Source organism: Rhynchophorus ferrugineus, unplaced genomic scaffold (genome assembly GCF_030347505.1).
Source record: "Rhynchophorus ferrugineus isolate W39M unplaced genomic scaffold, kcgeb_rfMv2 rfM3, whole genome shotgun sequence".
NCBI lineage: Eukaryota > Metazoa > Arthropoda > Insecta > Coleoptera > Curculionidae > Rhynchophorus > Rhynchophorus ferrugineus.
Window position 1 is genome coordinate 16,961,535 of NW_027472582.1, and position 209,098 is coordinate 17,170,632.

Genomic DNA, 209,098 nt, shown 5'->3' on the forward strand with positions numbered 1-209,098 from the left:
CGAATAAATATTTAGAAGCTAAAGCTGAATTTAGATTCTGTATAATTTACGGAAGTTTTTTAAACAACGTGGTGTATTACTACAAAGTAGTAGAGCGTCATATTCCTATATCGATATATCACAGAAAATATTATTTATCCCTATACGAGATTAATATCTTAGATATTTAAATATGGAAAAGCGAAGGTTCAGCTAAAATAAGGTCATATGTTAAATTTGTCAGTATATTTATTTATAACCAGCAATAAATATGCAAATTGGAGAGGTATTTCTGAAGAAAATGAAATAAAACCTCGGTGAATTAATGTTTCAATAACACCATAAGAAAACCACAATGTTTTCCTTCAGTAAGTTTTAAATAAATATTATTATAGGATCAGTTATCATTCACAATGTATTAACATTTTAGTACCTACTATATAAGATTACTTTTATTATGTTCGTCGAAATACATATAGTGCTTGCATGTATTCTGACATTTGTCCATTTTAAACAGATTTTATTGAGAAAAAATGGTCCATTTTTGTATTTCTTTAGCATTTTCGCTAACAGCTCTCCAAAACTAACCCATGATATTTTGCGTTTGAGTTTGGGCGATGTTGAAATGGTTTAAAATGTGAACATTCCATTTTAAACCATTTTATTCGTATGGTAGTCATTTTCCCTCCTTCCGATCTTACACATCGCATGTGCAATTTATCAACTGCAAAGCTTTCTAAAAGTTCATACAGGCTATTGAAATTTAACGGTGCAGCTTCAGCAGAAATTCCTAAAAATATTTGATGAGTTTCGAAAGAATATTTGTACAAATCAAACAATAGAAGTAGGGAATATCAAAAATACAATTTTGATCGATACATAGTTAGCATCTGTATACAGTCAATATTACTAATTGTAATAGTACTATTTTCTATAGAGATGTGTCAATATATCGAACTTGACAGATAACACATTAATTGTTTGCATTTTCACCAATAGATATCGCCGATTAAAATACATACAAGCATTTAATAATATTTTCTGAAAAAATATTATATGCATAGATATAAATAGAAATAAACATTCTTCTAAAAACAATAAATAATAGAAAATTTATCAAGCATTAGTCTGTGAAATCTGATATAACATTGACGAAATATATCCTACGATGATATAGATTTTTTCTCACGTGAATTGAAAGTTAATAAATGTAAATGGTTTGGTTCAAACTTTTGTTACACCAATATTTACTTCATAATGTCCAAAACTCAATAAGTTTTGAGCTATTGATGAATAAAAGTAATAACTTTCATCCAAAAATAAAAGAAACTGTGACCTTCGTTATGAAGTCACTTCACTGTTAACTACAAAATTTTGTTGATAACCTCACGTGTCATTTTTAATTTTTCACATCACATCCATAATTAATATACAAAACATAATGTACATGCGTGCAAGTTTCTACCAAGAAAGACATTATATGCAGGTAAAGAAAAGTATCGGTTGTAGGTTACTGTGGTACAAAACAGTTAAAATAGTTATGTTCATTATAAATTCCTTCTACTGGGCCAAAGTGTCAGCAGGAAATATTAAGCGGGTATTGTGTGGTTTGCGTGAGCCTCTTAGAAATTACATTTAAAATAAGGAGAAAATAATAGAAATATGATAAAATGAAAGAATAAAAGTATGAATATAAAGAAAATTATAGACCCTGAAAATTACAACAATGTTATAAAATGTTTATATAATTATGACAAAGTACCAGAAATAATGAAAATACAATGGCGATTGTATGGTAAAGCAACATTATCAGAAAATAAAACAACAATAATGTGTTCAAGGCTATAAGTAATAGATTTCCATGCTCTTAATGTTTACCTTTATCAACAATTTAGGTTGACTTGATGGCTTAATGTAATGATTCAACAAAAAACCGTATACGAGTCATAGTATAATAAGTATTAATCCAAAAATTAATTAACAGAATACGAGGGGCGTTCAGTAACTTTTGGAGTGAAAGATTTTTTTTTCCTGCCAAGAAGCATTTTGTTTCAGTAGTGACCTGTTCGTTAGACCCAAATCTTATTCCACCTAGATATATACTCAGGTTTGGAAACAGGAAATTTTCGTTGGGGTTCGTCAAATATTGTCGTCTTTGTTAAATAAATATCAAATATGCACCAAAAGCTTTGAATTATAATTGCCGATGATGGCTTACACATTTATATGACACTTGGCTTTCTTTGGTCCACATTCACCCGAAGAATTCCGCTATTTTGAATGTTCCTTGGTCTCTGGTGTTTTATGATGTATCACTTATCATACAGTAAACCACTTATTAACCATTGAAATTGATGGTGTGGAGTTCTCATAATATGTATTAAGCGTTTCCTTGGTTTCGGTGGTGATTAAAAACTCCCTCGTATAATAGAATCTTGATTGATATCCAATTACACAGCACCAAGGTAATTCCAAATTGTAAACAACTTGACAAATTAGTAAACTTTATTTTCTATTGGACTACTAGTAGAACTTAGCAAATGACTTAAATTTACCAATGAAATGTCGTATAAGAATAATATATAATGCTGTTCTAATTTTAGAACCTTTTAAAATAAAATAACTTACAATAAAATTTGTTGCATTTTGTAAAAATTATCCAAAATATATTCAAATATTGGATGATATGACAAACATTTTTTATAATTCACAAAACCTTTAAATATTTACTATACTGACTATTTTATCGCCTACACCTGCTTTAAATTCTTTATATAGTTACCTTAATTTTAATTACGCGTCTATATAACAGTTATTGTTTTTATTATGGCAATTAACATATTTTATATTGATGATGTTATTAAATCGCATAATTGTTTAACCATGTTCACACTTAACCTTTACAAACACAATTTCGTAAGAAGTATTAGTTAAATAATTTATTCAAAAAAAGAATTAAAATATCTAGTATAGGAAAAATCACACTTCTTTCGAATCTAGTCAAAGTATCCGGGTAACTACAATTATTAATAATTGCTATTATGTTCAGCAACATCATCTGTCAGTAATAATGGTAAAAATCGATATTTAGTGAGAGCTCCCAATTATTCGTCTTTTTGGAGCATAATTTTTAGATACAAAAAAAAAGGATCTTCAATTTTATAGGTACAGAGAATATTTTTGGCTGCATAAATGCACGATATCTACGTTAAACTAATTTCTTAATTGAAATATAATTACCGTGAATACAGGCTAACGATACAGGTCAAGTTTTAATATGTATAAACAAGATAAACCAAATTACTTATTGAACAGGTAAATTGATAAAATGTTGGTTTTGGTTATTTTTAGCTTATTATTACCATACAATATAATTATTAAATTACTCCGATTTATCACTTATACCAAAGATAGACATATAAGTTCTGGAGCCACAATTTGCTATTTAAATAGCTGAAGTATTCACAGGATAGATTCGTACAGTATCTGAATAGCTTTCAATGGAATGGTAGGCCGTTCTTGTACCAAAATATCTGCCAATTGCTTCAATGATGTGTGATATGAAAATCTACTCATTATTTACTCTGATCATTCCTGATAATGGTTCAATTAGGTTGAAATTCGGAAATTGTGCTAGCCAGAAGAATATGTTTAATGATATTTTAATACTTTTCAAACCAAGATTAAACATTTTTGGCTGTGTGTATAGGCGCATTGGATTCATCTTGGAATATGGCAGCATCCAACAACAATATGCTAGTAAAAGTAAGAACTTCATTACTGAGGATGTCAAGATATTTATTCGCAGTAATCAAGCTACAGATGTGAATCAGAGGATCAGCTGAATACCACAATATTGCTGCTTAAATCATAATGGAAGTTCCTCTATGGCTTGACGTAGAGAGCAGGTAGTTCGGATCAGAGGCTACTTTTAGGGTTCTTTATACATAAACCCGCCTGTAGGTATGAAACAAATTACATGGTGATTCATCTGATCATGTCACGTCCTTGCAAACATCCACATTCCATGAAGCTTTATGGGGCTTCCATCAAACAGTTTTTGTCGAAATAGTATTACTAGTTACCGTTGGGTTCTGCTGTGATATTGCTTCAGTAGTTTAATGTTGTCAGGTCACATTTTTCTTCAATGTTAGTGGATCTCTATCAGTTAAGTTTCAGTATCGCACGCTGTTCTTTATCACCGATGATGTACCAGACATATATAATTTTATTCTACTGACATCAAGCTTTATAGTTACACATATTATGTTTTGCGGAAGTAACACCGCTTTAGATTTATACCTCTGTGAAAATGTCAAGTTTCGTATTATTTTTCTGCAAACTTCTGGCGACATATCTAGTTTGCCGAAAAAGTTTGAAGATGCAAAACTGCTAGAGTTATTGTATGAGTACCAAAACCAAACTCAAAAACAATTGATAAAAGCGTTAAATATGACCAAAGAAATGATTACTGACCGATTACGAACAACGGGGAAAATCCGAAAGATGGAAAGATGGATGCCCTATTAGTAAAATGGCAAGCAAATGTAAAATCGAAAAATAGTCCGTGCTGTAAGAATGCTACTTCAAATGTTTATTCGGAAGTAATTTCTTAATCTTGTTAGTTATGGTTATTTTGCATCAGCGGTTGAATAATAAGCATCAGGTTAATCAGATGCGGACCAAACTACGGACTCCAAAAATCGATTTGCCTTTATTGAAAAAAAACCTATATAATAATTGTGAATTAAGTTACAGGGACATTTTAATAAATCACGTTGCACACTATCATTTTCGTCTTAGCCTAAGGCCTGAGAAAATCAGACTTAATTATTTTAAATTAAGAGAAATTGTTCCTGTTGAAATTAACAACTTCTTTGCTAAAACAACAAATTTGTTACTGTAAAACTTCCGAAATATCTGAATCAAATCAATCTGAAAAACTGAATCAATTTTCATAAATCAACTCTATTGTTAATTACTGAAATTAAATACATATGGAAACTGGTAAATTGAAACCATATCTCACAGATCCTCATTATAAAATCTTGTTCGTTGTTATATTGTTTAGTCATACACACATGAAATTCAATACATGGTGTCCGCTGAGATATTTCCCAACCAATTGATTGTCCATCCCAGTTTATTTTTTAAATTACTGATTAATTATTTAAACGCGCTAAATTAGAAACTTAAACTGTGTAAAAAATTATATATTTCCTAAACTAAAAATTAGACAACTTTCATTGAAACAAGTACAATGAGTTAGTTACACTCAATTATATATCCTAAACTACATAATAACAACAAAATATGAACATCAAAGCTCTTTTAGACCTTATATATTGACGGAAATAAATAAACATAAAAACTGACTTAGTTCCAGATGATTTGGCCGAGCAGAAGTTGCAGCAGTTTAACAAATTGAAGATTTTAAAGTTATAAAACAATTCCCTAAAATTAATTTGGCCTATATGTTTTTTATTAAAGATTTTATAACGTCAACCTCTTGGATTGTTTAGTGACTGAAACAACTGCTTAACGAGTGTATCGAACCATAAATTTTGGAGAAATGTTTCGCGACGTCCAACATGTAGATGTTGCTACTTTTAACTTATTACTTGTTTTAATCGCTACGCTATAAGCCGCGACGGATTCTGATAGGCTCACTTCGTTTCTATGGTACGTTTGTTATTTAGTTATTTTGAGCGCTATTTTCAGTGTGGCTGTCATAAGGAATAATGCGTTTAGAGATTAAATTGAATGAATTGAATAGCCAATTATGCGACCTCTGCATGTTGGGCAAAACAAAACTTTGCGCCAGAGTCCCCTATTGCGTTGCATCTCTATTACTCTATGACAGTCCCGCCGGTTTTTCCCGATCTCATTCCCGATCATATTGGTTGGCCGGATTGACACTTTGAACAAGATTCCCGTCATCGCCAAGTGCTGCAAGTCATGCGGCAAACATTGGAATTAATCAAAGTGAACTTTGAACCGTACCATCTTACAAAATATATATCGATATTTTGAAGAAAAAATAAAAATAGTGAAATATTATCCTAAAAAATATTTTTTCCAAATATTTTACAGTAATAATATTTCTGATGGGTCTTTAAAATTAAGTACCAAAATTCACTAAACATTTAAAATTAAGTGGTAATTTTGAAAGTTTATTAAAAATTAAATTAAATTTATTTTGAAAAAATATCGATATATCCATATTCTATTTTTTCTGCATCCCTAGTTCTGCTCCTGCGTATTTTGAATTTTCAGTGTTCATTCGTTCCGAATGCTTAGGTCTGTATGCATCGTTACAATTAGCAAATATCTTACTCAGCTTAGCAATCAGTTTGAGTACATCTAGATGTTTGGGATAGTCTCTAAACGCCCTCGCCAACTGATGGCGCGAATATCGTTCGGTACTCACATTAAGCAGTAGAATTTTAACGTATAAATTATATTCTATAACTCCGAACTCTGAACTAGCTGTTTCTTATTTGATTTTGGATTTATTAATTTAGTTGCCACTAAAATTATTTATAATATTATAATTTGAAATATATGCAATCTTAATCTGTTAGAGTCATCAATTACTATATCACCTTTAATAAAATACCTAAAACAATAGTTAGATATCCTTAACAGTATATTAAAACCAACATTTCGTCATACCGTTGACATTACATTCTAAAATAAAATAGAACTTGCATTATACTTTTGTATTAGAAAAATAATCACCTGAGATACAACTGGCTTTTATAATTAAAAATTATTAAGTAGGTTATATTCGTACCAGAACCTGTTATGAATGGTCAATTTCATGACAATAATTCACACCGTTTTCTAACAAACGCGTGTTCTATTTTCTAGTGGTTATTAACAATCATTATTAACGCTTAATAAACACTAAGAATAGCGCAATTGTACATTTCGTAAAAAATATGTTCATATATATAAAAATAATAATTGTTTTCAAGAAATGAAAGTAATCTTTTGAATTATGGTTAATTAAAATATTTCTATTACAAAATAATAATAATGCTGTTGAACTAATAATGCATTTTAACTGAGATGATGGAACTGGATCTAAATATGTTATATAACGCTACAGTGTGGTGGATAAGGATTTTGTTTATATTAGAACAGGATCGAATCAGCGCTAATGTCTGTATCACAAAATAAAGACAAAGAGAAAGCAATATTCCATAAACAATGTATCAATCAAGTTCTTCCCTTAGACCACACCATGCACCAAGGCGAAAGTATCTAAAAATGATTTTGATTAAAAAATTGTATTTAAATACTCAGATAACAGTTGAATCAAAAAAAAATTAGAACCCATGAAAATGTAATCTAACTTGACAATATGTAAAATGATTCATCATCCCATAATATATTTTTTAATATTTAGTTTTAAAGGATTTTTTAAAATTTATATCGATAGCCGCTACTTTTTTCCATCTTTCAGGCAATTCACAGATTCCATCTCGAAAGAACAATGTATCGTTTTAGGCTATTCACAAATCGACACATTTTTTGGTATCTTATAAAGAATGAAACGCTACGTAGAAAGGTCACGACTCATATGTCGGAAGAAGTGATAATCAGAAGGAGCAATGCCTGGAGAATACGGCGGATGGAGTAGTACTTCTCATTTTAAGGTTTTCATGTATATTTTCACCGGTTTTGCAACAAGTGTCATGCTGAAGAATAACATTGTTGTGTCATTGCTCGTATTCCGGCCGTTTTTCGACCAGTAATCGAGTCAAAACTCAATTCTAACAAAAATAAATTGTAGTCAATAGCTATCCCCATTAATGGTTTCATTAAGTTTGAGCTGATCTCACCAAATGCAGAGTATTAGCTGGAACCTTGGATATTCAATGGCTCTTGGCTTCAATCCATGCGGCACAAAATATCCAAGTTTTTGGATCACCCCCATATTCTCACGCGATTCTAAACTGTTTCTTATATAACTCCCAACAATTCTTCATATTTCTCTTGCATTTCACACATCATTATCGAGTAATGCCTTCAAATCCTAGTTTTAAAATTTTCTTAGCTGCCCAGAACGCACTTTGTCTTTGCTATCAAAATCGCCACTTTTAAAACGTGTAAATCAGTATTCAAATGTTGAAATTAACGGACTATCGAGGATAGTTGCCTCTCCCCTCAAAATGCAATAAAATTGAATTTACTAGGTACAAATTCAGACATTTTAAACGCACTGAACCCATTTTTGTTCACACATTAATGAAACTAAATATACTGAAAAGTGAAGTCTGTCAGTGAGGCTTCAATATGAAGTTAGTTGCAAATTATAAATCCTTCAAAAATTAACTTATAGACCCAACAATTTTAAATATACCTTATATTAACATTCCCTCATTTCCTTCTCAAAGTATATCATGAAAATACATGTCTAAAACAAATTTAAATCAATAAAACAAAAAACCCTTAAGCAAAGAGTTATACAAATATAGTTAAACTATAACAATCAAAAGCTATTTAGTGTATAAATATATGTAACAATTTTTGGTCACAATATGAACACATATACAATTAGTTGTTGGTCTTTTTTATGTTGTACTGCTTGGTTCTACCGGAAGTTGAGCAAACAGATTACTCTATTTCAGAAGCATCTGTTGAAAAAACATATGCTGTAGTTTCAAATAAAAAAACTTAATTTAATTTTTTTGACAGAAGTATTTGTAATTACTTCTCACTCTTCTTTTGAGAGTTAAATGTAAACTGAAGAACACATAACCGTTCATTCTATATCAGAACTCAAACTCTTGATAAATAATATCTGTATGGATATTTTTTTTGCTAGTAGTAAAGTGACATTCCCAGTATATATTGTTTATATAAACTAATTATTTTTATCAGCAGTGTTTTAGAATAACCAAATCAAAACATTTATATTCGGCTTTAAGAAATATAAATTAGTAAATTACAAGATATTTTCGATGACCTGATGGTGTCATTTATAATTTTTTCACATCATATTTATAATTAACACACAAAATACAATATGTATGTACGGTAAGTTTCTACATAAAATTTTAAAGTGATATAAATAAATGAAAAGATATAAAAATATTTGTACACACAATATTCATACTTTCAGTGAATGTTATTTATTGTGCAAAATACCCTCGAAATGTTTTGTATCTATCTCTAACCGAAAATGTAAGAACGAAAAGTACACCAAGTTTCTTTTGTATTGTGTAAAAATTCCACTTATATTTATATTTAACAAAAAAACTGAACCAACTTCAAAATATAAATACGGAAATCACAAAAAAGTAAAAAATAATCAAACTTAAGTTTTTAACAGAAAGAAAAAGCTTTAAAATAAAATATGTATATGTATTCTACTATATACACACAATTTAGCTTAATACCTACTTAAACCCATTTATCTATTTACAATATTATTTTAACTACTACCAACTGATCAGTTTAGAGTTGGTACGAGTAACAAATTAGATTTATTTTATTCCTAATATAAATTTTTCTAGAAGTTACAAAATTATATTATTTATTTAAAACTTTAAAGTTTTGTTTATTTTATCTATGACGTAACAATATCCTAATGTAAATAAATTAATAAAAATAGAAATAATGTTACATAATATAAATCATTTTAACATTATAATACATTTGATGAATATATTATTCAAGGACTTAACTATAGTTAATTACACACACACAATAATTTTTAGGTTATATTTGTTTTATTATATTTACACTTAACTCTTTTCCACACCGCCTATGAGAATTGTTTATGCAGTGACATCCCCTAGAGGCCTAATCCACCTAACTAACAATTATATAAGACTAAATATGATATGTATAGATTATGATGGAATTTATTAAACTCAAATTCAATTATCAGATTATCAAATTCAAATGAAGAATTAATAAAAGTAGTATTCGTTATTTTTTTATGAATGGTTATGTTAACAGACACGCGGAAACCACCATATAAAAATTCATTAAAAAGATAACGATAATATCGAATTTCTTTTGACCTAACGATATGAACCTGGATAACATGTGATTACAATAACACATTGCATTGACTTCATAATATAATTATATGTTGCGGAGACGACTTGAAATGATCACCAAGCTCATGCAATTTAACCTCGGTGAACTAAAATTATTCGTTGTCAATTGATCAAAATTGATGCAATAATATGCGTCAGAGTTAGTAAAAATGCAACCTCTTACATCCATGCCGTTGGGAGGAACTTTTAGTGATGTTATATTTTACCCACACATTACGTATTCGTATTTTCTTAGTAACATTAACCTGCCCTGATGAAAAACACTGCAATAAACATATGTTTTATAACGTATAAATTATATTCTATATATAACTCTGAAACTTGAACTATTTGTTTCTTGTTTCATTTTGGATTTATTATTTTAACTGTTACTAAAATTATTTACAATATTATGTTTTAAAATATATGCCATCTTAGCAATTATATATTACAGAAGCGACGTGAACTGATCACCAAGATCATGAAATTTCAATTCGGTGAATTAAAATTATTCCTTATCAATTGGTCAATAACTTTAATGTGAATATAAACCAGGCTATTGCAGGCTAGTTCAGCTGGATCTTTGCGGCAGGATTAGTAAAAATTCAGTCTCTTATATCCATGCCTTTGTGCGGAAATTTTAGAAACATTTTATTTCACACACAAATCTTTTCGTATTTTATTTGAAACATCAACTTGTCCTTATGAAAAAAACACTACAATAAACATATGTTTTATATTTTAAACAGCAATAGTGAGGTAACATTTGCGCACGTGTTACAAGTAAAATGTCACACATAAAGGTAAATACATAATTACAGTCCGATGAACTGTTAAAACTCTCGACTACGTACCGTACCATAACTATAAAAAAATATATTACAAAATTACAAAATAAAGGAATGAAATAATAATAATAATATACTTAACATGCTGTTATTATCGCTAACTTACAAAATCAGACGCAAAAACAAGAAAACTATATATACCCAATTAAGATTTCAAAGAAAGATCCTTTTATCGTACTATATACTACGTCATGATCTATTTTCATCCCTCTGAACTTTCTAATCTTCAATTTTGCCAACGATTCCAAACAATTATGATTATTTTAAAGGACAATTGCTGATATTTAATAGCTGATAACCTCATATATAGTTCACATCAAAACTAAGGACAAAAAATACACTACAAAACATAAGTATTGAATATTTTTTATAAAATTAGTCTTACAATGTTGTTTTTCAATTAATTTAATATTCAATATGTTATTTTTAATCACTGATATAAATAAAAATGGTAATATATAAAATTGATCTGGACAACCACACATTGTCCAGATCAATATTTTGATATTTAGCTAATTAGTAGTTCGTAAAAGCCACTGCATGGCAAGGCTCATTTTCGAAGATGCCTCTAGGCCAAAATTCGCGCCAAACAGTAACACGCTGTGGATGAATTTGTTTTTCGACAACTGCATATGAATTATCTAAACGGAAATGCAACAGTTAACAAAGTCGTGATAATGAATCAAGTCCATTGAATACGTTGTTCTCTCTTTAGCGAAGATATATGCCAATATTTTTTCAAATTTTCTGGAATAGTCTTTAAATCCTATCCTATTTTTTATCGTAGTAATATTCTAAATGTCGAAGTATTATTTTATTATTTTAATAGAAAAAAAGTGCTGAAAATAACGCCGTGAATTTGATTATCGAAACAAAGAACAAACCAAAGAGCCGAGAAAATTCAGCAGTGAAGAACTAGACGAATTCCTCAATGAAGATTCGCGCTAAACTAAAATCCATTGAAAGAATGAAGAAAATAAATTAACTACCTTTCAGAATAGAACTGAAACCCGCTGCAGCTTCAATTACAAAAAATTAAGGTATATTTAAATGAAAATTTCATCAGTATCGAGGACAGGAAGTGAACAGAATTGAAAAATTTAAAGACTGATGCAGTATTCTTCTCTTTCTCATTTTTTTTAAAAATATATTTGTTTTATTGTTACCAGTTGCTACAGATTAACCTACAGTTTGTCTATACAATAACTTAATTGTAGGATTCAGGTCAATTGAAAAGTCCCCGGCCTGACATAGATGGCACTACTAGAATTAAATCCATATGTTTTCTAGTTATCCCTAACCCTCAAAAGATGCTTGTATACATTTGACAGCTGACGGATCATTAGTTTGTGACATGGAGTAATAGTTAGAGATCAGAGAACATGAAATAGTCGCTGGGGGCAGATCTGGAGAATACGGTGGATGAGGAAGCAAATCGAAGCCCAATTCATGGATTTTTGTCGTCGTTTTCACTGACTTGTGGCAGGGTTCATTGTCTTGGTGAAGCAACACTTTCTTTTTCTTCAAATCGAGTCTCGGCGATTTCGTCCTTTAAACGGTCCAATAACGTTATGTAATAGTCGCTGTTGATGGTTCTTCCTGTTCCAAGGTAGCCAATGAAGAATTATTCCATGCGCATCCCAAAATACAGACGCCATAACCTTACCAACCGACTGTTGCGTTTTCCCATGCTTTGGAGCGGGTCATCGTGCGCAGTCCACTCCGATGACTGTCAATTGAACTTCAAAATGAGATGAGACATGTTTCATCCAGTGTGACATATGGACGCAAAACCTCGGGTTTATTATACTTGATCATCTTCAAACACTGATCCGAATCATCAACTCGTCGTTGTTTTTGGTCAAAGGAGAGCTCGCACGGTACCCACTTTGCACATAGCTTTCTCATACCCAAATATTCGTGAATGATATAATCTACACGTTCAGTTGATATCTCTAAAGTGTCTGCTATTTCATTCAATTTCAATTTACGTTCATTTAAAATCATTTTGTGGTTTTTTTAAATGTTTTCGTCGGTATCTGTATTTTTTCCCTTTAAAAAGCAATATTTTATCTACACGCGAAATTTCTTTTTATCCATTTTTTTCACAATAACAAAAATTGCTTCACTCAAAATGCTATAACTTTAAGGCTAACTAAAAACATACAGATTTAATTCTAATAGTGCCATCTATGTGTCAGGCCGGGGACTTTTCAATTAACCTGTTGATTTGATACTTCCTTGTGATATATCTGCTTTAGCTTGGAATAGGCTTCCTCTTATTTAATATTAAACATTCTGGCTGTAATGTAATACTTTTAACGATTGTTAAACACCTAATAACGGTTGTTGATAATGGTTAATATTATCAATAATTTTTTTTATTTAATTGCACACGAAGTACTTTTTCATCAAGAAACGCTACGAATTAGTTCTACACATAAAACATTTAAAATTCAACTTAAACTTAAAAAATATAAAAATAATTTTAATCAATAGTTTGGTACTCTAAATTCGTCAATAACTAATAGTGATAATCTACAATATACTCTCATATTTTCTTTTATTTATAAATCAACAAAAAATTATTCCAGTTTTATTTCACAATTTTACCACTAAAAAAAGATTATACTCCAAAACTACAATAATATTTACATCAATAAAATAAAAGATAATTTGTATCAAAATTAAACTGCCAACAATTAATTATTACGTTAGGACTATTTAACATTATTACGATATTAATCGTATATTATATCTGGGGTCGCGTCATGGGTCATTTAAATCTATTTATAATATTTATGTTTTATAAGGAAACTACACGTTACTGCTGAACTAATGCAGTATGCTAATCATTCAGTGAATTGTATGCTTGCGGTCATATTAAATTTCTCTACTCTAAGCTTCTGTTGTTACTCATTGAAAAACAATGTCTTAATAATTGTAGCAATTATTCTGTATTCATTTAAATACATACGTAAAATAATGTTATTTATAAGAAAAATTGTGTCATTTGCTGGCAGTTTAGCGAGAATATACAACAAATGTTCCGACTACGTCAATAAAATCAGTGGTAAGTCAAAAAATACACACCATAACCCACAAAAATTATTAAAAAATTCAACGGTATTGTAATTTCGTTCTTTATGATGTTGACGTGATGTTCGCGTGTTATGCGTTTAATTTAATAAAATGTCTGTCATCATTATCGTTTGAATTTATAGGATAATATGCAATTTCGAGAAAAATTACGAATTTCTCAGAACCAATCAGGAATTTCCTTATGAACAGGCACAAATAAATTATAGTCTAAATATCTAATAATATCTATTGTTATTAACACTTCTGATATCGTACCTAATACTATCTTGAATAATCGAGAATATAATTAAAAAATCATTTACTTTATAACGTAGTATTAAGTGCTCTTACTTACACTTAATAAAATGTAGTATTAAGTGCACTGAATAAAAAGTATATCTAATTAATGATTTAATAAATAATCTAACATAATAACACAATAATATAATAATAAGAATATAACGCTTTAATTATTACAAGTCATATAAGTAGTATATTTATAGTTCAATCATCATCAATTCCAGCAATTTAAACAATATTTTAAGATCTTTAGAAGTATCTGTTTCAATGTGCAATACATACAGTTTCGTGAGCTAATTATAGGATTATAGGAAAGAAAACAACAAACAGTTGTGGGAATAGTATTGGGCCGTACATTAAGGAATTAGTTGAATCCAGAAACTTCTTAAATCCTGAAACACCGAAGTTCTAATACCAAAATATTATGTAGTAGTGTATACATATTGAATATGGTGAGCAAGTTGGGTGCATTAGTCCATATGTATATTATTATGCATGTTATACACTAATATAGTTGAATATAAGCAAGCGCAAGCTTAAGGCAATAGTCTTTATGTCCAGAAAACAGTGTAAAAATTAATATTATTGAGTAGAGTATTGCAACAGCAATGACAATCCCTACAAAATCGATATTGGTGTGGAATGGAATAGTATAGTATCACAGCAAACATTAATTTTACCATAGAAGGATAAACTAATTATATTAGGGTAATGAAGGGAAAAGAACACAAAAGGCCTATACTAATCTAGCATATTAATAAACTTTTTTATAAATGTTGTTCCCAACAGAACAAAAAATAGATTTTTGTTGAATATTAAGCCTATAAATTGATTTACAACAGGATTTACATTACACAAAGGATTTACAACAGCTGGAGGTAAATAATGGTAACATGTTGAAGCCTCAATGACAGGCGTCACTTTTCACGTCATTTTGTGGAAGTTTGAACAAAACTTTTTTTCGGTGCGTTGAAAATATCTGAATTTGTAATTAGTAAATTGCATTTGCGAGAAGTTTTACTACTTTACTTCAATTTAAAGAAGCGACTGAAAGTCATCGCATGGTCAATTATACGGCAGGGTTGCCGTTGATATCAACATGTAAGTACTGGTTTCGACGTTTTAAAAGTGATGATTTTGACACCGAATACAAACAGAATTCGGCCAAAAAAATATTAAGATTGGGATTTGAAGGCATTACTCGATGAAACCATCAATGACGATCGCTATCGGCTTCAATAGATGCGGATGAGCCGAGCACTGTGCGACAAACGCATTATTCTTCAGCATAACGCTCGACCACATGTTGCAAAACCGGTGAAAGCATGCTTGGAAACATTAAAATGGGAAGTGCTACCCCACAAACCACATTATCTGATACCGTATTGTACCAAAGAATTGCTGATTTCTTGCTAAAACCAATTTATAAACCTAATAATATTTTTAAATTTTATGCGAAATTCACTCAACCCTTTATCTTTCTTATTTGGCCTTTGGAACAATACAACTTTTATATCGTCCAATGTAATTCTACTTCTGTTTTTGAAAAAAATTAAAAAATCACAGTAGGCTCTGCCTGACTAATACAATTAGTGTTATTCAAGAGACATCTTTCAACTGTTGCGATATTCGCGGGTTCGAATCCAGCTGTATCAATGATCTACTCTATGATATTTATGACTGTATTAATAAATAGCTGTAGAGAATGGTGTAAAATCCGAGGAGAATACGGTGCCAGCCAAAATAACCAGCCTGGTCACTGGCATGGCTGGATTCCTTTTGGGTTGCTTTCTAACTGGGTTACCGGTAAGTTGGTAAGCCAAATATCAACAACCATGGTTCGGATTCCACATTCCGTAATATGTCAAGCCCAGATAAACCCTCGCTGGTTAGTGGAAGAAGACTTCTAAGATATCACAAAAATGTGTAAAGGCGTAAAGCACTCAAACAACTTATTTTGGACTGTGTAACAACTTCAAGGAACCCTTTTTGAGTTAATTAGGTCTGCAATCTGGAGCTTTGCTTAATTCCATAATATTTTAAGTGCAAATTGTTTATGTTAATTTCAATATAATATAATTTAATAGTATAAAACAAATTTAGGAGAACATGAATATGTTAAGTTTGATTGTTCTCAAACGTCGTCTAAGCCACTTCGGTCGGCTTAAGAGTCTTTATTTTATTTTAGGGATTTATTCGAGTATGTAATGAAATATGAAGGCGAAGCTAAAATTATTGAAAATAGTATTTATAGCTTAATAAAAATAACAAGGGAATTCTCATGAGACAACTTTCATTAGTTTTGTTTTACCATTATTTTCAAGAAATGAGGCTAAAAAATGTGGCGGTTGCTTGAACAACAATCCGAATTATCACTTCACAACTAATTATTATTATATCAGCAAATTTGAAGGCAGTGTGGACCTACGGTGTGCAAAAAATGTAATATCAGTATGATTTAAACTTATCAAGACAAAGTTCTTGGAAGCATTGTTAACGCCCGAAGATACTTTGAAAATGGGACATACACAAGGATTTAAAAGTGCCAAAAAAATTAAATGGCAAGTGACATTGTGTAAACATAAAAATGTTGAAATACTAACCACTAAACAACAATGGAGCTACGCAGTGTCGTGCAAAACGCTGCAAACGTATTCGTCTTTGCCAATAAACTTTAAATACTTAGGCTACATTATTAGACAGTAACATTTAAATGGTGTGTTGAATAATGTTGGCCTATCGTATTAGTATAAGTAAATATTCAAGAAAAGAATTCGTACTAACCGATCCTATCACCCAATTAACCAGTTACACTCCTTCAATATTTAATTATAGAACATCCTAGTGAGTGAACCAAAATATTAGCAATGTTCTGTCTTATTGTAATTTGAGCATACAAATAATAAATCAGTAAAACGAAGATTTAGCAAACCTTTCTATTTTTGTGATAAACTATAAATTAAAAATTCAATACTGCAAGAAATTTTAATGAAATATCCCAGCTAAAATTTCAATAATAACATCGTAAATAGCAGAAGAACGCAAATGGAACAAGTTTTAGCACGAATATATTTAGAGATATACGTAAATTCTACGCAGAAATTTATTATATTATTATTTTAACAAGTTTAGTTATTGATATTTCGGGTTTTAAATAGCCATCAATAATATCCGTATTATAAATTACAATAAGTTACAATTGCAATGTTATTCTACCTAATTCGCTATCATATGCTTTGTTATAGATATTTTTTACTTATGTGCACAAAAATATAACACTAAGATATATATAAAGCCTCCTATCTGTTTATTAATAACATAACGTTCGACCTATCAACATTATTCGATCTATTTTTTCTCCTGAAAATATTGAATAAATGACATCATCTTTATATAATATATTAGTGTTTAAGCATTTTCTAATACCGAAAGCAATCACTTTATTTTTCACATTATATAGTGAAATATCATTGTCACTGTGATATCATTGTCATGGTCTAATAAAGAAATAAATTAGAGCTTAAAAACCTAGCAGCAATATAATAAACACCCTTGATCGAGTGACTAATTGGCATAAGATAATGCTGTCTAACGAGTTAATCATCATATGATTGTCAATATTTGTTCTTTCAATATTAGATCAGAATAACAATCCTCTTACTTGGTATACGTACTTCCTTATCTAGCACTGCGTAAAAGACTCAATATTTTACCAAATACAATCGAATTACCTTATTTTAAATACGTAAATATGTTTAATAACTTCTCACAGCATTTCACCAACTTCATTTAAATATGTATTCTAAAGCCATAGTTCTTGGTGATGGAATTGAATATGATATCCTTGTAAATAGATGCCCTGTAATTGATAAAGAATAAATAAAAACTCACTAAAAATTAAAAAATAATCAAACTTTTTAAAATAAAATATGTACATAATAATCGTTGTAATAATTAAATAAAAATAATCAAACTCCTTATTTAACTTATCCACTACACATATTTTATATTCTACTATTAACAGACAATTTAGATTAATACCTACCTAAACCTATTTATCTATTTACAATATTATTTTAACTACTACTACGGAAAATATGAAAATGCCATTTTGGACCATTTCAAAATAACCATTTCGAACATAAAACCTCCTTCTTTTTCGAAGTCGGTTAAAAATCAATGAAAGAAGAGATCTTTGCCACAACACACAACATTTTAAACAAAATTATGAACACCTTTGGAACCAATTTAGTCGAAGTCATATAGAATAAAACTAAAAATGCATTAATAACACATTTGAACGTATATGTTTTATTTTCAACCAAGTTGAACGCTTTTTTTGTTTTTGAAATGACGTCAATAGAATTTATTTCCGCAACGTAAGGCGTAGGGACAATTATACTATTAAGTTGACAAGAATGTATTTTTACTTTTATGCAAACTAATTTGTAAACTGTCATTTGAAAAACATTTACACACTGTTATATATTATTTTCATTTCATATAACAGATTCAAAAAATCGGTTATAGCATAAAAAATATATACATTTTTGGCATATATTTTCATTATCGATATCCATTGGTGAAAATGTGAAAATTCAATGCAAAGAACTTTTCAATAAAATAACTAATTTCTTTACATCAACTGATAGGTTTCTACCTAGTAATATTGAGTTATTAAATGTATACAGACACTAATTATGGAATGTCAAAATGTTACTAATACTTTTAGAAACCTATGGTGATACTGTTCCATTATATTCCAATTATCGGCTTTGCTTTCAATGATGTAAAAGATTTTGAATGTATTCAAATTTTGATGTCAATCACAAATAAATGTGAAAAAGTAAACATTTCGAAGATAATGATTTGTAGGACTTACTGGAAGAAAACCCAGCTCGAACTTCCAAAGAACTTTCACATAGCTATAAATTCATGAATTAACTATTTTTACACATGCTATGAAAAAGATAGAAAAGGAGGGAAATAGTTATTTGAATTCCCATGAAAAAAATTAAAATGTCATTTTAGACCGTTTCAAAATGGTGGTTTTATTGCTTGCCAGGCAAAAAATAAGAGCTTTCTCTGGAGTACCTGACAAGAACCTGAGAAGTCCTCTGAAGAGAAACTGAAACGGAATATCCATGGCCATAAGTATAGCTACACATATGATGAAATGATTAACTAAAACTGGCCTAACTAAAAACTAAGCTGTTACTGCAGATGTTTACCGACATCAACTGAACAAATTAAATTACCTATTATTACATAAAGGTCCAACATTCATTCTACAGCATGATAACACTCGGCCACATGTTGTAACAGTTGTGGAGAATATATTGTTGCAACTACAATGGGAATTTCTCACGCACCCAGCGTACTTATCATATATAGTACCTTTTGACTACCACTTGCTCAAATGCATGCAACATTGCAGTTTCTATATGCTGAGTGGATTGTCTATTATTTCAAAAATGTTCAACGTCAGCGAGTTACAAACGCCAATTCATCCTACTGCATAATAACTTTCGGCCACATGTTGCAAGAGTTGTAGAGAATATATTGTTGCAACTACAATGGGAGTTTCTCAGGCACCCAGCGTACTCATCAGACATGGAAAACCACTTGCTCAAATGTATGCAACATAGCAGTTTCTATTTGCTGAGTAGGTCGATATCGATGAATGGGTCACTACCAAATCAATATTCTATATTATATATTCTTTGGACACAGTATCGCCATGTTGTAAAAAAAGGAAAAACTTTAATGTCATTCTCCATAACATACTTTATCAGCATATCTTATTTAAAACACCCTATTCTTTGTCAGCGTCGTCTTTTATATAATTTGCAAAAGTTTCCTATGAATTAATTTGTTTATCTAATTCCAATAGGTACATTAAAAATTAATAAAAGCCCAATATGATAATTACTATAAACGATAAGTAAAGTGTACTATCTAATAATCGAAAGGAAGTCTACGATTTCTAAAAATTTTCCGAGGTGCGAAAAAGATATCTTCAGTGGAAAATTTATTCATAGTTAATGAATTTTTCCACAAATTAACACTAGGTCATTTCATACCCAAAACAATAAGAACATAAGAATTTAGTTTTTTTTTTCCTGCTTTTATGTCTACTTGGCAATCGCTATTAAAAGTTAGAAAAACATTCTTTTTTTTTCATTTGATTCACATTCATTGATTTTTTACACTTGATATTGATTCTGCAATTAAAAAATTATAATATTTTAAAGACAATTTTTTAACATTAGATAAATAATATTTTAAAATTTTATTTCAAACTAGCTATAATCGATGACGAAAAAGAAAAAACAAAGAATGTTTAAATTCGCAATGCTTAATGGATATAGTTTATTAAATATTGTGATTGTTAATGTAAATATAATTAAATTGTCTGCATCTTGAAAATAAAATAAATAAACTTGGTGCTTTGATTCTATCACATATTTGGCAAACATAATTAACGGTTTTGACTTTCGAGTTGAAGGTGTTCTCTGAAGTAATGACAAAAATCAGGTAATATTCCGGCTGAAACTGTATCTTCTCTGTTATTGACGTATCACTGTTTAATTATTTTTTTGAGAACAAAGCGGGAACATAGCATCACTGGTTTCGTTGTTCCGATTGTGATAGCACTTGAAGCACAGAACCATAATTGTTCGAGATAAAAATAAACAAAACTCGAGAGAAAATATATAATTTTATTGTACTGACATTAAGCAAATCTACATATGTCATATTTCGCGAAAGTAACACCGTCATATATTTATACCCCTTTGAAAATGTTATATCTCGTGCCTGAAAACGTCATACATATAAAAATATTATTCCAAAATGCTGCTATATTAATATACAATATACTTTTATTTACAAGCATCTATATATATATATATATATATATATATATATATATATATATATATATATATATATATATATATATATATATATATATATATATATATATATATATATACATTTCCGTACAGTCGCCTTTTGCTAGTAGAAAATTACTCAAAAGTGGTGATTTTGATGTGCAAGACAAAGTACGTTCTGGTAGATGGAGATAGATTCAGGATGCTAAACTACAAAAGTTATTAAATGAAGACCCAACCCAAACTCAAAGGAAATTGATTAAAGCGTTAAACGTAGCCCAAGAAAGAAATAGTTGGATAGGACATATTATCGTACCCGCCGTACTCTTCAGACCTTACCTTGTCCGACCATTGATGGTACACACTCTTACAGAGCAGCACTTCGCCTATTTCGAAGAAATGGCTTGAAGATTTTGTTCAAAGAACAATTTTTTTTGGGATGGGATCCGTAAATTACCTGAAAGCTAGACAAGATGTAGAGAATCAGGTAGCCGATAATTTTAATAAATACATTTTTTCAATTTTCTTGAAATGTATGTAGTTGTTCTAAAAAACCGGCTTGATGGCTATGAGTTTCCGGTGGACCTGGTATGTCGACACCAATACTTTTAAGATATCGTATTCAATAAATTAACGTTGGTATGAATACTCCATATGCAACATAAATTTCTCATATAATATTTAACGAAGAAAAATATAACAGCTCAAAGGAAAAGTCCCACGTCTGACACATAGATGGCGCTACTAGAACTAAAGCTATGTTCTTAGTTAGCCCTAACCTTCAAAAGGTGCGTGTATAAATTTGACAGCTGTCGGATCATTATTTTGTGAATTATAGCATTTTGAGTGAAACAACTTTTGTTGTCAAAAAAATTTATGAAAAGGAATTTCGCGTGTTGATAAAATATTGCATTTTGCAAGAAAAAAATACAGGACGTCCAAAAGAGGTTGTTACCGACGAAAACATAAAAAAAATCCACAAATGATTTTGAATTACCATAAATTGAAATTGAATGAAATAGTAGACACTCTAAAGGTATTAACTGAACGTCTACATCATATTATTCACGAACATTTGGGTATGAGAAGGCTCTGTGTAAAGTGGGTGCCGCGCGAGCTCACTTTTGACCAAAAACAACGACGAGTTGATAATTCGGTTTTTGCATCTATATGTGACAAAATCAAATCACAGACCTTTGGCAAGCACGTAGATGGGAAATATCGAATGCAATATGGCATAATTTACACCATCACTTTAAGTACCAAAATGTTAATCGTACATTTAGCATTACAGCAAATAAAAGGAAATAAACAAACTCATCTCATAAGTTGTTAAACTAAAAAGGTAAATTGAAGGATGCCATTGTAATCCTTGACATAAAAACAATAATTCTTTGGGTAAACGCATGGAAATAATTTATCTCTACATTATTAATACGCCCGACCTTGCACATACACTAACTAGGTATAAAAAAGCTTGAGCGGGAATTCTCACGTATGGCGGTACGTTTACCAATCCTTGTTCCAAATAGCTCTTTAGTATATTTGTAATAATAAAATCATCAAATTCACCCAAACTACGCTGGAGATGTGTACATAATCATTCACCAAAATGAATCATATAGACTATAGTAAAGAAAATCAATTTACTTTAATGATCAGACTTTCGCATACCCGATGCTTCATATAACATCAAGCATTGAAACGGTTTATTTATTATATTAGCATTAAGAATTTGAATGCTTATTCGATGATGCAGAAGTTAGCCTACCGATATTTGATTTTTAAATCATTCACTTGTGTAAATTAATAGTGCAATAGAAATACGCATATAATACTAGAAACATATAATCACTTTAAACTACTTACAATTTTATTATTTCTTCAACATTATAATTTTAACGAATGCTTAAGAACTTACAACAGATATCGTGAGCACAATGATGTAGATCTTTTATATACGAGGGAAGCTTGTTTTGTAATTGACATTTTTTGTCGTTTTGACGGGTGTCGTCATTTCGCAACCATACAGTAGTACGGTGATGATATAAAGTATATATAGTATATATATATATATATATATATATATATATATATATATATATATATATATATATATATAATAAATAAGAAATTAATAAATAAATAAAATTAACTAACACAAACAGGGGGGATAAAATTATAAATAGTAAGGATAAAAGTATATACAATTTAAAAATGAACACAAATAGAGGACTACAAACACAACCATAACGAAGTAGAGGCTCTATCCAGACAGGACGCATAAGCTAGATTCGGAGAAGAATTCTTTGACCTCAAAGAGCCTGTTGTGGTTGGCCTCCTGGACCCAACGACGTTGTACCTCATCATTTATGAAACAAGAAACGGATGGGATAAGGCCAGTATGGACACGAACATACGTCATGAGGAGGGGAGAGGTGTGATGTAAGATTTTAATAGTCCAGTGTGTTATTTTCGAAACATCTAGTGTAGCTTATGAAAAAGGTCATCATGTCATTCTACCTATATCAATGCTGCCAGTAATATCTAAGGTTTTTTAAAAACTCCTGTTGAAAAGAATAAAACCGATCATAGAGAGAAAAGAACCTAATACCAACATACCAATTTGGGTTTATTAACAAGCACTCAACAATTGACCAGGTCCACAGAATAACAGATGTTATTGAAAAAGCCTACGAAAGTCAAAAAGTATGCTCAGCTATATTCTTAGATGTAGCACAAGCTTTCGATAAGGTTGTTCATAAACTACAGAAAATGGTACCTAAATAATACACCGAACTATTAAAATCATACATTACAACCAGAATGTTTAGAGTCAAACAAGAAGAAGCAATTAAATCTACAATAAAAGAAGTTAAAGAAGGTGTACCACAAGGAAGTCTACAGGAACCAATGCTTTATCTACTCTACACTTGTGATATACCACAATTGGAAAATATCACGATGGCTACATTTGCTGATGATATTGCGATTATAGCACTCGGAGACGATAGTGAAGAAGCCTCACGAAAATTACAACAGGCAAGTGATAATATAAACAATAGAACACATGCTTGTAAAATAAGAATTAATGAAAGTACATGTGCAGTTCACCTATAAACAGACCGTACAAGCACCAATAACATTAAATAACACTATCATTCCATATAGCAACAACGCTAAATATCTCGGAATGAATCTCGATGCAAAACTTCACTGGAAGGAACATATAAAGAAGAAAAGAAAGGAACTGGAATTGAAATATAGGAAAATGTACTGGCTATTTGGAAAAAAATCACCATTATCAGTATATAATAAATTGTTATTACATAAGCAAATACTGAAACCTATATGGACATATGGAGTTCAATTATAGGAATGTTCTGCAAAGAGTAACATAAATAAAATACAAATTTTTCAGAACAAAATCCTGAGAGGTATTATGCACTGCACTATAGTAATTAGGACTGATTGCCTACATCGAGACCTTCAGATACCCACAGTCAGTCAAGAAATCTAGATAATTGCAAGGGGCATGAGGAAGGACTCCATTCTCATACGAATATTGAAATATTGCAACTTTTGGATACCACCAGAACAGGACACAGACTCAAAAGAATCAAACCATCTGATCTTGTGTAGTGTTGTGTAGTGAGGTACATATATTTAAAAAATCAGCAGTGACATGTATAAACATTATTTAACCAGAGACTGAGTTAGAGCCGATGGGTCCTCACAGTTATATACCTAGTTTTAAGTTAGCGTAAAGATAAATTGTAGGTTAGACGGAAACGACTAGTAACAATCTATTAATTAAATAATAAAAAAAAATTCATTTCTTATCGACTTGTGCTACATCCAAGAATATTGCTGAACGTACCTTTTTCCTTTCATAGACTATTTCAATTACATCGTTTATTCTATGCACCTGGTTAACTGTTGAATTCTTATTAATAAACCCAAATTATTATGTAGGTATTAGACTTTTTTTCCCTATAATGTATTGAAGTTAATTGCATTATTCGATATTCGGTTTGAACAAAGCCTTTTTTTATTGAAATTAAACATAATATACAGTGAAATAAAAAAAATTATTGCTTAATAATAATGATGCTAGTTTGCAGTGATTGAAATGTAATATAATTGAAGATAAAACGAGATAATTTGCGTATAACGAAAACGACCTATTACAAAACAGGCCCTCGATTTTCAATGATAATCATCCATCATAAACACTCACAGTTATAAAACGACATTTTCGGCGGGTTTAATGTAAATCAATGACTAGGACAAAATCAGGTGACAACATCGAGTTTTAAATTCCAAAATATCGAGAATATGTAAATTTTCGCTAATCTGAATACAGATTGGTAGTTAACTTATCAAGAAATAGAATGTGAATTTCAAATTTGTACGCTAAATATATTAATAAGCTGTTTTGAAAGATATCGAATAATATAAAATTTATTATGGAAAATTCTATGAGGAGCGTGATTTAATTTTGACGGATTATTTTATTCATTCAAGGCTTTTCAAGGGTGTATCGAGACTGAAAGTAATGCATGCATTATTATTGCATGGCCGGTTTCTTCTTATCGGATTTAATATTCTTCCATCACAACCATAAGTTTGCATTGATGACAAAGAGATTTTCGAATGCCATTACTAGAGGAAAAATAAGACTATCTAGAAATCATAAGAAAGTGCGTGCTCCTCAAAAAATGCTTTGGTGCTGCACAACCTTCATCATATCTCACAGAATATTGTCATTACTGACATTATCAATATGAGCATTTTCTGGTTTTACTTCAAACAAAAATATTAACAAAATAAAATAACAGAAAGATCATATTTTATACAAAAGGAACAGGTAATACAAATCATATACAAAATATTAAAATCATGCGATAATTTTTGCATAAACAACTAATGATGAAACAAGTATTATTTAAATGAAATAAAATTAACGAAAATGAAAATCTAAGTATAAAAACAAATGACGTTAAAATACGTTCTTTCAGGTTATTATTACATGGCCGGTTCTATCTTGTCGGATCACAACCATAAGTTTACATAGATACGAAAACGGCATTTGAACTCACCGTTACTACAGCAATAATAATACTATCTAGAAATCATAAGAAAGTGTATCCTCCTCAAAAAATGCGTTGGTGCCGCCCAACTTTCATCATACTTCACAAAATATTATCATTACCGACATTATCAATATGAGCATTTTCTGATTTTAGTTTAAACAATAATATTAACAAAATGAAATAACAGAAAGATTATATTTTATACAAAAGGGACCGGTGATATAAATCATACTCAAAATGTTGAAATTATGCGATTATTTTTACATAAGCAACTAGTGATGAAACAATTATTATTTAAATGAAGTAAAATTAACGAAAATTTAAATCTGAGTATACAAACAAATGACGTAAATTACGTTATTTCCTTAAACTGCTGTATTATGAAACGTCATCAACTAATATGACACTTAAAAATACACATGTGGTCAATCACGTGTTTCCCAAAACTAAACAGTTTGACACGTATATAAGAGATATATATTTATAGATTTAATATGTTACCAGATTCCAATCTTCTTTGACAATTAACGACTATATCGTGTATTTTTATTCGACTGATCGAAAAGTAAACACCAGAAATACCCACAAATTTAAATATATTGACAACAGGATGATGATTTTACTTTTTGTAAATAAATTACAACAAAACTGAAAATCTTCATTTAGACATATAAGTAAATTAATAGCTAGTAGTAGATGTGAGTCAAACCATATTTTCTTATTGTATAACTCTAGTGAGCGTTACTAATGTTCAATAGTACAATAGAAAACAAACCTCTAATTGTTTATTGAAGATGTAGATAGTTCAAAATAATATCAGAAGGCTTGTGGGTATATCACAAAAAAGATTACAAACTTAAGGAAACAATAACAAAAACTGTGATCATTTTGTATCATATTCTGTTTCATTCTAATAATAACTTTATGGTTAGTATATTCTCCTATTAACTTATTTTATTATATAGAAATTCAGTTAGAAAAGAACTATTACTTTATACTAAAAAACTGCAACTATAAACAGTATGACGTTGGCTGCAATGTAATAATATCAATTCTTATGACTTTTGATATACAGCGTGGGGTAAAAGCCCCGCTACAATTTTGATTACCTATGACATTGCACAAATAAAAGATAAGTAAGTTTGGTTTTCATAAAAAGCTTATTTGGTCTTTGAATAATTATATCGGCTAAATGGTGACCGCGTTTCACTATGCAACTTTCGGCTCTTTTTAAGGCATTTTTCATGACATCCTGCAACATCTGAGGCTGAATTTCTTCAATTTCGTGACGAATAGTGTCTTTAAGATGTTGAATCATTTGGGGCTTATTGACATGAACTTTTGACTTTGAATAACCCCATAAGAAAAAATCTGGTGCTGTTAAATCCGGAGATCTGGCTGGCCATGCTAAATCGCCATTTCGTGAAATTAGTCTTCGTGGAGAAACGTCATTCAATATTTGATTTATTGAATAAGCCGTATGCTCTGTGGCCCCATCTTGCTGAAACCATATGTCCTCTAGTCCTTGCTATTCCTTTTCAGGCACAAGAAAATTTCGACTCGTGTCTTCATACCATTCAACAGTAACAGTAACAGTAACACTTTGATCATTTTCGTAAAATAGGGACCAATGATATTTCTAGCATGAATATCATACAGTTGTTTTTAGTAGATGCAATGATATTTCATGCATTAATTGAGGGTCCCGTGTTCCCCAAAACCGAGTGTTCTGTTTATTGACGTGGCCACTAAGAAGAAAATGGGCTTCGTCGCTCATTATCAATTTAGACAAAAATGTTCAAATTCACAAGAGAGTCTTAAGATTGCATTACTATACACAACTTGTTGATCAGGATCTCTCGGTATCAATTTTTGGACTAATTGAATTTTGTACGAGAACATTTTCAAATCAGTTTACAAAATTCGCCTTAAACTGCGTGCAGAGATGTATAACTGGGAACCACGTCTCTGAATTGATGCTTAAGAAGACTGTGCTACATTATCACACACTCGAGCCACATTTTCAGCATTACGAGAGATCCGTTGTCTTCCAGAACGAGGTATGTGTGCTGTCATACCGTACTGTCGAAAATTCGTATGTAAACGATAAATTGTGGTTTTATGAGGCACTGGACGAGTATAATATTTTTGACGCAATGTCCGCTGAGTGGTAATAATGGAACGAATATTTTCAATAAATATTGCCACTATTTCTGCTCGTTCTTGTGGCGTATACTTATCCATAATAAAATTTGGGCGTCTACGCAACACAATGGTTAAAACGAAGCTGAGCTAAACGTCACACAACCAAGACGGGCGCAAAGCTCAAGATCAAAATGGTAGCAGGTCCTTTGCCCCACCTGTTAGATAATGATTAATTTAATGGCAATGAGAAAAAAACAGTCCTATCTCGTATTACATGTGTCTATGGGCAATTAGAGGCAATTCGTTATATATTGGAAGGATGGAATCCCACAGGTTAATATATTTCTATTTCTAAGTCATGAGCTATATTAGTCATATTAGTGAAAAACATTGTACGTAAATACTACGAACTGTTAGAATATATTACTTGAATATTATTTAGTATTTAAATAGGACTATTTTAATCTAAGATAATTAATATTGATATAACTTGTTTAAAAAAGTTTATTGAAAGCCATTTTGGGTCATTTGACAAAACATTTTTAATTAATAAAGCCTTATTATTTTTAGATATTGTAATTCGTTTTAGAAATTGTAATTTCTGAGTAATTGCTATTTCCATGAGATTTTATGATATTTGAGAATATCATAACTAAACAATAGATTTTATAAATATTAACAATATACACATATACGAAAGTAACGCGAAAAGTTCTCATCCTAACATACAGATGATATACCAATCAGTAAAAATGCATGTTTCTCAAGTTGTTTGTTTACATGAATTTTTGTAACGCAGTTAAATGTATGTTTTTCATTAAAATGTTCATTAAAATGGTTTTTTCGCTTCGGATAAACTTATTTATAGATTAACCCATCAATAAAGAGGACTTTTGTTATCGTACAATATTTTAGTTCATCAATGGAAAATCGGCCTGATATCGTTTTGGACTATAGACGAGTGAAGATGAGTATAATATACAAAATAGAGTGCAAAAAATCTTGCCTCTAGAATTCGTCAAGAAGCTCTCGTTCCGTCACACTTTCTGAATTTCAATCAAATCAAATGACTTGGTGCCGAGAGAAGCGCGAGCAAGAAGATAATAAAAGAATCCTTTTAGTTCATCATCTCAAAAGAGTCAGAACAATTACAGGCCTTGATCAGGCATTATTACCTTGATCTTGACAACGCTGCGTTACAGAATAACTGTTCAAACTTCCATCTGCTTCTAAAACCGAAATGTCAATTGTATCGAATCAATGTCGTCGTTATTCAATAAAGAAGTAGAGAGACGTAGATGGATACTAATGTTGAAGAAATGCAGAACCAACTGTGTTGAAAACAAAAAATATTATGTAGAAAAATAAAACAATTTTTGAAATGAAAATCTCGGTCTTCCAAAATATATTTGCACATGTATATAGTTTGCATCCGAAAATAACATACTAATATTATTTCTATTACCTCTTCTATTGGCGTACTCTTTGATATCTTTCATCTAGGCCATCTTTTAGTGAAGTACGAGTTCTTTTTCACTCTTGATAAATCAAACCTGCTAAAACTATTAATTTCATTACTACCCAATATTCATTTTTGCTTCATTACAAAAAATAACTACATGAAAAGGTTCAGAAAAAAATAATTTTGGTTTTTCTTAATACACAGTGATAATATACCACATTACATTGATAATACTTAGGCAATGAAACCATAATATAGCGCGTTTGAACGAAAAACATTACAGATATAAAGATAGAATCATTCATTTACAGTTAAAAGTTATTATGTTTTTATGGACATTCCAAAAGGTCATTTCCATTATTTACCTTTTTGTTATATTTTACAGCCTTGTTTTTACTAACTATGGTTTATCTGGACTAGCCTTACTACTTAATGTGTGATCTTAATCATGATCCTCGGCAATTAGCCTACCAACTGGCGAGTAACCAACTTAAATATCAGTCCAGAATACATCCGGTCTTACCGAGCGTGGTTACTAACGTGACTGGCATAATTTTCAACAATTTTTAATAAATTTACAACCATGCCCCTGAAAGATTCTAACCCGTGACTATTCTAACAATATTAAGACTGTCGTTTTGACCGCTACGCCAATCAAGGGCTACGGCTATTTACTGTTTACTTCCGAAAATAAACAAATGCAGCGCAAACTCATCGAACACATTATGCAGTTTATGAAGATAGTGCTTAAGTGAACTGTTTTGCTCGTTTTGGTTTCTATGTTATAAAAATTACCACTGAACTTTAAAAGAATTTTAAAAATTAATATATTAGAAAAAGATTTTTTAAAAGTAACCATATCACCATAGTTATTAGTAGTTTGCCTTCTTCGTAAGGAAACAAACATAATAAAAATTGATGTTCGAAGATATCCTGATCCCAAACTACCGATATCTATAAACTATACCTATAGCTTATAGGTGAGGCAAGCGGTGGGGGATACAATGCGAGCCTTCATTGGTCAGTGAAAGTCCGAAAGGAACTGAGTCTGTTAAACTCTAAACCTTGCCAATCCTGCAAATCTATATATTCAATTGTACGCGCGTCCAAGGAATTACTCGATTCCTTCGTGAATACGCTTCTGCATCGGATGGTACCGTACTGCATTTTTCAGTGAGCGAACGATCGGCGCGAGTTTGTTTACACTCAGCGAAAGTAGTACCAAGTTCAAACGTTTTGTATCTATGATTGTGAGAAGGTGCTGATAGTTTTTTTGAATTCGATCACAGTGCATTATTGGATTCTCTTAATTGTAAAGTAAGTTTCTATCCAAATAATTGTATTATCATTATTTTCACTTCATTGTTATAGAAATTAATAAATAGTTAAATTGTTTGTAAAAAATCGTTTGGCTCTATTTTATTTCTGAAGTGCTAAATTGATGTCTTGAAGCCAAACGACAATATTAAATCAGTCTAAGCCTAATATATCAATAGTCTAAGACATTTTTTCAAATAATTTTAAAAAATACAGATTTTTATTTCCTTTAAATTATATAAAAACATAAAATATAACTTGACCTTATAGAAATATTATTATAAATGTATAATAACATTTTGGGGACATTTTAAATAAAATATTTTACAATATCAAATTATTTTGAATGTATTGCAGATTATACCAAATATTTTACCTTACATTGCATTAGCTCCTTTCATTGGATTGAAAAATCTTCGATGAATTTAATAGAAAAAGTACAGCCATTTTTTAGACATTTATTGGACAATTTCAGCAATATGAAGTTTCATTAATTAAAGAGCTAAAAAAGCTTGATAAAAATCGCATAATACTATTATAACTAATAAGACATACATACAAATTAATTTAAAATGCATATTGTATATAAGCTACATATTATATGTAACCTTTTTATATTAAATGTACTGAAAAAAATATAAAATATGTTATAAATTATTAAATTTATTAAAACTATTTTAAATTAAAAGCAATTTTCTTCTTTACCCATGTAAATAAAAAGGTTAAAACCTTTTTCACAGAAACAATAGTTCTGTCTGTTTCCCCATTTCATACCAAAATTACTTAACCTATTAGTAAATAAACAAAATATATTATGTTCATAACATCATAAAAAACTCTTTTTAAAAAAGTATTTCATTAAACTTTAAAAAACACAGTTTGCTATGAAGACATTTGACTGGTTCTATGATAAAATTTGCCTTTGCAGGTGTAACTCGTGACAGTCCCGACATCACCTTTCATTGATCAATAAAATATAAAAAAAATAATTTAATTTCTGAAAAAAATGTATTAAATGAAATTCAATAAATCAAAAAAATGTATATAAAAAACAAAATATATACATTTATTTTTGCATAGATATATAAAAATATAACCATATAAAATATAAATACAATCAAATACAATACAAAGCATTTCACATTTCATTAGTGCCTTAATTGAAGAGGAGCTGTTAGAGACTTGTCTTTTATATTGAAAAAAAATTTCTTCCCTGTTATAATTCTAATAACTTATTTAACCCAAAAAGATGTTATACACTTATCATTCATATTTTTATATAATAATTGTAACATTTTTTTTCCGAAAAACCATTAACTATCAGTCACCCGAGTGGACTGCAAACGATGAACCCGCTCCAAAGCATGGGAAAACGCAACAGTCGGCTGGCAAAGTTATGACGTCTGTATTTTGGGATGCGCATGAAAAAACTTTTATTAATTACCTTTAAAAAAGGAAGGACTATCAACAGAGACTATTATATAGACTTATTGGACTATTTGAAGGACGAAATCGCCGAAAAACGGCCGCATTTTAAAAATAGAAAGTGCTGCTTCACCAAGACAATGCACCGTATAACAAGTCAGTCAAAACGATGGCAAAAATCCATGAATTGGGCTTCGAATTGCTTCCTAAACCACCGTATTCTCCAGATTTGGCACTCAGCGACTATTTTCTGTTCTCAGATCTCAAATGAATGCTCGCTGGGAAGAAATATTCGTCGAATGAAGAGGTGATCGACGAAACTGAGGCCTATTTTGAAGCAAAGGACAAATCGTACTACAAAAATGGTATTGAAAAGTTGGAGGGTCGCTATAATCAGTGTATCACCCTTGAAGCAAAACTAATTTTGCCAAAAAAATGTGTTTTGCTATGATAGGCCGGCGACTTTTTAATTGACCTGTTAGATATTGGACGATATTGGACATTTCTCCAAAATTGCCGATAAAGTTAAATCTCTATTTTCTCCGTGACATCAGTGTTTCACCAAAGCTGCGTTCAACCTTAAAATTAAATAGTTACTGTTATGGCTCATAAATACATTAATTCTGGACCCTCAATAAAAATACGAATATTTCCTTTTTTGTAATAAAGCTTTATGAATTTTTGAAAACCGATTTTCAAATCAGGGAACATCTTGCCTGCCCCTTGTATTTCACACTTAATCCTGAATAATGAAATCCTGAATATTTTTCCTTAACGCTGTAATAGTTTAAAAGCAAATTAAAATAACAGTAATCCAATCCTACCAGGACGTGAATATAATTTATGTCTGTTATTTGTATCGCGATAAGCAACAGTATAAAATCTAACAAAGAACAATCATCCTACTTACAGCAGTAATCAGTATGGGTAAGACCGGATGTCTTCTGGGATGAGCTCTAAGTTGGTCATCGGCCAGTAGGTTGGCTTAATGCCGAGAACCGTGGTTCGGAGCCCACATTAAACAGTAAGACCGGTCCAGATAAATCCTAGTTAGTAAACAGATGACTCAAAACAACAACAAAAAAAAACGGTTTTTTACAACAAAATTGTATCTTTCTTGTAACCTCCACAAAACACAAAACAGGTAAATTATATATTAATTGCCTATCCGGAATCATTATCTTCGAAATATCACACGTACTATAAACATACAAATAAAATAATTAAAACCAATTTCAAAATAATAATCATTCCTATTTTCATATTTGGTCAAAACATATTATAGTCAACACTCATACCACTACATTTAAGATGCATCAAAATAAAAATATTCCTCTTACACATTCCTTGTGTGTTTATGCAAATTTATTATAACTAATAAACATGTATTTCACGGTTGTTGTTTTTTTCATAAATTTTGATCGCAGAAATATTTAAGCATAATAAATTAATATAATACCGAATGACATTCAAAATAAAAAAAAACGACTCAGAGTTGCATCACAATGATTTGATTATAAAAATATGTGTCAAAACATTAAAATTTACTTGAGACTAATGATTCGAATATCCATTACTGACGCCAGTACATTCCATAATTTTGTTAATTACAGTTATATAAAAATAATTATGAAACAATGTACTTAAATATAAAGAAAATTTAGTTTAAATAATAAAATATTTTTATTTTAATTTAACTATGAATGCAATATAAGTTGGCCCATAGGAAAGTTCAATTTTAAAAATCTAAAAAACGCAATATACGTCATGTCTTCAAAAGTTTTAAAACGTAAATTGGCATTTGTAAATTATCAGTCGAAAATTATATAGCCAAGATAGTTTAAACAAGATAAAATTAACAAACAAGATAGTTCCCACAACAACACTGATCTAGATTAGTCTAGATTGTCTCAAAACATTACTTGACAAATATTTCTTTTTATAGTTTAACAACTGCTGAAGAGTTTTGGAATACTACTAATACCCTAATTTCAATATTTCTCCTTAAGTAAGATGGGGGTCTTTTTCATCCTCTTAAATCCATGTTATTGAGTTGTATTCGTTAAGTCATCAGATCTTTTGGACCTAAAAACCATTCTGTATGTTATGTACACTTCTTCAAAATGTTAATAATAATAATAAGAGGTTATAAACCAACATTGCGACGTCTTGACGTCATAAATTTTGATGATATACATTGGCTGGTTTTATTATATAGATTATACATACATACATTATGTACATCATATTAACTATTTTAAATAAATTTGAAAACAAACAGGTTTCAATAAAAAGGTCTTGGTATATTCCAGGAAAAGACACTGCTTGCCTTTAGTGTTTCAATATTGCAATTTAAACAAAAATAATTGTCAATGAATTGTCGTCGAGCTCTTTGAATAATTTCAATTATGTAATACGCGTGATAACAATGATTTACCCTTGATGGAGAAGTCAGTTTGTGAGCTAAATAAAACTATATTCTTACATATGGAAATTGTATCGAAAATTATTACTAATCGTTTTCTTTTAACGTTTAATTAACCCACATAGATACTCAACGAGAGAAAAATGTGTAGAACTTACGTTATACTTACCTGTTATACGCTTTTCTTCTTGTTCCTATTCCTTACTCTATTCTCTCTCTATTCCTTACTATAGTTTACTTAAGTTGTCAGGAAGTCTATGTAAGTGATAATAGAAAAACTAAATGCTCATATTTGCTCGTAAAGTTTTGAGGTTTGGCAACATGTTTGCGCTCATATTACTTTATAATTTGGTACTTTAGAGTTACCGAGAAAGCCACCAAAACTTCTCCAAGCTTCACCTCATCAATATCCCAAGATTGGTCGAAGTTAGACTTTTAAGTTTTCCATAATTTCTTACAGATGTATTTAAAACATACTCATTCTTTATCCAACACATAGACGGACTCTTTCATCATACCTGACTTGATATGCAATAGTATCTGATTTTTCCTCTACTAAACAATAATTTCTTAATTACATTGGCTTTACCGTCAATTAAGGAAATTATCAAGAATCATCCTTGTTAGCAATGCAGTTGTTTCCCTCTAATATCACACAAATAATTAAAGCAAGAGTATTTTTTATTTGCTCTCCACTGGCCTGATAAGATATTGTTAAATAATATAATGTTACATATATATAAGATATACGAACGTCATAAAAACTATACTCAACTTAGCACTTTCATGAATATATTTGAAAATTATTAATTAAAGCTGTATAATCAATTAGATAATAATATATCATTTGTAATTTTCTTTAAAAAAATTGAAATGTTAAATTTCATTTAAATATTTTTAAAAAATGTATATTTACAGCGCCATAGTATCTAAGCAATATGAAAGATTTCAACGCAATTTGGAGAGGTATTTTTGGGACAACCTATGATGCGGTCAACAACAGGGATGAACAGAAGAATATTAAGAAGCAAGAGATCAAGAGGAGGGTAAAACAGTTCCGCACAAGACGATGTAAGTAGCCCAACTATTAACTCGGTAATGGATAGACATACAAGAGATAGACAAAATAATATAAACATCATGCAATATAGTACATCTTGTTGTATAGTAGCATTAAATTCCACCTAAATAATGCGACGCGTGTGTATTGCTCAGTTTGTATACCAAGTCTTGTAGGTTATATTTCAATGCATTAATTCGTTCTTCGACTGTTAAAACAAGAGCTTGGCAGTAAACTGACAGACACTGAGGAACATAGAGTAAATTACTCAAGAACACTCGAGTAATACTGTTTCGATAAAAATAGTACAGCAGGAGTCCAATAAAATACCACTCATGGAAGGAATCACTATCGGATCATTAATTTGTGATTTATAACATTTTGAGTGAAGCAACTTTTGTTTTTGTGAAAAAAATGGATGAAAAGGAATTTCGCGTGTCGATAAAATATTGCTTTTTGAAGGGAAAAAATACAATTGAAGCAAAAACTTGGCTTGATGCTGAGTTTTCGGACACTGTCGCAGGAAAATCAAACATCAAGGATTGGTATGCTAAGGTTAGACGTGGTGAAATGAACATCTAAGACGGTAAACGCAGTGGACGCCCAAAGCACATGTTACCGACGAAAACATTTAAAAAGTCCACAAAATGATTTTGAATGACCGTAAATTGAAATTGAATTAAATAGCAGACACTCTAAAGTTATCAACTGAACGTGTACATCATATCATTCACGATTATTTGGGTATGAGAAAGCTCTGTGCAAAGTGGGTACCGCGCGAGCTCACTTTTGTCCAAAAACAACGAGTTAATGATTTGCCAGCAGTGTTTGCAGATGATCAAACGTAATAAACCCGAGTTTTTGCATTGATGTGATAATGGATGAAACATGGCTCCATCATTTCACTCCGAAGTCCAATCGACATCCGAGTGAACTGCACACGATGAACCCGCTCCAAAGCGTGGCAAAACGCAACAGTCGGCTGACAGTCAATAAATTTCATTCATAAATTCATTCAATAAATATTGTGTATACGTGTTCATGTTATTTTGTCCATCCCCTTTAATTAACAGATATTTTACACATTTTTCTGTGTATCTTAATAAAATTTGAACGATATATTGAAGAGTTGATAACATATCTTTCACTATTTGTCTGAATTACGTATGTCTTCTTCGAAAAAGATATATTGAACATCGTCTAATCGATACTTCGCTTATGTCAATATTTAAATACGCACCAAAAAGATTGGAAAGAAATTCTGAAGGCTTGGCTATAAATGACTATTAAAAATGTATGACGGTTGGTTGAATATATTATATAAGAAATTTGGTATCTATGATGTTATCTCATGAACAGGTTTGTGTGATATTGTAGTCTAAGTAATAAAAATATATCTTTATTAGCAAATCATCTTCTCGTTTATTCTCAATAAAATCTGTTTTTATTATTTTTTATTAGTTTTAATTACTAACATTTTATTGACGCAACCTTTCAAAATACCAACATTTCGGTTTCTCATTGTTTGAAAATCAGAAAGAAAAACAAATTAAAACGAACAAATTTAAACGATAAAAAATAGCATTAGTAAAAAAGTATTAAATTGATTGACTAATCTTGATCTCCCATCTCGTCTGTGTCACCAGCAAGCGTATCTTAAGCACTTGAATGAATAAGATATTTATTTTGATGAAAATTAAATTTGAATGGAATATTTTTATACCCCAAATAAACATTATCTAATCTAACAATTATTATGTATCAACCCAATATAATAATTTTTGTTCTTTAAGATATTAAATATATGTAATATATGTAAAAATATATCTTAAATGACCCTCTAAAATTCTTTTAACTTTTTCACTCGCCAAAACCAACAATATTCAATTGTTACTTTTCTTATTGCAATGTCCTGTTGAAAATGTTCCTAATAATTAATTATATTTTAAAATGCTTGCCTTTGTTGACATAAAATATAATTAAGAGGGTTGGTAATTTATAAAAAAAAATAAAGATATGACTTGAGATATTAGTTTGATTTATGAGATATATCAAAATTAGGTCACTCACTAAAAAACTACAATGGATTCCTGGCACCGATAAATGGGATAGACAGTTTAGATAATATAACATAATAAGAATAGCAAAATAATAAATATATATATATATAACAAATTTGTTTACAATATTACCACATACACAGTTAGTTTTTCACTTCTCAAGAACTTCTCCATTTTTGACCATATCCTGTTGTCGAGGCTTTAACATCTGTAAAGGTGGAGTTTGGAAAATATTGAATTATATTAGTTGGTGTGATATTATAGTGCAAAAGCTACTAAATTTTTTTTATTAGAGTATATAATAACAAAAATAATTAATATATTAAATTTATTAGATAAAGTTATAGTTATAAGATAGTAAAAACGTAAAAAATGGTTCAAGTATATTGTGGCGACACAACTAGACAAAAAATACTTAAATCTAATCGATATAACAACAACAATTAATTTCTAGCCAAATTAATTGTTATTGAATTAATAAATTTATTAGACTTTAACAAAGTTTAACAACTTATGTAATAGATGTTATTGTCTCATGTTAATCAATAATACTATTTTTAATAATTTTTACAATACTATAACAATCATTTGTAACATATTCAGAAGTAAAAATAGGCGTTAAAATAAAAAGTTTATCGTAAAACTGCAATTCATCATACTTGAGAATATAAAAACCTCCTAAGTGATAAGTAAACGAAACTAATTAGCATTTATTTGTACTGTGAACACTACTGGTTATAAAAAATCCAATATTTCGTTGATGATATTAAAATACAATACCTGTTAAGCGTTCATGTCATTATGTGAAAGTTTATTGACCCGTAAACTGAAATTCTTAATAATTTAATATAAAATTCTTAATTAAAATTCTTAAAACCTGGAATAAATTATATATTATTAATCTATTGAAGTAATATGTAGTATATATTTTTATACATATAGTTTTTCTCCCTTTACCAACGAAGGTTTATTTGGACTAGACCTACTGTTTAACGTGGGCTCTGAACAACATCCTCGGCATTAAGCCTACCTCAGAAATCATCCCAGAAGACATCCCCGGTCATATCCATCCTAGTTACTGGCGTAATTGGGATCATTTTCTTTGTTAGATTTTACACTATTACCTAGGACAATCACAAATATTCAATAGTCACAAACATACATTTACGACCATGCCCCAGTAGGATTCGAACCCGCGACTATCGCAAGAGTAGGTGGACTGTACTATATTTATATACAAAAATACTATAAATGTACCAAAGAATCCCAACATATACGTTAACGTGGACTTGCTAGTTCCTACGATCTATAGGATGAGCCATCTAATATTTTATTAGGATTTATTTAAAAAAGATTACATATTATTCTGATGTTGATTTTTAATGTTAAGAGATCTAAAATATCTGTATTTGTTAAATTCACAAAATATAGAGATAATAGAAAGGGGGCTACAAAGTTTAATTTTACTTTGCCACCAGGAAAGTTCAGAAACCTCTTATTAAATAGATTATTATTGACATTTAAATGAAATATTTTTAAAATACATGAAAAATGCTACCTAATATTAAAATTATATTATAAAAATATATTTAACAAATATGAAATAATCTTCAATGATACAGTAACATCTTATTAAATGGAAATGTTTGCTGAATTTTCTATATTTAATGTCATTAAATATAAGTGAAACATAAGTTAACTTAGTACTTAATTAGAAAAACATAGAACTAAAACATAAAACTAACAATATAACGGAGTGTGATAAGATTTAATTTTAAATTAATTTAGAAATCTAATTTTTTAAAAATATAGAACTAAAACATAAAACAAACAATATAACGGAGTGTGATAAGATTTAATTTTAAATTAAGTTAAAAATCCAATTTTTACTATAATAAGAATTTATATGAAAATAAATTGTAACATTTCTAGGTGAAAACGTACTTCATATTTATGGGTTATAATATGAGAAAGGGTTTAGAACAAAAAAAAATATTAATTTACTTGGAAATATTATTTATTTAACGAAAAGATCAGTCGACTTGTTGAACGGCGATACAAAACGACACTGAGTGTTTTTATTTATTAGAAAACAGACCCCTCTGTCTCTCTCGTTCTTCTATGTTCTCCATACGTTGTATTCTAGCCCAATTTTTATTAATATACCAATTAGAAATATTGAAAAATAATTTGCAACATTAGTTTTTCTAATAAAACTTATGTTAGTCTTGAAGATTGCGTAAACAAATAGAATTGCTTGATTAATAATCCTCAAACTCTTATACATTGTACAACTCCAACTATTATGTTACTGCACTCTGAAGAAGTTCTTCTGTGCTAGTTTTGGATGATTTCATACAGACGTACATCGACTAATATATAGCATAAATTTGACAGAAGCCCAAGTTTAATGTGAATATTCATATATATTCATTCATATATATTGTTTTTCGTATCAGAGAGAGAGATTGTGATTTCTTTAAACAATATATAATAACAGACTCTTTTTTAAATACAGAATCATCACGAAAATTACTCAATTATCATTTCGAAGTTTGGAAAACTGAAAGGACATTTTTCCTTGCAGAATTTTTTCAGTAAAATCGAAAAACGCACAGTAATTTTGAGTGATATTAACAAAATTTGGCACTAATAACCGTTAAAGTCATACCATTTCAATACACAACCCAATTTTTAAATGTCCAAATCATAGCAATATAATTAATCAATGTCACAAATAAAAGACGTAGTCAAATAAGCATATTTATCTTATATGTTAAAGCAAATGCCGATATTTGAAACAATTATATAATTATCTGAAAGGGTTAAAGTTCGCCGATTAAATATTTATATATTCGTTCGCTTGATTATTGACAGTTCGTTAATATGGAGAAATACTTTGCAGATTCGTTTTTAATTTTCACATGAAATAGTTCGAAAAACTTTCGCCATTCGGTATTTCAACAAACTTACATGTTAACCCATAATAGCTGTGATCTTGCAATAATTACGTTACGTGTAACAAATATGTTTTGCTACATTTCTACGGAAAGCTTTTAAATCGTTTCTTCATCAGTAATGGAAGTAAAAGAACTGCTGCAATTAAAATATTTTTACTTTTTTTAGTTCAGTTTAAAAGAAGCTACTACCACAATCAACAAGTCGATGTTTTTAATATGTAGGTATAACATTAATTTTATTTGGAAAATATGCTTACTGCTCTTGCTAAAAAATACTTTTTGATATACTTTCAATAACTGATCAAATAACAGTTATTTAATTGTTAATGTCAAGCATCATATATCCGTCTATTTTCTTTACATTTCTTAATCGAACATTTGCATATTAATTGCTTAACCTTGACCAAAATTGTTTTTCACTTTTCATTACCTCAGCAGTTCTTTAGTTGACCATTTCCATTTCTTTAACCGACTTCGAAAAAGAAGGAGGTTCTATGTTCGACTGTATATATATTTTTTAAGTATGTTCGCCGATTTCTCCATCAATTGTTGGCCGATTTTCAAAATTCTTTTTTTATTCGAGAGTGCACTACCGAGGTGGTCCCATTGGAATCGAGGATCTGTTGGAGGAAAGGGGTGAAAACGGGGGAAACGCTCAAATTTCAAAGGCACATACAAAGTTTTCACATATTTTTTATCGAAATAATCAGATATTTGGGTATAATGTTATTGCTGAGCTGATATGACGGAAAATCGGAAGTCGTTCAGTGCAAAAACCATTCAGTTTGCTTTTTAAGCACTAACTATAGTATATAAGAACTCGCAGAAAAAGTATAGACAATTACTTCTATGGTGTAATGGTTAAAGCGTTTAACTCCCAAAAGGCCGCGGGTTCGATTCCCGGCGGAGACGATAATTTTTTGTTGTTTAATTAGAAGGTTTTTCAAATCACCTAAGCTAGGTAACGGACCCCGGGCCCCGACGTACTCCTTATTTTCAATCATTTTTTCTTTATTCCTATTTTTCCTCATACAAGCTGCAACTTTGCTTGACCTACCCATTGTAATATTAAATAAAATAACTGCGTGGTTTATTGAGTAAATATCTAACAATAAAAATATAAAAATAAAATATTTTTAATAAAAACAATTAATCGACAAAAAATAAATAAGGAATTCACTGAAAATTAAGAAATAATCAAACTTAGATTTTCAACACAAAAAAGACATTTTAAACTAAAATATATACATAATATTCGTAAGAATTAAATAAAAATAAACAAAAGCCTTATTTCACCTATCTACTACAAGTATTTGATATTCTACTATATGTACACAATTTAGCCTAATACCTACCTCAACTTATTTATCTATTTACAATTTTATTTAATTATTACCAACTGATCACACAGTATTCAGTCCTTTACCATTACCATTTTACTCGTTAATATAATAAACAATTCTCTACGAACAATTTTAATTAAAACGCTATCGCCAACTAATACGAGATCAATGATCTTTTTTAATAGTTAACAAAAATATGCTTGGTATAATAGTATCTCCAAGAACAATATTTTACATGTTATTTAAATATTTGATAATTCTACAATTTATGGAATTTGATTAATTAATTCTAAATGCAAATATAATTCCAAAACTCGAAAAACCACTAAATTTAAGCATATTCATTTTCAGGTTTCTCGATAACAACATTGATGACTTTTTAAATTGAATAAAAATATGTTAGCGATACCATTCAACATGACGACCATTATTATTTGTTACTACTTCTGCATAAAATCTTACTTTCCACATTCAAAACAGATTATAAAATTCTTTTTTTTAACTCTTAGTGGTTCCACAATCTACCCAATAGGCAATAAGTATTTCTTATGTTTATATTATATATATACATGGCATGTAGAAAATCACTTCATTAAATGATCTCCTGCATAAAATTGAAATTGCTTTTTGTTTTTCATAACTAGATTTTTCACAGCACCAAAAATGTAAAATTTTGTTCCTATAAAAAAACATTTTGCGAGAAATAACCTTAATTCTGCACCATTTTTTAGGAAGAAAAGTACTGTAAAAATAATAAGTTATTCAAAAATAATCATTTACACGTTGAAAACAGTGAACCATCCGGTAAGAAAAGTGTGAAAATGAAGAATTATTTTAAATTAAAATTAGAACTTTAAGAAACTATTAATTTATTACCGTAACTTATAATTTAATCAACGTCATGTTATGCAATAAATTAAGAAATATTTGAAAAATAATAAAAATAATAAAAAAAAATAAGTTTTTGTATGAAATTGATTTCTCCAAAGAGTTATTTGGTCTATTCTGGGTCGACGTGTTTGTGTGACCGTTAATCAAGATTTAATCTTCTGATAAGTATAATAGTCAATATTTAAGTTTAATTGAAGAATTAAATGACACATGCGTAGTTCAAAATATACATTAAGCATCGATTAACCTGCAATGACGAACGTATGTTTCTTTTAATTATATGTAAAATTTTGAGTAGAACTATATTGAACTAAATACGCGGACCAATTGAAAATGTAATTAGTAGTTCCAATTTTAATTCCCAATTCGTTGAATATTTATAATCTGTATAATTATTGCCATTCCGTCATGTAGAACAACACATTATGCTGTTTTAATCATTCAGAAAATGTTAAAAGTTTGACCCTATTCGATAACAACACTAATTGTTTTAAATGGGACCTATTAACGACAATCACTATTCCGCATTACTCATTACTAGTTCACGAGTTTATGTTATTTTAATAATACGCATTCTTATAAAAATAATTATTAATTGAGATTTAACATTCAAAATTCTTACGCGTCTTTTTCCTCCCGATATTAATATACAAAACTAGCAAAGTTAAAACGACTTTATTTACAGTAGGTTTAATTAATTACAATAATTAGACGGGTATAAAGGGTTAGTGACGACAACCTTCTCACTGTCAAAGTGGCACCAACTTGCTACCTTGATTTGTATGAAAACTGTTTGTAATTTTTTGTTGCTCATTTTTCCAACGCGCTTTCACGCTTTGGACTTGGCCCAACTATCTAAATTATGTCGGTATACTGTCAGTTGTTCTGTCTGTTTCCTGTCCATTCTTTGATCTTTCCAACATGCCCACATCTATTCCATCAAGGCTAGCACTAGAGTCCACTCATATTGTTGTGTCTGATTTTGCCAGTTCCATGTTTGTCCAGGCGTCTCCCATGGTCACGGTTTTTGATCAACTGCTTTGGGGCCCATAGGATAACTATATCGTTTGCTCAAAGTGACCTGCACCAGTGCTTTTGTATGCAAAGGTGGAATGCCCGCTACAATCCTCCAGGCTTCGGTTGATGTAGTTCTATAAGCCCCCGATATGGCTATCAAGAGCGGTCTCTGCACACTGGACAAATCTCTCTTGATACTTGTCTTCTTTGCCTTGCTTCCCCATATCTCTGCTCCATACAGGGGCGCCGGCTTTATAACCCATTCGTAGAACATTTTCAGTAAATCGACAGCCTTGCTGCCGTTTTGCCTTTTCAGCGGTCCCCAGATCTTAGCTATAAGAGTTGTCATCTTCTCTATAATATACAGGGAATACCCTTGGAAATTTAGGCATCTATCTGTAGTTATTCCTAAGTACCGTATTGTTTCCTGAACTCTTCTAGTTATATGGTCTACTCGTATTGACAGTGGTCTGATCTTCTTCCCTCCCCACAACCAAAGTGACTCAGTCTTCTCCGGATTGTAAATCGCTCCGTTGTTCTGCGCCCACTTCTCGCAGGTCTTTCAGCATTTATCCCAGGCCACATCTATATGGTTTCATTATTTTTGTTGGCAATGGCTCAAAATTCATGGATTAGTCTAAGAGAGCCATTCAGAAAATTGAGAAATGCAAGAAAGATGAAAAATAATTGGAAATGTTTCTATTACAATATAATAAACCACTTATTCTCAATAAATGCATTTTAAGTAAGAAAATGGTCAGAATACATGCAAATATCTAATATTTATGGGATAGCTAACTAGCTTTGACAGATAAATACAATTTAACAATCAAAAAAAATGCCGAATATTGAATTACAATAACGACAAAATTAAGAGTGATATAAACACACAAGCAAAAATTGTCCAAAAAAATAGTACAATGATTTAGAATATTAATCCTTAGCGTTTTACCTCATCAAATGGAAAATACCCTGTCCTTTAAACATCAAGCTCAAGGCAACATTCCTTAAAACAAGGTTATTATTTATACTAACTGGAGATCCCCGAATATCTCCTCAAGTAAAAATTCGATTTACGAACCTATTAAATAATTGTATTGAAGAAACTTCAAGTTCGATATAGTTGAATCTATCTTTTACTAATAGAAGCACAGTTATATTGCAGATTCCATCGCCAGCAGAGAAACAGACAACTATTATTGCAAATTCTAAAAAAATCATTTTTATAAACCACACATAAGGATATTCTTTGAATAGGCTAGATGACTAATAAAGAAACATAAAAATATTAATTTATATTATTATTATACTGTGTAGAGATTATTAAAAATAGATTTATTTTCAAATTAAAGGTGGGATTACTATGATTTTACTAGAAATAAAAATTACCTATCACCAGCTATTAGAAGCGCTACGAACACTTACAGTTCTCTAACCATCAATTCCGCATTCCAACATTTGAATATTTAGCGCGCTTTGATTTTATTTTGACTATTTATCTTATATTTCACGGTTAAAAAGTGGTTTTGTGCAACCAAAGCAAAGATCAATGAAAACATTAAACTGGGATATACCAAGACAAATAACTTAAATTTGTTCACAATCAATTTGTGTCAACGGAACTAATATATAGAAAACCATAATACATTTAAAAATAATACTAAAACTTTTATATACTTGAAGTTAGTAAGTATTCCAGACACACTAACCATAAAATGTGGTAGAAAATTGAAGAATATTAAATAAAAATACTATCAGTGTAACATTATAATAATTATAATATACACTGATAAAGAAATTAATAAATACAAGTAAAGTGTACCACAACAATAGCCCAATCGCCACTTGCCAATTTATTGGACTTATTGACATTAACAAGTCACATTTTTTGGCAAAATTAGTTTTTTTATTCAACATAATTCCCTTCAAGGGTGATACACTGATTATAGCGATCCTTCAACTTTTCGATACCATTTTTGTAGTACGATTTGTCCTTTGCTTCAACATAGGCCTCAGTTTCGCCCTCTTCATTCGAATTTCTTCCCAGGGAACATTCTTTTGAGATCTGAGAATAGGAAATAGTTGCTGGCGGCCAGATCTGAAGAACACGGTGGATGAGGAAACAATTCGACGCCCAATTCATGGATTTTTGACATCATTTTCACGGACTTGTGACACACTGTCTTGGTGAAGCAGCACTTTCTTTGACAGAACAAAAAATATCAACCAATATTAATTTACACGTTTTATATATTAGAACTATGACAAAGTATATGTAAGACTTACGCAAGTTAATTTTCATTAAAATAAAAATGATAATTATCGTATATTTTTTTAAAAATATTCTTGATTAATTATTGCCTTCTTGTTGTGATATATTGAATGTGATTATGTAGTGTTGCCAATCAGTATCGGTCGACTAACCTTAGTACAACTGGAATTAACAAAGACCTATTAAGTCCATAAATAAGACATAATCTATATATTAAAATCTCAATCACATATCGACATACTAGTGTTTCATTGAACTATCATACGCGTCTCCGTTTAGTCGTTTAAATAAATAAGAAACTGTAAAAGTGAATTGCGGATGGTATTCAACTTGAACGGTTGTTTAAATGCAATTTAAAAATTTCTTTGTCCGCTTTTATGGACAAAACAACAATATTAATGCCGATAAAACGTATGAAATTAAAAATTTATACGCACAAAGAAAGTTCATTAACATACTAATCGATTCTTGGAGTTCATTACATTTTAGTTTTTAACCTTTTTTGATACATTTTATTATCTATAAAAAATAAGAGATATAAGAATTGCAAATTAGTTCTAAGGTAATATGGACCATAAAAATGTGTAAATTATTATTTTTGTTTTGTCGTTGTATTCAATCTTCTGTTAGCATTTGAATCTTGCGAAAAATATATAAACTTTTAAAATCTATACAAACGTTCTCATACCAAAATATGGAATCAGTCAGATAAATCCATCCCAATACGTAACCGAAACAGGCAGTGTCTGGTGAATATAGCTGTTACAATCGACATAAGCAACCAAGTATTTTTTTATATTTTTAACAACCAAGGTTTATCTGGACATAACCCACGATAAACCTCAAAATACCCAAAATAAATAGATAAGATGAAACTAACTTTGTCAAAAAATACCTCAGTAAATAAGAACTGTAGCTCGATATTGGGGCCTTAAGGTTAACTAGACTAACATACATTATAAATCCTTCTTTATTCGCATTGGTTGTATATAAAGGCATGTTTAGAGATGGAAATGTTTCTGTCTTTTCTTTAAATGTTTCTGTTATCGATTTACATTTTATATTTTTAAAAAATTAAGAAAATGTACCTAAAAGCATTTTTCAAATATTAAATTAGTTCGTTTATTATAAAATAATGTCACTATATTAGTTATTAAATAATCGATTTTTTCTTTTTTCTGAACTAGAATTTCCGCTAATTTGGAAAATATTTTTACGAGTATTAAACCGAAACTTAAATTATCAGTGCCAAAATCAATTTTCCTTATTGCCAGCAATCTATAACGAAAAAATCAAGTCGTTATTGAAGATCGAATTACGTAACAAAGATAGTACCTCTAATAAAAAAACCATAATATAATTAGAAAGTATCAGCCTTCAGTAAATACCTCTTGCAATTTTGTGACATTTCGATAGTTAGCAGTGGCTCTGATACCTTGGATATTCCTGAAACAACAACAGAAGGATATGTTGATCGATTAGACATTGTTTTTGTATAAAAAAAACAAACGCAACCGTTAGAAACGTTAGAGTTAATAATGTTGTAAATTGTTAATATTATTGGAACCATTTCATAGCCCACTCTGATTTGTGCACAAGCCTCTATTAGATTATCGTCAGCCAGGTACATCAACTGACACACCTTTTAATTAATATGCCCTATCTTAGTCTCTGGAGTAATAATGTTTTTGTATTAACACTGTTTTTTATTAAATGCACCTCACTACAGTACGCTGCACAAAATCAAATGGTTTGATTAATTTCTGTTCTGGTCTTATTCAAGAGTTGTATTACTTCGATATTAACACGATAATTGAGTATATCTCTATCTTTCCATGCAATTCTCTTGATTTCCTGAGTGACAGTCGGTATCTAAATGCCTCGGTGTAAGTAATTTCCCGTAGTATCCAGGTGAACTTGCAATACTTTGCAGGACTTTGTTCAGGATTATTTTTATTTTATTTATATTACTTTTCACGGAACATCCCCATAATTGAATTCCGTATAGGTTTCAATACCTGCTCGTATAATTGGCAATTTATTTTACACTGATAACTGTGATTTTCTTACAATTAACCAATATATTTTTCTATTTTCCAACTGCAGTTCTTTCCTTTTCTTTTTTAGGCTTTCTTTCCAGTGAATTTTTTCATCAAGATTCATTTCGAAATACTTAGCATTTTTGGAATATGGAACGATAGTATTATTTAATGTTATTAATGCTTGTGCAGTCTGATTATACGTAAATTGCACATACACTGATGTACTTTCTTTAATTTTTATTTTCCAGATTTGAGTCCAATTATTTATATTGACACTTCCCTGTTGTAATTTTTATGTGGTTTCTTCGATATTTTCTCCAACAGTAATAATCGCAGTGTCACCAGCAAATGTAGCCGTCGTGATATTTTCCGTTTTTGGTATATCTCTTATGTAGATTAGGTAAAGAATTAGCCCCAATACACTTCCTTGTGGTACACCTGCTTTAGCTTCTTTTACTGTAGGGTAGGCTTTCTTTTGTTTTACTTTAAACATTCTCGCAGTAGGATTTTAATAGTTCAATATGTTGTTTCCGTAATATTTTCTGTAGCTCATGAACATGATTTTTGTTGATACCTCTATTGTATATTTTAAGATTACACAAATAATTACACTTAAAAAAACCTGAGAAACCTACGGAATAAGTCAACCGATAGGATTATCCCACTGCCACCTGTCATAATATTAAATAGGTTTAACCACTTATAGATATACCAGATTTTCAGTTTAAATTTCGAAATAATCACTCAACAATCGCTCAATTGCATAAACCAGAAACAACAAAATAAATAATAGTTGTCTGCTTAGAGCTATAGAAAAACAACAAGCGGCATTATCAACTTCCACAGATGAATTATGCCTCGAAACAGTTATATATATATATATATATATATATATACGTTCATATATACTTTGTATTGTATCGAACATACATATTTAAGATTACACTGAGTGTTTGTAATAAAAGATGTTAGAGCCGGATTTGTACGGACAGTGGTCAAGGACGGTCCCCTCCTACTGTCGCTATATGCCATAGTAGTGAGTTTGAATTCTATTGGGGCATAGTCGTAAATTTATATTTATGATTGTCCGAAAGGCAAGAGTGCAAAATTCGACAAGGAAAATGATCCCATTCACGCCAGTAACCAGGTTGGGTAAGAACGGATATCTTCAGGGCCATGATCTGTAAGTTGGTCATTCGACAGTTAGTAGGCTTAATACCGAGGACCATGGTTCGGAGCCCACGTTAAGCAAGAGACCCAGTCCGTTAATCTGGATCTAGTTGGTAAAAAAGACTCTAATTTATACCAAAAAAAATGTTATATTAAAAAAAGTATTTTAAGTTATAGATTATTTATAAATAAATTCAGAAACAAATATTATTAGATTAAAAATATCTACCGATTAAGAAACATGATATAACGTACATTCTGAGAAAAATTATGTACCTGAAATTCACTTTAATCTAAAATCACGCTACATTTAATAATATGGTTGTATACCTTAAAGGTATATATTAAAAATATATTTTATCAAAACAAGCTTGACCTTATTCTATATTTCAGTACTTTTTAGGCTTTTGTTCGACCTCAAACAATACAAAACAGTCGGAAATCGTTGTTGAAAAAAATATAAATATATATGTATATATATATATATATATATATATATATATATATATATATATATATAGATATATATATATAGATATATGTAATATATTTAATATGGCTGATGGTCAACTAGTTGAATGTATCAGATTTATATAAGACGAAAAATGACCTTAAAAATTCTCAATGTAATCCGTTTATGAATTAAAGAAATAGAAATAAGAATCAAGTACACCAATCAAAAACCATCCAAACCAATTTCGAAATTGAGATATTTTTGTTTAAAAAGATCGATTTCGGAGTCAATGATGCTAGTGATTCGCCTTTTTATAATATGTTTAATAAAATGTACGGGTATTAAAAAAATTTTATATCAACCATTTTAAATATTTCTAAATTACTTTTATTGTTCTTAAACATTTTTTAATTTTTAGATTGTCACTATTTTTTTTTTGTTTGGCCTGCTACGTGCATATATATATATATATATATATATATATATATATATATATATATATATATATATATATATATATATATATCCGGTCTTATCCAGCCTGATTACTGACGTAACTGGGATCATTTTCCTTGTTGGATTTTACACTCTTCACTCTTACCTAGGATAATCACAAACATAATGCCATGCCCCAGCGGGATTCGAACCCGCGACCATCGCAGGTGGACCATCCTGTCGCCTTTACTTCTGCGCCAACCAAGCCGGCAGTAGCAGATTTGACTAGATTATGTGAGACTATAAATGCAGCGGCTACATATCTATTCTACCATAATTAATTAATTCCAATTTTTATTAACTTAATAAAATCATATTTTTTATTAATTTAAAAGTACAATCCTCCTAACTCCGTATTTTAATTGTCCAAAGGATCCCAGTAATTATAAACTTCATCACTATTTATCTAAGGCATATATCCGTGAATATAAAAGTGAAATCAGGAAACAGTAACACAGTCAAAAAATTCATGATTTTTAATAAGTTTATCATCTCTCTTTGGCCGCAAAAATTATAACCTTCGATAAGCAGGTAATATTTTAGCAAGGTTTACTAAACTAACACCACCAGATTGATTTTATCATTTCGCACTTTAAGTATCACATTATATTATGATCTGACGGTTTTACCGAAAATCAAAGATCAAGGTCCGACGCCTACTAGATCTAAAATCTATGAAATAGTTAAATAAATATTAAACTGCATATACGTATGAGGTAGGTGTAGTGAGTAATCCAACATTTCTAACTTTTGTAATGTATTTTTGGAAGACTGAAAACTTATATGAAGGTAGAAAACTATAAAGATAAAATTAAAGAAAAAAAATAATATAGAGTCTAAGCTTGACATGAAAGTAATAAATTTGAACAAAATGAAAAGGCAACAAACCTCAGGCAACTAACCTCTAACCTCAGGCAATATTAGTATCTCATTCTTCTGATGGATTTCTATGATCTGGATTGATATCTTTTTAGAAATTGGTCGCTGCATCTTCCACACTAGGGTCCAATTTCGCCAGAGAATATATGAGTCTGTAAGTTCTGCACTAATTATCGCATCTTAATCGACTTAAACGAATTACTTTATTCGAGTTCGAATAATGCTCTGGGTGCTTCTAATTTGTGTTTGTAATTATGTCCTAAAATTCAAAATGTTTATTACCCTACATTATCATTAATTTTGTACATTGAATTTTGTACTTTTTCTGTTTACACACTAAAAACCTGAATTAATTCTATTGTTAATATATATTGACATTTTAAAATCTACTGGTCAAAAAAAGTAATTTAAATAGAATTTGTAATACTAATGTATGTTATAACATTATCTATTAAAATCATCAACAAAATACAAAGAAATATTACATGGGTCATAAATAATACCTAGTGATCGTCCTGTGGTCGAAATTCGACAACAATTTATTCAATTAATCATGTTTCTCTCAAAACAGTGTAAAAGGAATAATTTTAAATTGATGTTACTAAAACTTATAGTATTCATTACAGTTTTTACAGTATTTTCAATATAAGATCAGAAATATATTTGATCTATAAGACACAAATAATAATTAACAAAGTATTAATAAGTTTAAATTTCTACACCGCTGAACATTATAGTATCACAGTAGATTGTTTTCAGAACTATAACAACTTCAGGGCCTCAAATATAAATATACATGATATTTCTTTACTTTGATGTTATAAACGTAAATATGGAACAATATAAATAAATAATATAATGCTTGCTTGTATATTAAAACATTGAAGTCTATAAGTAAATAATCAGAATAATTGATATAAATTTCAAAGAATAAAATGTTATATAATCAATTATCTCCAATCGTTGTTCGTTAGTCTCGCTAAAACTCCAGAACGGCTGGACTGATTTGAATAATTTTGATCTTGAATTATTTGTGGAAGTCCAGGGAAGGTTTGAAAGGTGAATAAATATGGAAATGCTCGACAACAATTTTGTTTTTTATTTGATGTATCTCCCTTGGTTCAGAAATCAAATAGAAAGAATAGTTTAAGATGAATAACTAATTAAAATTTTTATATCTTCATTCTCAGGAAGTAAAAAAATAAACTTAATTTTAGCTAACTACAGTTGTTAACTATCAGATTATTTTTATGTATATTAACTACATTTGTTAACTGTATGTCATATTATTTTCATATAGATTGATAAATCTTAAGTTTTGTTACAAATTAAAATCTGAACGCAATCGTAATATTTGACATTTGAAAACCAACTAATATGTCGATCCATCTTTTATGTCGATCGATAACTCCGACAAAGTGTGCGTCCCTCTATCTTTTTGAGTAACTGTTACCGCTATGTGTGCGAGAACTTTCTTAACTTCGGTGATCCTTTGTGATAGTGACACTTCAAATTATGTGTCCTTTTTTTGTTGATTTTTTGTGATAGTAACACTTTACTGCTAAGTGCACGAGAACTTTTCTCACTTTGATTAATTACAATTTACGAGGCCGAGGAGAAGACGACCGGAGGAGTGCTGGAGGCAAAGTAAAATTGCCATTGTAACAAAAATACAATTGATCCCACCACCAAATCCTTTACGCTCTTTAGTTTCTGGAATTGGAAATGGCTCTTATTAAGTCTTTTATTTATCGATTGAGGCAGTACGAAGTCTGCCGAGTCAGCTAGTCGTTAATATGTATCACTACTTTATAATATTTACAGAATTACAGTTAATAGTTCATAATTTCTTCTATTTGTCCTATATGTTCCATCTATGCAAATTGTGTGTAGTTTGTTTCATTTTAATTCCTGCATATTTTCACTACTTCATTTATGTATTCATATAGCCATTATCGTTTATCCATATCTCTCACGTAAAATATATAATACAAAAACAATAAATACACCAGGCCGATTAAAAGACTAATTTCTTTATCTAAATTTTTAAAGAAAACTGCACCTTTCTTTGCTTATTTATTCCAGTCTTCGATCTTACCCTTGCAAATAGCTCATCTTTAATTTGACTTCTATGACAGCATTTTGCGGTACATCGATGCCAGATTTTGATTTTAAAAATTGCGCATCCGTTGTTGAATTACTACGTACCACAGAGACGGCCAATAATCTATATATAATAAGAGTTGTATAAGAGTACAGAACAGTTTATATATTTTGTCACCGATCTGACGGCTATTCCTGGTTGCTTGATGTGAGTGTGTATTTCATTCGATTGTTATTTATTTATTTGTAGGACCTATCGCCCAAAAATTTTAGGCCACAATATTTTTCCTCGTAATAATCTTTAATCGTGCCAAGTTCCATGCCTTCAAGTGCCCCCGTTTTCCCAAAAAGGGTGGAAATATTTTCACTAAGCCAATTAATATATAAATTATTATATGTTATTTATAGTTATAATTCTCAACAAAAGGCACACAAATTATTACGTAAATAATAATTCCTGTTCATTAACAATGGCATTTGCACCACCTACTGTTGAGATAGTCGCAGGTTCGAATTCTGCTGGGGCATATTGGTAAATTTATGATTGTCCTAGATAAGAGTGCAAAATCCGACGAGGAAAATGATCCCAGTCACGCCGCTGGGTATGATCGGATGTCTTCTAGGATAATTTCTAAGTTGGCCACACGCCATTCGGTAGGCTTAATGCCGAGGACCTTGGTTCGGAACCCACGGTAAACTGTAGGTCCAATCCAGATAAGCCCTCATTGGTAAAAGGAGATTTTACAATAAAAAAAGACATTTGCAAAATTTTTATTTTACAAGAAAATATTGTCGCATAAATTAAAATGTTCTATTACAGCTAAAGCTTAAATACTTTGGAATATTATGAATCTCATTCTAATTATCCCTATCCGAACAACACTCATATGCAAAAGCACTAACATAAAGATGGCTACAAGACATTGACCAGGTAGTTACCGCGAAAAACAAAGGTATGCTAAAAATATAATCTCGAATTTGTATGCCTTCTTAATTACCAAATAAGTGTTTACATGTTACGAAAGAACTACCAGATGTCCTGTTAATTAAGCATCAAGTTCAAGATAAAATCCTTGAAACCGGATCGTTATTTATAATAAATCGAGACCCTCGAATGAAGCCCCCAATAAAAATTCGGTTTAAAAAACTGCTACAACCTCATGGAAATTTCCAATGTAGCATCACTGGGCATCATTGCTAAATTTACTAAAAACAAGTTAAATTGTAGTGTCCATAATATCCAATTAAAGCCAGAAACCTTTTGAAGAAGATAACGTTAAAGATATTATGTTTAATATAACGTATATTTATTGATTTTATAAATATTCGTTGGCCTTTTAAATATGCATAGTATTAAAAGGATTGGCAATGAACAATAATTGTGATTATTTATATCACTTAATTAATTAACAAGTAAAACAAAAGTGCCAATTAAAATTAATATAAATTCCTTTTTTAAATTAATACCTTAACAACATTTACTTCATCTTTAGTAATATTTAGACCTTAACACAATATTATTATTAATTAAATTTAAACAACTTAAAGCTGGTTCCTGATTTTTTTGTTCTTGGCCTAATTTAGGAATGTTTAATACTTTAAACATAGAATTCTCTATTCTTCATTCTATAATGTCATCATAAACATTTAATGAAATTCAAAAAATGCAATTTTTAATGCAAATTTTTTAATTCGACTTCTCATCCTAAAGACATAATCTTCCTAAAGATGTTCTTCAAGAACGAAACATTAATCTAAACGCTCTCCTAAATGTTCGATGCTGCTTATGGATCAATCTCTGAATCATCAACGTGTCATTATTGTTATGACATAAAATTGTTATATAATAAAAACTGAATATCATGACCACAGTTACACATTACTGTAAATAAACATATTGTAAAACTGTTTTATTGTTTCAGGTGCCTTAATCTACGCTTCCTTGGGTATTGGTGCAATATTATCAGCATTATTCATTTTAATAATAGATCCTTATAGCAAAATTTACGATTGGGTAAGTAATAAAACATATCACTTTTTAATTATACTTCATTACTATGTTTTATAATAAATTGATACAAATTATCTCAATGAACTTAAATTAAGAACGTTGAAAAAACAACGAAAATAACATTTATATATCTCAAATTGCTCCTTAATATTTAATCATTAATAAATTATGCAATTATATATATTAACGATAATTGGTGTTATTTGTATTTAAAAAAAGGTGTAAACATTAATGTCAAAACATACAATATCAGTGACCTTCAAAAATTTTACAGATAAACTTGATTTTTTAGAGAATTGTGGTCAACCAGCAGTAGTAATACAAATTAAATTAATATTAAAGTACTTAAACGTTACTTAAAACATAAATTTGAATAATATCTCGCTGTTTTCGGACTGATAGTATCATGTTAATAATGCTACAAAATTTGTACTATTATTATGTTAATTGTTAAGAATTATGATATTATCAACCTATGTACAAACATAGTACATCATTTTCTCACCATCACAGATTATAGCATTCCATGTTGTAACGTTGTACTCTATTATATTATTTTTTATCTTATTGATCATGAATTATTTCTTTTCTATCTTATTTTCTGACACTATTGCGTTGCAAATTTCTTTATTACACTTCTTCTCATTTGCACTAAATAATATAAAAACTAGCTTTTGTGAATGGTAATTACCGTATAATAACTATGTGACATTGCAACAACTCATAATGATTTGCATTCATAATAAATCTACATCTTTTAATACTCTTGAAAAGGCAGCCACATCCACAATATAAACGAATAAAAACAATATATGGGATTACAACGTAATCCTGCTTAAGGTATATTAAAGAATATCACGATATGGTAAACTCAATAAAAATTAATACAAGTAAAATAAATTTAAACACCATATGGCACTCTGATGCAAAGCAACATTCTAGCTCTACAACTATGTTCTGCACGTAAACATTGATTTATACCCTTCAAAAATAACCGTTTAAATATTTTTCTTTTAATAACTGTTTAAAAGAAATAATTTATTAAAATTTCTAAAAATTGTTATAAACTTATTCAATATTATAATGAAAAAAAAATTATATGAAATTAAGACTGTTTTAATTCTAATTTTGTCGTAGGTCAATATCTTAGGAAAACTACAGTCGGTGGCTGGTTTAACTTGTCTGACCACATTGCATATTTATTCGAAGACACTGTTTTAGTAAATAATCGGTTAGATTCGGATCAAATCCTATAATACAGCTGGTATTATTCCTATAACATTATGTTAAAATAAAACTTTCTTAACCTTTCGTTATCGTGATATATTATTTTTTATTATTTTTATGATAATTGTGACTTATTGCGAAATATTAACTCAATATGAGTCCTTATCACATTTCTTAGTCGAGTTGTTTGATTCTAATTCTTTATTACATTTTAACAATTATTAGTAAAACAGTTTAATTAATTAAAGTTGCAAATCAAGTACTATTGATATCTATTTATTAGTATCAGCTTATAAAGCTTTCCAATTGTTATATACAACCGTCGCTAAAAAATAGTAAATATTGCGGTATATTGTTGTATTATGTGAACTAAAAAATCATTGATATAAATGTAACAAATGATAAAGGTATTCAAAACGGAAAACAATTGTTAAATTATCTGCCAAAAAACAATCCCGACTCTACGAAGAATCCAATGCCTGGTCCATTTGTTATAATGTCTTTTAATTTGATTATTAGCGATTATTTCCTCAGTGGCAGTGCTTATCTGATGGTCTCGATTTAAATAATGAGTGCTGTACTATATAGCTGTGCTATATTATTCGCAGAATATCCCCATAATTGAATTCCATATAGCTTTTAACACTTGATTATATAATAGCATTTTTATACGTACATATTAATTTTTAAATTATCCTACATATTTTATAAGTTTCTTTCAGCGAAGTTTTGCATCAAGATTCATTCCGAAATATTTAGCATTCGTGCTATATGGAATGATATATGAAATATTATTTATTATTATTGGTGCTTGTGCGGTTTGAATATACGTAAACTGCACTTACCTTACTTAAACCTTCTTTATATTTTTATTTTATTATTTTTATTATTTTATTTATTTATTTTGTTTATATTGTCGTTTATTTATTTTGTTTATATTGTCGTTTATTTATTTATATTGTCGCTTGCCTATTGTCATTTTCATGTGGCTTGTTCACTATTGTTTCCGACACTAAAAATGGCAAAGTCATCAGCAAACGTATCCATCGCCATGTTTTCCATTTGTAGTGTATCACATGTGTAGAGTAGGTAAACAATTGGCCCCAATACACTTCCGTGTGATACACCTGTTTTAGCATATTTTATTATTGAGTAAACATCCTCGTATTTCAATTTCTGAATATTCTGGTTGTATTGTAAGATTTTAATCGTTCAGTTCAGAACAATGCCATCAGGCCATACCTTATCGAAGACTTGTGCTACATCTAAGAATGTAGCTGAACATACTTAGATCTGTTATTCTATGAAACTGTTATTCAATCAATTGTTGAATGTGAGTAAGCAAACCCAAATTGAGGTGTAAATATTAGGTTTCTTCTCTCTATAATATGTTATAAGGTGACACAAGTAATTATACTTAAAAAAGAGAAACCTGCAAAATAAGTCAAGCCCTAGGACTATCACACTGTCATTATCCAAGTTGTTCCACCAGATCGTTTGAGAAACCATTGCTATAACATGTTTAACACTTATAGATATACCAGATTTCCAGTTTTGATTTCAAAATAATAATTCAACAATCGACCAAGTGCATAAACCAGAATTACAGAAAATTTATTTGGAGAAAATAAATACTACCATGTAATATTTCTGGACACCTCATAGGCAGATATGAGCAAATTGATTTCCACAGAACTGTTTTTAAAGTTTTGAAGTTATTTTGGAAAGAAACTTTTAGGTTTCATGTTAAAGAGCATTTTCAGTACTCTAACCCATTTCGACTGTACTACAATGATGATTTCCAACAAAAATAACAGGGAAATTGAAAAGTCCGCGGCTTGACACATAGATGGCATTACTAGAATTCAATTCATATGTTTTTTGGATCATTGGTTTGTGAATTGTAGTATTTTGAGTGAAGCAACTTTGTTATTGAGAAAAAATGGATAAAAAGGAATTTCGCGTATTGGGATAATTTTCACTGGCTACCTTGAAAAAGGAAGGAGCATCAACAGCGACGATTGCATAGCGTTATTGGACCGTTTGAAGGATGAAATCGCTGAAAAACGGCCGCATTTGAAGAAAAAGAAAGTAATGCTTCACCAAGACAATGCACCGTGTAACAAGTCAGTGAAATCGATGGCAAAAATCCATGAATTGGGCTTCGAATTGCTTCCTCATCCACCGTATTTTCCAGATCTAGCCCCCAGCGACACTTTCTTGTTCTCACATGTCAAAAGGATGCTCGCTTGGAAGAAATTTTCATCGAATGAAGAGATGATCGCCAAAACTGAGGCCTATTTTGAAAAAAAGGAAAATCGTACTACAAAAACGGTATCGAAAAGTTGGAGGGTCGCTATAATCAGTTTATCACCCTTGAAGGGAATTATGTTGAATAAAAAAAAACTAATTTTGCCAAAAAAATGTGGTACTTTACTATGGTAGGCCGGGGACTTTTCAAGTGACCTTATATATATATGTATGTATATATATATATATATATATATATACATATATATATATATATATATATATATATATACATATATATATATATATATATATATATATATATATATATATATATATATATAGCAATATATATATATATACATTTATAATTGTGATTGTCAAAAAGGCAAGAATGTAAAATCCGACAAGGAAAATGATCTCAGTTGTTCCATGTAATCAGGCTGGGTAAGACCGGATCGGCAAAAAGGAGACCCTAAAATGTATATAAAAAAAACAACACCGAGGGAAAAGTGTTATTTTATGTAGATGAATGTCAAAACCAAAACTTAGTTACTTCAAAAAAATTATGAAAACAAAAACTAAATTAAAAGTCTGAGAAGAAACAATTTGTATTGATGAAAAATTGATTTAATTTAAAATTATAATCAAAAATATCATTGAATTAAAATTTAATTCAAGTTTTTTTTTCTAGAAACTAGTATTTGGACCTGGAGGTGAAATTTATTCCCTATGGCAGAGGCCTCCGGTGGAGCTATACCTCAAAGTTTATCTATGGAACATTACCAATAAGGATGAGTATATGAACGGAATAGACAAGAAGTTAAAATTCCAAGAAGTTGGCCCATATGTATATCGGTAAGATATTACACACTTTTTATATGTATTGCTTTTAAATAACCCCAGGAATTATAACAACTAAAAAATATTGAAACTATATCCACTTCATACATTGAAAACTTAATCAAAATAAGAAATTTCTAGAGGACTAATAGAATATTCATTAATTTGTAATGATTCCTTGTCGAGTCATGACTTTGAATAATCGACAAGATTATTTGATGTATTGCTGACATGACATCAAAGCCGCTAATGTGGTATTTTATGAGTATTCCGATGTGTAGCTATACTGAAAAATATGTTATTATATTCCGAATATTAACGTATTCTAATTCAATTAATACAGTCATATTTCCTAGAAAGTATTAAAATAATCTAGATTTACTAGCAAATTAAGTATTTTACCTATAAATATAGCTAATTTTTACATGAAAAGTAAAAGACGAGAACAGACAAAAAAATATATGTAAATTTTACTATTCAAAGAAAGGATCTCTCAGTATAACATAGGGAATCCACATCCTTGATATCATATATCTTTTATATACCGTCAAAAAATATTATTTATTCTTCTGAGTACTCTATAACTATTTTCATTTTGCAATTTTTTGTAAAATAATTTGAAAATGGCGGATACTATATATATAATCCTTTGAGAATTGTGATAAGATTGACATTTTCAAATAACCCAATTAGATCCACATTTGCTAACATGGGCAGATTTGAAGCTATTAAGCTGTATTTTCCAGTCCCTAGTCCATTTTTAGATCTTGTTAACTGCTACTTTTTCTACGGGTTTGAACCATCTTGTTTAATTATGTGATTTAATGAGATTTATTTATTATATTGGCCTATAAATGTGTTTCATAGCAGCTACTCATTCCCATTTTTCAGAAGAATTACAAAGTTTATCTCGAAAGAACGATGAATCTTTTCAGGGTATCCATGAATCGATCCATTTTTTGGAATCTTAATAGTAAGCAATGCGGTATTCAGATAGGTCACGACTCATATGCGTCTCAAAGACTGAACATCCCTACAAGTAGTAATCAGACGAAGCAAGAAGACGACGGGTGGAGTAGCCTTTCCCATTTTAATATTACCAAGAATGTTTTAACCTATTTTGCAACTTATGGTTGAGCGTTGTAATGCTGAAGAATAACAATTTTTGAGACTATCCACGAATATACCCATTTGTTGGTATTTTCAGAAAAAGATTTCAAATATGTTTTCACTAATTTTGCAACATGTGGTCGAGCGTGGCCATGCTGAAGAATAACATTGTTGTGTCTATGCTCGTATTCCGACCGTTTTTCGCACAGTTATGCTATGCTATGCTCAAACGCATCAATTGTAGTCTATAGCGATTCCCATTAATAATTTCATCGAGTAGTGCTTTCAAATCTTCATCTTCACATGTTTTTGCCGGTACAGAACACTCTTTGTCTTCGGTCTGCTAAATCACCACTATTGAAATGTAGAAAACAGTATTCGCACGTTTAAATAGACGAAGAATGATTGACATAAGCTTCACACAGCATTCGATGACCTTCAATTGCCCTTATCTTCAAATTGAAGTGAAACAGTTAAACTTCTCTCAAACTCGAGTTACTCGGTATAAATAAATAATAACATGTTCAACGCACTGAAAAATATCTCTTTCACATTGAAGGCTTTAACATAAAATTGGTTATAAATAGCGTTGGGAACTATCGACTGAAAACAGTCGAAACAGTCGATAGTCGCAAAACAGTCGAAACAGTCGATAGTCAAAAAACTAACGACTATAGTAATTACTATTTTCACGGTTCGATATTTTTTCTTTTAATACGTGATGTCAGACGAAGATTTACGAACCCTTTCCTGTATAAATTGTGAGAGAGAAAAGGACGGAGATAATTGCTAGAAGCACTTAATTTTATATGTGCTTATATTTTCCAACGGTAGTATAAGCGAGACGGAGATGTACATATTTCTTCATGTATTAACTTTAAAAAAGAAACACAAAAAAATAATTACTGAATACTATTAACACACAATTAAAATTAAAAGTAAAATTACTTTTAATGAATGGAATAATACCCCACAAATATTTTATCGTATTTTAATATGTTAAAATTGTTAATTTCTAATTTTTAATAGCTATTTTCAAATAATATACTATAATAAATATGTACAATACAATATAACTTAAACAAAAATTAAAAACTAAAGATGTACATTAACCATAAATACTAAATAAAAATTAAACATAGATATATGTCATCATAGAAAAAAAAAGTAATTCATGACATAATTAAAAATGATCGCACAATAACTACTAATGCTTTTTTAAATAATGTAAATGCTTTATTTATTATTGAGCGAAAATATTTTTAAACAAAAATCGAGAGAGTAATCGAAATATTAGCTATTATTGCCATAAAACAGTCAAAAGTATTTTATTATTTATCATTCACAATTTTAATCTTTTTACCCTATTAGATTAACAATCTTGAAAAATATCATTCCAAAATGCTGCTATATTAACACACAATATATTTTTCTTTACAAGCAAACCATCATAAAATCATAAAACCATATGTATTACATATAAATCTATGTAAGCATAAATTGGGTACATTTTTGTCAAGATCTAGGCGGCTAGGACGACAGAGCCAGAACGTTAAAAATAGGTCGAATGAAACTAGTAGAACTAAAAATAGTAACTGAAAGTACACGACTGAAACAGTCAATAGTAAAAAGTAGTCAATTACTAAACAGTCGATAGTCCATGGTTCCCAACACTAGTTATAAATGTGCCCGATGCGTTTTAATACAGGATAACACCATCGTCATTGTTCATCTATTGTTCGAATTAATTCGTAGTCTGTATATTCTTAATTAGCCGATGAAAGTGAAAAAAACCTGAGCAGAAATCGCGGAACAAAATCGAGGGTTATTCAACCGTCGACCTCGCGAAAAATTAAGATCAAGTTCAACCTTATTTACTCATTCCGTGTGAGTGAGAGATAATTCATAATGCGTTGGCACCGATCGCGCACACCAGACGGAACACATTTCACTTTTAGAACCTCCGCCAATCACTTGTGTTACTTCTGGGGCTATTCTCTGAAATAAAGATCTTGCGTATAGTTGAGAATAGACGTGGGCACGTGGTATTCGATGATGAAACTGTAAGGATATCGGTGATTTATTCAAACGTCTAATATTATATAAGTAACTGAGTAGATAAGCTAATAATCAATTGGGTTATGAAGAAATCTAGACCAAAACTTTACTGAACCCCTCAAACCTAGGGTTAAAAAATGAGATGTTAAGAAAGTCTAGCAAAACTTTATTCTCACTATATATCAGCTCGATTGAAAAGTCCCCGGCATATCATAGTAAAACACATTTTTTGGCAAAATTAGTTTTTTTATTCAACATAATTCGCTTCAAGAGTGATACACTAATTATAGCGACCCTCCAACTTTTCGATACCATTTTTGTAGTACGATTTGTCCTTTGCTTCAAAATAGGCCTCAGTTTCGGCTATCACCTCTTCATTCATTAGATCTGAGAACAGGAAATAGAATACGGCGGATGAGGAAGTAATTCGAAGCCCAATTCATGGATTTTTGCCATCTCTTTCACTGACTTGTGACTTTTCTTCAAATGCGGTCTAATCTTCTTCAAGGTAGTCACTTGGACAGTGCTCCGAATCATCAACTCGTCGTTGTTTTTGGTCAAAAGAAAGATCGCGCGGCACCTACTTTACATAGAGATTTTTCATACCCAAATATTCGTGAATGATATGATGTACACGTTCAGTTGATATCTTTAGAGTGTCTGCTATTTCATTCAGTTTTAATTTACGGTCATTAAAAATCATTTTGTGGATTTTTTTAATGTTTTCGTCGGTACTCTCTCTTTTTGAGCGTGCACTGCGTTCACCGTCTTCGATGCTTATTTCATCACGTCTAAACTTAGCATACGAATCCTTGATAGTTGATTTTCCTGAGGCAGTGTCTGGAAACTCGGCATCAAGCCAAGTTTCTGCTTCAACTGTATTTTTTCCCTTCAAAAAGCAATATTTTATCAACACGCGAAATTCCTTTTTATCCATTTTTTTTTCACAATAACAAAAGTTGCTTCACTCAAAATGCTATAATTCACAAACTTATGATCCGACAGCTGTCAAATATATACACACATCTTTTGAGGGTTAGGACTAACTAAAAAACACATGGATTTAATTCTAGTAGCGCCATCTATATGTCAGTCCGGGGAGTTTTCAATTGACATGTTACATTATTTAGTAGCAGTGTAGAGTTTGTAGTGAAATTATTTCCAGTATTCCTACAAAAATTGGTAGAATTGTATTTTCATAAAGGGCTCTAATTTCGTACAGAAATCAGTTGTTTAGTCTATCGCAGAGTGTCATTTTTTAATCTTGTACAAGTTAGGTTATTGTTGGATGTTTATTAACTATTTTAAATAAATCTTTATATAGAGATATACTCAAAGACTGACAGATTTTAATTTTCATATGTTGGAAATATGAAAGTACTAAGTAAAATATTTCCAAATATACATAGACATATAATAATATTATTAATATATGTTAAGTACAAAGTAATGCATTAATAATAATTTATCAATAATAGTTGTGTCATTGTTTTTATAATAATTATACAAATTATGCCATAATTGTTAATTAATAATGCTAATATATCATTATTATATATTATTAATATTAATTCATAATTATTATATAAAATATTATTCAAAAAAACACTTAATTACTCATTAATTAACACAAACGCAAATTAAAACCATTTAATAAAGAATCAGATGTGAGTTAATTCATTAACAAATAATCTATCAAATATATTAGTTAAAGTGTTTACATGGAATTTTAATTATTTGTAAAAAGATAAAATAATATAAAATATCTTTTAAACAGATAATTACTGTTAGGAAATTAGGTTCAAACTTCGAGAATAATCCAAATTGTTTCTTTTATATATTTATTATGTCAATTAAAATTTTCACTTTCAACTATTTACGCTCAAAATACAACTCTAATTTTATTGCATTATTATGCTGTAATAAAATGCACTTTGTTTTCAAACGTATAATAATAAATAGGTAAAAAAATCGTAAATACCATTAGGGTTTCACGGTTTCGCTCGTTAATGTTTCCGAATAATTATGATTGATTACGATGGAAAACAAATTTAGGTCAAGTCTTATTTAATGTGATATAACAACGATTATATTATACACTGGTGGTATAAAAAGCAAGGAAGTAACATTTATTCACTTTTATCACTATCTTAAGCACATATTTTTCAATAACAGCAGTCCATGGAGAAAATTGTTTTAAGTAAACTCGGGTGAAAGTACTGCAAAATTATGCATTGACTGCAGTGTGATAATAATTGTTATATAATTTTATTTCTTACTGGAAAGGATTCGTTATAAATCTACTAATATTTAATATAGTTTTTAATTTCATTGAAATTATTGAGATTCATTAACAAATGTTAAAATCTCATCGGTAATGTAACTATTTTATTTTTTTAGTTTATTTTAACTATCGGCTAAAAACAGTCGAAACAGTCGATAGTCAAAAAACTAGCGACTGAAAATAGTAATTACTATTTTCACTCGCTAGTATGTTATATATAGTAATTATAGTAATATATATGGCAATATATAGTAATATATTGTAATATATAACAATATATAGTAATTACTATTTTCAGTCAAATGCACGGTTCGACTGTTTTATTCATTTGGTGATGTCAGACAAAGATGCACGAACCCTTTCCTATATAAGTTATGAGAGAGGCAAAGACGGAGATAATTACTTGGACCAGTTAATTTTATATGTGCTTATATTTTCCAATGATAGTATAAGCGAGACGGAGGTGTACATCCTTCACGTACTAACTTTTAAAAAAAGGAATAAGATTAATTAGTGAATTCTATTAACATGCAAATATTATAACAAAAAATATTTAAAACATTTCATATATTTATGTAACAGTAAATTATTATATAACAGTAAAAATACTTATGTTATATATCGACCATTCTTGTAAAATAACTCATTATTTATTATTAGACACTATTCCAAATAACATTAAATTGACAAGTTAATAAATAACTATTTTTTATATAGGGAACATATGTCCCATGAGAACGTAACATTCAATGATAATGGAACTTTGACAACAAATCCAAACCATCCACTGGAATGGCAACCCGAACTTTCTGAAGGAAGAAAAGAAGATGACTTATTAATTTTACCCAATATAGCTCTTTTGGTAAGTAATACATTGTTTAATATAATTTTTTTCAAAACTCCACTTAAATATTTTTTTTTGCAAATATTATCAATTAAAATTTTAAAAATATTTTTAACATCTGTTTATTTTTACAACTTAATTTATTTTCACCATTTTTCATTATCCTTTCTACATATTCTTAAATTATATCTAGTTTGCTATAATATAACCCCAAAAACATTCGAAACAATTCAATTTCAAAATAATTAATTAACAACGCCTTTTTCTACGCCCAATTATAGTATGGCATTAATTTACTGATGCAATCGCTAAGTATTGCACAAAAAAACATTTCAAGAAATCCCAACTTCTGATGCCGACTAATCTCAAATGAAACATGCTACAAAATGTGAACGTTATTACAAAACTAAATCAAAAGTGTTACGCGAACCGCTGCTGCATTGCCAAATCTGGTAGAAATACGTTTAACTGACAGACATTTTATTACCCATAAAACATCAAAGTTATATAACAAATATTTTTTGGAAATGTTAACTGTATTTTAAATAAAAGGAAACGAGGTCTGGTATTTTGGTTCTTTGTATTATTGAGTGTAAAATATCACTGTTCGACAACTATACTGTTGTTTGGCATCTTTTATAAAATAGTTTATTGCTGCGCTAAAAATGCCAAATTTCGAAGTGACTATTCTAGGAGGTCGGGTACATTTGTAACCAACTTCATTTTGACTCCCCAGTGACAGGATTCACTTTTCAGTATCTGTCATTTCGTCGAAGTCATTTCCAATACATTGAATATGTCTGAATTTGCACCGAATAAATCGCATTTGCAGAAAGTTTTATTTGTTTACTTCAATTTGACGAAAAAGGCGGCTAAAGGTCATCGAATGATCTGTGAAGCTTATGATCTGCATCGATTTCAACATATAAATTCTGGTTTCGACGTTTTAAATATGGTGATTTTGACACCAAAGACAAACAACTTGAATATGAGGATTTGAAGGTATTACTCGATAATAATCCATCTAAAATGAAAGAAGATTATGCAGAATTGTTAGGAGTATAACAGAAGAAACCATTTCCAAACACTTTAAAAATATAGAAGTGATCCGAAAGCTTGGAAAGAAAGTGAAGTCAATAGACATTTAAAGGCACTTGGTCATGTGTAAAATACTATTTCAACGAAAAAATCACCCGGTCACGCATCAAAATCAATGGTGAAGCCGAATGTCTGTGGCTCCAAGTTGGTGCTCTATATTTGGTATATATCTTGGTGAGGTTTATAATGAGCTTCTGAAACCTATTGAAACCATCAATAAGGGTCACTACCAATTACAAGCGGTGCTTTTGAACGAAGTACTACACAAAAACAACCATAATATGAGTAAAAGCACAATAATGTTATTCTTCAGCATGACAACACTCGATCACAAAACCTATGAAAATACAGTTGGAAACATTAAAATGGGAAGTGGTACTTCACCCGCCATATTTTCCAGACATTGCTCCTTGTGATTACTACAACACCGGCTACAATACTCCGAATAAAATAGATTCTACCGATATTTCATTATAAAGCTTCAAATTTAAGCAAAAATCCTTTAAAGTTAATATATAGGTCTATATATGTTAAAAATATGGTGGAGTAATTTATTTCTATTCTGTAGAAATACTTTTTGTATTCAGAAACAAACTATTTTGTTTTATTTCACTTATTTAGCATTGTTAGTTTGTCATAAAAAATAACACTACAAATAACATGATTCATAGTGAAATGATATTTTACGTTTTACATATATTTCAGTTTATCCTTGAACTTATTTGTGCTAGCAGGATCCGAATACATTAAATCGTTCGATTTATGTCTTACGTTCGATAACTGAACAGGTGTCATTGGTTTGGTAAGATCACATCCATAATTTGACTAAATAATTTGAGCAACAATAATCAAAAAAATATTTATTCATAACCCGTAAGGCCTTCATCTGTTGTTTTCTTCCTCATTTCGACACAGTCTAAGCTGACCGCTGCTCCTGGCGGCTATTATGATTTTCCTAACATTCGGACCCGTTTACCCTGTACGAGATTGAAAACGTCGCTTCGATTTGAGGTCGAATCTTAGAGAATCGACTTTCACAGTTACTGCACGCGAGTACACTTTTCGATATCGGAAATTGCATTACAAAAGAAGAAACGCAGAACTTACACCGGTAACATTGGTCGTAAGATTATGACGTAACGTCGTCGAAATGACATAATCGTTGGATAATTGGTGAAATTTACCGGCCGAGAGTCAAATACATTTAAGATAGTACGACGTATTATAGGTTGCCAAAATGTGAGAAATGCTCAGATTCTGCAGAGAATTCTGCCGTTTTTTTTAATTATAGTAATTATAGTAAGCTATAAACATATATTTATTTAATTGGGGCTCTGATATATATTTTAAATTATACTTACTGGGCTAATTTTTATTATTCCACAATCTGCTCAGAGGGCAATAAGAATTTTTAATGTTTATATTATATGAATTTTATATTATATATACATGGCATGTAGAAAATTACTTCATTAAGTGATAGATTTGTAATTCAAAGTTTGCAATTCTCGTTATATATTATGTTCTAGAGGAATATCGCATTTTATCACTTCATTTGAAACATAGTACCGAACATCGACAATGGCACGCAACACTTTATTTTGGAACCGTTGTATGATGGATATATTACACTCGCTAGCTGTTTCTCATAGTTGCATTTCATATGACCAAATAGGCTAGAGTACTTTTATACAAAAATATCTTGTTATCTAATAACTTGGATTTGCAGGCGATAAGCCAATATATTTGGTAGAGTTTAAGTCCAAGTTGTTTCCGTATGGCGAGTACGCGCTTCTTCCAAGTTAGGCGTCGATCTAAGTACATACGAGCATATAGCATCCTCTGCTTGCGGTAGTTGACAATTATTGATATAGACTGGTAGACATGTTCTTTTACGGGGCATAAAAGTTATAATAGTGGATCTTCATGAGAAGCTAAGACTGCTGTGTCGTCTGCGTATGTTGCCACAATGGTTATTTTTGTTGTAAGTAGGTCGGCTGTGTACAGAAGATTAGTACTATTGAACCCAGACCACTATCTTGCGGAACTCCTGAACATATTGCATGTAATTCGGTATGTCCCTCACTTCCCCCGTTTTACAGCAAAATGACGATCTGTGAGGTGTATATACAATAAAAACACTAATATATATATAAAACAATAACCAATCAAAATATAAAATGAGATAAAATATAAATAAATATTAAAATTAAAATATAAGATATGTAACACAGTTTAAACATATATAAATATAGACAAAATATAGATATTATAATATGAAAGCAGATATAAAATAAATAATTATGTAAAAATATAGTTCATACTATATAATATATTAATATGTTCAGACAAAAACAATAGATACAATATAATCTTCAGGTTACCAAGCTACCATAAAATAGTCGGATTTCTCTAAAATAAAATTAAATATTAAATAAAATGGATTAAAAAGAATATAATGTTTATCGAGGTCATGTAGATAATTGAAAAGTTTATTGATGTGGTTTGTAGTAAAGAGAGCTCTGTGATTTCTGGGTATGTCGAATAGACCTTAAAGCTTCATATGATATTTACTATTGACAATGATGACATAAAGAAGGAATATCGCCAGTCATAAGATCAGTATGTAAGAGTAATTCAACAGGACCTGTTTATACCTTTCAGTGGGCAATGTTAAAAAGATCTTGCTTAATGCAAGTCCCATTCCAATTGAATAAGATTATTTATTTTAGTTGTAATAATGGGATATAGGTCCCTTTAATATGGGAGGCTAGGAATATATCTGCCAATTAGCTTGCGGAATCTGCTAAGAGTTTTTTGAAAGTTATGCTGGGTTTTCATCCAATAACTCTTGCAAATAGTTGTTTTTGAACTTTTTTGGTCCTCCTCGTCGTTCTTTATCATTCACATTAAAATTACCACTTTTAAATCGTTGAAAGCAAAACCGGAAATGCAATACACTGAATTACTCAATAATAATAAATGGAAAACTGTTATTTTATATAGAGAACTATTAAAACAAGCGATTTTAACAGTTAGACAAGATTATCTAACTGATCAAAATACATGCACGCGTGTAATAATAACAGTTTCGTTAAATACCGAAATATGAATACAGCGTTACTAAAAATGATGTTTCAAAATATTTAATTATTTCTTATTATTTGTCAAGAAATAAGGAAGAAAATAATTTTATCGGAATTTGTTTTCATTACTTTTGATCATATATGTAAAATAAAGAAAAGTGCATTTAACTACATTCTCACTATTGGTTTCAAGAAATAATAATACTTAATATTTTCTGAGTATTACTGGAAGCCAATAACTATTTACAACATTATAGTATTCCTGAGAGTAATGCAAAACTAATCGTTAAGAAAAATGTCCATCACTCAATATGCCTACATAATGTTAGTTTTAGTTAAATTGAACCATAATTGAATGTACAAGGCCATTGAAGTAAAAAATTAACAGGTAGGTACATTTTAAGTGATCAGTGATGTACAATAACTTTAACAACTGCCTATTCTAGAAAAAGGCTATTTTATGTGTTTATTCTTAGTGATGCGCTGTAGGTAATTGTTTCATTATGTTTACTAGTATCTTGTAATTATAAATTGCTAATTATACAATGAAAATAGTAATCTGCCATAATAGAGTACATAGGTAAATATTTACATATACATTACCGCTGTAAATTAATTTTAACTGTCAGTGTCCAAATTAACAAATACTTAATGATCAGTAAATGTTATCATATTTGGTAATTATTCAAAACTATTCTAATGTCCCATCAGTATTTTTAATTAATATATTATTACTAGTTGTTGCCAATTCACTCACAATGATTCTCTGAAATAGCTTAAAACTAGGCACTTCTCTAGAAAGACCAATTGGTCCTTAATGAGTCTCTAACAAAATAAAATAAATGTTAGTGGCGCCCCAGGGCTGAGTTCCACAGACCCATATGGGTTTTAGTATCTGCTTGTATAGCAGCAACTTATTGTATACGAAATTTATATTTCCCTCCAAATAACCAATATATTTTTTACATACCAATTTCTGTTGTTTTCTTTTTAATATGTTGCTTCCAATGAAGTTTTACGTCATAATTCATGCCAAGGCATTGTTACTGTATGGGATAATAGTATTATCCATATTTATTGATATAGATATAAACAGTTATAGGTGAAATCAATATGTACTGATTTATGGTCGTTGATCTTTATTTCCCAGCTCTGGCTCCACTTATTTATATTATTACTTGCGTGTTGTAGTTTCCTGTGATGTGCTTCCTCGCTATTGTCTTCAATAGCAAGTATAGCAGTATAATCAGCAAATGTAGCAATAGTAGCATTTTCTATTTGTATTATGTCACAAGTACAGAGTAGATAAAGAACAGGACCCAAAACACTGCGTTGCAGTACACCTGCGTCCGTTCCTTTCATTGTTGAATAGACTTCTTCTTACGAGGGTCGCTATTTATATTTCGGGAATTGGCAACACTGTTGTCATATGAGTTCATCTGGTGCCTATTCCATCGTAAAGTTTGACATCTTTGACGATAAACGTACTCAGAACATTTTGTCACACAGACGCTACTTGTTTATTTTATATTCAGTTGAAAGTTTCGTCTCGGCAAAAAATGGAACTGAATCTTCAACATTTTCGTGCGATGATTTTTTACGATTTTCGACGTGGATTATCACAACAGGAGTGCATCAATCAACATAATTTGACTTTTGGCAATGAAGCTCCGCAAAAACCACCGTATATCGCTGGTTTAGTGTAAAATCGGCTGTGGTGCCAGAAAACACCGATGTTGTGTACGAAATGATTAAGCAAGATCGTCATGTCACCTATTGTGAGATTGAGGTATCCCTAAGCATTAGTTCCAAAAGCATATATGCGATTTTACATTAACACTCAGCTGTGGGATAGTTATGTTCGCGTTGGATTCCAACCCATTTGGCAATCGCTCAAAAAAGGCTCGTGTCGATTAGTGCAAAGAAATACGTAAGAAATTCAATCGCGGTGTTTCGAAAGACGTTTGTAAAATCCTGGCAGGTGACAAATCATGGATATATTCGTATGAACCCGAAAGTAAGCAGCAGTCAAAGCACTTCAAAGAAAATGGTGGCCTCTTTCTTCGTGAAACTAGTCATATCGCAACAGTGCCTCTAGAGGATCGTAGAACAGTAAATTCTGATTGGTACACAACCATTTATTTGCCAAAAGTATTCGGTGAAATAAGGAAAACAAACAAGAGACGCCGGATTGTTCTTCATCATGACAATGCGAGCTCTCATACATCAGCTCAAACAAGAGACTATTTGAGCACTCAAAACATCGAATTGATGGGTCATCCGTCGTACAACCCTGATGTAGCACCCAATTACTTCTTTTTGTTCCCATCCGTGAAGAATAAACTGCGTGGTCAACGATTTTCATAGCGCGAAGAAGCAATTGAAACGTTCAAAAATCATGTTTTGAAGATACCTCATTCGGAATGAAATAATAATAATGACAGAGATATAGGTTTTTAAGAGTTCAACGTATTGCTTCGGTAATATTTTATTTGAATTGTAAATTAATTTATTACTACATTTCATTTGTACTTGGATTAATTCACAAGCAAGACGAGTGCGAGGTAAATACATAAATACATAAAATATGTATTCCTCAATTATAAAATTATAATAACTTAAGCTATAGTTTACACTAAAGGTATACACTTTATATAAGTTCGTATGGTTTGGTTCGCTTCAATCTTCTGATATCCTGCAGGTTGTCCAGTAGTTGTATTGCTTCCACGTTAATATGATTTAGTAATCTTCTTTCGTGTTTCAAGACGAAATCTTGGATAACTTCGCAAATCCATTTGATTTCCAGGTCATCGAGTAGTTCTTCGTTGGTTGCGATAGGTATTGGTAATTAATCGAAGAATTTTGTTTTAACAACGTTGGATGGCTAGTTGATTTGAATGTTTAGTGCAGCCCCATATTTGCACCCCCTAGGTCCAAATTGGCTTTATTATTGTCTGATAAATCAATTTATTTAATTTTAGATCAAGTTGAGAGTATCTTCCGACTAACCAGTATAGTTGTTTTATTTTGGTTCTAATGTGTTTGCTTTTTGTCTAACATGATGTCAGAGTGTATACATGAGTTCTTTATGGGAGACTTGCGCCAAATGCTTGCACTACGTCCAAACATATAGCTGAGCACACTATTCTCTTTTGGTAGGCTTTATTAATAATATCTATATACCCGATAAATTACGGAATATTGGCTGTTAAACCCAAACTGATAAAATTTTCTATGTCACCAGGAAATAAAATATATTTCAATCAAGTTATTTCGATTCTATTTAAAAAATATTAGTAATAATAATAATAATAATTACTCCAACTGTTTAAACGAATTTTTTTATTTCAGCAATGATTCAAACTAAACTCATTTATCAGCAGGCAAACAACACTTATGGTTTACGTTTTTAACCTTTTACTATTTATTTTTCATTGCATTCACAAAATTTGCTAAAAGTTTCATTTCATTCTAATTCTTTCACGCCATATTAAATCATTTAAATTAAGCGGATATTAGATTATTAACCCTGAATTTTGTCCTTAACTTATGCATTAAACAATCGGATTTATAAATAACTTTTATTTGTTTATCGATATTTCGGATTTCATCGAATAATATCAAAATCCACCATCGTCATAGGGAATTACAACAATAATGTCGCATCATACAAAATCAACATTACAGAAGATAAATAGTTTTTCATATATTGTTTAAATATTAGAGTGATGCTAAATATAGGTAAATAAACATTATTATTAATATCCAAAGTAGTCTGAAAATATTAAAAATTACCTTGACATTTGTCTGTCGGTAAAGGAAATTCCTGAAAGAAATTTGTCGATGAATCACCATATTAGCAAATGTCATAAAACCCTTTATATATTAATTTTCTTAAATAATTTAATTATCAGTAATAGTTAATTTCGACATAGAGTAAAATATCTCCCATCTCAAGTTATAAAAAAAAGCTTTGAAAACGTTCATTCGGTTTATGCCTTTGATTCTAGAGATCACATCACCATTTCATCCCATTGTAACACAATCCAAATGTCAAATACTAATCAACCCTCAAAATTATATTGGTAGCACCCTTCTTATACTTGCTAATCCAGCACTTGATAAAATCAGGATGATTAAATAAGGTTCAAAGGTAGCTGTAATGAAATTGTCCAAAATAAAAGTGGTATTTTGATAATATTGAGCGTGTAACTAAGAGATCCTTCAAAGGTTACTAATCAACTCATTACCAATTAATAATTCAGCGAATAACTATGTTGAAAGGAACGAATTATTAAATAAATATAAGCATTAAGTACTTGCATCTATCCTGATTAATTTTTCCCATATATCATGACGATCAAGTCATCGATCCTTTTTTGTACTTCTTCGGCATTTTTAAATCGTGTACTAGCCATGTTAAATCGAATATGCTTTGAATAAATACGATAGAAAGTTCTGTGCTGAACATTCTCACGCACCAGGATAGTTTTGTTTCAGATCCCTTTTACAACAATACGTCGTTCGATTCGTTCAATTAACGTCAGTATATAACTGAAGTAACAGTTTAATTCCTACATATCTACCATATGCAAAACTTGAAGTATTTCGTCGTGAATGGTCATGCTTCTGTGTCAATGAGGATGGATGAGCAGAAACCACGACTTTTTGTTCTTGTAATTGTAGTAGACCCATTTTTCATCGCCAATCACAATAAGCCAAAGAACTCTGTTTTCGTCTACAAGCTAATACTCTTTATCATTACAATATCACTACTTTTGTATCATTAAAACAGATAATTCATCAATTTAAAACCGCCACTAAACGCTTTTAAAAGTTGAATCATCTTCTGCAGCAGAATTATTCAAACAAAAAAAAGTAATAAAAATATCGAGAATGCAATTTTGAACCATGACCAGTCAAAACCATCAAATTTAAAAGTTAGGTTGGATTCTTTAACAGATGTTTATATTAATACTTCTATAAAAGCCAACGAAACCAAATCCAGTCATATAACTTTTGCGTTCCATAGAAGAACATGTCCACAAGTCTATATTAATAATTGCAAACTACTACAAGCAGAGGATGCTAAATATCTTGGTATGCACCTAGATCGACACCTAAATTGGAAGAATCACATACTCGCCAAACGGAAACAACTTGGACTTAAACTCTATCAAATGTATTGGCTTATCGGGCACAAATCCAAGTCATCATTAGATAACAAGATATTAATGAATGAATCTATACTCAAGCCTATTTGTTCATATGGAATCAAACTATGGCAAGTTTAATACATCCATCATACAATGGATCCAAAATAAAGTGATGTGTGCCATTGTCGATGCTCCGTACCATGTTTCAATTGAAGTGATACAACGCAATATTCCTCTAGAATCAATAAAGGATATAAATCTAGGTGTTTGTGTGAAGTACTTCGAAAGAGTGTCAGTGCATCCCAATGTACTCGCTAATCAGCTAACTAAAATATTTAACACTAACCGACCTGATTATTGGGCATATATATAGGCTTTAAAATAAGCTTTAAAATAAGACATATATCATAATAATTAAATTAAAGTAGTATTTTGTACAGGACATCACTTAATGAATTGATTTTCTACATGCCACGTATATATAATATAAATATAACAAATACTTATTACCCTCTGGGCAGATTGTGGAACTACTAAGAGTAGTAAAATAATACTTCGAATTATGACAAATACATATCGCTGATTAAAACACACGTAAGATTTTAATAACACAAAAACGTGAGAAAAACTATAGTAATTAAATAACTAATTAGGGCAATGGGGCATTTAAATATTAATATAGTATAATTATTTCAAATTATGAAAAAAAAACTTCACGAAATTCTCTAGACCTCCGTGGAAAAGGTTGCAAAAACATCAATTTATATTCAGATAACAAATTGTGCTAAATTGCAGTTATAAAAAAGTTGTTACATTATGGTTTCCAAACGTAATCATTAATTTTTCGCACGTAGAATCATAATTTAAAAGAGTACCTATGATGACATTGTATTCACCTGGAAAATGCATAAACGCTATATAGAATGCTTTGCTTCTTCATAATGCTGGGCTAATTAAAATTATTTCTTTTATTGCAGAGTATAGCTGATGTTGTGTCGAAAAAGAGCTTCATTACGCGGTTAGGATTGAACCTCATCATCAGACAAACTAGGTCGGCACCGTTGGTTCAGATGACTGCGAGGGAATTCATGTTCGGGTATAAAAACGCTTTGATGGATTTGGGTAACACGTTCATGCCATCCTGGATATACTTTGACAAACTTGGATTAATAGATCGAGTAAGTAATAAATTCTTAACGATAAAAACTTTTAAACAAAACATAATATTATCAACCATTTTTTTTATAACATCTTTATTAGATACGCTTAGTACAATCTTAATTTACAATTAATTTATTACTACTTCGTCTATGTACTTGGATTAATTCACAAGCAAGACGAGTGCGAGACAATACATCAATATATATTACATTCAATATGTAAAGGTATACGCTTTATATAAGTTCGTATGGTTTTGTTCGCTTCACTCTCCTGACACCCTGCGCGCTGTCCGGTAGTTGTATTGCTTCCACGTTAGTATCTTCTTTCGTGTTTCAAGGCGAAATCTTGGATAACTTCGCAAATCCATTTGATTGCCAGATCATCGTGCAGTTCTTCGTTGGTTACGTAGCGATAGGCATTAGTAATCAATCGAAGAACCTTGTTTTGAAAACGTTGTATGATTAGTTGATTTGAATTTTTAGTGCAACCCCATATTTACACCCCATAGGTTCAAATTGGCTTTATAATTGTCTTATAGATCAATCTCTTTGATTTTAGATCAAGTTGAGAGTATCTTCCGACTAACCAGTATAGTTGTTTTATTTTGGTTCTAATGAATGAAAAGTCCTCAAAAATGTTCCCCATTTATCATCATCCCAATTGTAGTGGGTATTATTATTATTATTTGATTTGATTTCAACAGTCCATAAAAGATCACACTCTTCTAATTCCACCAAAATACACAATATCTTATATAACAGATGTATATTCCTGGGTTTCAATTTGTAATGAAGTCAATTAATTTTTTAGTAAAGGACAGTCGACTGACCAGATTTCCAAAGATTAAGATAATTTTGAAAGGGTTTGGTACAAATTTGGATCAAGTAACTCTTCCTTCCCTACAATGCTGAACTTTATCGGCTATCCCAATCGTTCCCTCTGATAAAAATCAAATTTATCACTTTTAAATGACTCAAAATAGACTACGGAACCTTTGTTAAACCCCAAATTTGTTTTCAAACTTCATACATAGACATAATTAAAATAGAAATATGTCAAATTACCACTGTTACACAACAATTTTTCATGTAACACTTGAGGCTCCAATATTAATTGCACATTGTTCATGTGCAGAATATTTCAATTCCTATTTAATTATCGATGATTATATCATACAAAACAACATACAGAATTTTCTTTGCGATAAACATTTTTCCGCTACTTAGCTTTATATAATACTGTGAAAGTCTCTTCGGCAAACATATTAAAATCATGTTAATCAACGCATATGCCCTTTATGTAATAAAGAAAACCTAATAGCGAATAACTCAAGATAATTCATGAATCTGATAAAAGAAATGAAAAATGAAATTTTGCACGAAGTATAGTATATTTCATTAATAGAATCAAAATCACAATAATTAATTGCAAGGCCTGTATCTATCAAATTTCTCGTGTGATTTTTGGGACACTCTATATAGTCCTATTTAATGTTATTAAACCAGAACGAAGCCTTGAAAAGTCATTAATGTAACCTGTATTAAAAATAAATATTTTGTCTGTTAGTAATTGATTGGATAGAAGTCGACTAACAAATTCTAAAGAAATGTTATGCAATGCAAAACTATTTATTAGATACCAGAATTATCAGTCCAGTTTATAAATTGCACCAACAAAATATTTCACACAATTAGACATTCGTGTATGTATGCAAGAGGATTGTTTTAAATATATGAGTCAAATATAATAAACCTGACAGACCGACAAAACAAGTTGGATATTACTTGCGGTATCCAAGTTATTTGAGAAACTGCTGTTAAAACGTATTAAACAATTTATAGAAATACCAGATTTCCAGATTGGATTTCGAAATCACCACTCGACAATCGACCAGGTGAACAGAGTAACAGCGGTTGTAACACTTAAATACTGTCCTGCAATATTCCTGGGCTTCTCACAAGATTTTGACTGGGTATGGCATTTGGGATTAATCTACAAAATGAGCAAATTGTTACCGCGGAATTACATCGACTTCTGAAATCATATATTTTTGAAAGAAAATTTAGAGTGTCACATAAAGAGACGTTTTCAACAACTAAACCTATTTGAGCTGAAGTTCCACAGATTAGTGCCTTGGGACTACTCCTATATCTACTATATACTGCTGGTAACCAACAAAAGGATCTCCCAACAACAAAAAAAACAGTACTTGGAGCTGTGTAAAAAGTACAAGTAACGGTTAACAAGATTTACAAATGGACTAGAGACTGGAAAATACAGCTTAATAGCTCCGAATCTGTCCATGTTAATTTTGCGTTTGGGCGAAATAACAAGAACCTAATTATATCATTTGACAGATGCCCGATTTCTCAAGCAGAATCATCTAAATGCCTCGAAATATTTTTCCATGGTGAGTTAAATTGGAAACATCATGTTAGACAAAAAGCAGAGTAGATTAGACTAAAAGTAAAGCAACTGTACTGGTTAGTCGGAAGATACTCTCAACTTAACCTAAAATCAAAGATATTGGATTATCTGTCAGTCATAAAGTTGCACTAAAACACCAAACCAACTAGTAATCCAAGGCACCCAAAACAAAATTTTACGATTAATTAACAATGAACCAACGAAGAGCTGCACGATGACCTCGGAATCAAACAGTTACACGAAGTGGTCCAATATTTCGCCTTAAAACATGAAATAAGATTGCTAAATCACATACAACAGCAATATGGAAGCAATACAGCTGGACTGGACAACACGCAGGAAATCAGAAGATTAAAGCGAACCAAACCACACGAACTTGTTTAGTGTATGAGTGTATTCTTAACTTTACCTTAAGTAGATTATTTTATTTGGTTTAATTTGGGAAATACTTTGTATTAATCCCTAGTGTATTAATGCCGTACTCGCTTTGCTTGTGTATTAATTCATTTTAAAAAAGTATTTAATAAACCAAACATTTTTAACAAATAATTTGAATGTTTGTTTTGCATTTATTAACTACAACCACCTTATTTTTTCCTCAAAAGACATCTTATCTTATCCAGCCTTGTTACTGATGTCATTCAAAGAGGTATGGAGGAACTTATTAGATGTAAAAGTACTGCCTTCAACTGTAAATACTGTCCATCATATTGGGCGCTTTTGAACACGCTCAGCTTCCTCTTCCGAAATATGATGCATGTAGAAGAAGAATGAGGAAGAAGTCAAGTCTAAATTCCAGCTATTTCGAATGTTTATTTTGTCAATCCTCTGTATAGCTTCGAAACTTGGACATTTTTATACTCAAGCAACTTGTCAACTGCTTCAAGTATTTAAAAGATTTAATAATTCTTGCAGCAAATTCTACATGTCTCTCTTCGAAATCAATTAATAAAACAACTCTAGAGACACAGATTGAAATAGTTAGTAAATACTGCCTGTTGAATGAAAGGACAATGAATTACTCACATACTTTTGTGTCTTTTGAATGGAAGACGAGCAGGGCAACTCCAAAAGTAACATGAATCAAGATAATTTAAAAAAATGAATCTTATCCAGCCTTGCTATTGACGTCATTTAAAGAGTTATAGAGGAACTTATTAAATGTGGAAAGTACTGCCTCCAACTGTAAATACTGTCCATCATATTGGGCGCCTTTGAACATGTTCACCTAATGTATTTGAAAAAAGATCTATTTTTCAATAGGATGCTCAACTTCCTCTTCCGAAATATGATGCTTGTAGAAGAAGAATGAAGAAGAAGTCAGGTCTAAATTCCAGCTATTTACATAGCTTCAAAACATGGACATTTTTATGCTCTGACAACAGTAATCTTAAAGTATTTAAAAGATTTAATTATTCTTGTAGCAAATTCTACATGTCCCTCTTCGAAATCGTATTAGAGTTTTAGATTAAGGTTAGATCCAGCAATCAGTATGCAATTAAAAAAAACAACTCTAGAGACACAGATTGAAATATTTGTCATGCCTGTTGAATGAAAGGACAATGAATTACTCACATACTTTTGTGTCTTTTGGATGGAAGACGCAGCAGGGCAGCTCCAAAAGTAATATGAATCAAGGTGATTTGAAAAAAAATTAAGAAACGAATGAATGAAGAGACTGATTGGAAAAGTAGCGCCAGCGGTAGCTGATGTCAATTGATGAGGATGATAATGACGACTGATGTGACTGAAATGGTCATCATAGAGAGTCACAAATGTAACGCGTGGCCTAATAGTAGAACCATTTCTTCGGAATAACGCGAACTTCAATGACTTTATGACTGTTCTGGTTGAATATTATCCAAAATTCCTGAACTCCGGTTTAACTCGAGCAGGGTTGGTGTTTTCGTCAATTATTTACTTGAAGACCATTTAATACATTTTTCGAAACCGCAATATTATGGTTCTGGAGCTACACTTTTGTATACAATTATAATATTTTATAAATTCTTATTTCTACGACTTCGCGTATTATAAATTTCTATTGAAAACTTAACTCTTCTTGAGCCAATATATGTTCTCCTTGCTATAAAATAATTATACTTGGAAAATTAGCAACACATAGTTCAAAACCTAGATTTATCTACACAGATTATTGCAGGCCATGATTGATTGGTGTGACCGAAGGTCATTGATGTGGTATTATATTTTTATGCTTAAATGATTGAACATAAAAATGTGATTTCTTAGGTGAATTTTTGTCACTGAAAATATTATTCTTTAATATTCTTAAAAAGGTACTTATCTTTTGAAACACGTACTAATTCAATTTACAACTTTTGTCTAAATATTTCCATTTCCATAACATTTCAACTTTTTAAATTATATGATGCAGTTAATTTGCTCTAAACATTATATTTTTAAATTCTCATTCATATATTTCCTTAGTTTATTTTTATATGTGTGCGCTTATATATATATATATATATATATATATATATATATATATATATATATATATAGTATGTCAAGTGTGTGTACAACTCCACTTAAGTGTGCTAAATTGAAATAACTAATTTAGATAACTTTCAGATGTATGAATTTCGAGGGGACTTCGAAACAGTCTACACTGGCACGAAACTCGGTCTGTCAAACATCGGTCTCATCGACACATATAACGGAGACACGAAAATTCCGCAATGGGACAGCCCATGTGGCGATATTTCAGGAGCTTCCGATGGCACTAAATTTCCAGGAAAAATTAAGCCCAATGACACCTTATTGTTTTTCAGAAAAAGCATGTGCAGAGCTAAAACTCTGGTGAGTAACAGTAACTAGGTTTATATTGCATAGCGAGGTAATGAATAAATGCATCAAGATTAAGTACTTTCCTGGATGTTTCTTGAGTATTCCTTATTGCTATATGAACAAATGCATTACTCACAACAAGACATTGTTGACATCTATTGTACATTTTAATTATAAGCTACAGTTTATTAATTACTAGTATTGTGATTTAATTTTAAGAGATTTACATTAGTCGGTATACATATAACAGATCAATTGGAAAGTCTCGGACCTGACACATAGAGGGCGCTATTACAATTAAATCCATATGTTTTTAGTTAGCCCTAACTGTTTGTGAATTATAGCATTTTGAGTGAAGCAACTTTTGTAATTGTGAAAAAAAGGATAAAAAGGAATTTCGTGTTGATAAAATATTGCTTTTTGAAGGGAAAAAATAAATTTGAAGCAAAAACTTGCCTTAATGCCAAGTTTCCGGATACTGCCACTGGAAAATCAACCATCAAGGATTGGTATGCTAAGTATAGACGTGGTGAAATAAGCACCCAATACGGTGAATGCAGTGGGCGCCTAAAAGAGGTTGTTACCGACCAAAACATTTAAAAAATCTACAAAATGATTTTGCATGACCGTAAATTGAAATTAAATGAAATAGCAGACACTCTAAAGATATCAACTAAACGTGTACATCATATCGTTCACGAATATTTGTGTATGAGAAAGCTCTGTGCAAAGTGGGTGCCGCGCGAGCTCACTTTTGACCAAAAACAACGACGAGTTGATGATTCGGATCAGTGTTTGAAGATGATCAAGCGTAATAAAACCAAATTTTTGCGTCGATATGTGACAATGGACGAAACATGGCTCCATCGTTTCACTCCGAGATCCAATCGACAGTCATCCGAGTGGACTTCACACGATAAACCCTCTCCAAAGCGTGGGAAAACACAACAGTCGGCTGGTAAGGTAATGGCGTCTGTATTTTGGGTTGCGCATGGAATAATTTTTATTGACTACCTTGAAAAGGAAAGGAAAAGGACCATCAACAACGACTATTACATAGCGTTATTGGACCGTTTTAAGGACGAAATCGCTGAAAAACGGCCGCATTTGAAGAAAAAGAAAGTGCTCTTTCACCAAGACAATGCACCGTGTCACAATTCAGTGAAAACGGCGGCAAAAATCCATGAATTGGGCTTCGAATTGCTTCCTCATCCACCTTATTCTCTAGATCTGGCCCCAGCGACTATTTCCTGTTCTCAAATCACAAAATAATGCTCGGGAAGAAATTTTCGTCGAATGAAGAGATGATCGCCGAAACTAAGGCCTATTTTGAAGCAAAGGACAAATCATACTACAAAAATGGTATCGAAAAGTTGGAGGGTCGCTAAAACTAATTTGAACAATTTCATTGGACACTTCTGAAACTAAATTCATGCCAAAACTCTACCATTAGGCTTTGCCTTTGGTTTTATGTTAACGTTTTAAAAGTGCCGCTTTGTACTTTGAGCGTTCTTCATGATATAGTTAATATTGCAGGGTCATATTATTTGAGAATTAATGAAGAAAAACCAAGGAATTCAGTTACAGTAAGTACAGGAGTTAAAGTACTTGGAATCAGTGGTATACGATATGAAAGTCCAAAAATACTTAACACATGGGCTAAAAAGTTCTGGGCCTAACATTTCATTGCATTCGCCGATTTTCAGTCAGTACAATTCTTCAAAAGAAATCCGTTAAAATTTCATGATATCCTACTCATAAGTTTGTGAGTTATTATGCTAAGGGTACTTTTGTTATTTTCAATACAATGGACCAAAAATAATTTCGTGTTTTAATTTTACCCTGCTTCTTGATGGGAAAAATACCGTTTAAACAAGGCAATGGTTTGAAAAGTATTATAAGAACAATAAAACGTTGGTTTGCTGACTTCAAACGTGGTCGTAGAGACACCGATGATGCAGAAAGCAGTGGACGTCCAAATGAGGCAATAACACCAGAAAACATAAAAAACTCCACAAAATCGTTTTGAATTATCGAAGTTGCGTGAGTTAGCTAACATCGTAAAGATATCAAAATGATGTTCAAAGTGGGTGCCGCGTTTGCTCACTGTTGACCAAAAATAAGAACCTGTTGATGATTCTGAGTGAGCAGTGTTCGGCCATGTTTAAACGTAACAAAACGGAAATTTTGGGTCGATATGTAACAAGCGATGAAACATAGATCCATCACTTCATTCCGGAATCAAAACGATCGTCATCTGATTGAACAAAAGATAAATCGCTCTACAAAAGTGGTATTAAAATGTTAGAGCGGCGCTGGAATGATTGTATGGCTCTTGGTGGAGTTTACGTTGATGAAGAAACTAAATTTTGAACAAAAAAAAACTCGTTTTTATTGTTACGACCGGCACTTTTCAGCCAATCTGTTAGCTATTACATCAGCCGAACCGGCCAAGCTGCTGGAGCTTCGGTTTTTCTGAGACGGTAATATTTAAGAAAGGATATATTTTTCAAGTCAGTCACTAGTAAGATTTCCACTGGAAATCCTCCAACAGTTACAGCTCTATATCAGATAAGGAATATCCTTGAACATAAAGCCTATATAAAGCTTTCGATTTATAAAAAAAATCCATTAAAATTAATTCACAGTTCTTTGATATATTATTAACAACTATATTTAGGAGTATTTAATAGCATTATTAGTTATAATAATATTTTCATAGAATTTTTTAATTGCAGATTCAAGTCAACGAAACTATGGTTAAAGGTCTTAAAGCTTACGTTTATAATTTTGCTCCCGATTCGGATGACAACGGCAGGATCCACGAAAAAAATCGCTGCTTCTGTAAAAGTCAATCTATAGACGAGTGTTTACCAAATGGCCTGTTGGACGTAAGAGGATGTTATTACGGCTTTCCAATAGCTCTTAGTTATCCACACTTTCTCGATACGGACAAGGTGGCCTTTAATAAAGTCGAGAGCGGCTTGAATCCCGACCCGTCAAAGCATAAATCTTATTTTGTAATTCAGCCGGTAAATAATTGTACCACAAAAACATTTATAAATAAATCCGATTCGATTTTTTAATAGGAATCTGGACTGCCAATAAACGTAGCAGTTCGTTATCAAATAAATATGGCTCTTGGTAGTATACAAAACATTGCCAACACCGAAAGATTTGCTAATATGGTTTTGCCGCTTCTATGGACAGAAATTGTAAGTATTATAAAAGAAGAAATAGTTCATTTTGCCACATTCGTTTCATTTCTTCAAACTAACCCCCCTGGATGCAGTGCAATCAGATACGCATCATACATATGGACAACGTCGTACTTTGCACGATAGAAAGATTATTTTTCAATACCAGTGATGGAATTTTATTATCTGTCATCTACCAATTGTACCAACTGTAACAAAAACAAAACATTACCAACAAAAAAATTAATTTCTCAAACTCTCAATAGTTTCAACAGCCTAAATACCTTTTTATGCTGCGTACAGACCGGGCCAACGAAAGACAACGAATGGGTTTGTTGGGATATTTTTAGTTCTGTTTGGACGGTTTGACGACGGTCAACGAAGGTTTGTTGACATTCACTTGCAATCCGTAGGTATATACACTATAATCAAACAACGAACTTTTGCTAATAACAACAAATGGAATACGTGCGTTTCATCCAAAGCCAACGAATATTCGGTGTCCAACGCCGAATCTCAATTGTTGTCCTTCATTGGCACGGCCTATACGCAACATCTTTATTAAATATGCTTAGTACAATCCTAATTCACAAGCAAGACGAATGTGAGATAAATACATCAATATGTATTCCTCAATTATAAGATTATAATAACTTAATCTATAGTTTACACTAAAAGTATACACTTTATATAAGTTCGTATGATTTGGTTCGCTTCGATCTTCTGATATCCTGCGCGTTGTCCAGTAGTTATACTGCTTTCACGTTAGTATGATTAGTATTGATCTTTCGTGTTTTAAGACAAAATCTTGGATAACTTCACAAATCCATTTGATTTCCAGGTTATCGTGCAGTTCTTCGTTGGTTAAGTAGCGATAGGCATTTGTAATTAATCGAAAAATTTTGTTTTAACAGCGTTGGATAACTAGTTGTTTTGAATTTTTAGTGCAGCCCCATTTTTGCACCCGATAAGTCCAAATTGGGTTTATAATTGTCTGATAAATCAACCTCTTTGATTTTAGATCAGTTGAGAGTATCTTCCGACTAACCAGTATAGTTGTTTTATTTTGGTTCTAATATGTTTTGCTTTTTGTCTAACATGATGTTTCCTAACCCGAGCAAATCAGAACCATTCTTAATGTTACTTCATTCCCTGAACTGAGATCTTTAATATTCGTGTCAAGATTGGTTCTAGTTTTCAAGTATGGTCAAAGTCGATTCAAAGTGTTTTTATTACGTTTGATACGTTTTGTTACAAAGATGCGTATTTGCAGTACTTTGGTTTTGCTGTAGTAAACAGTGTAAAACCACGGATGTCAAAACTATTTTGTAATGTTTGCAGAACAAAGATGTACAAGTGGTCACTTGATAAAAATATATACTTTTCATATTCTGTATCAACGTTATAGAGAGAACAGAAAAATCATGTAGATGATTTCTAATTTTGCTCGATGAATGTCGTCTAGATGTGTCATCAGTGTCGAAGCGAATTAGGCGTACGGACACTGATCAATTGCCATAATGCTTTAAGATATGCCTTAACTCCTTCATCACCGGCGAGCAATAAAAGCAATTTCGAAATAATATAAGAGGTAATATTTGTTGGACCTGATATTCGAAAACTAATAGCTGACGTAAAGTTTACAATATGTTTAACGTCCGATAAAGCAGCAGCCTGGGCATCGTTTCAAAGGCTTAGAAGCACGTAATCGACAATTTATTGCAAAATCCAACCTCAAAATTGGAGATCTAATGTCTCTGATGATAAGACATTTTCTTCTTTTACATCTTCATTTTTTCTTCGGGTCGCGTGTGTGACGAGAAAGAAAAGCGGCTACACTAACATATAGCTAAAATCGAAAGATGATACTAAGGAATTTGTGATTGAAGACATAACTAGCGATTACTTTTTTTTGTTCTGGCCTAAAACCAGGCGGTGGCATAAATGACGCATACCTGGTCGCGGAGACTTGCCCTGGAGTGACAATTTGGACCAGGTTATGTGAAATATATGAAAAATTTAAATTCTGATGCGCTAAAATACAATGTGCTTAAATTACTATTTAAGACCAAAATTTAATGAAACAAAACAAATTGAAAATAAAGCGGCACATAGACGCTCAATATTTGGGTTTGCGCAATATAATTGACTTACACATGGACGAGATTGAAATGTTGCCCAATATATCGTGTGATTTTCAAAATCTTGAAAATATATTGCACAAACCTGGAAATATTCTGCGGTCTGTTGTCAAGACTGAGCAATATTACGCCACAACACCTTCAACATCACACATCCTTCAATATCGCCCTCATACAATACAATTTTTTGCAAAAACAAAATATTGTACAATAATATTGATCGTCTGGTCCTTAGACGGTGTGAAAATATTGTGCAAAAAAAATTGAGCGTCTATGGGTCGCTAAACTCGAAATCTGCGTCATGACAATGAATACTAAGTTATTAAAACCTTATCCAATCATATATTTCATATAGTCTTTGTTATCTAATAAAATAGTTTTTTTTTCTTTTTACAGGGGATGTATGATCTACCAGGAAATCTAAATTTACTATTTAAATTATATCTACAAATATTACCAACCGCTCAAACATGCGTTATGTATGCCTTATTCCTCCTAGGAATAGCATCCTTAATATATTCGATTTTCCTATGTTTTAAATCAAAACAAGTCAAAAATATCGACGCCGAGCATAATTGGATAGAAGACATCAATCTCGATATCGACCGAAAGATTTCAAGTTACATTCCAGAGAAGAGATCTAGTTTGACACCACTAGAACTACGAGAATATCTTAGCAGTTTAATAGCACCTGTTGATCAGCAACTAAGCAATTATTAATGCAACTGAGATATGGACTGTTTTTAGTTTGATGTGTGGAAACCCATTGAATTTGTTCCTTTTCGATATATTTTTTTAGGTCTAAGGAAATAATATAAATTATATTTATTCATTTAATTTAAGTACTATTTAATTTTTTAATGCCATAGTAGACTAGATTGAATTTGATAATTGAAATTCGAGTACAAAATGCATTCATAAATAATTCTTGCCATATCTGATCAAAGGCGTCTTAAAATGGAAACGTAATCATAGGTATAGTTTTATTTAAATTAGATAGTATCAAATTTGCTCATGTTAATATAAACCAAAAATATATTGCATTTATCGAACTATTGTGATATATAATTAAGTTATTATGTATTGTGAATCACAAGAGTATTTAAAAGTTTGATAACCCAAAAAATGTTGATTTCAAAAAGTGTCAACAGAATATTTTGGAAATATTTTATTCTGAAGGATAATAGTGTTATACTAACAGTATTACACAGAATATTTCTTGAATTGATAGTAAATGGGTATGGAATAATCTTATCATATGTATGACTGATATTTCATTTTTGTAGATTTTTTAAATAAATATATAATGGGAAAATAGTGTTCTTATTTCGAAAATAATTCATGATATATTCAAAACCGAATCTGATCGAATAACATCTGATATAGAATATAAATATAACACTAATAAGTCAGATATTAAGTCAACATGAAGAACAAATAATATTGGATATTACTACAGTCAAAGATACTATTACTAGTGCACTACAACAGGTAGAATAAGTAACTATGATGAAAAGTCAATCGCATTGACTTTGACAAATAAGAGGAAGCAGAATTTATTATACTGTCAGGCATTTTATAAAGTTGCCACCAAAAGGTTGCATTAAGTATAGGTAAGTGTAGTTGCGATATTTTAAAAAAACTAAATGTATGTTGTATGCATGTATGTTACTTGAGTTACTATTTTGAAATTTTTTTCAAGTTGTACGCAGAGTTTTTGGATTTGCTAGTCCCCTATCAGATATAGTTAATAGGCTGAATTTTGCAAATAAAACTTTCGCTCAATTATCTTCAAATATCAAATTGTAAAGTGAAAACCGTTTGTGACATAATAAAGGTGAGTTAATTTTATACAAAATGTATTCGGTTAGTTTTATTTTAATAGCCACAGTGAAGTGTGGTTGAATTAGCTAATATTTAATAAAAGAACACTAAACAACAAAATTATAAATAATATATTAATAATAGATACAAAATTTCAAAAATCAAGACTATTTTATAAATGTAACACATAAAGATAAGTTATCCAAAATAACTCATATGACAGATCATTTTTCACATAATTAATTAGTAAATATATAATTAAAAAGATTATTAATATCCGAATTCGGCCTTAATGATAGTAAAATTATTCAATCTAAAAATTTACATATTACAATCTTTCTAATCTCAAATTTGAAATTAATACATATTTTAGTAAAATAAAATAAAAATATTTATCAACAAAAGAATATATTGTATGCAAGTTATTAAAATAAGTTAAGTCCATAATTTATATCTTGTTCATTTGTCTTACAATATCTGGTGATATACATAATTTGATTAGATTATCCAAAAATCAGTCTGTTTAAAATATTAGTATATGTTTATAACTCATTAGAGATATTAAAGTAACAAAAGTATGATTACACATCATACAACAAATATATTATCACTCAATGGTGTCATTTGTGCATATGTAGTATAAGTTAATAAAAACACAGCAATAAAAACTAAGAATATCACATAAAAAATAATACTAAAATAACTCTAATGAACATTTCTAATTGTACTATCTACCCATAAGATTTCTGTCCATTTCTTCGATAATCTGTAAAAGTTTTTGACGTGATTTTTTATTATTTTGACATGCACAGCTCACTAAACCATATAAATGTTTAGAAGAATATTCCTAAAATATAAATTTTGTTAAATCAAATAAAACTGTATACAATAATTTATTTACTTTGTGTTCTCTTATCCACTTCTCTAATTCACTATCCGGTAAATAAAATGCTTTCACATAATTCTCCACATATTCCTTGTGTGGAACAGGTCTTAACGATGATATTTTTTCAAATTTACTAAGAAATTGAGTAAAATCAAGTTGCATCAACGCTCTTCCACCATTTGTACATTTCCTGGCCTCAGAAAAACTATAAATTCACACATATCATCCAGTAACCTTATGATATCTAATTATCTTCTTGCTTACCCCTGAACCAACGTATGAGTTACAATATGAGCAATATTTTCCCATAAAACTCTAAAGACATCATTAGATATTGGAACTCTATGTACCACCTCATCCAATCTAAGTCTAAATATTTGTACTTCCTACAATAAAGTTATTAAAGAAAAATAACATATTTATTAATGATCTTTACTTACTCTCAAAATCATATCTATATATGAGTTATGTTGAGACATAACATCCTTAACTTCCCAATTAATTTTGGACATTGATATTAATATCTGACGCAAATCAAAAACCTGAGCTATTACTGCCATATAAACGGGGCGTCTTAAATGAACCACACTGCCTATATTCTACAAAATATAATATTCTATAACATATATATTCTATAAATATAATTATATTCTAATTAATGCACCTTTGAAACTTTTGCGGTCATAATTAATATCTACAATATAAAACTCATTAAAAATACAACCGCTTTTATAAATTTCCTTACAATATTTCGCTAAAATTACTATTAATTGATTATTGCTAAAATTGATAAAAGCCTACTTGTATTTAAATAAACGCAAACTACGTCAAAGAACGCTAACATAACCTATTAATGCGTACATAACACACGTTATAAACTTACAAACATTATAATCAATCATGGATTTAGAAAATGTAATAAAAGCTGGTGATCAAGTAATAGTTCAAAGACAAGGTTATACAAAGCTCCATAAATTAAAACAACACGGCAGTGTGGTTATTGGAAAATTTACAGTCCAGATGGACAATATTGTTGGAGAAAAATACTTTGATACTTTTCAAATGAAAAACTGCCCCGAAAATAAGAAACTATTTATCTTAGAAAAGGTAGAAGAAGTAAACAGTGCTAGTAACGCGGTTAATATTGAAAAAAGTGGAAGAGATAACCGGAATATTGTGGGGGATGATAGTTCTCAAACACTAACAAAAGAAGATATTGATAAATTACAAGACGTTCAACTAAATTCTAATGCAATTGTAGAAAAACTAATTAACAATTCAAAAACATTTAATATGAAAACAGAATATTCACAAGAAAAATACATAAAAAAGAAAGAAAAGAAGTATTTTGAATATATACAAATTCGTAAACCAACAATTAGGTTACTTACAAATATGTTCTACAGACAAGATCCTACAAAAACACTAGGAATAAGGATTGATGACTTATCACAAATTCTTGCTTATGCAAATGTACATTCAGAGGGAAATCACTTATTGTATGACAGTGGTAGTTCTGGCCTCATGTCTGCTGCAATTATGAATTGTATAGGTGCAAATACTAATGGATGTCTTATTCATATGCACCCTGGAAATGAATGCCAAAAAAATGCATTCATAGCTATGCAATTTCCTCAAGAACAAAAGGATAGGTGTATCAATGTGAATTTGTATTCCGTTCTTAGGTGTTTTTACCAAAACAAAAAAACACAAAATGAAATAGATAATACAAATCACTTGAATAAAATTAAGACTGATGAAAATGTTGATGACATTGAACCAGCAACCAAAAAAGCTAGAATAGAAGAACAGTTACCCACAAGTTGTGAAAAGCAACCCCAATGGAAATTAGAGAATGAAAGAGCATGCAAAATTCTTCAAAATAAATGTGATTCACTTATTATAGCTGCCAAAGAACATCCTGTGAGCATAGTGAAAGAATTAATACAATTTCTACAAGGAGGACGCCAGCTAGTTGTTTTTAATTTGAACAAGGAACCACTTCAAGATCTATTTATTTACCTCAAAACCAGATTAGATACTGTTGCAATTAAATTAAGTAACAACTTTTTAAGAAATTATCAAGTATTACCAGAAAGAACTCACCCAGAAGTTATGATGAATAGTGGCGGATATGTTTTATCTGCAGTGAAACTTAACTGTTAGTTATAGTATAGTTTAAATTTTACTAATTAACTATGAATTTTATATTGCCTAAATAAATTTTATTTAAAATGTGTCTAAAAATTTACTTACTTGAGCAAAAAATTGCTGTAACATTATTTTGTTTGTCTGTGGTACTAAATGCTCTAAATAATCTTGAAGATACTCATATTGCTTTGATAGAAAAATTAAACTCTCTGTAGCCACAATTCTTTCGGCTAATCCAAACAGGATTTCCATTTTTCTCAAGTCCACCATTGGAGATAAATGGGCTTCTACAATTTTGCCTTCTGTATCAGCTTCTTCAAAAGGAAGTTCTAATATTAAGTTGTCTTTGATCTTTCTCAGTGTCAATGAGAGTTCCTCTGTATAAATATTGTTACCTGACACAGTCTAAAAAACTTAAAAGTTAAATGACAATATGTAATTTATTTATTAATCTTACCAAATCATTGGCAAAAAATAAATGAATAGAATACAAGTAAAAATCAAATAACTGGTTCATAGAGGTAATAATTTGGTATGCTATACTTTTTAAAAGCCTTGACATCTGAATATATTTTCCCATCTGCCGTAAAATTGAAAGTGTTGTGTTTGTCAAGATTGGTGCATTTTGATGATGTTTATTTATTTTTTTATTTACAGTATGTTGCCTAAAAGCATTTAAGATAATAAATGTTCTATATAAATATTCTGTATAAATGTAATAATAAATGTTCTAAAATTATATGTTATAAAAATTAATACTTATATTACGTATTAAACTCACTTAGTATTATCTTCTTCCACAAAATCCTTCTTTAATTCCTCAGACTCATCATCACTATCATCTGAAATATATTGAGATGACTCATGGTCTAGTTCCAAAATATCTTCTTCAATCACGGTTTCATCCAATCCACTATCAAAAGGGGTCCCATGATCAATATACCGAATAAAATAATTAGCTAATAAATGAAAGTATTAAGATTCATTGAGATTACTGTTTATGCTTTACTGTTATTTACCCATAATGCTGCTTCCATCTTGTGAATGTGAAGATGAACACTCTGTAGATGTCGTTGAATAGACTGCAATAGTAGGGCTCATTTGAATGGTGTTTTTATAGTTTTTTAGAACAGAGCGTACAGATTTAAATTCCTATAGATTAAATAACAAATACAAAAACTAGAGATTGTATACCATTTCAAATACCTGAAGCTGTAATATATTGAAGGTAGGTTTAACAGGGCATAATTCCCATATTTCATTTTCCAGGAATATTTTTAATTCATCTAATCTCTGAGAATGGTAGTTTTTGAAATAATTGATACTCTGTTTTCTTATTGATTCTTGTAAATCTTCAGATTTACTCGAACAAAACTCATCACCCACTTGTATCAACCTAAAAGTACAATAGCTATATCTTCAACAGCAATATGATGTAAAGTAGCCTACCGATGTACAACTTTTAAAACCTGTAAAAATTGATCAAACTTATATGAAGCTAAATCTGCATTTAGCAACAAACCAGATACTTTTCTTTGAACATCATCCCATATTTTTACTACATTATGATCCAATTTTTGTTTACTCATATTTAATTCAATATCTGTAGGTAAAATGATTGGTATAAAATTACTACCATATCTGATAATACTGTACCTAAGCCATTTTCATCCTCATTATTCTCTTGATTTGAATACCAATTGATTAGTTGATGATAACTCAAAACAATTTTGAATAAAACTTTGCATAATTGTACAAGACATGGTATAAAACTATCTTGATTTACTGACTAAAATCAAATTAGTATACTGATTTATTCTTTACCATTAGAATATTTACCTGGCACAACATTTTATATGGATTTTTTCCATTTTGATCTGTAGAATCCAATGTTTCAGATGTTGTTGTATATGAGTTTACAATGTTAAAAGAAGAATTGTAAATAGCAGTAATATAATGAACATGAATATTATCAATTACTGAAACTTGTGATTTTTCAAGTAAATTGTATGCTGCTTGAAGTTTACTATAACGTTCACCATCAAAATGGTAACACATCTTAAAATTATTAAATATTACAAACTCAAAAGTAAATAAAATTGATTAAAAATACTTGGGCTAATATTCTATCTAACTGAGTGTCAGTATTTTCTAAAGTTTCTTGTAATTTATAAGTCAAAGCAGCTACACAACTAAAATGTCTATATTTTACAGCAATCTTTTGACATCTTTTAAGTTCCATAATGGCTCCAGCATAGTCTTCATCATTTAACATTTGGTTGCACCTTTTATCAAAGCTATACTGTAAATATATATAGTAAGATATTGCACAGCTCTTACAATAAAAATATCATACCAAATTTTTAATCATATTTAAATTACTGAGTAAAATTTGTGCCAGTTTTCTTTTTCTATAATTTGCAAGAATTCCTAAACTTGCAGAAAACTGTTTTCCAGAAATATTTAATTGCCTTCTACCTTCTCTACATTGTTCTAAAGTTTCTTTTACTTGTTCTAATATATCTTGTATTGTTTTAAATTCTTCATTACATGAATTTTGATGCTCTAGTATCAATTGTAACACTTTTTTAGAAACAACTGAATGTTGTTGCTTCAAGTTTTTGAAATCTCTCTGAATTTGATCACAATCTAATACTTCAGGAAGTTTCTAAAAATATTACCATTAAAAATGTATTAATTATTTTTTAATAATTTATATACAGAGAGCTCAAATCGGCATATATCAAAATCCGCTGACATAGAAAAATATGCAGCTTCTATGCTCTCTAAAATATCTTGGTCTGCAGGTCGATCTGAATCCTGTGCTGTTTTACTATTAATTGATAATGTAGGCATTTTGGAAAAGTGATAATTTGTATCATCAAACCCCATAGACGGTATTCGTGGTGGCTAGAATTAAATTATATATACATTTATATCAGAGTCATAAAGTGTCCTATATTTCTCTTATACTAAATAAAAATACAATTACTCCTAACCTGTTTATTTATTAACCCTAAAAACTTTTGTTTAAGCTCTTCCATTTTGTTGGCCATGTTAAAAATTAAAAAAATCTTAACATATACACATACTATTGAATGTACTAATTATTTTATTTACAATGTTTTTGTTAAATTACTTGACTTTGAAAACGTCATGGTATTGTCTTAATTTCATATGTCATCTGTCTTTTATATGCAACCAAAGATATAATCCAATAAATTTGTTAGACCCTATCTCAGAATAACTACATAAATATATATATTATGTGATATTATGATAGCTGATTGTTAATCTTTTAATTTTTCTAATGACTGTTACACTCTTCACATTTTTTTTATTTACAACCCCAATTACATTAAGTTTACACATTTAGTCCTCAGAGGGCGCCAACATCAGTCAAATGATCTCGCTTGAATGGCAAGACGACTCGCTCTACTCGTGTAAAATGGCCGCCGATGATCGATAATCGAATGGTGTGTTTTCAATAAGAAACGGTGTGTATTTTGTCTAAAATAATAATAAAAATGTCCAAAATTTTAGTGTAGAATCAGTGTTTTCGTGTTTATAAATCGATATAGTTAAATAGTGTCAAGAAACCTAAACTGTACCAAGAAGTGTTTTATTATGTAGCAATTGTTTTAGAGAAGGTAAGTTTTCAGTTTACAGCCAACAAACAAGGCGTTTTCGTGATTACTTCACGTTCTAAGTTGCTTTTATTATACATTGCGATGAAAAAATATTCTTTGTATGCATGTGTGGACACCTATAATGTGATAATTACTTTGATTGACATGTTTAATTAATCTGTGTACATTTGTGTGTGGTGGGGGCGCTAGCTAATTTGTCAAATTGTTTATGACCCTAATCACCATTTCATTACCCTGTCGCGTTTTTCTCTTTTCTTCCTTTATACTTTACAAATTGTTTCGGTTTGTTAAAGAACTTTTCTTTTTGTTGTAGAAATTATTTAAACTATGTGGATACATTTTCAGGTTATTTTAATGTTTCTCTTGAATGTTGCTTATTTATTATCTGTTTAATGATTTCGTATTTTTAAATTAAAATATTATATATATAAAATATAGTAGTATAAGGGAAACATCTATTTTATCTGTATTATATTATTTACATAACAATAGAAAATGGGATGGTTGAGAGAACCGGCGAAGATATCGTGATGAAAACTTTGTTTTGAGTGCTTAAACGCAGTTTTCGTATTGATTTGCGGTTTATAAAAGGAGCGATAAGTCACTTTTATGGGATGTTAGTGGGCTGTGCAGGGGATTTTATTGTTTTACGAGGGGTTATTGATAATATCCTTTTTCTAGAAAGGTTACAGTTCGACTAAGCGTTTCAAGGGTCTGATATTTGTGTATACCTTAGGAAAAATCGATTTTCTATAATTAATATGATAATTGTTTTAAAAGTTTTATATTAATTATCATTGTATACGCTATGTGGATAGTATAGAATCAATTTGAAAAATATATACGTAAAAAGTAGTTATTTTAAGTCTATGTTATTATTATTTTTAGTATATCTGCAATAAAAATGTAATTGGTAGATTGAGCTACACTATAAAAGTATTTCCAAAATATTCCCTATAAATACTTCTTCGATAACAGATAACGAAGACTTCTTTCGATAACAGATACATATTTATTGAAAGGTATATATGATATAGGTATATAGGATATTTTGAATATGTGATATAAAGAACAATAGTATTTAAATAGGTAAATATAGATAAATTTGAATTTATTATAAGGACCAATTGGTAAAATAAAAATATAATATCCTAAAAGTATAATACAAATATATACATAAGGTTTAACTCATGAGATATAGATCCCTAAAACTGTATCAGACATTTGCTTTCCGTCGGATCTCGTTTATATTCGACGGTGTAAAGTGCCGTCGCTTATTCAGTTTATATTATTATGTAAGGATTTTTAAGGTTTATTTGATGTGATATGCTTTAAGCCCTTAATTTCTATTTAATTTTAATAAGTTTCCACTTTTACTAAATACGCTAAAACCATATTATAATACATATTATACATATAATACCGTATTTTGACTAAATCAGGATGAAAACCTCTAAATCACATGTTATGATCTTGAGTGTGCCGCCGTCTTTCTACCTTTTTTTTTCGACAAATCTGTGGCAAAAAGTCATGAAGTGTGAAATCATATTATGGCCACATGTGTTGAAATATACAACACGTGAGTGATGATGTTTGAAGTGTTCATTTGAATAAATTGTGTTGTTTAAAACTAATGTTATATGGATATTTAATATGTGAATGGGAGGATGTAAGTATTCTTTGCTCCTTTCTTTTGTTTAAAATAACAAGGAAGCTTAACATATTCCTTCGGTATAATTTCTATGGTATTCGACATGTTCAACCAGTTCTTAGAAGGCGATAGAAATTTTAATACAAAATGTTGGTAGTCGGAAGTGCGGTTGGTTAATAATCAGTACGATAATCGTGATTGAAATTAATCATAACTCAGAATTTTAATTATAGCGTTGTAAAAGAAATTAACAGTTAATGTTTTTATGACAAAACGGTCGGTTTTTCTCGAATTTGATGAACTGAAACCGGATTAGTAACCTTTCTATGGCACCCGGTGAGACCCTAAAATGTATTTTTCTCTGTTCTAATTGGGCAATAATGGCTTTTTGTATCTGTACAGACCACGGGCGGTCATAGAATGTCTTGACGTACAATAAAATGAAGTCGGACAAATTATTGGTCTCTCCAGTCATTGTAGTAACTAGTCCCTGCTCAGTCCTTCGGAGAATCTTCACTTTTGTTAGTTGGCATTTGTTATCTATCTATGTTGCTATTTGTTGATCAAGCAGAGGTTGATGTTGAGTTGATCTTGATTTGATTAGTAGCAAATAATACATATATATGTTAACCCAGTCTGAAATAGTGTCATATTTTTTTCCCGTGGGAGCAAATACGTTTTTTTTTGTATTATGGTACAAATAAAGTTATATATTCTAGGATGTGTTAAACATTTACTTGTGATTGAAATAAGATTTCAATAGAATGGGAAATCACTTGATACTTAATTTTTAATAACATACGATCAAATATAACCTCGAGCGTCAATAACTTGCATAGCTTGAAAAAAGGTAACGAGCAAAAACGAGAATTGCTACAGTATCGATAGAAATCGCACGATTTTTGGGCAATAGCCTGTAGAGCGTCGCGTACTCGCCACGAATAGTTTCTTTGCGTAAAACTAGATTATAAACGGTGGTCAATCAACGTCAACATCGACAACCACTTAAAACCGTCACGGGAATGAAACCGCCGAGGTGTTGATCGCTAATAAAAACGTGTCTAAATTTTCGATGGAATGTGTATATAATTTGGGATACGTGTTGTTGAAAGTGGAAATTCTATTTATGAGATACAAACAAGTATCGAATAAGATTTACTTTGATTAGCATTAATTAGTTATTGGATTTGGTGAACGTATTAATTTGACAAGAAATTCATTTCAATTTATGGGTACTATTCAATATATTAGAAACATATACGTATGATTATATGTAGGTATTCATTCCCAAAATTGGTTTTAACAATTTCTTCGAATAAAACTTTATATTTCACATAATCGCTCGCTGTACTCAAAAGATCATTATAATTATATCTAATGTTAGTTTATATTCTTTATAGTGCGTAATTTATTACCTCTAGGTATTATTAAATACTACGTTAGCATTAGCGTTTAATGGTGGCAGCCCCACTAAACCCCATACGTATACTTATAATTGTAAAATTTACTTAAAATGGTTCAGAAACAAACCCACTTCATGGAAGATTTTGGAGTTCCCAAAGGTAGTGTCTTCGGACCACTCCTGTATCTGCTCTATACTGCTGATATCCCTCCTGATATATAAAAGAAACGGTACTTGGAACATTTGCTGACGACACAGTTATTATGGCAATAAATGTATCTATGCCTAGGGCTGTAGAAAGAGTACAAGTGACAGTCAACAAAATCTGCAAATGGACTAGAGACTGGAAAATACATGTTAATAGCTCCAAATCTATCAATGTCAATTTTGCGCTGCGGCAAAATGACAAAAATGGAATTATATCACTTGACGGATGCTCGATTCCTCAAGCAGAATCAGCTAAAAAGCTCGCCGTACATTTGAATGTCAGGTTAAATTTGAAATATTATAATATTATATCATTTTATTTAAAGAGAATCATGCGGATATTTATGTACTGGTTAGTCAGAAGATACTCTTTAACTCGACCTAAAATCAAGATATTGGCTTATCAAACCTATGTGATTGCAGTAAAACATTAAACCAACTAAGTAATCCAACGCTGTCAAAATATCTATATCATAGTTCTACAATGTATTACCAATGCTTAACTTAAGCTTAAGTAGTTTAACTTTATTTTAATTTGGGGTACTCGTCTTGCTTGGGTATTGATGCTAATACAACAATAGTAATTAATTAATATTGTACTAAGAGAATAATCATCATTTCATCAAAGCGCTTTTCTTTTAATGCACTAAGTTGAGGATATCTTTTTGGACTTGTATTGAGATAACAACGTCGTATAACCTCAAAAAATATATTCAGTTTTTATTTACCCTTTCAATTGATTTTGATGCTATTGCATATTAGTTTGTGTCTTATATTTCGTTCTATTCATTATTTCCCTGGCAATTTGTATGTATTTAATGGGATTAAATTTTAATATTTCTCATATTATTTCTCTACTTTCATTATTTGCTCGATTATGTCATTTTAACAACTTTCAATTGCTCGATTATGTTATTTCAATAATAATTATTAGGTTTTTTTAATAAAATTTAAAATGTATTTTTGTATTTAAAATGTCGGTTATTTGAAATTGCCCTATTTGGGTTATCTAATATGACTTTAAACTATTGTTGAAGGCATCAGCAATGTAACCCACCCAATGCATCATCAAAAAGCAAGTGTAATAGTAACGAACACCACAGAACTTAATTTTAATTTCAAGTTATTTGAATGAAACAGTAGATTTTCCAAATGTCATGGTGACTTTATTAGAATTTCGAGAATTTTTCGAACTGCAAACCACAAATTGCACGCAATTCAAAAAATCCCATGATGCGCTAATTGGAATAACGTTTCCGTCGTTTACGTATACGCGTAATTAAAACGATATATAGTTGTCAATACCTGTATGAAATAAATAATGTGAAACGAATTAAATAAATAATTACGGGTAAACCGAGATCGTTTTATCATTTAATGCTCGTACAATAAGCTTAAAACATTTGATTTCGTTCGAGATACAAATACTTGACGGTTTTTATCGTTAATCCCATTGTAAATCTAGTATACATTAAATTACTTACAGGATACATCCTCCTGCTTATGAATGTAAACACTCATAAGCTCGTAAATAGCCGTAAACTTTAAAGAGGCTTTTTATTGTACTAAAAATGTGTGTTCATTATAGGATTTTTTGTGGTTGGGAGGTTTTTGAGATAACCGGGTTTTATAAGTGTTATTTGTAGAGGAATTAGTTATTTATTTAGGGTATATTGTTGAGATACTGTAAATATTATATATTACGGCGTTTATACCGGTAATAAATGAACGAGTAAAAGTAAGACGAAAAAATTCAGGAAAAATTCCTTGTAATTTATAAATACGAGAGTAACTTCACAATTATTGTTAAAGTTGAATTTACCAAAAATAATTTATTGCTTATTATATGGTATCTTTTATCTGTTGGTGAAAAATTGTGATTGAGAAATAAATGATTGAATGGGTATTATCAAAAAATGAAACTACAAAACAAACTAAATATATTAGCTTTAAAATGTCTTAAGTCTCATCAACTTGTTTACGCGGATATTAACGTGTACACAAGTGCTGTAATCTATTTCTGCACTAATATTCCACTACACTTGTTCAAAAGGCTTAGTCCTCTTGAGTCGTCCTGTCTGATCCGCAGCGTCGAGAAGACAGACTGCCTCAATGTTGACATAGTGAAGAAGTCTTTGTTCATAACTCCCGGCAAGTTTTTTAATAATCTGGTTAATGATACCCATTTTCAAATCTCTGTAGATATTTCTGCAACGGGATATACTATAACTCTCCTCAAAATGCTCTGAAACCGTTGAATTATGTCTATGTTGCTCTTCTTGGTACAACCCCATATCTAATTTGCTTATACGGAAGTACTTCATTGTATGTTAATAGGACAGATTTCCTCAAAACCGCCAATAATACATTCTTCTAAATTTAATTTTCAGCTCTTACTTCTTTATATGATTGATCATGAATACGATTTCCAAACATTTTACTGTGTCAACATATGCCACTTGGAATATTGTTTATTCTAATAGGGATGTGTTAGTTTATCCTATGCGTAAAGTTGATGTGGATATTTCTTGTTATTCAAACCGATTCTTTCGTTTCTAGGCCCATGTCAGTTAAATGATCGGCTCCAACACTACCCTATGGAAATTTTGCTTTCATTTCTTTAAATTCCGAATCATTTTTATTGTAAAATCTGTTCTGTATATATGCATTGAAACTGTTAAACATATGCCAAGAATAACACAATGATTTATAGCAATGCTTCTCTGAGATAAATTAGAAAAACGAAACGTTGTCAGGCATGAAACACAACATGTTTTAATAAATATAACGTCAAGTTTTTTTATGTTGTATTAGTGGACTATCTGTTTCCACATAATTTCTATTGATTTCATTTCAGTAATTAATTTATAACGCATTAAGTAATTTATTAATAAGATAAAAAGATAATTATAGAGATAACAGGTTTGGGAAATATGTGTTTTTCAACATTTTTATTTGTTTCTTTTTCTGTAATTAGAGGTAAATTTGAATTTAAGGAATGCCGTAAAACAATTTAAATACGATTAATATTAATCTTTAAACGATCATGGCATGATTCACAAATAAGATAAAACGGAAAGTAATAATTTTTTTAAAAATATTTTAACAAGGCTAATCTTTTTTTTACTTGTCTGTTTTTTTGTAATGAAATTAAATGGAATTTAAAGGAAATCTCATCAAACGGTTTGTATCAAATGATTCTACACTATACTAACATATCTGAAACGATTACATTTTTATAAAACAATAATCCTCTTAATTTTAATCGAGTTTTATATTAGCTAATCCGATCCGACTGTTATTTAACTAGTCTCTAATTAAGATAAAATGGAAAATATAAATTACCTTAATAATAACGTTAACATTTATATATATATATATATATATATATATATATATATATATATATATATATATATATATATCTGGAATACTTATTTTATCTATTATTATCTTGGATTTTTTTATATAACTGTTTTAATTATATGTAGTAAAATTAAAGGGATGACATGTTAAATTAATTGTTGAAATTGAAAAGTCCAATCCTAATTGATAAATATGTTTCTATTGTGAAATGTGTTCTTCCTATATGCATTAAGAGACTGCTGAATATATGCCAAAAGCAACACGGTGTTTTATAGCGACGCTCTCTTGTAATAAATTAGAAAAACGAAAAGATGTCAGGCAGGAAACAAAACATTTTTTAATCATAGGGTTTTGAGGTTTTTATGTTAATTTTAGCAGACTATGAATTTCATTATAACATTTATTGATATCATTCGATTATATAGTTCTCTTATAGCTTATAGAAATGTATTAAGATAAATAATTTTTATTTATAGAATGACTATTTGTCTGGAAATAAATTTAAATTTAAAACCAATACCATAAAATCTGAATAGGAGGATATTGCTTTAAAATTAATTTTCAAATTGTGAAGTCATATTTTATAAACAAGTTAAAATGGGGAAAATTATGAAGAATTATTTTTTGATATAAAAATGCTTTTTAATTATTTAAAAGTAATATCTTGTTATTTTTTTACTTGTGTGTTCTTTTTCTTTTATATATATATATATATATATATATATATATATATATATATATATATATATATTTTAAAGTCTCCTTTTATCAACTATGGGTTTATCTGGACTGAACCTACAGTTTAACGTGGGCTCCGAACCACGGTCCTCGGAATTAAGCCTACCGACTGGCGAGTGACCAACACTTATGTGTTCTGTTATAATATGTGTATTAATATTGAATTGGATGGAAACATACGTTAGATATTACGATATCACTAGCGCATCTAAAATGATTAAATTGGTATAGGGCATCTATAAGACAAAAAAGGACATTTAAAGATATTAAAATGAAAATATAAAATATAGTGTTTTCTCATTGTAGAAATGAATGAGTTTTGTAATAAATATAATGTAGATGAATTAACATTTTTATGATGTATTTTTGGTGAACATAATCAATTTCAACAGTTTTTAATTTCACTTGTCATCACTATATTATCCATAAATAAGATAAAATAGAAATTTGTTAAGCCAATTACTTTTATTTCAATTTATGTCAAAATTGACAGTATTTAAAACGATTTTATACTATAATTGATTATCTAAAACCTAAAATGTGTATCCATAATTGCTGTCAGATAATGATCAGTGCAATAACAACGTATATTTCTCGGTTAATGGTTTTAATATGATGGAGATGTAAGTTAAAATGTAATATAATAATTTCTAATTGTGGTTTTCTGTTGGGAATATCGAATGTCATATCTCGTCTTCTGTTAAGAAACATGATTTTATTTTGACAAATTAATACAGTAGTCTAATGGTCTACATAATGTCTAAATACTGGCTGATCTCACTAGTCTTACATTTAATTTATGACATTTTTTTATCTGACCCAGGAAATTTTTTATTTTTATTTAGTTTTCTGAGTTCTTGCTCACGCTGCAATGAATCTCTAATAGTTATTTTACATGGTATTAAAATATATTGCACATCTGAAAAATATTGCAGTTTTGTAAAATAATAATTGCAATTGATAATGGTAACTGTGATAATAGAATATTTAATAAACATATAAAGAGCAACGTTTTTGTCTTTTAAATAAACGCGATTAATTATAAATATTATTTTATTAGCAATCCAGTGTGTTTGTATGAAACATATTTTAGTGGTTTGTTGCTAAGGTGACGCAATAATATATATAATAAAGATAACACACAAAGGCAAAAAAGTAAATCGCTCGCTCGGCTATCAAGATAATATTTATTAATTATTTGGTTGACAATAAAATTATTTGCAAAGGTTAATTCTCGGGTGATTTTCAGTGATTGTTTCCTTTTGATCATTTAATTCCAGATAAGTTATATCTAAACATCGAAACTGTATTATAGACTGTGTTAAATGAAGTGTTCTCTTCATTTTGTGATAATAAATTTTACCTGATGCTTTCATGTTTTAGTGCTTTTCCATGTTCTCTGAACCTCGTAAAATTGATAATTTACTATTTTTCGAACATCTTCAACCAGGTAGAACGAATACTTGCTTATAACAAATATTAACTAATATTGAAATATCTTCACAGGAGGATGTTTTGATTTTGGTAGTTTACTCTCAACAATAAATCATGGAAAAGCCTATCATATGGTTATTTAAAAAGTTATTTGTATTAATGAAATCTAATAGAACACTTTCACCTTTTTATCTTGCCAACAGCTGTGACTAGTTTTTTTGGCAATAGTATTATACACTTTATTCAGTTCTAACTTTATGTGATATAAATCCTAATGAAAGCATCAAGTGTTTCATTAGTGGTTTTTTATCTTCTCGGTACCTATTCAAATCTATGTATTGATTAAAAAAACATCATTGTTATATATTTTTGATATTGATACCTTACTGTTTTACCATACATTTCCTGTGTACCTTTCCCAAATAATTTCTTATTGAAATTGATTGAATATCTTCAACCATGTAAGACAAATATTAACTAACATTCAGAGGAGGTAACACCTGAAGGGTCTAAATGCGCATTCAGCACCATCTGATACAGTTTACGTTCAAATATCGTTCTGGAGATTAGTTCAGGGAGTTTATTCATTCGAAACAATTATTAACAAAAAACCGTCATATGTTTATTAAAGAGGTTATTTGTCCTAATGAAGCCTAAAACATGATTTTTTGCATTCTGACTGAAAATTCAGTTCTGTTAACCCATTAATCTCGACAGTTGACAACTGTGACTAAAGTTTATTTAAGATTATTTACTATCTTGATGAATTCAAAGCATCAGTTGTTTGCATTCTGACTGAAAATGTAAGTCTGTTTACCTTTTCATCTCGCAGATTGGTAGCTGTGATTAGTTTCTTGACAAAAAAACGAATATGAAGGAAGTTTAAAATAGCTTTAAAAATATTTCGATACGGTTTCATAGGTTGTAAATAATTATATAGAGCCTCAGGGAATCTATTTTGAGTTTTAAAGTCTGATTTTCTTTGTATGACGCGTTGTAAACAACGATTTAAGTATAATTTCGGCGCCCTAAATCAAAATTGCTTTATTGCCTTTCCAATATATTTCGCGATAAATCAAAATAATTTCGAAAATCCGTTTAACCTTCCGTTAAACCCCCGTACGCGACAAGTTATGAGACATTTTCTCGATTCGGTCCCTATCGCATCATACGGATCGCCCAACATCCCTCCTTCTCACCCGTAATCCCAGTCACCGTTTATTATGTAAGTTAATCCGGCGGACCGTATTGAAACTCCATCCCGTTCGTGCGTAACAGCGGGAGCGACGCGAGATAATGCCCCCGACAATAGATACGGAAACATATGAACGTTCGCGCCGTAGCCCACTCGATTCGATGACGACCGATCGGTTCTGGTTTCTTTTGTATCGGTCCAAGCGTTGATCTATTGCGGTAATTATCTAGTAAGTAACAGCGGCGGTAGCTGCACGGTGTAATGAAAATGTTTTCCTAGGTGTAGAAAAAGATTAATTGCGCTTGCGTGCCGATATCGTCTTCTGTCCGTCGAACTGAACGATTTAAATGGTTTCCAGGCTTTTGATGGTTTCGCGGTTTTCGTTCGCCTCGTCGTGATACGTAAATAAAGTCGACAAGTTTATGCTTTGTTAATACATTTAACCGACGTTGTTAGATAAACCGTTTCTGTATAATGATGGAGAGAATTATTACATTTTCGATAATGCAAACGTTTTTATATTTATACCTGCTCGACATCTGCTGACGATCCTACAATCCCCAAGCACATGATGATTTCACAGATGCTCTTCAGGGGATCATTAGTCATTTGTTATTGATACTGACACGTGGTTAACAAAATATAATATATTTATTATCGCTACAAGCACACTATTGGAATGTGAGATTTTTTTTGTAGATAGTTTGCATGTGTCATGAACATTTTTTTGACTTAAAAAGGTATTTATTGGTAAAACTTGTTACAATATATATTAATCAAAATAAGCTCCATGATTTTGAACTATTTTTTCCACTTTTCTGGCAACATGGATATACCGTATCGAAAGAACGATTTTGGTTTGGCGGGCAAGTAATAATCAAAATATGCTGGGTTCGACAGAAGTCAGATTGAGTAGCTTATAATATATTACAATTTGTTGAGAGTTTGAACTGGATTTCCCTCAAATAAATCTTGCAATTGTTGTTTTCAAACTATTTTTTGATCCTGTATGCCGTTTTATTTCATTGACATCAAAATCACCATTTTTAAATCGTTGAAACTAAGACCAACAATTGGATTCACTATAAGATTCTAAAAGTGTTTGATGGACACGGCAGCAGATTTATTCGAATTAAATAAACAAAAGTAATTAATGTTGAATAATGTAATAACGAATGTCTGTATAGACTGAATAACGCAATAATACTAAATAAAAAACTGTTATTTTGTGGAGAGAAATGTACAAAGCATCAATCCATCCAATAATTAGAATATATTATTTACATTGATTATATTAATACTTTTCACCAGAAGATATTAAAATACCTGCAAACACCTAGTACATACTTCCTCAAATAATTTAGGTCTAAACTATCTATATGAAATATTCATAATATAAGCTTGTCTTTTTTTTTAGCTTTACTCAGCAATCCCAGCATCGCATAATTGCCCTTCCAATAACGCGTTTTCGCCACTAGTCTCATTTTTACACGATGTAGGATCTTTCCGAGTATTTTTACGAATTAATCTTGGATATGCTATTTATTGTATGATCTTATAACGGCCCTAGTTTCAATATCAAACGTACTTTTTCTGTTGCTCTACTGTAACTAAACTAAGACTTAATCCTCTGGGATAAAAAGAGAAAAGGTCTCTTGGATCATCACATATATTTTGGACATAATGACTGCATATGGCCAATTGTCTTATAAATATATTTTGAAGGATATGCTTTTGCTTCTTGTCAAGACAACCTAGAATCCTCCCACGTATCGGATAGCACATGGCACTGTTTACTGCGTATTTATCAAAAATCCTATTTGATGACACTATTGTTTATTAATTTTCCGTTACTCAAAATAACATTTGAATATTATTCCAGAAACGTAGAAGTCTTTTAACATTATCATTCTGCTTTATCTGGCGGTAATAGAATGGGTTGATCGTATTAAAAAATATAGAATAAACTAAAAACATATATCTGATATGTTTGAAATGTTATAATTGTAGGAATGTTCGTGGGGTCGGTCGGTCGGTCGAAATGTGTGGCTGCCGCTGCGATCATTTATCAGAACACTCACTACTATCTTTGGAAGGAATTTGCACGGGAACTAAAAACACTGGTTAAATCAAAGTTGTTTATTTCAACTTACGATTGATACATGTGGTCGATGGGAGGATTGACAGGATATTAGGTTAAGGTGAAGGAAGTACGGTAGCGCTGTGGAAGTGGTACTGTTACAGGGGGACGGTGATAAGAAAAGAGAGCGAGACGTCGTCGTGATGGCCTTTTATACTCCAGAACTGCATGGTACCAATCCACCGGCGTTGCCAACCTTTGTAGTTGTTGATGGTGAATTGGTGGTGGCCTAAAGGGTCGTGGCGGTCGCCACATAACTCCCCTCCTAGTGGAACAGCCGTGGAACGTACCTGTATGTGGTGCAAGTTCCGGAATGCACCCGCAATCACGCAAACAAACGCCCGGGGACTGCTGATGAGATGGGGATCCCAACCTGAGCGAGGAGTTTTACGGGATCAGCTGCCATCGAAGCTGTAGCAGGACGTCGTTCGTCTTGAGGCGTTTAGCTTTGTTTGAGGGTACCTGTAAATGTGTTACGTGTCCCGTTTCGTGATGCGAGAGTGCTCATGTGTTGCTGGTATACATGATGGGCTTCTGTGGTTTTCGTCCATCAGGCTAGTCTCGTGGGATGTCGTCGACCACGTGTTGTTGATGAGTTCTGTTCCTCGTGCTATCCTTCCATGCACGTGTCAAGCACCTGTCGAGTGGCTTATGTTGAGTCGATTTACCTGTTAGGCACTTTGATCACGTCGGGGTCACCAATTGTAGGAATGTTCGTGGGGTCGGTCGGTCGGTCGAAATGTGTGGCTGCCGCTGCGATCATTTATCAGAACACTCACTACTATCTTTGGAAGGAATTTGCACGGGAACTAAAAACACTGGTTAAATCAAAGTTGTTTATTTCAACTTGCGATTGATACATGTGGTCGATGGGAGGATTGACAGGATATTAGGTTAAGGTGAAGGAAGTACGGTAGCGCTGTGGAAGTGGTACTGTTACAGGGGGACGGTGATAAGAAAAGAGAGCGAGACGTCGTCGTGATGGCCTTTTATACTCCAGAACTGCATGGTACCAATCCACCGGCGTTGCCAACCTTTGTAGTTGTTGATGGTGAATTGGTGGTGGCCTAAAGGGTCGTGGCGGTCGCCACATAATTAAGACTTAAATCCGTCTCTTTCGAACCTCTTCGGCCTATGTTACCAATCCTTCTAAAAAAATTAAGGTCTCAATTGTGACTCCTAAGGCGAATTCTACATGTTTCTCTCCGATGTCATATTATAAAAGAAATCATTCGTGACGTTTGACGACAATTGAATCGATGATCAGTGCACAATTAAAGAACAAATTCATATACGCAGATTACAGTGGTTTAAACAGGTATGTATGTGAATGAAAAATGAAGGAATTCCTCATAGACTGTGGTGAAATTGACATTTTGGATGGAAGATACAGCAAACAGGTCCGAAAAAGACGTGGACCAAGATTACAGAAAACGATCTGGCAACTAGGTGACTAATATAGTCCTAGACCAGAACAGCTGCGGCGGACCGCCAACTGTGGTGAGATTTAGTGAAGAATGTTGTGAAACGTGCATGTGAAGAAAGTCCTGCAATATCAACATGTAATGTAATGGATGGATGATGCTGATAATTGAATATGATGTAACCATAACAAATTAACAGTAGTGTTTTTATATGTTATATAGCTTGTTTGCGATATAGATAATACAAAAAGATGAGTTATTCGAAGTAAAAAATAGATAACGTAACCACAATATTGTTCAGCAATATCAGTGTTTTCTGTTAATTTTCACCAGTTAATGGTGGCTGGAACAATATTGCATTAGTAATGCAAATTCACAATTAATGAAAACCGCTTCTATCTAGATTTTTCGTTAATTAAATAATCTTTTACTTAACAAATTTATCATGACATTTTAGTTGAGTTAATAGCGACGTTTTCTCCCATATTTATAAATGGGTCTTAATGCCTTGATATACATTTGGGGAATTTTTATCAATTTATTGTCAGTATCTTAGCCCATAACCAAAACAAAAAAAGTTCTACAAAAGAGCAACTATTAAACGCTGTGTATCTATTCAAAACTATTATTATATCAGGATGTAATGGAAAGAAACATTCTAAGATATTGAAGATGATTCATCCATTCTGAATCTTCCTTGATTAATGCCAACCTGTTTTGTTTAGTCTTTGTTGGTGTTGCACGGCGAATTTGAATATTACACAATGACGAATTGGTTATTATCGAATAGGTGATGGATCACTATTTGATGCCCCCTGTTTTGGTTGTGATGATAAATGTTTAGATCGTGACATGATTAGGTCATATATTAGATGACTAGTAAGTAAATGAAAAGCTAGTAAATTAAATTATTGAAAAAAAGAAATATATTTAAAATTGTTTTAATTTTGAATAAATTAACACGAACATTTTCACCATTAATTTCAATAAGCAAACGATATATTTCAGAGGGATTACAATCCCATTTTCTTAGAATTTTTAGAATATATATTTATGAAAATAATATCCTCTTTATGGTGTTTAGTTTGTTAATATTTAAAAGTGACTATTAACAATTCATAGGTACTTTAAAACGTTACTAAATATATACTATTGATGATATTAATATTAGATAAGTTTTAGTGTGATTATAAGAAGCATGCAGTATTTTAAAATAATTCAGTTTTCAGATTGAATACTATTTCTAATAAAAGTGCGAAGACCCGCAGATGTTGTGTAGGTATTTACATGGGACAGGTTTTTAATGCCATTTGCTGCGACCATCTCGCTGGACTTCCACCTGAAAATAAGAAATAAACGTCTTTAAAAAAACCTGATGAAATAAATCAGACCGACTTAGGGACCCAATGTCTGCGGCTTAGCACATGCTTTGATGCAATTAATTTCCAGTGGGTGTGTTTAAGATCCTGATACCCGAAATTAACAATTTAAAATTAATTCGGCTCTTTTCGATTTGGAAATCTGATATCTTGATTTGGGCAAAGATCAAAATATCTATCTTGGGTCATAAACGCGGACATCATGTGATAGTAGAACGTTATCATTACCCAAAAAATTATTTCAAATATCTACTATAATATGCTATATGAAATTTGAGAATCCTACATTATTTGGTATTTGGTGGAAAGTTCAAATTTAAAAGAATTAAATATAAAACAAAAGTAACTATAGAAAAATGTTGTGAAATGATCTACATTTTTCATCCATTTTTACAGATTCGTTTGGACCGTGTAACAATATTTAATATCTCTAGTTTTCTTTGACAGCGCTGATTACTTTAGTACAATAATAAATTTTTATGATTCTTGAAAATTAAATCTTCTCTTCTTCATCTACATGTTTTTTTGACAAAGTAGTGTGGTGTTTAATATTTTACACTAATTGTTGATCCCTATAAAATTATATAAATTGAACTCTGTATTAAGCATAGATAAATATGATTTCTTAACACTGCTGCATTCTTCAGAAGAAGTTGTATTTTGATTTCATCTAGAACTGATATATTTCAGTATCGTCACGTATTTTTAATTATACAAATTTTTCAATGTTATATTTTCTTTGACATGAGGTATGCTAATCTAACCTTATTTTATATATTCGTACATTTCAGAGTTATATATCCATACCAGTGTACCTTGCACAGTTTACACATGACCCGTTATTATCCACCAACAGTTTTATATTTGCATTTTAATTTGCTCTTCTTCATCTACATGTTTTTTTGACAAAGTAGTGTGGTGTTTAATATTTTACACTAATTGTTGATCCCTATAAAATTATATAAATTGAACTGTATTAAGCATAGATAAATATGATTTCTTAACACTGCTGCATTCTTCAGAAGAAGTTGTATTTTGATTTCATCTAGAACTGATATATTTCAGTATCGTCACGTATTTTTAATTATACAAATTTTTCAATGTTATATTTTCTTTTTGTAGCAAAATTCTGTTACGAAAGGAAATTTTTCTCAAAAAAACGTGCCTTTATTCGTCCACGTTATTCAACAAAACGTAAAGACGATAAATATTAATTTAGTAGTATAAGATCTTTTTAAATAAAATATGATAAACGTCATAAATATAAGCTGGCCTGTTATTTCTCATCGGCAGTTCATTAAACGATAAGCTGTACGACTGTTACTATTCATATTTTAATGTAAAATGAAAAGGCAATAATTTATTAACAAAAATGGCGTTATTGTCATTCGAAGTATATATGCTTTTACATGTGCTTGAATAAATATTTGTAGCACTTAAAACTTGAGAATCAATGTTCTGTTTATCACAAGTTTTGTTCAAATGACAACACGTTCCGAAGAAGGTTATGGTTATGAAAATCAAATTGGAATCAACCCAATTTCCTAGTATTTGGTTCTCTTCGGTTTGTGAGCAATCTGATGTCCATTCAGTGGCTGAGGCCTCTGAGTTTCCATGGAGGTATAACCTGGCTTCGTGCTTTCCAGCGAACGATTCGATTCTTCGGATTTAGGAACTACTACCTTGTTTAGAAATAGAATTAATGTAAAAGTTGTTTTTAATTAAAGATCGTTGTGCTTCAAGGCATGGGGTATAAGCGTGGAAGCAATATCTAAATATCACTCCTATAGTTCTTAAACGCATTTATCGGATAATATGGTTAAATAAAGTGATTCATTGTCACATACTAATAACCAAACAATAACGTTCATCCTCACTTTTCTTTTAATTGATATATAAAACTATTGAATAATCTTTATTGACTTAATCACAAGTGATACCGTTACTGCTTTCAGCAGAATCATATATATCGTTAATTTATGTAAATAATTAGATTCATAGCTGAAAACCGTAACACTTTTTCTGTAACATTATTATACGTGTCCGTATACTAAACTCTCGTATCCGAATTCTCCCCACGGTCTCTCTGAAACAGTCAAGTGTTTGTAGCAGACGCTTAGAGCGAAGTCTGCAATAAAAATACATTACCAGACCCCCTCGTTTGGATCGGCAGTCTTTTGTTCCGAATCTGGGGGACTAAGGGTGGTTGTTCGGGCGGATTAGCAGTTTCGACCGCAAGGCGAAAACTAACATCAAAACCAGATTATTATATTATTGGGTTGGCACCGAATTCGAGTCATTGTGCCGACATAAAAGGCGTTTCTTTCACAATAACGTTTCGTTTTGTTGTGTTTATGAGTAAAAGTCGTGACTTGAGATGTGATATTTTATTTGTACTAAGTGGCCCAGTTTTCGCATATGGTGCAATGTGATTTATCTACTCTTTATATCATAGATATAATATAATTTTAATCTTATGGCACAGTTATTAATAATCCTTTTGAATCTATTCACCTGAATAGTTCCCTGCGTAACCTAACGTTTTATTATGAAACAAATTTATTAATTTCTATTGATCCTAACATTCCTTCTTGAAAATATATGAAAACTCATAAAGATATCTCATTCAAAGTTCTCATTATAATTTTTCTCAAATAATAGTATAGTAGTTAGTACATTAGGAAAATATATGATGTAGTACATTCATGTATACAATTAAATAAAATTATTTATTATATTTAATTCAGGATAATGTAACTCAAAATAAGTTACTTGTTTACCAAACAAGTGAAGGTGTTTCATTGTCAAGAATTAGCTCCAAACACCTTCTATTCTTCTGATAAGTTAGAAACTATTCGGTAAAATATCCGTTCTTCTTTACTGTTCGCGATGCCGTTATTTGAACAAAAATTGCATGCTATACAACAATTACAATTAAGATGGTGCTATATGTGAGCTGTTCAGCTAGCCAAAGGAATTAAAAAATCAATTTACAATAATCAAAAACTAAATATTGTTGCGATATTACTACTTTACGTTTATAGACAAATATTTATGAATATCTAAGTCAATGTATATTGATATAGGTATACACTCCAATATCTGTAACATCTCTTATTTGTATTTTACGAAAAAATATAATACATTGTCCTTATCACCATTTATTCTTAATCTAAATTTAATTAAAATAACAACAAAATATTAAAAGCAAAATATTTTGTGAAAAATCGTTTCTCCTTTCTGTTAATGTGACATGAGGTATGCTAAACTAACCTTATTTTATATATTCGTACATTTCAGAGTTATACATCCATACCAGTGTACCTTGCACAGTTTACACATGACCCATTGTTACCCACCAACAGTTTTATATTTGCATTTTAATTTGAATAATGGTTTTTAATGAAAAATATAATTAGTCTGATACTTCACCTACTTATCCTGTCTAATGCTATTTTATAAAACATTGTAGATCAAGGAGTATTATTTAACTTAAACTACTACAGGAAGTGGACAAAATAAAATGAACACCTGACATATACACAATATTTATTTATTAATAAGCCATTTGTTTTTAAAACAGTTGCAATACTTTGCGGAGTAGATTCGTAGAGTGTTTGAATACTTTCCAACGTAATATTGTCTCAGTCTTGCGCTTGAACATCAGCCAATTGTTTCATTAATGTTAGAGACGGAAATGAACTCCTAGCTCTCTGCTTAACTCCCTAAAATAGTTCAATTATGTAGATGTCTAGCGATTGTTCTGGCCAGAGAAGATGTTTGATGATATTATAATGTTCTTTAAGCTAAAACTGAGCCTTTTTGACCGTCAAAAAAGCTGAACCTTCCGCGTTTGACTGTAGGAATCAGTCAGTCCAATCAAGTATCCAGGTTTTATGACCGTTGCACCACTTCATTTACAGTTTAGCTTCTGTCATAAAGAGTATCGCAATCACAGCTCTTCCATCAATATTAGCTTTATTACCTCCTTTTTTGTTTTGTCGAAAGAATCAAGTAAGTGCTAACAGCAGAACTGTCACTTTTACTTGGGTTTCGCTGATGATGGTTAACCATGTTTTATGTATGCTGTCATTACTGTGGGTACTGTCGCTAGTGAAACATTAAATAATTCAGCTGTGATTTTACCAATCGCTTATTTTAACCTGAAATATAACCAACAAGACTTAGTATGTAAGCTGAGTATACGCGTCGAATTAATTACACAGAGTGTCATATGCATCAAGATGTATTATGTTACACAGTATTCATATTATTTGGTTTATACCCTGTACTAAGAAGAATTAATAATACCCATTAATAATTTATAAAGAAAAGTAAAAGAGATATTGCTGGTAACATATATTATTTTTAGTCTTACAGTAGTCTTAAAAATGTTTAGTTTTGATTGAAGTTTCCGAAAACCATTTAAAATCATCTAATTTTTAGATTTAGACACCTAAATAAAATAAGACCAATTACTTTCATTTCTTGGTAGGCATATATTTATTAAATTATTAATCTATATTTATAAAGTACTTTGCTTTTAACGTTCAGATTGCCGTTAGTATTAGTATATTTTCTTAGAATATTTATTATTAAATATTTGCGAGAATTAGTTTATAAAGATAATAAAATATGTTTTATAAACGTTGATAGTATAAGCTAAATATACTGTGCTAATTATATATATTACCTAGATAAAAAAACACCAAAAATAAACGAATGGAGAAATAATTTTAAATATTAAACGGTGGTATTTCTGGGAATAAAGTTAAAATATTGTAATCCAGTGGTGGCGTTTGAAATTATGTTATTATTCTGAATGATCACTACATATTCATGGAAAAGACAGACCAGAGTAAAATTATTGTATCTGTAATTTGTATATTTAATATAACAGCTATAATTTATTGGTAGTGACATCTAGTAACTTAGTAAAACAAAATATGTGACAATTAAAATACAAAATGTCACGGTGACAATGTAAGGTTAATCTCGGCATAAACACAATATGTCGAATATTATAATTTAAATAAATGCTTTCAATCGGAATATTTAAAACGAGAATTTAGTTAATATTCGTTTTGTTTTTAACGTTCTTTTTGTTTTGCTGTATAATAGTTTAGATTGCTGCTTATAAACATAAGTAGTATGTGCCCACAAAACAGATACGCTATAAGTTACGTTTAATAACAAAAATAAGTAAATAATATTGTATACGTTCTTTGTGGACAATGGTGATGCGAAACAGCTGCGCAACTCATTGTGTACTAGAACGCCACTGACAGTAAACTGTGGCGCAATAGAAGTTTTTGGAATACCTCAAATCCGAAGAAGGCGCAAAATGATGATACGATTTTCATTTAAGTCGTTCTGATTAATTTGGTAGTACGTATTTCATTCCAATTCGAGCACCATCACTCGTAAGTAGTATTTCTTTGTGTATTTTTTTGAAAATGTCATTTCGCTAATTTGATTTTGTCGTTATCAAATATTTGCTAAAGTTTGTAATAGATGACATTACTAATGCTTTTAAAAAAATAAGCAAATAAAGGCAATGAAGTTGGCAAAAGCGGCTCACTTTTGGGAATTGAAATTAATTAACGTAAATTCCACAATTTGTAAACTTAGGCTTCTACCATATGAAATGTGAAAACATAAACTTACATATGAAATAATTATTATAAACAGAAAAAATTTTATACACTTGATGTATATCCATTATTTTTATCCCTACTTTTCTAAGTGTTATTAAAACCATCAGTTGGAAACAGTTTATGACTAAAACCACACCCAATTAACAGAAAAGTACTTTTTCTTTTATTCTTGAAGTAAGCAATTGACTAAATGTTTTTTCTTATACATCAAAGTATAAAATTGAATCCTTTAATGGCTGCAAACGGTTTGTCATTATTTGTTTTACTTAATAAAAGCTAAACTAGTTTTTTATTCTATCCAAATAGACTAGATGACTGTAATAAAGAATTACAAAAATATTGATTTATAATAATATACAACAGAGAGATTATTAAAAATACATTTATTCTAAAATTACAACTGGTATTACTAAGATTTTACCAGAAATAAAAACACAATTTTTCAAAATTCGACATAAGTCAAACCTATCAGAAGCGCTACGAAACATTGACGTCACTTACCGTTTCCTAACCATAATTTCGGCATTCCAACAATTTTTTTCCCTTCGATTTTATTTGGATTACTTATCTTATATTTCACAGTTAAAAAATTTGTTTTGTGCAGCCAACGGGGAAAAAAAAGATAAATGAAAACATTTAACTGGGATGTATCAAAGCAAATAACCTCAATTTGCCCACAATCGATTCGTCGATAATAACCGTAACGGAAATAATGATTTTAAAAAGAATACCAAAACTTATAGAACTAATAAAATCAAGGAATAACTCTAAAGAGTACTTAATAATAGCACAATGGGAACGCCAATTGGGAACTGTGAGAATGGTATTAAAATCAGCTGCCCTACATTTGCTAAAAAAATTCAAAATTGTGTTGATGACCTACCGAAAATTTTTATGATAATAATTTGAAGATACAGATGCAAATTTGACGGGACTACCAAAATATCTATTTTGATATTACATATAGTTTACATTATAGTACATAGTTGATTGTCTGTATGTAAATATTGTTCAAAGTGTTTGAAATTTCTATTTGCTATAACACATATACCAGATTGTAGAAACTTGATAAAACCACAGTATTTAATCAACATATTTTACTTACCCTAAAAACACCTAACACTAAAGATACATTAAACAAATAAATAAGGCCTAACCTCTAAAGTTTTTAACAGTTTTTTTTATATCTATAGTACGTAAATTACACTTTAGACATAATTAACCGCACCTAAAATAGTAAATACTTACATTAGAATAATTGTATTACTGTGAATAAGTTCAAACTATACTGACTGGTTCCCGTCTTGCAAGATTTTTCTGTCTTGGAACGATAATACACAACTTACTTGGGGTTTTTACCCATGTTAAATTTAATTAGGGACCCTAACACCATTTATATACGATATAATGTGTAATTATAATACAAGATTATTAGAATAATGTATAAATAGGGTGTGGGTCTACCCATATAGACCGTACAATGCTACCAAAACAACTACGTCACGTGCATATTTAGAGACATCAATGTTTCTTTCAAATCGGTTTGTTTGAAGATGTAACTTTTATTCCGAGTTAGTAGCTTTTCATAAATTTAGGTTAGCTGTAATGAACAGTTTAACTTCCCTCTACTGCCTACCTGTCTTTTTTTTAACACCGATTACAAGACGAAATATTTTCAAAATACACTGAAATTTAACTTTAGAAATTATTTGTTCGTTTATTTTTGAAAATATATTAACTTACGATTATTACGAAAATAATATTATCGAAACAATCATTGTTCGCTCGATAACCAACTCGAAACAAAACAAAATCGAACGGGCAACAGCAACGACAATCCAATAACTCTAGACAAAACAAAAAAGCCGCGGTAAAAACCGTTTACCAGTAAATACCTAGAACCTTTGAACTGGATTCACCAGAAGGCGTAACGAAAACATCGACTTCCTTATCGTTCGGATCGTCGTCGATTCTCGACCAATTCGGCTATGCGATCAAAATAAACGGGCATCGCGTGAGGCAACTCTCTCTATCGGTGCGGCCGTTTTTGTTATCGAAGATCGTGGCAAAACCACCGTTACGGTTCCCGGGCTTTTCGATCATTCATTGTACTTGTCGTATATCGAGTTTTATCCACGTTTTGATGTTTTGTTTTATTGCTTGGATTTGATATTTTCCTTTTAAATGGTTCGTCTACTTAGCTAACCTATATAATTTAACTACAATCGATCTCGGTGTAGTAACATTTTAAGTGGAGTTTTTGCATCAATAAAAATAAGCATGGATTAAATACCAGTATATTCTTTATTATACAAATTAAAATATGCTTTTTACACGGATCATCAGCGAGTGATGACTTCAAATCCTCGTCTTCAATTTTTTTTGGCTGTCCAGACGACTTTGTCTTCGGTGTCACATTCACCACTTTTAAAACGTCGAAATCAGTATTCACATGTTGAAATCGATGTAGCATGGTTGTTCATAAGTTTTACACAGCAGTGGCTTTTTTCTTCTAAATAGAAGTAAAAAAGTTAAACTTTCTGCAAATGCTAATTACTTGATGCAAATTTAGACGTTCTTAAAGCAGTGCGAAAATTGTTTGTTCACACAACGAAATGACACATAACATATGCAGTTCGTTACAAATGTACCCGATGCGATTTACACAGTAACACCTGTCTAAGACATTAAAATTAATATGTACAAGTCTTTATAGTTTCTTTGTTTGAGTTAATTCCCTACTGGTTCATATTATCATCACCATCAGGGTCCTTGAAACTTTATTGTCGAACAAATTAATGTTTACAGTTTTCTTTTTATTGTATTGATTGGTTACTGTCAATTCATTTGTTATTCACAAACAATAATCATCAGTGGTTATTCATATTATAAAGTAAATTCTTGGATGACTTAATGATATACATATTAAAAGCAAGAACAGCAAAAAAACAGTAATTTAAATATTGCTTCAAACACCTTTGCATTGCATAGTAATTCATGATGAGAAGTTCGTCTGTTTAGAAACATAAGCTTATAAGGAAATAAAAGTAAAAGAGCTTTTAAAAAATGGAGAAATTATTACAGTGGGTAATTACAAACAATAATATAAGTTATTAGAAAATATATATTAATAAATAATTATGGAAAATTGAAGTTATATAAAATTGATTGATTAAATATTTCGATCGAATATTAGCATGGTTCCTTATAGCCATCATAGGTTTTGGTCAATAGTAGATAACCTTCCTACAGTTCAATTTCAATATTTTGTTAAACGAGTTTAATATTTAAGATCGTAGGTGGTGAAGAACTTCATTCAACAGTGATTTATTATATATTCTAATACTCAAAAAAAGTATAAATCTTCGGATATATGTTAATTAACATGGGATATATATGATAAATATATCCTTAACAGGTGGTCGAGGGTCTGGTGCTGTTAATGGATCATATAGGGTTTCCTGGCGTTTTGTAGGTATCAGGTTCAAAGGTTTTTACAGTTTTATTCGGTGGAAGTACCTTTTGTTCGGGTTTTCGTGAATGGTCGCGTCGCATACTAACGATGACGTCTTCCAGTCAGTCAGCCAGGCTCGTTTGATATGCAACGGGAAAACTGTTAAATTATTCAAATTAATTGTTTAGGCGTTGAATACAGAACGGGTGGGCGTTTTTGACGATTGTGTCGTTTAACAAACCGGGCAGCTTTTGACATCGCTTTACGTTCTCTGATTATTAAGTAATCAATGAATTTCACAAGTACCTACACATGATATGAGCGATGAGTTTTACTGTTCCTCATCAGTTTCGTATTAAGATGTATACCGATCTCAGTGTACGTCTCTGTTATTTTAACATCATAATATTATGTATGCCTTAAATTACTGTCTCCAGCAAAGTAAAGAATTTCTTGATTGCATCTTATATTAGATACAATCGTGATTTACAAATTAATGCTAAACGAGTTCAGGTGAGTTGGGTTTCACTTCAACTTTCTGATTTCCTTTCATTCAGCATTGCTCATTTTATTTCATGTTTTAAGGCGAAATCTGGGGAAACTTTTTAATTCCTTTTAATTTCGAAGTCATTGTTTAGTTTTTCATTGGTGATACATTTTTTGATCTTGGGTCAAGTTAAGGATATGTTTCAGTTTACTAACCAGTACAGTTCTTTGATTTTGAGATATTTCCTATTCAACTTACCATCGAGCTGGATGTATTTCGAGGTATTTCTCAGATTGTAATTGAGGAGTCGAGCATCCCTCAAATGATATAATTAGGATTTTGTCATTTCGCGTTTTAACATTTATAGATTTCGATATATCAAATTGTATTATCCAATCTCTAGGCAATTTGTGAACGTAGTATACAATAAATTACTTTAATATAAAAGGTTTCGTTTTTTTTCGTTTCTTATATTTCATTTGAAATATCCATGATACACCATAGTTGTACTTTGAACAAATATATTAGACCTATAAATTATTATTAAAGGATTTTTTTTTAATTTGCAGCTTTATTGTGAAAAATCTTTCCCATTTACAGGCAGTTTAGGGATTTCATCTTGAAAAAATTTATGTATCTTTTGAGGTTATCCACGAATATATTAAATTTTTGGTATCTTCATAAGTGAATCGGAAAAACTAGTAATGAGAAGGAGCAAGGCCTGGAAAATGCAGCGGGTGGGGTAGCACCTCCCATTTTATTGTTTCCAAGTATGTTTTCATCGGTTTTGCAATACGTCGAGGATTATTATACTGAAGAATAATATTATTGTGTCTTTGTTCCTATTTCGGTCGTTTTTTGCGCAGTGCTCAGCTGAATCGCATCAATTGTAGTTTATAGCGATTCCCATTGATGGTTTCGTCTTCGGTGACAAAATCACTGCCTTTTAAACGTCGAAACGCGCTTGCCATAAGCTTTAAACAGCATTCGATGACCTTCCGCCGCTTTTTTATTCAAATAGCAATAAAATAAGTAAAACTTCCCGCCACAAATGCCATTGATTCCGCATATTTCAATACACTGCAATACAATGTTAGTCAAACTTCGACAAAATGACAATTCCTGAAAAGTACAGCCTGTCAATGAGGCTTCAACAAAAGTTGATTACAAACGTACTCAATACGATTAATACATTTTTTTTTAATGAATTTATAGGCCTGATAGTATTATCTGCGTTGTTTACGTTGTATAAAATATATTCGGCGAAACAACCCTTAAGTAGTATTTTTTATTACAAATAAATGACAGGCCAGGTAGACAACAACAGACTAAGAAATATAAAACTATTTTCTGCCTCATTCCATATTACTTACAGTTTATAACAAATAGTATCCAATATACTGGAGGTATATCCATATAAGAACTTATTCTTTAAGTTTACTGTTATCTTAAAATGTAATCAAAACCTTTCTCTCATGCTTAATTATAAAGTGCCTTTACCATCTGTTTTCTAAAAAGCCGTGCATTTCCAAAAAAGCATTTATGATCGTACCGTATGATTTATGTTAGTTACTTTAAAATTGCCCATTTATACAGTTAGTACTATATATAATCCGTGTTACATTCTCTAACAAAACGCGATGCACCTTTATAGCCACTCGATTTTATGTTTCTGTTAATTTACAACAAACCGTTCGCTCTGTGTTTTGAGCTATGCGCCTCGTTTAAACTGTAAATTATCACCATATTGTAGCCGTATTGGTAAAACGCTATTTATTTATGATTTCAAAATGAACCTGTTATTGTAATAGACGCCCAATTTTGTTGCAATCGCGCAAATAATTAAATCAGGAATAGCATATTTGAAAATTGTTTTTGGAATGGAAGTGTCCAATATTTTTTTTTAATTTAACAGTAGTTATATTTTCTATTAATATATGGTTCAAATTAAATTTCGTGTCTAAAGAACCATCACAAAAAGAATGAAATTATTATCTTTTTTCTTATTTAAAGTCTGAATCTGAAATGGATTCTTTTAAAAATTTGAAACTCTTGTGAAAAATCTGTGCAGTGTATTTTTTCAAGGTATTGTCCATTGATAGCCGCTATCTTTTAGGCAATTTACGGATTCTGTTTCGTAAGAACGTTGTATATTTTGAGACTGTCCATAAACCGACCCCTTTTTTTGATATATTTATAAGAAGCGAAGCATTGCTCAGAGAGATCACGACTCATATGTCGGAACAATTAGTAATCAGAAAGTGCAAGGTCTGGAGAATATGGCGAGTGGGATAGCACTCAACATTTTAATCATATTTTTAACGCACTGAAAACTTTTTTATTCACACTCCGACGAAATGACGCATACTGAAAAGCGAAGCCTGTCTCTGAGGCTTTCGACATGAAGTTGTACAAATGTACCCAATCAATTTAATACACAGTAACGCGGTCTGTTGTAAATCCTTTAAAATTAATTTATAGGTCTGAGAAATTACAAATAAAGCGTGACAATAATCGATTAATACCTTATAAAACACCTTCGATACAATACAACCTAACTCTTTAAATATTGACAGAAGAAAAGAGTCAAGGACAATGTCACAGGAGAAAATCATCTACTTCGACAATTTCGATTGTCTCTTGTGGTATGTTAAATAATCATTATAATATGTAACGCTAATATTAACTAAGTAATAACCAATCGCTTTCTTCGTGACATATTGTTTATAATAAAACATAATTGATGGCCAATTAAGATAACAATTAACTTTGGAAATCGCTTATATAATATTTATTGCTAAATAAATACACGTTAACCAAACTGGCGTATCTAAATAAATAATTAGTTATTTAAAGAAACGTACTTTTAGACTTTGGTTGGATATATTAATAATTATACATGGATTAGTAAAACATCAAGTATAAAGTTGTTTAAGAATTTATTGTTAAAATTGTTACTTCATCTGAATTCATCAAGAAATCGCATTAGATTTGTTTATTTCAGCATTATTAACGACAATTCTGTGTTTGGCTTCTTTTTGTATTGGCCTATACTTGTAGTTTGTCATTGGGAGTATGTGTACGTGAGTCGGTAATTACCTTCCGCTTTTTGAATCATATTCTATGGACATTAACCTCAAAACTACACAAGTCACGTTCAACCAAAATAACGTTGTTGATTTATATTTTTTTTTGAAAATGTCGTTCTAAGCACGCTTTACTTTTCTCGTTTCATTGGCATGAGGTAAGCATGTTCTAAGCATAAGAACAGTTCTTGCAATAAATAATACAGTAGTTGTGAATTATAATCACACTATAATCAGGGTATTTTAAATGTGTGTCATCCCTCAGTCCATCAGTAAACAGGCTGGGCAAGATCGGACGTTTTCTCGAGTAGTGCAGATAAACCCTAGTTACCAAGTAATACCACTTTTTAAATTAACTGAGAAACACTGACTTAATTAAAATATACATTTTTTATGTGATGTTATGTGATATAAATTACGAGGGATATCCAGTTCAGGGGAATTTATTTCCTGATAAAAACCGAGGTCATTAAATGTAACTCGTAAAGGATAATATGTTACAAAAATCGCCGGTTCTCGTTTTATTATTCTCTTCGAGCTCCACACTCGAAATTACGTGTAAAACGGACGCATTTCGAGAATATAAAAATAAAAAGCACATCATCAATTGTCCGACGGAATTATACGAGAGCCTAGCGTCACGACAATAAAATTCAATATCCTCAAAGTCGGGCGATATCCTGTTGTTCCCGATGATTCGACGCGATAAGCTCGACGACGGAATACCAAAAGGCGACATGGTCGCTCATAAACACCGTGTTAAAACGACTGGTAAAAAATGTAACGATCAAGAAATTTTAATGTTTAGCAACGGACGTGTTGCTAGTAACGTCCAAAAACTCCTTCCGTCATTTGAGTGCAGGCTTGGGTAGAACAATGTATAGTGTAGTTTAATACAAAACATTATCTATTTCAATTTAAAATTATCCAGAAGTCTATATGAATAATTTTAAGTTTAACCAAACTTAGTGTTTTTCACGTTAATATCTTCATGCCTTTGATACTCAAGCTTGAACAACTTGTTCATACTAGTCTATTAAGATTATGCTGTTAATTGAGTTCATTGAATAACTTGGGATGTGTGGATGGGTGGACACGCTTGAGAAAAACTACGAGAGTTGATATTTATATGTTGAGCCTAATAATATAATGAACATACAGTAATTTATTAACGAAAATTGCTTTATTGTTTTCTTTATGATGATCAATGCACTTTTGTATGCGCTTGAACCAATCTTCGTAATACTTTCTTCATTCTTATTGAGGTATTTCCAAATCATGATTTTTGAATGCATCACTGGCTTCTTCAGGCATTGACATCGAAAAAATTTATTCTTGATATGCGGGTATAAAAAAATCGGGTGATGCCAAATCGTGACTATACGGAGGATATCCCATCAATTCGACCTTTTGGCCAGTCAAATATGTGATTGTTTCAACCGATGTGTGAGATTTTCCATTGTCATGATGAAGAATGATCCTTCGTCGCTTCTTCTTTTTTGTTTTAATGCATGTGTACATTGTACGTTGCTCTCATGGCACAGTTGCCTTATTTCCAGTTCCACATACAGTGGATAGTTGTTTTGCTTGTAGATAATACGCATAGAACTCAATTCGTCACCTGTGTAGGCCTTATACACATATTTTGATACAACGGGAGTGTATTTCTTGGCCACCTCTCAGCACTAATTGCCCTAAGAATATTTTTGAGCTTTTGTCGAAGTGATGCAAGATCCAACGACATTTTTTAACGGCTAGATGTTCAAGCAATATCTTATTTATGCTCATCATACTATTGTGCAAGGATGACTCAATGTCATTGTGAAATCATAATCATTTTCTATCAAATTATTATAAATAGTTCTTTTTCTAGTCTGGTAAATACGATGTTTAAAATCGGACTTTATACTATTTTGTATATTTCATTTATTCAGAAATGTTATACGAGGTTCTTCGAAGTTTGAGGAGTACCATTTACTCATTAACGGTAGAATTAAAAGTTAAAGATTTAAAAGTTAAGTTAAAGTTAGAAATTTTTGTATTTTATAAGAATACTTTAAAGACACAGGAGTATGCACACAGTGTTGCACAGTATTCCCTGATTAAAATATGTCATGTCATACATACATGCTTACTTTCTTATTAAATTAATATATTAAATTAAATGCCATTTGAGTGAATTTTTCTATGTTTACAATCCCACAATCTGAACTACTGAGTTTTTAATATCGTCGGATTAGGGGGACTGCTATGTTTTTTTATCTTTAAAATTATCAAGGTAAACCTATTTTTAAAACAAGTTTTCTAAAAGTCTAAAAGCTTGGAGTCGGTGAGTCATGGCATGAGACTTATACCGATTGATATTTGATATTATTTTGTGTTGTACTGGATCTTTATGTAAACATAGATTATTTGTGTAAATTTATATGCATGTTCATATCAATTGCTTGTCGATCTGAAGCTTCAGTATGTAAACGTTAATTTGTAATCTATATTCTGAATATATATTTTATTCAAGTTAGTCGCGGGTTCGAATTCCGCCGGGGCATGGTTATAGATTTGTTTGTGAATTTGATTTCTTTTAGTTGTGACAGTCCATAGGCAAAGTGTAAAATGCGACAAGGAAACCCATCCCATTCACTCCAGTGACCAAGCTGGGTAAAATCGGTAGTATTTGAATTACTTGTTATTAAAATACGTAATTGAAACACAAATACGTATTGGATATTTGTAATTTAATTACCTGACACTATGGTATTTTATAATTATTATTCCAAATACTTACGGTTTCAAAATACATTTGAACAAATCGGCTGAAATTCTGCCTACTATGTCTGTAAGAGAGATTAGAGCGGCTCAGGATTGCAATTTGAAGTATTTTACTGATATTCCATCACAAATAAAAGAGAGCTTAGAAAGAAGATTGAATAAATTTTTATCATCATGCTTACCATCGTTAATACAAAATGTAAAAAATTGAAAATCTTGCTATTCATGGCTCGATAAATGAACTAATAAAGAGGATGATTATTTTATTGTTTTTACGAACAGGGACAGTGGTCAATCACAGTGATACCTAAACGATATAGGCAAAAAAGCTTACATCTTTAAAGACTATTCAAATATAAAAGAATGTGTTCACGAAATTTGTGTTCATCAGGACCTGTAGAAAGATTGTTTTCTTTAACAGCTTTTATTCGCTTCCTTCTTTATCTTATGGTAAATACATTTAAAAATCTCTCTAGTCCAACCCTAGTATTATATTAATTTTTTAAACTTTCATTATCCGTAGAATCAACAAATATGGAGATACCGATAATTGAATATAAAAGAGTGACTCCCAAAAGCCGAGAAAGAATATAACGATCGAAGATTTTTAATGTTAACGACGGACCTGTCGCTCTCGTCCTAAAACTCTCGACAATTTGGGGCCTTCGTGTTCCGTCGTGGAAAAGACATGGCTTATCAGCGGGAAGCTCACTAATGACCTGAACCGTTTTCGCTCGGGAATAATTGTTTGGTTAAAATTTTATGGCTTGGTAACACGCTAATTTGTGTGCGTCCTTCTCGCTCCCATTTATTTTACAAGCTTAACCCAAAGAATATTTTTTAATAATTTATAATGTAGTTTGAATGTAAAATATTTGCGTTTTCGAACGATAAGTAATAGCGACAGTGACTCAGCGAATATGGAGTAAAATTGGCACTTCAATTGTCGTTCATGTCTACATACATCTTATATAGTCTATTCAAAGTTTTTTTTATATATGGGTCATGGAAATTTGTGGCGTCAAAACTTTACAATGATGCTGCATCAACTCTGAGTTTTAGTTCAGTTTGGCTTTGACATACGACAAAATTCTAATCTAAATAAAATAATTAAACAAAAATGCTGTTTTCAAATATAATTTATTTTAACATTATAGTACATCTATTGCATATATTATCGAACGTTCTAAGCATATATTTTTAAGTAGTGGTATCCCCCTGGGAAGCCTAATCTATCTAATTAACAATTATATACCAAAGTAATGTATTGTACTTTCATTCGAGAGCATATTTACCTTTTTTACATTTAGTTCTTGTTTCCTTCGATGGTTTGTCAAGTCATCGTTATATCACTGTATTTTTTATATCTTCTGCTACTACCTTTGTACACCATTCTTGATAAAATTAATCACTAAATTCTGCCTAATGCATTTACTACATTTACAGTTAGTTATTCAGTTAACAGTTAGTATTCATTCTCTCCTCATAGATTCTAACCTAATGCTCATGTTCAATTCTGAACAATTACAATCATATCTGTGCACATAAATCTTTCACGCCCTACAATTTTTTCTACAGTTATATTCTATTAATTATGTGCATACCTTTAGTTGTTTCCACTCTCATCACTCTGTCTCAGGAATTTCCAGAATTATCATATATCCTGAAAGTTTGGAGTCACTGTCCAAGGCAGTCACTAAACTGTTAATTTCCAATCTCTCTAAAACATGTTCACGATCCACCATTTATGAGGTACTTCCTCTGTGTGTCTTATCGAGTTCAAAGTAATAACTGATGGTTCCTCCAGGTTTTTTAACAAGTGATTTGCAACCCATGCATGAATAACAATATATCTGCAATTAATTATTAATAAATATTATGATCAACAAAACCTAATCAAATACTATTAAAATTTTTACCTTTTTCCGTCAATTTTTGTTGTCTTTACACTTTCTTTTGTTATTGTCTTGCCAAAAGTGTCCTAATGAACCGTTTTGAAATATCCAAGTTTTGATAAAGATATACAAATTCAATTAATTGAGCTTACGTTATATATTCTTAGTACCATCTTAATTTACAAATTAATTTATTACTGTTGCTCTTTTGTACTTGTATCAATACATATGCAAGATGAGTGCGGGATAAATATAGCAGTATGCACTTACCAATTAAACACCCAAATTAAAATTATATTACACTACTCAAGTGGTAAAGAGTAGCTACGAGAGAGATAAACATCACTATAAAAGTATGTGTAGTTTGGTTCATTTCAATGTTATGATTTTCTGCACGTTGCTCACTAGCTGTATTACTCCCACGTTGCTGCGACTTAGTAACCTTATTTCATGTTTTAATACGAAATTTTGGATACCTTGATAGATCGTTTATAATTGACCGATAAATTAATATCTTTGATCTTAGGTAAAGTTGGAAAAGTGTCAAAAAAGGTAAAGTGTCTTCTGATTAAATCTGATATGATCTCTGTTTTTTGTCTAATGGGATTAACAAATTGTTGATAACAGTGTGAATGAATGTGAATCATACATCCTTCTGGCGTTTAGTTTAAAAATTAGAGTGGATTTAGTGGGATAACTTTTGCTATTTTCAAATTAATGCACCGTGTTTCCTTGAAAACGATGAAGATATTGAGCGAATTGTTCTGCCACTAGCCGTGTTCTCCAAATCTGCCCTCCTATGTCTACTGACTTTTTGAAAGATATGACTGAAATGTAAAATGGATATAGAAAAGAAGGGATGCAATATATAAACTTAATAAAAAATATATTTAAACAAGTTCAACAGTTCGGAAGGAATAATTTAATTGAAAACGACAATGAAAATAATCATATGGCATCCCCAAATCATCATCTCCTTTATGCTAACAATCTGCACAATTCACGCCTATTTGTCTTTTGATCAGCGCACAGAAACGTATGTTAGATCCAAACGTCTGAAATTCGGACTCATCCGCCCATAGGGCACCGTTTTTCCATTTCCGTGTGTTTTAGCTCACTACAGTCCATTTCTCTTATGAGTACCAGTTAGTCTCGGTTTTTGGCACTACGTATTCTCTTAAACCAGCTTAAAAATGTACTTTTATCGTGTTTCATTTCAAATATCGGTAATTTGACATTGATTTTGTTTGGATAACATTATAACAAACCTATCATCCTGTTTTTTGGTAGGTTTGAGACGTCCGGTCTTGATTGCCTCCGGTAGATCATTTTCCTGTAAAAGTATAAACGGACATCTTTACATCAAACTCTTACTTTTTCCGCAATTTGGTGCATAATGTATCTTTCCTGGCACAAAGAACACACACAACGTTCAGCTCTTCAAGAGAAATCTGTTACCTTTTTGCCATTTTATCCGCTCACGAACTGTTACAACTGTTACATGAATATCACTGAACCCTAAACTAATAGATTTTGACACTGTAACCCCCTATTTAAAATATTAAACTATATTCAATATAAAGCAGCCGGCTTGGTGGCGCAGTGGTAAAGGCCACAGGACGGTCCTCCTACTGTTGCGATAGCCGCGGGTTCGAATCATGCTGGGGCATGGTCGTAAATTTATGTTTGTGATTGTTCTAGGCAAGAGTGTAAAATCCGACAAGGAAAATGATCCCAGTCACGCCAGTAACCAGGTTGGGTAAGACCGAATGTCTTCTGGGATGATTTATAAGTTGGTCACTCGCCAGTCGGTAGCCTTAAAGTCGAGGACCGTGGTTCGGAATCCACGTTAAATAGTAGGTCCAGTCCAGATAAAACCATAGTTGGTAAAAGAAGACTTTAAAATATGTAAAAAAAAATATAAAGCAATTACTAGAACCGCCAACATTGGTCATAAAACACGTGTGATATTTTTTTCAAATAAGGGATAGTTTATAAGAAACTAGTAATTTGGTTAATACCATTAAACTCCAATGCCAGCAACTTATTTAAATTTAAATATTTATTGCAGTATTTTTATGTCAACTAAAATATGGATGTTTCCAAACTTTTGAACGGTGGTTGTTGGATAGGATATAAAATAGCTTGTATTTATAAGCCAAGTTTCTTTATGTATATTTGTAAATTTGTAGAATCCTATAGATCTTTGTCCAATTTAAATAATAAATTACGATCCTTAACCCATTATACTTTTAACAAGCCAACTTATCATCAACTAACTTGTCACACGTTTTCACTTACCTAGAAAAATATCCGACGAAAAATGTAAATAGTTAAATCTACTTTTCCTGTAGTAAAAACGATCGTGCGGGGTCAGTTTTAACGACGTGAGAATATTAGGCGTTAGTTTTTTCGCCGCTTAATTGTGTGTATGTGAGAAAACGCTACGGTTAGGATTCACGGAAAACCGCTCCGAATATGTTTGTTATTTTGGGCCTGTCGAAAACATTGTCGGATGAAATTTGATGGATTAATACGAGGATGTTCTACGTTACATTTACACATAAAGAATATGTTAAATTTATGTTTTTAGATCTATTTCAGATTCTGAAGCGTTAAGTATAATTTATCTGGTTGAATATCTATTAGTTGGTAATCTGGATGCGTTCAGTTTTTACGCTCTGTGGCGCATATTAAAATGCCGCAATAGCTTTGTTAAACCCTCGTAAGCAACAGCTTTGGCGCCTTTGTAAAGTGTTTTACATTGATCTGAATAATATTACATTAATTAAAAAAGTATATTTACAGTTCATAATTATAATATACGCCCTGAAAACTGAATTAAGGAATCAATCAAATAAGTCCCGAGTCTAACATATATCAGGCCTATAAATTAATTTTACTGTGTATTAAATAGCATCGGGTACGTTTGTAACCAACTTCATTCATGTTGAAGTCTCAGCTTTACTTTTTGGTGCTTTGAAAATGTCTGGATTTGTACTGAGTATATCGCATTTGTTGGAAGTTTTACTTTTTTATTTCAATTTGAGGGAAAAAAGCGGCTGAAGGTCATCTATTGCCGCGTAAAGCTTATGATAACCATACTCGATTTCAACATGTGAATACTGATTTCGACGTTTTAAAAGTGTTTAAAATTTTCTGGACAGCCAAAAAATAATTTGAAAGCGTTACTTGATCGTTAGTGGTCCCTGTAAATCGCAAAAATAATATGCAGAATTATTGGATGTGACACAAGAAACTATTTCTAATCCCTTGTAGAACATGGGAATAATACCAAAGGCTTGAATATTTTGTGCCCCATGAATTGAAGCAAGACACATTGAAATGCGTTTAGTAATGTATGAAATACTGCCTTTTCTTTTCATACTATACCTATAAATACTAGTATTGTAGTATATTTTGTGTTATATACACGTATTGGGATCTAGAATGATGGGACAACGAATTTCATAAAGCATCTACTGAGCTACGACATAGTTACATGTCAACTGGAAATCGAACTTATTGCTAAACCGATTAAGAAAAAATCCAGACCTGTTAAATTTCTTCATAGTTAGAAACATTACATCCAAACTATATGGAAGTCGAAGAAAATGTTGACCTAAGTCTAGATCACGTTCGAGTGATTCTGGATACTGAGTGAAAATATAATAAGAATATAACAAAACCGAATTGTAATAAACAAGAAAATAGACTGGGAAAGATTTGCTAAAGAATTGAACCATCGAATTCGACTAAATGTACCCCTTAAGAGAGCCGAACAATTAAATTTTGAAGCAAAAATATTCGTTGTAGATAATATCCAAATAGCAAAAAAATTGCAGCAAAATAAAGACTTGAAAATAAAAACATTTTAAATAATATAACTCAAAGATTTAAAAGAAAGTACTACAAATTAAAAACAAATCCATAAATCACTATTTGCGATTCCTAACATTCGCTCTGGGGCCACCAAATACTTAAAATGATCATGTCTACACAGTCCAACTATAAGAGATCTACGGAAGTATTTCCTGGCTATCTAGAAAAAACCAAATAAAAGTAATATTGAATTTGTCGGACGAAAGAAGCAAGCTAAGTTATCAAAGTTGACATTAATTCAAATAAACACTTTTAATAACGATCAAGTAAAATGGATCCCTCCTAAAATTGGAATAGTTCACACTTTAATTATCTGGTTAGGACCGCTATGTAAATCTGACAACGCAGCACAAAAAGGTTCATTACCACCTCGCTTGTGAGGGATGCGAAACGAAGCTAACATCTGTACTTTTAATTTGCATCCCCCATGGCCGAAGGGAGATAGAGAATATATCTCCGGTCTTAGAACTCGAAACCCATTAATTTTTTGTTGCCTCTGAAAGGAACTATGTTTGTTGTTAGCGGGGGCTAGGGGGTGGCATCTGATTACCGAACGCCCAACTTTCCTGGCGTTCTCAACGATATTTGGGTGACCATGTTTTAATAAGTCGTTTTTCTTCTTGTTTCAGGTTCCTGTGCAGAATTAGGGTCTAGTAAACGGAATTGTTTTGACAAGAACCCTTAATTATGGCACAAACTCAAGGCGAGATAAGGGTGGGTCCAGGAAACCAGGTAAAAGATGTTTATGTATGTTGATCCAAAATAAACACACGGTAACATTCAAAATTTTTAACGTAGAAATTTCTTGAGGACGCTGCTGCTTACAGAAAAGTATACGTCATCATTTACATCACGTAACACATGTCTAATAATCATCCCTTTGCTAAGTGGAGCTGAGTAATATATCTCGTCTATCCTCGAGATATCTTTCTGGTCAATACATCTTGAAGTATTTAAAGCAATTGCTTATTTTTTTAGTAAAAATTGAACAAAACAATATTGTTCAATAATTTTAACTGTAATATGATATTAAAATTGATTTTAACTATTATTTTGTTATAGAAATATGAAATGTCATTTTAGAGTAGTTTGTATTATTAATATTTGGTAGATATATTTCGTTATTGTCGTATATTTTTCTGTAAATAGCCTAAAAACGGCGCATGCTACATGTTCTATTATTACTGCATGGAAAACTATTAGATGTTAACATCTACAAGTTATTTTGAACCTTATTTAAAAATCAAAACATTTTTAAAATCCTTATGTATATATTTGGTCCATTAGATTTACAAGAAAATGATCTTTATTTATTTTACGATTTTTTTTATTTGAGGTCAATTTTAGATCACATCCTCAATCATGTTCTTGCCAACCTTTTAGATACATATAATAACACGCAACTATATCTAATAACATACTTATTTTTACTAACAAGAATGATACTTCTGGACAATCACGTTATATATCTTTCAATGTATTATTTTAAATTATATTGTTCAATATCTTGTGAAAAAAATCTTTATTACAATCTGTATGATAAAACTGGGTGTTCCCTCTCAATTTCACTTTGATCATGTTTCAAAAATACATTCTTCACAATACTAGATTAGAATTAACAATTTAAGAATTCAGCTACCTCGTTTGGAAAAATCACTACACACAGAACTGTTAGATATTAGTAGGCTAACAATACTAATAAAAACTATTTTACTAAATCAAACGTTATTCACCAAGAATATTACCTTTCGTTGTATCTATACTATTATATATTCTAATTATGCTACTGAATATAGTTACTTAGAATATTAACTTAACCGAGAAAATAATATATATATATATATATATATATATATATATATATATATATATATTTAATTTATTAACTTCATAAATGCTTGGAAAATATAGATTATCACAAATATGCAATATTTTTCTGCAGCAATACAAGAAGATAGTCAGTTCTAAGATTGTAAAATTTAATTATTATTATCTAAAATGCCCAGAAAAGAAATACATTTTTCTAAAAATATCATGACATAACATTTAGAATATTTTCACTTCCATAATGTCAGATTTCGGTTCATTAAAGAATTCAATAAGAGAAGACATCCATTAAAAAAAAGATAAATATCTACTATTAGAAATGTGCCGTCTCATTGAATTTGAAAACATTTGTATTAAAAACCATCGACAACGGTCGGTCATTTGTTCAGACGAACGAAATCATTAATGACTACATTAAATAACTCCTCTTCCAGCATAAGGATTATTATTATTAGTTAAAATAATATATATATACGTAGACTAATTCAGCATGGTAGTATATATCATTAAGCAATTAAAGTTAACTGAGCATATTTATTTTCGAAAGGGAGAAGCGGTTTTAGGTGCTAATTGTACTGTGTGTTTTATTTTAGACTGACTAATGGCAAAATGGTATTAAATCTAAATTGAGAAATCAGTTCATATATCTGTAATGTTCTTGAGAATACCAATGTTATATTAATATGATTATTATTAGAGAGTATTTTTCATAATTTATGCAAAATTAGTACTGTGCGTAGCGCCACCTATATAAAACAGCAAGTATATATATATATATATATATATATATATATATATATATATATATATATATATATATATATATATATATATATATATATATATATATATATATATATATATATATATATATATATATATATATATATATATATATATATATATATATATATATATATATATATATATATATATATATATATATATATATATATATATATATATATATATATATATATATATATATATATATATAAAACAGATTTATGGATTGATCATTTCTTGTAACACAAGTTATAGTATAGTTTTATTTAACTATTTATGTTATTTATTAGGCTCGTCTGCCCGAGTATAGGCCTGGGGTACCACCCGAACAGTTGTCACCTGATCCAGAAGATACGCATATAAGAGAGGAACTAAGGTCCGTAATCCTCATCTTCCATTTATTTTGTATAATTAGAATGAAAATGTTTTTAGGTGGGTACCTGCAATGACACTAGATTCAGATCTTTTAATGTATCTAAGAGCGGCGAGAAGCATGGCAGCTTTCGCAGGTATGTGCGATGGTGGCTGCCCGGAAGATGGAGCCAACGCAGCTTCCCGAGATGATACTACAATTAATGCTTTAGACGTGGTAAGATTCGGTTTTTGTATTTAATTCGTAGTAGAATCAGCCTTGCATTGCCATAGTGATTTCCTAACTCCTATTTATTACTATCAAAGAAACAAGTTTTAAGGATCAAACTAAAAACAGTGATGAAAAACTTTACTTTAATCATAATAATACCTTTTAATATATCTCAGTTAGCATATTCCTTTCCTGTATTAGTAATTTCATACTGTTTTATATTTATGAAGATGAATTTCTATTCAGGAATATATCTGCTTTATTTTACCACCTAGAATAATTATTCGTTACAATCTCATCCACCATATTACCTTCAATTTACTCGAGGTACATATACATAAATATTAAGTCCATGTTATGTTTTAAAATATAATAGGAATAAAGGAGAAAATAAATAACTTAGTAACTACCAAGATAATTGTTATATATATTTTATTAATTACTATTTTGTCGGTTGTATATTACTTTTCGTATATATTAATAAAGGAAAAAGTGAAAGTCTGATGGTGCAAAATCTGGAATGCAGTATTAAAGTATCTTATGACAAATACTTCCTATCGTTATAAATAGAAATTATGTTCATAAAATACATTTTTACATTTACCGAGGACCTTGTGGCGTATATATGAATATTTTATTGTGACTTTTATAAAAGCAAATGCATTCATATTTATGGGAATTTTCATGTTGTAAATGTATGAGGCTATCAGCTATAAATCTTAATAAAAGCGTGTATTATCTATAATAGCAGGAAAATATCAAATTTCACAAACACAACCTTATCATTTGGAATGTACAGATTAGTTAGTCAGAAGTAATGGTTTCTATGTAGATAGTAACTCTGCTAGTAACAAAAAGTATACTATTTTTTCAATATTTAAATTCAACCAGAAGTTTAATTATACTTTCACTATTATGTTTTATACAAACATTTTTTCCAAGAAATATAAAGTATATCTATTAATGTATATTTATTCTTATATATTATAACAGTAAAATGTTTAACATACTGTAAAAACAATCACTATACTTGATTCCTAAAATCAAGTCAAATGTTTTTAAAATTCTATTATGCCATTCATATTTCTGTACTTTGTATTTCGAGTATATCTTGAACTTTGTTCATATCATTTACATTGGACATCTATGAAAAATATTTTTAGCTATAAAGCCCATTTTATTTGATGGTGATGTATATTCAAATGGCAATTATTTTAAATGAACATTCAGCTCGTTATGAAATAAATTTAATGAAATCTAAGTGTTATTAGAATTAACCACACCTCCTATAACACTCTTCGGCTTGATTTTTTCTGAACCCATATGTTAATACTATTTCGTAAAATACAATCGTAATAGGAATGTATTATATCATATGGATATATGTATATATCATATATATGTATACAACAAATTTAATATAATTATTTTAAATATCTTATTATTTTTACAGCTTCATGATTCTGGTTATGACCCGGGCAAAGCGCTCCAAGCATTGGTAAAGTGTCCCGTTCCCAAAGGAATAGACAAAAAGTGGAGCGAGGAAGAGACGAAACGGTTTGTCAAAGGATTGAGACAATTCGGAAAGAATTTTTTTCGCATTCGCAAGGATCTATTGCCTCATCGAGATACGGTAATACGTTCGTGGTTATCTTGAGGAGTCAGGAACTGCCTATCAAGAATAACACTTATCAAATTAAATTAGAAGCGGCTTTTATGTAAATACTTAGTTATATGAGAAAATGTAGGCTGTAGAGTAGGTGTTAAAATTTAATAGCGTCTCATTAAGTGGACACTTAATTGGCACTAGTTTTATGCCAACATAAAATATTTTAAGTTTAATGTTAATTAATAAGTCGATCATTAAAAATATCAAAAAGTTTACTAAATAAATTAAATGGGGGACTAAGAAGATAAGAGATTTTAAAACAAAAGTCACTTAATTCTGGAACTGTTAATTACTGTCACAACATAACCTAAATAAGAAAATTCATGCAATTAAATAATTGTTTCTTGAATAAGACGAACTCTATACATCTTTCCGGGTGAAATTAAACTGCCTTTATTTTTGAAAAGCAAATAATATAATCACTTTATTGTCATGCATTTTAATTTGACTTCTGGCATATTTGAAAACAAATGAGTGAAAATAGCGAACGAAAAATTTACAATTTGTAGGATATAATTTTATTTTTAAACCTTTACTACTTTTCATGGTTTGGAGACCTAAATATATGTAATCTGCATTTAATATTCATATGTTTCATTAAAACTATCTTGTGTTAAAATGTTATGTCATAATTTGTAAAGATACATTTTGATTTTTCAGAAGTGATAATTTCAAGTTGCATAAAAATTTACTAATACTTAAAATAAATCACGCAGATTATAGTTAAGACAACAAGATTAGAATATCAAGATATGACATATTAAAATATATAGTAAACAATAAAAATTTCCACATGTCAGGAATAGTCAATTAATTAAATTTACAATATTTGTATTTACTGAAACGAGTCAAATTTTTTAAGGCAAAAAAGTATTCTCTATTAATTCTCTATTATAGATATAATAGACCATTTTATACTGCTTATTAATCAAAGTGCTATTTTCATATTATGAATTTGACTGCATACATATTAATGATAGACAGTAATATGGTCGGGCATCCTGCCAATTATCTTAAAATATTTGACGTATTTTGATACCAAACATGTTTGGTATAATGAGAAGTATATTAGAATTTAGTGTTATGTCTTCATTAAATCTAACCTTCCAAGTGTTATTTCATTTATAAATAACGTGAGGTATAATTTTTTCTCCTCAGAATTTTGTCAATATCGCAAATAATCTAAAAATAAATTAATACAGTTTGTTTTACATGATTATTTGCCAAGTAATATATTCAAGCCATCAGGCCATATTTCTTTTGACACAATATTAATTCTTTGTCTCTTAAAATTGGAAAAGTTTATCATTTTTGACATGCGTCTATTTATTTATGTATTTGTTTATAGCCGGAATTAGTTGAATTTTACTACCTCTGGAAAAAAACACCTGGTGCAAACAATAATAGACCTCATAGGCGTCGTCGCCAAGGATCTCTACGTAGGATAAGGAACACTAGGAATAGTAGAGGAGGTAATGGTGCATCCACAGCAGGTAAGTTGTGGTTATCGATAGTGGTGGCCTAAAGAAATGCTCATATTAGGTGCGGGACACTTTATAATCACTCTTTGACACTAGTTTTATTTATCTCTAATTTATGATTGATACCTGTTCAGTTGTGATTATAAAGTTAGCACCGACCTTTTGGAGTAAACAGGTATATATTTATACTTATATTCGTGTCAGTAGTGTTGTATCCTATTTGCGAGTACTACAAGTACTTCTCTTTTATAAGAAAGGCTTTTCTGCCTGTATTAGTAATATGTGTTACATACTAACATTTAATATAATTATTAACTAATATTTAAAACCTTAATTAGAACCATTATTATTAACACTAACACAAAGGAATACATTTTAGTAAACTATTTGAATTAATTTTATCTAAATATTGTACTGTATATATTTTATGTAAATATATATTGCATGCTTTAAGATTTGTTAGAATAGCTTGGTAGATTTGATTCACAGCGTAAACTGGACATTTTTTTATTTGACGAAATTGTCTTGAACTTTTTTATTATTCCAGTTTATACTGGTCAAAAAATATGAGCATTACAAAGAGTTATAACAAAATACCTACAGACTGGTAATTTTCACAATTATGAGGCTTTTATTTACAGACGTTTTTTACTTGTAAAAGAGAATACTCAATCACATTCAAAATCTGTTCAAAATTTTACAGTTTTTTAGGCCACCCCTACAAAATATACAGGGCCACAACTTGAAAATCGTTGTATCTTATTTAATATATATAGTATTTGTGTAGTGACCTGTATATTTTAGAAATGCATCTTGCATTTATTTTTTAAAAGTAGAAGTAGTTTTATTCAGTGTTTCTAAAATACTTCTTTTTATTTGACCAATTTTGAAAGCAACTTTTCTGCAGCTGTTTAAAAAGTTATAAAACTAGTAAACTATGAGCTTGAATATATTTTTTTCTAAATATGCAGATAATTTATGGTCTGTTATATATTATAAATCAATTATTAATTATAGAACTTTTTTTTAAAGATCTATTTTGAAATAAAATGAAATAATCTGTGTGGAGTCGTAATTCTTTTTTCATTTAAAAGTTCTGTATGTGCTATTGTGTATCGAATATAACTTTATTTAAACACACTCCGTGTCTTCTCACGAAGTCACGGTTCCGAGTGGTCGAATTTTCAATAACCCTGTATCTCAAATTCAGCTGAATGTGATCAATAGCCTGGATTGTGGTACTTAGGAGCATTACTCTATGTTGCGCGTTGGCCCTTGTTTTGAGCGGCTTGTTGAGGCCCACAAAAAAAAGTCTGTGGAATTGTATGATTTTGGCCAGATCTCTGCCAGAGATAAATATGCCCTCAAATTGTTTGAGAAAAAGAGACCAGTGACTCTACTTGACAAAAATTCATACCAAACAGCAACTTTCGTATATACATTGTCACCTGATGAACCTTTCGTAGGTTGGCATCGCTTTAATACAATAATTATGCGTTTTGACATAATCATTCATCCTAAAATGCGTTTCACAGCTAAAGAAGTTTTTTCAGTCCAACTGCAGTCCTAACAATTTTCACTTCCACAATAAAGTTTTGTATCAGTGACTGAATAATAAACAACAGTTTAAACAGTCGTGGCCAAAAAATCAGGTCACCACAGGTTGCCATTATTGACCCATCAATATTCAAAAACCCTATATTATACAACGTTAAGAAACAACATTTAGATGCCACCGTTAAAATTATATCAGTCATTTAACTCTATAGTACCACACATACAATCTCTGAAATAACTTACTGAAATTACCAGTAAAATGTCTCCATTTGACTTGTAAACGGTTTCGATGACACCGCAGTCACGTTATGAAGATATTTTACTTTCATTATATTAACTTCAGTTAAAAGTTGCTTTCTTTGTTTTAACCTTAAAATAAATTAATTCATCCACTTCAAACAGGCCGTACAAGTGGAGCAGCTACACCTGCTCCGGAGGCAACAGAAAATAGACCCTCCCCACAGCCTAGCGAAAAGAACCCTGGAGAAACTAGTTCGGTTACAGAAGACGACAACGATAATGAAAGTGAAGACGATAGTGACAGTAGGGAAGCTCAATATCGCTGTTCCCATTGTTTTACAACAAGTTCGTAATTAGGTAAAATCAAATCTACCTGATACTAATTGATGCCCTATTAATTTAGATTCCAAGGATTGGCAACCGGGTGGAAAAGACAGACAAATACTATGTTGGGATTGCAGGACGCACTATCGAAAAAACAATGAATTGCCACAGCTTACAGTTCCTACTACAGCTGCAAATACTCCACCAGCAGGTAATGATTTGGTTTTAATTATTTAATAAGTTAGGTTAAATACTTTACGATAGTAATTGTCATGAGTTCATTTTTGTTTTCACAAATTAGAGGGGATTATATTAACCACAATTTGATGCTATGACCGGTTAAATTTAAGTATTAATATAGCTACTAAAATTCAAACAACTTCTGTATTTTTACGTATTTTAAATTGATACTTAAAAATTATTTACACATTCATGTAATAGTACAATTACATAAATAAAATTAACCCAATTAGTATGAGAAAAACCGAAAATAGGTAGTTATCACATTGAATTGTGTGTCATCAAAATATGTTTTGTTTATATAGAAGGACCTGATGAAAGTCCACAACGTATGCGTACAAGAAATAAAGGCGCAAAAGATCAACCGACAAACAATAGGTCGCGTCCTAAACGAGGTATTTTAATTGAGATTAATAAGGTGTATTTTTTTATTACAACGAATTGTAGGTGGTACCGAAACGCCAGAACCAAAAACTCCCATTAAACAGAGCAATACTGGAAATGATAAAAACAGTACTCCCAACGGACCAGGAACTCCAGGAAAGAAGAAAGGCAAAAATGATAAGCAGGAAACTCCAAATAAAAATAGAAAAAGGACTCAGGTAGGTTTTTAAGCCTTTAATTGAAAATTATACTTTTAATAATTAACAAAATTTAATATAGGATAAACTCGATGATGGTGAAACAGACGAAAAAGAAGGTAGCGTATTTAAAAAGAAGAGAGAAAGAGCAGACAGTCCCGCAAGTGTTATTTCAGAATCTGGTTCTATTAATGACGAACCTGAATCTACAGAACCTAGTCAAGATCCATCTGATGTTGTTAATGGACTCCCAAATATTAATGCATCAAATAATAACACCGCTTTTAGTTCTACAGTTACCACATCAGTTAGTACTATTATTAGTACAAATAACAATGTAATAATGCAAGTATGTATCATTTGAACCTATCTTTGATCTTTAGAAACATAAGAACTTGTTTCAACTTTCAACTTTTTTAGGAGTCATTAACAAATAAACCACCTCCAATTAAATCAGACGATGTAGAACCGAAAATTATAACATCTGTTACCACAAATATTACCCCAACTGTACCTGTTATAACTTCAAGCAAAATACAGTCTACAAATAATGTAGAATCAATACCGCTAAATGTATCAATAAGATTGCCAGAAGATATAAATGAAAGGAAAAATTTAATTAAAAGAAATTTGGAAGGTGCTTTGGATATGAAAGATATCAAATTTAACCCAGCGTCGATTAAATTTGGGCAAGATGATATTAAGAAAGAATCTAACATAAAAACTGAACCAATACAGCCAAAGAAAGAGGAAATAAAGGACGAAATTTCAGAATCAATAGTAAATCAATCCACACTGCAAAGTTTTGAGCAAAAACCTCAATACAAAACGGAATTAATTATTCCGAAAGTCACTGTCGAAAAGCCAATTATAAAAGAAGAATTGGATTCTAGCAATGACGCTTCTCTGCTGAGTATAAGTTCAAAAGAGGATTCTAGTAGTCAGCCCCCATCACATAATCTTTCCTACAAAGATAACTCATTATATCTCCCGCAAAATATGAATATAAAAGAATCTATTAGTTTTGGCATGAAAGATCCTCCATTAATTAATCATTTACAACCAAAGCATGCAATGAATCTTAAAGAAAACAAAGAACATATTGTCAATATGAATCACTCAAGTTATCTTAAAGATGGAAGATCTCAAGACCAGTTAACTTTTGGTTATCAGAGCCGAGATCCATCGAGGGACTCTAATAATTCAGCTGCAAGTACCGTTATTAAAATGGAACCTAGAGAGGAACCTATGGAACTTACCAATCAAAATAGAAGTGAACCACAACCATATGGAAATATGCAGCCTCTTAATATTCCACAAGTTATTCCAATGGCACAACATTTATCACAATCATCCAGAGCATCTGAAGTAATAATCTTATTTTTTGTGTTAGGTGTTTTTTTAATATTTTAATTTTAGGAAGAGAAATCAAGACAGGAAAAATCTGAAAGACCAGAAAGAATTGAACGATCAGATCATTCACAAATGCAAAGCTCAACTCCTATTGGGCAGCCACCACTTCCAATGCAGTCAAATAATTTAGTTACAATAGGTGGTTCGCAACCTCCCCCTGGCATGAGTCATTATGGATTTATGCCTCCTTATGGCCATCCTCATTCACCTAGAACCCTAGATAAACCATCCCCGCAACATATGCAACAACAGGTTAGTTATGATTTTAGTTAATAAAAAATATATATATTACAAATGTATTTTATTTTTTCTATAGAATGAACCTCAAAACTTGAAGATCAAGCAAGAAGTGCCAGATAGCTTACCCCAAAATAACCCCCCTAGTAGTTTTGCTACTAATTATAGTTCCAGTAGTCTTCCACCAAGTTCTCAAGGATTACCTCCAAGTGCCAGTTTTGTTCCACCACCAAATCACTTATCAGATCCACTGCAAAGTCTAAAGGATGTAAAGGTGATATACATTATACATATATTAGATTCATATTGTTATAAAGATATTTTATTAATAATTTAGGTTCCTGGATACTTGCCGCCTCCACAACCGCCAACATCTCAAACACCTAGTTCATCCAGTTCCGAGCGGCCACCTTCAGGACCAGCAATTGATAGCATTAAAAAGGAACCAGATTTTGGGGGACCAAATATCAGTCGATCGAGCGTTAGTCCAGCTCAGCCTATTAGTGAAAAGTGCCTAACCCCTAAAACTAGTAGTACACCAACTCCACAGGTATAAACCGTTATGCTTTAAGTTGCCTTCGTTAATTTTTAACCCTATATATATTTTAGGTTATTTCTCAAACACCCCCATTACGTCAACCTCCTTCTTCACCTCATTCAGCCATAAATTTAATAAGTCCGAGCAGTAGCACTGGAAGTGTTGGTGGTGGACCCTCACATCCGCCAGTTTCATTGCCTGGTCCACCAAGTCATCCTTATTCAGGTGCAATGCAACCTCCTCATCTTATGCATCCCTCGTTTTTACATGTAAGTAAAAAATATTAATTACTTGTATTGGTATATTACAGAAACTCGTTTTTGTGTTAGTTTCATGGGCATCCCGGATATCCAGCTTATCCGTTTGGAGCATACCCTTATCCTTACGCAGTGCCACAGCCACATGCTATACCTCCGCCATCATCGCGAGCTGATATCGCTTGTCCACCAAAAAGTATTGATACTGTAAGTATATGATTATATATAGTTTGTGTCACTCAATTACAATACTGTTTATTGATAGGTAAGCGCAACTGTGATGTCTTCACAACATAATACAAGTAGTACAGTAACAACAAAGAGGGAAACTAGGGAACCAGATGAACATGGTGGTGAAAGACATCAAAGCCATGAGATGACATTAACACATCATCAAAGCACTTCACTGAACAGGTAAGAATAGTGCAAATCATCTTTGGTAACCATGTGTATAACACAATGAAGAAATTATGAGGGCTAAAATGTATCATTGTTATATTAATAACGTATCTAATAGCCTTCAATATCAGTAATTGAAAGAAATCTCTAATGGATATTTGAATGACTATGACAATAATCTTATTTTCATATTTCTATATAGTTCAATACTTCGTGTCTTTGCAGATGTTTTTTTTTTATAAACCACAATTGGGCAGAAGATTATGAAGCCTTTTATTACATTCTGACCATTTTAACCAGCATTTAAATTTTCTTTAAATATGTGAAGGTCAAATAATGTTACAGACATGCCGATTTTTTTTTACCGAATTCCAATTCCAATCCAACATCGTGACCAAAATTTCCATGTGCCAAATTAACACTGTTTTAACTTAGTTTAGACTCTTTTTAAGGTGTTAAGAACATTTTTAAGCAAAATGTTAATCCAAACAATCCAGCAGTAATCCGAAAGTAAACATTCTTCTTGAATGTCTGTCAAATTATCGTACCCTCCATTTTCGTTTTATTTTGCGTAGAACCAGGATTCAACAGGTCATATGTTTACTTCAGAATAGTCTTATTCTCTTGTGTTCAAATGTTCTGTACATATTATATTTTTTTAGCAGAATCATAGGTTTGTGATATTCAGGTTGAATACTCAGGCCTTTATCTGACAAAAATCAAACAATTAAGATTATATTGGAATATGGTAGCTCACTTCATTTCATTTATCTTAACATATTTCTAACAGATGAAAATGTGGTGGCGTATATGGTCTTCCCAAAATAAACTATTTAATAGTTATGAATTAATTCATTTTGTTATTTTAGCTCAATACATGCAAGTGTGGAAAAACAAAACTATGGTGGCAGTAGTCATAGTATTACTATTTCTCATAGCACTAGTACTAGCTCCAGTCAATCAGTCCAGCACAAAGTTAATCAAAAAACTGTAAGAACAAGTTCACCTCACACTTCTGTATCTCAAACAACAATTCAAAGTAATAGCAGGTATGATGTTGCATTTTTATTAAGAGAATATAAAATCATGTGTTTGTTAAAATAATTTTAGTTCAAGTTCTGTGAACCAACATACTCATCATCATACTCATACTCATCATGACCGAATGTCACCTAGTAGTGCTCAGTTATTGAGGCATGGTCTCCACCCGAAGGCTCCACCACCGGGAGGACCGCCACAAACTAATCCTCATCATCTAATGATCCAACCACCAAATATGGGGCATCATCCTGGTGCATTGGGTATGTATAGCTATCATAAAATGTGTTGGAATTAAAACAACTTTAACGAAGAGGTGATAATTATTTGTATACTGGCTATAAAGTGGTTTTCTAAGCATTGCTCTTCCCAAATTTTAATTAGTGGCCAAGCAGTCGTATTACACAATTACTTAGACCCAAATATAATCTTTTTCATAATATACTAATTTAACCATATTTAGGGCCAGCTTCATTAACTGGAAGTTCATTGGATGCACTTAGAGCCCATGCAGCTCAGGCTGCTGCTAATATTCAACAGCAGCAGCAAGGAGCCATGCACCCTCCAAGCACATCACCTATGAATCCTCCTCCTAAAATTATACCTGAGGAAGTTGTTAAGATTGAGCCAGATGTGGAGGGCTCCCCCGAAGAAGATAGCCAAAGTAGCCCAATTGGACCACCTAGGTGATTTAGTTTATCGTTTTTTTCTTGTCGTTTATTCTATAAAATATCGTTTTTAGGGGCCCATCACCTGAACCTAGGATAGAGGATACTGAATGTCACAGAAGTCAATCAGCTATTTTCCTTAGGCATTGGAATAGAGGGGAACATAACTCATGTACTCGAACAGATTTAACATTTAAACCTGTACCAGACTCAAAACTAGCTAGAAAAAGAGAGGAAAGGTATTAAATATAAGCATTTAAGTGGTGGAAATCTAAAAATTCTGCAATGTAGGTTAAGGAAGCAAGCGGAACGCGAACGAGAGGAAAGAGAAAGAGCTCAAGCGCAGGCTAGAAAAATCCAGACTCCAGATAAAGCAGATGTTAAACCACCATCAAGGTATTTTGACTAATCTAATTATGAATTATGTTAACACTATACTTGTATTATATAAACAGGGGACCTTTGGAAAGCTTATCTGCTCCATATGAAAGATTTCCGCGACCTGGATTTACTGATACACCTGCCCTTAGGCAGTTATCAGAATATGCTAGGCCTCATGCAGGTTTCAGCCCAGGTCATATGCCTAGGTAATAAATTTGACTAATCCTAATTTACTTTTAAACATCTAAAATGTGTTGTTTTTTTTTCAGATCTTTAATACCTGGAGCAGTTATGGATCCCATGCTTCAGTATCAACTGAGTATGTATGGGCCTGGCGCAAGAGAGCGGTTGGAATTAGAACATTTAGAACGAGAGAAAAGAGAAAGAGAAATTCGAGAATTAAGAGAAAGGGAACTTAATGATAGGTAAGTTCATATTTATTCTCAATTTTCAATTATTCCTATTATATAAATGCAGAATGTTAAGATACAATTATCCTCACAGATTAAAGGAGGAGATCATGAAGTCTGGCATGCGTGTACCACCCAATACTGTGGATCCTCATTGGTTGGAAATTCAACGGCGTTACGCTGCAGCAGGATTAGCTGGCGGTCCAGGCGGTCCACCGAGTTTATTGCCCCACCATTTTGCATTATACCCAGGGACTAGTAGCGCGGCACAACTCTCTCAAATGGAAAGAGAGAGGTATAGGTTTTAAAACTGTCACTATATGTTTATTAATTGTAAACATAAATGATTATTTCAGAATGGAACGATTAGGCATACCACCAACTGGAGGCCCCGGACCTGGAGGACCACCTGGGCACCCACATCATCCAGCTCATGCTGCTGCAGCACAGTTGGAAGCTGCTGAAAGATTGGCGCTTGCTACTGACCCCATGGTAACTATCCCATTAAAAAGTATCATTAATTTTAACAAGAAGCATTTTTTAAGGGCTTCATGATGTATTAAATATAAGCCATAGTGCTTTGTTGTACATATAGGCAATTTTCTGTTATCAGAGTATATTATCAAGTTGTTTTTTACGTGTTGTTGAAGGTACGCCTGCAAATGGCCGGGATTTCGCCGGAATATCATGCGCATACTCATGCCCACACACATGCGCATACGCATCTACACTTACATCCGCAACAGCAGCAGGCTCAGCAAGAAGCGGCAGCTGCAGCAGCAGGTTTTCCATTACCAGGTCAGTATAGTTCAATGAATAATAATTTAATATTGAATCTGACTTAATACATTAGCTTCAGGGACACCTGGCTATCCAAGACCCGGTTTAATACCTGGTAGGGATGCACCCTTAGGTTTACATCATCCTGATCTGTTAGGACGGCCGTATGCTGATCAACTTGCTCATCAGGTAACTATCTAAGCTAACATGCACGAGAGATATATTTATTTTCAGTTGCATATGTGGGTGTTTAATTACAGTTTTAATAAGATGTTATGGTTCTAGATCTGTATTTAAATTAAATTGCTCTATAGCTGGTCGCGTTTTATATAATGTTCGGCTGAAAAAGTAAATAAAACCATAGCATTGCCTATGAGCCAGTAATCAATTAATTACAATCGACCAGTTTCTTTAATAAGTATTTTTGTTCGAAAGGCCGCAGCCCACGAACAACTACAAAGACAGATGCTGTTAGAAAGAGAGAGATTTCCTCCACATCCCTCGATTGTTGCCCAACACGAGGAGTACTTAAGGTCCGTTCAGCCACATCTAACTCATAAACCATTTTAATCACTATCACTGATTTGATTTTTTTTAACAATGTTGGTTTGTGGGGTTTACGCATTGGCATTTATAAAAGATGATTTTTACAAGTCAATACAAAAAAAGCACTGCTATCACATAAAATCATCTTTTATAATGAATAATAGTTATAATCGCTAAATATAAGTCAGCTTTTGCTTTTGTTTATTTTGTTTTTGGCCTCCTTCACTCCGCTTCTTTGTGTAATTTGTAGTGTATTATCATTTTCTAGTTGACTTTCGATTCTAGCTATTTAAAACCAGATAGTGTATTACCAGTGCCTTTGGAAGGGTGAATAAGCTACGTCGATAGGTGGAGTGCATAGAGTAATCGTTTAGAAATTGTTTTGTGTGGCCTTAGCTGAGATCGCCATTCAATGCATTTCATTGGTTCAGGATTTTATTCGATATCGCGTGATCTACTTGTATATCATCTGACAAATCTAAATCTCAAAATTTAGAATAAAACTCCAATATAATGCCTGATAAAATGTATTATGTTTTATATATGTACAATATTATATATATATATATATATATATATATATATATATATATATATAATGTATATAATATATATTTCATTTAATAATATAAAATATATAATCATTTAATGGTTTAGATTAAACCTTTAACAGCTCTGTGCGGCAAAAGGTGTTATCCAATGTTGTATAAAATTACCTTATAATATTTAGGTAAATAAAATGTACCAATTTTACAATCTTATAGCACATGCAAGTGCAATTCTTCACTTGATCTGATCTTGATCAATATATTTTTAAATAGATTTCTTTCAAGTAAAAGGACGTCTCGTTGGTTTTATTTCTGAAGGTACAACGGATTCATGACACTTCTGATATTGAAAATACATTATAATCAATAACAGTGATGATTATAATTAAGCCACAAACAGTTGTTTACATTGTAGAAATGAAATGAACCAATCAAATGCCTCGAAAAAGTGGTCTCATTGCCGGCATTGGTGGGATCACGCAAAACAGTTCTCCGGTTTTGCCTATTAGGTCAATCCCCTATGTTACTCTATTGGGGAGAGTTCATCATTAATTACTTTATATATATGTTCTATAAATTTCGATGTTAATATTCATCAATAAATATAACAAAAACATTAACAAAATATATATGAACGAAACTGATATGAATGCAAAACTATCAAGAATAAATGAGTAACATATAAGAAATAATAGTAGGGTTATAGACACCTATAAATAATAATTACTATTATTAAATCTCTATATTCCCCAAAACATTTCTACAGTTTTGTATGTATAGACCGTGTTTTTTTTTTGTATTTCAAATACAATTTGATTTACGTAGCAATATGTAATAAGTTTATACATATTTCCAAACTAATATTTTTATATATAAAAGTCAATTTTTTTTTATTTATCTATGACAATTAATGGCTTTTAAACCGGTGTTTACATTCCAACTATAATAAAATTAAAATATACAATACAATAATATAAATAACCTCCCCCCTTGTTAATCTATTGTTCATATATTTATATATTATATTTTTATATTGCTGTCTGAGAACAGCTGGTGTTAATAATAGCAGTTTTCGCATTTTAGGCAGCAACGAGAGCGAGAACTTAAAGTACGGGCACTGGAAGAAGCTGCCCGAGGGTCACGACCATAAAATAATCTGGTAAGTACACCCTTCTACAATTAATTGTTACTCATTTACTAAATTATTAAAGCAAGGGGGAGGGTGGAACCCTATGTTTTGATAAGTATAGTAATGTTCAACTCAATTTTAGGTATGATAATAACAAGCTTATTGTTATTATATTATGTTAAATTGTTATTGCTAATTATTATTAAAAAAATGAAATTCTGATAAAACTAACATCATAGTATGGTTTTGTAAATGTTAAATGTTAAAATGTTGTATTTGTGTTTGCTGTGTGCGACCAAAGCTTAATTTGCAGTCATAAAAACTACTGGCAAAGCTTTATTTCGATTGTATTCAGAAAGTATTAATTTTCATTAGTGGTTGTTGTTATAAAGTGTCCGGTGCAGTAATGCCGTCTTCTGAAACTCATTAAACATATTTATTTGTACAAGACACTTTAAAACAAAAGGCTTCAGCGGTCCAGCAGTCTTTTTTCATTATTTATCATATCACTCAGTTACACAGGACCTTAAATCATTTCCAATATATTATAAATTCTATTTGATGGGAATCTCAATACAGGATCTGTCTTCCCAATAGTTCCCAATTTTTTTTCAAATATACTAGAACCAGCAGGCTGCAGAAAATGGTGAAATAGGCTGGAGGGCTCCCAGCTCAAGATCTTAACATCGGGCTATCGCCATGTATTTTTGCACCCATCAAATTGGATGTATCATCAAATTGAAAAAGAAAGAACATTGAGATCTTGGCTGTGAATACGGAAGAAAGCCTATGTCGCTGCCCTGGAGGTGTGACTTATTTGGGTTTTATATATTCAAATTAAAATATTACTAAAGTGAGAGAGTAATATTCTAATGCAATTTCATCCGCTGCCTTTCAAGATTGGTAGAAATACTATTAAAAATGTATTAACTCCCTTGGAGCCTGTTTAGAGGAATTAAGTGTTCGTATCTTTATTAGAATAAATTATATAAGAAATATATCTACCAACTTTTGAAACAGATCCTGTATATTTTTTGAAATTAGGCTTATTTTCAGTTTATCGCATATTATAAGTATAATCAAAAGTTTACTTTCAAACTATTCTAATCCTAATACATATGTTAATATTACATTTTTTACAGATATTAATGTTTGGGCCAAAGTTTTGAAAGGATATTGAAGCGGACCGTGAGCATTATGCTGCAAAATCGAAAAATGTCACCAAGACGGAAACATATATCACGTTCAACTTAAATAATTCGTAGTAATTTTTAAATAAAATATAAAATATATTTCAGAACTATATAGAACTTTAATTTTTTAAAGTATATTTTGCAATTGATTAGAGTAAAACGTTTTGTATACTGCTGTGGTTGTTAGATTTAACGTAATTTATTATAAAGGTAGTATTTATTGAGATGCAGAAATTATTAAAAGAAGTGTATTCAAAGAAGCTTTAATATTTTGTCTTGATAAGTAAGTTGTAGCGTCAAAATATAAGCTCAAATTCAACATGTTATAATTAATAACTTATAATCTCCAGAAAATGATACAACCAGTTCAGGAATAAACTAGAAAATACTGATGTTTTGCTGGTTTTTAACGTACATCAGAGATACGAATTAGCTAACCAGAGAGACACCTTTTTGTAATAAAACAATAAAAGATATGTAATAAAAAGAATAATTTATCGCTTTAGAGCTATATTTTGACAGATAAAATAATAGAAATATATTTTTTAGAACACATAGACTTAACAAAAAGTATCACTTGTAAAAATTGTATTATGAAATGAATGATTTTTAAACATATTTTGTAAACAAGACATAATCAAGAAAATTAACAACACTCTTATTTTTCTGCATAACATCACATGTATATATATCTAGGAGTTTGATAAATGATATATATCTAATGGTTTGTACCAAATAAAATTGTGACCATTTCATTTTGATATTTGTATAGCAATACCTTTTAAAATATATTTCCTTTTTTTGGTATTTATTTTAATACCCTCCTAAAAAACATGAAACATTATCAAAAGTTGATACTTTATTTTGTGAATAACAAAAAATGTTAATTTAAAAACTGAACTGTTTGACAGAAATAATATCCTTTTATGATTTATATCAGAATTATGTTAATCAGCCATAAATGTGATCAATATATTTGAGGAAATTTTTTATTCATATTGTACAGTCTTCCTCCAACATTTGATGTGTTTTAGTAATAGAAATGCTATAATTAAATAAAAAGCTGCTTTGTTTATTTTTAAATGGAATTGCAGTTGAAAAACTTTGTATTCTATAAGGTTAATATAATCGAATTTCTATTACTCTAACATAAATATTATTTTTTGTAAACTTTTGTCTCTTGTACAGATCTGTATAACGGTAAGTTCGGTTTAGTAAGATGATTTGAATTGTTTAGAACTATGTGTTCTAACAGCATACATTTGTTCTGAATAATACTTTTCCCAGGATTGATGACAACTAGCAACTCTGCTCTTTTATTATATGAAATTCTATATTTCTAAATAATTCTGTTCGTCTTACAAACTATTTTGTAGTAAATTTTACGAGATTTATAAAGTGTAGATTGTGATTTTTCTTATTTTTTAAATTCAGTATAGTACTTATTGTGTATTTTTTGTATATTTTTGTTTCTACTTTTAGTTATTAACGCTATGTCAATAATAAATGTTTTTAAGAAATTTTATTTTATTTTACCTCTTTTCACCAAAACTATAAGTACTTACCCAATTTTAATGAGTTTATTATATTATAATTACTTTTAATCTTTAGATTAGATTTAAATTGAAAGCCAGTCTCATCCAGTAAAAAATGTATTGCAAACTTGGTAATAATATAATTATATCTAATATAAATATAGAAGTATAAAAATAAATTAATCATCCAATTGGCATAATGATGCAACACCTCTTATAATCCAGTGCTGTTCAGGCAAATTAGTATTGAATGTAGTATACATTACAAAGTTGGTTGAGTGTCCAGTAGTAGATAATATACCTCTTCTTGCACTAGTTTTATATACTGGACAATTATAGCATGGTGGTGGGTTGTACTCAGAAGTTTTAGCTGGCTTCATCCACATAATCGGCACTACATCAAACAGTATTTTTGGATAGGATTCAGCTAGCATTTGTGTTTTACGATCCCATCTAGCTCCTTCCAGGAATAATCCCTAATAAGAACAGTAATATTAATTTAATTAAAGTAAAGTAAAACTATATACATTAAACCAAGCCTAAATACATTTTCTATGATTAATAAGTACTTACATCTATAAGAATACTAAATTCTTGTTTTTCCTTCACTTGCTGCATGTTTTAATATACATGTGTATATATAGTAATTATATTGTTAATTAAAGTGTTATCAAATAATATATATATATATATATATATATATATATATATATATATATATATATATATATATATATATATATATGATGTATGGTAAAATATCTATATATAAATATTATTAGTTATATTTACCTTACAGTACACACCAACTTCAGGGGAAGCTTTTGCTTCCTGTTCAAATTTTGTGGTATAAAATTCGAAATGAATCCAATCAATGGGTAACTTTTGCTGCCTGGCATAATTTTGCAACACACCAGTCAGAAATGATTGGGTAAAATAAAATCCGGATAACCAGAAAACTATGGGAACCCCCGTATCTATCCAATCTTGGAAGAATTTTAATCTGAAACGTTAGGTTATATTTCCGAACATGTCGTATAGAAAATTGTACCTTAATATAAGATCTGCGACATAAGAGCCCAGAGGTTTCAGACTGGGATAGCTCTTTCCTGCCCACGACGAAGGTACTTTACCAATTATCAAAGAATTACACGTTTCTTCCAACTCTGAGGACATTACTACTAAACCTTGCACAGCTTTTATCATTTCGTTGAGCGTTCGTTTAACAACTGCGATCAGTCGATTGAATCTAATTAGTTCCTGCAATAATCAAGCATAACTTTATGGGAGCTCAACTTACTATTATAATAAAAATTACGTATACCTGTCGTAACACTGTATTCATAGAATTGTCATATACAACGGGATATTTTTTGCTCACGGCTTCAATATCGTAGACATCCGGTATTTTCTTGAGTATATCATTTGCTAAATCGATTACCATCTCTTGGCTTTCGTCACCACCGCTCCCTGATGTCAGCTGAGTTTGTGTTAAAAGTACACCAGAAAGTAGCTATAACAGAATTCACAGTTTTTTTTACCATAATCAGTTTTAATATCTTACTGTTTGGGTTTCTTGATTATCTTTTGTGATATCCGCATTTTCATGCAATCCAAACACTTCAGGTTGAGGAGTAATTGGCAGTGCCTTAATGTAATGGATTATACCCTCGTATGTTGTATCTTTAGGCACATGATATAATCCACTTGGAGAAAATGGGTACAGTTGCGTTTTCACTGTATGCGGGGTGTAAAATATTGACAGAATCGCATTCAGTAATCTTCTGTCTTTGTCATCCGTAACCCTCCCACCATAATTACATTCACCAGTTAAATAAGTCAGGGCATCATAGGGTACATCGACATAATCGTTCAGAAACATCTAAAAATATGCAATAAATTATCGGTAACATTCTTGCTAAAGTGAATGAATGTTACCTGTAACTGAATAACGCTAATTCTCAAATCCGATTCGTTGAACTCGTATGGTATGTTCCATCCTAGAGGTCCAAACTTTCTCCTTTCTTGAACAAGGCCGTGGAAAAAGCACAAACCAAACAGTAAACATTGGAATGATTTATAATTGGAGCAAGCTGCATAAAACTCTGGATTGGAGATCGGATCGGAAGTATAGGATCTCAACAAGTTCTGCCTCAAGCCCTTTGGAGCCTCATTGGTCATTTTTACACCTGTGAAGGTATTTATTATTAGATTTTAAGTTATGTTAAGAACACGCGTTGTACCATTTTGTAGTATAGCAACAGGAAAATCTTTGCTAGGGTAACTGGTCAACCATAATCTGAAATTAGGATTGGTCACTTCAGGAACAATAACCTCATCGCAAATGCGATCCAGTTCTCTCATCCAACTGGCCGCCAAATGACAGTTCTGTAAAACAGCCCATTGTCCAGTTTGTAGCCCTGTAGTGATCATATTGGAAGCAATTGGTCCCTAAAATAATGTTAAGTTTTTTGTTTTTGACAGTTTATAAAAAATGTTAAGTAACTAAAGAACTTTCAAGTGATGTTTACTAATATTTCAATCTGAGTACTAGTTATGTCTTATTTTGGCCCAATTTCTATCTAATAATAAAAATAATTGTAACAAATATACCTGTCCTTGTCCCAAGGAAATTGTCATAAGACTAGTTTTACTTATACCCATGTCTCCAGCAAATTTAATCAGACAAGCCATGGGATCGGATCCAGGTGATAAAATAAAAACAAGTGGCGAGCAACAATTGCTGTCATTATATGATTCTTGTAAATTAAACTGAGGCGGTTCCAAGTAGGCTTGACCCATTTCCTCCACAATATATTGCTAAAAAGTGTTTTAAATATATTCAAAAACATAATTTATCTACAATAGAGATACTGTACCTGTACTGCTGGTACTATTTTATCAGGTCTCAGACATCTCAATACTACCAATCTTAGCATACCCTTTAGGGTATCGAAGGGTTCCGGGAAAGGTATTTCGTGAGGTTGCGAATAGTCGTAAAATTGCTTCCATTTTTTTATGTCATTAGTTACCGAATCTTTAAATCCCTCAAGTCTAAGGAAAACATTTTATTTTTTACACTTAATTAAAAACTAATTTTGGTAATAAAATTTAATGCTTAAAAATGTAACCTATTATAAATATTGTATATTATAATTGTATTGTAATTATTGTTTTAATTGTGGGATTGTTATAGACACAAATGCAGTCCTATAAATTAGTTTTAAAGAATTTTTTTTGACTTGAAGCCTTATTGTGAAAAATCGGTTCAATGTATTTTATTCAAAGTGTTGTCTAGCGATAGTTGCTACTTTTTCCCATCTTTCAGGCAATTCAATTGAAGTAAAAAGTTAAACTTCCCGCAAATACGATACCAGTTCGGACACTTCAACGCCCTGAAACATTTTTTGTTTACAGTTCGACGATATGACACATGAAGTTGGTTACATATGTAACAGGTCAATTGAAAAGTCCCCGGTCTGACACATAGATGACGCTACTAGAATTAAATCCATATGTTTTTTTAGTTAGCCGTAATCCTCAAAAGATGCGTGCATAAATTTGGCAGCTGTCGGATCATTAGTTTATGAATTATAGCATTTTGAGTGATGCAAATTTTGTTATTGTGAAAAAAATGGATAAAAAGGAATTTCGCGTGTTGATAAAATATTGTTTTTTGAAGGGACAAAATACAATTGAAGCAAAAATTGGCTTGATGCCGAGTTTCTTGGTGAAATAAGCACCGAAGACGATGAACGTAGTGGACGCTTATTAACGATTTTTGGTTGGAACACGGATTATTTTCAATGACCGTAAATTGAAATTGCAGACACTCTAAAGATATCAGCTGAATGTTTAAATCATATCATTCACGAATATTTGGGTATGGGAAAGCTCTGTGCAAAGTGAGTACCGCGCGAGCTCACTTTTGACCAAAAACAACGACGAGTTAATGATTCGGAGCAGTGTTTGAAGATCATCAAGCGTAATAAATCCGAGTTTTTGCGTCGATATGCGACAATAGATGAAATATGGCTCCATCATTTCACTCCGAAGTCTAATCGACAGTCATCCGAGTGGACTGCACACGATGAACCCTCTCCAAAGCGTGGAAAAACGCAACAGTCGGCTGGCAAGGTTATGGCGTCTATATTTTGGGATGCGCATGGAATAATTTTCATTAACTATCTTGAAAAAGGAAGGACCACCAACAGTGACTATTACATAGCGTTTGAAGGACGAAATCACCGAAAAACGGCCGCATTTGAAGAAAAAGAAAGTGCCGCTTGACCAAAACAATGTACCGTATCACAAGTCAGTGAAAACGATGGCAAAAATTAATGAATTGGGCCTCGAATTGCTTCCTCCTCCACCGTATTCTCCAGATCTGGTCCCCAGCGACTATTTCCTGTTCTCAGATCTCAATAGAATGCTAACTGGGAAGAAATGTTCATCGAATGAAGAAGTGATCGCCGAAACTGAGGCCTATTTTGTAGCAAAGGACAAATCGTACTACAAAAATGGTATCGAAAAGTTGGAGGGTCGCTATAATCAGTGTATCACCCTTGAAGGGAATTATGTTGAATAAAAAAAATGTGTTTTACTATGGTAAGCCGCGGACTGTTCAATTGTTACCCGACGTCTCTATGCCATATATTGTAAATCCTTTAAAATTATTTTATAGTCCTGATACATCAAATAGCGTCTAGCTAAATACTAGCTCCATAAGAGTTAACATACATAGGAATATACAAGAAAATAATGTTTATTTTATTAACTTACCCTTTTAGGTTGCTAGATCTTACGACTTCAGACCAACTTTTTTCTGAGAACCATTCAGGCGCTGGATTTGGATATGGGTTATCAAGTGCGACGCCGCCGGTAATCAAAAAATTCCACACGTCTTCGTCCACCTCGTTCTGTTAACAGTGCGTTTATACAGATAAATTATTTTACGAAATTAAAAAAATCGTTATCTTACGTGAGATCTCAAGATTCCAACGGTCAAAACAAATGAGAAAATCAGTTTATCTTTTTCGAACAAAGATCGGCAGACGTTCCTGTAGATGCTGTTGGTAAAATAGTTGTTTAAATAGCCCAGGCGTTCTTCCAGGACCTTCGATTGTGGACTATGGGTGATTGACTGATTGTATAAATTGATGAACCAAACTAATGAGTACTGATACATCGGGTCAATGTTAGCCAGATCAGATATGCAGAAAAAAAGTACTGAGGAATGCTTAGATACTGGAACGTATTGATTTCTGGCGTAATCGATTTCCTGTTCGGTTACAGCAGCTTGTTTTTGTTTCTCCTCGATTTCTGCTGACAAAACTTTACTGGAAGACAAAATTTTAATTGCCGTCTCATCCTCTAGGATATTTCCCTCCGAAGTGGACAAGACCTCCAATATTTTGTCTTCGATCTCCTTCAGCATCTTCTTGTTGTTCGCGCTTTCAACTATCATAGCGTTTTTCTTTTCCTCCAAGTCTGGCTTCTCCCTAGCGACTACTATACCCAACAGCTGATCCTGGAGACCTTGCGGTGTGATCATAAAGTTTAACAAGCTGACTTTGACGGCAATCTCAGGTAGGTAGTGGGGGTTTCTCAGACGCGTAGTGATAAAGAAACGGAAATCGAACGAGTACTCGAGAACGTTATCTGCCAATTTTAAGTACCAAACTCCTTGCTGTTTGAATATGTTCTTCGCCAATATCGGGTCCAGGACGGCGTCCAGATCCTCATTGATGTTCTCCAGGAGAACGGGGGTACCGAAAGTGATGGCGTTCTCCAAGACTCGAACATAATTGCTGTCCGTCAACTTGATAACCTGTAATCGGTTATTTTTCTCCATATTTTTTACCCATTTATTTGCTTGTCCTAAAAATTTGGAAGTTGTTCAACTCTGGTTACGATTTTAATATCAGCTTTAATAAGGGAATATAAAAATCAACATTTGTAATTATTATATGATGTTGATAATGACCAAATCAAGGCCATTATTATTTCTAAAGCTTTGTTTATAACCACTTAATAAAATTGATATTTTGATTTCTCATAAAATGAGAGAATATGTTGAGAATATATTTTCTGAGATCAACTCGTCGTTGTTTTTTGTCAAAAGTGAGCTCGCGCGGCACCCACTTTGCACAGAGCTTTCTCTTACCCAAATATTCGTGAATGGTATGATGTACACGTTCAGTTGATATATTTAGAATGTCTGCTATTTCATTCAGTTTCAATCTACGGTCATTCAAAATCATTTTGTGGATTTTTTAATTAAGCCAAGTTTTTGCTTCAACTGTATTTTTTTCCTTTAAAAATCAACATTTTATCAACAGGCAAAATTCCTTTTTATCCATTTTTTTTCACAATAATAAAATTTGCTTAACTCAAAATGCTATAATTAACAAACTAATGAACTGAAGCTGTCAAATTTATACACGTATTTTTTGAAAGTTAAGGCTAACTAAAAATCATATGGAATTAAATCTAGTAGCCATCTATGTGTCAGGCCGGGGACTTTTCAATTGACGTGTTAGTATATAGGAGAAATAAGGTTTTTTTAGCTTTATTTAGTTATGACAATGATTATTATGTACATGTCTTATTTTAAAACGTTTTTTTTTTGTTTAAAAATCGAAGTTCGATTATTTTTTTACTTTTTAGTGAGTTCTTCATTTATATTTTGAAGTCGGTTCAATTTTTTTTAAATATTTTTTTTAATATAATAACTAGTCTAATAGAGTTTCCCATTTTGTCAAGAAACGTCTCATCTTATGACAAAAAGGAAGTAATTTTCGGATTCATCGCTTCCCAAAACATAAAGATTACATCGCAAACCCTATCTAACCATCTCTTCAAATTTTCCAGGCATGTGTAATCAATAAGTTACCAGAAAAAAACCGAAGGTCGGATACTGGATAAAATAGGAAATATATAATTATATGTAATAGCTACATACCTTGAGGATCTATCATCAAGGGATATCTTCTAGCTGTAGTAGCGATGATACCATTTTCAACGCTGTAGTTATCAACAGGTAATCCTGCGATATTCCAAGATCGGATAATCACCGGCTCGCCCATCGTTGTTACGAGGGAAAAGTTTACGGAACATGGAATTCCCAATGTTAACGATAACGAGTTCCACCCTCGGATTAATTCTCGCCTAAAGCATTAATCATGTTATATGAACCGTAGAAACTTCATCGTTTCTCACCTGTAATCGACGGTAAATGCGCCTAAATAAGCTATGGTTCCAGCGGACAGGAGGACGTCACCAATAACGTTGCCCAACAGATTACCCAAAGAGAGGGCGGTTTCCGACCAGCGTGCCTTTTCGCCCCCGAGACTCTCGATTAGTTTTTCAGCCCGATCCAATTTTTGAGAACAGATGTATATTTGATCTTCCAGTTCCTTTTTCTTTTTCGTTTCAGCAGCAAACTCGTCATTCAAGGCTTGGAGTTTATCAGAAACCTACATGAAAAAAAATATTCTATATAATTATTCTATTTAGAAAACATATATACATATTTATCAATAAAACTATATTATTCAATAAAACAGTAAATTTGCGTCATCTAAATTTATGACGTCAAAACGTCGCAGTGTTGCCGCATTTAACTTTGAGTTTTAGTTAATTTTGGTTTTGATATATAACAATATTCTAATCTAAATGAAATAATGATACAGAAATATTATAAAATATAATTTATTTTAATGTTAAAGTACATCTAATTTATACATTATCGAATGACTTACAACTAGAATTAATTATACAGCTACAATAGTTTGTAGGTTAGAGTTATGTTTTATTATATCTACATTAAACTCTTTTCCAAGTCACTTATGGTATCTCCTGCGGGCCTAATATACGTAATTAACAATTGTATATCCAAGTAATGTACTTTACTTTCATTACAGAGCATATATACTTTCTTATTTCCTTCGTTGCTGTGTTTCCTTGTCATTCTGATATCGCTGTGTTTCTCTTTAGTTTCTTCTGTAACTATCTGCGTATATTTTTTTGTACATTTTTTTTTCCGAAAATCGAATTTCTACTGAGTAAATGTCATTTGCGGGAAATTTTACTTTTTACTTCAATTTGAGGAAAAAAGCGGCTGAAGGTCATTAAAGACCAACCATGCTACATCGATTTCAACGTTCTGGTTTCGACGTTTTAAAAATAGCGATTTTGACACCGAAGACAGAGATCGCTTTGGATAGTCAAAAAAGACTATCTATGAGGATCACCATTGACTACAATCGATGCCTTTGAGCCGAGCCCTGCGCGAAAAACGGTCGGAATACCACGAAGTATAATAAAAATACGAACGTTTGACCACATGTTTCAAATCCGGTAAACATATCCGGAAACATTAAAATAGGAAGGGTTATTCTACCCGCTATATTCTCCAAATCTAGCTCCTTCTGATTACCAATTGTTCCGACATATTAGTAGCGATCTGTTTAAGCAGCGTTTCATTTCTTATAAAGATACCAAAGAGTAGATCGATTCGTGGATACCCTCAAAGGATACATAGTTCTTTCCAGAGGGAATCCGTAAATTGCCCTAAAGATGTGAAAAAGTAGCGGCTATTGATGGACAATATTTTGAATAAAATACATCGTACCGATTATTCATGATAGAAATTCTAATTTTAATAAAAATCCTTTAAAACTAATTTATGGGCCAAAATATAAAACCGTTAATTTTCATATTTTCCATTAATTTATTTTGAAGCCTAACCTTTGATCTGTGTGTAATAACATTAAAATATAATAGTTCGAAAAATGTAATACTGATGTTATCCGGATAAAAAAACCGCAATGTTTTTTTTTTCAGAGAATTATTCATTACATGAATTCAATGTAATATATTTATAATGATTTTGTAAATCAGAAGCAAACTATTCCTTTATATAATTTTAATATGTGATAAGCAAATACCTCTTGTAACTGGGCTCGCTTTTCATTTAACGTATCCATTTGCAACGCCAGTTCGGCTTCAGCTTCAGCTAGTCGGGCTTTCTTGGGAGCTACTATTTTTATGACCCTATCGTACACCTCCATGGCTCGGACCCATTTACACATTCCTTCACAAGCGGTGGAAACGGACTTTACTCGATCGGGATCAAATTCTCTGTCTGACATATATCTATAAAATAACAATAATATTTAAGAGATCAATATTAGATTATTATTATGTTTTGTATATGTGTTAGGCCTGGTCTGTCTAAAATAATATCTCTAAAATAAATTTTCAACAAACCATTATGAGTTGGTTCATAAATAGAGCCAAATTTAATAAAATGGCAGTGGGATTTCAGAAAAATGGAAAATTATGGATCATTGATGGAGTCACGTCAAGGCAGTTAAATTGGAAGGGCAGTTAAACGTGTTTTTTTTCTGGGAAAAATTTCTGGGGAAAAAAATATATGTATGCATGTTCGCCGATTTCTCCGTCAATTATAGACCGATTTTCAAAATTCTTTTTTTATTCGAAAGAGTGCACTTCCGAGGTAGTCCCATTGGAACCAAATAAGGATCTGTTGGAGGAAATCGAGGGAAAGGCTCAAATTTCAAAGGCACATACAAAGTTTTCATATATTTTTTATCTAAAATCGTTCAGTGCAAAAGCCATTCAGTTTGCTTTTTAAACACTAACTATAGCATATAAGACATCGTAGAAATATTGTAGACAACTGCTTCTATGATTTAATGGTTACAGCGTTTAACTTGCAAACGAAGCTCGCGGGTTCGATTCCCAACTCATTGTTGTTGTTTACTTAAAACATTTGTCAAATAACCTAGGCTAGGTAGCGGACCCCATGGCCTGAAGCGCTCCTTATTTTCAATCATTGTTTGTTTAAACCAATTTTTCCTCAGGCGGACTGCACGTTTACTAGTCTTACCCATTGTAATATCAAATAAAATATTTTTAACAAAAAATTTGAGCCGACTTCAAAAATAAATAAGTAACTCACTAAAAATTAAAAAACAATGAAACTTAGATTTTTAACACAACAAACAACATTTTAAAATAAAATATGAAATATAAATCCTATAAATCCTTCTGGTGCTTAGTGATGATGGAGTTTATACCTTAGAAGTTTACCTCATATTCCATAATCATTCTTATATAATCAGTATAGATAACAAGAAGACTTAGCTTCTCCATTTTCGAAAAACATTTATGGACTAAATATTCAGATATAGCAGTGGTATGTGAAGTAAATTTTGGACGAAGGCAATGTTATTAATAACAAAGGAATTATCGAGTACTCTCTCTTTTGTTGAAGACATTGAATAACATTTTCTCATCAGAGTAATTGCGTTGTATTTATAAAATAGATGAATATCTAATTCTCAATAATATATTCTGGTGAATCCCCTCTTTTTGGAATATTTTAAGAATGACTGACAAGAAAAACTGTATCAGACAACTTGAGTATATTAAGTTTGAGTATTCTTGTTGAAAATAACAAAATAAAATAAAAAACCACCCACACACCAGTTTTGGCTTTAATAAAAAACATTGATCAACAGACATTTAACAATTGATCAAGTGCATGGTATAACAAATGTCAATGAAAATGCCTATGGAGTTAAAAAAGTATATTCAGTTATACTCTTAGATGTAGCTCAAGCCTTCGATAAGGTTTGGTACGACGGTCTCGTTCATAAATTGCAGAAAATGTTACCGAAACAACAATATGAACTACTAAATTATCTTACACCAAACCCAGAATGTTTAGAGTCAAACAAGACGAAGCATACTATACAAGAGTTAATAGAAGTTAAAGCAAAGGTAACATAAGGATATGTATTGAGCCCATTTCGTTACCTATTTTACATATGTGATATACCACAAATGGAAAATATCACGAGGGCTGTATTTGTGAATCTTACTTCGATTCATGCTGTCGAAGACAATAGCGAAGAAGCCACATGAAAATTAAAACAAGCAAGTAACAAAATAAATAACTGGACCGAAACCTAGAAAATAAAAATTATGAAAGTAAATCTGTGCATGTACAATTCACGTATAATCAAACCGCACAAGCACCGATAGCAATAAATAATACTACCATTCAATAACGCTAAGAATATCGGAATGACTATTGATGCAAAACTTCGCTGGAAGGAACATGTTAAAAAGAAAAGAATAAAACAGGAGTTGAAACACAGAAAAATGTGTTGGTTATTTGGAAGAAAATCATAATTATCAGTACATAATAAATTACTTATTCAAAAAGAAATATAGTTATAAAACATTTTTTCAGAACAAAGTTCTAAGAAGCATAGTAGATATTCCCGGATCTTATATGACTGATTACACCGAAACAAAGGAATCAAGAGAATCGCAAAGAGGTATAAGGAGAGACTCCATTCTTATGTTAATATAATATGGAAGTGTTGCATCTTTTGGATAACACCAGAACAGGGCACTTACTCAAAAGAATCAACACATTTTATCTTGTGTAGTATTAATACATAAACATTGTTAGACTGGATATAAACTTGATATATAGAGTAGATATAAACCATAGAGTAATATATAAGTGTTAACTTTTACATTTAATACATTTAATTTCAGAATTGTTTTGCGTGGTCGTCAGAACGTCATTTCATTAGTTCGTTTAAATTAACATAATAGGGCTTGTAAAGAAAACATTTATTAGGAAAGCATTTCATTGGTTGACGATTTCATACGCATCACGTGACCAACCTCAGACGTCACATTCTATTGACCAATTAAATTTGAAATAAAAAAACACATGTCATTTTTCAAAACAATTTATTAAAATAGAATTTTGTATAAATAGAAATATCATAAAATATCAAAAAGCTAGAATATAAAAAAATTAAATGTGAATATCAAAAATGCTGGAATTTAATTGAAAATACAACATATCTCCTGGCAATTGTCTGTGATGCTTTTTCCCTTTTTCATATTTCTTTAGTGCTATCAATTTAAATAAGAAGTATTAGAGTTTCTACCTTTTTGTTCTCTCATACTGAAAGCAAAGCAACACAGATGAAAGTCTGTGTCGGTTAATATTTTGCTTATTTGCTCAACACAAAAATGTATTGGGGCAAGTTATAATTATTTTTACAATGTTATTGTGAAAATTGTGGAACGGAAAATTAAAACGGTTAAATTGTATGATATACGCCAGAATGGGGAAAACATACCAAAAAATAATACTTCAAATAATAGCAACAAAAAATTAAAATGTATAATATATTAAAATTACTACTGTGTACTTATTATAGTAAAATCGATACTTGTTACTTACGATAAACTCATCTTGTTGGTCTACTAATTGTATTATTTAATTTTATATTAATGTATTTTTTGAACATACTTGTTGAAATGGTTATCTCGGTTAAGGGGCCTTAAGCCAAAATATTAATTATAAGTATCTTAACCAATATACATTTGTTTCGAGTAAGTAAACTCCTTCAAGATAATTAAGTTTTTAATTGATGGCACTTTACAAACAACTTTTTAAAAAGTAACAAAAAAATTTTATATAGTATAATCACATTTACCTTCAATGTAATTTTGTCATCGCCCAATTTGGATACATTTTAGTTTTTTAAAGTGTGGATAATATTTTCATGACTTCTTCTGTTGTATTCCTATAAAAAGCAATATATTCCTGTAAAATGCTCTATATAAATAATTGTATACATACCAGGTAAAAGCACTGCTGTGCTAAGTTACACATACACATCCTTAATCTAGCTAACTTGGGTTGTTACTTCCAAGGAAAACGATGTCTGGTTTTTTTATTTCCGCACATATACTGGATACACAACACTTTTGAGAATGATGATACATTATACTCAAATAACAGTTATTATAATTAAGGCAAAAAAAATACTCATCGTAATCAATGTCAGACATACAAGAATGGCGTCATAAACAAACCATAGGAACAAACAATCGGGTTATAGACATGAGCAAATCAAATGCCTTTATAGAGAAATTCAAATGAGCCAATCAAAAAAGTGGTCTCAGAGCCAGCATTAGTTGGACCACGCAAAAGATTTCCTCGGTTTCGCCTATTAAAATAAATTAATAAATTAGTAAAACCTCTATATACACTCTATGATATAAACATAGACTGAAACAAATTGTAGGCCAATCAATGTAATAAATAATGTTTAAAAAGCGTGAGTATTTGAGCTTGATATATTGAATATCAAGAAATCAAGAATTGATCTTAACCAAGTTCTAAGTAAATAATAAATAAATTATAAATGAATGTTAACCTGTCTCTTATTTTTTTCATTACTGGCGGAGGAATATTATCCTTATCGTAAGCTTTGAGATGCTCCAAAAATTTCATATCACCCAACAGCTTCACCGATGGACCCCAATAGTCCTCAACCATACGACCAGTGGTTAGGTCTGGTTTCCTTTCTGGTTTGACTTGTCTCATTACGCATATCTTTGGAGAAAACATTTTGAATACAACCAAACGATGTTTTATCGAACTTACCGCCTCCATGACCAACTTGACTCCAGATGGAGGGTTTTTCATTGATTTTACCAGGGTAATATCCTGTGGTTTTAAGGTGTTGAGTGCTTCGATCGCGGCCTCTAGTGCAGGAATAGCTTCGGATAGATCCGATTCACAGTCGTCTTTGATCGCCTGGGCTGCTGCGGCCGCTTCGTTAGCCAATGCCTCATCAGCAGCAACTACCTGAAATGATAGAGAATATGATTTCCTAGAATTGGGAAATAAAGTGATAATGTTTTACCTCCTTTTGCTTTTCGACAATCACTGTATCTTGTTCAATTTTGATCATCAGTTTTTCCGTTTTCGCTGATGCGACGATGAGTTTGGGCTGTAGATCGTGTAGTTCGTTCTGCATCAGACCAACCTGACTAGCTGCGAAGCCCAATTTTTCCAAACCGGTTTCGTATCGGTTGATTTGTAGCCTGATCTGGTCCACCTTCTTGGCATACAGATTGATGAAGGTCTGTATCAATTCTAGGTAAGAGGTTGGCGTCACGTAGGTCTTCCGTTTCTGTTCTCGGTAGAATTTCACCGAAGACGTCTGAACGGTTACGTGGAATTCCTTACACATTGAGACGCATTTGGCCGTCATTTCGCTCTCGATGTTCGTCTGAGAAAGGAACATATTCGCCACGCGTTCCAGGGCGTCGTCCGGCCAATTTTGGAACCAGTCGATGGTGCAGCAATTGATCAAAGATGGAAACATTCTGCATCGTACACGGAACGCATCTCCTATGGGACTGAAGCATAGCGCAACGTGAAGGTTGTGCTTTACTCGTTCGATGAAAAAGTTGTACAGAGCCAAAGGGGTTAGTTCGATTTTCTTTCCCTAAAAAATATATACAAAGATACAAAATTATGTTGATATTCAAAAAAAGGTTGAAATGTTCAAAAAGTCTTAATATTTAAATTTATTGGGGCAATACGTATTTTTTTGTAAACTACATTATATATTTCTGATATCATTCGTTTACATACTGGATAGTTGTTAATGTTTTGTTAACACAAGTTTACTAATTCTGGTCAATTTCTGGACTTGAGCAGATGAGAACTATTCTTATCGTTATTTAATGCCCTGAATTGATTGAACTTCTCAATCTGTACGTCGAGCTTGGTTTTACTTTTCGAGTAAGAGCACTGCAGCACTCTTATAATTAAACATAATTTGGACCGTGTTTTTGTGCTTCGGAACGTGTGAAAATGCAGAATCAACGTTGCAAAGTCTATTTGAAGTGTTTTTGTTACGTATGTGGATTATATATACTCGGTATATGTGGAAGAATAATGACACATGCACTCAAAGATGCATATTTGCACTACTTTGGTTTTGCTACCCAAATTGTTTTGTTATGGATAAAACAGAAAAATCATGTAGATGATTACTTCTTTTGCTTCATGAATGTCGTCGGTGTAAATGTATAAACAATTCCACGTATAGACAGTGATCCGTTGCCAGTTTGTCAAGGTACATGTGCAAAAAAATACCTTAAGAAGTTCGTCTTCATGACCGGCAAGATATTAAAGCCATTTCGATATGGAAGAAAAACATTTACTTTATTAGGGAATATTTGTCGGACTTGACATTCGAAAACTACTGGTTGACGAGAAGTTTAAAAAATGTTTAACCATTGATGAAGCAGCAGCATGGGTATTGTTTCAAAATTTTGTTCACAACTTTCTCGGTAACCAAAAATCACCCAATTACAAACACATCGACAATTTGTTCTAAAAAATTAGTGCAGGAGCTCGAATGTCTCTCAAAATAAATTTTCTGCATTTACAGTTCGATTTTTTCCGACGGAACTTCGGCGATACAAGCGACAACCAAGGAGAGCGGTTAGACCAAGATATAGGGAAAATCGAAAGACGATATGAGGGATTTTGTGATGAAGGGATGATTACTGTTGGACCCTAATGTGTGAAACAGATCTCAAGCAGTATAAAACACTTAGTTGAAGTTCTGTTCATTTCTAATTTATGCCTTTTAATTCGATAAGTAATCGTTATTGGTCAAAAATAGTAAAATAATTAATTTATTGAATATTTCGAAAACTGAAACCAATTTTTAAAAACGGGCTCCTGGTTTGTGTTCAGTCCCCCAATTACCTTATAAACAGCTTTTGGTTGTTCAGGTCCAAAACCTGGTAAGCTAGTGTAATTATTAAATATCCATCAATTTGACATTCATCGTAGGACTGTAAGATTAGAAATGTTAATTTATTTTAGATATATATCAGTTTTACCAAGCAGATTTTTGAATTGGGGATAATGATTTTTATAAAACTAATCAGATCTCATTTACACTACTTTCACGTATAATTTCAAATGTTAATTGGAAAAAAGATTAATAATTATAAATATCTGTCAAATCGTTATCAAATGAAATTCATGAGTTTGAGATGTGCATTGAAAGAAAATAAATTGTTATACAGAAACATCAGAACTAATGTTGCAATCTGATAAAACTGCTTTTCTTAATATCTATATATATATATATATATATATATATATATATATATATATATATATATATATATATATATATCACTACATAGTATAAAACAAAGTCGCCTTTTCTGTCCCTATATCCCTATGTGCGCTTAAATCTTTAAAACTACTCAACGGATTTTGATGCGGTTTTTTTCAATAGATAGAGTGATTCAAGAGGAAGGTTTATATGTATAATACATGCATAATATACTAAGGCAACATTGCTAATTTTAGAGGTTTCTAACGTGATGTCGTAAATTATCCTATTTTTTTAGGGTTATTTAGCAATTAGCAAAAACGCTGCCTAACCCTAAGAGTTAGATCAAATTAATGTACTACAGTATTGTACACCATAAAAAGGTCTACAAAAAAGTCCGCGATGGTATATGTTTATCTTTTAGGGATAACCCACATTAACCATTTTTATTGTTTACTTTTTACGTGAGAAAATGGCTTATTTACGAAGCTATTTTAAGCAATACGGCATTAATCCTTATCGAATTAAGTACCTTAAATACAGTGTGCAATTAATATAGATCAATATGGTTCCTTACAGCATGTAAATTAAACAAATATTTTCGGAGATATTACAAATTTAAAATTTGCGTTTAAAAATGTGTAATGTAATAAAAATTGTATGAATTTAGATATTCCAAAGATAGCAGGAAATCTTCATAGTGAGTATAGGGGAAGAGGAATTGTTTTACTCCAAATTTAATGCGTGCAGGCCAAGGGCAGTAATGAATGAACCAAAAATACTGGATCGATTTTAATCATGTTTTCATTGAGTGACATAGGCATATATATTTTATACCATTATATATTATATTATATTTTTATTATTACATTATATATTTACACCCGTGCGAAGCCGGGGCGGGTCGCTAGTATATATATATATATATATATATATATATATATATATATATATATATATATATATATATATATATATATATATATATATATGTTAGTATTTCAAGTATAGATAAACTTTGGATTTGTATACTCTAAAAGGAAGAAAATAAGTGAAAGCGGAAGTTAAATATAAGTAAATAATTTAGTATGATACATCAATTATATATACCATATGCGTTTTAAAGCGCTTCTAGAGATCATAGTGGTAGTAATAATTCAGCATAGAATTCCATGATTATGATAATATCCACAGAGGATGGACAAAATAATATGAACACTTGACAAGTACACACTATTTTTTATTAACAAGCTGATTTGCTTTTAAAACAGCAACAAATTTAAAACAATTCTTCGAGCAACAGATGGAATATTACATTCCGCCAGATGCTTCAATAATGTTAGCAATGGAAATCTACTGCTTAATATCTGCTCTAAAACTAAATTTGCTCATGATGGTTCAATTATATTGAGGTCTGGCGATGGTGCTGACCAGGAAAGATGTTTGATGATATTCTGATGCTCCTCAAACCAATACTAATCCTTTTTGGATGTGTGTACCGACGCATTACCACTTTGGAATATGACAGTCTTTGGCAACAACATACTAGTCTAGTAAGAATTTGAGCATTGAGGATGTATAGGATAGTACGAGATGTTCATTCGCTAGTAATCCAGCTAGTGTTATGAATGAAAGATCTAGCTGAATGCAATGATATTGCCACCAACTCATAACCGAACTTCCACTATGCTTGACTGTAGGAAAAAATAGTCCAGATAGTAGCTTCATTTGGGATTCTCCATACATAATCCCATGAATATTAGCTTTGGGTAGCTCGAAATCATATTACCCAAGTGATTACATGGTGTTAGCGTTATTTTGTCGGTCAATTGTATATATACCCAACAACCATCCGTAAGCATATTAAACGTCCCAAAGGAAAGCGTACTGTTTAAGCGTGTTGCCAATATGCAACAAGATGTACCCTCATTACACTATTTTTTATGTACCCTCATTACACTATTTTTTATGATTTTAAATAACAAAGTCGGAACAGAGTTAAACTAAGAAACATAAAAACACAATGATCAACAATACCGTTTCTCTAGAAGCCGTCTGCATTTTTTCTAAAATATCCGCCTTTTCGTCGGGAGCATACAAGTTTGGCACGTCAGCAGTATTCAAAACTGTACTTATGTCTTCAACAAACATCTCGTCCGTGACTTGAGTATCAGCAAATAGGAACACGATCGGTTTGCCTTCGCAGCCTGCGCGTAGTAACAAAACTTTTAGGTCATCCCTCCAATCAGGTATACCATAATTCCTTGACAATTCGATCTAAAATAATAAGCAATGTTGATGTCGTATTAATTTACGAAGATATAAAATGGAATACCTCGAAAACATTATACTCTGACATGGCGCTGGCCAATTTAACCGCGCTATGTCGTCCGGAACCACCGATTCCCACTAGCAAGACATTTCCGTTCGGTTGATTTAGCACTCTGGATACCCTCGAAACATGTTCAATGGCGAATTTGAACATAACTAGGTTCATGGGCGATTTAGATATCATGTTGTACTCGCTGAGATAGTACTCCATCTTTTCAATTAATAGATCAACATCGCTAATCTGTAATAAAATTGAATTTATTTAAAAGTAGTAAGAGAAATGCAGCAGAAATAATGACATTTGTATTGTATATCTTGATGAAGGTTTGTTTCAGAGAGTTCAGAGTAAATATAACCCTTAATATTCCATAACCACATCAACATTTGAATATTGTTTACTTAACTTTTTGTCATGTTAATGATTATGATGTTAAAAAACAAAAAGTCATGTTAAAGAGTTTTATTCAAATATTAACCCTTTAAGAATTTACTCTAAACAGGATTTTCTAAAATTTTAATTATTTTCGAATATCTGTTTTAGTGACGCGCCATAAAAAAACTACATTTTTTTCTCGATATTATAACTATATAATTATTGCCCTCAAATCCTCGTCTCCTAACTTTTTTGATAGTCTAGAACGCTCTTTGTCTTTAGTTATTAACCACTATTCGCAGCATCGAAAGCAGTATTCATATTTTGAAATCGATGGGGTCTACTTGCTGCAGCATTTGATGAAATTTAGCCTCATTTTCCTCAAAGTGAATTAACAAAGTGAATCTTTTTGAATAAATGCTTTGAAAATTGGTTTAAGCATATGCAAAAGTGTATCGATCATCGTGGCGAGTACTTTGAAAAGCAATAAAAATATATTAACAGCTTAACTTTTTGGTTTTTTTTCTATTCCCGAAATACAAATAGTGACTCTCGTACTAGCGGCCGTAAACATGTCAAAAAATCCTTCCACGGCCGCTATATCCACTACATCATGTTTTGAAAAATTAGTATCAATGTCAACATGAGTTTTCATTGATACACATTTTAAAATTTCCTAAAATTAAAGTGTTTTTGGTAATTTGTTTTAACGAATTTTGAATAATAAATGATTAAGCCAGTTTAGTAATAGCAATACTTAAGGTGACAGGGCATCTTTTAATTAGTAGGTCCTGTTCAAATAAACTATGGTTAGTAACGTTATTGGAGACATTAAAATGTAAATGCATATTTTAAAGTCTATAGTATTTTTTAAAACATTGAATTTACAACCAATCCTTGTATTTTTTGTATAAATTTGTGAATGAAAATAAAAATCTTAATATTAATTCTTATAGTAATCAACAGGTGTTATTAAACATTTTTACCTCATCGTAAATTTTTGGTTCTGCATCTGGCTCAATGTAGTTCCCGAAGAACAAATTTCGTATATGACTGGGACCCAATGTTTCATCTTCTGGCACCAAAGGTTCGCAAACTTTATCCATGGGCTGACGGAAATTCTGATAAACCGCCTTCTTCACCACCTCAAATAACATGAATCTGTAAAAATATCGTTCTAAGTTTAGAAATGCCCTATTTCACTACAGTTTTGATGGATTACCGATCAGGATCGTCAATGAGTCTGTCGTGAAATACTCTATAAGTTTCATGGATCCATAATCGGATGAACTTATCTTGTTCATCCATTTTTGCGGGTGGTGTAACTAGCAACCCGTTAATTACTCTTGAGAAGTCTCGTAGCGAGAAGGTATAATGTGACTTAGCCGGAGTCGGTAAGAATTTTAAGGTTGCTTCACGGAATACTTCAGTTGTAGCTCCAACAGAAAACTATTAATTTGTGTTACCTTAGTGATTATGCAACAGCACTGAATTGTATCCCATACCTTAGCCATTCTTTGCACAACTTCCACATATCCTTTATTGAAATGCCATTCAACTATTGTAGTGAATATTTTGTTTAAAGTTAGGTCATCGAAAGCATCCAGTCCAATAATCTGCATGTGTCTCAAAAACCTGTCGGTTATTTCGTTTCGTCCTCCACCAGGCACTCCCATAGCTCCCACAAACAACTATAAACGAAATACATATGATGGGATCTGACTTATCATTAATGTATATGAAATATCTTGAGTAACTTAATTTTGAGTCACTTCCAAACCATCATGTGTATTTTTTTCAGCTTATGCGTATTTTAGTAAAAATCGTGAACTAAGTTTCTGAAGGTCTAATTATTAATCGACATTATGATAGAAGTATATGAAGATAAAAAATTTCTTCAGCTACATTCTTAGAAGTAGCACAAGCTTTCAATAAAGTTTGCGACGACGGCCTTGTTAATAAACTACAGAAAATCTTACCAAAGGAACACACTGAACTATTAAAATGTTACATTATAACCAAAATGTTAAGAGTCAAATAATAGGAAGTGTACTTTACAATAAAAGATGCTAAAGCAGATGTGCCAGGAATTGTATTGGGGCATCTTCTTTGCCTAGTTTATATATGTGATATACCACAAATGAAAAATATAACGATAGCTACGTTTGCATCAGAGATAATAGTGAAGAAGCAAGCCGAAAATTATAACAGGTTAGTGATAATATAAATAATTGACCCCAAACCTGGAAAATAAAAATTAACCAAAGTAAATATGTTCATGTGCAGTTGCCTTAATAATAGTAATAATTAGGCTGGAATAGCACCAATAACTATAAATAATACTATCATTTCATGTAGCAAGAAAGCTAAGTATCTCGGAATGAGTATTGATGCAAAACTTGCCTGAAAGGAACATACTAAAAAGACAAGGAGAGACAAGGAGATAAAATCTAGGAAAATGTATGTATTCAATCCCAGTCGATTCAAAAATTCCAATTATAAGTACATAATAAATTACTATTATACAAATAAGTTGGGCTAAGAAATATAGCAAGTACACCGAGATACTGTCGGATTGATCACATACATCGTGACGTTCAGATAGAGTTTCTCTTAAGAGATAAATAGAATCGCAATGAGACACAAGGCGAGAGTACATTATGATGTTAATATCAAAATATTGCAACTCTTCAAGAACTCCAGAACAGAACAACTGCAAAGAATCAAATCATTTTATTTTGTGTAGTGTAGTTTAATGAGGTATATTTAATATATTATACAGCAGTGTTAAAATATAGACATTATTAGACTAGAGATTGAGTAGAAGCGATGATTCTGGACAGCTAAAAAATTGAAGACTAATATTTGAAGGTATTACTCAATGACGATTCGTGTAAAACGCAATAAGAATATGCAGAATTGTTGGTAGAAACACAAGAAACCATTTACAATTGTCTTAACATCATGGGAATGTTTCAAAATTTTGGACATTTGGTCATTAGTGAAATGCTGCTTCAACTTCAAAATCAAAAAGATTTTTTCCTTCGTACTTCGTACCTTCTTGAAAATATAGGCCTATACAGTGGTTTCAAAAAATGTTAAGCCTTATTGTGAAAAATCGTTAAAGTCCACACAATCATTCACAGCAGCACTTTACTTCCTACGAAGATACCAAAAAATTATTCGATTCGTGGATACCCTTAAAAATACATGGTTCGTTCGAGATAGAACCCGTACATTGCCTAAAGATGGGAAAAAGTGGCGGCTATCGATAAAACCTAATATATAGGCCCTGTTTACACAAACATCTACTGAATGAACCACCATTATGAATACATAGTCACAAAAACTTACCACATCTACTAATTGAAGCATCGATGTGTCTTTTTCGAACCAGTGTCCGTGATCCAACCACTGTCTTAGAAGCTCCACCGGAGGCTGAGCTCCCCATACTTCCTTCTGAGGCATGCCTACATCATCTACAAAAAGGATACACTTCTTCCCCATCGAAGGTCCGAACACACCTCGTCGCCGTTTATCTAACTTCGACATCACCATTTCTTGAGTCTAAACATGTCGTTAAATATATCAATTGAAAAAGCACCAACTGTTTATTAAGTACACACCATAGCTGACGTCGTCCTGGCGCTGAAATTGATCACATTAGGAAGGACTTTCTCTTTCGGTAAACCCAGCAAATGATCAAGAGTGACTGCCGTTTTGCCTGTACCGGTTGGTCCCACGAAAAGTATGGGAATATTATTATTAATACACATTTTGAGGAAATATCTTTGACAACATGACGCGTTAGTTTGTATAATCAGTTCAGAGGGCTATAACAACAATGATGAAGCATTAGACCTTAATATATTACTACATTTATTACCTTAGCATTTGCTGGTATTTGTTGAGTTTTATCCACCGTATCTCCCCACGATATCCAAGTTCCGTTGTTCTTTTTATCGTATAGGTAATCAAATAGGTCAAATCGGTCGGGGAATATTTGGTTCTTCGCCAGTTTGAACGATTTGGGCTTGGGGTTATTTTTGTTTTCGCCCAGCAAGAGTTTTCGGAAGAAGACGTCGAATACCTTACGGCTTTCTTGTGTTAGGGTCGACCCCAAGCCCCATGCCAAACTGAACAGAAACACGCATTGGAGCCAAACTGTGCTCACCTGATTTTCTTCTATCAATAAGCAATGGAATATGCGGGTAAATGACTGAAATTTTTTAAAATGTTCATGAAATGAAACAAATGAAGCCTGTAACATACATAAAATAAATGTATGTCAGATGTTTCGACGAATTTCTTGCAACTGGTATTGATAAATTCCAAACACGGAGGTACCAGCCACTCGATGCATTCCACTAAAATTTCAATTTGCTCCACCAAGAGGAGCTTCTCCAAGCGTGCCATATAGGAATCCATGAAGGGTTTCCAACCCAGCAACGCGGGCTCCATATAAATCATCCCACACCTTGAAACGGTCGCAGGGGATGCCTGTTCTAAATCGGCGGGTTCGAAGATGAGATTCATTTGCGGTGACATCTAAAAACATGTCTTGGTACACCTTAATTACCAAACCCAAATATATACCTGTATTATCTCTCCCGACATCAAGCATAACTTTTTATTGTCGTCAAGAACGGTGTTCATGTTTTCTATCCAGACAGCGTCAACTGGTCCATCAAATAAAATCCATTTTCTATCTGGAGTGTAACTATTAGCAAATTCTCTAAAATGTTTTAATATAAACATTAAATTACTATGACTATAAGAATATCGAGACAAAAGACAATGTAAATGAGCATTGTCTGGTTAGATCAACAAATAGTATACATATATATGCTTCCCATTTAAGGGTTTAAGAATATGTTTTCACAGGTCTTGCAACATGTAGGTAAATATGGATATGCTGTAAAATCCTTTAAGTTGGTTTAGCCATACAAAACGATTCTTGATTGTAACATGTCCGCTTGTCTACACGTCTACTCGCATCATCTTAGAGAAGCAAAAGCTCCTATAGCTTGGCTAATTCTGCTTATTAGTTCAGCGGTAGATCGCTTTCAATTTGAACTAGAATCGCCGGGCCCTCGTGCCCAATAACGGCTGCCCGATCAGCGGGTGCCATATCCCCAAATTTAATGCAGTAGCAGTAGTGATCCACAGGGGTCAACTGTGAGTCGGTTTCGGTTTAGTGTATTGGTAAGCCCAGAAGCAGTCCTACATAACCCGGTCCAACTTGTCACTCCAGGGCAAGTCTCCGCGACCAAGTATGCGTCATGCATTCCAGCGCCTGGTTTTTAGGCCAGAACAAAAAAAAGCTTTCTATTTGATCCCCTACATTTGCCCTGACTGATAACTTTGCTAAGAATGATAGAAACCTCAACATTTGTAATAGTGAATATAGCAAACATCATCAGCAAACATCATGTCGGTCAAGGAGTTTGTAGGAACCATCGTAAGTTAATCGCATAAAGAAGTGTATAACGATCACTGTTACGAACATTCAACGGTTCAGCAAGTCCAATTTGCATTTGACAAAAAGGGAGACAAAACCTATACATATTACATTCACTTTTTTGTAAAAAAATTTCACTGCGAGTTTTCCACTTGATGACTTAGCTAAAAGATAACACTTTATAACTTTCAGCAACACTTTTCTTTAAGCGGTGAAAGTAAAAATTCCATAAATATTTTCTTCAGCTGGAATTCGGTAACTTTAGAGATTCGAAAAATATGTTATTTCAATTTTGACAAAACGGCACCTAATATGAAGTAAAACTTAACATCAGAGATCTGACATTAAGATAACTACTCATGATAAATAGAATCAACGATATATAGGTGATACAAAAATCTAATATTAAGTCATTCCAGATGTGATGATGCCCTAATACATTATATTTTGTTTGTATCAAGGCTGATCAAACAAACCGTTACTTTATATAAAAAAAAGCTTAAATAAAAAGTATATTTCTTCGCCTATACATATCAAAACTTATTTACCTGAAAGTAGTCGCTAAAACTCCATCAGACCATTCATGGGAAGCTGGATCAAACTGCCCATAAAGCTGTCCCATTGAAATAGCTTTAGGATTAATTATCCTATAAATTACCGAGTGTTCAATTAATTTGGCATCTTCCCTACCCGAAAGACGACCCAACGCTTCAGCTAAAGACTAAAAATTTATATTAAAAAATCATTAAATTTAAATTATGTTTAAGCTACCTGATAGGCGCACGTTTTTCCACCCATGGGTCTACCAACAACCATCAGGCCGTGTCTTACTAAAATCATTTCATAAATTTGCATACATTTTTCTACAAACCAGGGGGTCGGTTGTAAGTTTTTATATTTGATGTGGTCGAGCAAGCACTCGATTAGCTCCGATCTTTCGAACGTCGGTACTTTAACGTTTGGAAACAAGTCTTGATAGATACCAATAAAGAGTGGCACATCCTGAAAGATTAAGTAACAATTACGTTTATATTCAACATGAATAAAAAAATTAATTGTTGTGCGTTAGACGTGCTAAAATTTGAGAAGGGCTGAACCGATTTGGCCAATTTTCATTTTAAAATATTTGTGAAAGTTCAGAGAATGTTTATGTGGTGAGAACCTCATTAGTTTCTGGGATAGGACATGATTCTATCACTTCTTGGTCAACAAAAAAACATATTGTTTCCAAATTACGCGTTTAAAGCAACGCATATTGTAACAGCAAATGGCATGCCTATTTTCAAGGTATTATACTATAAAAGTATTTTAGTAACGTTCAAATTTGTATAAGAACTAAGTTTAAAACATCTCAAACTATTTCAGATACAAGGACAAATATATCACTTACTAGGAATGTCGTCACCACTACTAGATGCAGATCATCAATTTTTACAAGCAATCCAGATGAAGAAAATTGATAAGCGCTGTGCTCAAAATTCAAAAGTGAAGCACATTATTGTCCAAGAACTACACACGTTTTTTCACCAGAACAAGTATTTAATGAAAATTTTCAAAATAGTATTTGATTAAATAGTATTTAGCCATTTTATGGGTCATAGTATCATGAGATTTGGCAAAACACCTGATGGTTATTATTATTGTCGGAAAAAAATTGCAGGATACATGTAGGTGATCGGGTCATGTAGTACAAAATAAAATAATGTAGTTTTGATTTTACCTGAGCCAAAAATTTCGGCAAATTAACATCAATGATGGCACGAAGAACTAGCTGCGCTTCCTCTGTTTTCGGATAGGCTCGTCTCAGGGCACCAGCTGCCAGTAGTACTGACTTGACCGCTCTCATTCCATAATCATAATGATTTTGGGATGACAGCTGTTCGGAGCAAAGCTTGTATGTATGGACAATTTTCTCAGCCAAGCTTATTTTAAAAAATCCAGTTAGTTAATTGTATAAATAGTTTAGCTAGATGTCATCACCTCTGAGCTTGCACAAAACCATACGAGTACAAGGAAATGGCTCCTATCATTGCGTAATCGGGTACCATCATAGCGACGGTTCTGAACAAAACTTTCAAATTATCCGGAAGCTCCTGTCGACCAGCATATCTAATAAAGTACCAATTTTCAACTTTCTGGAATATTTCTCAACAAAATCTTACCCGGGATTCATCGTAATAAACACTGTGCAAGTCGGATCTAAAGTAATTTCGGTACCTTCGAACACAAATTTTGTCAGCTTTGCTGCTACTGCCATTTGTATGCTCAGAATTTGCTGGGCTACTACTGAAAGAACCTCCAGTTCGATTCGGTTAAATTCGTCGAAACAGGCCCAAGCACCAGCTTGCGCTAAACCCTTTAAAGATATTAGTCGGATTTGAATTAATACTGAAGCAAAAACGATTAGCAAGCGATTTAATAACCTTGAAAAATTTCCCCAAAGCTTTGTAATCCAATCCGTCGGAACAATTGAAGACGACGCATTTCTTTGCGACGGCTTTTGCTAAATCTTTACATGTTTCCGTCTTGCCTGTTCCTGCAGGTCCTTCTGGCGCACCACCCAGGTTTAGTTTTAAAGCACCCATTAATGTTCTTAATTAATGTAAAAAAAAACAGTTTTAGTGAATTAGCATGTCAGTTATCATTCTGTTAAATTTTTTTCTCGCAGAGTCATTAGGTAGGACCTTCAACTATTTAGCGATTTTATTTTATGCCCTCTATTGAATTAAGGTCTATAGTCATAGAGTAATAGAGATGCAACTCAATAGGGGACTCTGGGGCAAAGTTTTGCTTTGCCCAAGATCCAGAGGGCGCATAATTGGCTACTCAAGTAATTTGATTGGTAAGAAGAAAAAGGTAAGAAAAATAATTTACCATGAAGATATTTGATTGGCTCATTAGTAATGCTTCGCACGTAACAGCCTTGACGTCATGTTTAATTGGCCAATGAAATTTAAAGAAAAAACAATTTTTTTTTCTGAAATAAATATATTAAATAAAATATATATATATATATATATAATCATAAACACGAACTTTGGTACATTGCAAATCAAAATTATCTCTTTCATCTTTTTCCTTTTTCATATTTGTTTAGTGCCATCAATTTAATAGGATCTACCAGACGTGGCAAAATCGCTGAATAAAATAAAAGGGATAGCTCAACGACCTACGTATTTTCATTTCCTCCCCGGTTATTATAGAATATAAATATTTAGAGTTACACAGAGTTCCTCTTCACAATTACCTAAAGGCCAATGAGATGGAAAAACTTAACTTATGTTCAGCGCTTCAAAGCTTCAAATGATTTCTAAAACATACTAGCCAAGGATGTATATTCCTGAATCCATGAGCTAGATTCGAAACAAACTATCTTGGTTAAGTAGCCTTAAGCAAATATATTTATTTGAATAATTACACTTAATTTTCTTTAATGAAATGAACCCCTCAAGGTAGTGACACTTTAACAAATTTGTTTTTACTTGGGTAATAAATTTTACACCAAAATTACTCGTGTATAGAATATCGGTCAATTCCCTTTTAATAGATTTGCTTTCAGAAGCCATTATTTTATATGAGCTGCAACTATTGATCCAAGAAGAAAAATATATAGCCATTTGCATAGCGTTTTTCGTGGGGGTATTAACTTCTAAAAAAAAATTTGATATTTATATAATATAAAGAATAAACCCCAACTTACAACAACAAAACATACTCTAACGATCATAATTTTTCTTTGATACTTAATCCAATCAGTTTAGGATTCACTTTAAACATTATCAACCATTTTTTAATGAGAGCCAAATACTTCTTCGAACGAAAAGATTCTGCATTTCTTTACTATCTATACATCCGGGTAAACAACACTTCCTAATTCACTTTACTTTTTGTACTACCGATTTATATATACTAGTGAACTAATAATTTAATCTCTAAACGCACTATTCCATATGTAAGCCATACTGAAGATGGCGCTCAAAATAAATAAACAACAAACGTACCATAGAAACGAAGTGAGCCAATCAGATCCCCTCTGGGCTTAGCGATTAAAGCAAGTAATAAGTTAAAAGTAGGGACATCTAGATGTTGGACGTCGTGAAACATTTCCCCAAAATTTCCTATGAAGTTAAATATCTATTTCTCCATGTCTATAGTTAATAAAAAAATAGATGACAATATTTCAAATGACACTAAGCGACATATGGCGAGATAATGTCTCTGACACGCATTTTAAAATGATAAATTATATATACTTTTAAAAATAAAAAGTTAATTAGCCTCACTAATCCGACACTCGGTGTATACTTGACACGCTCAGTTCAATCACTTAGCCGTCCATTAAGCTTTTCTAACTACAAACAACCATCACGCCTTTAACTAGCATGGAAAGCTTGAAACTGTCCATTTGGACTTAATCAAAACTTTGACAAGGTTTGAAATGACGATTCAATTGCAAAATGCGTCCAATGCCTACTCGAAAACCAACGGTCCCTATGAAGATCGAGAAAACTGTCTCCAGTCGTAAACTCATCAACGCTGGTGTTCCTCAAGTTTCTTCTCTGGACCCCTCTTTAATTAATCTGTTCTTAACGGATCTTCCTTCTTCCAAACATGGATTTCTTCACCGCCTCCAAATTTGGGGACATCATTCAAGAAGGATTCAAGAAGCAGCTCGATCACGCGGTGAAATGGTTTAAATTCCAGAGATTTCAAATCAATCCTCAGAAAATCCGGGCCATCATTTTCCATAAGTAGCTTTTCGCACTACACGTTTCGCAATTCAAGATCGACATTGTAACCATTTCATGGCTAGATAACGTCATGTACCAGATCTACCCGACGGCTCTGTTGGTCCCAGTTGGTCAAATCGAGCGGCTCGAGGATAGAAAATCTGCTATCTTCTCCGCTCTGCAAAAATAACAGTCTCCCAATCTTCATTACATGCTTATTGTACAAGATTTTAATATATTCAGTTTTCTTCTACGAATCTAAAGTATACTTTAAGTTTGTGACGCCTAACCAGATAGAATACCTACAAGTTTTCCAAAATAAGATTGCCTGGAGAATTAGTAAATATCCATGCTTTGTCAGAAATTATCACATTCATAGAAAAATTAACACTCCAAAACTCACTTTCCATAAACAACTCAGCTCCATATCATCACAGAAGGTCACTTCAAAACTTCCTCTCTCTCTAGATTGTAACGACGTATTTCCGTTGTTGCAGTTCTTACTTTTGCTACACACAACACTACCCTGTTGTGTGTCAAGAAATCACACGATTCCATTAAGTCCATTAAGCTTTTCTAACTACAAACAACCATCACGCCTTTAACTAACATGGAAAGCTTGAAACTGTCCACTTGGACTTAATTCCTCCAAGTCCTCGTATCCCATAACGGCTGCCCGGTTGGCAATCATCTCCAAAATTAAGTTATAGTAATAATGATCTCAGTAATCAGCTATGAGGTCGTTTAGAGTCTTGATAAACTCAGAGTGAGCCTCAAATAACCTAGTCAAATTAATGACCCCAGGACGAGTCTTCCTGGTCGGATATGCGTTAGGAATTCCATCGCCTGGTATCAGTCCAGAACAAAAAACTCACTTCAATAGTTCAGTAAACTACTCCAGACTATCCAACTAGGAACAGGAATATGTCAGAAAGGTTACCAAGAGATCGAGTGATTGAGCGAGATTGAAAACACGTTCTTAACGGCATACCTTCGTTATAAAATATAGATATAAATAATATATATAAGGATATAAATAAAATAAATAAATAAATATAAATATAAATAGATATAAATTCTTGATTTGCAGAAATTGAAAAAACTGAACAAATAATGACAAATGAAGAAAGAAGAAGTCTGTAGAAGTCTTGTAGAAACCTTATGTACACTTTTTAAAGAATAAAACCTTTTTTACATGAGTTAATCTATCTGCCAAGATTTATATTAATGCGTCGAATATTCCAGATTTGAAAGTTAACGAGCATACCTCAATTAAGAATTATTTTAAAAAATAAAAAATTAAATGAGCTATAAATTAAATAAGATAAATCATAAAGAAATGTGTAGAACATGCATAAATACATATTCCCTTGTTAAATCAATATGTACATTATGAAATTTTATTTTCTAGACATTTCAGTAATCCAATCACCTATTTTTATTTTTGCCGAATTAATGAAACTACTGTATCATTCTTTACACTTCTATTTTTGTCATATTAAACGCTTATTGGAAAGGAAATCTTTGCAATATTTTATTTCGTTTGGCTAAATTTAATACCAGAGACCAGTTATATGAAATCCAATTAATTTAATTAATGTTTGTGGTGTTAAAATTATTTACCAATATTAGAAATAAAAACAATAAATTTCAAGAACTATTTTGTTTTAAAATACCAATTATAAAATAATTTGATTTAATAGACGCAAAATCTTAAAAGCAACATTAAACATTAAACAGTAATGAAGAAGACAACAGTTTCATATCATGTTACTGCAATGATGTAATTGTATGATTCATATGATAAAAATAGCTAAATATGATTAATGTTTTGTCTCTAATTTCAATAATTATTTTAAATGGAAATCTTCTCTGTTTTTAAATCATTTTAGTTTTATAGCGATCTCTAATAAAATTAATAATAATTATTATTATTATTATATTAATATTAATTATAATTAATTTATTTATTGAGTAGTAAATCACTCTATATTTTAGGGAATCATTTAATTGATGTAATTTAAAAATACCTGTAACAACGGTCGGTAAGGGGAGTTGCCACAAGTCTTCCCGTATTTCCTAGATATTCGAACCCGTAAGCAACATCTGTGGTGATCATTGACACGGTTACGACATCTGTTCGCCAATAGTAGCGCAACTGAGATATCCAGTTAAAATCTGCCACCGATGTAACATTTAATTCTTTCAGCTTTGTAACAATATCCCGACCTAAATATCATAAACATATAAAGCTGGTTTTGTTTCTTGAACGGACGGTAACGATTACTTACAATGGACGTCAATAACGATTAAGGCTTCCACCGTGACCTGATTATTTGGTTTTAAAGTTCCTTGTACCATTTTCACGCACTGCTCGATCTGTTCAGAGCATAGTTCCTCTTGTTCTGCTAAGTTTCCACTAAATATTGCACCAGTTACTTCGCTGGTCCACTCGATACAGTCGACACATTGTACTATTTGACCTGGCCAAGTTAAGATCCACGTGGGTCTTTCCACTGATGGATAGTTATCTATAGCTTTCTTCGTGATATCCTTCAGAGATTGAATCATAACAGACTCAACCTGAATTAGCCATTTCTCAACCATACCCTGTAATAATATTGAAGAATATAAGTTATGAGATGTAAAATGTGGATTTAATATACACAAAATGTTTGTTTTACTTCAAAAAAAAAAACAAAATACTGAACAGCGAGACAAAACGACATTGAGGATTTAAATCTATTCGAACATTACTAAATTGCCTATGCCTAGACATCTCACTTATCATCACCCTTCAGTCTTATGAATAGAACACAAAACCTTCTAAGAAACGACCAAAAATATGTAAGCTTATAATTGTAAAATTATTTTTGAGTATATATAAATGACACTGCTTCTAGCCAAGTGTCCATAGCATCCCTGTATAGAATGGTTTCTCAAGTTTTGGTGACTCCAGATTCCAATAATGTACAGCTGAGAAACCCAAGTACTGCAATTCTCTTTTGGTGGCCGTTCACCCTGAATTGCAAGCTTCTATCAGAATTCCAGTAGGTGGTGGCTTTACATCCTGAACTGTGATGCTTGTGATGGGAATCTACGGACTAGGGGTGTTTTAAAAGCTTGAATGTTTCCTAATTGGAATAGTTTATGGCCAGGGGTCTTTGAACACACACAGCTTCAGCTGCGACACCTTTGTACAAACTCCACTTAACTACACCAAGAAACGCTGGACGAGTAACTGCGAAACGATTGCCAATCCAACCATTTGCCATGCCAAATGTAAATGTCTTTTCTTAATAATTAATTTGATTCCAGTTAAATGAATGAATTCAAAAGAGCCTTTTTATCTCCCCAGAACACTACCGACTGCTCCAGTTACGTAATGTGAAAGGATGTTAAAAGCTTCTAATTTATTTTAAAATAATGTTGTTTTAATGAAAAAAGAAGAAACTTATTGAACGGCGACATAAAACGACACCGAAGATCTAAATATTTTCGAACATATACAATATCTAGAGGTCTTGCTTAACGCATGGGTTGAAAAGTTCCGGTCCTAACACATAAATAGTGCTGGTTTTATTGCATTCACCAGTTAGTTAGTCAGTTAGTACTAACTTTCAAACGAAAGCTCTTAAAATTTCGTGATATTCTACTGGTACGTTTGTAAATTATTGTGCCAAGAATGACACTACTTTTGTTATTTTTAACAATGGATCAAAAATAGTTCTGTGTTTTAATTTTGCACTGCTTTTTGATGGGAAAAAATACCGTTCAAGCGAAGCAATGGCTTGAAAACTGCTATAAGTACTCGACTCCTTCATAAACAATAATAAAACGTTGGTTTGCTGACTTCAAACGTGGTCATAGAGACACCGATAATGCAGAAAGCAGTGGACGTCCAAAGGACGTCCGTGGTAACAGCAGATCAAAAAAAATCCACAAAATTAATAAAGTGAAGTTGCATGAGTTAGCTAATATCGTAAATATGTCAAAAGAACGTGTTGCTTTTATATTGCATTAGCGTTTGACTATGAGAAAGCTCTGTTTAAAGTGCCTCTTTTGCTCACTGTTGGCCAAAACCAAAAACTTGTTGATGATTCTGAGTAGGGCTTGGCTATGTTTAGACATAACAAACTGGATTTTGCGTCGATATGTGATAATGGACCCATAATCTCACTCCGGAATCAAAATGCGTTCTGGCGATGTAATATTTATCGAGTATCTTGAGAAGAGAAATTCCATAAACAATGAATATTATATAGCGTAAATGGAGCATTTCAAGGCCAAAATTGCAAAGAAACGACCGTATACGGCAAAAAAAATTGTTTTATCATGACAGCGCACGTTTGACAAGTCAATCAAAACAATGGCAAAGCTACATGAATTGAACTTCGAATTGCTCCCACATCCACCGTATTAACCGGATTTACCTCCCGGTGACTACTGGCTGTTTGCAGATCTCAAAAAAAAACGCTCACCGGTAAGAAATTTTGCTCGAATGAAGAGGTTATCGCTGAAACTGATGCCTATTTTGAGGCAAAAGGCAAATCGTATATTATAAAAATGGTATTGATATGTTAAAGCCAATTTTTTCTTTGCTACGCCCGGGACTTTTCAGCCCATGTATTATGACTACCATTCAGTCTTAATATAAGCATCCTGCTTCATCTTCGAATACGCAGTTTTGGTAGTCAGACCCGTAATGGCCGCATCATATAACATATATTATATTCAGTGAATTATTGAAGAATTGAGAATAATTACGATAGTTCTCGTAATTATTTAATTAAGAATTTGATTGTGAATATTTAGAAAAAGCGATTACCTTGGCATCTGCTGGAACTATTTTACTGCTTAAAGTCACCTTTTCCTTTTCAGCACTGACCATACCAATGACCTCCTCATCTTTGGTGAAATCCAGAGCGTATATTCCCTCGAAACACTTTTTCAGATGAGGCTGCACGCGTAACGGGTCCTTGGTTTCCGATAAGATTTCCAATAGTTCATCGTTCGAAAGGAAGAAGAATCTCGGGAAGAACAGTCTCTTCTTCTCCAGATAATCGTTGAGTCCCTTTTGAATCTCATCCAGCAATTTGTTGTTTTCTCTTAATAGCGTCAACATATTTTTGTACTCAGTTGCAACTAAAACGTGTGTGTCTTTGATAGTATGCGCTTGTATCGATCTCCAAACTCTGTCGACTGTCTTGAAATGTCTGGCTTCGGTGGGCATTTGGCGCATGATGTCTTCGGAACTGAATATGGGTTCCAGGTACATCCACGTCGCTTGACACTAAAGTAAATTGTTCAAAATATCTTTGGGTAAGAAAATAAAAGTATTGCTGATATACCATCAACCACTGTTCCAATATATCCTGCATTGAAATCAGCTTCTCTTCCCACGCCTGCATTTCGGCTTCGAATGCTTTAACGTAGGGAGATCCGCGCATTGTTTGGGCTTTGAGGATGTGATCGTCCATCATGACTTGTATATCATCCACCGCAGAAAGAATATGAACACCGGTCTCTCTATTATAAAATAAATGATATCGTTAATCAGTATAAACATAATTTAATTATGTATTCAAACGTATTGTATGTGAAGAAACAATTGAACGTATGACGATTTATTTAAATTAATGAAAAAAAATCCAGCAATCACTGTATATGAAATAAATTCTCGGTGTTTTCCAATAGAGACCTTTCCAATTGTATTTATTAGAAGATCTGCAGCTGAAGCACATACAATTATTATTACAACTAATTATTTTTATGTGAAAAAGTTTGATATTAATGATGCTTGTTATAAAATCATTAGGTGTCCGAAGTAACTAGGAACCAGATAATTTCGAGAGAATTATAGGCATTAGGAAAGACGTGTTAACGACAACTTCAATGGCGAAAAATTTTTAAAAATCATATCGTGATTAGTGAACAGCCAATTCACTACACAACTATATCTAAAAACTTGTGGAAACTCTGACTCTGAAATTCTGGAAAAATACATGAATACTCTTAAAAAATCCAAGACAAATCCTACTCTACCCTTCGTATTCACCAGGCATTGCCCCTTCTATTAGTATAGTCCAAAAAAGGAAATAACAGAAAGGGAAATATACTCTAGCAACCTTTAAATATTCGAAAATTCTGTAGGGATTTAAAATTTTGTTAGTTGTTTTGGCGTTTGGTATACATTTTTAAATTAATTGCATAAATAAGGAGTACCGAAGAATTAATACTCTGGCAGAAAGTCATCGTACTATATGGACCAATAAATTTACCTGTAAGGAACACATTCGAACATTATATCGACCCATTCTTCTTTCATTTTCGCCAGATTTTTCTCCAATGTATACTCCTTGGTAGCTGCAGCGCCCACTTCCTCTAATTGTTGAGAATACTTCGGCAGACCGGCTTCGATCATATCATTCAAGGTAGAGTCTGGGGTTATTACTAATTCAATTCCAACAATTTCGCTTATCTAGATAAATTGCATTGTTATATCATAATTAATGTTATAACATGAAGTGGTACCTTATCCCAATGTCTCTGTTGAAGACCTTTGTTACAAACTGTTTGCAATACTGGCAAGAACTGTCTGAACTTCTCCACTTTAGCTCGAACCATTTCAGCTATTCTCTTGGCACCGGGATTATCTCCGAGCGTCTTGGCGAGTTTATACAGTGTCCTCCACATATTGTCGACATATTCGGTTATTTCATCAGCATCCAAATCAGCAAACGGTCCATAATACCTATAAAAATATAGCGTAAAATGTATGAGTTAATATAATCGATCACTAAAAATCACCAAGTATCATAATTTTCATGGAATTCCAACACGGAGTGCCAGAGCTTATCGTAAGGGTCCACAACAGTCAACATCTTCGCCAGATTCATGAATGGAGATGGATCTATATCGAGTAATTGTTCTTCCTCATTGATCTGTTCAGCTTCCACTTTATCTTCCTTTAAAAAGAAACATTTGTTAAATATTTTAATTATTTTAGAAATTTTATATAAAACTTACCTGTAGTCTAGCTACAATTGTTTCTATTTGGGAAACGTTTTCTTCCATCTCTTCCATGGTCAACAAGGGAGGGTCCTTCTTTTTGAAATTATTCAGCATTTTTTCATGACGCTTCAACTTGGAATCGAAAGCTGTCCTCTTGTTCTTCAATGCCGTTTCAGCCTGGTCGCGTTTCATGTTCAGTCTTTGATTGGCGAGATCTATCACCGCTTCCATGTCCTTAGGCCATAAAAATACTCGACAATTTAGATTAATGTCTTCAGCTGATAATATAACGTTATTAGTATATTATTGTGTCAGAAAATATATTTTTACCTGAGAGAAGAGCGTGCTGCATCAGAAAACCGACATTTTCCGCGGTTTTTCTTATTTGTTCTTTTAAGTTGTACATGGTAACGTCTCTGCATTCGACGACGTAGTTCTGGAGCTCGACCAGATCGGCTACGCTTTCGGGAGTGCCACTTACTTTTTGTGACATTTCATCAAAAGTATCACATATCCTAATAGTCAATATTTATGTTACTATCAAATAAAAATTGTGTCTAACAAGGTAACTTGATATCAGACATGTATTTTATGTTCTATGTAAATATTCCAATGTAATATGTGTCATAAATATGTATAGGGTGCAATAAAAGTTTTTTGAAGCTTGGTGTTACTATAGATTTTTTTGGAATGTTTTGCTTCGAATAATTATCCGTTTAAATCAAGAATAGTTATTGTCATTATATTATTATAAAAAACGTATTAATACTCGATAAAAAATATTTTTGTGACTTTATATAAAACCTATAAAACTTTTCAATACTTTTTAATATAATGGGTGAAATTATAGGAAAATAATTTTTAAAAGAAACGTATCATAAACATTATCATACGAGCTTTCAAAGCTTCTGCAGTGCCAACAGCAGCATATTGGCTAGATATAGGCAATCATGCCCATCGAAAAGTTGTCCTATTTGTATTTATCGCAATACTGGACATTATTAAAATTAATTAATTAATTGTAGTGATCTTGAGCATGTCGAATTTTACATCGTGGAATAACGGTCTACAAAATACCCAGAAATATAATCCCAGATGTTGAACACGGGCGGGGTGCCAACTGGAACCCGACAACGAATAGCTGGCGGCAACCCCGAGACGTTTATCTGGGATATTATTGAAGGGTATTTCGGTCATTCAGTGCTCAACCCTCGTTTGGTTTAGCCGTGCCACGATCGACTGCCCAAGCCTCGTCAACAGGTAACTCTGCTGCCATCAGTTTTATTTATTTGTATTTTTCACATCTTTTTCATATTGTCAATAAATAACGATCACATCATGTAAACACCACAGTTTTATTTCGTTTTATCTCCATTCACCGAGCCACATCATTTACCCTAAATAATTAAAATTTCTTGTACAAACCTTAAAAGATAAAAACTAAAAGATATGGCTAAAATCATAAGGAGAAAATTATTTCAAAAATATTGTTGTATATGGTAATAGATCAATTGAAAAGTCCCCGGCCTAGCATAGTAAAACACATTTTTTTGACAACATTAGTTTTTTTTATTCAACATAATTCCCTTTCAAGGCTGATTATAGCGACCCTCCAACTTTTCGATGTTATTTTTGCAGTACGATTTATTCTTTGTTTCAGAATAGGTCTCAGTCTCGGCGATCATTCAATTAGACTTTTCAGCTTCATTCGACGAAAATTTCGACGAATTTCATTCATTGTCACATATCGACCCAAAAACTCGGGTTTATTACGCTTCATCATCTTCAAACACTGCTCCGAATTATCAACTCGTCGTTGTTTTTGGTAAAAAGTGAGCTCGGGCGGCATCCACTTTCACACACACAGAGCTTTCTCATACCCAAATATTCGTGAATGATATGATGTACACGTTCAGATGATACCTTTAAAGTGTTCAATGTGTATTTCATTCAAATTCAATTTATGGTCAGTCAAAATAATTTTGTGGATTGTTTTAATGTTTTCGTTGGTAACAAACTCTTGATGGTTGATTTTCCTGGGGCAGTGTTCGGAAACTTGGCATCAAACCAAGTTTTTGCTTCAACTGAATTTTTTCCCTTCAAAAAGCAATATTTTATTAACACGCGAAATCCCTTTTTATCCATTTTTTCATAATAACAAAAGTTGTTTCACTCAAAATGCTATAACTCACAAACTAATGATCCGACAGCTGTCAAATTTATACACGCATCTTTTGAGGGTTAGGGCTAACTAAAAAACATATCGATCTAATTCTAGTAGCGCCATCTATGTGTCAGACTGGGGACTTTTCAATTGACCTATTATATTGTTTAATAATTTTGTGAAGCATTACTTATTAATAAAAGAACTAAAAAATTGATGCATTTGTCATTCCTTCTTTTATAAGAACGCAGCTAGAACTTCACAATTATATTTGCTTAATTGTATATTAATAAAAAAAAAACAGAATAAGAAACATTCCAGTGCGATTTTAAGAATATTTAAAAGGATTTTATACTTCGTTTCATCACCATGGAGAAAATAATATACTAAATGTTGTGAAAGGCAAAAAAAGTGTTAGGCTAGGTTTTTTTGGATCGGGAAACGAATGTTATTCTTTAATGAAACAATAAACTCATATTGTTGCTATAACGTATTGTAGCACCTGCACACAAGAATGTGCAAGAAAATATCCAGTTACAGAATAAAAAATAATTTTCCAACAAAACAACACACTCGCTGACACAGCTTAAAAAACAGAGAATTTAAATAGAAATTGCTTCAATATCCATTTTATTTGCCAGATTTCGCTCTCTCTGATATCTGGTTGTAAACGTAGAAAACGATTTTTAGATGCTACTTTCAGTAAAATATCTGAAGTGATGGGATTTATGATTGCAAAACGTGTGTTGAATTCGGCGAAAGTTATAAAATATAGTTATTTTATGACTATAAATAAATCCAGTTTTCATTTCCGCAAATTTATTATTATCGACCAATGCCAATCCAGTGATGCCCAAAGTCATTGATAGAAAACAACTAATATCTGCACGTCACTATGGTTTTATCACAGACATTATTAAAAAGTTTATGAAGAGAAAACAGTTTTTCTCAGCTATGTTACTGAAGCAATACATTGAACACTTAAACTCTTACATCTCAACCAGAATGTTTAGAGTTAAACAAGAAGAACTCACTCAAAAATGAAAAAAAAAACAAAAGCAGGTGTATTCTTGTCCTAGAGGAAATTAAGAGATTCACAAGACTTGAGAAAAAACATCACTACCATATTAACAACAAAGACCCAATGGGTGTTTCTAGATAAGTACCTAGTTTTAAGTTAAATTGTAAGTTAGTCGGCAACGACTAATAATGTACAAAGTTTTTTTGCACATACGCCATCAAAATATTTAATGTATTGCCTGCGTAATTTGATATTTGATATTTTTCTTCTTCTTTCCTTCAAAAAAAAACGGGGAATCAAAATCATCTTGATTTAGCTCTATCAAAGATTAAATATATGAAATGTAAACAAACATAGTTTAATAAAATTATTTCAAAGGAAACTGTTTGGAAACTATCGAAGAGCTGTAATGGAACTTCCGGATATGACTTAAAAGAATACAAAAGAAGACTTATTATTTCAATTTATGTGTTTAGATGAGACATGGATATTTCAGAATGGGACGATGATAATAAAAATATTGTTATGACAACAAAAGTTGATGGAAAAAACTAAACGTTCATTAGGCCGTCTGGGTATACAACTATATAAAAAACGCGCGAAATAACTCATAGGTGGTATGGTAAAGAGTTCAATGTAAAAATAATCAAACACAACCGTAACCTATAATAACTATTATAACTGTGTACTTAATTGTAGTTTTAAGTTATTTGATAATATATGCATTAGATATACTATAATTTTAAAATAAATTATATTTTATAGCAATATTTTTGTTTAATAATTTTATTTAGATTATAATTTTTTATATATCTCAAAGCCAAACTGAACTAAAACTCAGAGTTGATGCGGCAACATTGCGACGTTTTGACGTCACAAATTTAGATAACGTATGTACAACATAACTTTGGATAGACTATAGTAAAAATTGTGCGCGAATTGGCAACAATTTTTGTTCTACAGTAGTTCGTTCAATAATAAAGGAGTAAATTATCTGCTAATATACTTTTTCAGAAATAAATTTAACAGGAAAACTCCTCTAGACTATACCTTGTTGTGTCTAGCCTATGGAATAAAAAAATTAGATGCCGCCGTAAACAAATCATTACATGTGGAACCATCTGTACCAAATTAAATCGCGAGAATTTAAGCTTACATAAAAAGTTAAAAAAAAACTTACTTCCTATTAAGCACATGATTATCCTCGATAAAATAATTTACTATTTTGGTTCGTAGTCCGTCGATTATTTCGTACAACGTTTCATTTAAATCGCTACAATCCAAATTGATCATGTTCAAAGGGATCGACCGTCTTAAACTGATTATTTCGTTTTTCAGTTCTTCATAGCGATATATTTTTCTTGAAAAGTCCTTAAAGATATCGATTTCACTAAACACTATCCCACCGTACTGTTATTCGAGTCCCTTACCTTGAGATATGGTAAGGGGTCTTGATCGAAAAAGTCTGTCAGTTCTTTTTCCGCGTCGCCGTTCAGTATGTAAAGGTACTGATCGTACATGGATAGATAGCTTTGCGGTCCAACAATATTAGCTTCAAAGGTGGCTATTATTTCATTAAAAATGTTGCTAACAGTTTCTTCATCTTCGTCGACTGCGTTCAAATAAGTTTCTGCGTTTGCAAGTTCTAGAAAAAAGAATATAATATTTACCTTAATAGAATCCATATTGAATCTAAATAGAATATTAATCAAAATAATTTGAAATAAATGAATGAAATAAATTATGAAAATTATTATTTGAAGTACTTAATAATAAATTATATCTACTGTTATAATTTTATAAAAAATTGTATACTAATATTCAATATTAACAACACGCTGGACAAAAAGGATAGAAAATCAGACTGAAAATCTAAAAACTATAGTGGATAGTTGAAAGATACTCTTAATATGACCTAAAATTAAACAGGTTGGTTCATGAATCTGTTATAAAGCCTATTTGAACTTAAAGGGGTTGGGAACTGATGGGGTTGCCCTAAAACATCAAACCAAATTGCAATCGAACGATGGCAAAACAATTTTTCAATTAATTACCAATGATTATCGCTAAATAACCAATGAAGAGCTACACTATAACCTCGATAACAAATGGAATTAACAAAGATATCCAAGATTTCGCCTTAATACATGCAGTAAGGTTACTAAATTACTACTAATATAATTAACTTTGGCTTAAGTAGTCTAATTTAATTTTAATTTAAGAAATACAAATATATGTAGTAAATGAATAATAGTAATAAATTAATTTTATAAATTAAGATTGTACTAAGCATATTTAATATAAGATGTAATTCATAAAAAAAATTAAATACTAATTAGTAACAATTTCCTGCTATATTAAACTATTAATTGTTGTTGATTAATGTTGCTTCAATTAATTGTTACCGATTATATTAATAGAAACTTTCCGTTAAAAAATGGCCCAGTGTAATGAAATTGTGGTGGTAATAGATCATCAAAAGGTCGAATATTTCATTTATAGCAAACATTTTAATTTAAACAATTAATCCCGCGGCATTCCTGTGAAAATAGTTTTCGGTTGATTGTAACTACTGAATTATATGATAAAACATATTTTGTTAAAGCAGTTCTATTTACGTTTTGTTGTGTTACTAAAAATATATATTATATATAATATACATATATAGTGAGGACAAAAATAATTTTATTTTTATTTTGTAAAATAAAGCGTTTATTAGCAAAAAATTCAACAAATTGCTTATTTTATAGGTGCCTATAACGTGAATTTAAATTGGCCAATCGAATTACTTAATTAACCAATATTCCACTCCATCTGGATGTTGGACAACGCAAAACTTTTCGCCAGAGACCCCTATTGAGTCTCCTCTTTATTACTCTATGGGTAATGGAAGAAGGAGTAATGAAAATGTACTTTTCAACTCATTAGGCAATCTAAAGCTTCAAAAACGTTCCATTCTTTTGACGTACTGTTTATAGTTAGGCTCTTTATGATTACCTAAAGATTTCTCTATGACCTATTTAAAAGCAACCTATAAGCCGTCTAATGTCTGGTCTAACGAAAACACCTTTCTTCAGAAAGTTGCTTTGGAAGCAATTTCCATCTTTCGGTATTGCTTTCTTAATCCCAACTTTACGTGCAGAGGTGGTAAAATAACATTATGATGAGATACGAATGTTTCTTGGAGGATGTTCTTTTCACTTCCAACTGTTTCAACAGCGGCCAACTTTTTAATAAGCCCAGCTTGTCCTCCGAACAATCTGTATAATGTTTTCATATTTGGTGCAGTTCCAAGTTCTTGTGGGGTTCTTTGAGGTGTAAGACATCTTTTTGTTGAATCTATGAAAAGACGTTTTTGTTGTATCTCAAAAACATAAATCAAACTTTCAATATTGGCACAATATACCAATTCCTGATATCCTGGAATTTTTTCCATATTATTTTCGTTTTCAGCACAACAAATACATAAAAATCAGTTGAATATCTCCAAAAAAGTTTTTTGTTTTAAACTTATTTAATTGGGTGTAACCGACTTTCTCTCCGTCAATAATGGACCGATTTTCAAAATTCTTTATTTTTTTATTCGAAGGAGTGCACTTTCGAGGTGGTCCCATTGGAACCAAATCAGGATCTGTTGGGGGTAAGGAGGGGAAATCGAGGGAAATCCTCAAATTTCAAAGACACGTACAAAGTTTTCACATATTTGGGTAAAATATTATTGCAATGGGATCACCTCGGAAGCGCACTCTTTTGAACTAAAAAAAGAATTTTGAAAAACGTTACATTTAATATAATATATTAAGCTAAATATTATTGGTATTAAGCTAAATTGTGTGTATATAGTAGAATATAAAGTACGTGTAGTAAATAGGTTAAATAAGGTTTTTTTTTCATTTAGTTATTACTACGATTATGTACATATTTTATTTTAAAATATTTTTTTGTGTTAAAAATCTAAGTTTGATTATTTTTTAACTTTTAATGAGTTCCTAATTTACTGTTTGAAGTCGGTTTAAATTTTTTGTTAAAAATATTTTAGTAATAGTCCCATCATTAAAGACGCATTTTTTGCTGAATCACAAATTCGAAAATAGAATTATTTAAATAAGATTTGAAACTCTGATAAATGAGCACCCTGATGTATAAATGTTAGAAAATCAATATGTTACGCTTCATATAATAGTTTGGACTCTTTTAAGTCGTATTTTGATACGTTTTTATTTCGTTGTACGTCATGTAAGCGAACCTTTCTAAAACTCAAAAATTAAAAGCAAAATATTGCCTAATGACATATCTAGAGCTACATATGTCAGTGACCCCATGTCCAATCGGAAGAACAAAACTATGAACTTACAATTCTGACTCTAATGGAACATAAAACTTATTGAATAAGTTACCAAAATATTTTTTTTACCAGCACAGTATATAATACTTTATTCAAGAATTAAAATAACTTACCATTAAACATTATATTCTGAATTTTGGAAATACTTTTATTGGCATCCAGTATCATCTTCAAACATTTGATTAACAGTTCCCTAATTTCATCCAGGGATGGTTCCAATGTCAGCTCATTGGTGCCCAATTTTGGTAGAACCTTTATGTTTAATATGGGCAAATTAATTAGAGCCAAATCCTGATATTCGTCACCGAAATTGTTGCCGTTCTAAAAATATAAAACAACTCATCTCTATATCGATATCGGCGCTTCCGCGAAACCCACGCTAAAAATGGTAACGAAATTCTTGAAGTGATTAAGGCTTTTCATGACCAGCGATCTAAGTTGCATGCTGAGTAACGTGTTGGTACATTCGAAGAATCTCTCGACTAGGTGACACGATTCGCCCGGTTTTCGTGGTACGTACTGCTTCCAATCCTTCTTGTATTCCAGGAAAATATCCGCACACTGCGGTAACCATTCGTTTAGAAGAACTTGTCGAGACATCGAACATAAGTCTTTGGCTCGTTCCTCGAAATCGATTGGTTTTAGGGGAAATTTGTTAGTATTTAATTCCAAGTCATCCACCGAGAGTATGAGCATATATTGATATCTAAAAAAAAATATTTTATAAATTTTTTTTATTCTCAAACCTTAAGTCTTTAAGAATGTGTAATTTTTTTGAAATTTAATGTATTTTCGGAAATATAGTCTATTCAAAATAGCAGTGAACTCACGTCATCGATATGTGCTTGCCGTAAATTCTACAATTATTTTAGAGAGTCAGACAATATTTTCGTTCTCATCTTATTCTATTTAAAAATAGATAGAGTACTGTCTGACAAGTTCGAACATCTAAACGAATCAGCTTGCCAAAGTCGTCCGGTTGTCACACGGGTGCAAAGTTCTTCAAAATATTAATTATAATGACTATAGGTTATAAACCGGCAAACGTTATCTGAACGCTTTGCTTGTCTAGATAAATTTTAAATCGCTGCTTATTATTACTCTGATTCAAAATACCGAAGGCGTCAATTGAAAAGTCCCCGGCCTACCATAGTAAAACACATTTTTTTTGGCAAAATTAGTTTGTTTTATTCAACATAATTCCCTTCAAGGGTCATACACTGATTATAGCGACCCTCTTTTGCTATTCGATACCATTTTTGTAATACGATTTGTCCTTTGGATCAAAATAGGCCTCAGTTTCAGCGATCACCTCTTCATTCGACGAAAATTTCTTCTCAGCGAGCATAGTTTTAAGAACTGAGAACAGAAAATAGTCGCTGGGTGCTTAGATCTGAAGAATACGGTGGATAAGGAAGCAATTCGAAGCCCAATTTGTGGATTTTTGCCATCGTTTTTACTGACTTGTGACACGGTGCATTGTCTTGGTGAAGCATAATTTTCTTTTTCTTCAAATGCGGCCTTTTTTCGGCGATTTCGTCCTTCAAACGCTCCAATAACGCTATGTAATAGTCGCTGTTGATGGTACTTCCTTTTTCAAGGTAATCAATGAAAATTGTTCCATACGCGTTCCAAAATACAGATGCCATAATATTGCCAGCCGACTGTTGCGTTTTCCCACGCCTTGGAGCAGGTTCATCGTGTGCAGTCCACTCGTGATTGGACTTTGGAGTGAAATGATGGAGCCATGTTTCATCCATTGTCACATATCGACATAAAATCTTGAGTTTATTACACTTGATCATTTTCAAACACTGCTCCCAATCATCAACTCATTTTTTTGGTCAAAAGTGAGCTCACACGGCACCCACTTTGCACAGAGCTTTCTCATACCCAAATATTCGTAAATTATATGATGTGCACGTTCAGTTGATATCTTTAGAGTGTCTGCTATTTCATTCACTTTCAATTTACGGTCATTCAAAATTATTTTGTGGTTTTTTTTAATGTTTTCGTCGGTAGCAATCTCGTTTGGGGTGTCCACTGCGTTCATCGTCTTCGGTGCTCATTTCACCATGTCTAAACGTAGCATACCAATCATTGATGATTGATTTTCCTGAGGCAGTGTCCAGAAACTTGGCATCAAGCCAAGTTTTTGCTTCAACTATATTTTTTCCCTTCAAAAAGCAATATTTTATCAACACGCGAAATTCCTTTGTATCCATTTTTTCCACAATAACAAAAGTTGCTTCACTCAAAATGCTATAATTCAAAAACTAATGATACGCAAGCTGTCAAATTTATACAACCATATTTTGGGGCATAGTTGTTAACCAAAAAACGAAAGGATTTAATTCGCGCCGTCTATGTGTTAGGCCGGTAACTATTCAATTGACCTATTACATAACAGATTGCATTTCTAATCAGTTACTTCGAATCGGAACGAAATAATGGTGGAAATGTCAGTAAAATGATTTAAGGAGGTAAGTATTTTACTGTTAATTATTAAGTTGCTGCGGTTTTTATTGAAAATATGTTTAGCGTGTTGCAGCTGAACTGAATATTAGTTTAGACACAGTCACTGAAATATATGAAGAAATGAAAAATATAGTCTTAGATTCGCCGAGAAGAGACCGTCCTTATACCAAGGAGATGACGAATCAAGATCGAAGAAGACGAGCTCTATCATAGATCAAATATATGACATGTATAAAAACAGTGAGTAGTTTTTCGAACATAAACTGAATTTAATACAGTTATTTCAGAGGAAACTGTTTATCTGAAAAGTGTCCATAGAAAGTTTAAATATGCAGCTTTTGAGGGATGTAGAGCATCATTTCATAGACTGTTAGGTAATATATGATTTAAATAGTATAAAGATAACCTGCGAAGAGATCGAATGAAATTCCAGACATTGCTTTTAAAAAATGTAATTTTATGATAAATAATTCTAAACTGAATTCACAAATCACAAAGACCTTCCATATAAAAAATTTAGTTACCAAATTCGTTAATTTCTTTTACGATTCTACAAGTCTCCGACATATTTAGCACTATTATTGTTCTAGTTACACAGTTTTTGTAATATTTACTGCCTAAATATAATACCAGCAAAGAATATTTGATACTCACTTTTCAAACCAGAGTTCTCTAATTTTACATATAATGATATTGCCTTGGAAGTAATGCCGCTCCATATATTGTTGGCTGATACAGTACTGCGTGTGCCATGTGACAGGTGCCCGGATGACCAAAGCAGGAAAGGGCCTCGGAAAGCTCTCAAGCCTCAACCGTTTCCATTCCGCCGGATCGTGTAAAACATATTCGACCATGTTATAACGCATGTAAATACAGTACCAGCGCAGGATCTCGCATTCGTGTGACGATATCATAGGTTTAAAGCACTTAAGCTCCCGATATTTGTCAGGAATACTTTTCTTGATTCTGATCAACAAGTTTTTATTATACGGAGGGATATCTTTTGGATCTATACCCTAAAAATTACCGCAAATAAAGAATTAAATAACAGGAAAGTTGGTAGAACGGTAATAGTTCTTAGTTTCGTTCACGGTAGAATTTTATACAGCGGATAGACAAAACAATATCAACACCATGCAATGTACAATGCATCTTTTTTACCATGTCGTCATTTCTCGACTATAAAGCAGTACGGTGTTGATATAAAGGGGACGAAGGCAGACATCAGTGTATTTATAAACAATAAATGAAATAAAATATTTGGGATATATATGGCTCGGTAAATGCAGGTAGAACAAAATAAAATAGCGATAACATGATGTGACCGTTATTTAATCACGTTATAAAAATAAGGAATATATAATAGGGAAAATGGGCGTAGTTTTACCTAAAGTGACGCTTGGGCAGTCGATGGTGGCGTGCCTGAACTGAACAATGCTCAATGACTGCATCATTCATAATACCCTTCAATGATATCCGAGATCCACGTCTCGGAGTTGCCAGATCTTCGTTATAGTTTACGTACCCCGCACGTGCTCAATATTTGTGATAATAATTCTGGGTCTTTTTAGGCCGTTATTGAATGATATAAAATTCGACATACTCCAAGGTCGCTACAAATTAACCGGTCAATTGAAAAGTCCCCCAACCTGACCATAAATGGCGCTACCTGAATTAAATCCATATGTTTTTTAGTTAGCCTTAACAATCAAAAGATGCGTATATAAATTTGACAGCTATCGGATCATTAGTTTGTGAGTTATAGCATTTTGAGTGAAGCAACTTTTGTTATTGTGAAAAAAATTGATAAATAGGAATTTCGTTGTCGGTGTTGATAAAATATTGCTTTTTGAAGGGCAAAATACAGCTGAAGCAAGAAATTGGCTTGATGCCGAGTTTCCCGACACTGCCCCAAGAAAATCAACCATCAAGGATTGGTACGCCAAGTTTAGACGTAAACGCAATGGACACCCAAAAGAGGTTGTCGCCGACGAAAACATTAAGAAAATCCACAAAATGGTTTTGAATTATCATAAATTGAAATTGAATGAAATGGTAGACACTAAAGATATCAATTGAACGTGTACATCATACCATTCACGAATATTTGGGTATGAGAAAGCTCTGTGCAAAGTGGTTGCCGCGCGAGCTCACTTCTGACTAAAAATGACGACAAGTTGATGATGATTCAGAGCAGTGTTTGCAGATGATCAAGCGTAATAAACCCGAGTTTATGCGGCGATATGTGACAATGGATGAAACATGGCTCCATCATTTCACTCCGAAGTCCAATCGACAGTCATCCGAGTGGACTGCATACCATAAACCCGATCTACGCGTGGGAAAACTCAACAGTCCGCTGGCGAGCTTATGGCGTCTGTATTTTGAGATGCGCATAGAATAATTTTCATTGACTACCTTGAAAAGGGAAGTACCATCAAAAGCGAGTATTACATAGCGTTATTGGACCGTTTGAAGGACGAAATCGCCGAAAAGGGCCGCATTTGAAGAAAAAGAAAGTGCTGCTTCACCAAGACAATGCACCGTGTCACAAGTCAGTGAAAACGATTGCAAAAATCCATGAACTGGGCTTCGAATTGCTTCCTCATCCACCGTATTCTCCGGATCTGGCCTCCAACAACTATTTCCTGTTCTCAGATCTCAAAAAATACTCGCTGGGAAGAAATTTTCGTCGAATGAAGAAGTGATCGACGAAACTGAGGCCTATTTTGAAGTAAAGGACAAATCGCACTACAAAAATGGTATTGAAAAGTTGGAAGGGTCGCTATAATCAGTGTATCACTTTTGAAGGGAATTATGTTGAATAAAAAAGATTAATGTTGCCAAAAAATAAACAGGGGAAACTAACAGTATAAATAGTGTATCAAGTCAACAAACACAACCATGACAAAGCAGAAGCTCCATCCAGACCGCACGTACTAGCATCCACACCGGAGTCGTAATGGAAATTTGGTCAGCGACACTTATCTCAACATCGGCTAGACTCTATGAAGATAATCGTAGAAATACGAGGGGTTGCTCTGTATTTTCTCCTGTTAAGGAATTCATAAAATTGCAACCCACACAGCTCTAAGCTGGGTGATTCGTGGACAGTCCCCAGTATGCGGTAGACTGAGGTGAGGGCTCAGTTTTAGTCAAAAAGGTTCAGTCTTGGTTTGAAGAGCATTAGAATATTATCAAACGTTTTCGCCGGTCAGCCCAATAGCCAGGCCTCAACGTAATTGAACCCTTATGGGGACTTTTATGACAGAGAGGGAGGAGTAGATTTCCATCTTCAACGTCATTGAAACAATTGTTCTGTTACAAGACTGGGAGAACGTTCCAATGGAAACTATTCAGATGACATTCCGCGAAAATTTTCAACTATTTTAAAAACAAATGGTGGCTCAATACCTTATTAATAAATAAATATTGTGTATACGTCAGGTGTTCATAATATTTTGTCAATTCCCTGTATATAGCAAAAAATACGAAGGATGTAAAGGTATAGTTTCAGATAACAAAACAAACATAAAGAAAAATAACATATTCTTACCTCGCCCAAATAATACACAATCCTTTCAACATCACTCTTCTTTACTGGTAGTACGTCCTTTTCTATCAGTTTGTATAATTGTTGTTTCTGCTCATCAGGATCCTTTGGCAAAATAGCTTGAAGGGCTGCCAATTTCCTATATTATCAAAAACAGCATAATAACAACATTGGTTATATAAAAATATCGGAAATCTTCGGATGGATATATCGGTCCAAGAAAAGATCGATATTAATATTTAAATAAATCAGTATTTAAAAACAGTACCACAACAAGGCAGAACATTTTATATAAAGTGCCAAAGCTTAATTTGAAAGGTTTATTATCATATTTTATTACTTATATATTTTTGAATCGAATATCGAAAAATATCCATCAAAAAGATATCGGTATATCGGCTAAAAATATCGATATTAAAAAATATATATACTGATATTTTTTCGTCATCGCTACCAAGAATTATCCATTAAATACATAGAGAAATAAAAAGCTGGTTGAATTCCTGGATAGCCTCAAAAAATTAGAATTTCATATAGTATATCAAAAGAACTGTTCCTCTGATATAGTATGTGTAAGTTGCCACAGAAAAAGCTAGTATACATGGACAGTAATTTGTTAATAAAGAAGCACTGACTGTGAAAATGTCTTACCCTGATTCATCAGGAAACCCTTCCCATTTTAACAAATTTATCTTCTTTCGCATGGCCTTTTCTTTCTCCTTTTTGTCCATTAAGGCTTGCTTATCCCTGAGCCACTGGCCAGAAAGTAAATACTCAACATCTATTATACCCGGTACATTTATCTGCTTCTTCTTAGCAGCTAATTCCCTTTTTCGTTCTTCTTCTTTCAATTCTTTCCGAGATTTTTTAGGAGGATACTGTAGCTTTCCTAGGATAATAGAAAATATTTATAGGAAAATCGTATAGATATAGTGTTTATAATAACCATCAACCCCCAGAGGGCTCGGCCTTGTTTTTTTCTTCTTAGTTGGTAAGTCCTGTATGCGTAAATTCTGAGCTTGCGGGCTAAATGCTGATCCTAAAAGATGTAAAATTTATTACAGTGAACAAAGTTATTAATAAAATAGAACTAATCATTCCAAGAACTTTTTTTATTCTTATTAGTTTACTAATTTTTTAACATTTACAATAGCAATATATCTGATACTACTTGAAAATATACCAAACCCTTTTTCACAGCCTAAAAAAGCTATATGGATCTTTGGATCTAGATTTAAGAGCTTAGTAATATAAATATTTCAATATTTATTTGTTTAATTTTTTTTTTCAGTCTTGGATAACTGGGACACTACCAGAAGAAGTACTCACATTAACATCTTCGAACAACATCAATAAAAAAAAACTAAAATATTCATACAATCTGAATAAAGATTCCACCCTTATATTTAACACTGTTAATTGTTGCTACTTTTAGACAATACTAAGTAGAAAGCACAAACTCAATAAAGTTAATCCACAATAATTCTTAGTTGAATAATTGTATCAAAAAATCAAGTTTGTGTACTATTTGATCATTGGATCCATAACAGATTATCTTTAAGGTAACAATGTTCTGCTCTAAAAGATAAAATGACTTTTATAGCAAGACAGAATGTAACACAACTAAAACATCTAATGCTGTTTTTATAAATAGTCGAAAAAGGACAAAATGTAGTAATTAAATGGACATCTGCATATTAAAAATAATAACTGCCTAATAAAAAATATCTGTTTTCAGAAAGAATATTTCAATGTAATAAATAATTGGTAATATATTTATCTAATATAAATAATTGGTCAATAAAAATAGTTATTTTATATATAAGTAAACCAATTTTGTATTTATTCCTTTGTAAGTCATTATAAGTTACAAGTTAGCTGTCAATAATTATTCATATTATAATAATCTTTAAAACATATTTCAGAAAAGCCAGTTTTCAGATATTTTTTGGGAAACTCTGTCCTAGGCATAAACTTGTTTATGTAATCAGAAATCGTATTTAAATGTAATAATAAAAATTAAAAAATTATTATGACTAAATAAAACTTAACATTTCCAAAAAAAAACAAAACTTAATTCACAGTAGTTTTATTAAGATTTTCTCAAATAATAATATTTACCTATCGTTTCGGATGGTCTAAAATACATCTGTGTATCTTTCTCGGGCACGCCTTTAGTCCAAGACTTTTTCGCAAATAGTGGCGGATAGTCCACATTGTTTTTAATTTCCTGAATATCAATCAAACTCTTTAAATGTTCATCTGCCACAGGCAACCAGGGCTGTCTGGGTATTATCCTTTGGCCGTATTTAGACGTGGACGGTTTTTCCATAATAACTTTTAATTACTCGCTTATGAAGACATTTTAATTGACATTAAAGTTATACGACAACTCAATCATATCGTGACACGAATAATAACGTTGTCATAAACAAGGTAACGTTTCCATGGCAACTCTGTTTCATAGTTAAGTCGATTTTTATACTTTTAATGATATAACTGTGCTCACTGTTAAATATGTTTGAATACACACGTGCACAGTGGCATATGAGTCAGGCCGACGAAATATGTGTATAAAGTTTTAAAAAAATATATACAATAGTGTTAGTTATATTCATTTGGTAATATAATATGAACATTAAGCAATTCATTATGAAGACATGAATCCTCACATTGTTATTGATAAGTCTTCGGTCTGATACTTAGATTAGACCGATGTCATTCATTTTATATCATATACAAAATTTCATGTATAGGCTGCTTTTCAGTAAGGATGATGTTACCAGCATATTTTATTTATTATATAACGATAAATATGAATCATATCCCTTTTATTCAACATATCTGAAATAAGATATAATATGAAAATACCTAAAATTTCTTATGTGAAAATGTATTTCCTATTTGGACATTGTTATGACCTTAAATAGAACACAATACAATACATTTTATTGAAGTATTAACATTTCAATGTAATATTTTGAAAATACAATAAAATATATTATATACTCTTTATTTTTGTACTACAATTTTTATACTTATTAAAGATAAAAAATTCTGCATTGTTACATTCATATCACCTGGAATGGGAATATACTCAATAATATATATGCTATATTTGAATGTTTTTATTATTAAAATTTTTCTTTGTCATATATTTTTATAAGTATATAATTGAACATTATCCATGTTATAGTTAGATTTAGCAATGCAGTTTTTTACATTTTTAAAATTTGAACTCTTTTCACTGCTTTTTTATATATTGTGAAGCTTGTCAGAAAAATGCTTGGCACTAAAAGTTTATTAACAAAAATAATAGCTTAATTTAACATTATGCTAGACAAAAAGCCGAGAAGGTCAGACTCAAAATGAAAGAGATATACTGGCTAGTCGAAAGATATTCTCAACTTAACGTAAAATGAAAGAGACTTGTTTACAGTCTATTATAAAACCTGGAGTTATGGGGTGATAACTCAAACATTTATATTAATTTAGATAGATTTATTTGATTGATAATTAAATTTTTTGTATGTCACAAAATTATATTATTATTTTTGTGCTGTTTGGGCTTGGCACCGACTTCAAAGTAGTCAGTTGGTAGTAGTTAAAATAATATTGTAAATAGATAAATAGGTTTAGGTAGCTATTAAGCTAAATTGTGTGTATATAGTAGAATATAAAATATGTGTAGAGATTAAATAAGGTTTTTGTTTATTTTTATTTAGTTATTACCACGACATATTTTTATATTAAAATCTGTTTTTTTATGTTAAAAATATAAGTTTTATTATTTTTTAATTTTTAGTGAGCTCCTTATTTATTTTTTTAAATCGGTTAAATTTTTTTATAAAAAATATTTCATTTTTGTCTTTTTAGTTGTTAAATATTTATTCAATAAATTACGCAGCTACTTTATTTAATATTACAATGGCTAGGCCAAGTAAAGGTGCAGCCCGTATGAGAAAAAATTGGAATAAAAGAACAATGATTGAAAACACGGAGCGCTTCAGGCCCCGAGGTCTTCTACCTAGCAGACATGATTTGATAAATGTTTTAACTAAAAAACAACAAAAAGTTATTATCCCCGCTGGGAATCGAACCTGTAACCTCCGTTTGGGAGCTAAACGTTTTAACCATTACAGTATTATTACAGCACCTGTACAATATTTTTACGAGGTTTTATATGCTATTGTTAGTGCTTAAAAAGCAAAATGAATGACTTTTGCACTGAACGATTTTCGATTTTTCGTCACATCCGCTCAACAATAACATTATACCCAAATATCTGATTATTTTACATAAAATATACGTGAAAACTTTCTACGTGCTTTTAAAATTTGGGCGTTTCCCTCAATTTAGTTCCCCCTTTTCCCCAACAGATACTGATTTGGTCCAATGGAACCACTGCGGAAGTGCACTCTTTCGAATAAAAAAAGAATTTTGAAAATCGGTGCATAATTGACGGAGAAATCGGTGAACATACATTAAAATATATACAGTCGACATAGAACCTCCTCATTATTTGGCGTCAGTAAAAAAATACCGACTGTGTCCACTGGCAGAATGATTAACCACTAAATGTAATAGAAGTCTTTATTTTAAGCAGTAGTAATATATTATTATATTTAATTGCAAATTAATAAAACTAAACCTAATAAACACCTGCAAATATATAAATACATATTTTACTCATCGTCAAAAATCACATGTTCCAATCCGAATGACTCCCACAAAACAGAATTCCAGACAAGTGTCAGACATATGTTGGGACCCATATTGTTTACGAATTTCTACAAATTGCGTCCCTTTAGCGAACGGTAATAAATTTCCGACGTGATGTCTGCCTGCCTTTCTACGCCTCCCGTATTACAAGGGACACCGACCGTTATCTATCGAAAAAAATTAAAGGATAAATAGTTTTTTAATTTTTTTCAATCCAACACTCGTTGAGCGTTGAAAAGTATATGTTTTTACGGAAACGCGTGATTTATACGGCTTTCTACGGGATGTGGCTGTTTTTCTTTCGGCTTTCTTCAGGGTTTAACGACTATAATATGATATCAACTAAAACACGCCCTTATATTATGTCAGTTTGATGTTATAATTATCATTAAGTTTTAAAGAAACAAATATATTAAGAAATGTTATTTAATAGCTAATGTGTTCAAATAATGTATAAAATAACCTACAGTCTGTTCAAAGTTATTTTGTACATACGTCATCTAAATTGGTGACATCAAAACGTGGCAATGTTGCCGCATCAACTCTGAGTTTTAGTTCAGTTTGGCTTTGACATACAACTAAATTCTAATCTAAATAAAATAATTGAACAAAAATCATATTAAATATAATTTATTTTAACATTATAGTACATCTAAAAACTACAGTTACTTATACAATCACAATAGTTTATAGGTTAGAGTTATAATCTTGTATCACTGTTGATTACAGGAATTTTGCATACGTCTGACAACCGGATTTTGACAGGCTCATTAGTTTACGTGTTGGAACTAATCAGACAGTACTGTGTCTATTTTTAACTAGAATAAAATGAGAAGGAATATATTATCTGATTCCAAAACGAATTTACAAATTGCGGCAGGTATTAAACATCTTGATGATGTATATACAAAAAAACTTTGGACAAACTATAATTGTATTTTCCTAAAAAGTATATAAATTAAAAAAAAAATCATATTGTCTATATTATTAAAGCAGTAAATTCAAATGTTTTAAGAGACTATGCATTAAAGGGCTTGATACTACTATAAAAACTAAAAATAAAAATATCATTACAGAACATTCATATGGGTTTTGTAATAATCACGGACCTATAGAACAAATGCGAGACATAGGTTTGAGAAATATCGACTGAAAATAGTTTAATCGGCCGATAGTCGCAAAACAGTCGAACTAGTCGATAGTAAAAAAACTAGCTGCTGTTAATAGTAATTACTATTTAATTCAAATGCGCACTTCGGCTGTTTTTCTATTCATTATATCACACGCAGCAGCACGAATTCCGTAGTAATTTTGAGAGAGGAAAGGACGGAGATAACGGTTTAATGCTCTGTATTGTATAGGTCAGTTCATTTTAAATAATTTTAAATTGGTAAGGGCAGTGTGAAAAAAGGAATGGAATAATGATCCCAAATATATTTAATCGTATTTCAATATTCGGAAAGTAACAATAACATAATATAATAAAAGTAGTTCGTTTCTTTCTATTTCATTTTAACATGTGCTTACTATTTTTTTAAACTGTATTTTGAATGGCAATCTCCGGGAAAGAAAAGGAAAGAGACAATTGCTGTATTTTATTACCTTAAAAATAACAGTTTCATTTTGAATCAAGTAAAATTATTTCTATTATTATTTTATATATTTGGCTTGATTGTAAACGGGAATGGAGTAATAAACACTAAATATTAGTATCGTATTTCCTCAATCAATTTTTATTAATGATTTAACCATCACACCCTTTTTAAACACAATAATAATTTTACTTATCGTTAATAAGAAATATTTTAAGATTATTATGCCTTGAAACTTGAATGAAATAGTTTTAACATCCAAAAGGCATGAACAAACATCGAGAGACTTAGAAAATCGAAAAAGGCAATCAAAAAGACCCAATAGTTGCCAAGATAACGTAAATGCAGTCAAAATTATTATTCTATTTAACAATCAAGATGTTCTTTTTACCGTATTACATTAATAAATTATTTTAATAAATAGAGTTCCAAAATGCTGCTGTATGAATGTACATTCAATTGTTATTTACATACTACAAACAAAATATAAAACCATATATTATTTTTAACGGCACATTATTTCAAGGTCGCAGTTAGGATTGCAAAGCCAGAACGTTAAAAATCAGTCGAATAAAACTAATTGGTCCGAAAATAGTAACTGAAAGGATACGAGTGAAACAGTCGATTGTAAAAGGTACAAATAACCTCCTGAGTCCTACGGAATCTATCAGGTACTTCTAGCAAATCTAACATAGCTATCATCAGAGTTCAATACAAGATTTGCTTTAATTAAAATACAATTTACAAAATAAAAGTTCTGCTACTACTGCTAAATATTTTTCTATCAGGACCTC

The 209,098-nt window shown here is 31.4% G+C and overlaps 5 protein-coding genes and 1 long non-coding RNA gene across 27 annotated transcripts; 3 read left to right on the forward strand and 3 right to left on the reverse strand.

Moving 5' to 3' along the window:
• The first annotated feature begins 13,712 nt into the window (after nt 1–13,712).
• LOC143193979 (scavenger receptor class B member 1) lies at nt 13,713–88,794 on the forward strand. 3 transcript variants are annotated; one of them, XM_076400489.1, is made up of 10 exons: nt 13,723–13,958; nt 35,951–36,103; nt 55,701–55,792; nt 59,961–60,124; nt 66,279–66,423; nt 76,723–76,923; nt 81,926–82,153; nt 84,880–85,173; nt 85,231–85,356; nt 87,876–88,794. In XM_076400489.1, the coding sequence occupies exons 2-10, from the start codon at nt 35,971–35,973 to the stop codon at nt 88,197–88,199; spliced, it is 1,707 nt and encodes a 568-aa protein (XP_076256604.1). In that variant the 5' UTR covers nt 13,723–13,958; nt 35,951–35,970; the 3' UTR covers nt 88,200–88,794. The 3 variants fall into 3 exon arrangements, with proteins under 3 accessions (XP_076256602.1, XP_076256604.1, XP_076256603.1); XM_076400488.1 differs by lacking the exon at nt 13,723–13,958 and adding an exon at nt 30,878–31,182; XM_076400487.1 differs by lacking the exon at nt 35,951–36,103 and having other exon boundaries at nt 13,713–13,958.
• A 623-nt stretch (nt 88,795–89,417) lies between these two features.
• On the reverse strand, nt 89,418–95,587 carry Vps50 (Vacuolar protein sorting 50). Its single transcript, XM_076400482.1, has 16 exons — nt 95,340–95,587; nt 95,062–95,250; nt 94,697–95,008; nt 94,454–94,642; nt 94,180–94,398; nt 93,997–94,129; nt 93,790–93,943; nt 93,547–93,736; nt 93,360–93,492; nt 93,122–93,299; nt 92,798–93,005; nt 92,446–92,745; nt 90,630–90,788; nt 90,454–90,575; nt 90,205–90,394; nt 89,418–90,150 (listed from the first exon to the last, which is right to left on the reverse strand). Exons 1-16 carry the CDS (start codon nt 95,394–95,396, stop codon nt 90,031–90,033), a joined length of 2,853 nt encoding a protein of 950 aa, XP_076256597.1. The 5' UTR covers nt 95,397–95,587; the 3' UTR covers nt 89,418–90,030.
• Nucleotides 90,961–92,428, forward strand: Trmt6 (tRNA methyltransferase 6 non-catalytic subunit). The gene has a single exon (XM_076400528.1). It carries the CDS (start codon nt 91,090–91,092, stop codon nt 92,353–92,355), a length of 1,266 nt encoding a protein of 421 aa, XP_076256643.1. The 5' UTR covers nt 90,961–91,089; the 3' UTR covers nt 92,356–92,428.
• Nucleotides 95,588–95,770: 183 nt separating the features above from the next.
• Gug (arginine-glutamic acid dipeptide repeats grunge) lies at nt 95,771–152,501 on the forward strand. Of its 20 annotated transcripts, none has more exons than XM_076400433.1 (32): nt 95,771–95,990; nt 132,786–132,903; nt 135,060–135,145; nt 135,202–135,358; nt 136,806–136,985; nt 138,370–138,493; nt 140,462–140,644; nt 140,703–140,834; nt 141,169–141,258; nt 141,311–141,465; nt 141,527–141,793; nt 141,865–142,812; nt 142,864–143,109; nt 143,174–143,368; nt 143,432–143,644; nt 143,704–143,901; nt 143,962–144,096; nt 144,155–144,303; nt 145,158–145,337; nt 145,399–145,589; nt 145,790–146,012; nt 146,069–146,233; nt 146,286–146,390; nt 146,450–146,581; nt 146,645–146,800; nt 146,880–147,086; nt 147,142–147,275; nt 147,428–147,583; nt 147,639–147,754; nt 148,001–148,098; nt 149,743–149,818; nt 150,931–152,501. In XM_076400433.1, the coding sequence occupies exons 2-31, from the start codon at nt 132,844–132,846 to the stop codon at nt 149,807–149,809; spliced, it is 5,448 nt and encodes a 1,815-aa protein (XP_076256548.1). In that variant the 5' UTR covers nt 95,771–95,990; nt 132,786–132,843; the 3' UTR covers nt 149,810–149,818; nt 150,931–152,501. The 20 variants fall into 20 exon arrangements, with proteins under 20 accessions (XP_076256548.1, XP_076256539.1, XP_076256543.1 ...); XM_076400424.1 differs by having other exon boundaries at nt 95,773–95,990; nt 138,370–138,514; nt 147,142–147,277; nt 147,436–147,583; XM_076400428.1 differs by having other exon boundaries at nt 95,773–95,990; nt 138,370–138,514; nt 147,142–147,277; nt 147,436–147,583; nt 147,645–147,754.
• LOC143194042 (uncharacterized) lies at nt 114,524–118,463 on the reverse strand. Its single transcript, XR_013005166.1, has 4 exons — nt 118,327–118,463; nt 118,220–118,268; nt 114,973–115,089; nt 114,524–114,651 (listed from the first exon to the last, which is right to left on the reverse strand). It is a non-coding gene; the product is annotated as an uncharacterized LOC143194042 (long non-coding RNA).
• A 118-nt stretch (nt 152,502–152,619) lies between the features above and the next one.
• Nucleotides 152,620–204,367, reverse strand: Dnah3 (dynein heavy chain 3, axonemal). Its single transcript, XM_076400590.1, has 52 exons — nt 204,112–204,367; nt 202,937–203,029; nt 202,642–202,879; nt 201,994–202,129; nt 199,092–199,453; nt 196,338–196,665; nt 196,073–196,280; nt 193,045–193,259; nt 192,795–192,985; nt 188,760–188,944; nt 188,445–188,707; nt 188,226–188,383; nt 187,950–188,169; nt 187,697–187,896; nt 186,767–186,944; nt 186,244–186,708; nt 183,707–184,025; nt 183,446–183,644; nt 179,109–179,277; nt 178,848–179,041; nt 178,666–178,794; nt 178,406–178,607; nt 177,457–177,687; nt 177,234–177,406; nt 175,821–175,959; nt 175,497–175,772; nt 175,111–175,443; nt 174,851–175,057; nt 174,579–174,791; nt 172,730–172,915; nt 172,447–172,673; nt 172,211–172,385; nt 170,856–171,092; nt 170,558–170,797; nt 166,295–166,882; nt 166,033–166,236; nt 165,803–165,981; nt 161,468–161,675; nt 159,738–159,994; nt 159,481–159,686; nt 157,498–158,396; nt 157,299–157,435; nt 155,396–155,570; nt 155,130–155,336; nt 154,760–154,967; nt 154,455–154,705; nt 154,081–154,398; nt 153,841–154,029; nt 153,568–153,776; nt 153,309–153,519; nt 153,090–153,128; nt 152,620–152,992 (listed from the first exon to the last, which is right to left on the reverse strand). The coding sequence occupies exons 1-52, from the start codon at nt 204,320–204,322 to the stop codon at nt 152,696–152,698; spliced, it is 12,282 nt and encodes a 4,093-aa protein (XP_076256705.1). The 5' UTR covers nt 204,323–204,367; the 3' UTR covers nt 152,620–152,695.
• Between the last annotated feature and the right edge of the window lie 4,731 nt (nt 204,368–209,098).

Bases quoted from the DNA above. Each gene is read 5' to 3' on its own strand.
- Vps50 (XM_076400482.1), bottom strand. From the start codon at position 95,396: ATGGCCAACAAAATGGAAGAGCTTAAACAAAAGTTTTTAGGGTTAATA. The intron at 93,737-93,789 runs GTAGGCTACTTT...TTGTACTTTTAG, and splicing joins GTTTTAAAAGTTGTACATCG to GTTGATACAAGTGGGTGATG. The intron at 92,746-92,797 runs GTAAGATTAATA...TAAGTTTTTTAG, and splicing joins TATTTTTTGCCAATGATTTG to ACTGTGTCAGGTAACAATAT.
- Dnah3 (XM_076400590.1), bottom strand. From the start codon at position 204,322: ATGGAAAAACCGTCCACGTCTAAATACGGCCAAAGGATAATACCCAGA. The intron at 166,883-170,557 runs GTATTGTTGATC...TATATTTTTTAG, and splicing joins AGACGGCTTCTAGAGAAACG to GGAAAGAAAATCGAACTAAC. The intron at 154,030-154,080 runs GTAAGATATTAA...ATTCTGTTATAG, and splicing joins ATAATCAAGAAACCCAAACA to CTACTTTCTGGTGTACTTTT.
- Trmt6 (XM_076400528.1), top strand. From the start codon at position 91,090: ATGGATTTAGAAAATGTAATAAAAGCTGGTGATCAAGTAATAGTTCAA.
- LOC143193979 (XM_076400487.1), top strand. From the start codon at position 13,724: ATGCAGTATGCTAATCATTCAGTGAATTGTATGCTTGCGGTCATATTA. The intron at 60,125-66,278 runs GTAAGATATTAC...TTTTTTATATAG, and splicing joins GTTGGCCCATATGTATATCG to GGAACATATGTCCCATGAGA. The intron at 76,924-81,925 runs GTAAGTAATAAA...GATAACTTTCAG, and splicing joins AACTTGGATTAATAGATCGA to ATGTATGAATTTCGAGGGGA.
- Gug (XM_076400421.1), top strand. From the start codon at position 132,844: ATGGCACAAACTCAAGGCGAGATAAGGGTGGGTCCAGGAAACCAGGTA. The intron at 136,986-138,369 runs GTAATACGTTCG...ATTTGTTTATAG, and splicing joins TATTGCCTCATCGAGATACG to CCGGAATTAGTTGAATTTTA. The intron at 143,902-143,961 runs GTAAGTAAAAAA...TTTTTGTGTTAG, and splicing joins TGCATCCCTCGTTTTTACAT to TTTCATGGGCATCCCGGATA.